The sequence below is a fragment of the Balaenoptera ricei genome, chromosome 8 (genome assembly GCF_028023285.1).
Source record: "Balaenoptera ricei isolate mBalRic1 chromosome 8, mBalRic1.hap2, whole genome shotgun sequence".
Taxonomy (NCBI): Eukaryota; Metazoa; Chordata; class Mammalia; order Artiodactyla; family Balaenopteridae; genus Balaenoptera; species Balaenoptera ricei.
This window is the reverse complement of record NC_082646.1, coordinates 21,342,847-21,631,204: the sequence shown is the minus strand read 5'-3', so window position 1 is coordinate 21,631,204 and position 288,358 is coordinate 21,342,847. Positions and strand designations below refer to the sequence as shown.

Below are 288,358 nucleotides of genomic sequence, written 5' to 3'. Positions count from 1 at the left end.
CCATGAGCTCATCCCAAAGTTAGTATAGATGGATAAGGGAAGAAATGTAAAAATCAAGCCCCATGGAACGTCACTGTTTAGAATTTGGGAGAAGAGAAGGAAGAGACAAAGGTAAATAAGTCCCACCCTCAAGGAGCTCACCAGTATATAAAGCACCATATCTGGGACATATCAGAGGATCAATATACATTGCTTTTTCTTTCTTTACCCTGGATAGAGTCACTGAACTTTAAGGAGAGGCAGCTAACCATGTGGATTAAAATGACACAACATCTATTTCTCATGGAGCATATCTGTGCTTTGGAGGAAGGCAGCTTGTGTACCCTGTTAAGAATCACGCTCCTTGTCACCCGGTAATTGACAGCCATAGAACACTCTGCATGGCCATCTTACTGCAGCATCTGTTCATTGCAGGGCAGGAGAACAAGATGAAGTGAGGGTGTGAAATGAATTGAAGGTGAAAATGTATGTTCACAGAAAACATTTCATTTTAATTTATGCTTCTTTTTAATGAGCCACAAAAGTATGTAGGAAAAAGAGGGACATATTTTATATTCTTCTTGTTTGCTCCATAAGGACATCGGTATTGGAAAATAAAAAGTGGAAGTGGAGGATAAAACAGAGCACTAGTTTTGGAGGCACAAAGACTAGATTTGGCAAGTCTCTTAAGGTCTCTAAACCTCACTTTCCTACTTTTTAAAATGGGGGTAAGAATAATAATATCTTTTGCAAAGAATTTATGAGGTTCAAGGCATGATGTGGTGGTTTTAAAATATGTCCAAGAATTCTTTAACACTCTTCCTTCAAAAGGTAAAATCTAATCCTCCTCCCCTTGAATGTGTGCCAGACTTAGTGAATCACTTCTAATAAATCATATGCAATGGAAGTGATGTTATGTGAGTTCTGAGTCTAGATCATAAAAAGGAAGGCTTCTACCTCCTTCTCTCTTATATTTCATGATCTGGGGGAAACCTGCCACCATGTTATGAGGATACTCAAGAAGCCCTATGGAGAGACTCACATGGAGAAAACAGAGGCTTCACACCAATAGCCAACACCAACTTCAAGCGTGGAAGTGGTTACTCCAGCCCCATTCAGCCACCATCCTGATTGCAACCTGAGAGACCATGAGCCAGAAATGATCAGTCAAGATGCCTCTGAGTTTCTGACTGACAGAAACTGTGAGAAATAATCAATGTGTTCTAAGTCACTAGGTTTGGGGGTAATTTGTTACACAACAATAGGTAACTAATATACATGATCACATTAGCCAAAATCTTGCTAAAGAATGAAAGGTGATATTTTTCAACAGTGGTTTGAATATATGGCTGGTTAAACTGAAGCGGAGAGGAAAGAACACTGAACTAAGACTAAAGCAGCTTGGATTCTGGTCCCAATGCAGCCGTGAGGTAATTGTGACAAACGCCTAACTTCACACTTTAGACTCTACTGTCTTCATCTCTAATAAAAAGAATACTTTCTGGGAAGCCACTAGCTCTCTGATTTCTCATTCTCTGAAGGCTAATTTGACTCCTGGGGTTATGATGAGTTGTCTCCTGATCAGAACATCATCTGTACACATGAACACTTTCTGCCCCGAGGCCTTTCTAGTAATTCCTTGTCATGCGGCCAACCAGTCTTATAATCTATGGATGTATTGGCCAAAACCTACCCCCTCCAACCAGCTTACAGATATACTTGAAATTCCACAATTAAGAATTGATTCCTTGGCTTTGTCTCAGATTAAAATGCACATTCCAGCAAGATCCCTTGTATTAATTTCCTATTGCTACTATAACAAGTTATCATAAACATAGAGACTTAAGACTACACAACTTTATTACCTTATAGTTCTAGAGATCAAAAGTCCAAAATCAGTCTAGAGGTCAAAAGCCCAAAATCAGGGCGTCAGCCAAGCTGCATTTCTTCTGGAGGCTTCAGGGAGAATCCGTCTCCCTGTGTTTTGCACATTCTAGAAGATCCCTGCATTCCTTGGCTCCTGGCTCCATGTTACTCCAACTTCTGCTTCTGTCATCATATATCCTTCTCTGACTCTGACCCACCTGCTTCCCCCTTTTAAGGACTCTTGTGATTACATGGGACACACCCTAATTGGAAAATCCAGAATAATCTCCCCATTTCAAGATCATTTACATCACATCTGTAAAGTTTCTTCTGCCATGTAAGATAACATATTCATAGGTTCTGAGAATTAGGATGTGAACATCTTTGGGGGCCATTATTCAGCTTACTGCTGTCAAATTCTTATTTTGAAGTTATTTATCTGTCACTCTCAATTATGCAAGCCCTAGCCAAGAACTTGAAATTACTCAAAGGAAGCCTTTAAGACACCAAAATATATTCATAAAGTCCATACAATTTAATCATAAGAGAGCTCCCTCAGGCTGTCACTCAATTAAGTTCAATGAATATAGATAAGGCATTTACTATGTATAATATTACTAGATGCTCTAAGGAATACCAAGAACTCTAAAAATTAGTTCTGGCCTTTTAAAAGACTTGCTATCTAAGAAGTATAAGACAAGTGCATAAATAACTGCAATACAAGGCAAAATGTGGTCACGCTATCTCATCTATACCATATTCAGTAGAAAAGAGAACATAAGGAAGACTACTATCAGATGAAGATTTTAAGGAAAATGTCAGGGGGATTGAGGGGAAGGAAACAAAGTTGACACTAAGTATCCATGCCTAGGTAACTAAATAAAATGAAGAAGTCGCCATCAACTTGATCATGGAAGTCAGAATGGCCACAAGGGTGTGGGGGGCTGGTCTCAGACATGCGATGGGCACGGTGGTTCAAGAATTATTCTAGAATATCTAGATCAGGATACCCAGCAGGTATTTGGAAATAAGATATGCATTTTGGAGCCAAAAAGAGAAGCTAGTATTGGAGATATAAATGAGAAAGTCGTTTCTACAGAGATAGAAATTGACACTTCGGAAGTAGGTGAAATACAAAATAAGAGAATTTAAGAGGACCAAAGAAAGAACCTCTAAAAGACAGGAAGATAGAGAGGAACAAGCAAAGGAAAGAGAAATAGTCAGAGAAACAGGGAAATCAGAACAATGAATACCACAAAAGCTAAGGAGGAATTTCAAAAGAGAAGAAAGTGAAAGCAGAACCTAACACACAATTGTAAATTATACTCCAACAAAGATGTTAAAAAAAAAAAAAAGAGACAAAAGAAAGGGTCAGCACTACAGGCAATTGTAAGATACCAATGTGAAGGCAGAGTTGGAAGAGAAGCTCACTTTTAGAGACTATTTCCACCATTCAGAGGCAATAAATGAAATAAACACAAGGGCATAGGTAATAGTAAAATAATTAAGAAATTATGAATTTTGACAATGTGCTACCTTTGATTTCAATATAATGTATTTAATTATATGTTTATATAATTTAATTTTTAATAATGGTTGTGTTTAACAACAACAGATAATTCCTAAAAATGTAAATGACTGGCAATTGCAGAACAGAAAGGGCCTGTTGCAGGCTGGCTTAAAAATTTACAAATTCATCCAATAATTCATTCATTCACACTGATTTCATCTCTGCACTTTGCTAGAGCCTGTGTTAGTCATTGAGAAGATAAATATAAATAAGAGACAACCTTTACCTTGAGAATCTCAGGTTGATGGAGAAGACATACTTGCAAACACACCCTAGAAATAAGTATAATGAATGCTGTAATAGAAATATGTACAGGTCTGACAAGAGTACAGAAAAGGGAATAATCAGTCCTGCTGCACTAAAAAAAAAAAGCCATACTCTTTAGCAGGAATTATAATCTACCTGGTAGTAAAACATGACGAATAGGGCCTCTGGCTATGCAGTCAGGTGGACCTGGGTTCAGATACACTTCTGCTGCTTATCAGTATTCAGTGACTAAGTAATCTTCATCTGTAAAATGGGGCTAATAATACCTATCTCACAGGTTGTTGTGAAGACTGATGGAGATGATGTCTACAAAACATTTAGCAAGTACTCAATATCTAGCTTGCACTACATTATATCAGGTGTTCTTATTTTAGTGGTTCCACCACTGTGTTCAAATGAAAATGAAGTGCTTGTAGTTTTCTGAGCACAACGTTCTTCTTCAGGGTCTGTGCCTTTGTCTGGCGAATTCCTGCTCATTCTTTAAAATTTAAGGCAAACATCTGGTCTCCTCTGTCAAGTTAGTCATTCTCTCCTTGTGTCACCACCATGTAAATACTTCATTGTGGCACCAATCATGGGATAACTTTGAACTGAGGATCCCTTGAGGGTGGGGACCATGTTTTGTTCCTCTTGGTCTCCCTAGTCCCTGACACAAAGTAGACACAAGATAAATGATCAATTAGTGGGCATATTAAATAGGAAAAGATAAAAATTTAAGTGAAGGAAAGATGTAAGATTCTAGAGACTTTAAGTTTTTTAAAAGTTCTTGCCATTTGATCAGTAATTCTAACTCGAGGAGCTAATTAGGAAATAATCCTAATTAGAGAAAATGTACAAATATAAAAAGGTTTTTGCAGTGTTATTTACAATGTCACAAACCATAATAAAGAAGGTAAACATCTAATAATGGAGACATGATTTACATTGAAAATATTTATAACTACTTGACAAAATATTATGCAATCATTAAATATGATGGGTAGAAAAACTATACACTGACAAGGGAACATGCCAATGATATAAACATATGTGGAAAAAGAAGAATGCAAAATTAAAAGTATTATCTAAATGCACACAAACACACATGCATGTGCACATATACACACAAAAAAAGGATTGAAGAGAAATACACCAAACTGCCCAACGAAGCTTGTGTTCGGGAACATAGGTGTTTAGTGATTTATTTCCTTTACTGGAAAAGAGACCATCTCAAAATTCATCTTCTACATTTCTATAAATAATGTATTACTTTTACAAAATTTTTAAAATCATAATGTACTATTCAACATGGGCCCCTGAATTTCCCTAGGAATGTTCAGCAGCCTGGGGGCAGGATCAGAGGAACCTGATGGCTGGGCTTGCTCAGAAGTGAAGCAACTGGGGGATCCTAATTAAAGCACTGTGGGCTTGGCTCACAACAAGGTCCAGTCTGGGTATGGAAGCGTATTGAAAACCAGAAAAGAGTCATGGTCTGAGAAAATGCGGTCAGAGAGGAGACTTTTAAAGCTTTATATCTTGAAAATAAAGTCATTCTGAAAGCCAAGCTGAAACAAATGGATAGTTTTGTTTGGTCTTACTTTAAGACACTATTTTAATAAGTTAATTCATAGAAGCAGTTAGTTGAAGGAGAAATAGTAAACCAGGATGGATGGTCAAAATTGCTGGATACTGGTTCTCCAGCAATGAGAAATAGGAGCTGACTCTACAGAGGTGGCAAGCACAAAGACCCAGAAAGAGCTGCAAAAACACGGGGACCCTGGGAAGGAGCAAATGATATACACTCATGAAAGATATCACTGCATTACATTGCGGTATGAATTATAGCATAGCAACTTGTACTTGAAACAATGATTCGTATACTACAAACATGAACCTAATATCTTCCTTTAAAAAATGTCAAAATCAATGGGAAAATGTAAGTGAAAACACTTTGTAGTATGTAAAATGCTACACAATTGGTCAATTATTATTGTTAATACCCTTAGCATATGAAGATACTTATACACATAGGGCATTTTAAAATGTATCTATCCAAGCCAATTAATTTTTCATTGGCACTTAAAAGTATAATCTTCATTTATCTGGAAATTTTATTTATGTAGAATGCCTCATTTGCTAATACTGCTGAATAAAAAAGACATTATTGTCCCAAAGGGATGATGTCTCATAACTTAGAACAAATGAGTTATTCTGATTCTTTCCAGAGCAAATTTTGAGAGAGAGAGTGAACATAATAGCTCAAGGCATCTGGGAGAAGGGATGCCACAGATGTGGAAAGAAGGAGCAGAACGAGGCAGTGGGGTTGTCTAAAATCAACTTTCCTTACTCCTCACTTTTTGCTAAGTGTTGGCCAGTGACTGGCTTCCAGGCTGCAGGCCAAATTCCAAAAGGACAAGTAAATAAACAGTTAATGCTAGTTATTCTGCAAACTTGCACATGCCCACCCACACAGCACTAAATTAAACTTTCCCCAACTGAAATCAGGCTGCAGGCAAATAAGAATTGTTACCTATTCTTTCCTCATTAGGTATCCTTACTGTGACTTTGGCTCTGGGGAACATTTTGGTTATCAAGCAAGCAAATAGTTAATTTGAGCCCTTTTTCTTAAGTCAGATCCCTTCCTGACTACAGCAGCTGTACTTGCTATCCTTGAGGAGAAGTTACAGACAGTAGTGTGGTCAGATTTATACTTGTAGAAAAAAACAAGCGTACGTTCTCTGAAATGTCTTAACTTGGACCAACTTAAACTGGATTTTATTGCTGCTTGATTTCCAGAGGGCCATGTGCCTGACTGCCCAGGGGAATAGATAGTGTTCAGAATGAATATTGAAATACCGAGTCATTATTTGCTCTGGGGGACTGCCAGAGCTGCCTGCTGCCTGGGTTTTAGGGGAGCAGAATAAAGGGTACCTATTTTAAAGACCCAGAGTAAAAGTATTCTCCATAATCCTTTCCAGCAAGAACAAAACGAAGCCACTGCAAACAGTGATGAATCAAAATAATATGTATGATGAGAAAGAGCATCTTTTTATTGTGACCAAAATGTTGGCGATGGGGCCTAGGACCAGTCATTCTGAGTGGATCCCTCACCTCCCCTGCCTAAGACTTGTATGCAGATTAAATTAGTAAACAATGAATGTCAAGGGCAGTTTGAAAAGGGGACAGGGAGTACATTATCAGCCTTCCCAACAACCTCCAACCTCCTGTCTGAGTAGCTTGAGCAGAAGGGCAACTGTAGATGTGTAAAGTACATGCTTGTTTTAAATCTCACAGCATCTGAACTGGCGCCCTCTGAATGATTAATTTATCAAAGGCAGAGGCAGCTAGGCATCTGATCGGAAGAATGGGCTAAGGCTTCCCCAGGCACTTTTCTGAAGGCTGGCAGTTATAAAGGTCATCCTGCTATTGTGGGAAGTAATTTCACGGGCCGGTGGCGATTCTGCCTTGGGTGATGATAGACAAAGTTGCAACCAGTCATGATATTGGGGATCCCCCACTATGTAGTGATGAAGGAGAGTAATTCTGTTGAATTCTGATTACTTTGGAGGAGTAATGCAAAGAAAACTAATTTTCCCCGTGGAGGTACAATGTGTACCATTTGAGGTAAAGGTGAGGCCCTCACCTGAAGTGGATCCCAGGCTCCTATTAGGAAAAAATATCCTGTTTTCCTTTCAGAAGGTAGCATTTCACTTAATTATAAAAGTATATCATAAAACATTTTTTTAAAATAGGGCCCCCTTACCTAACCCCCTGCCCTTGAAGACTACAACATGAAGTTATGGGTCCCTGTTTGGATGGGACCAGATTGGAATGTTGGGTCAGAGTGCAACATTCACGATGTATAAAAGATGGGACCTCTGATTTGAGTGAAAGCCAACACTGCAAGTGTCTGTAACCATAGTAACCAAATCAGAAGCACGTATTAATGTTAAGCAAAAACAACTGGCAGTTTGCCTAGGCATCACTTAGAAGCATTAACTTCCTAAGGTGAGCGCTGCAAATAAAAAGTCTATAGAATGATGGTTCTGCAACAGGCACCCGGTTCAGCAGCACTCATTTGTTCTCCCTGAGAAAACCACTTCATGGGCCTGCCACAGTACTGGGGGCTGCAACAGGGGCTGCAGATATAGAAGCATCACGTGAGAGCAGGGAGCAGAACCCATTCCTGGACTGATTTCTGAGATTCTGTGCCTCTTTCTTATTGAGTGTATTGCAATTACGGATTTACATCTCCCTAATATGGCCTTTATTGTAATCCAGATGCACAAGTCCACCGAAATGTTGTAATTCCCACTGTAAGTAATATCAGGGTAGGCTCAGACCCCTGTAAGGACAAGGCATTGCCTTCCCACGGAATGTATAGGGTTTCAGGGACCCTACGATGGAAGTTTGCAGATCCCCAATCTGATCAGGACTGTCAGCAAGATGTGAGAAACAGAACACAAGCTTTTAGCTTCAGAAGACCTGAGTTCAAATCTAAGTTCACTCACTCACTTCCTGCATAACTTTGGGCAGCCTGTTTCAGGTTCAGTTACTCTATCTCTCAAATGGGGTAGTTTCCACCTTAATGAGTTCACAGGATTAAATGAGATACTATATCACAGGGTACTTGCCTTGCCCCACTAGAAATAAGCACTTTTTTCTGTGCCCTCATAGCCCATTTTATTACATTTATATCTCTTAAAAGGCACCCTGCAGTTTGGCTCTTCATACTTTTACATATGTCTAACTCATTAAATTATGAGCTCTTTGAAGGTAGAAATAGTACCTTATATTCATTTCTTGTATCTCTAATCCTGAACCTAGTTCATTTATATGAATTAGCACATTTATATAATTTGTATTATAAGGAGTTCAATAAATACACATTTAACTGAGTTTAATTCAATTAAGTTGAGTTGAATTGAACTTGCTATCTTATCTTCCCCTCAACTACCACTTCCAGCTGGGAGTATCTTCACTGAGCAGTAGGCAGTGCTGAGCAGCTTGGGCAAGGGGGAATCTGGAATGGATTCAATCAGAGTTTGGGGTGGGTTTGAAGCAGCAAACCATAGCATTGTAGGAGCTGTGTCTGCCATGACTTTCTGTACAGGATGAGGGAGTAGAGTCAAATCCAAACATTGGAGCCATGCTTATGGTGCCGTTACTATTTTCCTTACCTAGCTGAGATGACCCTTTCAATAGTTCCACTTTTCCTAATTTGTTTCTCAACTTCTAGACCCAGGATGTTTTCTCTAAGAAAAACTGTATCCATTGGATAAGAGGTGAAAGATCGGAAATGACTTTGGGGATGATAAGTAAATTTGTATCATCCTCTTAATACTTATTTTTATATTATGAATTTTTTAGAGAAGATATATGCCCTCTATCTTTCACTTGTGAATCACTGAGATTTTATACTGGAAAGAGTATTTGTAAACTTCAAAAGACTTTACTGAGTTAAGTTGCTATTATAAGAATAAAAGTGTAGCATGGGTTCAGTTGCCTCTGTTCCATCACTTTTAACTTAAAGAATTTGTAAACTTGGATTCAGGTCCTGGAGCCAGCTCCCGTGTGCAGCTGTCAGGAATGTCATAGCTGAGTCCGGGTGTTCTGCGGGGCTATCCTCCCATCCCCAGGATCTCCTCTCCATTGCCTGGGCCACCCATTAATTGGATCTTTGCCTGCCTCGTACCGATTATGCTCTCAAGCATAGGACAAATCTAAACCAAGTTCCTTTTGGTGTTTTTAGGGGTTAGATATTCTTGACTTTGCAATCATGTGGTACTTCATTATCTTGTATGAGCACTGCTTTTGTGGCCAGCATCACCTCAGGAAGTGCAGAGCACCCTGGCTAAAAGTGAGTCCTGGAGTGTTTCCAGTTCTTCTGAAAGGGAAGTTGATGCTGTAGTAGTACCTGGCATTCCAAACTCTGCAATGCAAGAAATTCTATCTTTCAAAAACAGGAGTCATAATAACAGCAAACACTTCTATAGTACTTTCTATGTGCCAGGAACCATTCTAAATTATTTCGGTTATACCTATTTAGTTAATTCATACTAGGACCCTGTGAGGTAGGTTATTTTTAGTAACCCAGTACTATACATAATGAGTCTGGGGTACAGAGAAATAAATGCCTTGCGCAAGGTTATATAGCTATGCAGTAGTAGTGGCAGCATCCGAACCCAGATAGGAAGGTTCCAGACTCTTACTTACAAGGCTATTCATTGAAAGGGGGTGTAGAAAAGCAAAAGACACAAATTCCAAAATCTCATTATAGCAAGTAATTTCAACTATTTCCCCTCATTAAGACTTTTTCTGTCTCCGGACTTCTCTGGGGCCAGCAGCTGGCCGGCCAGGGGCCCGGGCCCGCGGGCTCAGCCGACTACCATGGGCTCTGGGTCAAACCAGCAGTTTGCAGGTGGCGGCGCCGAGGCGCCTGAGGAGCCGCAGGAGGATGCGGCCAGGGTGCCCGCGGAGCCGCAGCTGCTGCACGGCGCTGGCATCTGTAAGTGGTTCAACTTGCGCATGGGATTCGGCTTCCTGCCCATGACCGCCCGCGCGGGGGTCGCACTCGACCCCCAGTGGATGTCTTTGTGCACCAGAGTAAGCTGCACATGGAGGGCTTCCGGAGCCTGAAGGACGGTGAGGCCGTGGAGTTCACCTTTAAGAAGTCCGCCAAGGGCCTGAATCTCTCCGAGTCACCGGCCCTGGTAGGGTGTTCTGTATTGGGAGCAAGAGGCGGCCCAAAGGGAAGAACATGCAGAAGCGCAGATCAAAGGGAGACAGGGGCTACAACTGTGGAGGTCTAGACCATCATGCCAAGGAATGCAAACAGCCACCCAGCCCAAGAAGTGCCACTTCTGCCAGAGCATCAACCATATCGTAGTCTCGTGTCCACTGAAGGCCCAGCAAGCTCTCAGCTCACAGAGAGGGCCAGCCTACTTTCGGGAAGAGGAAGAAGAGACCCACAGCCCTGCCATGCTCCCAGAGGCCCAGAATTGAGCCACAGTGGGTGGGGGCTATCCTTCTGTGATCAGAAAGTTTTGAGGAACAGGCCTCAATTGGCAGAGTGGAGAAAGTGGGGACAGGGTGGGGAGGGGCAGCTGGCACTGCTGTATATCTCAGGCTGGGGGCCAAAGCGTCACCCCCTCTTCCCTCTTGGTGGGAAGGGGTGAGGCAAAGGAACTCCAATTATACTCTATCCAAATACACCTGAGGGCTTTGGGAGGTAACCCTCCCTGCATGCTTTATCTGAGTCTCCAAGCCCAGAATCTCCAGCTTTTGGAAGTGGCCTGGATAGGGAAGTTGTTTTACTCTTAAAGAAAGATAGGGAATAATATTTCCCATGCTAGAGTGAAAAGATTAAGCATGAGACCAGATTGATGGACCCAACCCACAAGCCACTACCTTCTGTGGGAGGAAATACCTCAGGGGTAAGGCAGGGTTTTCCGCATCTTGTCTCCTCATAACCCCCTCCTGGGATAGAGTGCTGAGAACTGTCCCAAGCAGTGGGTTGTGATGCTAGGCAAAAGGGGGGTTGAGGGAACAGCTGCAGACCTGCTGCTTCTAAGCTCACTCCCACCCCATTCTGGGCCAATACAATTTTATTTATTGGCTCCCTTGGATGACTGTACCTTGGGTCTCACTTTCTCCAGGATGCCAACTGCGCTAGCTGTGTGCGAATGACGTATCTTGTGCATTTTAACTTTTTTTTTCATAATATAAATATTCTTGTTTTGTATTTTTGTGTATTCTAATCTAAGGCCCTCATTCCTGCACTGTGTTCTCAGGTACGTGAGCAATCTCAGGGATAAGTCGGCAGCAGCTCCGGGTCTGCACAGCGGGAACACTTTCTGTTGCTGTATCACCAGAAGGAACAACTATTTGGAGCGTATAACCTATTGAACTACCTCATTTTTGCCAATTAGAGCTGGATTTTCGGCCATAGTGTCCTCTTTAAACCCCTCCATCTTCAGTGTTTCATGGGAGACTAGGTTTTCACTTGGTTGCCCCATGACTGGTCTCCTTCTATTGAAAGACTGGAAATTGGTCTGAACAGGAAGAGGTGATGCAGAGAGGTTAGGAGAGGCTGGGCCAGGTAAAAGGTGCAGAGAGGGGAAGCCAAGATTAGGTAAAGGCCATCTGTATGTGTGATAAAGGATTCCTGTTCCAGACCTCTAGTCCCAGGGCACAGGGCTCTCCGTACATACCAGATGCATCCTTCACTGGATTGGGCTAGGCCTACCATGCACAACAGGGTGTACTGTGGCCCATGCCCATACCATGCAAAGTTTTGTCACCTAAGTTTTTTCTCCTAACATCCTTCTGGTGGTGATCAGTAATCAAATGGCAAAAGGAAAAAAATTCTTCCCCTCTCCCTTTCTTCTTTACTCCTTACCATGTTTATTTACTGAATCTGAATTTTTACTAGGAATTGAACTCATAATGGAATATGAGCATAAATAATGTCCACAAACAATTCACAGCCTGTAGGGGACAATAGACATATAAGTAGTAGGTAATGTATTAGAGTAGAAATACAATATAAAGAAAATTGTTCTTTGCAGAAGCACTGAAGAAGCATGGTTAATTCTGCCTGGAGTTCCAGGAAGACAGAAAGACAAAGAGAAGAAACAAGGATTTGGGAAAAGTTCAGAAGTAGATACGGATTAACTCCCAATAATTGAAAGTCCTTTCACTTTAATAGGTGTTTACACAGAATCTATTATGAAACTAGCATCATGTTAGCGGTGAAATGAATATGAAGAATAATATGACAAGGTCCCTACCTCAATAAGTGTACAATCTTACTGAGGGGATAAAAGCTGTAAAGTCGTCCCTCAGTATCTGCAGGAATTGGTTCCAGGACTCCCCTCGAATCCCAAAATCCACAGATGCTCAAGCCCCTTTTATAAAATGGCATAGTACAATCAGCACTTTATATCTGTGATTTTTGACCCACGGTTGGTTGAATCCAGGGATGTGCAACTCACAGATAGGGAAAACAGATTATATACATAAAATTATCAGAAGTCTATGATAAAGTGCCAAATGCATCATGTAAACAAGAAATGCAATAGAAGATGAGAGAAGGGAGCTGTAAGTATGGAGTTAGGCAGTCACAAAGAATTTCATGGAAATAGGACCTCACTATGTGTGTTCTGTGTACTAACCTTACTATGACTCCATCTTATTTACCTATCTTAATTTTCCCTTCACTGAAACTTTTCCTTTTTTTTTTCCATTTTGGTACATTTATTTTTATAAACCAATTTAAATCCTTTTTTTTTCTTTTATAAAAGTGTAAGGAAGGAAAAGAGAGAGAGGGAGGGAGAGAAGAAGAAAGGGAAGAATCTCTATTGGCCTTTGAACCTTATGATGCTCTGAGCCACTCAATCCAATAGCATATTGTTATGTAAACACTATAGTAAAGCAAAGTGGATAAGAACCTAAGCTTAAGAGCTTGACTTCAGGGGTTCAACTCTCAGCTCTGCCACTTATAGGTGTGTGACCTTTGACAAGTTATTTGTGTCTTGAAAAAGTCTTGAAGAGAGAAGTTGGAAACTATTTTCTATATTTAGATTTTGAAAGTTTTTGTGTATTTTGCTTTTCTGTGCCCCTTATTTCATAAACCACATATTGAGGACCCAGTTTCCTCATCTATAAAATGGAAATAGTAATAGTACTTTCCTCAATAGGTATATTGAGAGGATTAAATGAGTTAATTACATTAACAAGCTTAGAGCAGCCTCTACACAAAATTATTATTCATTAGTCATTTGACAGTTGTTTCCTGAATATTCACTATATTCCAAGAACTGAGCTACATCTTGGGAATATGTAAATAAACAACTTACAAACCCTGTACTCAAGGATTTCACAATCTGTTGGGAGGAACACTAAACAAATAATTTTAATATAGCTTGATATTTGCTAAATTAGCTGCATGCACAAGCATATCTTCATATTTTACTTTTACTAACGTAGCATAAAATGCATTAACTTTTTACTAGTTAAAACTGAGCTTGCGGTCAACTGAAACTTCTGGATTTTCTCATATGAAGCATTGCTTATTCAAGTCTTTTCCTTCCTGTACTATGCAATCAAAAATTTTATATACATAATTGTTTTCTGCATTACATTTTATCTGCTTTAAGCTTATTGTTTCAACTTGTTAGGAATGCTTTAAATCTAAGTGTCATCCCTGCCCTAAGTCTTCCTCCCAGGCTTGTATTATCTGTAGATTTGATGAGCATGCCTTCCACATCTTCACTAGGTTTCTGGAAGAGGACAGACATGGACACAGCCTGTTGGCACCATGAAATAATTCCCTTCATGTTAGTACCTAGTTATTAATCACCTTTTTTATATACAACCAACTGTAAATTTTAGCTACTGTGTTATCATTCAGGTTACGTTTTTCCCCATCCCACCCCCTTCCTAGCTCCTAAATTGTGAGCTCCTCCAGGTTAGGAACACAAAACTCTGTGTCCATAGGGCCTAGTATAATTCCTGACATATAACAGATGATCAATAAATAGTTGTTGAATAAATGAATGAAACCATCTATTCTATTTGGTTTGGGTTCAAGTTTTATCCAGGATATTCCTTTGCTAAATTGCAATAACTATTCCAGGCCAAGTATGTGATCACCCTTCAGAATCTATTAAGTTATGGGTTAATATTATTAATAATAATAATTTTAGACATTAACTTAAGAAAGATAGTGTAATGTTCATGGATAACAGAGAGAAAATAGAGCTTAATTTCTGTTTTACTTTTGCCTTTTCAAGGAAAATTATCTCCATGATGAGAAAGATAGAATAAAATGGATGAGGTAGATGCAGAGATTCTAAGAAATCATCTGGCTACTCCCAATCAGTTCAAGTTCCTCAGCCAGGGATTAAAGCCAGGGAACTCAGAAATCTTGCAAGGAAAATCATTGTGTTCATACCAGTGAGCTCTAAGAGAAGTAAAGAAGGGGTCTTAAAAGACATAGTAAGTGAAGGTAAGTAGCATTCTAGTTTTCTAAAGGGGAAAGAAAGTGGATTGGCATTTTGTTTATTTTTAATTTATTCTCTTTGTCCAAATTTGATATCAAGGTTATTTAATATTATAAAATGACTTGGGAATTTTTCTCTTTTTTTCTATTGTCTTGAAGACTTTGTATAAAACTGAAATGATCTGTTCTTTAGAGTTTTGTAGAACTAATAAAATCATCTGGTAAGATGTCTTCAATCAAGGGAGGTGGTTGATTACTGATAGAATGTTTTTAAAATTACAGGACTATTTAGGTTTTCTATTTCTCCTTGAGGAATATGGTCATTTTGTATATGTTTAAATTTTATGGGCAAAATGTAAATATATTATTCTTTCACTAAGTCTGCTATATTGTATTATAACCACTTTTTATTCCTAAGATTTTGTTTGTTTTACCTTTTTTTCATGATCAGTTTCAGCAGAGGCATGTTTATTAATTTTTGGTTACATTAATCTAAATTATTATATATTTATGCTCTGTTTTTCTAGTCTCTGCTTTTATTATCTTATTACTTTTACTTTCTTTAGATTAGCTCTGTTGTTCCTTTTCTAACACAAGATTTACCCTTAGCACATCCAATTTCACTTTTTTTTAATGAAGTATTTAAAGCTATAAAATTCTCTATGCCCCCTATTTTAGCTATATCCCACACATTTTAAATTATATTATTTTTATTATTATTCAGTTCTAAGTGTTTGATAAGTATTTGGGGGGTAAGATTAGTTTGTACTTTAATTACACTGTAGACACATGATATAATCTGTATGATACTGATCCTTTGATAGTTGAGGGTTTTTGTTTTTTGCTTTTGTTTTGCCTAAAGTGTGGTCAATATCTGTAAATGATCCATATCTACTTGAAAAAAAACACAGTTCATCCTCCTTATTTGCAGATTCTGCAGTTGTGAATTCACCTACTCACTAAAATGTACTTGTAATGCCAAGATCAATACCTATGGTGCTTTCACAGCCATTCGTGAACATGCACAGAGCAGTGAAAACTTTGAATTGCACAACATGTATGTTCCGACTTGAGGTCAAACTAGGTGACACTCTGCCTTCGTATTTAAGCTCCCATAGGCTAATTGTCTTTTCACTGTCTACTTAGTGTCACGTTTTTGCATTTTAGTGCTTTTTGGTGGTGATTTTTCTATCTAAAACAAGCCTCCAAGCATAGTGCTAAAGGGCTGTCTGGTGTTCCTGAGGACAAGAAAGCTGTGATGTGCCTTAAGGAGAAAACATGTGTGTAAGATAAGCTTTGTTCAGGTGAAAGTTATAGTGCTTTTGCCGTTGAGTTCAATGTGTATATTAAATAAGGTGTCTTTAAACAGAAACACACATAAAACAAGGCTCTGTATTATTGATCAGTAGATGAAAAAGTCATGATCAGAGGTTCTCAGAACTTAACTGTGGAAGCCTCGTAGATAGCCTCATCCACCAGAGGGCAGACAGCAGAAGCATGAAGAACTACAATCCTGCAGCCTGTGGAATGAAAACTACATTCATAGAAAGATAGACAAGATGAAAAGGCAGAGGGCTATGTACTAGATGAAGGAACAAGATAAAACCCCAGAAAAACAACTAAATGAAGTGGAGATAGGCAACCTTCCAGGAAAAGAATCAGAATAATGATAGTGAAGATGGTCCAGGACCTTGAAAAAAGAATGGAGGCAAAGATCGAAAAGATGCAAGAAATGTTTAACAAAGACCTAGAAGAATTAAAGAACAAACAAACAGAGATGAACAATATAATAACTGAAATGAAAACTACACTAGAAACAATCAATAGCAGAATAACTGAGGCAGAAGAATGGATAAGTGACCTGGAGAAACAGAATGGTGGAATTCACTGCTGTGGAACAGAATAAAGAAAAAAGAATGGAAAGAAATGAAGACAGCCTAAGAGACCTCTGGGACAACATTAAATGTAACAACATTTGAATTAGAGGGGTCCCAGAAAGAGAAGAGAGAGAGAAAGGACCTGAGAAAATATTTGGAGAGATTATACTTGAAAACTTCCCTAACATGGGAAAGGAAATAGCCACCCAAGTCCAGGAAGCGCAGAGAGTCCCATACAGGAAAAACCCAAGGAGAAACACGCCGAGACACATAGTAATCAAATTGGCAAAAATTAAAGACAAAGAAAAATTATTGAAAGCAGCAAGGGAAAAACGACAAATAACATACAAGGGAACTCCCATAAGGTTAACAGCTGATTTCTCAGCAGAAACTCTACAAGCCAGAAGGGAGTGGCATGATATACTTAAAGTGATGAAAGGGAAGAATCTACAACCAAGCTTACTCTACCCGGCAAGAATCTCATTCAGATTCGATGGAGAAATCAAAAGCTTTACAGACAAGCAAAAGCTAAGAGAATTCAGCACCACCAAACTAGCTCTACAACAAATGCTAAAGGAACTTCTCTAAGTGGGAAACACAAGAGAAGAAAAGGACCTACGAAAACAAACCCAAAACAATTAAGAAAATGGTAATAAGAACATACATATCAATAATTACCTTAAACATGAATGGATTAAATGCTCCAACCAAAAGACACAGGCTCGTTGAATGGATACAAAAACAAGACCCATATATATGCTGTCTACAAGAGACCCACTTCAGACCTAGGGACACATACAGACTGAGAGTGAGGGGATGGAAAAAGATATTCCATGCAAATGGAAATCAAAAGAAAGCTGGAGTAGCAATACTCATATCAGATAAAATAGACTTTAAAATAAAGAATGTTATAAGAGATAAGGAAGGACACTACATAATGATCAAGGGATCAATCCAAGAAGAAGATATAACAATTATAAATATATATGCACCCAACATAGGAGCACCTCCATACATAAGGCAACTGCTAACAGCTATAAAAAAGGAAATTGACATTAACACAGTAATAGTGGGGGACTTTAACACCTCACTTACACCAATGGACAGATCATCCAAACAGAAAATTAATAAGGAAACACAAGCTTTATATGACACAATAGACCAGATAGAGTTACTTGATATTTATAGGACATTCCATCCAAAAACAGCAGATTACACTTTCTTCTCAAGTGTGCATGGAACATTCTCTGGGATAGATCACATCCTGGGTCACAAATCAAGCCTCCATAAATTTAAGAAAATTGAAATCATATCAAGCATCTTTTCTGACCACAACGCTATGAGATTAGAAATGAATTAAAGGGAAAAAATGTAAAAAACACAAACACATGGAGGTTAAAAACTACGTTACTAAATAATCAAGAGATCACTGAAGAAATCAAAGAGGAAATCAAAAAATCCCTAGAGACAAATGACAATGAAAAGATGACAATCCAAAACCTATGGGATGCAGCAAAAGCAGGTCTAACAGGGAAGTTTATAGCTATACAATCCTACCTCAAGAAACAAGAAAAATCTCAAATAAACAATCTAACCTTACACCTAAAGGAACTAGAGAAAGAAGAACAAACAAAACCCAAAGTTAGCAGAAGGAAAGAAATCATAAAGATGAGAGCAGAAATAAATGAGATAGAAACAAAGAAAAAAATAGCAAAGATCAATAAAACTAAAAGCTGTCTTTGAGAAGATAAACAAAATTGATAAACCATTAGCCAAACTCATCAAAAAAAAAAAAGAGGGAGAGGACTCAAATCAATAAAATTAGAAATGAAAAAGGAGAAGTTACAGCAGACACCACAGAAAGACACCTAAGAGACTACTACATGCAACTCTATGCCAATAAAATGGACAACCTGGAAGAAATGGACAAATTCTTAGAAAGGTATAACCTTCCAAGACTGAACCAGGAAGAAACAGAAAATATGAACAGACCAATCACAAGTAATGAATTGAAACTGTGATTAAAAATCTTCCAACAAACAGAAGTCCAGGACCAGATGGCTTCACAGGTGAATTTTATCAAACATTCAGAGAAGAGCTAACACCCATCCTTCTCAATCACTTCCAAAATATTTCAGAGGAAGGAACACTCCCAAACTCAGTCTATGAGGCCACCATCACGCTGATACCAAAACCAGACAAAGATACTACAACAAAAGAAAATTACAGACCAATATCACTGATGAATATAGATGCAAAAATCCTCAACAAAATAATAGCAAACAGAATCCAACAACACATTAAAAGGATCATACACCATGATCAAGTGGGATTTATCCCAGGGATGCAAGGATTCTTCAATATATGCAAATCAATCAATGTGATAAAACATATTAACAAATTGAAGAATAAAACCCATATGATCATCTCAATAGATGCAGAAAAACTTTTGACAAAATTCAACACCCATTTATGATAAAAACTCTCCAAAAAGTGGGCATAGAGGGAACCTACCTCAACATAATAAAGGCCATATAGGACAAACCCACAGCAAACATCATTCTCAATGGTAAAAAACTAAAAGCATTTCCTCTACAATCAGTAACAAGACAAGGATGTCCACTCTCGCCACTATTATTCAACATAGTTTTGGAAGGCCTAGCCATGGCAATCAGAAAAGAAAAAGAAATAAAAGGAATACAAATTGGAAAAGAAGAAGTAAAACTGTCACTGTTTGCAGATGACATGATACTATACATAGAGAATCCTAAAGATGCCACCAGAAAACTACTAGAGCTAATCAATGAATTTGGTAACGTAGCAGGATACAAAATTAATGCACAGAAATCTCTTGCATTCCTATATACTAATGATGAAAACTCTGAAAGAGAAATTAAGGAAACACTCCCATTTACCATTGCAACAAAAAGAATAAAATGCCTAGGAATAAACCTACCTAGGGAGACAAAAGACCTGTATGCAGAAAACTAGAAGACACTGAGGAAAGAAATTAAAGATGATACCAACAGATGGAGAGATATACCATGTTCTTGGATTGGAAGAATCAACATTGTGAAAATGGCTATACTACCCAAAGCAATCTACAGATTCAATGCAATCCCTATCAAATTACCAATGGCATTTTTTACAGAACTAGAACAAAAAATCTTAAAATTTGTATGGAGACACAAAAGACCCCGAATAGCCAAAGCAGTCTTGAGGGAAAAAAACGGAACTGGAGGAATCAGACTCCCTGACTTCAGACTATACTACAAAGCTACAGTAATCAAGACAATATGGTACTGGCACAAAAACAGAAATATAGATCAATGGAACAAGATAGAAAGCCCAGAGATAAACCCACACACCTATGGTCAAATAATCTATAACAAAGGAGGCAAGGATATACAATGGAGAAAAGACAGTCTCTTCAATAAGTGGTGCTGGGAAAACTGGACAGCTACATGCAAAAGAATTAAATCAGAACACTCCCTAACACCATACACAAAAATAAACTCAAAATGGATTGGAGACCTAAATGTAAGACTGGACACTATAAAACTCTTAGAGGAAAACATAGGCAGAACACTCTATGACATAAATCACAGCAACATCCTTTTTGATCCACTTCCTAGAGTAATGGAAATAAAAACAAAATTAAACAAATGGGACCTAATGAAATTTAAAAGCTTTTGCACAGCAAAGGAAACCGTAAACAAGATGAAAAGACAGCCCTCAGAATGGGAGAAAATATTTGCAAATGAATCAACGGACAAGGAATTAATCTCCAAAATATATAAACAGCTCATGCAGCTCAATATTAAAAAAACAAACAACCCAATCCAAAAATGGGCAGAAGACCTAAATAGACATTTCTCCAAAGAAGACATACAGATGGCCAAGAAGCACATGAAAAGCTGCTCAACATCACTAATTATTAGAGAAATGCAAATCAAAACTACAATGAGGTATTACTTCACACCAGTTAGAATGGGAATCATCAGAAAATCTACAAACAACAAATGCTGGAGAGGGTGTGGAGAAAAGGGAAACCTCTTGCACTGTTGGTGGGAATGTAAATTGATACAGCCACTATGGAGAACAATATGGAGGTTCCTTAAAAAACTAAAAATAGAATTACCATATGACCCAGCAATCCCACTACTGGGCATATACCCAGAGAAAACCGTAATTCAAAAAGACACATGCACCCGAATGTTCATTGCAGCACTATTTACAATAGCCAGGTCATGGAAGCAACCTAAATGCCCATCGACAGATGAATGGATAAAGAAGTGGTGGTACATATATACAATGGAATATTACTCAGCCATAAAAAGGAACGAAATTGGGTCATTTGTTGAGACATGGATCGATCTAGAGACTGTCATACAGAGTGAAGTAAGTCAGAAAGAGAAAAACAAATATCGTATATTAATGCATATATGTGGAACCTAGAAAAATGGTACAACTGAACTGGTTTGCAGGGCAGAAATTGAGACACAGATGTAGAGAACAAACCTATGGACACCAAGGGGGGAAAGCGGTGGGGGGGTGAGGGTAGTGGTGTGCTGAATTGGGCGATTGGGATTGACATGTATACATTGATGTGTATAAAATTGATGACTAATAAGAACCAACTGTATAAAAAAATAAATTAAATAAAATTGAAAAATTAAAAAAAAAGAATGGATAAACAACAAGGTCTTACTGTATAGCACAGGGAAGTATATTCAATATCTTGTGATACACCATAATGGAAAAGGATATGAAAAAAATTATATATAGGTATAACTGAATCACCTTGCTGTATACCTGAAACTAACCCAACTATATGTCAATAAAATAAAATTTTTTTAAAAGTAAAAGAAAAAGAACCTTGTATTTCTCCTAGGACCAATGATTCAGTATTCACTAATTAAGTGTTGCTGGAACTTTACAGAACACAACTACCAAGAATAATAAGAATCAACCATATATACACTATAATTGTTGGGTAAATATTTCTAAATATGCCTATTAAATTTTCTAAAAGGAAGACATGGCCATAGTGTCAAAAACATGGTGGACCTCAGGCTTGCATGATTCTCGCTGCAAAGGACCTCAGTATAGTGAGGGAGCAGTCCTGGGGCATTTCTTCAGTTCTATCTCCTAATGTATAGGTGATTAAAATACACACACACCACCACCAACAACAACAACAATTTGTAGGTGACTTGAAATTGGAAGAGAGAGCAAATATATAAAGTGAAAGAGTTAGAATCCAGTTCCCAACGGTTTCAGGTTTGGAAACTCTCTCATGACATTTAACGCAAGCCCCTTTGTCACCAGGAGATTGCATTTCATAAGGATGGACTAGGGATGGAAGCATATGGGGGCCTGAGATAACAGGCCCCTTGATAAAGTAGATGCCCTTGCTGACTGCAATAAGCCACAGCTGTTAGGTTAATTTTGTTTTCCAAAAATAAAACTTAGGTGGGACGAACCAAAGCCTAATCAGCCATTCCATGGAAGAACTGCTGCCGAAAACAGACTGACTTTTTTTCCCAAACCATCATTAAGTCGTCATGTGCTTTTCCAGTATTTCCTTTCCCATCACTTCTAACAAGCAAGATGCATTTAAAAAAAAAGTTGGCTCAATAATCAAATGTTCCTTTCATCTTCTTGTTAATTTAAAACTGTCAAAAGCCAGTGTTCATGACATTTCAGTCCATTACATGGGAGTGATGATCCACACACTGGAACTGGCTGATATCAAATAGCCAGATATGAATGGAAACTTCTGCCAAAGTATTAAGTAACCAACATATGGGTAAGTGGTACAAAGGGAGTGTGATGGAAGTCGGTTTAGAGATATCTTGTGAAACTAGACTAGTGTTAAGCATTTGAAACTTTCTAGTATCTTTAAATAATCTGGATGACAAAGCACTTGCCTACAGATTCTGACTTTGTAGGATTAGAAGAGGGCTATTTATCATCAGCTGTGGTACAGTCCTGCCCCCTGTGCTCTCCCCTAAACAGTCACACAATCCTTAACATGGGAAAGACTAGAAAGGATTCCAGGACTGTGTTTTGCCTATAAAACTAATTTATAACATTTATCTTGACAAGAGTGGCTGAAGACAGCCCTAATACCTAATAAGAGTTATTTAGCAAGTGTCATAAGACCCGATGGTTAAATAAATCACTTATTCTGAAAATTAACTTTCTACTCCCCCAGGCATCTATTTCAAACCTTCTCTTCTCTCTTCAAATCTCTAATTTCTCCTCCTCTTCCTCCTTATACCTAAGGATCTTACCTCATACTTCACAGAGAAATATAAATCCAGTAGAAAAAGAACCACCTCGTTGCCTAATGATCCTTCTGCCAACCTCCTTACACCTTCAATCTTTTCCCTTCTACATAAATTTCTCCCTTTCTAATGGATCATTCTCATTGACATACAAACATGACTTAATTAACGTCTCCTGTCTTAAAAAAACAAACTGGACTCCCTTGATCCTACATTTCTCTAGCTCCACTGTTTCTCAGCTTCCCTTAGCAGCAAAACTACTCAAAAGAGTTATCTATGCTCCTTTCTCTACTTAACCTGACTCTCATTCACTTCTTGACCTCCTCTAATTGTGCTTTTGTTCCTGCTACTCATCAGTGACCTAACCTGGTCAGCGTCCCAATTCTCCATTTTCATCTTTTGTGGCCTCTCAGTAGCATTGGATGTGTTACTGAACCTCTTTTTCTACACATCTTTCATACCACGATCACTTGATTTTTCTCCTGGTAAGATCCTCTCCTTCTACCAAATTTTAAACATTGAGAATATATGGGGCTGTGTCCTCCACTCCCTAATCCTTTCTGTCTACACTCTCTAGGTGATCCCATCCAGTTCTATATGTTTTAAGATAAAGCCTGAATTTTTTAGCTCTAGTCCAGGGATTCTTAAATTTCGGTGCCATGAACACCTCTGGCAGTCTGATAAAGCCTAGGGACCCCTTCATAGGAAAACGTTTTTAAATGTCTAAGTAAAATACAGACTATTATAAAAGAAATACATTGTGCTGAAACACAGTTATCAAATACAAGAAAATAGATTTATGATATTATAATAAGAGGTTCTACTTCTTTAACTCAATGAGTAATATGATATAGCAGAAAGTGTAATAACCACGATATATAATACCAATGCAGTAGTGAGTATAAACTATATTCAAGATATCTGTATTAATTGTAATGAAATACGAAAACATCTCATTTTTACTGGTGACTATATCACAAGCATCAATAGTATTATTGTGGTTTGTTGTCTACAAACATAATGGATGGGAATACTAAATTTCAATAAAAACCAAATTTAGTAGTAATAAGATAATAAATGATGAAGTGGCATTTATTCTAGGAAAACAAGACCAGTTCACTATTGGGAGAACCAGTAACTGTAACTTACTACATTAAAGAATAAAGGAGAAAGTTAACGTGATCATCTCAAAAGATTTTTTAAAAGGATTTGATAAAATTCAATATCCATTTATGATATAAAAATAAAACTCTCATCAAACTAAGAATAGAAAGACATTTTCTGAATCTGATAAGGGGCATCTTTCAAAAAAACTACAAGTAACATCATACTAAATGGTGAAATACTGAACCCTTTCCTGACCAGAGAGAAGGAAAGAATATTTGCTGTCATCACTTTTATTCAATGTTATTTTGGAGATCTAGCAAGTGAAATAGTCAATAAAATTTTTTAAAATGCATAAATGTTGGAAATGAAGGAATATAACTGTTTTAATTCACAAATGATTGACTTATATAGACAATCCAAAGAAATCTACAAAATAAATACCAAAACTGATAAGTAAGTTTAGGAGGGTCACAGTACACAAGGTAAAAATACAAAAATTAATTGCATTTCTGTATACTAGCAACAATCAATTTTTTAAAAATTAAAAATTATTCCATTTAAAATAGCACAAAAATATGAAATGTTTAGAGATAAATTTAACAAAATATGTACGAGACTTGTAGAATAAAAGATACTAAAATGTTCTGAGAAAGTTAAATAAGACCTAAATAAAGGTAAAGATACCCCATGCTCATGGATTGAAAGAATTGAGATTATGTATTAAAAGATTAATTCTAGTGTCCTTAATTGATTTATAGGCTCAATGCCATCTGAATTAAAATCCAAGCAGGCCTTTTAAAATTTTTTATATTTTTAGAAAATGGGAAGCTAATTCTAAAATTTTATGGAAATAAAAAGGACTTAGAAAAGCCAAAACAATCTTGAAAATGAACAAAATTGGAAGGCTTATCTACAGGATTTCAAAACTTACTATAAAAAGAGTAATGAAGACAGTATCCAACTGGCATAAAGATAGACAAATAGATCAATGTAACAATTAAAGAACCTAAAAATAAGCCTATATATAGATACACATATATATGTATATAGATACACATATATATGTATATAGATACACATATATATGTATATATATATATACATATGTATATGTATATATATATATGCATATATATAATCAACTGATTTTTTTCAAATATATCAATGCAATTTAAATGTGGAAGGTCTTTGACACAATTGGATAATCATATATTTTTTAAAACCACATGCACACAACCTCTACTTCTCTCTCTTACATCATACCCAAAATTAATTTGAGAAAGATCAAATTACAAACTACAAAGCTTCCAGAAGAAAACATAGGAGATAATCTTTGTGACCTTGATATAGACAGAGTTCTTAGACAAAATGCAAAAGCACTAACCACAACAAAATTCATGGAAATTTAAAACTTCTGCTGGAGGGGTGTGGGCAAGATGGCAGAATAGGAAGACCCTGAGCTCACCATCTCCCATAGCCACACAAAAATTTCAACTATTTACAAAGCAAATATCTATAATAATGAACTGAAGACTAGCAGAAAAGATTTTCCACAATTAAAGATATAAAGAAGGAACCACAGTGAGATGGGTAGGAGGGGCAGAGATGCAGAATAGTCAAGACCCATACTCCGAGATAGCTAACTCACAAAAGGGAAAATAATCACAATCACAAAGTTTCTCCCCAAGGGGCAAGGAGTCTGAGCTCCACATTAGGCTCCCCAGCTTAGAGGTCCTGCACTGGGAAGACAAGCCCCCAAAACGTCTGGTTCTGAAAGCCAGCGGGGCCTAGGTGCGGGAGAGTCAGAGGGCTCTAGAAACAGAGACTCTGCACTTAAAGTGTGCATGCAAAATCTCTCATGTTCCAAGTCCCAGTTCAGAGGCAATAATTGGAAAGTAACCTGGGCCAGACACTCTTGCAGATCTTGGAGAGCCTCCTGGAGAGGCAAGAGGCCACTGGGATACCCCCTGGGAACAGAGATACTGGTGGTAGCCAATTTGGGAAGATTGTTCTACCATGAGGACACTCTAGTGCTGTCAAGCACCATTTTAGAGTTCCTTCTCTAGCCTATTAGCACCAGGAGCTTACCCACCCACCAGTGAACAGGCATCAGTCCTGGGACCCCTCCAGGCAGAGTAGGCAGTCATGCAGGGACCCTTTTACACTAGCAGGCTGGAACCAGGCACTGGAAGCCCCAGGCCAAGCAGCCAGCCCCACAGAGACACAGGCCCACCCACCAGCAGGCCAGTAGCCATTGCACAAGGCAAGGCCTAGCAACTAACCAGACCAGGGGCCAGCCCTACCTACCAGCAGGCCCATAGTGGTCAGCCACACAACAACAAAGGCCCATGAAGCCCAGAGGGGGGCACCCCTGGAGCATATAGCTCTGGTAACCAGAGACGAGTGTGCTGCTGAGCTCTATAGAATGTCTTCTACATAAGGCCACTTCTCCAAGATTGGGAAATGTAACTGACCTACCTATTACATAGGTATAAACAGAAAGAATTAGACTAAATGTGGTGAGAGAGAGAAATATGCTTCAAATGAAGGAATAAGACAAAACCCCAGAAGAAGAACTAAGTGAAATGGAGACAAGAAATCTATCTGATAAAGAGTTCAAGGTAATGATTATAAAGATGCTCAATGAACTCATGAGAAGAATGGATGAATACAGAGAGAAGTTTAACAAAGAATTAGAAAATGTAAAGAAGAACTTAAGGGAACTAAAGAGTATAATAACTGAAATAAAAACACACTAGAAAGAATCAAGAGTAGATTGGGTGATACAGAGAAACATAGAAAACTAGAAGACAGGGTAGTGGAAATCACCTGAGCTGAACAGAAAAAAGAAATAAGAATTTTAAAGAATGATAGTTTAAGAGACCTCTGGGACAACATTGAGCATGCTAACATCCCCGTTATAGGGGTCTTGGAAGAAAAACATAGATAGAAAGGGACAGAGAAATTATTTGAAGAAATAATAGCTGAAAACTTCCCAATCTGGGAAAGGAAAGAGAAATTCAGGTTCAGGAAGCACAGAGAGTCCCAAACAAGAGGAAACCAAAGACGTTCACACAAAGACACATTACAATTAAAATGTCAAAAATTTAAAATAAAGAGAGAATCTTAAAACCATCAAGAGAAAAGCAACTAGGTGAGAACAGAGAACTCCCATAAGATAATCAGCTGACCTTCCATCAGAAACTTGGCAGGCCAGAAGTGAGTGGTATGATAAATTTAAAATGATGAAGGGGAAAACCTACAATCAAGAATACTCTACTTGGCAATGTTATCATTCAGATTTGAAGGAGAGATAAAGAGTTTCACAGACAAGCAAAAGCTAAAAGAGTTCAGTACCACTAAACTGGCTTTACAAAAAATGTTAAAGGGACTTCTTTAAGCATTAAAAAAAAAAAAAATGGCCATGACTACAAATATGAAAATTATGAAAAGAAAAATCTAAGGGGTAAAAGCAAACATATAGTAAAGGTAGTAGATCAACCACTTATAAACCACTTAGAAAGGTTAAAAGACAAAAGTAGTAAAATCATCTATATCCACAATAAGTAGTTAAGGGATGCACAAAACAAAAGCATAAAATGTGATATCAGAAATATTAAATGTGGTGGGGCGAGTAAAAATGCATTCAAACTTAAGAGATTATCAACTTAAAACAATAATGTATAAAAGTTCGTAACAACAAACCAAAAATGTATAACAGATACAGACAAAAAAATGAAAAGTAAATGCAAATGTAACACTAAAGATAGTCATCAAATCACAAGGGAAGAGAGCAAAAGAAGAAGAAAGAAACAAAAAAGAACTACAAAACAACCCCAGAACAGTGAACAAAATGGCAGTAAGTACCTACCTGTTAATAATTGCTTTAACTTTAAATGGACTAAATGCTCCAACCAAAAGACATAGAGTGGTTAAATGGATTTAAAAATCAAGACTCATATATATGTTGCCTACAAAAGCCTCACTTCAGAGCTAAAGAAACACAAAGACTGAAAGTGAGGAGATGGAAAAAGATATTTCATGCAACTGGAAAAGACAAGAAAGCTGGGGTAGCAATACTCATATCAGACAAAGTAGACCTTAAGACAAAGTCAACAACAAAACTCAAAGAAGGGCATTATACAATGATAAAGAGATCAATAAAGAAGAGGATATTACATTCATTAACATATATGCACCCAATACAGGATCACCTAAATATATAAAGCAAATGTTAATAGACATAAAGGGAGAAATTGACAATAATACAATAACACTAGAGGACTTTAACACTCCACTTACATTAATGGACAGATCACCTAGACAGAAAATCAATAAGGCCATGTAGTCTTTTTTGTGTGTGTGTGGGGGGGGGGTTAAAAATTTTTTATTGTGGTTAAATATATATGACATAAAATATGTCATTTTAAGCATTTTCAGTGTACAATTCAGTGTACTAATCACATTCACACTGTTGTGCACCCATCCCTGCTCTGTGTTTCTAAATCTTTTCCATCACCCCCAAAAGAAACTATAAACATAAGAATACATCTCCCATCCCCCTCTTCTCCCAGCCACTGGGAAACTCTACTCTACTTTCCATCTCTAAGAATTTGCCTATCTAGATATTTCATATAAATAGAATCATACAACATTTGTCTTTTTGTCACTGACTTATTTCACATAGCATATTTTCAAGTTCATCCATGTTGTAGCATATATCATAAATGTATTCCTTTACATGGGCGAATAATATCCCATTGTATGTATAGACTACATTTTGTTTATCCATTCATTTGTTGATAGACACGAGTTGTTTCTACATTTTGGCTACTAGGAATAATGGTACAATGAACACGGGAATCAAAGTGACTTTTCTTTTTTTCTTTTTTTGGACGTTTGTTTTTATTTCTCTAGAAGTGAATTGCTGGGTCATAGGGAAGGTGTACATGTACCTTTTTTTTTAAAAAACATCTTTATTGGAGTATAATTGCTTCACAATACTGTGTTAGTTTCTGTTGCGCAAAAAAGTGAATCAGCCATATGCATATACATGTCCCCATATACCTTCCCTCTTAAGCATCCCTCCCCTCCTCCCTATCCCACCACTATAGGTCATCACAAAGCACTGAGCTAATCTCCCTGTGCTATGCTGCTGCTTCCCACCAGCCAACTATTTTACATTCAGTAGTGTATATATGTCGATGCTACTCTCACTTCACCCCACCTTCACCCTCCGACCCGTTGTCCTCAAGTCCATTTTGTATGTCTACCTCTTTATTCCTGCCCTGCAACTAGGTTCATCAGTACCTTTTTTTTTTTTTTTTTTTAGATTCCATATATATGCGTTAGCATACAGTATTTGTTGTTCTCTATCTGACTACTTCACTCTGTATGACAGACTCTAGGTCCATCCACCTCACTATGAATAACTCAATTTCGTTTCTTTTTATGGCTGAGTAATATTCCATTGTATATATGTGCCATATCTTTATCCATTCATCTGTTGATGGACATTTAGGTTGGTTCCACATTCTGGCTATTGTAAACAGTGCTGCAATGAACATTGTGGTACACGTCTCTTTTTGAATTATGGTTTTCTCAGGGTATATGCCCAGCACTGGGACTGCTGGGTCATATGGTAGTTCTACTTTTAGATTTTTAAGGAACCTCCATACTCTTTTCCATAGTGGTTGTATCAATTTACATTTCCACCAACAGTGCAGGAGGGTTCCCTTTTCACCACACCCTTTCCAGCATTTATAGTTTTTAGATTATTTGATAATGGCCATTCTGACTGGTGTGAGGTGATACCTCATTGTAGTGTTGATTTGCATTTCTCTAATAATTAGTGATTTTGGGCATCTTTTCATGTGCCTCTTGGCCATGTGTATGTCTTCCTTGGTGAAATGTGTATTTAGATTTTCCATTTTTTAACTGGATTGTTTGGGGTTTTTTTGATATTGAGCACCATGAGCTGTTTGTATATTTTGGAGATTAATCCTTTGTCTGTTGTTTCATTTGCAAATACCTTCTCCCATTCTGAGGGTTGTCTTTTCATCTTGTTTGTGGTTTCCTTTGCTGTGCAACAACTTTTAAGTTTAATTAAGTCCCATTTGTTTATTTTTGTCTTTATTTCTGTTACTCTAGGAGGTGGGTCAAAAAATATCTTGCTATGGTTTATGGCAAACAGTGTTTTTCCTACGTTTTGCTCTAAGCATTTTTAGTGTCTGGTCTTACATTTAAGTTTTTAATCCATTTGGAATTTATTTTTGTTTGAGGTGTTAGGTAGTGTTCTTTTTTTTTTTTAACATCTTTATTGGAGCATAATTGCGTTACAATGGTGTGTTAGTTTCTGCTTTATATAAAGTGAATCAGTTATACATATACATATACCCCCATATCTCTTCCCTCTTGCATCTCCCTCCCTCTCACCCTCCCTATCCCACCCCTCTAGGTGGTCACAAAGCACCAAGCTGATCTCCCTGTGCTATGCGGCTGCTTCCCACTAGGTAGTGTTCTAATTTCATTTTTTTACATGTAGCTGTCCAGTTTTCCCAGCATCACTTATTAAAGAGGCTGTCCTTTCTCCATCGTATGTTCTTGCCTCCTTTGTCATAAAATAGGTGCCCATATGTGCATGAGTTTATCTCTGGGCATTCTATCCTGTACCATTGATCTATATTTCTGTTTTTCTGCCAGTACCATACTGTCTTGATTACTGTAGCTTTGTGGTATAGTTTGAAGTCAGGGAACCTGATTCCTCCAACTCCGTTTTTCTTTCTCAAGATTGCTTTGGCTATTCAGAGTCTTTTGTGTTTCCATGTGAATTGCAAAATTTTTAATTCTAATTCTGTGAAAAATGCCATTGGTAGTTTGATAGGGATTGCATTGAATCTGTAGATGGCTTTGGGTAGTATAGTCATTTTCACAATATTGGTTCTTCCAATCCAAGAACATGGCATATTTCTCCATCTGCTTATGCCATCTTTGATTACTTTCATCAGTGTTTTATAGTTTTCAGAGTACAAGTCTTTCTCCTCCTTAGGTAGGTTTATTCCTAGGTATTGTATTCTTTTTGTTGCAGTGGTAAATGGGAGTGTTTCCTTAATTTCTCTTACTGATTTTTTGTTGTTGGTGTATAGGAATGCCAGAGATTTCTGTGCATTAATTTTGCATCCTGAAACCTTACCAAATTCATTGATTAGTTCTAGTAGTTTTCTGGTGGCATCTTTAGGATTTTCTATGTATAGTATCATGTCATCGTCAAACAATGACAGTTTTACTTCTTCTTTTCCAATTTGTATTCCTTTTATTTCTTTTTCTTTTCTGATTGCTGTGGCTAGGACTTCCAAAACTATGTTAAATAAGAGTGGCGAGAGTGGACATCTTTGTCTTGTTCCTGATCTTAGTGAAAATGTTTTCAGTTTTTTCACCATTGAGTATGATGCTTGCTGTGGGTTTGTCCTATATGGACTTTATTATGTTGAGGTAGGTTGCCTCTATGCCCATTTTCTGGAGAGTTTTTATCATAAATGGGTGTTGAACTTTATCAAAAGCTTTTTCTGCATCTATTGAGATGATCATATGGTTCTTATTCCTTAATTTGTTAATGTCGTGTGTCACATTGATTGATTTGCGTATATTCAGGAATCCTTGCATCCCTGGGATAAATCCCACTTGATCATGATGTATGACTCTTTTAATGTGCTGTTGGATTCTGTTTGCTAATATTTTGTTCAGGATTTTTGCATCTATGTTCATCAGTGATATTGGTCTATAATTTTCTTTTTTTGTGATACCTTTTTCTGGTTTTGGTATCAGGGTGATGGTAGCTTCGTAGAATGAATTAGGGAGTGTTTCTCCATCTGCAATTTTTTGGAAGATTTTGAGAAGGATCGGTGTTAGCTCTTCTCTGAATCTTTGATAGAATTCGCCTGTGAAGCCATATTGTCCTGGATTTTTGTTTGTTGGAAGATTTTTAATTACAGTTTCAACTTCATTACTTGTGATAGGTCTGTTTATATTTTCTAATTCTTCCTCGTTCAGTCTTGGAAAATTGTACCTTTCCAAGAATTTGTCCATTTCTTTGTGGTTGTCCATTTTATTTGCATATAGTGGTTTGTAGTAGTCTCTTATAATCTTTTGTATTTCTGCAGTGTCAGTTGTGATTTCTCCTTTTTCATTTCTAATTTTATTGATTTGCATCCTTTCCCTTTTTTTCTTATGAGTCTTGCTAAGGGTTTATCAATTTTGTTTATCTTCTCAAAGAACCAGCTTTTAATTTTATTGATCTTTGCTATTGTTTTCTTCATTTCTATTTAATTGATTTCTGCTCTGATATTTATGATTTCTTTCCTTCTACTGACTTAGGTCTTTCTTTGTTCGTCTTTCTCTAGTGGTTTTAAGTGTAAGGTTAGATTGTTTATTTGAGATTTTTCTTGTTCCTTGAGGTGAAATTGTATTGCTAGTAACTTCTGTCTTAGAACTGCTTTTGCTGCATCCCATAGGTTTTGGGTCATCGTGTTTCCATTGTCATTTTTTTCTATGTATTTTTTATTTCTTCATTGATTTCTTTAGTGATCTCTTGGCTATTTAGTAGCGCACTATTTAGCCTCCATGTATTTGTGTCTTTTACAGTTTTTTTCCTGTAGTTGATTTCCAGTCTCATAGTGTTGTGGGCAGAAATGATACTTCATATGATTTCAATTTTCTTAAATTTTCCTAGGCTTGATTTGTGACCCAAGATGTGATCTATCCTGGAGTATAGATTTTCTGTTTGGATGATCTGTCCATTGGTGTAAGTGGGGTGTTAAAGTCCCCTACTATTATTGTGTTACTGTCGATTTCTCCTTTCATGGTTGTTAGCATTTGCCTTATGTACTGAGGTGTTCCTATCTTGGGTGCATAAACATTTGTAATTGTTATATCTTCTTGGATTGATCCTTTGATCATTATGTAGTGTCCCTCCTTATCTCTTGTAAAGGTCTTTATTTTAAAGTCTATTTTATCTGATATGAGTATTGCTACTCCAGCTTTCTTTTGATTTCCATTTGCATGGAATATCTTTTTCCATCCCTTCACTTTCAGTCTGTATGTGTCCCTAGGTCTGAAGTGGGTCTCTTGTAGACAGCATATATATGGGTCTTGTTTTTGTATCCATTCAGCCAGTCTGTGTCTTTCGGTTGGGGCATTTAATCCATTTACATTCAAGTTTATTATCAATATGTATGTTCCTATTACTATTTTCTTAACTGTTTTGGGTTTGTTTTTGTGGGTCTTTTGTTCTCTTGTGTTTCCCACTTAGAGAAGTTTCTTTAGCATTTGTTGTAAAGCTGGTTTGGTCTTGCAGAATTCTCTTAGTTTTTGCTTGTCTGAAAAGCTTTTGTCTTCTCCATCGAATATGAATGAGATCCTTGCTGGGTAGAGTAATTTTGGTAGGTTTTTTTCTCTTTCATCACTTTAAGTATAACCTGCCACTCCCTTATGGCTTGAAGAGTTTCCACTGAAAAATAGGCTGATAACCTTATGGGGATTCCTTTGTATGTTATTTTTTGTTTTTCCCTTGCTGCTTTTAATATTTTTTCTCTGAATTTAATTTTTGTTAGCTTGATTAATATGTGTCTTGGTGTGTTTCTCCTGGGGTTTATCCTGTATGGGACTCTGTGCTTCCTGGACTTGGGTGACTGTTTCCTTTCCCATGTTAGGGAAGTTTTTGACTATAATCTCTTCAAATATTTTCTCAGGCCCTTTCTTTTCCTCTTCTTCTTCTGGGACCCCTAAAATTCGGATGTTGGTGCATTTAGTGTTGTTCCAGAGGTCTTTGAGGTTGTCTTCGATTCTTTTCATTCTTTTCTCTTTATTCTGCTCCTCGGCAGTTATTTCCACCATTTTGTCTTCCAGCTCACTTATTCATCCTTCTGCCTCCATTATTGTGTTATGGATTCATTCTAGTGAATTTTTCACTTCAGTTATTGTGTTGTTCATCTCCGTTTGTTCTTTCCTTTTCTAGATGTTTGTTAAACATTTCTTGTATTTGCTCAATCCATGCCTCCATTCTATTTCCGAGATTCTGGATCATCTTTACTATCATTACTCTGAATTCTTTCTCAGGTAGATTGCCTATTCCCTCTTCATTTATTTGGTCTTGTAGGTTTTTACCTTGCTCCTTCATCTGTAAGATACATATTTTGCCATGTCATTTTTTTTTTCTTTTTTTATGAGTGGGATTGTGTTCCTGTCTTACTGGTTGTTTGGCCTGAGGCCTCCAACATATGAGTTCGTAGCCTATTGGGTAGAGCTGAGCTTGGTGCTGAGATGAGGAACTCTGTGAGACCTCATTCTGATGAATATTCCCTGGGGTCTGAGGTTCTCTGTTAGTCCACTGGTTCGGACTTGGAGCTCCCATTGCAAGAGCTTCGGCCCAACCCCAGGTTTGTGAACCAAGATCCCACAAGCCACCTGGGGCAGCAAAGAAAAAAAAGAATAACAAAGTAAAAAATAAAATTAGACTAGGAAACTAACAGATATGTTAGGAAGAACATAAAAATAAAAATAAGATGAATCATCAAGCGGAAGGTACATCAGTACCACAATAGTAAAAAAGAGGAGGAGGGAAAAGAAAAAAAAAAGGGGGTACAGGCCTTGGCTGTGGATGGTGGTGCCTAAGCAAGGGTGATGTTTGGGCGGTGGGCGGGGCCAATGATCAGGACTCACAGGGCTGGAAAATGCCCTGGGGGCTGTGGAGGGTGGGGCTTAGGCTCAAGGAACAGAAGGGGCCCAGGTGTGCCCCCACCCCCTGGTCTCAGAGGGCAGGGGACCTCACCTGGGAGCACAGCAGGCTTCCTGGGCTCGAGTGAGTGGGGCAAACGCCCTTCTCTCCTCTCCTGCTCCTCTTATCTGGGAGGGCCCCTCCCACCTGACTCTCCTGATCTCCCCAACCTACCTCCTATGCTTGCAAGGACCTACGCAGCCTGGAGGGGGCTCTGGAGGGCAGGGGGCCAGCCTGGGAGCTTAGCAGGCACCTGTGCCCCATTGGGCGGGGCAGTCGCCCTCGGCTCCTCTCCTGCTCCTCCTGGATGGCTCCTCCCCCCTGCCTCTCCTGATCTCCCCAGCCTCCCTCCTATGCCCCCAGGACCCACGTGGCCTGGCTGGGGCTTTGGAGGGCGGACACTGTCTTGGTAACTCAGCAGGCTCCCTGGACCGAGTGGGCAGGGCAATCGCCCTCCACTCCTCTCCTGCTCTTACTGGAGAGTCCCTCCCCCCTGCCTCTCCTGATCTCCCTGGGCTCAGGGGTGCTGATCCTGTCTGGCCTCCACTTCTCCCCCCTCGGTCCCCCTATGTCCTACTGGTTCACTTTGGGGTTTCTCCCATCTCCTTGGGCGTCAGAGTTCCCCACCAGTGGCTGGCAGGAGCCTCAGTTCTGGGGAGATGCTAACTCCGCGTCTTCCCACACCACCATCTTGACTCCACCTCTCAGGCAATGTGGTCTTAAGTGACACAATAGATCAAGTGGACTTAACAGATATCTACAGAACATTCCATCCAAAAATAGCAGAATGGACATTCTTTTCAAAAGCACTTGCGATATTCTCCAGGATAGATCACATGCTAGGCCACAAAACAAGTCCCAATAAATTTAAGAAGACTGAAATCATACAAAGCATCTTTTCCAACCACCACAGTATGAGCCTATATCAAGGACAAGAAATGAAACTACAAAAAATACAAACATGTACAGGCTAAGCAATATGCTACTAAACAACGAATGGATCATTCAAAAAGTTGAAGAAGAAATCAAAAAATACTTGGAGACAAAACAAAATGAAAACACAATGATTCAAAAGCTATGGGATGCAGCAAAAGCTGTCCTGGGAGGAAAGATTATAATGATACAAGCCTACCACAGGAAACAAGAAACATCTCAAATAAACACTCTAACCTTACAACTAAAGTAATTAGAAAACAAAGAACAAACAAAATCCAATGTTAGTAAAAGAAAAGAAATAATAAAGATTGGAACAGAAACAAATGAAATAGAGATAAAAAAATAGAAAAGATCAATGAAACTGGTTCAAGAGTTGGTTCTTTGAAAAGATAATCAAAGTTGATAAACCATTAGCCAGACTCATTAAGAAAAAAAAGAGAGAGGGACCAAATAAATAAAATCAGAAATGAAAGAGGAGAAGTTACAACACCACAGATATACAAAAGATCACAATTGATTACTACAAAAAAAGTATGTGCCAACAAAGGACAGTCTAGAAGAAATGGATAAATTCCTAGAAATGTACACTCTTCCAAGACAGAATCAGGAAGAAATAGAAAACATAAACAGATTGTTTACTAGTAATGAAATTGAATCAGTAGTCAAAAAAATCCTAAAAAAAAAAAGTGCAAAATGAGATTAATTCATAGGTGAATTCTACCAAACATTTAAAGAGTTAATGCCTATCCTTCTTAAACTATACCAAAAAGTTGAAGAGGAAGTAATGTTTCCAAATTCATTCTACCAAGCCAGCATCATTCTGATACAAACACCAGTCAAACACACAATGAAAAAAAAATTACAAGCCAATATGACTGATGAACATTGATGCAAAAATTCTCAACAAAATTTTAGCAAATAAATTCAACAATACATTAAAAGGATCATACACCATGATCAAGTTCGATAAATGTCAGGGATGCAAGAATATTTCAATATTCACAAATAAATCAATGTGATACACCACCTTAACAACTGAAGAATAAAAATCATATAATCATCTCAATAGATTCAGAAAAAGGTTTTGATAAAATTCAACATCAATTTATAATAAAAATTCTCAACAAAGTGGGTATAGAGATATAAACTTTCAATGTAATAAAGGCTATATATGGTAAACCTACAGCCAACATCATGCTCAATGGTGAAAAGCTGAAAACATTTCCTCTAAGATCTGTAACAAGACAAGGATGGTAACTCCCAATACTTTTATTCATCATAGTATTGGAAGTCCAAGCCACAGCAATCAGACAAGAAAAAGAAACAAAAGGAACCCAAATTGGAAAGGAAAAAGTAAAATCATCACTGTTTGTAGATGACATGATACTATACATAGAAAATCCTAAAGACACCACCAAAAAACAATTAGAAGTCATCAATGAGTTCAATAAAGTTGCAGGATACAAAATTAATATACATAAGTCTGTTTTTGTTTCTATACACTAACAAAAAACTATCAGAAATAAAAATTAAGAAAACAATCCCATTACAATTGCATCAAAAAGAATAAAATACCTACGAATAAATCTAACCAAGGAGGTAAAAAATCTGTACTCAGAAAAGTATAAGACACTGATGAAAGAAATTGGAAATGACACAAACAGATGGAAAGATATAACATGCTCACGAACTGAAAGAACTAATGTTGTTAAAATGACCATACAACCCAAGGCAATCTATAGATTCAATGCAATCCCTATCAAAATACTGATGACATTTTTCACAGAACTAGAACAAATAGTCCTAAAATTTATATGGAACCACAGGCAACCCAGAATAGCCAAAGCAATCTTGAGAAAAAAGAACAAAGTTTGAAGTATCACACTTGCTGATTTCAACCTATACTATAAAGCTACAGCAATCAAAACAGTATGGTACTGGCCCCCAAACAGACACATAGATCAATGAAACTAAATAGAGATCCCAGAAATAAACCCACACTTACATGGTCAATTAATCTAGGACAAAGGAGGTGAGAATTACAATGGGGAAAAGACAACCTCTTCAATACGTGGTGTTGGGAAAACTGGACAGCTACATGCAAAAGACTCAAACTGGACTACTTTCTCACACCATATATAAAAATAAACTCGAAATGGATTAGAGACTTAAACGTAAGACCCAAAACCAGAAAATTTTTAGAAAAAAACATAGGCAGTAAGCTCTTTGACATGGATCTTAGCAATATTTTTTGGATATGTCTCCTTAGACAAAGGAAACAAAAGAAAAAATAGACAAATGGGACTACATCAAACTAAACAGCTTGTGTACAGCAAAGGAAAGTATCAACGAAACAAAAAGCCTGCCCACTGCATGGGAGAAGATATTTGCAAATGATGTATCAATAAGGGGTTAATATCCAAAATATAAAAATAACTCATACAACTCAAAAGGTGAGAGTGGGAGGAGATCTTCAAGATGGCAGAGGAGTAAAATGTGGAGATCACCATCCTCCCCACAAATACATCAGAAATACATCTTCATGTGGAACAACTCCAACAGAGCACCTACTGAATGCTGGCAGAAGACCTCAGACTTCCCAAAAGGCAAGAAAATCCCCACATACTTGGGTAGGGCAAAAGAAAAAAGAAAAAAGAGAGACAAATGAATAGGGACAGGACCTGCACCTCTGGGAGGGAGCTGTGAAGGAGGAAAAGTTTCCACACACCAGGAAGCCCTTTTACTGGAGGAGAGGTTGGGTGGACAGGGGGTGAAGCTCAGAGCCATGGAGGAGAGCACAGCAACAGGGGTGCAGAGGGCAAAGCACAGAGATCCCCACACAGAGGATTGGAGCCAACCAGCACTCACCAGCCTGAGAGGCTTGTCTGTTCACCTGGCGGGGCGGGCGGGGGCTGGGAGCTGAGGCTCGGGCATCGGAGGTCAGACTGCAGGGAGAAGACTGGGGTTGGCTGCGTGAAGACACCCTGAAGGAGGCGAGTGCGCCACAGCTAGTATTCTCCTGGATAGGTCATACCTTGGGTCAGAAATCAAGCCTTGGTACATTTAAGAAAATTGAAATCATATCAGGTATCTTTTCCAACCACAATGCTATGAGAATAGATATCAATTACAGGAAAAAATCTGTAAAAAATACAAATACATGGAGGCTAAACAACACACTATTAAATAACTAAGAGATCAATACAGAAATCAAAGAGGAAATCAAAAAATACCTCGAAACAAATGACAATGAAAACACTACAACCCAAAATCTATGGGATGCAGCAAAAGCAGTTCTAAGAGGGAAGTTTATAGAAATACAATCCTACCTCAAGAAACATCTCAAATAAACAACCTAACTTTACACCTAAAACAATTAGAGAAAGAAGAACAAAAAAACCCCAAAGTTAGCAGAAGGAAAGAAATCATAAAGATCAGATCAGATATAAATGAAAAAGAAATGAAGAAAACAATAGCAAAGATCAATAAAATTAAAAGCTGGTTCTTTGAGAAGATAAACAACATTGATAAACCAATAGCAAGACTCATCAAGAAAAAAAGGGAGAAGACTCAAATCAATAGAATTAGAAATGAAAAAGGAGAGAAGTAACAACTGACACTGCAGAAATACAAAGGATCATGAGAGATTACTACAAGCAACTATATGCCGATAAAATGGACAACCACAAAGAAATGGACAAATTCTTAGAAAAGCACAACCTTCCAAGACTGAACCAGGAAGAAATAGAAAATATAAACAGACCAATCACAAGCTGAAATTGAGACTGTGATTAAAAATCTTCCAACAAACAAAAGCCCAGGACCAGGTGGCTTCACAGGCAAATTCTATCAAACATTAAGAGAAGAACTAACACCTATCCTTCTCAAACTCTTCCAAAATATAGCAGAGGGAGGAACACTCCCAAATTCATTCTACAAGGCCACCATCACCCTGATACCAAAACCAGACAAAGATGTCACAAAGAAAGAAAACTACAGGCCAATATCACTGATGCACATAGATGCAAAAATCCTCAACAAAATACTAGCAAACAGAATCCAACAGCACATTAAAAGCATCATACACCATGATCAAGTGGGAATTATCCCAGGGATGCAAGGATTCTTCAATATATGCAAATCAATCAATGTGATAAACCATATTAACAAATTGAAGGAGAAAAACCATATGATCCTCTCAATAGATGCAGAAAAGTCTTTCGAAAAATTCAACACCGATTTATGATAAAAACCCTCCAGAAAGTAGGCATAGAGGGAACTTTCCTCAACAAAATAAAGGCCATATATGACAAACCCACAGCCAACATCATCCTCAATGGTGAAAAACTGAAACCATTTCCACTAAGATCAGGAACAAGACAAGGTTGCTCACTCTCGCGACTATTATTCAACATAGTTTTGGAAGTTTTAGCCACAACAATCAGAGAAGAAAAGAAATAAAAGGAATCCAAATCAGAAAAGAAGAAGTAAAGCTGTCACTGTTTGCATGCAGATGACATGATACTATACATACAGAATCCTAAAGATGCTACCAGAAAACTACTAGAGCTAATCAATGAATTTGGTAAAGTAGATGGATACAAAATTAGTGCACAGAAATCTCTTGCATTCCTACATACTAATGATGAAAAATCTGAAAGAGAAATTAAGGAAACACTCCCATTTACCATTGCAACAAAAAGAATAAAATGCCTAGGAAACAAACCTACCTAAAGAAACAAAAGACCTGTATGCAGAAAACTGTAAGACACTGATGAAAGAAATTAAAGATGATACAAACAGATGGAGAGATATACTATGTTCTTGGATTGGAAGAAACAATATCGTGAAATATTACCAAAGCAATCTACAGATTCAATGTAATCCCTATCAAACTATCACTGGCATTTTTCACAGAACTAGAACAAAAAATTTCACAATGTGTATGGAAACACAAAAGACCCCGAATAGCCAAAGCAATCCTGAGAAAGAAAAACAGAGCTGGAGGAATCAGGGTCCCTGACTTTAGACTATACTACAAAGCTACAGTAATCAAGAGAGTATGGTACTGGAACAAAAACAGAAATATGGATCAATGGAACAATATAGAAAGCCCAGAGATAAACCCACGCACATATGGTCAACTTATTTCTGATAAAGGAGGCAAGAATATACAATGGAGAAAAGACAGCCTCTTCAATAAGTGGTGCTGGGAAAACTGGACAGCTACATGTAAAAGAATGAAATTAGAACACTCCCTAACACCATACACAAAAATAAACTCAAAACGGATTAAAGACTTAAATGTAAGGCCAGACGCTATAAAACTCTTAGAGGAAAACATAGGCAGAACACTCTATGACATACATCACAGCAAGATCCTTTTTGGCCCACCTCCTAGAGAAATGGAAATAAAAACAAAAATAAACAAATGGGACCTAATGAAACTTAAAAGCTTTTGCACAGCAAAGGAAACCATAAATAAGATGAAAAGACAACCCTCAGAATGGGAGAAAATATTTTCAAATGAAGGAACTGACAAAGGATTAATCTCTAAAATATACAGGCAGCACAGGCAGCTCAATATCAAAAAAACAAACAACCCAGTCCAAAAACGGGCAGAAGACCTAAATAGACATTTCTCCAAAGAAGACATACAAATTGCCAACAAACACATGAAAGGATGCTCAACATCACTAATCATTAGAGAAATGCAAATGAAAACTACAATGAGGTATCATCTCACACCAGTCAGAATGGCCATCATCAAAAAATCTACAAACAATAAATGCTGGAGAGGGTGTGGAGAAAAGGGTAACCTCTTGCAGTGTCGGTGGGAATGTAAATTGATACACTCACTATGAAGAACAGTATGGAGGTTCCTTAAAAAACTAAAAATAGAACTACCATATGACCCAGCAATCCCAGTATTGGGTATATATCCTGAGATAACCATATTTCAAAAAGAGTCATGGGGGCTTCCTGGTGGCGCAGTGGTTGAGAATCTGCCTGCCCGTGCAGGGGACACGGGTTCGAGCCCTGGTCTGGGAAGATCCCACATGCCGCGGAGCAACTGGGCCTGTGGGCCACAACTACTCAGCCTGCGCGTCTGGAGCCTGTGCTCCGCAACAAGAGAGGCTGCGATAGTGAGAGGCCCACGCACCACGATGAAGAGTGGCCCCCGCTTGCCGCCTAGAGAAAGCCCTCGCACAAAAACAAAGACCCAACGCAGCCAAAAATAAATAAATAAAGAGTCATTTACCACAATGTTCATTGCAGCTCTATTTACAATAGCCAGGACATGGAACAACCTAAGAGTCCATCGACAGATGAATGGATAAAGATGTGGCACATATATACAATGGAATATTACTCAGCCATAAAAAGAAGGAAAATTGAGTTATTTGTAGCGAGGTGGTTGGACCTAGAGACTGTCATACAGAGTGAAGTAAGTCAGAAAGAGAAAAACAAATACTGTATGCTAACACATATATATGGAATCTAAGAAAAAAAAATGGTTCTGAAGAACCTAGGGGCAGGACAGGAATAAAGATGCAGATGTAGAGAATGGACTTGAGGACATGGCGAGTGGGAAGAGTAAGTTGGGACGAAGTGAGAGAGTGGCATGGACATATATACACTACCAAATGTAAAATAGATAGCTAGTGGGAAGCAGCCGCATAGCACAGGGAGATCAGCTCAGTGCTTTGTGACCACCTAGAGGGGTGGGATAGGGAGGGTGGGAGGGAGATGCAAGAGGGAGGAGATATGGGGATACATGTATATGTATAGCTGATTCACTTTGTTATAAAGCAGAAACTAACATACCATTGTAAAACAATTATATTCCAATAAAGATGTTAAAAAAAAAAACTGAGAGTGGATGCCAGAGAGACCTGACTCAAAGAGAGCTAAGGTAATGGTTAATATAATTATTTTCAAACTTGAGCATGCACCAAAATCATCTGGAGAGTTTCTAAAACAGAACTTGCTGGACCTCACCCTCCAGATTTCTGATTCAGTAGGTCTGAGGTGGAACTTGATAAACTGCATTGTAAATAAGCTCTCTTTTGATACTCATGCTGGTAGTTTGAAATCACAACTTGAGAACCACTAGGTTAATAGAACATGGCACCCCTATGGGTAATATGAATGGACAGCCAATAAAGATATTGTTAAATTTTGTAAATCAAAAGAAATCATGAATGGATAATCAGGGCTAACAGCCTGATTACCCATCCTTGACTTGTTTTTTAGAGTGAGGCTTATGGGGTCCAGATAATAAACAGGTTTGACTCAGAGTGCATCTACTTGATCCATGGTCATCTCCTCAACATTGGTTCCTTGGCCTATGAAGCAAGAACTATGACACTAGAGAAGGTCAAGTGGAAGCCTCTGAAATTTCTCAGTTGAGAATATAAAATTGCTTCCCAGGAATGGAAGAGAAGATTGCCAACTTAAAAAACCTGAAGGATACAGAAATGGTGCTCCACATTGAATCTCCATTAATTCACTAGTCTGGGTCCTACAAAAATTAGATGGATCCCACACAATGAAAGTGGGATAATGCAAAATCAACCAAGTAGTAGGCCCAATTGCAGCTGTTGTGCCATATGTAGCTAAAACTGAATACCATGGCCTTGGGTACTTGGTATAAGGCTACTAATCTGAGGAATATGTTGGTTTTTTTTTTTTTTTTACCCTATCTGGAAGGAGGGCTAGAAGCAATTTACATTCATGTGGGACAAACATCAGTATAAAGTTATAGTTGTGCCCCAGGGATGTTAACTATCCTGCTGTCTGTCTTAATATAATCCATAGGAACCTAGAGCATCTAGACATTCTGCAGAATATCTCAGTGGGCAGAAGAGATCACATTAATTGAACAAAATAAGAAAGAACCTTGGCAAGTACATTGGAGGCCTTGGTAAGATATGTGCGCTCTAAAGATGGAAGACCTGCCAGATCAGTGAAATGTTCAGGAAACTAGTGGGGGAGCCTAAGATATCTTATCGAAGTAAAGTACAAATTATTACATCTTGTCCCTCTGACCATGAAAAAAGAAACATAAAACTTCTTTATTGAATTCTGGAGTCAGCATATTCCCCAACTGGAAATACTACTCTGCCCGTTTACTGAGTGACCCATAAGGCTGCCAGCTTTGAGTGAGACCTGGAGCAAGCACATGCCCTGCACAGGTCCAGGCTGTGGTGTCAATAGCCTTGCCACTCGGGCCATATGACTCATACAACCCAGCAGACCCTACTGTACCTCTGGTGGGAAAAGACACTGTGTGGAATTTATGGAAAGCAGCCATAGGAGAATCACAAGTAGATCCTAGGGTCATGCCATCTATAACACAAAATTATACACCATTTGACAAACATACTACAATATATGTATCCCAATATATATGGGGCCCTAGTAGAGATGGAGATTTGACTGTGAAACATCAGGTGACTATGAGGCCAGAACAGTCCATCATTCTGTCAGACCTACTAAGACTGGTCTTTCCCAGCATCAATCCATCTTAAGATAGAAGGGGTATATCTGGAGTTGAGCATAAGAATAAGCAGAGAACGTAAGCAAGCTAGTGATGGGGAATCTTTGGATAGTGTACTGGTCATCCACTTTGTATGAAAAGAGCAGTAGGCCAAGGAAAGAATATAAACCCATGGCAGTGATGACTGACTTGGAAGGGGCATGAAGGAGAAAGATTGGGAGATTGTGTACAAGTTTGGGGAGGAGGCATGTGGACAGACAAATGGGAGAGAGTACAAACGGTAAAGATCTTTGTGTCACATGTTATCGCCACCAGAGAGCATACACCCACAGAAGAGGCACTTAACCCCCAAGTAGACAGAATGGCCTAGCCATTTGATGTCAGCCTACCTTTGCCACTGGAAAAATAAGTGCTACTACAATTGGTTTATATAAAGAAAAGCCACAGAGGATACTCATGGGCCCAATTGCACAGGCTCCCAATCACCAGGGTTGATTCAGTTACTACCACCGCCAAATGTTCCCCCTGCCAACAACAGAAACCCATGCTGAGCCCCTGTTACAGCACTATCTCTTGAAGAGATCAATTAGCCTCTTAGCAGATTTATTACAGTGGATTCCCTCCACACTGGAAGGGGCAATAATTCATCTTGACTAGTAGTGCCACATATTCCAGGTAGGGTTTGCCTTTCCTGCCCACAAGGCCTCAAACAGTATCACCAACTGAGAGCTTTCAGAGACAATACCCTGCAAGTGCCATTCTCTGGGCCAGTATGCAGTCTATTTAGGACCCCAGGTGACCAACTGGGGATTTTCTTGGTATTCTTATGCACAGTTTTGATGGTAAATGGACAGGTGCTACAGCCATAGCCTGAGGAGGGCATGGTGGTTAAAGAGAGCTACCTTGCCCAAGATTATGCCTATGTCTCCATAGGCAGCCCACCTCTAATGACAGTTCTCTGTGGGATTACAAGGGCCCAGCCCCCTTGCCTCAATTGTGGATATCTCTGAAGGTCCAGCCCTTCAGAGTTCCCTGTGGAATTGGTTAAGGCCTCTGTTGCAACTACGTTGCAATTTTACATTTCCATCTGCCCAATCCTGCTTCCTTTACTCCCTCACAGATGTTTCTGAGCACTTTCTGATAATCCTCCTACACACAAATCACAGGATCTGTAGGGATGGTTGGACATGAAGAGAATGGAGGTACGAAGACCAGCTTGTAAGAATCCAAGCAACAGGTAATAAAGGCCTGAGAAGAAGAGGACTGTGTGTCTGTGTGTGTGTGTGTGTTTATGCGCGCGCACTAGCTGAGGTTAGAAGAAGATGCATGTTTGAGCATTCCTTACTGATTTAACATGGAGATTGAGGAAAAGGTAGGAGTCACGTTTTTACTTTTGGGGGTTGACAGAAAGGTAGTAAAACTGAGAGAAAAGAAGAGGAGCCAGTGTAGTGGGAGATGAGGAAGCGTCCACCTAGACCTGTTGCATTTGAGTGTATACCTGAAGGAAATGCCGTAACTTTAATACATTTAATGGAAACCATTGAGTGAGAAGGGACAGCTCCTCAGCCATCCTTGTGAAGAGCTTTTTTCCTACACAAGACCTCGTTAAAAAGAAATTAGTGTGGCTTCCCTGGTGGCACAGTGGTTAAGAATCCGCCTGCCAATGCAGCGGACACGGGTTCGAGCCCTCGTCCGGGAAGATCCCACATGCCGCGGAGCAACTAAGTCATCTTAACTGAGCGCCACAATTACTGAAGCCCACGCGCCCAGAGTCCGTGCTCCACAACAAGAGACGCCACCGCAATGAGAAGCCCGCGCACCGCATCGAAGAGTAGCCCCCGCTCGCTGTAACTAGAGAAAGTCTGCACATAGCAACAAAGACCCAATGCAGCCAAAAATAAATAAATAAAATAAATTTTTAAAAAAAGAAATTAACGCCCCAAATAAAGTCATTTGCTCCCTACCCACAGCAAATCAAGATTTAATTGCAGTTTCAACCCTTCCCAGAAATGTGACCTTTAAAACAATCAACCTGAAACTTCCTGATCCGCACTAGGTAAACTGCATGATAAAACCTTTGTTCCCTTCCCGCACAAAAGAAGATGACTTGACCCCCAAATAACCCTTTCTTTTCTTTTGCTAAGTCATCCTTGGCCCATCCTCCTTTCTGTAAAAGCCTTCCTTCTTTTTTTTTTTTTTTAACATGTTTATTGGAGTATAATTGCTTTACAATGGTGTGTTAGTTTCTGCTTTATAACAAAGTGAATCAGTTATACATATACATATATCCCCATATCTCTTCCCTCTTGCATCTCCCTCCCTCCCACCCTCCCTATCCCACCCCTCTAGGTGGTCACAAAGCACCGAGCTGATCTCCCTGTGCTATGCAAAAGCCTTCCTTCTTATAGCGCCTTCCTTAGAGTGCCCTGCTAGTTGCTAGATGGGATGCTGCCTGGTTCATGAATAGTTGAATAAAGCCAAGTAGATCTTCAAATATACTCTGTTGAATTTTGTTCTTTTAACAGCCTGTAAGTGATGAGGGTGAACTTCACTAGACCACAACTGGAAGGACAGCACAATGCAAGAGGTTTCTCCTCTTCATTGTTCCTACCTCCAGACTTGACATATGGAATTCCTCCAGCAGGAATGCTTTAAGAGATGATCAATCTTTATAACATTGTTTCTTTCAAAAAATAAAACGGGGGGTTTCCCTGGTGGCGCAGTGGTTGAGAATCTGCCTGCCAATGCAGGGGACACGGGTTCGAGCCCTGGTCTGGGAAGATCCCACATGCCACGGAGCGACTAGGCCCGTGAGCCACAATTACTGAGCCTGCGTGTCTGGAGCCTGTGCTCCGCAACAAGAGAGGCCACGATAGTGAGAGGCCCGCGCACCGCGATGAAGAGTGGCCCCCGCTTGCCGCAACTAGAGAAAGCCCTCGCACAGAAACGAAGACCCAACACAGCCATAAATAAATAAAGAAATAAAATTAAAAACAAAACAAAACATAAAGGGATCAGGTTTTAAAAAAATAAAAAAATAAAACAGGATGGAACATAATTGTATCTACCTGGTGGAGAGATTCGTAAAATAAATAGGAAAATCTTTGACATACAAGACTGTATCTTCAATGGAGAGATAAATAAAAATATTTCCCTGAAGTCAAAGTAGAATGTCTTTATTTTGCAGAGAAATTTTGCAGAGAACTATCAGAGGCATACAAACCGTATCAGTCTATAAGAAAAAGACTCTATAAGAAAACTTGATCAAGTCAGCCTATCCTATTATAAATTATTTTCCTGGTTTGAGAAAACACTGTTTTTTAAATTTAATTATGCAGAGCTCCTCTCTCACATTATCTTTTAAGTCACTAAACTATTCATCTGCAATAGATTTCCTTCCTTAGGAAAGGCAGCAGCAGTAGTTAGAAAGGATATTCTAATCAATTTGCAGTTTACTGCAGAGGAGGATGTAAAGTTCTTGGGTGTGTTTCTTCACTGTAGGCTATTTCTAATGAATGCAGTTAGGCCTAATCTTTTTCTACCTTCCAATCATAGGTCAGTCCTTCACATACTTCTTAGAGATTTGGCAAACTAATGCTTGTTTGCACACAAGATCTTTTCTTTTCTTTTTCCTTTCCTTTCCTTTCCTTCCCTCCTTTTCTTTCTCCTTCCCTCCCTCCCTCCCTCCCCATTCCTCCTTTCCTCCTCTCTCTCTCCACCCCCCCAGTCCCTCTTTCCTAAACATAGATCTGGATACTTGAAGGGCAGCAAGTTAACTATGACAATTCAGGGAATGTGATTGTGTAGGTGGGGGGACATGTGTCTCCAATTCTGTGTTGGTGCCTGTGTAAACAAGACACATGATAAATGTGTAAAGCACCAGCCAATAAAAATACTTAAATTGGGAATCCCCCCAGTTTTTCTACTTGTATTTCATTAGCATTTGGGAAGAGTGTTAACATTTGGTTAAGCTAAGTCCTGCTGCTGTTCTTGTCAAGATAACAAAAAAGTGCAGTATCTGCTGTAATTTTATCTTGTCCCCTCTTAATATCTCTCTACAGAGCAACAGTATGCCTATAGCAACACAGTCTGTGATACAATGAAGCTTTCTTCACTTGGTCTTTTCTTTCTAGAAAGCATTATTTTCTTACCTCGTCCATGGAGTCAGTGTAGATGGTGTCTAATGTTTCTTCCTAACCAAAAGACTTAGCAGAAGATATATTACTGCTCTAACTCACACATCCTATGTTTCTTGAAAATGAATGTGTATTTCTCTCTCTTCCTTGCCACGCAGGGTATGCAAACAAAAGACTGTCTGATCACCTCACCTGATGGGGCTAGCCCTTAGCAATGCCACATGTTTAAGTATATTTCTGCAAAATTTAATTTGCTAAAAACTCCATTAAACATTCATGTATACTTTATTTCATTCCATTCCTTGCTGATTACTAAAGGATTTCTATATGTCAACATAAGCATTTTCTTTTCTCATTGCTCTCCTATTCCCCCTCCGTTCTTTGAGTTATGGTGTCATTCAGTAATTTAACATTGAAGTATTTTACCACTGGAACTATGGACAAAGCTTTCAGTGCCTTAATGATTAGCTCACAGAAGAGAGAAAAGTCTTCTCAAGTTTAATTTACAGGAGAGTGAATTCCCATTGTTTCACTCTTATTTGCATACTCTCTTATTTTGTAAGGCCTTTTTGCATGGCTTAGGAAAGATGAAAAGAAGATCATTTCTCTCCTTCCCACCCCACCCTCTCCTCTCAGACCATAGCCAGTGCCTATCACAAGACTTAGTCAAGAAACTGCAAAATTAACTTGAGGCTCCCACCCTAGAGCTAAGGTTCCGGGAAATTCATGTCTGTATTAAACCGAAGATAACAGTAAATACCACCTGTGTCGTGCTTTACATTATTCAGCAGGGTTGTACCTACATCTCATATATGCCAAGCCAGCAAACCCTTGAGGTAAGTGTTAAATATATCTGAATTGAAGTGCAGAGCAGTTAAGTAATTTGCCTGTGTTTACTCAGTTGGGAAGTGGAGCCAGGAAGCAAACTTAGATCCTCGATTCCAAGTGGAGTTTCTCTGCTTAATTCCATGCTTTGTGCTAATGGTTCTTACTGATTTTCTGCATGGTGGATCTATCCCTTTATGAGACAGAAAGGGAGAGAGGAATGTTGAAGTCTCTAACTATGAATAATGAATTCATCTATTTCTCCTTGCAGTTTTTTGCCTCACATAGTCTGACACTCTGTTGTTCGGCACTTACATGTTAATAATTGTAACATCTTCTTGGGGAATTGAGTCTTTTATCATATGTAATGCCCTCTTTATCCATAATAACTGTCCTTACTTTGAAGTCTGCTCTGTCTGAAATTAATATAGCTACTCCTACTTTATTTTGATTAGTGTTAGCATGGTATATTTTTCTCCATCCCTTTACTTTTAATCTATATGTATCTTTATATTTAAAGTAGGTTTCTTGCAAATAACGTATAGTTGGATCATGTTTTTTGATCCAGTCTGAAAATCTGTTTTTTAATTGGTTCATTTAGACCACTGACATCCAAAGTGATTGCTGATATAGTTGGATTAATGTCTACCATCATTGTTACTGTGTTGCATTTGTTGCCCTTATTCTTTGTTCCTATTTTTCTCTTCCATTCTTTTTCTGCCTCTTGTAGTTTTAATTGACCATTTTTTTATGTTCATATTTTCTCTCTCCTCTTAGCACATCAGTTATACTTTTTAAAAAACTATTCTTAGTGCTTGCCCTAGAATTTGCAATATACTTTTATAACTAATCCAAATCCACATTCAAATAACACTACACCACTTCACAGGTAGTGAGTACCTTATAGTAACAAAATATTCTTAATTCCTTTCTCCTGTCATTTATTTCTCTTATATATAAGCATACATAAGCATATGTATGACATATTCATAAGCATACGTAACCAAATACATTGTTGCTATTATTAATAAACTGTTATCTGTTAGACCAATAAAGAATAAGAAAAAAGTTTTTATTTTATCTTCATTTATTCCTTCTTTGATGTTCTTTCTTTTTTAAATTAATGTAGAACTGAATTTCTGATCTATATTATTTTCCCTGTCTCTAAAGAACTTCTTTCAACTTTTCATACACGGCAGGTCTACTGGCAACACATTCTCTCAATTTTTGTTTATCTGAGAAAGTTTTTATTTCTCTTTCACTTTTGAATGATAATGTTTTTCAGGGTACAGGATTCTAGGTTGTTGGCTTTTTTTTTCTCTCAACACTTTAAATATTTCCCTCCACTCTCTTATTAGCATAGTTTCTGAGAAGTCAGATGTAATTGTTATCTTTGCTTGTCTATAAGTAAGTTTTCTTCCTCTGGCTTCTTCCAGGATTTTTTTTTTTCATCATTCATTTTCTATAATTTGAAAATAATATGCTAAGTGTCATTTGTTGGCATTTATTCTGCTTGGTCTTCTCAAGCTTCCTGGATTCCTGGTTTGGTGTCTGACATTAATTTGGGGAAATTTTCAGTTATTATTGTTTCAAATATTTCTTCTATTCCTCTCTTTCTTCTCCTTCTGGTACTCCCATTATGTGTTTGTTGCACCTTTTGTAGTTGTCCCACAGTCCTTGGATATTCTGTTCTTTTTTTTCAGCCTTTGTTTTCTTTCCTTTTCAGTTTTTAAGGATTTTATTGATCTATCACCTAGTGTAGAGGTTCTTTTCCCAGCATCATCCAACCTACTAATGAGCCTGTTATGGTGGTTTTTTTAATCTCTAGCATGTCTTTTTCGTTCTTTCTTAGGATTTCCTACCTCTCTGCTTACATTGCCCATCTGTTCTTACATGCTGTCTACTTTATCATTAGAGCCCTTACTATATTAGTCATAGTTGTTTCAACTTCCTGGTCTGATAATTCCAACATCCCTGCCTTGTCTGGATCTGATGCTTGCTCTGGCTCTTCCAATTGGGTTTTTTGCCTTTTGTTATGCCTGGTAACTTTATCTTGATAGCCAGACATGGTGTACTGGGTAAAAGGAACTGCTGTAGGTAGGTCTTTAGTAATGTGATGGTGAGGTGTGTGGGAAGGGAAGTGTTCTATAGTCCTATGATTAGGTCTTACTGTTTTAGTGAGCCTATGCTTCTGGACTGTGAACTTCACAAGCATTCCTCAGGTTTTGTTTGTTTTTTTTTTTTCTCCCCACTTATGTAGAATAGGATGGCTAGAGTTGGCTGGAATTGCGTATTTCCTTTCCCAGGTCACTTAAGCTCTGATAATACTCCACCAGGCTAGGCTCTGGTTAACTAGTTTTCCCTGAGGGCAGGCCTTATTAAGAAGAACAGAACGCTCTGGCATATTTCAAAATGATTCCTTTTCCCTTCTCCCTGGTGGAAACCCTCAGGGATTTCACTCCAATACTTAGTATGGGAACCTGATTGAGCTCCTGGAAGTAAATATCACAATATGTGAGACACCTCCTATATCTAAGATCCCTAGAGTTTTTAATTTTCAGAGTTATCCGCATTGAGCCTCCAGCATTTAATCAATTACAGTTCAGGTTTTCCTACACTGGCACTGGTTCCAGTGGCAAGTTTCTGCTTGTGAGTCCTTGCTCCAGTAAGCTGTGGCTCCCTGCCTGTATTTGCCTGCCTGCCTCTCAATCTTGGGGGCAGCCGTTTGCCCTGTGTCCTCCCTTCTTATGGATCTAAGAAGGGTGGTTTACTTTTCAGTCCATTCAGCTTTTTATTGGTAAGAGCTAGTGGTGACTCCTAAGCTCCTTATAAGCAAAACCAGAAATTCAATAATTTGCTTTTTATTCCTGAATAAGTGAAGAAAATTTTCTTCATCCTTTCATTCATTCAACAAATATTTACTGGGCACCTACAACTTCCCAGACTGGGTTCCAAGCACTGGTATTATAACAGTGAACAAAACATCATGCCTTCATGGAACTTGGATGATAGTGGAAACTTGAAGTTGAATACTTTAATAAGAATATATCTTTGTGTTAAGCATTTTATTTTAAATTTACCAAGAACAGAGTGTGCTCTTTTGATCTTAAAATTAAATTTTTGTGTCAAATTTATTTAATTTTTCTGTAATGACACTGGTTCTGGTCATTTTATTTTCTTAAGCATGCAACCTCTCTTTTCATCTTTGAGCTCTTCTTCATTGAATACTGGTTCATATTAAGTTGTTCTATAGAATGCAGCATTTATGAATTTTCTGTTCCTTTATTTTGTATTTTCATTTAGGTTGGACTCTATCTTTTGCATCTAATTCATGATTTCATGTTGTGCTGTAGTATTTTTGCATTGTTGACAAGTCATTTGTTTCATCTTGTTCATTCTCTTATCTCTTTTGAGATTTTGTTATATATTCTGTATTAGGATTCTCTGCTTCTAGTTGGGGTGGAGGCCATTCCAGTGAGGGAAGACCCTTAAGCTTTAGATCATTTCTTGAACTGTCGTTATGGAGCCTCTCTGGCCATAAGGAAGAGGCATTATCACCTATTTCTCTCCAGCAATAGTTCCTGCTAATCAACGATCAGAAAGAAGGGAGAAAAAATAAGGATACTTACCCATTTTGCTTCTTTCTAGCTTTAGTGATACTAGGGAGACTTCTATTTGGCCAGTTCAGAAGTTCAGCCTCTAGGATTTGTAGTGAGGTAAGAAATACAGCCCTACTCTTTTTTACTACTCTCCAGAATCTTTTTCACCCCCTCAATAACCAGGTTTTGAAATGTTTTACTTAGGTCAATGTTTCCTAACCTTGGATGCAGCTATGGAGCTTTAAAAACTTCTGACATTCAGGCTGCACCCCAGACCAGTTAAATTAGACTCTTTGGAGACGAAATCCAAATACAAGTATAAAAAGCTCCCAAGGTGGTTTCAATGCTTGAGACCCAAGCTTAAGAACCACAGGCTTAGGTTATGCTCCTTTCCTTCTTTGGTGACAGTTGATAATTTTTTTAAAAACCCTTTTTGCTCATTTTGTGATATGCTTTGGGAGAGAAGTTCTATGGTAAACTTTTAACCTGCCATCTTCCTAATAACTTCTTAACAGGAAATTGAATAGTTCTCAATAACTATTTGCTAATTGCTTACATTGTCTTTCTCCTATGTATGATACAGTCCTCTGAAATCCACTTCTGCCTTTCCCTCACTCAACACAGAACTATTTATCATGGGGGAAAAAGCCTCCTCCTCATTCCACTTGTGGGTCATATAACAATCTACATTTTGAATAAAAATAACAGCATAAGTGTTATAATTATATCCAGTATTAGGAAAATCATAAATTCACTTATTTAACAAACATTTGTGGGATCAAAAGTCATGACACTTCAACAGGGGGGGCAGGGAGAGAAAGAGAAAGAGAGACTGCATGTACAAGTGTATGTTGGAAAAAGAGAAATGATAGGGGCTTGGGAGATGCATATATTAAACATATGAGTAGGAAAAGAGGATCCAGTGAAGGTAACTTAGAGAATTCAGAGAAATAGGAGAGCAACTGGAATGTAAGCTTCGGGAGAGTAGAAACCATGTCTAAATTGTTCATTTTGTACCGTCAGTGCTTAAGATGGTAGCAAGCACAACTGGGTAATTGATATAGATTTGTGAAATGAATGAATGAATGAATGAGAAATACAGTGTCATAGCTGCCAAGAGAAGAGTGGCCGGTCATATGCTACAAAGAGTTATCCTTGAATTGATTATAGAAGCTATTTGCATTTGATCATTGGGAAATCATGGAAGGTATCTCATATTTACAAGGAAGGCAATGAAAAAGTGGAGGCAGTTCATACGGATTCCCTTCTCCAAAAGTTGGCAGTGAAGAAAAAAGAAAGTTGGGGGGAAGGGACCGTAGTAAGTGCTAATACACATTAGCAGTATTTCCAATGAAACCGTTCACTATGGAACCCTTTTTTCCCTAAAAGCATCTTAAGGGACTAGTAGTGTTGCACAAACGATGCTTTGAAAAATATGCTTTAGAGCAAAAATTCTTTCAGAATGTTCACCTCTAAGTTCTTTTTATTTGACATAAGCACTATTAAAAAATAAGCCATATGTTTGTTTAATTACCAGTACCATTTTCTGTTATTTTATATTGCAAGTATGCAACAGGTGATTTTCATTTATAATTTAAATAGGATTTAAGGTTAAGAATTTAAGTCTCATAGTTTTGAGAGTAACAACTGGACTAGAATGCTGTTCCACCACTTATTAGTCAAGTAATCTTGCACAGTTTCCTGAATCTACTGAGCTCCCTAACTCTACCATATCAGCAAGACAATAATCAACTGGGCAGCAGATCTAGCAGAGAAACAGGAGTATAATTAAAAGAGCTAGTTTCCACAAATCTCTGGAGAGGATTATAACATAAACATGTAGACAGAGCTAAAAAACATTCAGTCAATTGAAATGCCTAGGAAAAACAAAGAGAAAAAAAATTTTTAAACCCAAAGTGATTTGTGGGGGAGGGAAGTGTCACAGATTGTGCTTACCTTTGAAGGACGGGCAGGAGCACGAGGCATGTGGTAGACAATAAATGATCATTAGTTAATTAACTTAGTCTGGCTTACAGAGCAACCTAAACTTCGATGGAAAACACATTTTTCTTCCTTTTTTTTGTTTTTTATTAAAATATCAAGTTGCTCTGTAAAATACATTTTTTAAAATGATTAAGTTAAGCCTCTGACCAGCAAGCAAGCTTACCATGGACTAAGCAGAAGGGTTTAGGGTCATATCTAGTTTCATCTCACATGAAATGGATGCAACACAATGTATGATGCTCTTCATTCATAAGGAACAAAACTAAGACAATACCATTAAGTGTAGCAGTTAAGAACATAGGTTTGGGGGTCCTGGGTTTGATTCTGGCTCTTGGACTCAATATATAATCTTTGACAAGTAGCTTGATATCTCTGAGTATCAGGCTCTTCATTGTATGGTGGGCATAAAGCCCTTAGTTTTGTTTCGAATATTTTGATAGTGCATAAAACGCTTAGCATAGTGGTTGACTACCTAATCCATCTTTCTACAAAGCTAACTCTCAATGAATGGTATTTATTGTTAATAATATTATAATACTGTTCACATCATAAGCATATGGCCTTTGGATTCAATCAGATCTGGCTTCAAATCCTGACTCCATCACTTTTTGGTTGTGTGACTTCAGAAAATTGCTTAACAATTCTCTGAGCCTCATCTTCATATTTAAAGTGAGTATAATAATACCCACATCTTTGGTGATGGTCAAGGTTGAATGAGATAATGTATTAAGGTATACCTAACACATGGTAGGCATTCAACAGATGCCAGTTCCCTTTCTACCACTTTCCCTAGGAAATAACCAGATTTTTACCATAGAATCTAAGGTCCTTCACGGTCTGGTCCCTAGCTCTTTTTCTAGCCTGAACTCCTAATATCCTCTATCTCTTCCTTCCTCCCTTCCCTAACTCCCATGTCTTCCACTTCATAAGCTTCCACTCTTAGAACTGGGATTATGTTCTGTAAGGAAACAGCCCCTTTTGAGATTCTAAACAAGGATGATAAAGAAAGACCCACATCTGATCTTGATAATTAAGTAAAGTCAAAAGCTCTCTTCTATCAGGGCTCCTAGTCACCTCAGAGAGGGCTTGATCTCTTACAACATTAGACACTGTCAATCTTTTCTCTTGTTGAAAACCTCTTATTACTTTGGCTTTAAACACACACACACACACACACAGTGTTTCTCATTTTTCTCTGCCCTGTTCTCTCCCTCTCTTGCCTGTTTTTCATTTTCCATTGCCTTACCTGTTAGTGGTTCCCCAGCATTAGGGACAGGGGTGACAGGACAATCATAGGGTTGTTGTGAGCATGAAATGTAATAACAGCTACAACTCAGTTTTAGCTGATTGTTGCCTTGCAGAAATTGAGCTGAGTGCTGCTAATATTTTCTGATTTTTTTCAAGAGGACAGAGATTTTTATGTAAACTATCTTGATCTTTAAGGTTGGCAACAAGTTTGAAAAAAAGAGTGTATACGTTGAAAAACATGCCTGAATTCACTCTGTGGGCCATCTGTTTGCAGCTCGGCTCTAGGATATTTGGATAGCACTGCCAATGATTCTTGTGTGCATTTTGGGGCTTGCAAGGACTATACCTGTGGACTCGACCGTATTCCAAGCGCCTGGCACGTTGTCTGGCACATACCAGGCGCACAATAAATAAACATTGAATGAACACCTTGCACAGACATCTCCCTTTACAGCTAACCTTATTCACTGTTATTCAATCTAATGGTTGGTAAAACATTTTGGTTTCATTCTTAGATTGGTTCCTGTTAAAGGTCTGCTATTGGTATTTCCCAGCTGTTAAATGTTGCTATTCTTAGTACTTTGCTTTATGGTTTGTTTCAAAATCTTCTGGATACATCCTGCTTGTGTCAGACATGGCCATCACACTCCTTCAACTGCCTTGTCATCACTTTTGTTTTTTGGCATCACCCTTTTCTACAACATAACATTCCCAGTGCAGGGAAAATGGTTTTTACTATCTAAGGGATGACAGGACTAGCCTAGGACTGTTTCTTCCCCATCAGAGCATCTTCCTTATTACTGTACAGCATAATGAAGATGGTTGTTTCTAATACTTCATTCATTCATTCCTTCAAAGGTAAGTCATTGAAAAAAAAATCATTGAAAGCATACTTCTGTGCCTGGCACAAAGAAGACAAATAAATATAACCTTCAATTTCAAGGAGCTTACAGGCAAGTAAAACAGATAATAATAGTATAGTGTAATACATGCTATAAAGAGAAGAAACCACACACAGGAGAGATAGTACAGCCAAGTGGTTAAGAGCACTGGTTCTGGAGCAGACTCCCCAGGTTCCAAGCTTGGCTTCACTACTTACCAGCTGTTTAACAAGTTATTTAACATCTCTGTGGCTTGGTTTTCCAATTTGGAAAGTAAGGTGTGAGGAAATCTACCCTGTAGGATTATTATGAATATTTAAGTAAATTAGTATGTATAAAATGCTTAGAATAGTGTCTGATATGAAGTAAGCACTCAATAAACAAGTAAGCACTCAATAAATGTTATCTGTTACTACTACAGAAGGTGCACTTAACCCTGTGTGTGTGATTGGTGTGTGGAGGTAGCTAGGTAAAGAGTAATAAAGTCAGGAAGATTTCCCTGATTTAATTATTAACATAAGTGTTGAAGAGTTATTTCCTCAACAAATATTTATTGGATATTTACTATGCACCCTGCACTAGATAGTAAGTATAAAGCAGTAGGTTGGAAAATATAGAAGGAAAATTTCCCAGGCAATGGAAACAGCAGGTTCAAAGCCATGAAGATGTGAGAGGTCAAGACAAGTTCTTGAAGTGCAAATAGTTCAATGAGAGGGAGAAAAGGGTGAGAGGTGAAAAGGGGTAAGACATGAGAAAAGAAAGAAGTGAGGGCAAGGGTGTCAGATTGTACTGACATTTGTACTATAGCATTTGAAATTTATTCCATAGACACAAGGAGCCAAAGAAGGTTTTAAGCAGAGGAGTGATGTGATCTGTGTTCTTAAATCATTACACTGGTAATCATATTAATCTGAGCAAACTCAGTTTTATTTAGGAAGTGAGACCTCCCTCAAAACTCCTTACAGAAGAGGGGTAGGACGGTTTTCTATGCAAATCAGAACTAATGGATTTTGAAATAAAAGCACTTAGAAATTAAGAAGTGAAAGTGGGTTTTCCATGTATGCAGTATAAATAATACTTTGATTTGGAGCATGAGGTATTTATCTCAAAAAGAAACAGCTGTTAATACACGAGGCTCTGAAATAACCAACTCTAGCCTGGCCCTTCTGGATCTATCTCATATCCTTTTTGCGTGTCATTCATTCATTGAGTCAACAAATATTTATTGTGCCAGACACTGGTCTAGGCACTTGGGATGAACAACAATAAGGAGTCTTGTTCTCTGGAAGACAAAGATAATAAACCTTAAACATAATAAGTAAATTACATGAAATATTCTTTAAAAATTATTGAAATTAAAAAATGAAGCAGAGCAAGAAAACTGAAATCATCCATTCATGACAGGAATCACAATAGCATGATTTCAACAAGGAATGAAAAGAGCTGTAAAGACCTCTGCAGTGTAAAATTCATGAAAAACTCTAGGGTGAGTGCAAAGTCCTGTCTCTGGACATGGATCTAAGCAGCAGAGAGTCACCCTGAAAACGTGTGTGTGTGTGTGTGTGTGTGTGTATGATTTATAAAATTATCTATATACATATATATATGCATGCATGATTTACAAAGCCTGTGTAAGCCTACTTTAAACAATGTGATATGGACGAGGCTTAAATTGGGCTGGAATATTTTCTCCCCACTACTTCCACAATAAACAATTCCGGGGTTTGGTGGTGGTGGTAGTGTGTGGGTGTGTTTTGGACAGCAACTTCTGCTTGGAACAGAGCTGGCCAGAACCCTATTCTTCTACAACCTGACCTGATAACAGCGCAACCCAGCAGGAGCCTCAATCTGTTATTTCTTACCAGAAAAACAAACCTCTTCCACAAGCTAGTATCATAGAGCGGTGTCCTTCATCACTACTCCGCCCTATGAAGTCCTGACTCCAAGGGAAGAATGCCACCTACCGAATCATCCGCCCCAGTCAGCCAGTCCTGCAAAGTGAGGCAATACTCAACTCAGCCCAGGTCGGCTCCAAATCCCCTCCCTCTGATTATTCTTTAGCCTTTAAAAAATTTGCCACTATTTGGGCTGACAAGAAGTTATGCTCTCGGCGCAGATATCTGATAAACACTTCCACATATTGTAGCCTTCTCAATAGCTAAGCCAAATTTCAGAGTCCTCTCTCTGCCGCATTTTCCTTAATTGCGCTTGCACGTCTGCAATGCCCGGGTCTCTGCAGCTCGCAGAGAAACCGCCGGTGCAAATTGCGCGGGGGCTGCTGCCGGGCGGCTGCAGAGCCACCGCGGGCAGGCTAACGTGCGGGACCGCACGACAGGTCAGGCGGCGCCGCGGGCTTCGCATGTGCGCGGCCGCGGCCCTCTGCAACGTGCGACTCCGTACCCGGCCTCCCGGGCAGGGAAGGGGCGGGGGCGGGGGACCCCTCGGCGGTCGGCCGAGAGCTAGGCAGGAATCGCTGCCACTCTTCTGTTCAGGCTGAGGTCGCCACAGCTGCGCCGCTCCACGCGCTAACGCGGCGCCTTCCCCACGGGCGCGGCGCGGGAAAGGATGGGGTCGGGTGCTGGGCAGCGGGAGAGGCGCGCGTCCACGCTAGAGGCCTGCGTTCGTGACATCGGCCGGTGAGCTCCTTCGGGCTGGCCCCACTCGGAGGCGCAGACCGAGAAGGTCGGTCGGGCGCCCGTGCCCTAATATATATCTAGAAGGGCGCGCCTCAGGCCGGACCGGCGCGGGGAGGGCCGCGGCCGGAGGAGGGCGGCCGGGGGAGGGTCTAGCGCTGGGCGCCTGGCGCCGAGGGGCGGGCCCGAGGCGGGGCGGCCGCGGCGCTGACGGGCGGTCGCCGCCGCAATCGCCTGCAGCTGCGGTGCCGAGCGGGGGCGGCGGTACATGGCCCCGACGGGAGGCGCGCGGCTCGCACCCGGAGTCCGGCTCGCCGCCTGAGCTCGGCGCCCGCCTCGGCGCCGCGCGTCCTCGCCCGTCCGGCCGCCGTCCCACGGACATGCCTGCGTAGCCTCCTCCTGGGCTGGGATTTGCTTGAAAGTCCTCTTCATGGAAGCGATGTCCCCCCAGCAGGAGACTCTAGGGGGGCAGCCGGGGCGCTCCTCTTCCCTGACAGGAGTGTCTCGGATCGCGGGCGCCCCCGGAACCAAGAAGGTGAGGACGCCGAGCGGGGCCCGGCGCCCGCCGCCGCCGCGCGGGCCGGACGCCGCACGGATTTAACACTCGAGGCCCGCGTCATTCGTCCGAGGCCATTCCCGCCTTCCCGTCTCCCAGGTCACCCCGTCACCCTCGGGTTTTTCGCGTCTAGAGTCTCAGTCGCTCTCGGAGCGAACCCGGCAGCCTCCCTCCCCGTCTCCATCCGCCGCGGGACCCGCGCCCCCCTCCTCCCTCAGGCGGGGCGCGCGGCCCGGGTTTGGGGCATCGCCCTTCCCGGCCCCTCCGGGTGCCCGGCCCCGGGGTTCCCTGAGGTCCCCCGGGAGCTCACCGTCCCTTGACGGGGTCAGCTCCGAGGTCGTCAGGGCAGCGGCGTCCGCCCGGGTGCAGCTACCGCGCTGAGGAAGGTAGGCGGCCGCGCTGCGGCGCCTGCGGGGCTTAGCCCCTCACCTGGACGCGGTCTCTCCGCGATATTTTGCTGGGGGTGGCCAGGAAGAGGTGCTTGCGCCCCACAGAACGACTCCCGGTCGACGCCCGGGGACGCGGAGGGTCGGTTCGGCTTGGAATTGGGCTGGGTGGGGCGGGTGGGCTGCGGCGGAGGGGCCTTCACCCTACGCTTGTCCCCTGGCCCTCGGGGCTCGGCGGGGCTGGAGAGGGGTCGGTTGTCGGTGTGGGCGTGCGTGCGGGCGGCGCGCGTGGCCCCTGACAAAGCTGGGAGGAGGGATGCGGGCAACAACTTGTAGCGTTCCTTTCGGATAAACACGGCCGCCGAGCGGCGTGCCGATTCCGATGGGGTCAGGTTTCTTTGGAACTGTTCCCTCAGCAAGTGCACGTGGCCGCGAGCTGCCGGCCTCTGCTGCTCGGCTCTCGGAGGAATTGATTTGGGTGTTTCTAGCCGTGTCTCCTCTCGCTCCTCCCCTCCCCCAAAACCTGATATTTGGCTGTTTTTTCTCTGTGTCCTGGTGATTCCCTTCCAGCTTCTGTGGAGAAAAATTGGGATTAGAGGGATAACCTAACTCATCCTTAAGAAATGTCTTGAGGCATTGCATTTATATCATTGGAACCTTAAGGGGCTACGCAGGCTCCCCTGATTGTCCGGATCTTACTGCCTTTCATGACTCTTCCCAACAGGATCCTGGGTTGGCTAGAGGTCAGTGGAAGAGTGGTGAGATCGGTGCAGAGTACAGAACTGTGTGTGAGCTCCCAGGGACCTTGACCGTGTCGCGGAGCCATCTAGGAGTGTCAGTGAACTTGATGTTGTATCAGCTGTAGTGCTGGCTCAGCCTTTGATGTATGGAGGCTGCGGCTTGTCCTTGTCGCTTTTCCCCTTCAGAGATGCAGGGAGAGAGAGAGAGGGAGAGGGAGGGAGGGAGAGAATTTACTAGGTTAGTGCTATATGAATGTTCAGTAATTAACATAGGTTTTAAAGCAGTTTTTATTCCTGTAAACTTAAGGAATTGGGGGAAATAAAGTATTGGTATTCCAGAACAGATCTCATCCTTTTTTACTCACGGTAATTAAGCGAGAAAGCATGAGAGTAGCTTGCTCAATCAAGAAGTACTTGTCCAATAAATGAAGGGCTGCTGTGCATCTTAAGCCATTGTCCTTAAGATGCTGTCCTTCGTTATAAAATGTAATGATTTGTCACATTACCAATCTAGTCTTTTCCTTTTAAAATTTTGCCAGTCTGGTCTTTCTACAGCTTTTTACTCCCTTTAGGGCGAGAGTGAGGTTGAAGAAATGTTTTATTTTGCTTTTAATATTTTTTACAGAAAAGTGGATCTCTGCCTGTTTTAAATGTTAGTAAGCATAGAAAATAATAATAATAAAAGAGTATTTCCAAATTGTAGCTCACAGAATCATTGCCATTACACTCTCATGGACCACAATCTTTTTGTATCCCCAGTACTCAACAGATGGATCCTTTATGTTTCATCTTGCCTTTTTAGTGCTTGGTAGTCCTAGTGAGTCATGAGACTTATTTCTTAAAAAGTCTACTATATGGTTTTACTGTTAATTACTAAGACTTGGATCAGTGTTATTTAAACTGCCAGTTACAATCAACATTTTAAAAAATGAAATAGAACAGAAAATGTTGGCACAGTGTTAAGGGTAAAGACTGCTTTGTGTAACATTTTTCTCTGTTTCATTTATATATATGTGCATTTTGGGTAGCGATGTAAAATGTGTTTCTTACTGAACGGTCAGAATTTTTTTTTTAACATCTTTATTGGATATAATTGCTTTACAATGGTGTGTTAGTTTCTGCTTTATAACAAAGTGAATCAGCTCTACATATACATATATCCCCATATCTCCTCCCTCTTGCGTCTCCCTCCCACCCTCCCTATCCCACCCCAGAATTTTTACAGTTTCCTATTTGTGAAATGAAAAATAACAATAGTACCTAAGTCCTCAAGATAGTTAGGAAAATTCAATGTGAAATTGAGTGAATATTAATATATAATAGCATTCAATAAGTGATAGCTCTTATTGTTTGTACTTCCCCACCGTGTCTGTCATTCACACTACTATGTCCCAATAGTTCAAGCTAAAAATCTAGAATTTGTTTTCGACTACTGGTATTTATTTCCTCAGTCTACAACAACCATCAGAAAGGCCAGTCGAATATCACTTCAAAACATATCTTGAATTTCTCTACTTTCATCTCCACTGCTGCCATTGTAGTCGAAGCCAAACCACCATCATCTCTCACTTGAACATCTGCAGAAATTCACTAACTTGTCTAACACCTTTTTTGCTTTTCCCTGACCCAGTCTCCATTTAGAAGCACCAGAATGATCTTTAAAAATTTAAATTGATCATGTTCCTCACTGCTTAAAATCTTGTGGTGGCTTTCCATCATATTTAGAATAAAATTCAGACTCCTGTCCTTAGCCCTCCCTACTTCATTCCCCTCATCTGCCTTTTCTGCTTTGTTTGTGTATTCTCCAGCCACATGGGCCTTCCTTTTCACACATTGAGTCATCACATTCATTCTGTTCTGAGGCTTTGGTGTTGCTATTCCCTTTTTGTCTTTTTTTTTTTTTGCCACACATCTTTGCAGTGTTGATTCTTTCTAATTGTTCTGATCTTAGGTTCTCCCAGAGGCCTGTCCTGACTACCTAAGTGGAAGTTGCCTCTCAGTCATGTTCTGTACCTTCTGTTTTATTCTCATTTTAGCATTCAGCCTTGCCTTATATATTATTATTTACTTCCTTGTTGTGTTACCTGAACTTCTCACCAGATTGTGAAAACTATGAGAATAGGGACATTGTATTGTTCAAGGCAGCTGCCTCAGTGCCGAGGACATTGCTACATATTAGGTACTCATTAAATATAAGCTGGGTTACATATGGCAGTGAACAGGGACAGATATGGCCCCTGTGTTCAGAGTTTATGATTTAGAGCAAGATCAGAAAACCTTTTCTTAAAGAGCCAGCTAGTGAATAATTTAGGTTTGTAGACCGTAAGGTGTGTCTGTTGCAGCTACCCACTATGCAATTGTAGTACTAAAGCAGCCATAGACAATATATAAATGAATGGGCACAGCTATGTTCCAATAAAACTTTATTTAAAAAAACAGGAAGTGAATCCCTGGTGTTGTTTGCTGACCTCTAGAGCATGGCTGTTGACTAGAACTTTCTGCAGTGAGAGAACTGCTCTTTATTTACAGTGTCCAATTTGTTGCTTTGGATAATACATTATGGATAGAATTCTGGATAATTCTTCTGGATAACATATCCTTGAGCATATCCACATTTGGGCAGAACAGTTTTTGTGAAATGAAATGGCAGCACGTATTAGAATAATTTCAGTTAGGGATGATTTGTGTCATTTTCAAGCCCCCGACCCTTTGGTTTCACATACTAATTGAAAAGTCTTTAAATAAGATAGGTGTTGGGGAGGGAAGAGAGACTTACAGGCACAGAAAATCAGTCAAAGCAAAAGGATTTTGAAATAGCTCCAACATTTAAAAATGTAACAGCTACTATTATACACTTCATTCTGGCTTTTCTTTCTACATTCTCTGGGTCCAAATCTGTTTATAGCAGCTTATGATACAACACCCCTGAGAGCCAACTTTAAGCCATGTGTGTGTCTTGCAACTGGGGTTTGAATGAAGCATCTTTGTGTGTAAGACTTGGTTTTATTCTTTAATACTGAGAAAAATATTATGCTCATGGTTAAGCCAGTATCCTACTGAATACTTTTCTGATGTTATTCACAAAGTGAGTGGCATAAAATCAGGTACATGAGATTGTTTTGGCTGAGAGCAGTCTGGAATTATCAAAAACTGAATTAGATCAGAAAGAGCCTGTTATCACCGGTGTGACCTCTGAACTTCTGGCTGTACTTTGTTTCTTTGTTTGTAAAATGGGGGTAATAATCCATATCCTGTATATCTCACAAGGTTGTATTTTATGGATCAAAAGAAGAAAGAATATAAAAACACTTTAGAAAAAAGTGCAGAAGCCATTAGTAATTTTTACCAGGTGATACCTGTAAAGCAAAAAAAAAAGTTTTATTTCATTGGATTTAATACAAGAACATTTACATGCAAATGAGTGAATGCTATTTGTCTTATTCAGCTCAGGTTGCCGTAACAAAATACCATAAACTGGTGGCTTAAACAAAGGACATTTATTTCCTGCAGTTGTAGAGGCTATGAATTCCCGTGATCCGTGTGCCAGCCAATTCAGTTCCTGATGAGAGCCCTCTTCTTGGCTTCCAGTTCTTGCTGTGTCCTCAAATGGGAGACAGAGTGAGAAGAAAGAGGAGGGAGGTGAGGGGGAAGAAGAGGAGGGAGAGGTAGTGAGAGAGATGGAGGTGGAGTTAGATATCTTTGGTTTCTTCTCATAAAGGCACTAACGTTGTCATAGGGGCCCCATTCTCATGACCTCATCTAAGCCTAATCACCTCCCATAGACCCCACCTCTTAATACCATTACATTCGGGGTTAGGGCTTCAACATATGAATTTGTGGGGGGCACAAGTATTTGGCCCATAACACTAATCATCAAAGCAGTCACGTTTGACTGTCATAAATATCAAATATTGTAAGGTAGAAACTTGAGGAAAAAGATAAGAGTTTACTGTTTATAATATACGGAAAAGTAAAGGAAATTTTTCAAAAACTTCTTTAAGTAAATGCCTAACTATACATAATACACATTGATTATAATATATGGGGTAAGCATTATTAATGCACTCTTAGAGAGGAAGGAACTGAGCCCTGCCAAGGCTGCCTGTAGTAAGCAGCAGAGCTGGAATTTGAACCCAGATCTTCCAACTCTATTTCTCTTTCCAACTAGATTATAGATGCATTTTTTATTGTTTATAACATAAGATGTAGGGGAGAGTAGATTTGAATTTTATATAAGCAGTTGAACAAGTCATATTTGAGAAGTTTTTCTCCTGAGAGATAATTTCGTTCTTCAGGGAGCAGAGTCTCTACCTTCTCCGTGTACCACAGAATATTATGTTCACTGCTGCCATTAGGTAAATGTTAGGTAAATGTATTAGTCAGGGTTCTCCAGAAAAACAGACCAGTAGGAGTCCCATGATTGCCATCTGCAGAAAAGTCGGTGGTGTAATTCACCACCATCTTTTCCTGAGGACAGGAAGAAATGAGATGTTCCAGCTGGACAGTGAGGGAGGAAAAAGGGGCAAATTCCTCCTTCCTCCACTTTTTGTTCTGTAAAGGTCCTCAAGGGATTGAATGATGCCCACCCGCATTGGGGAGGACAACCTACTTTACTGAGTCCACCAGTTCAAATGCTGATCTCATCTGGAAATGCCCTCACAGACACACCCAGAAATAACGTGTAATCTGAGCATGCCATGGACAGTCAAGTTGACACATAAAATTAACCATCATAGTAAATATTGACTAATAGTGACAATCAGTGACACAATCATTGCTGTAATTTCTTTGGAAATTTGTGATCTTTATGCCTTGGTATCTGTCATCTGTCATTTTCAGATGTTTTATATAAGGCACTCATATTTCAGGAGCTCTTTAGCCAGGCCTGCTTTCCACGTTGATGTCTCAGTCCTGCTTGCTGTTGGAAAACTTGGCATATCCTCCAAACTCATAGAACTATATTTCAAAGTTATGTGTGGGTGCACAGAATCCTATGCCTCAGTTGTTTCCACCGTGGAAAATTGTGTGTGGGAAACTCAGTTGAAACTCTCGATTCAGTAAACATTTTGATATCATGAATCTTGAGTGTAGGAAAAAACTTGCTTCCATAGTTATCTTCACTTAAAATGTGAACACAGCAGTGCATTTTAACGTAGCAAAAGAAAAATTAATTTTTGTGACTCTGACATTCATATATTAGAACAGAATATGTTGTTTTTTATAAAATGAAAGTTAAAGATATTTTATTTTTACACATTTTTTATACATTTGTGTAAAAAGTAATTATTAATTTTGAATATTGAGTCCTCCAAGTTAAATAGAGAGTTGTAACTTATAGATTGAAAATTCACAAGTCACAGATACCTAAATGGTGCAGTTGCTTTTTGGTTCTGAAATGAAGTTTGTTGTGAAGCAATTTATAACTCTTTCCCTTCACCATTCTTCTGATTTAGGGTTTGGTGAAAGGTCTATGGGATAAGAGGTGGAACGTATTCAGTAGACTGGGAGAAGTGAGACAGCTGATAGCATCTTCAGAAAGTGAAAACTTGAACTTCAATAATTTGGGTGTCTGAATTCTTTCACTGTTCTTATCCTGCCATCCAGGACTTGGTGGTTCTTCTTTTCAAAGTAAAGATGTCTTGTGCCTTGTAGGACCACATACAACTTAACAAACATCTGTGATTATAAAACTTGCCTTCTTAGAAGGTATTAGTAGCTGAAAATACACTGGACTTCAATTTAAATTGCTGCTAAAACATGTTATAAACTATACAGTGTCACAAAAATAAATAGGTATATGATATCAAGGTTAGATATGTGTGTGCTTACAAACATATGTACATACACTCATATACACAGTGCTTTGAGGACATATATGTACATTTTATTATTGTGATTTGATGGAGTTTCATGACTCATACCCCTCAGTCTCCAGAGTATTTGGCAAAAACCTCTGTTACAGGCTGAATGTTTGTGTCCTCCCGAAACTCAGATTTTGAGGCTGTAACCCCCAGTGTGATAATACAGTTGACCCTTGAACAATGTGGGGGTTAGGGGTGCTGACCCTCCACGCAGTCAAAAATCCACTTAGAACTTTACGGTGGGCACTCTCTATCCACGGTTCTGCATCCACATGTTTGACCAACCTCATATGGTTTAGTACTATAGTATGTATTTATTGAAAAAAAATTCATATGTAAGTGGACCTGCACAGTTCAGATCTGTGTCCTTCAAGGGTCAACTGTATTTGGAGATAGGGGAAATAATTAGCTTAGAAGAGGTCATGAAGGCAGAATCCCCATGATGGGATTACTGCCCTTATAAGAGACGAGAAAGCTTGATCTCTGTGTACCGCATGTGAGGGTACAACAAAAAGGCAGCTGTCTGCAAAGCAGGAAGAGGGCTGTCACCAAGAACTAAATCTGCTGACACCTTGACCTTGGACTTCCTAGCCTCCAGAACCATGAGAAATAAGTTTGTGTCATTTAAATCATCCAATCTGTGTTATTTTGGTATAGTAAGTAGCCTGAGCTTGCTGACTACCTTTATTATTATTTTTTAAGATTTATTATTTATTTATTTATTTATTTAATTTACTTTTGGCTGCATCAGGTCTTAGTTGCGGCACACGGGATCTTCGTTGAGACGTGCGGGATCTTTTGTTGCAGGGTGCGGTCTTCTCTTTAGTTGTGGCATGCGGACTCCAGAGCACGTGGGCTCTGTAGTTTGCAGCATGCGGGCTCTAGTTGAGGCCTATGGGTTTAGTTGCCCCGTGGCATGTGGGATCTTTGTTCCCTGACCAGGGATGGAACCCATGGCCCCTGCACTGTAAGGTGGATTCTTTACCACTGGCCACCAGGGAAGTCCCCAGACTACCTTTAAAATAAACTTTCATTGAGGTGAAAGTTTGCTTTCCTGTTCTATTGGTATAGCAAGTGTTCTAGATCACAGGGACTCTAAGGTCCTAATGTGTGCAGAAAGCCTTCAAGGTGAATGCTCAATTCGATAGTGGCCACAGCAGCAGTTTTTTGAAGCAGCCTAGGATGGGGTGATGTTTAGCTTTTGTTTACTTATGGAAGACTTAGCCACAATGTGGGAGGCTGGAAAGGGATCAGAGGAAACTGCGTTTTGTCAGCCACCAATAATGGGGCTTGTAGGCAACATAGCCAGTTTATTTTATAATTTTGTTTCAGTCTGATTTTCTTTATCCAGGACAAGTTTAGATTAGAAACATCCAACTGACAGCAGAAATAGCTCTATCAGTATGTCACTGCTGTGCTGAACAGCCTTGACCTAATTTTGACAGACAGCTGTCACATGGCACAACTGAAAGGTAAGGCCTGTTTCTGGATGTCTGGTCACTTGTGTGTGGACTCTGAAAATGGAATGTATGTGTGCCCACATCAGCTCATATTTCAAAGATCTGGAAAACCCAACTGCTCTGTGGCCTTTTGCTTTCCCTGTTTACCTTCGTCCTAATTTATACCTAGGAGAATGTCTTTATTTCCTCTTCTACCCCTACATTCACCGTCTGGAACCTCAGCTCCCACAGTAGGCATTATGAGGTTACAGTATATCTGAATCTGGTCAGATCTTGGCCTGTTTTTTATTCTTATTTGATACACTCTGGTTTTTACTATTATGGTTTTTGGATTTGATCACTGTACTCTTCCCCTCTGCAGGAGGAAAGTGAGAGGTTGCAGAGTTTTCCAACAATGTCTGATACATTCAAGCCTCTTAGTCTTCATGCAGGTGGATGGGCACTGGGGAACCAGAGAACCCCTTTGTCACAGTGTGCCATGGATGTAGAAATAATAGCACTTCGTATGGACTGTGGAGTGAAAAATTTAGTGAAGCCCTGCCCTGTAAGGGAATATTAGGGAGAGACCATTGGTGATCAACCTTGCCTACTCCAGGGTGCTACTAAAGGGAATCATGACAGGAGGTTGAAACTGGTAGCTTTGCCAAAGAAGAAAGTCCAGCCAACTTGAAGGCCCATAGTGGTACTCCAGAAGTCTGCATGGGTAGGGTAGAGACAGAGGAACAAATAATAATGTAGAAGGGGAGTTCTACTATCCTCATATTTATTACATACAGTACTTATGCACTCTAAAGCATTACTCTGTATGTTATACTATCATGGTGCTTTCCCTGTCAAAGGACTTTCACATATATAATCTTATTTGATTCTTTGTGGTAGGTCAAACAGTCATGTCATTTTACAGAGAAGACTCTGAGAAGTGATAGAACCAAGATCCAGAATTTAGGTCCAATGTCTCCTAGCCCAGTGCTGAGTCTTCTACATTACATAGATTCTCAGGTTTGTTATTTTATTTCAAAGTTCTTGTCTCACAGAAAGAGGAAAGATAGCCCAAAGTAGAAACATTTCTTTCTTAAATTCAGAAAGAAATTATATCCCTTTATAATAGTCTGTGCTGTGATGACATTTGTTTTAATTAAATGCTCAAACATTCTGGCTGGGATGATTATGAGTAAATAGAAGATCAGACTCATCACAGACAAAAGTGACAATAGTGGGAAGCTTCAGCTCATCCAGTGGTCAAAACCTTGTGATAATAGGACATAGAAGCAAGGGGCAGGGGTAAAAATAATTTCCTTGTTCCCTTGCAGGGCCAATGTCTTTGAGATATGTCCCTGCAAATAAATGCTGCAGACATGTAGGGAAGACAAGAAAGAAGTAGTTCATTGCTCACTAAATTGTACAGATTAGCCACAAAGGATTAAGAGTCAAATTTGAGTAAGGTAATTTGTAAATGTGATTAAACATTTTTTTTCTATCTTTGAAAGTTTAGAGTTCTTAAAAGCTTTCCTCAAAGTCCTTATTTTAACGTTATGCTAATTTTAAATGTTTGAAAGTGACTTTAGTACATTTGACTTAAATTCAATTGAAATGCTTGAATTTTTTTCTTCATAAAGTGACTGGAACAAAGCAAAGTATGAAAAATTGTAGTTCATCTGACTTAACTCTTTCATCCTGGTCCTTTCTTTTGATAGGCTTTTTTTCCTTTAAATCTCTATGAGAACTGAGAATGACCAGATTCAGAGTGATTTAGAGGTTCCAAAAATAGTTCTGTATCTCCTGGTTGACATGAAGTTAAAATTCCAGTGAGAGACTACATATAGGTTTTTTTTTTTTAATTTTTTAAAATTTATTTATTTTTGGCTGCATTGGGTCTTCATTGCTGCACGCAGGCTTTCTCTAGTTGTGGCGAGCGGGGGCTACTCTTTGTTGTGGTGCGTGGGCTTCTCGTTGCGGTGGCTTCTCTTGTTGCAGAGCACGGGCTCTAGGCGCATGGGCTTCAGTAGTTGTGGCATGCGGGCTCTAGAGCACAGGCTCAGTAGTTGTAGCGCATGGGCTTAGTTGCTCCATGGCATGTGGGATCTTCCCGGACCAGGGCTGGAACCTGTGTCCCCTGCATTGGCAGGTGGATTCTTTTTTTTTTTTAATTTTTTTTTTATTTTTGGCTGTGTTGGGTCTTCGTTTCTGTGCGAGGGCTTTCTCTAGTTGCGGCAAGCGGGGGCCACTCTTCATTGCGGTGTGCGGGCCTCTCAGTATCGCGGCCTCTCTTGTTGCGGAGCACAGGCTCCAGACACGCAGGCTCAGTAGTTGTGGCTCACAGGCCTAATTGCTCCACGGCATGTGGGATCTTCCCAGACCAGGGCTCGAACCTGTGTCCCCTGCATTGGCAGGCACGTTCTCAACCATTGCGCCACCAGGGAAGCCCTGGAAGGTGGATTCTTAACCACTGCACCACCAGAGAAGCCCTACATATAGGTTTTTAATATAAACAGTGTTTTATGCGTTGTTGAAAATAAAAGAACAAAACTTTTTTTTCGATAACCTGCTTAAAATTTTATTTTCCTACATAAGCACACTTGCATTACCACCTTAAACTCTCAGGTATTGGTAACGTTAATTCATTGATTTAATACACAGCTATTGAGAATTTACTATGTGGAAATACTGAGTAGGGCACTGGAGGAATAGGGAAGGAATAGTGGCAAACCACAATAGGCAGGTGGGCATATTCCTCAGATCTCTGAGGAATTCAAATGGAGAGCCACTCAGATATTTTGTACAAAAACATGTTGGACAAAAAACAAATAAGTAATTTCCATTTTAATGTAAATATACTTCAGGTGATTGTTATATGAGTAAGGAAAATTATAGCTTCTGGCTATGAACCAGTTTGCTGGGCTGGAACCCAGTGGTTTAGTCATTTGGTAGTTAGTTTTTGTTGCTGTTGTTTTTGTTTTTTTCATTTTAACAGCTTTGTTGAGATATAATTTATATACCATTTACCCACTTAAAAGTGGATTCAGTGGTTTTTAGTATATTCCTAGAATTGTGCATTCATTTCCACAATTTTAGAACATTTTCATTACCACAAAAAAAAACACTGCACCCCTTAGCCATTACATCCCAATTCCCTCATCCCCCAAACCGCAGGCAAGCACTAATCTATTTTAAGTTCCTATAGATTTGTTTATTCTGGATATTTCATTTAAATGGAGTCATATAGTATGTGGTCCTTTGGGACTGACTTCTTTTAATTAGCATGATGTTTTCAAGATTCATCCATGTTGTTGCACATTTCATTGCTTCTTTTCTTTTATTGGCAAGTAATATTCTATTTTATGGATGTACCACATTTTGTTTATGCATTCATCAGTTGATGGACATTAGGGTTGTTTCCACTTTTTGACTATTATGAATAATGTTGCTGTGAACATTCACGTACATGTTTTTGTGTGGACATATATTTTCCTTTCTCTTGGTTATATACCCGAGAGGAATTGCAGGATCATATGGTAACTCTATGTTTAGCCATTTGCAGAACTTACAAACTGTTTTGCAAAGTGACAGCGCCATTTTACATTCCCACTAGCAGTGAATAACAGTTCAATTTATCCACATCCTCACACTTGTTATTTATTTGTCTTTTTTACTGTACCCATCCTGATGAGTATAAAGTGGTATTTCAGAATTTTGATTTGCATTTCCCTGATGGCTAATGATGTTGAGCACCTTTTCATGTGCTTATTGGCCATTTTTATATCTCCTTAGGAGAACTGTCTATTCAGATCCTTTGCCCATTTTTAAATTAGCTTACTTGTCTTTATTGAATTGTAACAGTTCCTTAAATTTAAATATTCTGGATACAAATCCCTTATCAGGTATATGATTTGCAAAAATGTTCTCCCATTCTGTGGGTTTTCTTTTCACTTCCTTAATAGTGTCCATTGAAGCACAGAATTTTTAACCTTGATGATGTCCAATTTATCTGTGTTTTTTTTGTTGTTGTTTGTGCTTTGGTCATATCTAAGAAACCATTGCCTAATCCACGGTCACAGATATTTATGCCTATGTTTCCTTCTAAAATTTTTATAGTTTCAGCTCTTTTAGATCGTTGATCCATTTTGAGTTAATTTTTGTATATGGTGTGAGATAGGAGTCCACCTTCATTCTTCTGCATGTGGATATCCACTTGTTCCAGCACCATTTGTTGGCAAGAAATTAACTTGCCAACAAGTTAAAAGAATCATCAGACAGATGTTTACCATGAAACTCAATGGTAATGTAAATGTCAACACTATGTCAAAAGATGTAGTTTGCAATGTACAAGGATGATTCTACCATCCAGTTCCATAGCAAATGCTTATATTTCCTTAGTGACAGCATTCCAGTAGAACCCCTTTAAGTAAGTTTGTTTATGTTTCTGTGTGTGGGTTTGGGCGCAGTAGTGTAGATGTGGACAATGAGTGGATTTCTAAATTCACTTAAAACCTTCATCTATTGAGTATGTAGTTTGTACCAGGTATTGTATCAGGCTCTAGGAATGCAAAGATAGGTCTGCTACAGAGTAGAATTTCAGTAGTTGTTGAAGGACGGGAGAAAGTTTGGAAATAAGATGTAGTCCTTGCTCTCTAGAAAGGGGCAGAAAGATAATCATAATATAATCTGAAATGCTATAACTGAGGCATAGCTGTGAAGCAAGTTAAGAACACAGAGAATTCAACATTTAGTTCATCCAACTGATTAAAAAAAAGAATTGAAGTGGAAAGCACCTGCAGGTTAGCTGGTAAAGTTGCTACAGTTTTGTGTTATTATTGAAACATGAAAGAAAAATGAAGTATAGGCATTTGGGTCTCATCTTCACTTATGATCTCCATTCATTTACTCTTTGGCAGAATAGTTTTTTTGCCTCTGATACTGAATATAGCTGCAGAGAAGACAGCTTAGAAAACGAAAGATCTAATTTCTCTCTAGTGCTTAAACCTTGGCAAATGGTACAAAATCAAGAAAATCATTTCTAAAAGATTAATGTAGTTGATTTTTTCCCTAATGTTTAGTTTGTCAATTTAGAAGATTACCTTTTAAAAATTACTCAGTTTCAGAATGGCATCCATTGTTTATGAGGTAATCTCAATATAGACATCAAGGACTTGGGCATTCTGAAAAACCACACTGTGGATTACGATTTTTAAGCTAACAAAGAAACCTACACTGTTTTAAACCTATTTTCTGTTTCCTGTGAGGCAAACGATCATAGTTTTCACTGTCACTGAACAACTGGGAAATTTGTTGGTGCTGGTACAATATAAGTATAGCCTCAGTCTGTCCTGACAAGTTTGTAGTATTGTACATTTAGAAAGGAATCGATAGTCTCCTTCTATTTCCATGTATTGTATTTCACACAGTTGTTATAAACAAAAAGGAAATCCAAGTCTTTATTGCCTGAGAACAGATTCTTTGATAGATATGTGAATTTTTTTGAAGTCACCATTGGTTCTTTGTTTTGCTATACTTTTGAGCAAAAGAAAGGGATATGTATTTTGAATGAATTAATACCTAGGCTCCCATTATATTGACAACTCTTAAGACTTTTTATTACTTACAAGAGAAATGACTCCTATGAATTCTAAACTGATTTTGTATATAATGTTTATTTTCTAGCATATCCAGGGTGAATCTTTGGTAGACACTTAAGATGAGAATATCAGAAGTAGAAGGAACCTAAGAGACTATGTAGTCCAAATTTTCTCATTTTCTAGATACAGAAATGGAGGCCCAGAGGGGTGTCTGAATTACCTTAGGCTGCATGTCTCATTAGTAGTGGAGTAAGTCTCAGTACAAACAATAGGACCTCAAATAAAAATAATATTTTGCCTGTAGTTTGATTGCATTCTCTGAATATGAGTCTACTAGATGATGTAGATACACTCAGCATTTGACTTCTCCACACATCTGCCAATTTTATAACTAAGAAAACACAATCTAATTACTATATACAGATATATACAAATGGTACTCTACATTAGGTCTCCATGAAAAACTCCTATTTTAAAAGAACGTTTACAGAAGAAAATTTGTCACTCTTCTTTGATTATCCATTCTCATGTTTAACAGCCGTCACTCTCAGAAAGATTTCCTTGTATGGGAAGGTTTCAAATTTGGAGTCCATGGATCCCTCAAGAATCCATGTTGGGGGTTTCTGAACCCCTTGAAGTTATGTTCATAATTTCATTCACAGCTTTTATAAATATCTTGAGGGATTAACCTGGATTCTCAGTCTATAGTATAGCTGCATTTCTTTTCGCCTTATCTTCTTTGGAAGACCCTTGCTATGCTCTGTATTATAACTGCATTACTTTGGAGATTTACTGTTTCCAAATGAAGAATTTAAGATCATTTTAACTTGTCTTAGGGCTCTTTCTTTTTTTCACATTTTTAAATCATTTTTATGGCTGTCTTTTGAACCCCTTCCAAATTCTTTGTAAACCTGAAAGCCAAGGAGCTCAGAATTAGAAATCATATGTTAATGAAGATCTTGTTTAGGCACTTGGATCTGCTGAGAGTAGTGTCAGAGGATTAGGAGGAGCAGAAGTAAGACTGCTGAGATAGGTCCAGGAATGTGGCCCCTGCTCAGGTAGACTAGGCAGACCCTCAAGGTCAAAACGGATCGAGGGTAAGGGGCCCAGGTCAAGCTTAAAGGATTGGGAGCATTTCAAAGTTCAAAGCATAGTAAATAGATCCTGAGTAAAGGGATTCAGGATAAGGAGTAGGAATCAAACCTAGACCTGAAGGTGAAACAGAATCCTGCAGAAAATTTGCTTAGGAACAAACTGCCACCTTTCTAAGTAAAATCAACCTAATCTTCCAGAATTGAGACTCTTCATATGGGAACAGGCCGCTGGACTTTGCAATACAAATACTTGTCTCCTAGATTTCCCTTCACCCTGCAACCTCTACATTCACACTGGCCTAAGGATGTTAGATTCCTGAGAGTTGGGTTCCCAGGAGATGTGACTAATGGAAAACAGTAGGATAGGGCTTACGAGCTATAATATATAAAGTAGTTTATCAAAATCACTGGGGTTTGGAGGGATTACAGATTCTTCTGGGAATCTGATGAAAACTGTGGGCTTTCTCTTCAGAAGGAAGGCACCAAATACTATCATGTAAAAAATTTTGTACAATTTAACCTGCCCTGAAACTGATTCATGGTTAATAACTCCTGATTGAGAAGTATGGTGTTCTATATTTCTTACCCATTTGTTTCCTGTTCTTTATTAATCTTGTACATAATTGTTTCTGTTGCTGTCTGAGGTATACTGAGGAGGTTTGGGCATTTAGTTTTCACATGTGAGCCAAAAGATTAATGGAGGGAACAGCAACACTGAGGCCATGGCACTGCTGACGACAATAACGGGAGAGATCCATGGGGGCATGGTGAAACTGGGGGAAAAGAACTGTGCCAAAGAAGTCTAGTACCCCCTTCTCATTAGATGATTTTTCTTCTCTTCCTTAGGATGATCTAGGTTTTATTAAGAAGCTGTTCCTTTATGAATCATGTAATGAGATACTGATACTGAGCCACTTGGTTTTATGTGGGGTTTTTTTAGAGCAGCATCCAGTCCCAAGCATGGCTGGCTTAGGCCCTCAGGCAGTGGGTGAGACTTCTGGCCAGGAAAGGGTGAGAGGGTAGAGCAGGAAGAATGCTTTGGTGACACAGCCTGAACTTCACTCATGGCTATTTGTGACTGTATTGTAAATTTTCACGTTTATATCCAGTGGCAGTTCCTCTGACTCTATCTAGAGGTGTTAAATCTGTAAGATTGAAAATTTAGGGAGTAATTGTCGGGTTAATTCAAGTTGAATAAAACCTCACCACAAATTTTAGGTCCTGTAGAACAGAGTACCTGAATTATCCAATTAATCCTATATTTATATACCACTTAGAAAAGAAAAAAAAATTCTTTTTTTTTTTTAAGTTACAGCAAAAAAAAAAAAAAAAATCTCTTTGGAAAAACAGATTCCCCAATGTGTAAATATTTAAATTTAAATGTCTATTAAATGTGTAAGAAATCTAGTCTCCATCTTGTGCTTTAACTACTTATCTTCTCCGTTTACTTGATCTCTTCAAATTCTGTCTGTCCCTGAAGCCCAGTTTGGGGCCTAACCTACCAATGAAATAGAACTAGTAGAACCTACTCTGATGACGTTTTAGAGTATAAAGTACATAATCCAGTCCTGCCTTTGGCATAGGGCCTGGCACATAATAAGCAGTAAAGCTGCAGTTGATGATAATGGTTATGAGCTGTTTTCCCAAATACTCTAGTCACCGTTTAACCACCTTGTTCTCTGACCATAAAAAATACTTAACTGCCTGTACCACTTTTTGGCACTTACTATCTTAGTTTAGATGTTATTATTTTATTTCCAGAATAAGATTGCAAGCTCCTTGATAGGTAAGGATAGGCAATACAAAACTTGCTGAGTTGGATTGAAAATTGGCATTTACTTGCTTTACAAGCCATGTGGTCTTCATTGTGATCTTTTTTCCTCTACAGAAAATGAAAACACTAGCAGAAAGGAGGAGGAGCGCTCCGTCTCTTATCCTGGATAAAGCCCTGCAAAAGCGACCTAGTACCAAGTAAGTGAAAAGCTTTGTATTACACATTTGGTATGTGCTTCATTTATTTTACCTGTGGGGTTTGTTTGCTTTTTATCAAGACCAGAATTCTCTGTTAAATAGTAGAAAATATTACCTCTGAGTTTATTTAATAAGGCCTATTCTTTATGTGAAACTTAAAGCCTTTTAAGAGCTGGTGATCAATTGCTTTAAAACTGATTCAGAAGTGAATCTTACATCACATGGTACACAAACATGCATGTTCCACACATTGTTAAAGTTTATTTATGGAAACAATTAGAAATCAGTATACTAAAGATAAGTTATTTTAACCACTATACATGTTTGGTTATGCACAAACTTTTGCTTACTTTTTATCATAAGGTGATGCCTGTGTATGGGTAAAAGGCAAGTTTTTACCAATTTTAGATATGAAGAAAGATAGCCAGATTAAGATTATTAAAAAATTGAGTGTTGATTTCTTTTAGGCATTATTGGTTAGATTAATTAGTGATTAATTAGTGAAATTTAAAGTGGAAAAACAGGCTGTGGACATCTTAAGAGAGTCTTTCATAATACTTAGAAATTGAATGGCTATTCAATCATTAATTTATTCAATAATTTTTAATGGTATTTTAACTCAGAGGTATTTTATGTTCAAAGGAAACCTGTGATGATTTTCCTCTAATATGTGAATCCTTTCATGTAAAGTGAAGTCCTTATCACTTTTTTAAAAGTGAGGGTATATCTGATATTTCTATGAATGGTGTGCTAATTTAACATAAAATCTATGTGAAGGCATGGAATTTTTTTTTCAGTGTCCAAAATAAATTATATAGCCAAATCCCAAAGAGTGAAACTTTCAAAATACCTAAGTCCCTCCCCTCTTAGTACTCAGCAAGTTCTCAGGCACCTCCCCCAGCTGCCCACAAACGACACACGCTTTAGTCATTGGGTTGATCAGAAAATGTAAATTACTTTTAATAGATGCCTAATCAAAATTTAATTAGGAAGATATTCTTCTGCCAAATGAATAATACAGTAATATACTTCAATGCCATATATAAATGACTTTTAGATTGTTTACATTAGTATATCTTTGCATTCATGTGGATAAGAAAAGAATGGTTATATCTTCACAGTTTGACCTTGATTACCTAGAAAACTCAGGAGAAATTATTTTTTAGGGGAGGTAGACAGAGGAGGCAGAATTGTCTTTAATTCTATATATGTAAAAATAGCTTTATTATTCACTTTTTTAAAAACAGGTAAACAGTTTTAGGTAAAATTTTTTATTGGAAGTTCCTGGGATGAACATGTGTTAAGCTTTTTAATTAAAAATAGCCCTTATTTATATCAGAGAAGCTTTAGCCCCAAATCAGGGGTCAAATAGTGGCCCACTTACCTGCTAACCCAGGGTGAGGATTTACAACAGTATGCATGTAGGTACTGAAAGTTCATATAGACCATTGGTTCTCAACAGGGTGGTACTAACCTCCAGGGGGCATTTTGGAATTTTGTGAAGCAAAATGATTTAGGGGGCAGTCGCCAGAGTTACTAGACATCGCATAATGCACAGGACATCATATACAACAGTTTTGTGGCTCCTGCATAGTTTTTGAATGTCGCATGTATGGGATACTTGTGAAGGGGGGGAAAATAACTTTATATAATTATCTATGCCTATAACTATGTTTTATATACAAATACAAAGTATTTTATATCCTTTTATGTAGATTTAATGAACACTAAAGTTTCCAGAAATGTAGCTACCTTGCATACCAAGAGATAATTGCACTTCATGTTGTTTGGAATCATTTCAAAAAATCACTTGGCTTTACTTCATTTTCTCATACTTGTTGCATGGAATAGTTTCTTATCATCCTACTTATCTTAAATCTAAATATATTCATTATAAGTAGGTGTAAGCATCTGACTACTTCATTGTCTTTTAATATAGTCATGAATGAGCATATACATATTGAAATACATAATTTATTATTAATTACTTTCATTTCCCTTTATATTACTATCAGGGTATTTTATCGACACTTTTGAAATTCTGTTAAATATCTGTGAATTTTGTTTCAGGATAGAAAAGGAGGAATTGGAATAAATGTATATGCATTTGTCCTTTATATAACAGAGGGACATTGGATCTAGGATTGAGAATGACTGATAGAGATTAAGTGCCAAGTTAGGGAAAAAGCTAACACTTACCTGACTTACTGGGGTTGTTTTGAGTTAGAGAACCAATATGATAATATACAGCCATGTCCTTCCCCACTCCTGCCTCCCCATCACCTCTGCAATAATTGGTGCTTACATTAGAGTCAGTTTCCCAAATTCCTGCCTCAGAAATAGGGAAATATGATGGTTTTTTGGCAAAATAAAAAAGGAAAAAAGTATATTTAAGTTGAAGATGGATATGTTTTAATCTTCAGTTTATTTCCTGTGAGTTTCTCCAGGTCAGTAGTGTGAGTGCATAGCGCAGGGGAACAGGACCTTCACCTATCTTTTAGAAATAATGCTTTTATGCTATGTAGTATTGGGTGGTTAATGTGTGTACAAAAAAAAAAAAGCTATTGGGTGTTGAATGTGTACAAAATATTTGTAAGTAGTGTAATCTCAGGATTGGAAAGAACCTTAAAGGTCATCTAGTCTGGTGGTTTCCGAAGCTTTTAAAGTCAGTATTCTGCAGAGGGACACAGACATCTACATATTTTTCAAAAACTCTTCATAGTTGATTCTGATACACTCTTGGTAGAGAACCACTGTGACAGGCTACAAAAGAATCCTTTCATAACAGAATACTTTTAAAAAGGGAATACTGAACCAAAATTTTAAGGAAGTACAGAATTATAATATGTATTTCTTATAAAATAGTGTGGACATTATAAAACCAAAAGCAAAGTCCCCTCTCCATCCCCAGGGGTAACCATGATTAATCATTTGTATGTCCTTCTAAACCTTGTCTATGCAAGTGTGATTAGAATTTTTATTTGCTTTCTGTAATGTTTAAATTCTCACGTTTATATAGATAAATTCGTTCTTTGCATTTTCAAGTCTTGCAGTTTTTTAAAAAAATTAAAGATCAAATCCTATTACAACAACCCTTCAAGAAAGTCTTTGAATTTTGACCATCTTTATATAATGTACACTCCTGAAAAGTTACATCAATCAGTTAATGAACTTGCTATTTTAAAGAAACTTTGTAGTGAATTGTTTTATAAAGTAAATCACTTCTTTTTTCAAAGTTGTTAAAAATAACTCAAATTTTCATAATTGGAATTTTGCTTTTCCATAATTTATACCCAGGAAACAAGGAAAATTTCTGAAGTCTAAGCTGAGCACACCTATTTGAAGTAGAACTTTATGCAACAAAATTCGAGTACCTAAAAAGAAGCTTTACTGTCTCTTTGCATGTAATATCATGGGAGCTAACCTATAAAAGATTTGTACACAGGGTGTGGACAGACAGCAAAGAAATTGAGTGTTTTATTTATTAGCGTTGCATACTTCTTGAGTTAAATAAAGCCATCATAGCATTTCATATTTCTTGAGTTAAACCTATATTTGATTTTGGCTTTGCAGTAGAACGTTATTTCTACTGTTGTCCCCTAGTTAAGGTGTTATTTAGTAATTAATGACTTGTAGGTGATAAAGCTTTTGTCTAAAGTTTAGCAAACATCCACAGAGGATTTAATGGAATCCTTTCATTTAACAGCTGTTGCATCTCAATTTTTATTGAATTTAATTAATAAGAGCTAGGTTTAAAAGAGGAGGAAATAGGTTAAGCGGTGACTTAAATGTGTTTATGTGTTAAACACAGTTTTATCTCCAAAATTCTTTGTTCAACCCATCGAGTTCATAAGGAAGGGGCAATTTAGAGATTTTAACTTTTTGGGGGGTTATCTGGACACCATTGATCAGCTGGAGGTGATTCCTCTAAGTAATTATTATATTAGCTGGTATAGCAGATGACACGTATCTTTCACACTAAGAAGGTTAGTGGTTTTCCAACATGGCTGCACTCAGCTGTTTTTACTCTCAAACACAGTAGTGTTCAGTTCTGTGTTTAAGGATGACCTCACCTCATGTAATAGACATCCTCCTGGTAAGACTCTGGGCACCTATATTAGAGGGCTTAGTTTCCTTAAAAGTAAAATGAGAGTATTGAAGTTATTATCTGTTAAACCCTTCTACTTCTAGTTCTATTGCTATATAATTATGATTTGTTGAAATTCAATACTTCCTACACTTACTCGGACTTCTAAATCATTCTTAATTACTTGCAGTTTCCTAAACACAGTATACTGTCTAGCATTGTCTCAAATGTCACTTCCTTCAGGAACTCCTCTGAGCCTTTAAATAACATTCGTGCTCCTATAGCACCTTGTATATCTTGAACCACAGCACTCATCCCACTGCACTGGCATTACAGTTTATGTCATGTTCCCTTTAATGTCGCTGACATTTGTTAATAAAATAATGCCTTATAAATAATATCTGGTGTTCAATTATTATTTGTTGGATGAATCAGTGAATGAGCAAGTGATTCCATTTCCAAACTACAATAGGAATTTAATAAGTTAGCACAGTAGTTTCTGCCTGTCCTGCCCTCCTTTGAGTAGCCAATACATAAAAGACCTTCCTTGTTCATTGGTATTATTTGTGAAATTCTGGCTAGGGAAAAAGGAAGATTACTTTTAACAAAATGATTCTGAGTTATTGTTAGGAAGTTATTTCATGCAGCGGAATACCACAAGAACTCATGTATGTGGTCTGTAAATACCACATATAGTGGCATTCTTGTGGTACTTCTTCATCATTTACTTAGGGATAAGTTCAAGTCATACAAACTTTTCTTCCAGAAATTCACTTGTTTTGATGTGGTATTCAGCCTACCTTGTAGAAAAATACACCAAAATATACCCACTTTTGTTTTAAGTTACAGTGTTAGCACTTTCAAGTTAGTATTCACCCATCTCCATCCTTACCTCCAAATCAATTTATTGTGTGTGTGCTGCTTGAAAGACTTTGTAGTAGGTACTTTACATATATTACATTTTAAATCTCTGCTTATTGCTGCTGAGAGGAGAGAAAGGCAATGCCAAGGAAGTGTTGTGGTGCAGCAGGAAGTGCTTGGGCTTTGGCTGCATTCAAATGCTGGCTCTCCATCCTGATTTTCTGTGTGACCTCAGATAAATTACCTAATCTCTGAGTCTCAGGGTCTTCCTCTGTAAAATATGAATCTAATGCTTTCATAGAATATGAAATGAGAAAATAAGTGAAGATGTTTAAAAGATTGACTTAGTTATTATTAGTTGCCTCTTTCCTTCCCTTAGATATATTTCATTTTCAAGCTTTAAACCTCCTGAATTATCCAGTACCATTTGTTAATGAAAAGCACCTACTTTATTATCACAGCATTGTATGACTAGAAACGAATCATTGAGCCTGGCTCATTATATAGTAGAAATTGAGTCAAAGACTTGCCCTAGGTCACACAATTGATTAACATTAGAGATAGGAATGGAAATTCAGGTCTCTGATCTTGATGGAATATTCTTTGCATTACACAAACAAAAGGAATATGATATAGTATCTAAGAGCATGGATTCTGGAGCCAAACTGCCAGGTTTGAATCCCAATATTGCCCCTTACCAATCATGTGATCTTGGGTAGGTTTTTAAACCAGGGATAATAATAAACCCTACCTCATAAGGTTGTAAGAAAGACTAAATAGGTATTATATATGTAAAACTTTTAATGTAGTCTCTAGCACATAATCAGTGCTTTTATATTTGAAGGCTATGTTGTTGTTATAGTGGTAATAGTAGTAGTAGTAGTAGTAGTAGTAGTAGTAGTAGTGGAAGCATTAATAACAGAAATAGAAGTTCATATTATCCTGGTAAAGAGACTCTTTGAGGACCATAATAGATGGAAAATTTTAAAAGATGAAAGATGCAATCTGGAAGCCAGCTAGACTCTAGTATTAAATTCATTTTAGCAAGATAATTATATTTCTAGGCCTGGCCTGAAGCAAGATTAGCTCAGAATATTTGGGATTTATTCCTGGTAGACCCTGACAATTCTTGAGGTCTCCCTAGGCAAAAATTCAAAGTATACCTAGGATGATTCTGGGAAATAAGGGCTTGAGACATGGAGGATTGACCTGCTTTGCTTGGCCACTTGAGATGAAGGGACTCCAGGAGCGTCATATGTGCCAAAGCTATGAATCAAGATTAGACACATATAGAATTAGCTAGAGTGGGGTAAGGATACTAGGGTGAGAGAGCCAAAGCAGAAGCCATTCGAGACTAGGAAAGCAGCTGTTTGCTAACTGACTTCTTCCTTTTGGTCAGTTCACTCCTGTTATGTATGACTCTACACACACACACACACACACTCACTCACTCACTCACTCACTCACTCATATACACGCTAACATCGTCCTACTCAGAATGTCCCACATTGTATTCTGCAAATTCCTCATCATTCCATTTCCTTTTTCTCTGTCATGTTAGCATCTAACATCTAATTAGTCTAAAGTGGATGATAACTTGCCATACTTTCAAATACAAGGAGAACATTTATACTCTGGAGTAGTTTACTGAGGATTGGGGTCAAATCTACTTTCATAAGAGAATGAAAACCTGCTTCTACCTGTGATAAGTGTAAACTTGACAGATATGGTCATTGAAATGAACTGAATGATCTCATAAAGGCCACCCTCATGCTGAGACTCTAAGATAGTTATGGTAACTGTTTGATAGAATTTAAGGGAAAAGTCAATCTAAAAGGGAAGTTACTAGACTTTCCTTTGGAATTCTATAAACCTTCTGTACCTAGATACAATTTTTTGATACAAGACTTTTAAATAAAATTTTAAATTTTAGAGGAATTTTAAAAAAAATCTTTAAGACCTTTTCAAAATTACAATAAACTATACTGTTATATTACCTTAGATAAAAACCTGTAGATTCAGGGTTTTTTTTTTTAAGAAAAAAACACTATTCATTGTGCTGCCTTGCATTACATGCCAGTTGGCTGTAAATAAGGCCTATTCCTACAGCTTTGGACAGTGTGTTCTGAGGTTTGAGGACCTGTAGATGATTCAAGGTATGTGATGAGCAGAACACCAAGTAGAAATTTAATACACGAAGATTACCAGCAGTCTACAGGGTCCCTCCTTTCCTTGCAAGGAACATTTTCCAAAGTAAAAATCAGATGTAAAGGAAAGAGATGGCAGCAATTGCTTTGTAAAGTGGCGAAGCTGGCAAATTTTTACCAAAATGGAATTCATTGCTTTGTTAAGCAAAAGGTTTCCCAGGCCCACATATCACTTTATTCCCTTCAAACTACTTTTCGTATTCTTTAAAAATGATCAAATACATCTGTTCCTGGTGTAGTATGCTGTTTTCCTATCGTATTCTGGGAGGAAATCTTTAGAAGATGTAAGTCTCTCCACATTCTAGTGAGCTTTGATAGGGCCAAATTAATTTATTTCTGCACTTGCAGAACAGTACATCTGTTTAATTTCTTTATTCCAACTATAACCTAATTTGTTAATTGCAGTTATGATTCAGTTTTATCTTTCATTTTGGCACCAGGAAAGCACTGTCTCATTAGTGAATGTTTATTCACTTTTCCTCACCCCTCTCCACGGGGTTAGCAGGCTGTCCTAAGACATCCTTACTATATTGGGCTAAATACTGCCTTACCCTGTACATCTTGAAAGATTTCTCAGGGGAGCTTTGGAATTTCATGATTGACTTTCCTTCAAAGCCTTTAAAAAACCAGAAGAATAATTGTTAGTATTATTGAGAACCTTCATACTATTATGGTTAAGAAAGTATGGACTATGGAGCCATTCTTCCTGGGTTTGAATCTGGCCCTCCTTATTACCAAGCAGGAGAACTTTGGCAAGTTTCATAACCTCTTCAGGCCTCACTTTTCTCATCTGTAAAATGGGGATAACCTCATAGGGGGATTAAAGGAGTTAAAATTGTAATATATCTGGCACATTTTAAGCATTATATAAGTTTTTTGTTAAATAAAATTATTAAAAATATATAAATCCTTGTGCTGCCATGTCACATAATGTCTAATTCTCTTAATGTTCAGGTATAGGTTTTTCTTCTACTTGACTACCTGCATTTTGAGTGAAAGGACCATGTTTTCTGCTCTTATATCTGCATATTTAGTGCTAGGTATAGAACAGATATTCTATAAATATTAGCTGAGCTGAATGAGTGATTCTTCCCCTAGCTAAGTAAGTCAACTCTCAGCTGGAGTAGAAAGAGGGATAAGAGTCCACTGCTGCCTGAGAAAGTGACACAGCCAGCGTCGAAAAGCTACACAAAGAAATGCCAATTCTGGAGTGACCAGCAGTTTATTGTTTGTTGATTTAATGCTCACATGTTTAACGTCTCAGCTGTATAATGAGTCACTGCCATTGATTCTCTGATGCATAGCTCCTGGTGTAATGAGAAGACACAGGGAATGGATTCTAGTTTCTGCTCTGTCAGTAATGACCCTGGTGGAGTCACCTAGCCTTTCTTCAACCAGGACTCTTTCCTTACCTTTCAGTGGTGGGAGGAGTGGGAGGGTTCAGTTGACTAAATCCTTTATATACTTTCTCCCACCAGCCCCCAGCTGTACAATTTTGTGTTTCTTTAGGCTAACCATAACTCAGTCACAAGGAGAATGGAAAATAGTATGAATGCTTCTTACAAACCCTTTTATCACAACTCTTAAAACATGTCCAAGTGTGTGCCTGTCACACTACTAAGAAATGAGTATCCTCCTTATCCTCTTTTAGTGCAGAGGTCAAGCATTTGCTTATGTGGGATCTTTGGTCAGTTTATTGTCATAATGTCATTTTGGTAGCCAGTTCTCCATAATGGCCCCAATGATTCCTACCTCCTGGAATTCACATACTTGTCCAGTCCTCCCACACACATTGTATCTGAACTGATCTCTGTAACCAATAGGATATTGCAAAAATGATGATTTATCACTTCTGAGATTAGGTTATAAAAGACCAAGCTTCTGTCTCGATTGCTCTCACGCTTTCTCCATCTCTGTAATCATTTTCTCTGGGGGAAGCAATGTCCTAAGTAGCCGTCTACAGAGAGGCCTATAATGGGAGGAACTGAAGCCTCCAACCAACAGCCACGTGAATAACCTTGCAAGTAGATTTTCAAACCCCAGTCAAGTCTTCAGAGATTGCAGCCCTAGCTTTACTGCCACCTCGTAAGAAACCTGAGCCAGACTCACCCAGCTAAGCTACTCCCTGGTTCCTGACCCTTAGAAACTGTGTGGGATAATAAATGTTTGTTGTTTTAAGTGGCTATGTTTTGGGGTAATTTGTTATGTAGCAAGTGATAACCAATACAGTCATCTTCAAGTCATGAAACTAGCTTTCTAGAACGCGTCTCCTATATATCTTTTATGTATTCTTACTGCTAGAAGTGGAAAGATGGAAACAGATACTGTTCCCATTTATAAATGAAAACGCTCATTCCCCAGATCATGTAATTTGTTGGAAAAGGGGCCAGTTGACATTCTTTCTTTAAACAGCTTTATTGAGATACAGTTCATACCATTTAATTCACCCATTTAAAGTGTACAGTTCAGTGGTTTTTAGTATATTCACAGAGTTGTGCAGCCATCACAACTTTTAAAGCATTTTCATCCCTCCTAAAAGTAACCCCATAGCCATTAGCTGTCATTCTTCATTCTCTCCCATGTCCCTTCTTTCCCTATCTCTAGCTTTAAGCAGCCACTGACTTCCTTTCTGTCTCTATAGCTTTGCCTCTTCTGGACATTTCATATAAATGCAGTCATGCACTATGTGGTCTTTTGTAACTGGCTTCTTTCAGTTAGCATGAAATTTTCAGGGTTCATCTATGTTGTAGTTTTTATCAATACTTCATTACTTTTCTTTGTTGTTAATATTTCATTATATGGATAGATACAACAGTTTTGTTTATTTGGTCATCAGTCGATGGACATTTGGGTTATTTTCACCTGTTGGCCATTATGAATAATGCTGCTGTGAACATTCATGTGCAAGTTTTTATGTTTCATTTCTCTTGCATATATCCAGGAGTGGAATTGTTGCATCATATGGTAACTCTATGTTTAGCTTTTGGAGGAGCCAAATATTTTCCAAGGCAGCTGCACCATTCCTACCAGCAATATATGATGGTTCTGACTTCTCCACATCCTTACCAATCCTTGTTATTTTCCATCTTTTTACCTATAGCCATCTTGGTGAGTGTGAAGAGGTATCGCTTGTGGTTTTCATTTTCATTTCCCTTATGATATTGAGCATCTTTCGTGTGTTTATTTTCCATTTGCATATCTTTTGGGTGGGAATTTTCCATTTAAAACTTAGAACATTTTTAATTGGGTTATTTGTCTCTTTATTAATGAGTTGTAAGAGTTCAGTATTCTTAATATTATGTGTGCATATGCAAAGCAAAATACAGGATTGTAGCATTAATTTGTAGCTTCCAAGGCTCCCAAAGCACTTGAGCCTGAAACATCAGGAAGATCAACCAAGTTTCAGTTGTCTAATTCATTTTGTATCCATATAACTTTGGCTTGGTCTTTTTTTTTTTTTCCATTGAGACTAACCCTTCAGTGTTTGGAAAAAAATAATTTCTGCAAAGTGAATCCAAAATGGTCCTGTGGCAGGTTTCTGTGATGCATACTCTATAAATTAACATTAATTTAGGACATTTAATAATCCTAACTTTTTTGATAATTATGGTTTTCTAGAATAGCTGCTTTTTTGTTTATTTTCTACAAACACATTTTTTAATAATTATAAAGTTAATATACGTGTATTTTAGAAAATTTGGAAAATGCAGAGAGGTACAAATAAAATTTTGGTCTGCATTCCTAGATATCAACCTTGACACCTTTTTCTGTCATTTGACTTCAAATTTTATGTATTTTATGACTGAATCATCAACATGATCATAAATAATGCTTTATACGGTAGAAACATTCCATACTTACCATATTTGTCTTATATATGTAAACATTGAAGTAGAAAGAGGAAAACAAAGCAGCTGCCTTAAGGCATGAAAGAAGGCTTCAAAGAAGTGATACAGTATATGCTGAGTTTTAATGGATGAGTAGGAGTTCTTTAACATAGGAAATGGGTGACATAATATTCTAACAATGAGAACTTAAGTTAGAGCTCAAAGTTTCTAGAAAGGAGTGGAGATGGGGCTAGTACAGTAAATAAAGATCAGACTGGGAACAACCTTTGTCAGGCTGAAGACTTTAGATTTCTGGGTAGTAGGGAAATAATATAAAAAAATCAGTCAATTATGTGATTTAACTTGTGTTTTTGAAAGAAAGCGCTATCAAAGAATTGATTGGAAGAGAGAGATGGGCAAGGCAGGTAGAGAGATTATTTAAGAGACAGTTGAAAATAATTCAGGTAAATGATAATGAAGTACTTATACAGTGAAGGGAAAATTTTTAGAGACATTTAGGAATGAGAATCAATAAGATTTGGATGTAAGGAAGTGAAAGGAGTTAAGAATGAAGTTTCTAGCTTTTGAATACTGGATAGATGGTTTCGAACATAGTAAATTTTGAGGTGTATGACAAAGTGTTAGTATTAGCAATACTGATAAAAGGTATAATTTAAACTGAGTGCTTACCAGGTACCAAGTTCTTAGTTAAGTATTTTATGCATACATTTTGGGGTAATTTTTTCATTTTACAAATAAGGATATTTAATCTTAGAAGTTTAAAATAATTTACTTTAGATCTCACAACTATTAAGTAATGGAGTTTAAATTTAAATCTACTTCTCTCTGGCTTTAAAATTCATGACCTTACCCAATATATTATACTGCCTCAATAAAAGCGATTCAGTTTTGAGAATTTCCTATCTCATAAGATATATAAAGAACATTTCTAGAAGCTAAGTTTATAAACTGCATTGTGACTATTATAATCTCATTGTAACCATTAGGTTCTGTCTGGTGTGGCAGATCAGAGATTATCACTTTAAATGAAAATGATAGAATCGTTCCGAAATTATTCTGCCACTTAGCAAACATTGATTTTTATCTAACTGAGGCTAAAAATTCCTATAAATTACAAATTTATAAATTTGTAAAAATTATAAATTATGTTATTCTTTTTTTACTTAATGTTGGATATTTTCTAGTGTAAAGCAGGAAGTTGAAATGTTATATATTTTATTTTGTATTACTTGTTTTTGTTTTCATTTGGACTCTAATTTTTTTTTTTTAAACATCTTTATTGGAGTATAATTGCTTTACAATGGTGTGTTAGTTTCTGCTTTATAACAAAGTGAATCAGTTATACATATACATATGTTCCCATATCTCTTCCCTCTTGCGTCTCCCTCCCTCCCACCCTCCCTATCCCACCCCTCTAGGTGGTCACAAAGCACCGAGCTTATCTCCCTGGGCTGTGCGGCTGCTTCCCACTAGCTATCTATTTTACATTTTGGACTCTAATTTTTAATGTTAACTTGTTTATTGCCTATACCAGAGAATATGGTTGTATGGTATTTGATTTTTAAATTTTCTTTATGATTTGACACATAGATTTTTAGGAGTTTTACATGTATGTTGAAAAGTATGTTACCAGTTATGTAAATCATCAATACCTTCCTAATATTTTGTCCTCATCTTCTGTCACTTGCTGAAAGAGGGGTGAAATGTTTCCCACTTCAGTTGTGAACTTATACATTTCTTCTTGTTAGTCTATTAGTTTATTGCTTTATGTATTTTGAACCTGTATTGTGAGGTCCGTAAAGCTCAGGGTAGTTATATCTTTTTGGTATATTGTAACTTTTATCAAGTGGAAATATCTCTGTTTTGTCCTATTTATTTCTTTTGGGTCTGTATTCTTTAGCTAAGTGAAATGTTTTTGAGAGTCATCATTGTTACATTTATTAGAAGTTTGTTCCATTTTCTTGTCAAGTAGTATTCCATTGTATGGCTGTACCACAGTTAGCTTATTCACTCACGTGTTGACGGGCATTTGAGTTGTTTGCAGTTTGGAGCTATTATGAAGAAAGCTTCTATGAACATTTGTGTGTAGGTCTTTATGTGGGCATATGTTTTCACTCTGTTGGGTAAATACCTAAGAGTTGAATTACTGAATCATATAGTGTTTGTCTAACTTTAAATTGCCAGACTGTTTTCTATAGTGGTTGTACCATTTTACATACCTGTCAGTAATGTATGAGAGTTTGAGTTGCTCACATCTTTCCCAAAACTTAGTAAATGACTGTTAAAAATATCTTTGGTCTTTCTAGTGGGTGTGTTGTTGGTATCTCATGGTTTACATTTGCATTTTCCTGAAGACTAAGAATATCGTGCATCATTTCATGTAATTATTGCCTATTCATATATTTTTCTTTGTGAACTGATCTGTTTAAATCTTTTGCTCATTTCTTTATTTATAAACCTAGGGAGTTGAAAGAGTTCTTTATATATATTCTGGTTAAGTGTTTTGTCAAATATATATGGTGAAAATATTTCCTCTAAATCTGTCTTTTCACTTTCTTAACATTGCTTTTTGAGGAGCAAGAAGTTTTTTATGATGAAGTCTAATTTTATCAAGTTTTTTCTTGGTTTATACATTGTGTGTCTTATCTAAGAAATATTTGAATGCTTGAAAGTCTCAAAGATAGTATCCTATGTTCTCTTCTCTTAGGCCTGTGATCAAGTTGGATTTAATTTTTGTATATAGTATATAAGGGTAGAGGTTTATTATTTTTCCTAATGGATATCCAGTTGTTGCCATACCAATGATTGAAGAGAGTTTCTTTTGCCAGTTGGATTGAGAAGAAGGGCATATGTTTTCATTCTGGAACCTCTGTCAAAAATCAATTTGCCATATATGTGTAAGTCTACTTAGACTTAATTTTGTTCCATCAATCTATATGTCTGTCCTTACCAGTATTATAGTATCTTGATTCCTGAGCTTTCTAACAGGTCTTTTATGTTTTTTATTGATATTTTAACTCTTTTTATTACATGTTCCATTTAGTCATTGATAATATATAGAAATACAGTTGATTTTTTGTTTATTGACCTTTAATCCCTTGATCTTATAAATTTACTTATTAGTTCTATTAGCTTTTTTAAAAGATTCTATTAGCTTTAATGTAGATTTCTCAGGATATTCTGCATACACACTCATTTCCTATGTGAATAAAGACATTTTTACTTCTTCCATTCCAATCTTTTCGATTTTTTTAAAAATTTCCTTTTCTTGCCCTAATGTACTGGCTAAAACCTCTGGTAATATAGTTGAACAAAAGTGGTGAGAGCAGACTTACTTTTTTGTTCCTCTTCTTAGTTAGGAGAATACTAAGTCTTTCATCATTAAGTTTGATATTAGCTAGCTACAGGGTCTTTTTGTAGATGTCCTTTATTAAATGCAGGAATGTCCCTTGAATTCCCAGTTTTTGAGTGTTTTATCATAAATGAGTGTTGAATTTTGTCAAATGCTTTTCCTGCAACTTTAAAATGATCATATATTATGATTTTCTTCTTTTAGTCTTAATAAGGTGGACTACATTGATTTTTTTAAAATGAACTTTTAATTTTAGAATATCTTTAGATTTACAGAAACGTTATAAAAACATTACAGCATTTCAGCATATCCTCCAACCAGTATACCCTATTGTTAACATCTTACAGTACTACAGTGCATTTGTCACAAATAATGAGTCACTATTAATACATTGTTATTAACTAAAGGCCATACATAATCAGATTTAGTTAGTTTTTAATTAATGTCCTTTTTCTATTCTAGGATTTCATCCCAGATACCATATTAGATTTAGTCATTATATCTTCCTTAGGCTCCTCGAGACTGTGACAGTTTCTCAGACTTTTCTTGATTTTGATGACCTTGAAAATTTTGAGGAGTATTGGTAGACAATTTTGAGGTATTTTGTAGAATGTTCTTCAGTTTGGGTTTGTCTGATATTTTCTTGTAGTTAGAAAGGGGTTATGGGTTTATAAAATATTTTCAGTCCATATGCATGAGGGATAGGGTCTGCAGTTTTCCTGTCTAGTTTGGGCATCAAGGTGCTGGTGACCTCATATAATGAGTTGAGAAGTGTTACCTCCTTCTTTGAAAGGGCATGTAAAGGAATGTCATTATTTCTTTCTAGAATGCTTAGAGTAGAATTTACTAGTAAAGTTACCTAGCATTTGAGTTTTCTTTCTAGGTTTTAAATTATGATTTTAATTTTTTAAATAGATGTAGAACTATTTGGGTATTTTATTCCTTCTTGAGTCAGTTTTGATGATTTGTTTCTCTCAAGGAATGTGCCCGTTTCATCCCAGTTGTCAACTTAATCACAACAAAGTTATACGTAATATTCTTTTATGTTTTTAATGTCTGTAAGTACTGTAATGATATTCTTTCTTTCATTCTTGGTATTTGTAATTTCTAAATTCTTTTTTTTCTTAGATTAATCTAGCTAGAAGCACATCAATTTTATTATCTTTTCAAAAAAATCAGCTTTTGGTTTTATTGCTTTTCTCTGTTGTATGTTCACTTTCTATTTCACTGATTTTTTTGCTTTTGTTTTTGTTTTTAAAGATTTATTGGAGTAAAATTATGTACAGTAAGGTACCCAGATTTAAAGTGTGCAGTTCACCCATTGAACCATCACTACAATCAAGATAACGAACAGTTCCATACCCTTCAAAAGTTTCCTCGTGTGCCTTTGTAATTCATTCTTTCCTGCTACCCTACCAACCTGTCCTCAGGCGATCAGTGATCTATCAATATTGATGTCACTATTAGGTTAGTTGGCATTTCTGAGAATTTTATATAAATACTATGTTCCATTTTTATTGCTGACTAGTCTTGCACTATGTGGGTATACCACAATTTATATATTCCTTTTACCTGCTGGTAGGGTTTTTTCCAGTCTTATGATGAAAAATAAAGCTGCTTTATACATTCATGTACAAATATTTACGTGTACTTGTATTTCATAGTTTTTTATTTCTTGGTAAGTATCAAGAAGTAGAATAGCTTGATTGTATGGTAGACGTATTAAGAAACTGCTGAATTGTTTTCCAAAGTGGTTGTACCATTTTATATTCCCACTAGGTTATGAAAGTTATCATTGCTCCACATTTTCACCAACATTTAGTATGGTCATTTTGTAAATGTTCAGCTGTTTTTGTATGTGTGTCATATCTCTGTAGTTTTAATTTGTATTTCTCTGGTTACTAATAAATTTAAGTGTCTTTTCATGGGCTTATTTGGCATCCATATATTATCTTTGGTAAAGTGTCAGTTCAAATCTGTTTATTTTGTATTGGGTTGTTTGTCCTCATTGTTGAGTTTTATGTATTCTTTATAAATTCCAGATCTGTACTGCTTAGTATGTTAGTCAGTAACCAGTGGGAATTTACATTTAAATTAATTAAAATTAAATATTCAATACTATAAATTCGGTTCCCTAGTCACACTAGCCACATTTCAAGTGCTCATTTAGTCATATATGAATAGTAGCTACCTGTTGGACAGTGCAGATATAAGATAGTTCCATAATCTCAGAAAATCCTCTTGGCAGTGCAGTTCTAGATATAAGTTCCTTTTTGAGCATATGTTTTGTGAATATCTTCTCCTGGTATGTAGCTTGCCTTTTCATTATAATAACACTGTCTTTCAAAGAGCCAAGTTTTAAATTTTGATGAAATTATCATGTTTTTTCCTTTTATACATTTGTGCATTCTGTGTTCTATTAAAATATTTTCTTTTTAGATCCAAGGTCAAGATTTCCTCCTATGTATTATTTTAGAATTTTTATAGTTTTAGATTTTACATTTAGGGCTGTGATCCATTTTGAATTAATTTTTGTATGTCAGATGAGATCAGGGTTGATGTTCATTTTTATTGCATATGGCCAACCAGTTGTTCCAGCACTATTTTTGAAAAGATTATCCTTTCCTCACTTACAGTCTTTGCACCAGTGTCAAATAATCATTTGGTTATGTAAATGTGTGCCTACTTCTGGATTCTATTCTGTTCTCATGATAGTATCACACTGTCTTATTGTAGCTTTAAAATATGTTTTAAAATCAGGTTGTGCAAATCCTTTAACTTTTTTTCTTATTTTTCAAAATTGTTTTGGTATTAGGTCCTATAAGCTTCCATATAAATTTTTAAATCAGCTTAACAATTTCTTCAGTAACACTGCTGGGAATTTAATGATGATTGCATTTCATTGACATCAGTGTGGATAAGATAGATGTTTTAGCAATATTGACTCTCCCCATCTGTGAACATGGTATCTGTTCATTTATTTCATCTGCTTTTATTTCCCTCAACGATATTTTACAATTTTCAGTATCTTGCACATATTTTGTCAAATTTATCCCTAGGTATTTTATATTGTTTGATGGTATTGTAAGTGGTACAGTTTTTAAATTTCAACTTCCAATTGTCCTTGCTAATATATAAAAAAAATCATATATATAGATATATATATACATGTATGAGAGAGAGATTGTATCTAGCAACCTTATTAAATTCACTATTAGTTCTAGTAGTATTTTTTGGTAGATTGATTAGGATTTTCTACATAAATAATCATATCATTTTTCACTCAATGCCCCTTATGTTAATGAGGTTTCTCCATTTTGGCTGTTGGAAACATGAACTGTTTGCACCCCTCTGAATTCAGGGTATTGTTCTACCTGCCTTTTCCTGGTGATTATTTCCCCAGCCCCGGGTCATTTCCTCACACATATACACTGATCAGTTCTCAGATGAAACCCTTTGCAGATCTCTAAGCTCTGTCTATGGACAGCTCTTTCCTCATTGGTACTCTGAATTCTAGCCACTCTGGCCTCTTCGAATTCTCAACTCCATCTCCTCAAGCTGGGCTGTATTTGGCTTCCTCTTCTCTGCATTGTGGAGCGTAATCTGTGTTTAGGCAGCAATCTGGGACAATCTCAGGGCTCACCTCATTTGTCTCTCTTCTCTTAGGGAATCACTGTTCTGTGTTCCTGTTGTCCAGTGTCTGAAATGGTTGATTCCTTTTTTATCTTTTCTCTTCTCTTCCCTTCTCTTCTCTCTCTTTTTTTGTTTGTTTGTTTGTTTAAATTATTCTAGGATGATAGGGAACAGAAATCTCTGTTTTGATGACTTCTGCTCTTATCTTTATTATTTTCTTCCTTTCACTTATTTTCAATTTTATTTGTTCTTTTCCTAACTTCTTAAAATGGAAGCTTGGATTATTGATTTTAAACCTTTCGTCTTTTCTAAAATGAGATATTTTTCCTAAGCACTGGTTTAGCTGCATTCCACAGATTTCGATATGTTGTGTTTTCATTCTCATTTAGTTCAAAATGTTTTTCTAGTTTCCCTATGATTTCTTCTTATACCCATGGTTATTGTTTTGTGTTGTTTAATTTCCAAATATTTCAAGACTTTCCTGATGTCTTTTTGTTATTGATCCTAATTTAATTCTGTCATAATTAGAAAACATACTCTGTATGATTTCTGCAACTTATCTATTAGGATTTTAAATGGTATTGTACTGGGTCTATAGAGATCAATTAGAATGGAATTGATATCTTAACAATATTGAATTTTCCAATACATGAACCAGATATATTTCTACATTTATTTATACCTTCTGTAATATCTATCAGCAGTGTTTTATAGTTTTCAGTGTACTAGTATTTTACATATTTTGTCATATTTGCCCCTAAATATTTCATATTTTAATGCTATTTGTAAACAGTATTTTTTATTTCTTTTTTCAAGTGTTTGTTGCCTGTGTGTAGAAATACAACTGATTTTTGTAGATTGTACATTGTCTATCCTGCAACCTTGCTAAACTCATTTATTAGTTTTAGTAGATTTTTGTTGATTCTGTTGAACTTTCTACATAGACTATCATGTTGTCTATGAACAAGATAGTTGTACTTCTTCCTTCCAACCTAGATGCCTTTTATTTCCTTTTCTTGCATGATTTCTCTGGCCAAAACCTGCAGTACAATGTTGAAGAGAAGTAGTGATGGTGGACATCTTTGTCTTATTCCTGATAATAAGAGGAGAGAGGAAATTATTTTCTGTTCCTAGATTGCTGACTTTTTATTGTGAATGAGTACTGAATTTTGTCAAATGCCTTTTCACCATCTATTGCGATGATCGTTTTTTTTTTTTGTTTTTAGTTTGTTAATATGTGAATTGTACTGAATGATTTTAAAATGTTAAAGCAACTCTGCATTCTTAGGATAAACCCCACTTTGTTGTGATATAATAACCTTTGCATAATATAGTAATATAATATCCTAAAACTACTGGTCTGTAGTTTTCTTTACTTGTAATGTCTTTATGTGGCTCAGGTACCAGGGTAATGCTAATCTCTATGAATGAGTTGGGAAGTTTCTCCCCTTCAGTTTTCTGGAAGAGTTTGTGTAGGATTAGTATTCTTTCTTAAATTTTGGTAGAATTCACCTCTGAAGCTGTCTGGGCCTGGAGTTTTGTTTTGTTTTGTTTGTTTGTTTGTTTTATGGGAAGGCTTTAACTACATATTCAGTTTCTTTAATAGGACTATTCATTTATTTATTTCTTTTTAGTAAACTGTGGTAGATTATGTAGTTCAAGGATTTTTTCCATTTCAACTAAGTTGTCAGATTTATAGCCATATTATTTTTCATAGTATTCCCTTATGATCTTGTAGAGTCTGTAGTGATATTTACTCTTGAATTTCTTATACTAGTAATTCTAATACTAGTGTACTATATAATAGGAATATTAATGTCTTTTCTCTTTTATTCTTGGTCAGTGTAGCGAAGGTTTAACAATTTTTATCATTATTCTCAAAGAACCAGCTTTTGGTTTCATTAATTTCTCCTATTGCTTTTCTGTTTTCTGTTTCAATGATACCTACTTTGGTCTTGAGTATTACCTTTCTTCTGCTTATTTTGGATTTAATTTGCTATTGTTTTTCTCAAGTTTCTTAAGTAGTTGTGTTAAGGTCTTTCTTCTTTTCCTAATATGGGCATTGAATAGCATAAATCTCTCAAGTGCTACTTTAGTGGCAACCCACGAATTCTGGTATGTAGTGTTTTTCTTTTTGTTTGAAAACACTTTCTAATTTCCATTTTGATTTATTATTTGATATATGTGTGGCTTAAATGTATAATTTTTAGTTATGACAAGACGTTCTTGGTTCGACTTAAGTACTTCCTTCCTCAGAACTGGAACCAGGTATTTCTCCAAGACTATAATCTAAGCACTAAGGGCATTCACTGCTAGTAGGTTGGTCATCATTTCTAGGTTTTTTCTAGTGGATATCATAAAGAGAATATACCTTCTTTAGAGACAAAATATGTGATAACTGAATATAAATTTATTTCCAACTCAGATTCAGGACTACAGGTGTTTTACTTAACCTAGTCTATGTTGATATCTATGTTTCCTTTCATGCTGAGAATACCACTTTCAGTGACTCTGGGAATGTATGAAATGGAATATCATATAATTATATTATCTTACAATATATACACAACTGTTTCAGAATAACATCAACACTACTACCCTCAATATGATTACTGGAAATAGTTGGATTTTTTAAGCAATTATCTTTATCTCTATGGCATATCCCAGTAGTGATGTACAGTAATATTACTGTTTTTTAAAGTCACTTGGAATAGTTTTTCTCTATGTGATTATTTTGGCTAATTTGTTTTGATTTTCCTTTTATAGTTTTATAGTATTTAAAAACTATACAGTTTTATAAAAGTTTTATAGTTTATACTTTATAATTTTATAGTTTATAGTTTTGTAAAATTTTTTAATAAAATTTGTACAGTTATGTAAATATTTACATAGTACCAGTTGAATCTCTTTTAAAACAAGATATATTGAAAGAAGCTTAGTTTCTGTTTCTGTCTCCTCAACCTTGGTTTTTTCTTCCCTTTACCATTGGTAACTTTTAAAACATTCAAATTTTTATATAAGCAGATATGAATATATATGTATATATCCTCTTTCTTAAACAATAATATATACTTTCCACCCCACTTTTTTTATATAGCACTATATCTGTGTGGTCGCTTCATACTAGTATATAGAGATATTTTTCTTCCCTTTCTACAGTTTCCTGGTAATCCATTGCTTACATATGCCACGGTTTATTCAGCCAGTCCCTTACTGATAAATGTATGATTACTTTGTTTTTACTCTTTGCTGTAATTGATACTCCAGTGATAAACTTGTACTTATCAGAAGTGGGATTACTGTATATAATTTTGCTAGATATTGACACGTTTTCCCTTTGTAAAGTTGTGCCATTTCCATTTTCACCACTGATGTAGAAGAGTTCCTGTCTCTGCCATAGCCTCACTAACAGATTATGTTGATAAGATGTATCAGGGTACTTTTAATATAAATTTCTATTGGTGTGAAGTAAAACTTATATTTTAAATTATATACCATTCTAAATAAATGTAAACTAAATTTTGAAATATTTACTCTGCTCTGAAAACATAATCAGAAATGCATGACAAAACAAAAACTCATCAGTGCAATGTAGAAATATAAAATGTTCTTTACATAAAAATAAATGCTGAATTATTGTTTCAGCTATGTCAGTTTTTTAAAAGTATAATTTGGATGTGTTAATGATGAGAGTGTCACTGAATTTTTCTTAAACTGAGAACTTACACCCAGACAATATTTCAATATCAGTATTACAGTAAGAAGTAAAATTTTACTAAACTTTCACATTAACTCATTGGTTTTAAAGGACCTTTTTCAATTAACTTCTGGACGTGAATTCCTTGTCCTCCTGCTGTTGTTTTTCCCCCACTGCGTTTTTCCCCCAGTGTTTTGGATAAACACGTTTTTTATTTATTACATAAAAATGAGCTTATGGTTATGTTTGTGCACCTGGATACTGAAGTGGACTCATTCCTCTTGGACTTAGTAATTGTCTGCTTTTTATGAAGAAGAAAATAAGATGAAAACAGGAAAAGAAGACAAAGGAATCAGTATCAACTTTTTTTTTTAACCTCCCACAAACACTGGATAAATAGGATAACTTTTAAGTGGAACTACTGGTTTAACAATGGCCCTCTGATATATTTGTTTCAGAATTGTGTAAACTTCTGAACTGAATATCAGCAATCTGTAGTGTAGAAATTTGGACTCAGTTTTTACTGGGCTGAAATTTTTTAATCTAATGACAATTAGAGATAATGCTAATCTGGTGGGGGTAGCATTAAATTGTTTTCTAACATTTTAATTAGGAAAAATTTTAACATAAAGTTATGGAATCGTACACATATTCACTACCTATACTTTATATGTAATTGTTGACATTTACCCTATTTGTTTCATCTGTATTCATCTAGGTATTTCCATATCTATAATTTTTCTGAAACATTTGAAATTAAAGTACAGACATAGTGCTTTCACAGAATACTTCCTATAAAACTCCTAAAAATAGAACATTCCTCTAGACAAGAAAACCATTATCACATCTAAGAAATTTTAAATTTTCTTAATATCATCTAACACACGTTTATATTCAAATTGTCCTAATAGTCCCTACGTTTTTTAATAGCTGTCATTTTTAAAACCAGGATTTAAATCAAGGTTTACAATTTCATTTGGTTGTTATGTCTCCTTAGTCTCTTGTAACATAGAACAGTCCCTAAAACTTTTGTTTTTAATCCTTAGTCCTTAATTTTTTTAAGAAACTAGTCCTAAATTCTGGATATGTCTGTAGAAGAGCTGACATATTAGTTATCTGTGTCTATATAACAAATTATCCCAAACTTAGAAGCTTAAAACAACTAACATTTATTATTTCACACAGTTTCTGAAAATGAGAAATTTAGAAGCAATTTAGCTGGATGGGTCTGGCACAGATATTCTCATAATGTTGCAGTCAAGATGTCAACTGGTGCTGCAGTCATCTGATGTCTTGACTGATGCTGGAGGATCCACTAACAGTAACACTCACTCATGTGGCTCTTAGCAGGAGGCCTCAGTTTTTTGGCATGTGGATCTCTCTATAGGGTTGCTAACAACATGGCAGCTAACTTGCCCCATCCAAGAGAAAGACACACACAGAGAAACTGACCAAGATGAAAGCTAGAGTATTTTTCTAATCTAATCTTGGAAGTGACATGCTGTCACTTCTGCCATATTCTCTTGGTCATAAGGACTAACACTAATACAGTGTGTGGGGGATATAGGGTGTGAATAACAATAGGCAGATGTCATGGTGCACCAATTTAGGGGCTGGCCACTACAGCCCACATTCTGGATTTGTCTGGTTTCTTTGTCATTTAATGTGTTCCTTTATTTCTCCCATATTTCCTATAAACTGGAAGTTGTGTCTAATTGCTTGACTATATTCAAGTAATCATTGTGTGCAAGAATGTTTCTTAGATAATACAGTGTATTTCATATGCATCACTTCAGGATGTACATGATGTCAAGTTGTCATACTTGGCTAAGGTGATCTGATATCCTTTATAAAGGTGTTTTTTCCCTTTGCAAAGTATCAACTTACCAGATACTTTGACACTTACCAGTTATCCTGTTTTGTGGGCAAGAATTTGAATTTCCTGTGATCTTTAACATTAGTAGCTAACTTTTTTGTGTGTTTGTTATCTGCTAAGTGCTTTTAAATACATTTATTCATTTTAACTTTTACAGTGCCATGAAATAAGTGCTCTTAATTATCCCCATTTTAATAGGTGAGAAAAGTTTAAGCTCCTAGAGTTTAAATGTTAAGGTACACAACTAGTAAATGACAAAGCTGGTATTTCAGTTCAGGTATGTCTGACTCAGAGAGCCCATGTTGTTGACAGTACTGCTTATAGAAAGAGTGGGAGCACTTATACATAGTGCTCTTGAAAATACAGGTAGGAACCCAGGAATACAAGGGATAAGCTATCGAGTTTGGTAACTATGCTTCAACTACCTGACATTTTAGACAGAATTCCATAGCTTAAAAACAGAATCATACTTAAACTATTCTAGGCAAATGAGAAGCTATACTATTTTAAAGATTTCTAGAGGCTATTATACTACCCAAGAACTCATTCCTTGGCAAAACTCATTTTCTATTCTAGGAATAGAATTTTGTTGTAGAGTTACATATATCTGATGCATAGTTGTTGTTAACAACTATAACATAAAATTAAGGTTAAGGCAAATATTTAAATGATTCCAGACAGAGTTTTATTGGTGGGGGTGAGGTAGTAGAGGGGGGAGGGAAAAAAACAAGCTTCAGTGGAAAAGGAAAGAGAATCGTTTACTCTTTTATGGTTAGACCTCTAAAGCAATGCTGATAAATAGTGTTCTTTCAGTAGTGGAAGTGTTCTATCTGTGGACAGAAGCTACTGTATTGAGTTATGCAACTTTAAAGGGTAATTGTAAATTCAAGTAGAATTTAAAGTTCCTTTATTGTATTTCTTTATTTCAGATACAGATATTCCTCTTTTTGTACTAGTAAAGAAATGTGGAATCTTAAAAATCATGGAGAATTGGAAAGACTTTTCTAAAATAATCATATAGATCTTTCCACCAGTCTTTTTATTTTATGAACAAGGAACCTTAAGGTAAGAGAGATTGAATGCCTAAGGTTACAAAGCAAGGGAGTGTTAGAACTAGGGCTAGGGCTAGGGCCCAGGTGTTCACTGTCCCCACTCTAGCCTCAATTTTTCTCTCATATCTGACCTTAAAAATAAGAGAGTGGATAAAAAAGAGGCCATTATAATCAAACACGGGATATTCATGAAGAGAATAGCAGAAGTGCTGCTTGTTTTCTAAGGCATTGAAAATAGGCACCTAGAAATGTGGGTAACCTCTTTTAATTCTGAGGGGGAAAGATCAGGATAATTGTTCTTAGAGATTGTGTTCCTGAGGATATCTACTCCCCACTGGTGTAGGAAGTAGAGAAGTAGGGTAGAGCTACTGTTGACGGGTGTGGATAAATTGGCTCTGTGCTCCTGTGCTCCCACGAGCTAATGAAGATATTATAATATGAAAACAGGCTGACCTGCTGGCACTCTCCACTTGCCCCCAAGTTAAGCCTCAAGATTCAACCCCTTTCAAAAACTTATGGAAGAATAGTTTATCGCTCTTTCTTTTTAGCTCTTCCCACTCCCTGTTATTATTTATTCACTTTTCTCTCATTCTCACAGTTCTCTCTATAAGCCGGCAACAGTGGTGTCTTCTAACACATACCTCAGGTAACTAGAAGGTATACTGCTCTGTGAAAACAAAAACCTCTGAGGACAGTGGTCCACAAAGTCTGCTCCTGGGAATCACCTGGGAATATGTTAGAAATACTGAAAAAAAGGTCCTACCCCTTATTGAATCAAAAATTCCAGGACTAGAGCCCGGCATACTACATTTTAACAAGTCCTAAATGTGATTCAGATACAGGCTAAAATTTGAGGTTATTCTCTAGATGAAGTCTTATTCTCAGAAGTAATTAAGCCATAGCCAAGTAGCATAGCCCAAGGAGTGAAATTCAGGTAACGTAGTTAATCCTTAAGCAATACTAGAAGGGCAGTTTCCAGGCCTCTTCAGGATTACTGAATGTCTGGAGAGAGCTTCTGCAGACTCTGGTAACCCAAAACAAAAACAAACAATAAATAGCAACAACCTGAGCGTAGAATGTTGTAGCCATGGGCCAAACCTGAGTCCTCCGACAGAAATGGAGTCATTACTGAGCAATATCCATGTTTCACTGTATTGCATTATGTGAACCAGAGTTTAACTCTGCCCTGTAAGTAAGAATGTTTTTTCAGCACATACTTTTTTTTAATCTGCTTTTCCTCCCACATAGGAACCGTGAAACAGACGAAGTTAGTAATTCTTCCTATTGCCAGGTATAAGTTGTTACTAGATGTCTCCAGTAGGAGGGACTCTCTGCTTGAGCTACTTTTAAATATGTTTTCTAGTTTTTATGCCAAGGAGGAGATAGGAACTGTAGTGTCTTAAGGAAGAAGAGGATTATACAAAGGCTACAGGGAGACAGTTGTTTTCCTAAAGCAAGTGACTGTTTAGGCTTCTTAAGGTTTCTACAGAAGTCCCAAATGAGTATTGCTACAGAGGATGTTGGTGCCTCTGCTGTGATGGGGAACCACTGCTACTAGTAGTAATAGCCATTATGTATTGAGCACATGTATTCCAGTTGTGCTTAGCTAGTGCCTTAGGTGGATTATCTCATTTAATCTTCACAACTACTCTGAGAGGTAAGCATTAATACTTCTATTTGACAGACTGGTAAAATACAGTTTAAAGGGCTTAACTAACTGGCCAAAGCCCCATAGTCTTGAAGCAAGCAGACCAGGTTTCAAACTCAGGTCTGTCTGACTCCAGAGTTTATGCTCTTAATCGTCATCTCTTAGCGCTCCCTCCCCACACCTTCAGCCCTAAACACTTCTATGGTTTATTTACCTCTCTTTGCCTTAAATATATTTCCCTTTTGCTTCTCCACTTAGAGAACTACTTCAGGGCTCAGTTGAATTTGTGCTTTTTGACACCTTTCCTGGCCAGATTTTCCTATCTTCCTTCTCCAAGCTCCCCTGACTCTTCACACTAAATTCCCATCGTGATTTTTCATTTAAGCTATGTTATATCTCTCTCACCACACATTGTAATATAATCATATCTTATCGTCTCTCTCAATGGCCAGTGACTACCTCACAGACAAATTTAATTTTTTATTCTTTTTCCCATTGCTCCAGCCTACATTTATAGTTCCCTTCTATGATATTCTCAAAATCTCAGAAATTTAGAACTGTGATGGACTTAACACAAAAAAAGAAGAAGATTTAACTCACATCTTTGAGGACCAAAAGTTGAAAAACTATTACATGGCTGGTAACTGCTGCTTTCCTTAATAAAATAAATCCTGAGGAAACTATCATTCCCATTATAACAATGAGTAAAAGCCATATAATCTTCATAATTATAACTTTTCTTGAACCCATTAGTGAACTGAGTTTGTAAGACAACCAAGTGAATTAAATTCCAAAGAGTGACAAGTCCCTCTGAAAAGAGATAGGACTCACAAATTGTTTCACTTTTAAAAGAGGTAAGATGAAGATATTGACCATCATCAAAGTGGGTAAGAAGAAATCTACTAAAAGTTTACTGCATTTCTTAAAGGCCAAGTTTGGGCTAAAGTATCAGTTTAAAGAACACAGAGGGAGTTAACATTCACTTGTAGGCTCTTTTTCTTGAGCCTCCACTAGTTTTCTCACAAGAAAGATTAGAGGTAGGTCAGGAGATGGAAAAGAGCCCACCTTATTAGCACAGGCATACAAAAGTTGATTGGTTGCCTCTAGGAGACAGGTATGAAATATTGCCTTCTTCCTCAGAACCTCTTTTCATGTTAAGCAAAAGCCTTAAGCCAACGAGGGAAAGACAGAAAACCCTCTCACCCTCAGGGACCAGGTGAAATTCCATTGGTTCCTGGGGAGGGATATAAGCAAAACCCATCTGCCTCTTAGAATTGAACTTCTCCCTCACCTATGGGACTCAAGCAGATATCCACTGCTTCTGGATCATCTACCCATATGAAAAAGGCAGAAAAACTTCTTGGTCCCAGGATTCTGCACCAATACAAACCAAAGGTCTGCTGTCACTGAGGGAGAAGCTGGAAACTTGTTCAAGAGCTATCACAGATTCAAGGCAGAATTTGGCTGCTATAGGGATTGAGGAGGGACAGGAATATGAGAAGACCCTACCTCAGAGGCCTGGGTGCATAGACTTTGCCTAAAATTGAGACAAATCAGAAGGACTGAGAATCCCGCATACTCTTACCAAGAGCCTGATGCTGAGTAACAAGCAATAGGAGTCTACTGCTAGGACAAGAACAAGAGCTGGCAAGATCCCCACCCTCCCTCCCCCCCCCAACCCCCGCCACAAACTGCAGGAATTCAGGGACTGCTAAAAGATGACATTGGAGCAGGAACACTGAGAAAAACTCTCCAGTATTCCAGGCCTCACACTAAGCACAAGGCAATAGCAGTCCATCACTGGAAGAATCTGAAGCCTGTGGTACACTGAGTTTAAAGATAGCAACAACAAAACCCAAACCCAGCTCAATGACTGACTAAATTGACCCAACCTCCCATGCTAATGGCCTAACAGAAGAAGAGGCATGTCCATTTATTTCCATGAGAAAACTCTAGATTTCTCAGTCTCTATTGTTCTTTTATTAAAATGTCCAGTATTCAATCAAAAATTTTACAACACATTAAGTAGCAAGAAAAAAACCACTGTTGAAAGATAAAGCAGTCAACCGGACTTAGAGATGAACCAGATGTTGGAACTGTCAGATAGGGACATTTAAAACAACTATGATTAATATGTAAAGGATCTAGTGGAAAAGGTGGACAACATTCATGAACAGATGGGAAATTTTAGCAAGGAGTTGGAAACTGAAAAAGAGTCAAGAGGAAATCTTGAAGATGAACATGTGATATTAAAAGTGAGGAATTCTTCAACAAGTTTATCCACAGACTTGACATAGCTGAAGAAAGAATCAGTAAACCTGAAGATGGATTAATAGAAATTTTCCAAAGTGAAACACAAAGAAAACACATGTGAAGCATCCAGGAGCTGAGGAATAATACCAAATAGCCAAACATACATGTAACTGGTCCCATAAGAAGAGAGAGGAAAATGGGGCAGAAAAAATACTTGAAGATACAAATGGCCAAGAGTTTTACAAAATTAATAAAGAAGCTTGGAAACTCTTAAGCTGAATAAATAAACCCAAATCCTTCTACATTGGTAGTCAAAGGAGAATATCCAGGCAGGGAAGGATGGCTGGAACTCTCAATTCAGTGTCTTAACCCTTTACTTACAAAAACCATTGAGGATCTTTCTCTAGTTATCGCTGCTATCATCACATTGGCAGTTTAAGATTCGGAGCCATTTGTACACGTAGAAGTCTTCCTTTAGTGCCAGCATCACAGCAAGGGCAGACTAAATGGGATTACTTAAGCAAGACACAGGAATTCATTTCTCAATCTGTGTTCAATGTAAATGGGAAACATTTCTGCTGTCAGATGTTCAACTGAGGGGAAGAAATGTTCTTCATCAGTTTTCACTGTACATACAGCATAGTAAAAGCTCTGGAAAACAGGGAAGTAAAGAAACCTCTTCAATCTCATATTTCCCGTAGGTTCCTTTTTCCTCGTCTTCACAGAACATAAGCTCTAGTAGGGATAGGTATTTTGTTTGTCTCATTCACCTCTTAGAACAATGCCTGGTAACTGTTAATATATTCCAGAAATATTTAAGTGACAACTATGTGTCAGGCACTTTTCTAGGCATTTGGTTATATAGTTATAAGATCCTTGCTTTCATGGAGTTTACATTCTAGTGGGGAGATGTGGATAGCAAAACACACAAACAAATGAGGGTATTGGAAATTAGTACCTAGTATGGGGAAAAAAAAACAACAGGGCAATTAGAGAGTGACTAGGTAGGATAGCAGGGCAGGCCTCCCTGAGCTGGACACCTGTTAACGTCCCATGGAAGATAATCAGAGAAATGCTGGGCCCTAAGGGAAATAACATAGCATTAGAAAATATCATTTCTAAATTAGAACTTTTTCTTTCCTCCCTTTCTCCTGGTCATCTCAGTGCCAACCCCAAGGAGCTCCACATTTTTATAAGGCACCAGATCAAAGAGTGAGAAGTCAGAGTCAGGAATTCTCATCCACTTCAGAGACCTGCCTCTTCCCATGTCACTAGCCTTGACAGTATCTGCCACCTTCAGAGAAGACCCATGACTGTCTATAAGGGGCTTTACAAGACCATAACAAAATAGACATTCATCATCATAATTCATTCAGCAAATATTCATTGAGTTTCCTGTGGCCAGGCACTGCTAGGAACACAGCAGTGAATAAAACAGACAAAACTGTCCTCATGGAGGGCCCGACCCTGATTTTGTTCTTAATATTTGGGGCACTTTAAGCTCTGGTTCTAGAAGAGAAGAAGGCTTGCTCCCCACCTCTCCTTTTGTTTTCTTCTCTTTCCAAAGTCTGTCTACTTAGCTTCCTGGTTATAAAAAGAACAGAGTATATAGATAGCTCAAATGCAGTCAGTTCGACTCTGTTTTTTATGGGTTATTGACACTCCCTATAGATCTCCAGAGTTGAGGTCACTGGGGGAGCTTTTTCTGAAGAATGAGAAAGATGAAACTTCCATTGGAATTTGTGTTCTGCTTAAAGCTTTATTCTCAAACCTTCTCTGAACCCCTATAGACAGAAACCTCTGGAATTTATTTCCAATATAATTTTATTGGGAATGATAGAAACAGTAGAGCACTTTCCCAGTAACCTCTCTTTCAGTGAGACCTCTATGACAGGGAACATTGTTTTAGCACTTGTGCTGTATGGTCAGAGAAAGCACCTTTAGCAGTGCACTAAAATTTTCACAGTCTGGACATAAATCAGGCCACATGTGTGTTTGCTCAGCTCTACCAACACAGATGCAATGCGTGCTTTCTGCTTTGTTAAGGCAATGATGTCATTTTAACTGTGTGAAAAATGACTTTAAAATGTGGTTTGGTTTTAGTTGAGCTGTCGAGTTTTATTTTGTCTGGCTTTTAGTTTGTGGGTTTCACACTTGAACATGCACTAGCAGTTATTTATAAGTATTCTGTTTATTACTAACATTTTAAAAGACTTTGAATAAAATATAAATTAAGACATTTGTTACTTAGCATTAATTTATGATCATTGTGATTAATCCCTTGATGATTTGATCATGAGAAAAAAAATTTGAGAATGATGAAAGGATTTTTAATATGATGATTTCAATATGATGGTTCCCATTAGTGTCCAGTTGGTGAGTATTTTAATGTTTCTTGTTTTTTGTTAGTCCAGTTTGGATTTCAATTCAGTAAACATTTGTTCAGTGTATGCTAGGCTTTGTATTTTGTAAGGAGCAAAACTGAAAGATTCACCCTTGCATGGGGGTTTAGAATTCCGAAACCACGCTGGGCATCTTAACATATGCTTTTGTACGTGTGCACACACCCGAAGTCTTCGAGTCTGAGTTAGAGTCTGTTAATTTGGGCAAGAAAAACAGTTGGTTAAGGCTTTTTCTAATATCTTTTAGCTTTTTCTCACTTTTTGGAATGCTTTGATCACTAGAAGCCCCTATGACTGAAATTGCGTGAAGTCAAATATTCATCTTTCTGGAATTCTCCTCCCTTCGTCTTTTATTTTTATTTAGGAGCATTGATGGAAAAGAATTCCAGAAATAGAGTGATGTGGATATAAAAGTGAGACTACAATCATATAGTAGGTAGGGAACAGGAACATAAAGTAGGGAACAAGAACAAATAAGCAAATGGGTCTGCCTTCCCTCGGGAGAGTTAGTTACTTTATGCAGTGCTCCACTGGGTTACTGGAACTGTGGTCATCATCCGCCAGAGGAGAGCAGAACCTCTCTTTCCCACTCCTACCCTACTCCAGCTAAAGAGTATTAGTATCAACATAGATTCAGAGAAAAGTGGCTTTAGGGTTTGGTTTTGGTTTCTGAATGATCCAGGTAAATTGAGTGGTTTCTCCACTTTACTTTTGTTGGTGGAAAAGAAACTAAAGACACTGTTTTGTTTGTTTAGCTGTTCATTCCACAAACATTTGGGTCTTCTGTACCAGGCACAGTTCTAGAAACAGGGGATTAGAAATAAGACATGGATCCTACCTTGCTATACAGTGTAAAGTGCTCACTGGGAGCTCCATCCAGTTGGGGAAACTTGGCATACAGATACAAAATAAGTAGAGAACATGAAGGATAATATATAATTAAGTGTTAAGTAGCACATTTGTAGTACTTCAGTCAACGAATAATAATAACACCTGTTATGAGTCAGATACTGCTAATATACCAAGATACAGATTTTTTTTAAAGTTTCACATAATTTCTGTTTAGAGAGAAGAAGGATCAAGTAATGTAGGTAATTTAAACATAAACTGTAAAATTTTTCCAGTTCTCAGTGACCTTTTAGCAAATAGTGTTTTCATTGTGACCAATTTCAACCAGAAAAATGGAAAAATAGACAAAGATCATGTACTATGAGAAAAACTAGATGAAAAGTACTGCCAAAACTGCCACTTCTGTCCAAAATTTAATGCCTAATCCAAAGCCTACTTGCTTTTAGGCATCAGGAAACCATTGTTCCAGGCCTGACTTTTAATAAGTAATTTTGTGACCTTTAGCAAATCACCTGATCTTTTTATGCTGAAGTTTTTCTCTTTTGTCTTAAACCTAACTCTCTGAAAAACTCAGATCAAATGCTGACTCCTCTGTGAAGCTTTTTCAGATCTCCTGTCTTCCTCCTGGTCCACCCTCTTCTTCCCACTTCACCACCTACTTGTTTTGAAGGACACTTTCTGACTCCTAAATTCCCTTAACATTTGAGTTATACCTCTTTTCTATGATACATACCACTTGGGGCCTTATAGTGTATCATTTTTACATCTAATTTCACTACTTTCAGTACATCTAGATGCCAACCAATGGTGCCTGGTCAACTTAAAGGATTTTTTATGTTTGTCTTGTTTGTTTTTTGTTTCAGTGACAGATGCCAAAGTTTTACAGGATAAAAAGAGTGTTATATTTCATTCAGGTATTTGCACCAGTGGTGACAGTCCCAGGTGAAAATTATTAATAATTGGAAATTAGACAATTTCTTATACAGCAGTAAATATAAAAATTGTTTCTCTTAACAACTTAAAAATCTGTATCACAACATTTGTTGACAGTATATATTGTATATGTTCCATAAAAAGCTTTTATTTTAAGGCTTGGGTTAACTTTTGTTTGAAATTGGAAAGTGTATTAGATTTTCATGCTTTCAAGAGTTAATGTCAGGGGACTTCCCTGGTGGCGCAGTGCTTAAGAATCCGCCTGCCAGCGCAGGGGATGCGGGTTCGATCCCTGGTCCGGGAAGATCCCACATGCCACGGAGCAACTAAGCCCCGTGCACCACAAGTGCTGAGCCTACGCTCTGGAGCCCACAAGCCACAACTACTAAGCCGTGTGCTGCAACTACTGAAGCCCGCGTGCCCAGAGCCCATGCTCCACAACAAGAGAAGCCACCGCAGTGAGAAGCCTGCGCACCCCAATGAAGGGTAGCCCCCGCTCACCACAACTAGAGAAAGCCCACGCACAGCAACAAAGACCCAACAGAGCCAAAAATAAAAATAAAATTGAAAAAAAAAAAAAAAGAGTTAATGTCAGGATTAAATATCCCAACATAGGCTTTCTTGAAGCACTTGAGATATATTAAGTCAGCCCTATCTAAAACAAACTGCAGCATTTTTAAGTGTTATTGTTTTTATTCTACCTACAATAAGTAAATTTTAGCACAGTAAGACAAACAACCAGGTTATCTGGAAAGCTCAGAATCTGGGGCACTTTTATCAAAAAGAGACAAATGAGAATATTGCGACTGACAGCAGAGATTTACTTATTTATAAAGCATTTTGTGTTGTGGTATGGGACCTACAAGCATATTCCTTTGTCTGGAATCTTAATTACTGTTGTCCATAACAACTGCTAGATCCTATTATCAAGGATTTAGTCATATATATGTACATATATTACTGAGTTTGGTAGACAGGATGGTTGTTCAGTCACAAAGATTGGAACAAAAAGCATGTTGGGCTTTTTGGTAGTTTATTCAAGACTTTCATGTACAATGTACTTTTAAAACATATTCTTTTTGAAAACTGAAATAGACTGGCTGTCAGAGAAAGTGTTCTGACATCTTTTCCCTATAACATATTAACTGATTCTTGACTTCAACATTGATTTTATGAAAAGCTGCCAGTGTTTGATAAAAAATACTGCTGCTGAGCATAAGAAAACATACTTTGCATCCTCAGAGGGAAGGTACTTTATTGGCACTGTGGGGAGAATTTTCTGGATTATATGAAAATATCTTCTCTAATTATGATAGCTTTTATGTTCTACTCAGTTTAGTTTTTATCTGTTATAGTGAGAGAATACTGTTAGAACTTTGTAATACCTCTGCCAAATAATGGCTAAGACCATTTTATTAGCACTTCTTTGGATATGTTTCCAGTTTTATTTGGTATCTTTTTAACAATTTTTTCCCAAAAATTGTATATGGTTTTAGACAAGTTATGTGATGATTCTTGTGGAATCATCAATTACCTAAAATTTGATGTAAACCAAATTGGAATCGTTTCTTCATGAATACCCACCAGAATTGTTCTTAGCAGGGTCACTGGTGACTGCCGTAATGCCAAGCCCAATGGTCAAATCATCTTCCTTGACCTTTGTGATGTTGGATAACCCCTATCTCTCCATTCTTCCCTGGGCTTCTTAGCTCTATTTACTGACAGCTAGGTTTCTCCTTTCCCAACTTCTAAATGTTGAGGTGTCCCAGGGCACAGTGCTTGAACCTGTTCTCTATCTATACTAACTCCCTACATGAGCTGATCTCATTCATAGTTTTAACATCTCCATTTTATGTCTAACTGTTATTTGAAATTTGTATGTCTAAAACAGATTTTCTTATCTCCACCCCTACCCCCATTACTCATGCCAGAAATCAGTCTATCATCAAATCCTATTAAGTTCTACCTTGAAATATATCCAGAATAGAACTATTTCTTACCACCTCCACAGCTACCAAACCACCATTATTTCTCTCCGAAGTTAGTATATTTCAAAAAGTTTTAAAGGAATTTTAGTCAACTCACTAATGTGATTGTCCTTTAAATTTTCTTTAAGCAAGTATTTATTACGTGCTTCAACTTTTGCCTCCTTCCATTCTGTTCACCATATAGATCCTGTCACTTCTCTGTCCAAACCACCACCGCCTCTTCTTACCTCACTCAGAGTAAAAAAGGTGAAATTCTTTGCATGGCCCCTGGCTACTTCATTGACTGCTATATCCCCAGTGCCTTGAATAGTGCTTAATGCATTGTCGGCAATCATTTGTATGTAAGTGACTGAGCAAATTATTTGTAAATATGGACCATGATTAGGATTTAAAAAATAAAAGTTAAACTTCTTCAAATAGTTTATCCATCTCAATATAGGAAAACAACACATTGGATTAAAATACTCCTTTAATATTCAACTTTATATTTAGCATCCACTAAAAAGTTTATTTTCTCTTTTATTTCCCAAATGATTTAAATTGAAATAAATTTATCAAAACCAAGAAGGTGCTTAAGAATGTATTTCAAAGTCTCTGAGTTTTTTGAGACTTCAACCAACTCATCGCTATGATTATTTTTTTTTTAAATGTCTTAAAGTAAGTATTAGGTTGTTCTTCCTTGCTCTGAAATGTATTATGTAGGTAGTTTGGTAAAATTGCACAGTTGACCCTTGAACAAGGCAGGGGCTTAAAGGGCACTGACCTTCCATGCAGTTGAAAATCTACATAGAATTTATGGTTGGCCCTCCATATTGGTGGTTCCTCTGCATTAAAGGATTCAACCATGGGTCGTGTAGTACTGTAGTGTTTACTATTGAGAAAAATCAGTGTATTAGTGGACCACCACAGTTCAAACCCATGTTGTTCAAGGGTCAGCTATAAAGTTTCCTGTCAATGCTAAGTCTTCTCTGTTACTTACAAATCAACTAATTGAGTCAACTCATTTATGCATCAGCTTGAATATTGACATTTTGTTGTAAGTGAGCTGTAGGTAGTGGATAACTTAAGTCACTGCCTTGAGTACACAGCCTTGAGGACTTTATAATTCATATTTCTTAATTTCTTAATTAGAAGTTATGAAATAATATTTTTTAACTTCAGCAGACCCAGAAATTATAGATAGAACTACCTTTAATCAGGTATGCTCCTTTTGTTCCTTCCAGTATACCAGTATATAATTATTACCTGAACCAAACTACTCAAACTACAGGAGTGCCAAGTTGGCATACTGGTGACTTGGTTCACTGTTGAATCAGTAAACAAACTAACATATAACCATATCACATTGTAATCACTACACATAAGTTTCCTTGAGTAGGTTAAATATATTTGGCATCCTTATCTGATTCAAGAAGATGAACCAAACCAATTTTACTTAGTTGATAATTAAGATAAACAATATTTTTAAGTCAACAAGCCGCACAAGTGACTAAATTGGTTTGGAGGCTTCTCCATGCTTAGTTGGAATCTGTCTGTTCCTACTCATTCTTTCATAATGAAATAGAGCTATTCTTCTTGAGGAGGTGTCATTTTCACTGGAACGTTTCAAGTTCTAAAGCTCAGGTTTTTCTCTAAGTGGATTACCTTATTGTATATAATTTGTATGTATTTTTTTAAGTTCTCAGAGACAGTGCTCATAAGACCTTGTTCTCTCCTTTCTTCTTACAATGTCTCGACAAGTGTTTTGTACTAAGTGAATTCCTAATAGATGTTGTTGAGCAACTTCTGTGTCGGGGCTATGAAGAAGTTATGTAGTTTACTCACTTCTTTGGAGATAATATCCCTTTGTGTATGGATCTTGCTCTGTTACTGTAACTGTTCATTACAGTAAGTCCCCCACATACGAACGAGTTCCATTCCGACAGCGTGTTTTTAAGTCCAATTTGTACGTAAGTCCAACAAAGTTAGCCTAAGTACCCAGCTAACACAATCTGCTATATAGTACTGTACTGTAATAGGTTTATAATACTTTTCACACAAATAATACATAAAAAACAAACACAAAAAATAAAGGAAATACTTTTAATCTTACAGTACAGTACCTTGAAAAGTACAGTAGTACAGTACAGTAGCTGGCATACAGGGCTGGCATTGAGTCAGTACGCAAGAAGAGTTACTGACTGGAGGAGGGAGAAGAGGTGGGAGATGGTAGAGGTGAAGGATCGTCAGCAGTAGGAGATGGAGGGCAAGCTGCAATTTCACTCTCACCTGACGTTGATGGCACAGGTTCTGGTTCCTTGCTGGATTCAGTTCTATCTACCCTCTTGAAAATATGATCCAGTGATGTCTGGGTAGTAGCTCTTTTTTTCTCATCATAGATGATACAGTAGCACTGGATTGTGTTCTGAACAGCTGCTGCAGCCTTTGTGTACTGTTCTACGTTCAGGTCCTGTGTCTCAAAAACTAATAGTGCCTCCTTAAATAAAGAAAATCCCTTTGCCATTTCCTGTGTCATGAATCTCTTTGGTTCTTCAGTTACTTCTTCTTCCTCTTGTCTCTCTTCGTTCTTTCTCTGGGCCTCCAATTCCATCAGGTCTTCATTAGTATGCTCCTGGTGTTGCACAGCAAGGAGTTCAGTGAAGTCGTCCTCTTGCAGATCTAGCTCCCGCTTCTCGCTGAGGGCCACTAAGTTAGTGAAGACTTCTTTGGACTCCTCATCCACCTTCTCAAATCCACAAAAATCATGAACAAACTGCTGGCAAAGGTTCTTCCAAACCCCATTCATGGTGATGGCCGTAACCTCACGCCAAGCAAAGTCAATGTTTTTTATGGCCTTATAGATGTCACAGTCCTTCCAAAATTGTTGCAAGATTGTTCCTGACTCGTCACTTGCCTTTACTGCCTGACGAAAAGTGTGACATAAATAAAATTTCTTGAAAGTTGCTATAACTCCCTGGTCCATAGGTTGGATGAGCGACGTAGTACTTCATATCGCTGGACGCATTGCCACCAAACAACAGAGTTAGCCTATCCTTTGCTGCTTTATAGCCTGGCATCAACTTTTTCTCCTTACTGATGTAACTTTGGTGTGGCATCCTCTTCCAGTACAGTCCTGTCTCATCCACATTAAAAACTAGCTCGTAAATACACGCCTTCATCAATAATTTCTCGAAGCATTTCAGGAAATTCTTGGGCAGCTACCATATCTGCACTTGCTGCCTCGCCACTTACTTTTACATTTTGCAGTTTGGCTCTAGCCTTGAACTGATGAAACCAGCCATGGCTGGCATTAAAATATGCGCCATCCGATTCTTCGCCGTGTTTCTTCTTCAAGTCTTCATAAAGGCTTTTAGCTTTCTTTTGAATCAGCATTAAGCTGAGAGGGACTTGACACTGATGCTGATCCTGCATCCGCACACTGGGAAGTTTCTCCATTTCCTCTATGACTTTTCCACGCTTCTTCGATATTATTGTCGACATCATCAGCAAAACAGACTTCACATGTTCCACGATCTTGTCCTTGTTCTTTAGAATCATGCCAGTGGTTGAACGATGCATGTTATAAGAATGAATGACATCTACCATCTTTTCACCTCACTCTACTTTCCCAATTATTTTCACTTTTGTTTCCATTGTTATCACTTGGCACTTACTAGCAGTACCACCTACATCACCACTGCTTTTATGCTTGCTTCTGGACATCCTGGGCTTGAAATAAAGATGCTGTACTCTATACAGTACTGTACAAAGTACACAAAAGCACAACCACTTCACATGTGACAGTATGCGCCGGACGTGTGAACTAACTTACGTGATTGGACATGCGAATACACTTTTGCATCCTTGAAAGTTTGCAACTTGAAGGTTCATCTGTAGGGGACGTATGGTAGTGTCCTCTGTGTTTCACTCTTCCCTTCCATATAGCTATTCTGTGTTTGCTTATTTAATGTTTGTTTTCCTTGCTCTTTAAATATTAGCATCATTGATATAAAATTGTTGTTCTCACTATATCACTTATGCTGCCTGTTCTAATCAGCATTTTGATGATAATTTAGAAGTTCTTCTTTGTATATTTCTTAGCCTCACTCACTTTGTTTATCCAGCCATTCATTGATGTATCCTATACGCCCTTATTTTAGCTTAGTTCATTTTGATCCTGGTATTATCACTATCACTAAGTTCTGTTTTAATAGCAAGTCAGAATTCAGACTGTATAATATGAACTATGTGATGTGTCATTTAATGATCGATGTTAATTTGGAAGTGGAAATAATAGCTCATATTGTGCACAGCCACATCATACACAGTTTTCTTTGGTAATTTGAATGTGATTTTACCTAGATGATGACTATTGAAATGTAATAATACTTTTTCATGTTTTATCCCATCAATAAGACAGATAATTGCTTTATACTAGATTTCCTGAAAATGTGCTTTTAATGTCTGAGATGTTTGAATACTTAATGGACAGATTGGTATTGTTGAATAAGATAGAATTTTGATGTTGGTAGTGTCTTGTTTTGTGTTTTTGGCCACACAGCTTGTGGGCTCTTAGTTCCATGGCCAGGGATCAAACCCCAGCAGTGCAAGTGTAGAGTCCTAACCACTGAACCATCAGGGAATTTCCTTGGTAGTGGTTTTTTGTAGCTTCATTTCAGTAGTTATTTCTTTTTGTTCTAAATTACTTCTGGACAAATTTATTCTCTAAGACTCACCAGGGTTACCTTTACACAGGCAATATAGAGATTCCTAACCTGATATAGCATCATAACCAGGTAGGGTACAATAGATGCTAGAACTTGAGTGCTAGGTTAATGAGTTGGGCTTACTCTTTAGACAGTGTGCATGGCATGCATTGATAATATACATCAGGAAGATTAATATGATAGAAGGAGGAAGTAAGTAGTATAGATTGAAGAAGTGAGAACAAGGAAGTAGCAAATCCAGTTAAGGAATTTATTACAAACTATAGGAGAGTTTATGAGGATCTAGACTAAGGAAATTATCTTTTTTAGTTAGAATGCCCTTAAACATAAGATGTGATTATATGTGGGGAACAAAAGAGAGAGGAATCAAAAGTAACAATAGGACCTTTATACATTGCTGGTGGGATTGTAAAATAATACAGCCACTGTGGAAAACTGTTTGGTTGTTCCTCAATAACTTAAACATAGAATTACCATATGATCCAACAATTCCACTCCTGGGTATATACTCAAAAGAAAAAAAAAGATGTTCAAACAAAAATATGCACATGAAGTTTTGTAATAGCACTATTCACTATAGCCATAAGGTGGAAACAGCCCAAATGTCCATCAACTAATGAATGGATAAACAAATATGGTATATTCATACAATGGAGTATTATTCATCAATAAAAAGGAATGAAGTACTAATTCATGCTACAATATTGATGAACCTTGAAAACATTATGCTAAGTGAAAGAAACCAGACATGAAAGGCCACATATTATATGGTATAAAATATTCAGAATAGGCAAATCCATAGAAACAGGAAGAGGTTACTAGTTGCCAGAGACTGGATGGAGTGGGGAGTGTGGAATGACTGTTTAATAGGTACAGCTTTTCCTTTGGGATGATGAAAATATTCAGGAACTAGGTCGTCGTGATAGTTGTACAACATTGTGAATATACTAAATGCCACTGAATTATACATTTTAAAATGGTTAAAATGATAAATTTTATTTTATGTGTATTTTACCATAATTTTAAAAAATAACTTAAAATTAAGCTTTTTTATTTAATTTTAAAAAAGAGTAACACTAGGACAAGAATCACCAACTTAAATGCTTTCAGGTCCCTGGGAGGTGCAGGAAACAGTAAAGAATTAGCAAGAGAAGGAATGTGGTGAACTGAACAATCAAAATCACGTTTTTGAAACCTCTGTGTGGGCCAAATAAAACATGACTGTGGGTTATGGTTTTCAACCTCTGTTACAGATTGAACAGAGCAACAATGACAGGTGATGTCAAGCAGATAGCTGACAGTAGAACTAGACTCATGATTCCATAAAGGTTAGGAAGAGGATAAATCTAAATTGTTTATCTCATAAGTTCACCATTTAGCGCGATGCCAAACCAACACATATAGAGGCTCACCAGGCATTTGTTGGATGAAAAATAAATTAAAAATAAGTAAGTAAATAAAGGCTGGGCAGTACATCTGTATTCCTTTTCTTAGTCAATTCTATCTCCATCTACCCGCCCCCACAGCTAATCAATTTGCAAATTTTAACAATCTTTATTTTTAATATCTCTTGAATATGTTTTTTCCTATATTTTCTATCCTTTTCTCACTGCCAACTCAGGTCCATGACACTTCTTGACTTAGATTACTGCAATAAATTCCTAAAGATCTCCCTTCCTCTAAGCTTGCCTTCCTCTAGTCTCTTCAACATATTGCAAAACACAGTGTCCTGCTTAAAATCTTTTAGTGCTTTCAGATAAAGGCTAAATGTGCTAGGAGAGACATCTCTAATATGGCCCCTTCCTCGTCTGCTGCTGCTCTTCTTCAGGCCTTCGTCACTCCAGCATTTCTGAACTCCCACAGTTCCTGAAGCACACCATGCATATTATGTTTGGCATGCTCTTCTTTCTGTAGAGAATGCCCTTCAGCCTTCATTGTTCTGTCCATCCTTTAAGACTTCAATTCTTCCAAGAAACTTTCCTAACCAATTTAGTCTCAAATAGGACCTCCTATTTATGTTCCTCCCTGTGCCCTCAATATGCTACATTTTTTTATTGCACTTACCTCACTGGTTTATCAGTGTTTACTGTCTGATTCCCCTATCACATTGCTAGCTCCTTGAGGCTAGGGACCACATCTATCTCCAGTGCCTGGTGCATGGCAACCACCTAGCAAAGGCAACCCTTATCACTACTACGAATAACTAATTTATTATATGGTGATCATATACTCAATATATGTTAAATGAGGATATTTAAGAGGTACGAGGTAGGATGTAAGTGCCAGATATATGAGATACCAATCAAGGATTCAATTGAGAGAAAATTTTCATGGAAGAGATGGTATTTTGAATGAGCAGTGACCAAGTGCTAGGCTTTGAGGTTATCAAGATCCTATCTAGTACTTGTGACAATAATCACTAATTGATTACCACTTATAAACATAGACATTTCCAAGAATCATTCTGAATTTTAGTTTATTTTCTTTTGTAATTTAAGATCAAGCAACACTACCTCTAAAACTGTACATAAAAGTTGACTCACTTTTACAATGAGCCTTAGTAATAAATATTTTTAAGGCTATTTTATTTTATTTTTCTATGCAGCAGGTTCTTATTAGTTATCTGTCTTACACATATTAGTGTATATATGTCAATCCCAATCTCCCAATTCCTCCAACCACCCCACCACCACCCCCTACTTTCCCCCTTCATGTCCATATGTTTGTTCTCTACATCTGTGTCTCTATTTCTGCCTTGCAAACTGGTTCATCTATACCATTTTTCTGGATTCCACATATATGCGTTAATATATGATATTTGATGTTCTCTTTCTGACTTACTTCACTCTGTATGACACTCTATAGGTCCATCCACGTCTCTACAAATGACCCAATTTTGTTCCCTTTTATGCCTGAGTAATATTCCACTGTATATATGTACCACATCTTCCTTATACATTAGTCTGTTGATGGGCATTTAGGTTGCTTCCGTGACCTGGCTATTGTAAATAGTGCTGAAGTGAACATTGGGGTGCATGTGTCTTTTTGAATTATGGTTTTCTCTGGTTATATGCCCAGTAGTAGGATTGCTGGGTCATATGGTAGTTCTATTTTTAGTTTTTTAAGGAACCTCCATACTGTTCTCCATATTGTCTGTATCAATTTACATTCCCACGGACAGTGCAAGAGGGTTCTCTTTTCTCCACACCCTCTCCAGCATTTGTTGTTTATAGATTTTCTGATGATGGGTATTCTAACTGGTGTGAGGTGATACCTCATTGTAGTTTTGATTTGCATTTCTCTAATGATTAGTGATGTTGAGAAACTTTTCATGTGCCTCTTGGCCATCTGTATGTCTTTGGAGAAATGTCTATTTAGGTCTTCTGCCCATTTTTTTGGTTGGGTTGGTTTTTTTTTTTATATTGAGCTACATGAACTGTTTATATATTTTGGAGATTAATCCTTTGTCTGTTGATTCATTTGCAAATATTTTCTCCCATTCTGAGGGTTGTCTTTTCATCTTGTTTATAGTTTCCTCTGCTGTACAAAAGCTTTTAAGTTTAATTAGGCCCCATTTGTGTATTTCTGTTTGAATTTCCATTACTCTAGGAGGTGGGTCAAAAAAGATCTTGCTGTGATTTATGTCAAAGAGTGTTTTTCCTATGTTTTTCTCTAAGAGTTTTATAGTGTTTGGCCTTAATTTAAGTCATTAATCCATTTTGAGTTTATTTTTCTGTATGGTGTTAGGGAATGTTCTAATTTCATTCTTTTACACGTAGCTGTCCAGTTTTCCCAGCACCACTGATTGAAGAGACTGTCTTTTCTCCATTGTATATCCTTGCCTCCTTCGTCATAGATTAGTTGGCCACAGGTGCATGGGTTTATCTCTAGGCTTTCTATCCTGTTCCATTGATCTATATTTCTGTTTTTATGCCAGTACCATATTGTCTTGATTACTGTAGCTTTGTAGTATAGTCTAAAGTCAGGGTGTCTGATTCCTCCAGCTCCATTTTTTTCCCTCAAGATTGTTTTGGCTCTTCAGGGTCTTTTGTGTCTCCATACAAATTTAAGATTTTTTCTTCTAGTTCTGTAAAAAATGCCATTGGTAATTTGATAGGGATTGCATTGAATCTGTAAATTGCTTTTGGTAGTATAGTCATTTTCACAATATTGATTCTTCCAGTCTAAGAGCATGGTATATCTCTCCATCTGTTTGTGTCATCTTTGATTTCTTTCATCAGTGTCTTATAGTTTTCTAAGTACAGGTCTTTTGCCTCCTTAGGTAGGTTTTTTCCTAGGTATTTTATTCTTTTTGTTGCAGTGGTGAAGGGGACTGTTTCCTTAATTTCTGTTTCTGATCTTTCGTTGCTAGTGTATAAGAATGCAAGAGATTTCTGTGTATTAATTTTGAATCCTGCAAGTTTACCAAATTCATTGATTAGCTCTAGTAGTTTTCTGGTGTCATCTTTAGGATTCTATATGTATAGTATCATGTCATCTGCAAACAATGAGAGTTTTACTTCTTCTTTTCCAATTTGTATTCCTTTTATTTCTTTCTCTTCCTTGATTGCCGTGGCTAGGACTTCCAAAGCCATGTTGAATTAGAGTGGTGAGAGAGGACATCCTTGTCTTGTTCCTGATCTTAGAGGAAATGCTTTCAGTTTTTCACCATTGAGAAAGATGTTTGCTGTGGGTTTGTCGTATATGGGCTTTATTATTTGAGTTAGGTTCCCTCTATGCCCACTTTCTGGAGAGCTTTTATCATAAATGGGTGTTGAATTTTGTCAAAAGCTTTTTCTGCATCTATTGAGATGATTATATGGTTTTTATTCTTCAATTTGTTAATATGGTTTATCACATTGTTTGATTTGCATATATTGAAGAATCCTTGCATCCCTGGGATAAATCCCACTTGATCATGGTGTATGATCCTTTTAATGTGTTGCTGGATTCTGTTTGCTAATATTTTGTTGAGGATTTTCGCATATACATTCATCAGTGATATTGGTCTGTAATTTTCTTTTTTGTGTGATATCTTTGTCTGGTTTTGGTATCAGGGTGATGGTGGCCTCATAGAATGAGTTTGGGAGTGTTCCTTCCTCTGCAATTTTTGGGAAGAGTTTGAGAAGGATGGGTGTTAGCTCTTCTCTAAATGTTTGATAGAATTCACCTGTGAAGCCATCTGATCCTGGACTTTTGTTTGTTGGAAGATTTTTCATCACGGTTTCAATTTCATTACTTGTGATTGGTCTGTTCATATTTTCTATTTCTTCCTGGTTTAGTCTTGGAAGCTTATACCTTTCTAAGAACTTGTCCATTTCTTCCAGGTTGTCCATTTTATTGGGATAGAGTTGCATGTGGTAGGATGCTTTGTATTTCTGCAGTGTCCATTGCAGTGTCTCGTTTTTCATTTCGAATTTTCTTGATTTGAGTCCTCTCCCTCTTTTTCTTGGTGAGTGGCTAAAGGTTTATCAATTTTGTTTATCTTTTCAAAGAACCAGCTTTTAGTTTTATTGATTGTTGCTATTGTTTTCTTTTTTCTATTTCATTTATTTCTGCTCTGTTTATGATTTCTTTCCTTCTATTAACCTTGGATTTTGTTTGTTCTTCTTTCTCTAGTTCCTTTAGATGTAAAGTTAGATTGTTTATTTGAGCTTTTTCTTGTTTCTTGAGGTAGGATTGTATTGCTATACACTTCCCTCTTAGAACTGCTTTTGCTGCATCCCATAAGTTTTGGTTCATCATGTTTTTCTTGTCATTTGTCTCTACGTATTTTTTTATTTTCTCTTTGATTTCTTCAGTGATCTCTTGGTTATTTAGTAACGTGTTGTTTAGCCTCCATGGTTTGTGTTTTTTCCCTGTAATTTATTTCTAATCTCAGCGTGGTCGGAAAAGATGCTTGATATGATTTCAGTTTTCTTAAATTTACTGAGGCTTTATTTGTGACCCAAGATGTGATCTATCCTGGAGAATGCTCCATGTGCACTTGAGAAGAAAGTGTAATCTGCTGTTTTCGGTTGGAATGTCCTATAAATATCAATTAAATCTATCTGGTCTATTGTGTCATTTAAAGCTTGTGTTTCCTTATTAATTTTCTGTCTGGATGATCTGTCCATTGGTGTAAGTGAGGTGTCAAAGTCCCTCACTATTATTGTGTTACTGTCGATTTCCTTTTTTATAGCTGTTAGCAGTTGCCTTATGTATTCAGGTGCTCCTTTGTTGGGTGCCTATATATTTATAATTGTTATATCTTCTTCTTGGATCGATTCCTTGATCATTATGTAAGTTTCCTTCCTTGTCTCTTGTAACATTCTTTATTTTAAAGTCTATTTTATCTGATATGAGTATTGCTATTCCAGCTTTCTTTTGATTTCCATTTTCATGGAATATCTTTTTCCATCCCCTCACCTTCAGTCTGTATGTGTCCCTAGGTCTGAAGTGGGTCTCTTGTAGACAGCATATATATGGGTCATGTTTTTGTATCCATTCAGCGAGCCTGTTTCTTTTGGTTGGAGCATTTGGTCCATTTGCATTTAAGGTAATTATCGATATGTATGTTCCTATTACCATTTTCTTAATTGTTTTGGGTTTCTTTTTGTAGGTCCTTTTCTTCTCTTGTGTTTCTCACTTAGAAAAGTTCCTTTAACATTTGTTGTAGAGCTGGTTTGGTGGTGCTGAATTCTCTTAGCTTTTACTCATCTGTAAAGCTTTTGATAACTCCGTCGAATCTGAATGAGATCCTTGCTGGGTAGAGTAATCTTGGTTGTAGGTTCTTCCCTTTCATCACTTTAAATATATCGTGCCACTCTGTTTTGGCTTGTAGAGTTTCTGCTGAGAAATCAGCTGTTAACCTTATGGGAGTTCCCTTGTATGTTATTTGTCATTTTTCCCTTGTTGCTGTTAGTAATTTTTCTTTGTCTTTAATTTTTGTCAACTTGATTACTATGTGTCTCGGCCTGTTTCTCCTTGGGTTTATCCTGCCTGGGACTCTCTGCACTTCCTGAGCTTCGGTGGCTATTTCTTTTCTCATGTTAGGGAAGTTTTTGACTATAATCTCTTCAAATATTTTCTCAGGTCCTTTCTCTCTCTCTTCTCCTTCTGGGACCCCTATAATGCAAATGTTGGTGCGTTTAATGTTGTCCCAGTGGTCTCATAGGCTGTCTTCATTTCTTTTCATTCTTTTTTTCTTTATTCCGTTCGGCGGCAGTGAATTCCTCCATTCTGTCTTCCAGGTCACTTATCCGTTCTTCTGCCTCAGTTTTTCTGCTATTGATTACTTCTAGTGTATTTTTCATTTCAGTTATTGTATTGTTCATCTCTGTTTGTTTGCTCTTTAATTATTCTAGGTGTTTGTTCTTTAATTGTTCTAGGTCTTCCTTAAACATTTCTCACATCTTCTCAATCTTTGCCTCCATTCTTTTTCCGAGGTCCTGGATCATCTTCACTATCAGTATTCTGAATCCTTTTTCTGGAAGGTTGCCTATCTCCACTTCATTTAATTGTTTTTCTGGCGTTTTGTTCCTTCATATGGTACATAGCCCTCTGCCTTTTCATTTTGCCTCTTTTTCTGTGAATGTTGTTTTCGTTCCACAGGCTGCAGGATTGTAGTTATTTTTGCTTCTGCTGTCTGCCCTCTCGTGGATGAGGCTATCTAAGAGGCTTGTGCATGCTTTCTGATGGGAGGGACTGGTGGTGGGTAGAGCTGGGTGTTGCTCTGGTAGGCAGAGCTCAGTAAAACTTAAGTCTGCTTGTCTGCTGTTGGGTGGGGCTGAGTTCCCTCCCTGTTGGTTGTTTGGCCTGAGGTGACACAGCACTGGAGGCTACAGGCTCTTTGGTGTGGCTAATGGTGGACTCTAGGAGGGCTCATGCCAAGGAGTACTTCCCAGAACTTCTGCTGCTACTGTCTTTGTCCCCGCGGTGAGCCACAGCCACCCCCGCCTCTGTAGGAAACCCTCCAACACTAGCAGGTAGGTCTGGTTCAGTCTCCTGTGGCGTCACTGCTCCTTCCTCCGGGTCCTGATGCGCACACTACTTTGTGTACCCTCTGAGAGTAGAGTCTCTGTTTCCCCCAGTCCTGTCAAAGTCCTGCAATCAAATCCCACTAGCCTTCAATGTCTGATTCTCTGGGAATTCCTCCTCCCATTGCCAGACCCCCAGGTTGGGAAGCCTGACGTGAGGCTCAGAACCTTCACTCCAGTGGGTGGATTTCTGTGGTATAATTGTTCTCCAGTTTATGAGTCACCCACCCAGCAGTTATTGGATTTGATTTTATTGTGATTGCGCCCCTCCTACTGTCTCATTGCAGCTTCTCCTTTGTCTTTGGATCTGGGTATCTTTTTTGGTGAGTTCCAGTGTCTTCCTGTCGATGATTGTTCAGCAGTTAGTTGTGATTCTGGTGGTCTCACAAGAGGGAGTGAGCACACGTCCTTCTACTCCGCCATCTTGAACCAATCTCCTTAGTAATAAATATTAAGAGATATTACTGTGGCCCAGTTTCATGTAAGCTATTATCTAGTTTTAGTGAAAAATGATTAAGGTCCTAAAACTCCTTTTTGCCTTTCTGAAGTGGCTTCACAAACCTATTTGAAAGTGGAATGTTAATACATAAGATGCAGGCAGCAGGTTAATTCTTAGACTCTGATTGTATTTGTTAGATCATTTTAGAGCTTTGTTAATTATAACTTGTAAAACCTAATCAAGCTATATTAAGAGGCTAAATAGAAGGTTATCATCTTGCCCTCCTTCCCATTTCCATACTCAAAGAGACTAAAATAAACACATCTACATTGCACTCGGGATAAAAAATAAACAGTTCAGAGTCACATAATTGAGAAATACATTTTTAAGTAGGAAACACTGATTAAGATTGCAGTTTTAAAAAAACAAAGGTTGTTTGTGTTTTTGTTTCCTTCTACAAAAGATTTTTTTCTTTTTAAATTATGTGAGTACTGAGATGTTTATTTTTACTGTAGAGTGCTGTCAGAATGTTGGGGTTTTTTTTTAACCAATGCTTAGCTTGCTAAAATCACGAGGCGTCTCTTGCCATACTTATATGTAGACCTTTAAAATGAAAGACTGTAGACATGTACATTGATAAATCTACACTGAAAAAGCAAGATTTTTAACTTCATTGTGAGTTATCCCCCACACCATCATCAAATCTACTTATTTGAAAGTATTATTGTGAGATGGAAAATGAATTATTATGTACTAAAATCCTTTGGAATTGCTTGAAAACACAAACCATTTTTGAAATAACCTAATTAACCTTTAGTCAATGCTAACCCCAAGCCAAAAAAAAAAAAAATTCTTTTTAACTCCCTAATTACTTCAGATTAGTCTTTATTTATAAGCATTTAAATGTTTTAGAAGTAATATTATTTCAACTAGGGTCAGCAAACTATGGCCCAGAGAGGCTGCCTGTTTTTATAAATAAAGTTTTTTTGGATCATAGCCACACCTGTTCCTTTAGGTATTATCTATGGCTAATTTTGCCATACAATGGCTAGTTGAATATTTGACAACAGAGATCACCATATGGATGGCCTACAAAGCCTAAACTATTTACTATCAGACCCTCTGAGTAATAGTTTGAGGATCCCTGGTTTAAACGATACTACTATCTAATGGTTTATCATTGTAATCAGAAAGCAGTTATTCATTGAATACGTAAAGCCAAAATGCAAAAAATGATTTTCCCCTTGCAAAATCTTCCTGCCAGGCAATTAAGAAACTAGAGCTATGTAAAATGCTGTTAGCCATTTCTTCATTCATTCATTGCTTGCTAGCCTTGTCCTTGCTCCGTTTTCACAAGAGTAAGTTAAATTTTATTCTTGTTTTCTATAAATTTGAAAATCACTACATAATACAAGATGCTATTATGCCTCCTCCTATTCCCCCACCCCAGAAGATTTTGAAATAGGAAGGATTTTTCTCTGTGATGGTGGATCTGGGTCTTTCTCTCTGTTTAATTCCAATCTATAATATTAAACATAGTAACTCCATTTCCCTTTTATTTCTGAGGACTTCAGTTGATTTATTTGCCTTGTTATTCACTTCTGCATCTCTGCAAATTATACATAGTATGTGCTTAATTAGTAATTAGTGAGCATAACAGAATTCACTTATTTGGAATGGTACCTGTAGCGCAAAAAACACAGGAAATGATGGAACAAATCTTAAAAGTTCACTTTACCTTTAGAAATAAATGCTATTTATACTTAGTTTAAAAACACAGTTGTAGAATTTTAGAATGTTAGAACCAGTGTTAGAGAGTCGGAAGAGAACAGTAGTTTTCAAACTTCAGCGTGCATTAGAATAATCTGAGTAGCTTGTTAAAATACAAAATGCTCAGGCAACCCTCCAGAATTTCTGATTCAGTAAGTCTGAGGTGGCCCTGAGAATCTGCATTTTTAAGAAGTTCCTAGTTGTTGCTGATGCTACTTGTGGGGAAACCACACTTTAAGAACAACTGTAATAGAGGAAGGGATGGCTGATTACTCAGATATTACCTCAGAGAGTTATCACGATAGTGTGTGGTTCTCAGCCCTTTAGTATACCCAGGAGAGATCAGACACTGATACCCATACTATTCAAATCCAAGAAACATAGATAAGCCAGAATCTCCATTTATTGCAGCTGCCATGTGAACCAGATACTTGGGATGACAGAGCATGGTCTCTTATACCCTATACTTTGATGGAGACCCTGACAAATTCTTGTTCTTTGAGCTCCTTTAAAAATTAGACTAATACAAGAAATATCTCTTAGTTCTTGTCATTATTGTTATTACTGTTGCTTGGATTTTACACTGGCTTGTTTCCCTGAGGCCACTTTCATGTATGCTTATCCTTGCCTTTATAAACTATACTTTAGGATAGGGTTGTTTTCACAGAGTTTCCCTCTCATCAGTAATCTTATTGTTTTCTTTTTAATTTTCTGTTGATGCATAGTTGTTGTATAATATTATGTAAGTTACAGGTGTACAATATAGTGATTCATAATTTTTAAAGGTTATTATCCACTTACAGTTATTATAAAATATTGGCTATATTCCTTTGTTTTACAGTATATCCTTATATCATATTTTATACATAATATCATGTACCTCTTAATTCCCTACCCCTGTGTTGCCATTCTCACCTTCCCTCTCCCCACTGGTAACCACTAGTTTGTTCTTTGTATCTGTGAGTATGCTTCTTTTTAATTATATTCACTAGTTTGCTGTATTTTTTAGATTCCGCATATAAGTGATATCATACAGTATTTGTCTTTCTCTGTCTGATTTATTTCAATTTACATAATACCCTTCAAGTCATTCGATGTTGATGCAGATGGCAAAATTTCATTCTTTTTTATGGCTGAATAGTATTCCATTGTATATATATATATACCACATCTTCTTTATCCATTCATCTGTTGATGGACACTTAGGTTGCTTTCATATCTTGGCTATTGTAAATAATGCTGCTGTGAACATTGGGGTGCATGTATCTTTCGAATTAGTGTTTTTCATTTTTTTTGGATATATAACCAGGAGTAGAATTCCTTGGTCAAATGGTAGTTCTATTTTTAGCTTTTTGAGAAACCTGCATAATGTTTTCTACAGTGACCGCACCAATTTACATTCCTACCAATGGTATATGAGGATTTCCTTTTCTCCACATCCTCGCCAACATTTGTTACTTGTGTTCTTATTGATGATAGCCATTCTGACAGGTGTGAGGTGATACCTCATTGTGGTTTTGATTTGCATTTACCTGATGATTAGCGATGTTGAGCATCTTTTCATGTGCCTTTTGGCCATTTGTGTGTCCTCTTTGGAGAAATGTCTGTTCAGGTCTTCTGACCATTTTTTAATCAGGTTATTTGTTTTTTGATGTATGAGCTGTTTATATATATTGGATATTAAGCCCCTTATCAGTCATATCATTTACAAATATTCTCTCCCATTCAGTAAGCTGTCTTTTTGTTTTGTCAGTGGTGTCCTTTGCTGTGCAAAAGATTTTAAGTTTAATTAGGTCCCATTTGCTTATGTTTGCTTCTATTTTGTTTGCTTTAGGAGATGGATCCAAAAAATTATTGCTACAATTTATGTCAAAGAGAGTTCTGCTTATGTTTTCTTCTAGTAGTTTTATGGTTTCCAATCTTACATTTAGGTTTTTAATCCATTTTAAATTTATTTTGTATATCAGTGTTAGAGAATGTTCTAGTTTCATTCTTCTACATGTAGCTGTCCAGTTTTCCCAGCACAACTTATTGAAGAGACTGTCTTTTCTCCATTGTATATTCTTGCTTCCTTTGTAATGGATTAATTGACCAAATACATTATTATTGACCAATACATTATTAATTAATAATTAATTAATCTGGTCTCTCCAGTTCCATTCACCTATGTGTATCTTTTTATACCAGTATCATACTGTTTTGATTACTGTGGCTTTGTAGGATAATCTGAAGTCAGGGATCATGATTCCTCCAGCTCTCTTCTTTTTTCTTAAAATTGTTTTGGCTGTACAAGGCCTTTTGTGTTTCCATACAAATTTTTAAATTATTTGTTCTAGTTCTGTGAAAAATGTCCTTGGTGTTTTGATAGGGATTGCATTGAATCTATAGATTGCCTTGGGAAGCATGGTCATTTTAACAATATTGATTCTTTCAATCTAAGAACATGATATATCTTTCCATCTGTGTCATCTTTAATTTCTTTCATCAAGGTCTTACAGTTTTCAGAGTACAGGTCTTTTGCCTCCTGAGATAGGTTTATTCCTAGTATTTTATTCTTTTTGCTGTGATGGTAAATGGGATTGTTTCCTTAATTCCTTTTTCTGATTTTTCATTGTTAGTGTATAGGAATGCCAGAGATTTCTGTGCATTAATTTTGTATCCTGCAACCTTACCAAATTCATTGATTAGTTCTAGTAGTTTTCTGGTGGCATCTTTAGGATTTTCTATGTATAGTTTCATGTCATCTGCAAACAATGAGAGTTTTTACTTCTTCCTTTCCAATTTGGATTCCTTTTATTTCTTTTTCTTCTCTGATTGCTGTGGCCAGGACTTCCAATACTGTGTTGAATAAAAGTGGCAAGAGTGGGCATCCCTGACTCGTTCCTGATCTTAGAGGAAATGCTTTCAGATTTTCACCATCCAGTATGGGGTTAGCTGTGGGTTTGTCTTATGTGGACTTTATTATGTTGAGGTTTATTCCCTCTATGCCCACTTTCTGGGGAGTTTTTGTCATAAATGGATGCTGAATTTTGTCAAAAGCTTTTTGTCAAAAGCATCTATTGAGATGATCATATGGTTTTTATTCTTCAGTTTGTTAATATGATATATCACATGGATTGATTTACAGATAATGAAAATTACTTGCATCCCTGGGATAAATCCCATTTGTTCCTGGTGTATGATACTTTTAATGTGTTGTTGGATTTATTTTGCTAATATTTTGTTGAGGGTTTTTGCATCTGTATTCATCAGTGATAGTGGTCTGTAATTTTCCTTTTTTGTGTGACATCTTCGTCTGGTCTTGGTATCAAGGTGATGCTGACCTCATAGAATGAGCCCAGGAATATTCCTTCTCCTGCAATTTTTTGGAATAGTTTGAGAACAATAGGTGTCAACTTTTCTCTAAATGTTTGGTAGAATTCACCTGTGAAGCCATATGGTACTGGACTTTTGTTTGTTGGGAGTTTTTAAGTTATTGATTTAATTTAATTACTGGTAGCTGGTCTGTTCACATTTTCTGTTTCTTCTTAGTTCAGTCTTGGGAGATTTACCTTTCTAAGAATTTGTCCGTTTCTTCTAGGTTGTGCATTTTTGGTATATAGTTGTTTGTAGTAGTCTTTTGTGATCCTTTGAATTTTTGTGGTGTCAGTTGTAACTTCTCCTTTTTCATTTCTGATTTTAGTGATTTGGGCCCTCTCCCTTTTTTTCTTGAGTGTCTGACTAAATGTTTATCAATTTTGTTTATGTTTTCCAAGAACCAGCTTTTAGCTTCATTGAACTTTTCTATTTTTTTTTTTAATCTCTATTTTATTTATTTCTGCTCTGATCTTTATAATTTCTTTCCTTCTACTAACTTTGGGCTTTGTTTGTTCTTGCTCTAGTTCCTTTAGGTGTAACGTTAGATGGTTTATTTGAGATTTTTCTTGTTTCCTGAGGTAAACTTGTATTGCTATAAAATTCCCTCTTATAACTGCTTTTGCTGAGTACCATCGGTTTTTGGATCATTGTGCTTTTGTTTTCATTTGTCTCTAGGTATTTTTTGATTTCCTCTTTGATTTCTTCAGTGATCCATTGGTTGGTTAGTAGTGTATTGTTTAGCCTCCACATGTGTATGATTTTTGCATTTTTTTTCTTGTAATTGGTTTCAGTCTCATAGCATTGTGACCAGAAAAGATGCTTGATCTGATTTCAATTTTCTTAAATTTACCAAGCCTTGTTTTGTAGCCTAGCATGTGATTTATCCTGGAGAACATTCTGTGTGCACTTGAAAAGAACATGTATTCTGCTGCTTTCAGATAGAATGTTTTACATGCATCAATTAAGTTCTTCTGCTCTAATGTGTCATTTAAGGCTAGTGTTTCCTTATTGATTTTCTTTCTGGACGATTTGTCCATTGATATAAGTGGTGTGTCAAAGTCCCCTATTATTATTGTGTTACTGTCGATTTCTCCCTTTATGCCCGTTAACATTTGCTTTATGTACTTAGGTGCTCCGATGTTGGGTGCATATATATTTACAATTGTTCTATCTTCTTAGATTGATTCCTTCATCATTATGTAGTATTCTTCTTTAACAGTCTTTACTGTATAGTCTCTTTTGTCTGATATAAGGTAGCAATACTTACATTACTTTCTTTTGATTTCCATTTGCATGGAATATCTTTTTTCATACCCTTACTTTCAGTCTGTGTGTGTCTTCAGATCTGAAGCAAGTCTCTTGTAGGCAGCACATATTTAGGTCTGGTTTTTGTGTCCATTCAGTTACTCTGTGTTTTGATTGTAGAATTTAGTCCATGTACATTTAAGGTAATTATTGATATGTATGTTCTTATTGCCATTTTGTTACTTGTTTTGGGGTTGTTATTGTAGGTCTTTTTTCTTCTTTCTTCTTTTATTCTCTTCTCTTGTGATTTTTTGACTATCTTTAGTGTTATGTTTGGATTCCTTTTTCTTTTTTTGTGTATATCTATTATAGATTGTTGGTTTATTGTTACCATGAGGCTTTTATGTAGCCGTGTGTGTGTGTGTGTATACGCAATTATTTAAAGTCGCTGATCTCTTAAGTTTGAAAGCAGTTTAACAACCCTGCATTTTTACCTGCCCCCCGTGTTTACTGTTTGTGACATCATATTTTACATCCTTTTGTGTATCTCTTAACTACTTGCTGTATATATAGATGATTTTACTACTTTTGTCCTTTAACCTTCCTACTAGCTTTATATGTGGTTGGCCTACTACCTTTACTGTATATTTGCCATTACCAATGAGATTTTTCCTTTCGTAATTTTCATATTTCTAGTTGTGGCCTTTTCTGTTTAGAGAAATCACTTTAACATTTTTTATAAAGTTGGTTTTGTGGTGCTGAACTCTTACCTCTTGCTTCTCTGTAAAACTTTTGATCTCTCCTCCAAATCTGAAGGAAAGCTTTGCTGGGTAGAGATTTCGTGGTTGTAGATTTTTCTCTTTCATCATTGAAATTATATCATGTCACTTCCTTCTGGCCTGCAGATTTTCTGCTGAAAAGTCAGCTGATTGCCTTCTGAGAGTTCCTTTGTAGGTAAGTTTTTGCTTTTCCCTTGCTTCTTTTCATAAGTATTCTATCTTTATTTTTAGCCATTTTAATTACAGTGTGTTTTGGGGTTGTCCTCTTTGGGTTGATTCTGTATGAGACTGTTTCTTTTCTCAACTTAGGGAAGTTTTCAGTTTTCACGTCTTCAAATATGTTCTTTGCCCCTTTCACTCTCTCTTGTCCTTCTGGCATCCCTGTATTGGGAATATTGGGAATATTGGTGCACTAGATGTTGTCCTAGAGCTCTCAAACTGTCCTTATTCCTTTTCATTCTTTTTGCTGTTCAGCATCAGTGATTTCCACTACCCTGGCCACTAGCTTGCTGATTCATTCTTCTGTATCATTTAGTCTACTGTTGATTCCTTCTAGCATATTTTTCATTTCAGTTATTGTATTCTTCATCTCTGTTTGTGTGTTCTTTAAATTTTCTAACTCTTTGTTAAAAACTTCTGACTTCTCACTCTGTGCATCCATTCTATTCCCAAGTTCTTTGATCACCTTTACAGTCACTACCCTAAACTTCTTTTCATGTCGATTTCCTATCTTCACTTCACTTAATTCTTTTCCTGCGGTTTTTATCTTGTTCCTTTGTCTGGAACATTTTCCTCTGTCACCTCATTTTGCCTAAGTTGCTCTATTTTTATATATCTGGTAGATTGGTTATGATTACTAACCTTGGAGAAGTTGCCTTTTGTAGGGTATGTCCTATGTGTTCCAGTAGCACACTCCCCTCTCATCACCCAATCTATATGCTCTAGAAGTTTCCCCTATGAGGGCTGCATGTATCCTTCTGTTGTGGCAGGCTGACTATGTAGATGGTCTGGAGGCTTGGATGGCCCAGGGTCTTGCCTTGTGCAGAGGCTGCCAGCCACTGGTTGTTAGGACTGGGTCACAAAGTGGCTGACTGTAGAACCCCAGGGGGCCCCGGGGCTTATGCTGTCTCACTGGTTTGCAGAGTCAGGGTCCAGAAGACTCCAGGGCTATTGCCTACCCACTGGTAGGTGAAGCCAGGTCCTGGGGTTCATGCTGGACTATTGCCAGGCAGAGCTGGGTCCTGGAATCTGGTTGCAGAGCCCAGGGATCCCAGAGTTGGTGTCAGGTCACTGGTTGTGGGAGGGTTTCCTGATACAGTTGGGTATGGGGTCCAGGGTGTCTCAGAGCTTGTGTCAGCCTGCTAGTGGGCAGGGCTGAGGCCCAGCTGGTTTCACAGCAAAGTCTGGCCTGCTGTGAGCAGGCCAGGTACCATAGGCTGCAGGATAGTTGTTTACTTGTGTCTGCCCCCTGGTGGGTAAGACTGGTCTAGAGGCTAGTGCAGGCTTCCTATAGGGCAGTGGGGGACCCAGGGGCTTCCAGAGATGGTGCCTGCCCAATGGTGAATGGAGCTGTGTCCAGGGCCTTCTGGTGGTCAGGGCCATGTCTAGAGGCATGTCTAGAGGTGGCTGTGGACTCAGGAGGTCTTCAGGCAGCCTGTCTGCTGATGGGTGGAACTTTGTCCCCACCCAGTTAGTTGCTTGGCCTGAGGCATCCCAGCACTGACACCTACAGGCTGTTGGGGCTATGTCTTGGCGCTAATGAGCGAGAGGGAGCATCCCACAATGTCACCTGCAAGCACCAGCTTCCACGTAGTAGAAGAAGCTTCCAAGAATGGTTGCCACCAGTGTCTATTTCCCCAGGGTGAGCCACAGCCACCCACCCCCTGCCTGTCTGGGGGACTCTCCAAGACCAGCAGATAGGTCTGTCCCAGGCTTCTATCAAATTACTGCTTTTGCCCTGGGTCCTGGTACATGTGAGATTTTGGGTGCACCCTTTAAGAGTGAAGTCTCTATTTCCCCCCAGTCCTGTGGGGCTCCTGAAATTAAGCCCTGCTCCCTTCAGAGTTGAATGCTCTGGGGGCTTGTCTTCCTGGTACAAGACCCCTGGGCTGGGGAACCTGATGTGGGGCTCAGAGCTCTCACTTCAGTGGGATGACCTCTGCAATGTAATTATTCTTCCGTTTGTGGGTCACCCACCCTAGGGTATGGGACTTGACTATATCACAAGTCCACCCCTCCTACCTATCTCGTTGTGGTTCCTTCTTTATGTCCTTAGTTGTAGAAGATCTTTTCTGATAGGTTCTGGTCTTTTTCAGCAATGGTTGTTCTGCATATAGTTGTGATTTTGGTGTGTTTGTGAGAGGAGGTGAGCTCAAGGTCTTTCTCTTCTGCTGTCTTGGCCCAACCTCTCTCATCAGTAATCTTAATTCCACCTTTTGAGTACATGTTAATATAGTTAGTCACGTATACAAATTATAAAAGGAATTTAAAGACCTTCTACTCCAACTGCCTTACTTTACAGTGAGGAAACTGAGGCAGCCAAAATAACTCACCATGTCACACTACTTAGGAAAAAGTCTTAGATTAGCCCACACCCTCCCCTACCCCCATCAAGTCCTAAACTGCTGAGCTCAACTGCCATGGGTGGAGGAGGAATCTGAGTCAGTATGAATGAAGTTCTTTTCCTTTTGAAAGGCTACATGGAATTTTTTAAAGTAAGTGTTTTGAACATACTTAACTTGTAAGTCCCCTTCACTTAATAGCAGTGTGTTTTAACTGCTATGAACATCAGCTTCCAAATCTGTAAAATGAGGGATGATACCTACCTTCAGGGCTTAGGTATTGTTTCTCTCTTCTTCCTCCCTTTCCTCTTAAAGTCACCTTCTAGTGTTAAGCTGTTGAAAAATAACCAGATTTACTGCTTTAATTCTTCACTATTCTTTTCACTCCTCACCTCAAACCCTAGACCATTTGAGTTCTGCCCTCACCATTTTCCTGGAACTGCTTTGTTGAAGGTCTTAATGAACAACTGATGACTTTTTTCCCAGACATCTTCTCAGTCTTCAACTTGTTATCCCCTTCACCAGTTTCAGTACTACAGACCACCACTGCTTTTTATTATTCTTTTTCTGCTGCTTTATTCACTTACTCTCCATCTTGTTCACAGATTCTCCTCCTTTCTTCACCCCTTCAGATTACATTTTTTTCAGGGATGTGTTTCTGCCTTTTTTCTTATTCTTTGCCCCTTTGGGCAGTTCTAGTCATTCCCATAGTATTTTTATGCAACTGTCTTTGTATGATAACAAATATGACATCTCTTTTAAGTGCTGGCTGCCTGCCTTATCTCCCCATGGCACCTAGTCCCCTGGTAATTTCACACTCAGTACATTTGAAGCTGCACTCATCTCTTCTTCCCCAGCCACAATGTGTTTTCTCTCCTGTGTTCTTCATCTTCGTTAATCTCAAAAATGTGTATGTGAATATAGGAGACTTAGATTATCCAAAGCAATTTTAAAAAAGAAAAAGTTCTAGATTTATACTACCTAATTTCATGATTTACTGTAAAGATAGAATAATAAGGCAATGTGGTTCTGGCATAGATTAATTCTTAAAAAGATCAGTGAAACAGAATAGACAGCCTAGAAATAGACCCATGGTCTACAGTCATGTGATTTTCAACAAAGGTACCAAAGCAATCCACTGAGGAAAGGAAATCCTTTTGTGCATATGGTGCTGGAACAATATGGTATTCGTATAGAAAAACAAAGTGTAGCTTAACACCTACCTTATGCCATAAACCAAAATTAATTTTAGATAGATCATAGACTTAGATGTAAAAACTAAAATCATACAGAGTTTAGTGGAAAACATAGGAGAGTATCTTCATGACTTAGGGGTAGGCAAAGATTTCTTAGAAAGGACACAGAAAACAAATACCATTTTAAAAATGATAAATTAGACTTCATCAAAATTAAAAACTTTTTAAGTTTTAAGAAAATGTACAGGCAAATCACAGACTGGGAGAAAATATTTGCAAAACATTTGACAGAGGATATATATATGTGTATATATATGTATATGTATATAGGTGTGTGTGTGTATATGTGTATATGTGTTTATATATATGTATATCAGGAGATAGATAGATAGATAGATCCAGGATATATAAAAAAATTCCTACAACTCAATAATAAAAAGATACATAACACAATCTTTTTAAGTAGGCAAAATATTTGGAGACAATTCACAAATTAATATATACAAATAACCAATAAGAACATGTGTTCAACATTATTAGTCATCAGAGAAATGCAAATTAAAATCTTAATGAGACGCTACTATATATCCACTAGAATGGCCAAAATTTAAAAGATTGATAATGCAAATGTTGACACAGTTGTGAAGTAACTAGAATTATCCTGCACTATTGTTGAAAATATAAATTGGTACAACCACTTTGGAAAACTTACTGGTAGTTTTTTTCTAAAAATAAACATAACACCTACTCTGTGACCCAGCAGTTCCACTGTGAGATATTTCTCCAAGAAAAATGTAAACATAGGTCATAAAAAAGACCAATAGAAGTTTAATAGCAGTTTTATTCATAATAGCTAAAAACTAGAGAGAGCCCACGTGTCCATCAGTAGGAGTATAAATAAGCAAACTGATATATTTATACAGTGGAATACTGTTCATCAATATAAAGGAATGGATTACTAGTAAACGTAACAAAAACATGCTGAGTAAGAAATATCTTACACGAAAAGAGTACATACTAAGGTTTTGTTAATATGAAATTCTAGAATAGGCAAAACTAATCTTCAGTGGGGAAAAAAATCATAATAATGGTTGCCTTGGGGTTGACGGAGTAGGGATTGACTGTTGTAAGGAATTTGAGGGACTTGGGGGCTGATCAATGAAAAAACTATGACCCTTGGACAGGTTTGCATAAGAAAGGAAGTCCCTTACAGCATGAGACAATCTAGAGGTTTATGGCCAAAGGACCACCATCCAAAAAAGGAGGAGGGCAAGGGAATTCCTGAGGTGAAGGAGGTTGGAGTGGGTGGCTCTGGAGATTACATGTCTAAATGATGTTGCTCAGTAGCACGGTGGGGAGTCTGGGTCAGAGAGCTCCAAAGGTAGTAGTGACTTGGGTCTTATAACCACAAGGCTCTGTCTTATCAATGGCTAGCAGGTGTGGGTGTAGTTTTGTGGAGTATACAAAGCAGGCAAGCTATAAAATGGTTAAAAATCTGCTTGTTTTGGGTTATTTTTTAAATAATTGGGTGTATAAAAATGTTAGTTTAGTTCCAGCAGACTTTGGAGCTAATGGATCTCAGCCTGCAACAAAGAGATAAACAACTTGAGCCAATACATAGAGGCCGTCTTCATCTAATTAATATAACAACTGAAAAGGGATAAGAGGAAATTTTTTGGAGTGATAATAATGTTCTATATCTTGATAAGGGTTTAAATTACACAAGTGAATACATTTGTCAAAACTCAGAAAATACACACCTAAGAATTGTGCATTTCATTGTACATGATATGCATGCTGAAGTATTTAGGGGGAAAATGTACTGCTGTATGCAGTTTTTACTGAAAAGTCAAAAATAGAATGGGTTAATTGAGAGAGAGTTAGATAGGTATCTGATAAAGCAAGTACAGTAGAATTTTAATGGTAGAATCTAGTTTGGGATATACATATGTTTATTATAAAACTTTTCATTTTGCTTTTTGTTTAAAAAATTTTATAATAAAATATTAAGGGCTACCATGTGGAGACAGACTGAGGGACCTGTTAGAAAACTATGCCATTGCATTAAAAAAATTATAGAGCTTTATATTTCTTGACCAAATTTAACCTATAATTTTTTGTAGAAACTCAATCCTATATTTGATCATTTGACTAAAGATCTGTGGTGTTTGATCTGTTACAGGGAAAGTCCTTCTGCTAACGTGGACACATGTGCATTTCTGTCATCATTTTTGTGCTCCAATAGGACTCTGTTAATTGATGGCCGGGTAGAACTGAAAAGAGGTCTGCAGAGGCAGGAGCGACATCTTTTCCTGTTCAATGATCTGTTTATCGTGGCCAAAATCAAGTAGGTATACTGGACACTCTCTCCTGGTTATCATAAAATTGCATTTCCACCAACAAAGGTAACCTTTCTATTCAATGCTCACTGTAAGAATATCTGGCCTCTGTTACCATACTAATATCTGAAGTGAGTTTTATGTTTGTTTTGTTTTGATTTGGTTTTGAAAAGATGTTGCAATTATTTATTCATTCAACAAGTATTCATTTAAGTCCCACTCTGTGCCATGCTCTGAATAAATAAAGGGGATACGGTGAAGAATGTGATGGGTACAGTCCCTGCTTTTTGATGCTTTCATTCTAATGTGTGTAGGGAGAAATGACAAATTGTTCCTAATGCTGTGAAGAAAATACGGTGAAGTGAAATATGGGATATATGTTAGGTAGGTATAGTTGGGGGGAAAAAAATCAATGAAGAATGAAAAACAACTAGCCATTCAGATATTAGGAAGATGGGTATTCTAGGCAGAGGGAACAGCAGGTACAAGGGTGGTAGGGAAAGTTTGGCCCTTTGGAGGAGTTAAAAGAAGGCCAGCATAATAAGCAGGAAGAGAGTAATATAAATTGAGACTGGAGAAATAGACAAGGATCAAGTTATCAGGACCTTTATGGGCTGCATTAATTATCTATTAATTATCTATTGCTGTATAACAGATTACCCCAAAACATAACAGTTTATGATTACAAACGTCTTATACATTTTCTCTGAGTCAGGAATCTGGGAATGGCTTAGCTAGTGGTTCTGGCTCAGGGGCCCTCATGAGGTTGCAGTCAAGCTGTTGAACCAGGGTTATAGTCATCTCAGAGCTTAACTGGAGAGAATCTTGAAACTTCCCAGATCACTTATGTGGATCCTGGCAGGCCTCAGTTCCACAATGGCTGCTTTCCAGGGTTCTTCTCCATGTAAGTTTCTCCACAGGGCTGCTTGTAACATGGTATTGTTTCCTTCAAAGTGAAAGATCCAAGAGAGTGAGGAAGAGAGTGTTAAAGGGAGAGAACACCTAAAATAGAAGCTGCAGTCTTTTATAACCTAATTTTGAAAGTAGCATACCATCATTTCTGATGTAGGCTATTGGCCACACAGATCAACCTTGGTACAATTGGAAGGGAACTACAGAAGAGTGTGAGTATTAGGAAGCTGGGATCATTGGGAGCCATCTTGGAGGATGGGTACCACAAAGGCTATGATAGGAGTTTGGATTTTATTCCAAATGGTTTTAATTAGGGGAGTAGAATAATGTACATATTTTTAAAATATTGTTCTGGCTATGATAGGTAATGGATTAGAGGACAGAAAAGAGTAGAAGCAAGGAGACTGGACAGGAGGTTATTGTAGTAGTCCTGATGAGATATAATGAAGACTTTATCTGGGGAAATGGCAGTTAAAGGAAGGACGCAGACTATTTGGAATATACTTTAGAGGTAACCAAAAGAATTCACTTTTCGCTCAACACTAAATGCCAGTGCAGTTATCATCCAACCTAGAACACGATAGTTACAACTTGCTCCATCCCCCATTCTCACTGTTTATGAAACATCATAAAAGAGTAGTTTAACAAATCCAATCTCATCAAAGAGATTTTTTGTCACTAGAGAATAGTAAACTTTTTTCTGCTATCCATACCCTCACACCTAAGTTATGCCATGTCACAAATAAGATGTGGGTAGGGGAGGAGATCAAGATTGTGGAGTAAGAGGGTGCTGAGCTCACCTCCCCCCACAAACACATCAAAAGTACATCTACATGAAAATAAATTCTCACTGAAAACAAACTGGAGACTGGCAGAAAGACTCTTTGGCAACCAAGGCTGTAAAGAAAGATCCACAGGGAGTCAGGAAGGAAGGGAGGAGAAGCAATCAGGTCAAGACTCACATCCCTAGGAAGGGACAGAGAAGAGGAGGGAGATAGCATGGGCTTGCAGATCCTCCCTGGGGAGGGAGGGGTTTGAACCACATATTGGGCACCCCAGCCAGCACTAGGAAGACAAGTCCCCTTAGTTGGTTTGAAAACCACTGACTGACAGGAGGGCTGTAAGAAACCGAGACTCCACCCATGAAGAAATGGACACACTCTTGCTTACTCCCAAAACAAGGCAGAGGAAGCAGATTAAAACTGCCCAGGGCTTTGACAATAGTGAACACCGCAGCCTCGCCTCTAACTCTGGCGCAATTACCAACTAAGATGAAGGCTAATGTTGCCGAGGCAAGTGAGCACTTGCAGGGGATGGAGCCAGCTCAGACCCAGCACTGCAGTTAAATGCGGCAAAGATGTTTATTGCTGGCATTCACAGAGGGCAGCAGATCAGGAGCTGTCTGAAGCTCTGACTGACATGCTGGAGCCGTCCCAGTGTGCGCCCTAGCTGCACCAGGTGCCTGCTCCAAATCCCTCTTGCTGCATCGCTACTCCCCTCTGGGGTGAAGGTACCATGGCTGGGAGAGGGGAGAGTGCATACTTAGAGGAACAGAACCAGCTCATATCTGACCCTCAGGGCTTCTGCTCCAACAGTATGGACCTGACCCTGCCACAAATAGGGTGGTGATAGCTACTGAACATAAGAGAAGCTCTAGTTTACACCTGGCTCTGGCTCTAGGCCTCTGTCTCCAGCCCTACCTCTCACCAAGGTGATAGCTGCCAACACACCCTGGAGGAAGATATGACCCACGCTCAATTCAGATCCAGCTCTCCCACCAAAGCCACTGAGAACACACATACTTGAATAGGAATACTCCCACACAAGGACACTGCTTCAAGACTGGGATAGGTAAGTATTCACCTAATTTCATAGAGACAGAGAAAGTTAAACGAAATGAGAAGAAAGAGGAATTTGTTTCAAACAAAAGAACAAGAAAAAAACCCTGAAAAAACAACAAATGAAACAGATAAATAACTTATCAGATAAAGAGTTCAAAGTAATAGTAATAAAAAAGCTAATTGAACTTGGGAAAAGAATAGATGAACACAGTGAGAATTTTGACAAGGAACTAGAAAATATAAAAAGTACCTGTCAGAGCTTAAGAATACAATAACTGAAATGAAAAACACTCTAGAAGAAATTAACAGACTAGATGATACAAAAGAATGCATAAGTGATCTAGAAGATAGAATAATGAAAATCACTAATCAAAAAGAAACTGTAGGACCACATCAAGCATACTAACATTTGTATTATACTGGTTCCAGAGGAGAAGAGAGAGAGAAACGGGCCAAAAAGGTATTTGTGGAAATTATGGCTGAAAATTTCCCAAACCTGAAGAAGGAAACAGATAACTAGGTGCAGGAACCATAGAGAGTCCCAAACAAGATGAAACCAAAGAGACCCACACCAAGACATACCACATTAAAATGGCAAAAGTTAAAGATAGACTTCTAAAGGCAGCAAGGGAAAAACAAAGTGTCACGTAAGGCAATCAGCTGATTTTTCTACAGAAACTTTGCAGGCCAGAACAGAATGGCATGATATATTAAAAGTGCTGAGAGGGAAAAACCTACAACCTAGGTTACTCTACCCAGCAAGGTTTTCATTCAGAATTGAAGGACAGATAAAGAGCTTCTCAGACAAGCAAGAACTAAAAGAGCTCATCAGTACTAACTTGACCCTAAAACATGTTAAAGGGTCTTCTCTTAATAGAAAAGAAAAGGCTACAACAAGAAGTAACAAATTACAGAAAAGGAAACATACAACTAATAAAGGAAAATATACAGTAAAGGCTGTGGATCAATGACTTAAATAAGACATTATGAAGTCTAAAGGACAAAAATTGTAAAAATCAACTATAACTAAAATAAACAGTTAAGGGATAAATATGAACTTGTGAAATAGGACATCAAAAACACAAAATATGGGGGAAAGAAGAAAAAATGTAGATTTTTTTAGAATGTGTTTGAACTTAAATGACTATCAGTTTAAAACAAGTAGATATACGTCAACATATATGAACCCCATGGTAATCACAAATAAAAAAACCTACAATAGATACACGAAAACTAAAAAGAAAGGAACACAAACATTCCACTAAAGAAAATCATCAAACCACAAGAAAAAAGGAAACAGAAGAAAAAAAGGAACAGAGAGGAAAACAAAAACACCAGAAAACCAGTAACAAAGTGGCAATAAGAGTACCTATCAATAATCACTTTAAATGTCATTGGAAAAAAATACGTCAAAAAACATTGATTGTATTAAAAAGTCCAAGATCCATCTATATACTGCCTACAGGAGACTTACTTCACAGCTAAAGACACATACAGCCTGAAAGTGAGGGGATGGAAAAAGATATTTCATGCAAATGGAAAAGACAAGAAAGCTGGAGTAGCAATACTCATATCAGATAAAGTAGGCTTTAGAACAAAGGCTATAACAAAAGACAAAGATGGGCATTAGGTATGGATAAAGGGATCAATACAAGAAGAGGTATTATACTCATTGACATACATGCACCCAGTACAGGAGCATCTAAATATATCAAGCAAATGTTAAAAGAGAGAAAATGTTAAAAGGGAGAAACTGACAATAATACAATAATAGTAGGGGATGTGAGCACCCCACTTACATCAATGAACAGATCATCCAGACAGAAAATCATTAAGGCAGCAGTGTTCTTAAATGGCATAATAGACCAGGTGGACTTAATAGATAGCTACAGCACGCTCCAACCAAACCCAGCAGAATACACATTCTTTTCAAGTGTACATGGAACATTCTCCAGGATGGATCACATACTAGGCCAGAAAACAACGTGTCATCAAATTTAATAGGGTAGAAATTATATCAAGCATCTTCCAATCACAACTGTATGAAACTGGAAATCAATTACAAAAAGAAAAATGGGAAAGTCACAAACATGTGGAGACTAAACAACATGCTACAAGAAAACCAATGGGTCAATGAAAAAATCAAGGAAGAAATCAGAAAATACCTTGAGACAGAAGAAAGTGGAAACAGAACACTTCAGAGTTTATGATATGCAGCTAGAGTGGTTCTGAGAGGGAAGTTTATAGCAATACAGGCCTTCCTCAGGAAACAAGGAAAATCTCAAATAAACAACCTAACCTACCATCTAAAGGAGTTAGATAAAGAAGAACAACGAAAGCCCAAAGTCTTTCTTTCTTTGGCTAAGGTATTTTATTTGCTCCATTTTATGCTGAATGTTGACAATGTTTGCCTAAAATTGTTTTGAGTTTATTGTCGTTCTTTTCCATACTGAATTAGAGCAAGTATTAAACCTGGATGTGACCTTAGGGACCACTTTTGATATTCATTAGAAAGCTGAATTAAAAGTTATTTTTCCTATAGAATTAGGGCTTTACATTTTTTAAAAACAATGTTTATGAGCATCGGAGTATTTAGAAAGAAGCTGATATTATCTCTGTTAATAGCCATAGAGCACCTATTTGGAATTTACTAAAAGGAAATGAAAGTAGTTATTTCATACCCTCTTAAGCCATCACTATTCTCATATTTTATTTCCTAAACAAATAGGGAAGTAATGATGAATTCTGTGTAGGTCAAAAAGATGAGGAGAAAAAAAGTTCTGATTATTAATTCATTACCAGTAGAATTACCATCAGATACTTGTGGAATATACCATATTCTCTACCCCAAAACGTATTTAATAGACCATCTCCATCTTAGAATGAAGGGAAATCTCTCTAGAGTCCTGTGTATTTCAACGGTTCACTGGAATTCATACTTTTAAATTTCCATTGGAATAGTCTAATACTGTTAGAAATTGAGAGTGAAAAATCTGAAGATACACACTGACCCTAATACTATCCATCTTAATATAAAGCTTTATTGGAATACTTGTTTTAAATATTTTTAAACTAGTACCTCTAGCTTTATGGACATAAATGTTCATGAGATTTCTCCCCTACTTCCATAATAAACAGTCCCATCAGAAAGCCTTGTAGGTAAGGAGATTTGAAAAAGTAAGTCTTAAGATAGTAAAGCTGAAGGAAACTTCATGGATACAAAGTCACCTCCAGGTGCTTTGTAAGAATGGCTATATCCAGGGCTTTTTATAGATACCTAATGGTTATGAGCATAAACAAGCTCAAGAGTCAACCCTGCTCAGGTTCGGATTCTAGCTCTGCTAGTTAAGCTGTTTGACTTTTGGCAAATTACTTAACCTCCCTGTGACAACATTTCCTCACCTCTAAAATGTTTGAGGATTAAACTTAACAATTTGTGTAAAGTGTTAACAGTGACTGGCAAATGGTAAGTTCTCAATAAATATTGGCCATTAGAATGGAAGTATTGTTTACACTTTTGGACAGTTCCTTGTTTTTTGTATAATGAGGTGGAAGGAATCGTTGGAATGGCTTTTTCCAAATCAATAGGTATACAAGTTCCCACATGGTATTTGAAGTATCTAATATAAAGAGAGGCCTGCATTAAAAAACTCAAAATGTATGAAAACAGATATGGAAACATACTTTTCCTTGGAAAAGATTCATAGTTTCAGTTTTATATTACCTAGATAGCTGCCATCAAGAAATAAGATTTTTAAAAGAAAAAAAAAAGAAGTAGGATTTTACTTTTTAAAAAATTGAATGATTTATAACAATAGGGTGAAAAATACTGAAATGAAATATAGAATGAAGGCATTGTGCCTCAAGGCACTTTTCTATTGTACTTATATTGTGTGCCCTACAGGAAGCATAGATGAGGCTTTGAATCTAGATTATTCTTCATGTATAGTTCCTGAAAAATCCCTTTACATTTTATAAATCCTACTGAAGAATTTTAGCTTTAAATGTTCCATGAGGAGTTTTAGGGATACTTCCATATGAAGCATCTTTGATTTCATTTTAGCTTTTAATGTTTCCATAAATGGCTCTGAATGATAGGAAGTACCAAGGTTTACCTGGGCATTCTCTTTATCCTTACCAGTGCCTTCTAACTCTTTAAATCTCAGGTCCATTATGAGCATTAAATCTGTAAACTAGGTCAAGAGATAGGATAGTGTCAATATCAGGGTTGTAAGGGGGATTAGATAGAAATTATCAAAAAGCAATTTCATTGCCAGCTTAAAAGTAAATCACCTTCTTTGTACCCAGAGATAAATATTAATTGTATCAACTCTACTTAAATATAGTACTTCCTGGCATCTTTTTTTTTTTTCAGCTTAGTTTAGGGTCTATTTTTAGGCTACAGCTTTTTCAATTTTAGCCAAAATATAAGGGGAAATGGTTTAAAAAGGAAATTTAAAATAATCTTTGCTTCTAAAGACTAGAAAATCATAACCACTCAGTTGGAAATGCATTGTAAATTTCTCTAATTAATTCCAGTTTATATTTTTTAGTGCATATAAAGTGAAATTTTTATAAATATTTTAATAAGTAATGTTTATGTTTAATCTTTTATTCAGCCACTCAAATATTTTTGGAAATAAGCAAATTGTAAATAATAAAAGAATTAATTTTTTATAACAGCAGTAAGTTTAAAATTAGGTTTTTGATCCAAATGCAATGCTCAACGTATAGAAAAATAAAGTTGCCAGTTTATGGCTATTTGCTGCCATAAATGGAGGCATGAGGACCAATACATCAAATGTTTCAACGGCCTTTTTGGGCTAAGGTAGCCAAACGTTACAATTTACTGTGGTAGGCACTGAAGGTAAGAAAAATGAATAAGACGTTCTTTGCCCATGATTAGTGAAAACTGTCCTCTTATCACAAGTATAGAAGTTCTCATAAAATTTAAGAAACAGAATAACAAAAAATCCTGTCTGGTTTTTATCTTTCTAGATATAACAACAACTTTAAGATAAAAAATAAAATAAAATTAAGTGACATGTGGACGGCAAGCTGTGTGGATGAAGTGGGAGAAGGCAACACCAATGCCCTGAAATCCTTTGTCTTAGGCTGGCCCACAGTGAACTTCGTGGCCACTTTCAGGTGAGAACCATAGCTTGTCCTGTATTCACATGGGTTAGCTACTGTGAAATACAGTCAGCTATGTAATTTCTAGGATGGAGAGAAAAAAAGTTAATTCAGTTTTGTTCCCCTAGTTTTTTAAAGAAAAATATTTTATTCTGATTGATCTATTCTGTTTTGCCAATAAGTTCATTTGTATTCTGAAGCCAATAACTCATCTTTTGGCACACCCCCAATAAAAACACCTATATGCCTTATGTTTCTCCCAAAGAGTTTTTTATTAAAATATGTGAAATGTAATGGTAAATATTGAGAACTCTTGGAATCATTTACCTTGGTTTAAGCTGTGATTTTTAAAGGGGCTACTGAAACACCTCAAAGACCATGGAAGAGGAATAGAGTGGTCAGAGCTCTAGGACCCCCCCCCCCAACATCCCCTTCCCTCATGTTTAGGTATTTTCTTTGTATATTGAGCTTTCAAGTTGGCTTTTTAAACCACTGAAACAGACCTTTTACTGAAACAAATTTTATAAAATACCCCAATTAAGCTTGAATAACTGGTTTACACTCCCAAATTTCTTAAAAACTAGTTTTTAATTATAGAAATAAATTTAATGTCATGAAATAATGTGCTTCCTAAACTGTACATCATGTTCTAATTTGCTATCTATAGAGATGTGACAATCAAAAGCAAATTTATGACTCAAGGAGTGAAAGTCAGTTTCCTAAGACTCACTCCTTGGCTGGGATGGAGTTGGAGAATGTACAAACAGAGAATCTTTGTGCTCTTATCTGAACGTGCTGATTGGCACTTTTCAGTTCAGAGTGAGCATACCAAAACTCAAACTTATGATTTTGAATGATTGCACCCTCAAGTCCAATATTTGTTTTACACTTAAAAGAGCTGGTCTTTATTTCATGCACACATTTTTCTTTCTACTTCTCTTCTCACTACCATCAAACTCCTCAGGCACCATCCTAAAGCCAGATAACTAAATGTTTTAAGCTGTTAATCTTCTAATAAAGGAAAGGCATGCCATTAAATTCTATTATGCACTATTGGCCTACCACAAGATATTAAGAACTTATATGGAAGAAACATGTATTTGTATCATTCTCTGCATATCTTCTTTTCCATGACAGACTTCTCTAGATATTATCAATTCCTATTGTTTAATCTTAGAGTTTACAGCTGAAAGGAAGCGATTTCAAGTGAGGGATGGGACTACATGACGTCTTTAATCAAGGAGTTTCCATAAAACTTTTTTAAGAAGAAGGGAAAATGTAGAAACAAGTTTTGCATACACTGTAATTCCTCAAAAAGTATAGTACTTTAACTGAATGATTAACATCACTAGTGATGTTGTGTGAGTATCATCTATGCTTTGATAGAATGTAATGAGGAGCAATTCACTTCTGTGGTATTTCTCCCCCAAACCCATAACCCCAGTCTAATCCTGAGAAAAATATCAGACAAGCCCAAATTGAGGGATGTTCTGTGGGGTTACCTGACCAGTAAGCCTCAAAATTGTCAAGGTCAGAAAAAAAAACAACCAGGAAAAGACACAAAAAAGGTCACTAAGGAGACATAATAACTAAATGCTATGTGGAATCCTCGAATGCATCCTAGAATAGAAAAAGGACATTAATGGAAAAGCTGGTGAAATCTGAATAGTCAATAGTTTAGTTAATGGTAAGGCACCAATATTGGTTTCTTAGTTTGACAAATGTGCCATGATAATGTAAGAGGATAACATTAGAGGAAACTAAAACTAGGTGTGAGGTATACAGGGATTCTCTGTACTCAATCTTTGCAACTTTTCTGAAAATCTAAAATTATTTCAAAATTAAAAGATTACTCTTAAAAAAAGTAGTGTTGAAGAGTTTGGACTCTGGTATGGCAGAGTGAGGTCTTAACAGACTGACCACTCTATAGATAACAACTGTAAACTCTGAACAAAACACAAACAACAACTCCCTGAAGGTTCTGGAAAGTGAACAAAAGTTGGCAGATTTTGGAGAAGAATTGAAACTTCTTTTTTTTTGTAATTTTATTATTTATTTATTTTTGGCTGTGTTGGGTCTTCATTGCTGCATGCGGGCTTTCTCTAGTTGCGGCAAGTGGGGGCTACTCTTGTTGCAGAGCGCAGGCTCTAGGCACGTGGGCTTGCCCAGTAGTTGTGGCTCGCGGGCTCTAGAGCGCAGGCTTAGTGGTTGTGGCATACGAGCTTAGTTGCTCCGTGGCAAGTAAGATCTTCCCGGACCAGGGCTCGAACCCGTGTCCCTTGCATTGGGAGGTGGATTCTTAACCATTGTGCCATCAGGGAAGCACCAGCACTGGGCAAGTTTTCTGTTTTTAAGGCATTATTAGCCTGAGGAAAGGCTGCAGTCAAATCATCGTGCAGAGCAACTAAACTGATGAAAACCCAGTCTTTCTGGGCTGAAACACCAAAGTACAGAGTCTGGGTCAGCCACAGCCACAGGAACGTGAGGGAGGAAATCTCAAAAAGAAGAGTATCAGAGAAACGAAGCTCCAAATTTTTTGTTTAGACTCTGCGTAAGTCTCTGGCTGAATGCTGAACCACACATGCGTGGAACAGACTTTAAAGGAGCTTGAAGCTAAGGCTAAGAGAATTGAACTGAGGTGCTGCTCAACACAGGTGAAATAGAGTTTGCAGCTTGAATCTAATAAAGTTAGTTGTCTGTTAAAACAAAAACATCATTATTTTGCAAATATAACAAAACTCAGAGTCTCTAAAACACAACATTTATAATGTCTAGAATGTAATCTAAAATTTTTTAACATATGAAGAACCTGAAAAGGAAAAAGATAACAAATAGAAGCCAATCCTGAGATGATCTATTTGTTGAAATTACTGTAAAAGAACTTTAAAGCAGCTCGTACAACTGTGCTCAGTAGGTAAAAGGAAAAGCCAGTTGAAATGAATGAAAAGATAGGAAATCTCAGCAGAGAAATAGAAAATATTTTTTAAAAGCCAAATGAAAATTCTAGAACTAAAAATTGTATGTTAAATTTTTAAAAATTCCCTCTGTGGCTTTAGTTGCAAAATGGAAATGAAAGAGAAATGAGTCAGTGAAATTGAAAGTATATCAATAGACGTTGTCCACTCTGAGGAAGAGAGGAAAAAAAAGATTTTTTTAATGAAAAATACATCAGAGACTTGTAGGAAAACCAAAATGTATAACATACATGTAATGGGAATTCCAGAAAGAGGAGAGACAGGGAACGTGGTAGAATAAATAATGGTTTAAAAACCTCCCAAATTTGGTGAAAGACATAAATGTAAGCTCTGTGAACCCTAAATAGGAGTAATGTGAAGAAAACTTCACCTATTCATGTTATAGACAAACTGCTATAAACCAAAGATAAGAGAAAATCATGAAAGCAGCCAGAAAAAAACAACACATTACATATAGTGGAACAACAGTTTGCCTCAACACATTACATATAGTGGAACAACAATTTGCCTCACTGTGGTTTTTTTCATCAGAAATTATGGCTGTTTCAGAGGTCAGTGAAATGACATCTTTAAAGTGTTTAAAGAAGACTCATTAGATTGATCAAGATGGCAGAGTAGGAGGATGTGGAGCTTACCTCCCCCCACGAACACATCAAAAATACATCTATGTGTGGAATAATTCTCACTGAAAACTAACTGGAAACTGGCAGAAAGACTTCTGTACAACCAAGGCTGTAAGAAAGATCCACACGTAATCAGGTAGGAAGGGAAGAAAAGTGATCAGGCCGGGACCTTGCCACTGGGAGGGAACTCAGAGGAAAAGGGAGATTACACAGGCAGAGACCTGCCCTGGGGAGTGAGCAGTTCAAGCCACAGATTGGGCATTCCACTCCCGGCGTCCTACACAGAGGAGACCAACCCCCTTGGCTGGTTGGAGGACTGCTGGAATTAACAGGAAGTCTGTGGAAAACTTAGACTCTGCTTGCACACGTGCCCACACTCATACCCAGAAGCGCACACACACACACACACACACACACAAGTTGGCTTGCCCCTGAGGCAGGTTGGAGAGGGCCGATAAAGGATCACTCTAGTGGCTGCCAGTTTCCTGTGACCACCTCAGTGTGCGCCTCGGCTCTGGCAGAGTGAACACTCAAGCCCCACTTACTCCATGTTGCAACTCCCCACTGGAGCAAGGGCTGCCATGACTAAAGACAGAGCTTGGACCACCAAAGGCAACTTGGTCCCGGGGTGGCATCTGGGTGGCGTGGCAGTGTCCACTGTTGGTACTTACTTAAGTAGTGCATCAGAAGCAGCCCAGAACTCTATACAACAACCAGTTCACCACTGCTCATGCCCCGATATATGGAGAGAGTTCACATGGACCCCACTTGCCCTGCAGTACAGCTCCCCAGTAAGGTGGAGAGGAGGGAGAAGGACAAAGGGAACTTGGACCCAAGGCTGCCTATGAGCAGATTAAGGAAAATAATTGCAGATTCCTGCACAGGCAACAGATTAGAGACAGCTCAGATATCTGTCTGAGGCCAACATTAGCCAAGGGCCAACACAGGGTCCCCTTGCATCAGCACTGCCCCCTCTGGAGCAAGGGTCCCAGTGCTTGGAGAATTGAAAGCACACACTTAACGGGAACAGAGCCAGCTCAGGACTGAATCTCAGGGTTTCTGCTGCAGCAACTTGAGACCTACTGAGCAGAGAGGAAGTCCTGCCTCACACGTAGCTTCAGCTCTAGCCTATCCATCTCCAGCCACACCCACTACCAAGGCTATAGCTGCCAACACACACTGAGGAAAAATGTGACTTGCATCCACATCAAATCCAGCTCTCCCACCAAAGGCACCAGGCACACACAGTCTGTATAGAGATGCTCCCACATAAGTACACCAGTTCAAGATTATCATATGTAAGTGTTTCACCAAAATTCATAGAGGCAGAGAACATTAAGCAAAATGAAAAGGCAGAGGAACTGGTCTCAATTGAAATAAGAGAAAACCCCTGAGAGAAATAAATAATGAAACAAATAAACAATGTATCAGACAAAGAATTCAAAGCATTTATAATAAAAGTATTAGCTGGATTAGGGAAAAATAAATGAACACAGTGACAATTTTTAACAAAAATCTAGAAAATATGAAAAGACCCAGTTAGAAATGAAGAATTCAATAACCAAAATAAAAAACACTAAAAGGAATAGCAGACTATGTGACCTGGAAGATAGAATAATAAAAATCACCTGATCAAAACAGAAAAAAAATTTTTAATGAGAAAAGTTTAAAAGATCTCTGGGGTAACATTAAGCTTACCAACATTCACATTATAGGAGTCCCAGAAGGAAAAGAGAGGAAGAAAGGGATTGAAAATATATTTCATGAAATTATGGCTGAAAACTTCCCAAAACTGAAGAGAGCAACAGATACCCAGGTACAGGAAGCACAGAGGATCCCAAACAGGACAGGAAGGAGTGACATGATGTATTCAAAGTGCTGAAAGGGAAAAACTTTCAACCTATGATACTCTACCCAGCAAGATTATCATTTGGAGTCTTAGGAGCGATAAAGGACTTCACAGAAAGCAAAAACTGAAAGAATTCATCAGTACTAAACCTACCCTAAAATAAATGTTAAAGGGTTTTCTCTAAGTGGAAAATAAGTAAGAATCTATATAGGAAAGGGAAAATTCCACTGGGAAAGGCAAATAATAGTAAGAACTGAGGATCAACCACTTAAGTAAGCTAGTATGAAAATAAAAAGGCAAAAAATTGTAAAAGTAGCTATAACTACAATAAACAGTTAAGGGATAAACATGAAAATGTAAAATATGACATCAAAAACAAAATGTAGGAGGGGGAGTAAAATATATAAATCTTTTAGGATGTGTTTGAACCTAAATGACTACAGTTTAAAATAAGTAGATGTAGTTGTAGGTCAACATATATGAACCCCATGGTCACCACAAATCAAAAACCTACCATAGATACTCAAAAACTAAAAAGAACACAAGCATACTACTAAAGAAAATCATAAAACCACAAGGGAAGAAACAGAAAGAGAAGAAATGACAAGAGAAGAACTACAAAAACTACAAAAAACAACCAGAAAACAAGTAATAAAATGGCAATAAGTACATACCTATTAATAATTACCTTAAATGTCAATGGACTAAATGCTCCAATCAATAGACGTATCTGGCTGATTAGATTTACAAAAAAAAAAGCAAGACCCACCTATATGCTGCCTACAAGAGACTCACTTCTGAGCTAAAGACACACACAGACTGAAAGTGAAGGCATGGGAAAATATATTTCATACAAATGGAAAAGACAAGAAAGCTGGAATCTCAATACTCATAGCAGACAAAATAGATTTTTTAAAAGGGTATAACAATAGACAAAAAAGGGCATTATTTTATGATAAGGGATCAATAAAAGAAGAGGATATTATACTCATTAACATATATGCACCCAATACGGGAGCACCTAAACATGTAAAGCAAATATTAAAAGACATAAAGGGAGAAACTGACAGTAATACAATAATAGTAGGGGATGTTAACACCACACTTACATCAATGGACAGATCATCCAGATAGAAAATAATTAAGGCAACAGTGGTCTTAAATGGCATAATATACCAGGTGGACTTAATAGATAGCTACAGCACACTCCAACCAAACCCAGCAGAATACACATTCTTTTCAAGTGTACATGGAACATTCTCCAGGATAGATCACATACTAGGCCAGAAAACATGTGTCAGCAAATTTAACAGGATAGAAATTATATCCAGCATCTTTTCCAATAACAACTAGAAAACAATTACAGAAAGAAAAATGTGAAAAGCACAAATACTTGGAGACTAAACAACATGCTACTGAAAAGCCAATGGGACAATGCTAAAATCAAAGAAGAAATAAGAAAATACCTTGAGAAAAATGAAAATGGAAACACAACACTCCAAAATCTATAGGATGCAGCAAAAGCAGTTCTAAAAGGGAAGCTTATAGCAATACAGGCCTTCCTCAAGAAACAAGAAAAATCTCAAACAACCTAACCTACCATTTAAAGGAATAGAAAGAAAAGAACAAAGAAAGCTAAAAGTCAGCAGAAGGAAGGAAATAGTAAGGAACAGAAAGGAAACAAATAAAATAGAGACCAAAAAAAAATAGAAAAGACCAATGAAACCAAGAGCTGGTTTTTTGAAAAGATAAACAAAATCGATAAACATTTAGCCAGGCTCACCAAGAAGAAAAGGGAGAGGACCCAAAGAAACAAAATAAGAAATGAAAGAGGAGAAATAACAACTAATATCACAGAGATAACAAAAATCATAAAAGAACTCTGTGAACAGTTGTCCAACAAATTGGCAGCCTAGAAGAAATAGACAAATGTCTAAAAATATACAACCTGCTAACAGTGTATCAAGAGGAAGCAGACAATTTGAGCAGGCTGATCACTAGTACTGAAATTGAATTTGTAATTTTAAAAAACATACTATCAAACAAAAGTGCAGGACCAGATGGCTTCACAGGAAAATTCTACCAAATATATAAAGAAGAGTTAATTCCTATCCTTCTCAAACTATCCCAAAAAATTGAAGAGGAGGGGGCACTCCCAGACTCATTCTATGAGGCCACCATTACCCTGATACCAAAACCAGGCAAAGACACTGCAAAAAAAGAAAATTACAGGCCAATATCTTTGATGAATATACATGCAAAAATCCATAACAAAATATTAGCAAACGGAATCCAACAGTATATAGAAAGAATCATACGCCATGATGAAGTGGGATTTATGCCAGGGACACAAGGATGCTTCAGCATTTGCAAATCAATTAGTATGATATACCACATTAACAAATGGAAAGATAAAAATCACATCATCATCTCAATAGACACAGAAAAAGCATTTGACAAAATTCAACATCCATTCATGATAAAAACCCTCATCAAAGCTGGATTAGAGGGAACATATCTCAACATAATAAAGAGCATTATGACAAACCCAGAGCTAACATCATATTCAATGGTGAAAACCTGTTGTTCCTCTAAATTCAGGAACAAGACAAGGATGCTCACTCTCACCACTTTTATTTAACATAGTATTGGAAGTCAGTGCCACAGCAGTCAGACAAGAAAAAGATATGAAAGACATCCAAAGTGAAAGAGAAGAAGTAAAACTGTCACTATGCTGATGACATGGTACTATGTATAGAAAACCCTAAAGTCTCCACCCAAGACTATTAGAACTAATAAATGAATTCAACAAAGTTGCAAGATATGAGCTTAATATACATAAATCTGTTGCTTTTCTATACACTAATACTGAACTATCAGAAAGAGAAAGCAAGAAAACAATCCTGTTTAAAATCACATCAAAAAGAATAAAATGCTTAGGAATAAACTTAACCAAGGAGGTGAAAGACCTATACACTGAAAACTATGAAACACTGAAGGAAATTGAAGATGATACAGAGAAATGGAAAGATATCTCATGCTCTTAGATTTGAAGAATTAATATTGTTAAAGTGACCATACTACCCAAAGCAATCTACAGATGTATTGCAATCTGTATGAAAATACCCATGATATTTTTCACAGAACTGAACAAATAATCCTAATATTCATATGGAAATACAAAAGACCCTGAATTGCTGAAGCAACCTTGAGAAAAAAGGACAAAGCTGGAGGTATCACCCTCACAGACTTCAAACTGTACTACAAAGCTACAATAATCAAAACAACATGATACTGGCACCAAAACAGATACATAGATCAATGGAATAGAAGAGAGAGCACAGAAATAAACTCACACACCTACAGTCAGTTAATCTACAACAAAGGAGGCAAGAATATACAATGGAGAAAATAAAGTCTCTTCAATAAGTGGTACTAGGAAAACTGGACATCTACATGTAAAACAATGAGATCGGAACATCCCCTCATACTGTATACAAAAATAAAGTCAAAGTGGATTAAAGGCCTAAATGTAAGACCAGAAACCATAAAACTCATAGAAGAAAACATAGGCAGAACGCTCTGACATAAACAGTAACAATATTTTTTTGAATCTATTTCCTAAGGTAAAATAAATAAAAGCAAAAATAAAGAAATGAGATCTAATTAAACTAAGAGCTTTTGCATAGCAAAGGAGACCACTGACAAAACAAAAAGACAACCTACAGAATGAGAGAAGATATTTGAAAATATGATCAACAAGGGGATAATATCTAAAGTATTTAAACAGCTTGTGCAACCCACTATCAAAAAAAACAAACACCCAATCCCAAAATAGGCAGAAGACCTGAATAGACATTTTTCCAAAGATGACTTACAGCAAGCACATGAAAAGATGCTCAACTTTGCTAATTATTTGAGAAATGCAAATCAAAACAATAATGAGATATCACCTCACACCTTTCAGAATGGTTGTCATCAACAAGAACACAAATAGCAAATGTTTTCGAGGATGTGGATAAAAGGGAACCCTTGTACACTGTTAGTGAGAATGTAAATTGGTGCATCCACTGTGGAAAACAGTATGGAGGCTCTTCAAAAAAAAACTAAAAACTACCACAGGATCCAGCAGTTTCACTCCTGGATATATATACAGAAAAAAAAACGAAAACACTAATTCAAAAAGATACATGTACCCAATGTTCATAATGGCATTATTTACAATAGCCAAGATATGGAAGCAACCCAACTGTCCATCAACAGATGAATGGATAAAGATGTGGTGTATATTTACATATACATACACACACACACACACACAATGGAGTATTACTCAGACATAAAAAAGAATGAAATTCTGCCATCTGCAGCAATGTGAATGGACCTTGAGAATATTATGCTTAGTGATGTATGTCAACAAAAGACAAATACTGTATAATATCACTTATATGTGGAATCTAGAAAGTAAATCGAATGGATATAGAAAAACAGAAACGGACTCAAAGATACAGAAAACAAAGTAGTGGTTACCAGTGGGGAGAAGGAAGGGGGGAGGGGCACGTTAGGGGTATGGGATTAAGAGATACAAACTACCCTGTATAAAATAAATAAGCAACAAGGATATATTGAACAGCACAGGGAATTATAATTATTATTTTATAATAACTCTTAATGTAATATAATCTATAAAAATACTGAATCACTATACTGTACACCTCAAATATAATACTGTAATTCAACTATACTTCAGTTAAAAAATTAAGTATTTAAAGAAAAAGCTTTCAACCTAGAATACTATATCTAGCAAAAATATCCTTCAAAAATATTTTTAAACTCTAAGAATTTATCACCAGCAGAACTGTACTACAAAAAAATAAATGCTGACAGAAATTTTTCAGCCTGAAGTGAAATGATATGAGAGAGTGGCTCAGATCTTTACCAAGGAGTAAAGAACATCAGAAATCATTTATATATCAGGAAATATTAAGAAAATCTAGTTCATGATCACTTTAAAATGCTGTCAGGCTAACAGCTCAAGAAGCAGTCTTTCATAGCCAGTCACTCTAATATCTATAAAGAAACAAAAATGTGGACTAATAGCTTTGAAATCTAAGACTGACAATCAACTGTCAGAATCTGTAAGGAATTCCCAGTTAAGTCAGATTGGGGGAAGAGCAGCCAATAAATGTGAACTTCCCATGCTTTACCTTTGGAAATGGGGTAGACAGCACATCTTGAAAAAGGCTGAAAGGAATGTCATATCTCTATCACTACTTGGACCCTGATTCACAAACCTAGGATCTATATCTGTCAGAAAAATAGGAACTGGACCTTAATTTTAAGATAACTATACAGTAAAATGGGAACGTTGTTTAGAAGATACAGAAAGTATTTAAATCTGACGATGATCTATCTACAGGAAGAATCAGAAGAAAAATATTTTAAATTAGGTACCTAGTATGAATCCTATTCTGCAAACTCAGGTATGCAGCAAAAGCCTGTTTATGTATAGATCAAATTAAAACCTACCTTGAGCCCCCATTTTGCCAGGCTTTTAGGAAATTAAATTTTCTTCTTTACTGGAACCCCTGTTTTCTTAGGGTAGAACCAGGATATGGGAGACTTTTGTGATGTCTTCAAAACAGATGAACAGTCTGACCTTCAGTCTCTTTGTGGCCACTGCTGACATTATCTCTGCTATGCCCAGAGTTGTTCTTTGACATCCGAAATGCTCTGATTCCTTGCCACTTGTGGGCTGCAGGTATCTTAGCTGATGTAAAAACCTTGGTGCCTACGAACAAGCCTCCCCACTTGCTCCTTATAACCATTTCCTCTGGGGACTTTCTGTTTCTTAGGCACCTCAACTGAGTGACATATGGTTCCCAGCTAACTCTTAGGGATAACAGACTCTATCTCCTCCCAAGTTAGAGGGAATCTTTCCAATCTGTCTTACCCTTTTTCTTTCTCTAAGATATACTGCTTTCTTCTCTACTGGCTCTTATCATAGGTGTTTATTAAACTCAGAGCTAACCTTGATTTTGGAGTACTTCCATTTTTAGTTCTGTAAAAATGCCTGAGATGAATAATTACTAAGGAAAGAGAAGCCCTGGATTCTTGCATAGAGCAGGAGATGGGGAAAATACAAGAAGATTACCAAATCAATGTCAATGAATTAACCTGATGCACTTCATAATTTGTTTATTTTAAAATAATTGTACGCTACATATTCAAACAATGGAACACTATACAGCAATGAGAATGAACAAGCTAAAACCGCATGCAGTAATATGGATGTCTCACAAATATAATGTTGAATGAAAGAATCCAGATACAAAATAGTACATACTATATGGTTACATTTATGTAAAGTATCCAAACAAACAAAACTATTCTATTTTGTTAGAAGTCAGTATAGTGGGAACTAGTGCCTGAAAAGGAACACAGGGAGACCTTACAAGTTGGTTTTCTGTTTCATAATCTGGGTGCTAGTCACATGGGTGTGTTCAATTTGTGAAAATTCTTCAAACAGTACGTTTAAGCATTGTACAGTTTATGTGTCTTACATATCAATTAAAAGTTCAAAAAATACTAAGTGTTTAAAGGGGTAATTTTCTTTAATTGCTTTGAAAAAAGTTTTAAGGTCTAAAGAAAACTCATCTATTTTTCAACACAGATTTTTGCTAAATAAGTGTAATATTTGACATAAATGAACCTAGAAAATCTTCTGTTTATGAAAGGAGAAAACATCAAAGATTGTAAGGAGTTGTGAAAGATGAAAATTGGTCAGTGGCAAAGGAGATATAATGCACTTTCTGATTACCAATTCTGGGAGATTGCTTATGGAGAAAATTGCTAAGCTACAAAGAAACAAATTACAAGTATTTGTTAAGTATATTTTTCTGGAACAAGAAAATAACTAGGGTTTCCAACTTCTTTGAGAAGATTAGAAACATGATTTTAAAAGCTAATGAGCAATAAGGCCATATAGAAATAAACTTTATTTTTAACTTTAAGAATTAAATGCAGCAGTGACTTCAGCAGTAAAATTAATAATAGTTATTTAGTTGTTAATGAATTGATCTTAATCAGAGGATTATAGTAATTAAGAATAAGTTCTATGAACTCATTTGCTAAATTATAGTTCTGCCATATGTATAGAGAAATAAGTGTTTCTTTTCCTGACAACCAACTGGTTTCTGGGCCAAGATATTTCCATCGATGTGCCAGATTTCTCCTTAACCTCTTTAATCTCAAATGAAGCATATTTTCTATTTGCATGGCACTTAAAACTACAAAAACACTCTGAGATAATTAGCCTAGTTTTACAGATGTGGAAATCGAAGCTTAGCGATGTTAAGTGATTTGCCCATGATGATATATCTTGCATATATTTTTGAAACAAGGTGTTTGGATTCCAAATCAAGTACGCTTTCCACTATCTGGATACCACTTGTAAAAGAGCCATAAAGTAATAAAGTAGGTCTGTCTTGGATCTGTCCAAGAGGTTTTAATAAAACTACGCTTAACTGTGTAGTTCTGCCTAATGGACATTTTCACTTCAGGGTTCTTCAGAACACAATCATGCCAGGGTTGCAGTTGTGTACACCCACATCAATAACAACAGGTTGTTGATATTTCGTTTGGATTGACAATCTTAATTTGTTAGAAATAAGTATTTTATGTGGTTTAATTTTGTCTCCCATTTTCTTTCATTGTAGTTCTCCAGAACAGAAGGACAGATGGCTCTCTCTCCTTCAGAGGTATTTTTTCCAGTATTTATATATATATATATATATTTTTTTTTAATCTTTAAGTTGTAGTTGAATGAATTAAATTTTTCTCTGCAGAGATGTGCCCCAAACTATCCCCCTTTGCCTTAGTAGAAATTGTTCATTTGTCCTCAAAATAAGCTGTTTAGACTGTACACTAACAACTACTTACTGTAAATAATGTTCTGTCATTACATGTATTTCTTTCTTACTAGGAAGGAGAACACTGAGGTCTGGTTAGATCATTCTAGACAGAAATTAGTCAGTAATCTCTCCCATCTCTTTCGGTGTCTCCAGCCTACCATGTGGAGCTAACAGTTTCCTCAAAGCATGTATTAAGTTTCCATACATGGAGGTTTTCTGCTGAGGACCTCAAAATTCAATTATTTTCCCTACCTTTGAGCATTCAGACTAAAATGGTCAATTGAGGTTCATCTCTTATTCCCATAGTCCTTCCCTGCTCTCCCTTCCCAAGCATGGAGACGACCAAGATATATACTGCACTGGAGAGCTCAATGAGAAATAAAAGGCCATTGTTTTGGTTTGGTCTAGTAAAGTATTATATATGCTCCTGTACTTATCACTAAGATTCTGGGCCTGTCCAGAGAAGGTAGGGAAGCTTTGAGGATAAAACACCACCCAGAGGTGCCTTAACCCGACTGTACTTCTCAAGCCTCAGTTGAAATGGATCTCCTCTTCTTTTTTGTGCCCATGCCTAATGTCCTGAGAATTTTTTAAAATTCTCTTCCAACCCATAATGTAATCTGACTTTGCTGAGTCTCTCCATCTGTCTTTTTAAAAATAGCATATAAGTATATTGAAAATAATAGCAAAATAGATTGATTTAAAAATAAGCCATTGGCAAAATCCATCTGACTCAGTGTTGTTTTGGGTTGTTGTTGCATTTGATTAGATACATCAATCTAGAGAAAGAGAAGGACTACCCGAAGAGCATTCCCCTCAAAATCTTCGCCAAGGACATTGGGAATTGTGCCTATGTAAGTGTTTCTAAGCCAGAAAATTAAATTCCAAGTCCCTGCATAAGGCAGTACACCATGAATAAAAAGAGAGACAGGCAGGCAGACAGACAGACAGTCTGTGTATGTGCTGTGGAAGGTAGGCATTTAGAAATACCATTATGAGAAAGTGCATTTTCTGGGGTATCTGTTCTTTGTTCATATGAAAAGTAACCCTAGAGAAAATGAAGCAAGAGAAATTCATATTAATTACAGTATTTAACATTTACACTTGGAAAGAATATTGCCTGTCAGATGTCTCTTTCCTCCCTCTGGCATTAATGTTTCTCTGGATCCCTTCAGTAGCAGCTGCAGAGGCTTGTAGTAAAGACATTTCCACAAGGAGATATTTCCTATTAGTATTAAGCAATGTTTTCCAACTTGTCACTTCTTAAGTAGAGAGTGGGTTTTGGAAAGTTCTTCATTCAAGTATTGAATTCCTCAGGTTAATAAATGGATGAGCTGGGAGAGAGAACGTTTTTAATGGATCAGCATATTCTACCTCATGGTTTTTATCATTTTGGTCAATAAAAATTAAGTTTGTTTAGCCCTAGTTATTATGTGGAATTTTATGACTGAAATATCATGCCAAGACGTTATCAATGATGCACAAAGTGGAAATGAATATTTTTATGATACTGTGGTTTGCCACACTTCATAGCAGCCCTAGATCACACAGAATAGTTTTGTGTGTGGAAAAATATGTAGTACAAAACAGCTATGTTTTGGGCAAAAGTCATGCAAATGTTCTAACATGAGTGCTAGATGTCACTGCCTGAGGGAAATGCTCAAATGTGTATGCTATGAGACTACAGACATCTTCTGTCGTAAAGTAAAGAGGAAAAAATCACCACTGTTTTTCTGCCGGCTTTGATTCAGTTGTTATGGCAGTTGGTTACGTTCAGGATTTTCATGGAAAAACCCTTGAATTTTTTCCAACACTTTCAGTGTATGGAAAGTGTGTGCTTGAGAAAGGACTGGTTTGGGAAAAGAAGACGAGATGTGGTTGAATTGGGTGCTCTGTTTTATCACTGGTACCCTGGTTAAAGTCCATGATGATAGGACACACGGTCCTTTGCTCTCTGAAGTTGTTCTGTGGCAAGAGTCTCCTTTCAGGGAGCCCTGCTTGCAGAGTGATTCCCCCCAAACAACAGTGCATGTATGAGAAGCATTCTTTATCCTTGGCCTCTAGTTATGCACAACCTGTTAGTGAATTCTGCTGGGAAAAAAATAGCCACATTCTCAGTTTTGTCTCTTTATTTTATTTGTTTACTAGGCAAAGAACACTTATCTGCTAAAATTCATTTGTTTTGTCTACCCGATAGGCATGCAGGAAAAAAAAACACATCCTATAATTATTATTTTGAACATATATACCTAATATTAAGAAAAATCATTATCTTAGAAACCAGGTACATTGGGAGTGATTATTAGTATTACAGGATAGATCCTTCACTTTACAAAAGACTTTATAGAGTGTTTCTTTAAATTAAATGAAAGGGTTTTCAGACTCAAAAGAAAAAAGCAGAAGCCTTTCATGATATTTTATCTCAAGTTAAAGCCCAGTATGTAAAACATCTCTGCCATTCTGGTAGAAGACAAACACTGAGCCTTCCCTGTTCATTTCTGAGATACTTTTGCTTAATCCTTGGAGCTATAAGGAACACCATTTGAAATCAGTTAACAAACTTGAGGCAATTTGTCATGTCAAGTAATAGGCTTATAGAGAATAAATACTGTAATGGAGAGATAAGTGATGAGTTATCAGTAGATTTAGCTTAGCTTTATTTTTAGATCATTTTGTTTCCGTTTATGTTACTTATTTGTGCCATTTAAGCCTTATCAGGGACACAGCACTAATTGCTCATTTATCCAATAATTATCATATGTAAAACCTACCCTATGTGCATAGTAAATATTTTTTTAATTTTTATTTTATATTGGAGTATAGTTGATTAACAATGTTGTGTTAGTTTCAGGTGTACAGCAAAGTGATTCAGTTACACAGTACATATACATGTATCTATACCTTTTCAAATTCTTTTCTCGTTTAGGTTATTACAGAGTATTGGGCAGAGTTCCTTGTGCTATACAGTAGGTCCTTGCTGGTTATCTATTTTAAATATAGCAGTGTGTACATGTCAATCCCAAACTCCCAATATTTCTTTTTTGATAGCATAGCATTGTCTTACATTTAAATAATGTCTATTTAGAGTTCAGTGAACTCTATAGATATCTCGGAATCTCATTAATTCCATTTCTCTTTCTTGTGAACTCTTTATTTTTAAATAGTAATTTCTCAATGTAGTTTAGCATTTAGCACAGGGCTATTATAGATACCCTATTCAGTGGCAGAGTTGGTAACAGAATTGAGCTTTCTAAAATTTTCCATTTGTTTGCTAGGCTCATTGGTTTTAAGGCCTCTACAGATTTCAACAATGAAAATCTCAGCAGCCACAGTGCCTGACGTACAGAAAGTGCTCAATAAATAGTGGGGTTTTTTTAAAGGTTTCTTTTGTAACCATTTCTTATTCTGATTTTACCTGAACTGACTTTACCATACAAAGAAATGAAAACCCACACTGTGAAAACAGTACTCAGAAAGAAATAGAAAGTAATCTAATGCTCTCCCTTTTTTACTGCACAATGCTTAATGGAAATAGTCATGGACATGATGCAGAGGACCAACCTCACTGATTTTTTTTGTTTGTTTGATTGGGAGGGTGGTCCTGTCTCTCTGAAATATATTTATTCTTTTTATTTCTGGCTTAAGTTCTTATATTTTTGAGTCATATATTCTTTATTTTAAGAGGAAGAGATGTTTTATTAAAAGGCATAATATATAATGTAATGAAAGTAAATTATCAAGGGTTTGTGTTCTTCTTAAGTTGTGCTTTACTCTGTCAACACTTGAAATCAGGATTTGCCTATGGATAATCATTTGACAATAATTATTTGTACACCTGTTTTAAAATTCTTTATTTATAGCTGTATTTCTTATTTCTTTTTTTTCCACAGTCTAAAACTATAACAGTAACGAATTCAGATACAGCAAATGAAGTTATCAACACGTCACTGCCAATGTTAGGGATAACTGTAAGTTACTCTGCTAGATATTCTTAATTAAAAACAAACTTTGATACTTTGATTCTTATAAATATTATCCCTTCCATCATAAGACAGCTGATTATTAGAGATACCAGTCATATTTTGTCCCCAGAAATGTAGAAAATAAGGACAGTAAAGTTTTTTATTCTTTTTGAGGGTTTTGTTTTGTTTTGTTTTGTTTTGTCTTTAATTGAAGTGTAGTTGAATTACAACATTATTGGGTTGGCCAAAAAGTGTGTTTGATTTTTTCAGTAACATCGTATGGAAAAACCCAAACTAACATTTTGGCCAACCTAATAGTTTCAGGTGTACAACATAGTGATTTGATGTTTTTATAGATTATACTGCATATAAAGTTATTATAAAATATTGGCTATATTCCCTGTGCTGTACATTACATCCATGTATCTTATTTATTTTTTAAACATCTTTATTGAAGTATAATTGCCTTACAATGGTGTGTTAGCTTCTGCTTTATAACAAAGTTAATCAGTTATACATATACAATATGTTCCCATATCTCTTCCCTCTTGCATCTCCCTCTTATTTATTTTATACCTAGTAGTTCATACCTCATAATCCCCTTCACCTATCTTGCCCTTCCTCCTACCCTACAACTCACTGGTAACACTAGTTCTCTGTATGTCTGTTTCTGTTTTGTTATATCTGTTTGTTTGTTTTAGTTTTTAGAATCTACATATAAATGAATACATACAGTATTTGTCTTTCTCTAGTCTATCCATGTTGTTGCAAATGACAAAATTTTCATTCTTATTTATGGCTGAGTAGTATTCCACTATACATATATACACACACACACACACACACACACACAAATACACACACACACCACATATTCTTCATCCATTTATCTGTTGATCGACTCTTGGGTTGCTTCAATATCTTGGATATTATAAATAATGCCACTGTGAACATTGGGGTGCGTGTATCTTTTCAAATTAGTGTTTTTGTTTTCTTTGGATATATTCCCGGGAGTGGAATAGCTGGATCTTATGGTAATTCTATTTTTAGTTTTTTGAGGAACCTCCATACTATTTTCCACAAGGGCTGCACCAATTTACATTCTCACCAACAGTGTACAAGGGTTCCCTTTTATCTACATCCTTGAAAATACTTGTTACTTGTGGTTGTTTTGATGATAGCCATTCTTAAAGGTGTGAGGTAATATCTCATTGTTTTGATTTGCATTTCTCTGATAATTAGTGATGTTGAGCATCTTTTCATGTACCTGTTAGCTAGCCATCTGTAAGTCGTCTTTGGAAAAATGTCTATTCAGGTCTTCTGCCATTTTGGGATTGGATTGTTTGTTTTTTTGATATTGAGTTGTATGAGCTGTTTAAACATTTTGGATATTAACCCCTTGTTGGTCATATCATTTGCAAATATCTTCTGCCATTCTGTAGGTTGTCTTCTTGTTTTGTCAGTGGTCTCCTTTGCTCTGTAAAATCTTTTACTTTAATTAGGTCTCATTTCTTTATGTTTGCTTTTATTTGTTTTGCCTTGGGAGATAGATGCAAAAAAATATTGTTACTGTTTATGTCAAAAAGTGTTCTGCCTGTGTTCTCTTCTAGGAGTTTTATGGTTTCCAGTCTTAACATTTAGGCCTTTAATCCATTTTGACTTTATTTTTGTACATGGTAGGGGAAATATTCTAATTTCAGTTTTTATGTGCAGCTGTCTGGTTTTCCCAATACCACTGTTGAAGAGACTTTATTTTCTCCATTGTATATTTTTTCCTCCTTTGTTGTAGATTAATTGACCATATACATGTGGGTTTATTTCTGGGTTCTCTATTCTGTTGCGTTAATCTATGTGTCTGTTTTTGTGCCAGTATCATACTGTTTTGATTACTGTAGCTTTGTAGTATCATTTGAAGCCAGGGAGCATGATGCCTCCAGCTTTGTTCTTTTTTCTCAAGAATGCTTTGGCTATTTGGGGTCTTTCATGGTTCCATACAAATTTTAGGATTATTTGTTCTAGTTCTGTGAAAAATGTCATGGGTATTTTGATAGGGATTGCATTAAATGTCAGTTGCTTTGGGTAGTATGGACATTTTAACAATATTAATCCTTCTAATCAATGAACATGAGTTATCTTTCCATTTATTTGTCTCATGTTCGGTTTCTTTTATTAATGTTTTATAATTTTCAGAGTATAGGTCTTTTGCCTAGGGCAGTAAAGCCTTAATATTAGCTTAATATTGAGTGCTCTTCTTCCACTCCCATTTTATAACCTGTGTGAACTGAAAAGCATAATAAGATTAGACTATAATTTTAGAGTGATAATAATATGCATTTTAATTTTATATGCTATACATATACAGTTAGGGGGTTTTTTGGTATAAAATTCTCCTTTCAACTTCCTTTCCCCCTTCTCACTTGTCACTATATGACTATTCTTTCCCTATCTCCTCTCCTGGTTCTTCCTTCTTACCTAATTATTCACTTATCCCAAGAGTCAGTCAGTCTTAGGATGATGAATTCTGAAGGATTTGCTCTACAGTAGAATTTTTACATAAAGAACATATAGCTAATAACCATATTCACTGGCTGCAGGTCCAGAGGATAAGATAGATGGTACCTCCTATTGAATCTGTAAATTTAAAAGTAAGCTTTGAATTAGATCATGGATTTAAAGATTTTTAGTATGGACACCACATTTTCCCCAGTTTTGCTTTTAGCTTCTGCTTCTTTCTGTTTCATGCGGCAATGGTGAGTTTTCGAAATTTTATTAATAGGGAAGATTGGAATGTTTGAGGATGAGGTAGGGAAGAAGAATCGGAAAGTTCTCATGTCCTCCCTACCAGTAAATAAAAACCACACAGTAGGGCTTCCCTGGTGGCGCAGTGGTTGAGAATCTGCCTGCTAATGCAGGGGACACGTGTTCGAGCCCTGGTCTGGGAAGATCCCACATGCCGCGGAGCAGCTGGGCCCGTGAGCCACAACTGCTGAGCCTGCGCGTCTGGAGCCTGTGCCCCGCAACGGGAGGGGCCGCGATAGTGAAAGGCCCGCGCACCGCGATGAAGAGCGGTCCCCGCACCGCGATGAAAGAGTGGCCCCCACTTGCCGCAACTAGAGAAAGCCCTCGCACGAACCGAAGACCCAGCACAGCCAAAAATAAATAAATAAATAAATAAATAAATAAAGTAGCTATAAAATTAAAAACAGAACAAAACAGAAAAAAAGACCTTAAAAAAAAAAAAAAAAGAGAATCCTAATGTGATTTAAAAAAAAAAAAACCACACAGTAGGTACTTGTATTGAAGGGAATGACTTTCAGAAGGATGGAACTAAAGGAAGCACTTGAACAACACCATTTCTTGAGTGAGATTCTCTATAAGTATGAAAACATGGTGTTACTAAGATGTGACATAACATATATTTAAGATATGCCATAGTCTTAACTGTATTTCAGTTTGCTTTTACACATTGCTATTATAAGCCCTTAAGAACTCAGGGCAACCACAATTTAGAATAATAAATCTGATTTATTTTAGTGAAATTTAATAATATATTTAAGATGTAAATAAATATATATGCACTGAATAAAGCAGGCACCTCTGCATTGATTTCTAAGCTTATATAATTATACATTGGAAGAGAATGAGTAGTTTAAGGGAAGGGAGATTAATTAATGACATGACTCATTTTCTTATTTATGCTTTCCTTTTGGATAAAGTGATTAAATCTCATCATACCAAAAATATTTCTGTTCAATATAATTAGGAATTGAGGCTGTTTGGTTGTACTGTTCTAAGGGATTATTAAGGTGTTTTCAGACACTACAAAAAAAAGAAATGATCATTATTAGATTGCTCCTCCTGTTTGCAATAAAAATTTTTTGACCAGAGGATAGTGAAGGAAGTGACAGAGTAGGGGAGGGTATTGAGAGGGGTAATCTCCTAGCCAGAACCCTCCATTATAAGGTCAAGGTCCTGATTTTTAATCAGAGGATAAAGGCAAGAATATTAAATATTGTCAGTCTGTTGTAATTTCATTTAAAACATTTTTGCTTTATCTTCTGGAGGATACAGCAAAGTCTGTATAATTTAGTATTATTTCTTTCAAGTGGGAGTTTCAATATTGCTGGGTTGTAATTCCGCTAGTGAACAGTTTCATTGTTCCCCATAACTGGGCCTATTCTCTAGACAGAATTCTTGTCCTTTCTGTCCCTAGGCCTGGACTTGCCCAAAATAAAGCCAGTGTGGATTGTGCCAGCTACCTATCTCCTCTCCTCAAAGCCCGTTGGTCATTCTTCTTCCACTCAGGAGCAGCTAAGCTAATAATCAGCCTTTGAGACTTTACTTTTTCATCACAGACACAGCAGTGTAGTGGCTTTCTGGATAACAAGGTTGTCTTTGCAGGGACATGTTGGAGATTAAGTCCAATATTCTCTGAGAAGTTTAGAGATAGCAGAAGGCAGGACTCTGAAGAAGATAGATTTATCTTTTAGAAAACCAGGAAGTTTCTGCTTACTTTGTAAAAAGGCATATATATGATTTCATATTCTGTGGGCTACCCATAATAGTGAGGGCCTGATTCTATTGCAGTTCATGAATCCCTAGTCATCCCTAGGGAAAAAGGGCAGGATTCCTTAGTCCTCTGTTGGAGATTAGAGAGGGAGAGATGGTTTGTAGGAATCAGCACTGCCATCTTCAAAGGCCATATCCACCCCCATGAACCTGAAAAGCATTTATATTGTCCCTGGTTTTTCTTTTTTGCAAAACATAAAATTGCCAAAAAAAAAAGTATCCTCATTCATTTACCGAATGTGAAAGAATTATAGTTAATTATTTTATCTCCAAGGGCTCTGAGAGAGAGTACCAGTTATGGGTCAATTCTGGCAAAGAAGAGGCACCATACCCACTTATTGGTAAGTTTCTATGAAAATATAAGGTAGGATTGATTGTGTTTTAATTATAATTCTAAATGTCTCAGAGAATTGGTCATATGGTCCTAAATTTCAATACTATTAAATATTAATCTTCTATAATATTCATATATTAATTTAATAAATATCAAATATTTCCTATGTGCCAGACAAATAATATCTCTTCATTCAAGAAGCTAATGGTATAGTTGGGAAGAGAAATGTAAATTTTCTTCTTTCTTTTTCACTTTACAAAAGCACTATCTTGTCAACCTTTTTAAATTTTTTTCTAAAATAAAGCAATATGTATTGGTATTCCTTTTTCCCTATATATTTATTTTTCATATTTAGTTTTTGAATTCCCTGTTCCCTTTCTTACCTACTACTTGTCTCTATGGAAGACGATCTATAATCCAATCATGCCTCAATCTATCAATATCAGTGAGTATTTAACACCTGCCCTGCGCCCAGCACTTTCCTAGCCATCATAAAGACAATGAAATTAAACCATTTAGATTCTTAGTTAGTCTTCACTGACTAACTTAGCAATAACTACTACTTTACTAACTACTTTGCTATTTCTCTAGCCAAATTTTCCAGCATTTGTTTTGAAGAATTATTGGTAAATAGGTTACATCTTCACCTTATTTAAATCATTTAGCTAAAAAATATTCTTGATCAGTGAGGCCATTCAGTGTGGTTAACAGAAATAAACCAATTACAATAAGGGACAGTATCTGTAGCAGATCCTGAGATGATGACATTGATGATTGATGGTGATGATGATGATTTCTGTTAATAATTTTTAAATGCTTACTATCCTGCCAGAATTGGGCAAAGCATATCATATGAGTTATCTCATGGAATCCTTTCATTTACCTGTGAGATCACTACTGTGTTAATTCAGGTTTCAAATAATCTGAATAATCTAAAACCAAACTTTTCTATGAAATGTATATTCTCAGACTTAAAGTAAAGCAAGTCATTGTGCACATGGCTGGGGACAAAATTCACTGCATTGCCAGTTTCTTAATGTTGTCATTTTTGTAAAAGTCAATGAGCAACAATTAAAGCTGTGTTTAAAAACCGAATGAGTACATAAAATAATTGTTTTAATAAAATATATTAATTTAATTAAAACTATATAGATGGTAACTCTCAGACTTAAACAGCTTCAAGCTCATTTCTAACTCTCACTAAAAAAATACATGGAAAAAAAAAATACATGGGACACGGGACATGATTGTTACTTAGCAACAATTCTCCATTGCATATTTTAACATGCCTTGCAAACTTCAATTGTAGATTAGCTATTGGCTATTTTGATAAATTGATTTTGCTTTATTGCTGTCATAGAAGTCCTTTTTTTGCCTTAATCCCTGAAAGTTGCTGTAGTACTTGATGTTAATGGAATATTGACATTGTATGCCTATGCCAGATGGAAAGGAAATGGAAGAGTTCACTGAATTACATTCAGTGATAAATCAGGAATAGAAGAGAATTTACCCTCTTTAAAATGTAAACTAAGTCTACGGCATAAGGCATAATGGTACGTGAGGATTAATTTAAAAAATGCAATTACTTAAGAGTACTAAAGAGCAAAAAATCATGTTGCAGTCAGATGTCCAGGGTTTAGTTTTTCTAGTTTGAAAATTCCTTTTTGAATCTTGTCTCTTTTTCTAATACCCTGCAGTCTTCCTTCTAATTATTGCCTATGAATAACAACCTCAGAGGGCAGTGGTGGGAGGGAAGCGTAAATCAAACAAACCAGTCCTAATGAGTCTTGGGTAACTCTAATTATATAACTAGTAAACAGTATAAAATGTCTTTTTCAGAAAGATACCTTGTGTTGAATAATAGTAATAATAGTGATGCTTGAAATATATAGTTTTCTGCCCTTATTATTTAAATAATATTAACTACTAATGTTTACTTATTTGATCCTTATAATGCTGTGTGATAGGTAGGGTAAATATTTTAAATCGGAGGTCAAGGATTGGCTGAAGATTTACAAATATAGTTAGTGTCACAGGAGAAACTAGAATACCTTTAAATACTCTCAGATGTGAACATAGGAAAAGTCAACATTATGCAACTTACAGACAATCTGTGCGTTCCCAAACAAGATATTCTTTAAAGATTTTTTTCCTCTTTGGTTTTTTTTCTCCCCTCTCCAAAAAAAAAAAAAAAGACTACTCTGGTTGGGCTGCTGCATTATGCGCTGGTCTCCAACTGTAAGAGTGTGCATGGTGATCATTAAGTCAAAAAAAGGATTCTTTATACCAAAAGTCCCAGGAGCAAATTGCAGTACATTCCAGTATGTAGCACACACGCTCTTGGTGTCAGTCAGCCTAAAGTCTATGTTTAGATTTTTTCTCTGTGTAGGTCATGAATATCCCTATGGAATTAAAATGAGCCATCTTCGAGACACTGCACTCCTGACGCAGGGATCAAAGGATTCCCCCACACCTTCCAACTTCCAAGAGCCCTTCCTCATGGAACAGCTGCCCCGAGAGATGCAATGCCAGTTCATCCTGAAGCCCAGCCGCCTGGCTGTGGCCCAGCAGCTGAGTGGTGAGTTTTCTCCTCCCTCATAGAGCCTTTTTTTAGCAAAACTTTTCATTCCTGAAAGCAAAGTTTTCAAAGTTATTTGCCTTTATACAGACAAAGACCCAAACTTCCAGCCAGATGAAGTATTTTTTCTTTTGAATTTGCTAAGTGTTTTGAAAGGAAAGATGGAGTTTTAGAAGATGGTTTTATAAATCAGCAGTAGGAGTGACTGACTTGTAATCAGCAGTTACTGACTGCAATAGAGTCTGTTCCTTCTTTCTTCACTTTTCTTTCCCCTTTAACCTATGCCCACTGCAGAGTCAAAGGCACCAGGCAGTGCCGCAGGTGCTTCAATGCTTTCTTTGTACTGTAATACATTGCATTGTGTGTTTCCCCTAAATGGTCACATTATAAAAAGGAGGCTGTCAGTGATGGGTGTCAGGAGACTCTGATGCCCTACCTGGATCCTGGTACTGGTAAGTATGTTAAGATTAAGATGATTTCCACAGAAATCTCTCCTTTGTCTACTAATCTATTCTGATCCCTGTGAACGTAACCATCCCTTACCCACACCATAATAAAGACTCCAGAATGATAAAAGTGATATTCAACATAGGAGGACCATCATTAATTACCCTAACCCAAGTTTGAGCTTTACGCCCTCAGTCTGAGAATAGATTGTGTAGAAAATAGAAGGAAATATATCACACCAAAAAGTGTGAGTGGGGTAGTAGAAAATTGATGCTGAATTTTTGTAGCTGCTTTTGTCAGTTTGAACAGACTGGGGGACCCAGTGAACAGTGACCGTTGTTTTATACTCATCCCCCCACACATGCATGTCCAACCCTGTCACTTTCTGTTGATGACCTAGCCTCACACTTTATACTTTATTGAAGTCATTGGTCAGGACTCCCTAATCTTGCTAACACCAACTATAAAAACTTATCTTGCATTTGCACTAGTCCTCCTCTCTCCTATAGCGGTAAATCGAGGTTTTGAACCCTAAGGCTATTTACTCACATCTTTGGACCATTTGGGAGGGGTATTATAGAGATGTTATAGTTTTCCATCCACTAAAATGTGAGCTCCATGAAGGCAGAGAGTTTGGTCTGTTTTGTTTACTGCTATATTCCCAGCACCTGGAACAGTGTCTGCATATATATAAAAAAGCATCCAATAAATATTTGTTGAATTAATTTATTAATAGGTCTGTTGTTAGTATTCATTAAAGATATAAAGGGAATGTTGCCTTTATAATTAAGCTGAGGAGAATAATATTTTACTCTTCTACCTTTATACTCACGTTTTTCAAAATTGTTTCTCTGGGTCCCTTGTCAATAAAATAAAATAAATGTATTTTAATTAATTGGACCAAAATAATCAGAGATCAAGAATCCTAAGGGTTTTACCCAGTTTTGCCAGCAATCTGCTTATTAAATTGTAGGCATCCTCTACTTATTAATCCTCTGTTTCTCCCTGTTAAAAGTTAAGATAATAATGGTTGCAGCTGTAAGATGATTCATGATAAATGGGATCAGGGATGGAGTAACTATAGACCAATGGTGACAATCTACCTGTGTACCTAAAAAATTAACAGATGAACCAGTTTTGTATTTTTTTAATACAGGGGATTTTGGTGAACAACTGCTTTGGAAACCACTGACTTAGATCAGGGATCAACAGACTTTCTCTGTAAGGGACCAGGTAGTAAAATTTGCAAGTCAGCAGACAAAATTGAGGCTATTACGTAGGTACTTACATAACAAGAGAAAACAAATTTCCACAAAATTTTCACTGATGATATTCAATATGTAGTAGTAATTGAGTACCATTTTATGTAGTACAGATATACTAATGATAAGAATTGAATTCTTTTTCGGAAATAACATTTTGCTTAATTGGGGTTCAAAATTAGTATTCCTATGATAATAATTGACTGCAAAACGTTCTGATCTGTAATGAGATTTTATATATTTCATGATCTTTGAAAATATCTTTTCACACAGATAGGTACTGCCAAATACTAATATATCATTCTACAAGCATATAATTTTAATTGAGCATATTCCTCTCTTTGGTGGCATTTGTAGAATTTTGTTAGATTCTTCCTTTGATATTTGCCTTTTGGCATGTCATTTCATTGCAAATTAATCACTTCCAATTGAAGGTTAGGTGGAAGTTAAAGGATTTTGGAATATGGAAATTTCTTTTTGCACAGTTCAGTTGCACAAATGATTTTGAAACATAGAAAATTCCTTTCACTTGCATTAAGGTTGGTAAATACTGCTGGAACTGTAGTTTGAGCCCAGGGAATACATCTGCTATAAGTTTTTATGGAAATGGAGATCTCGCTTCTTGTTTTAACTTTAGACAGGAGGAGAAGGGTAAAAGTAGCTTGACATGACTTGTCCCTTAAATGTCTTAAATGTCAAATTAGTGTTTTCATTTTCTTCAGATAATTACCCAGAAATGGAAATGCTGCATCCTATGGTTGTACTATTTTTAGTTTTTTGAGGAACCTCCATACTGTTTTCCATAGTGGCTGCACCAAATTACATTCCCATCAACAGTGCACATGAGGTTTCCCTTTCTCCACATCTTCACCAACACTTGTCATTTTGATAATAGCCATTCTAACAGGTGTGAATTGATATCTCATTGTGGTTTTGATTTACATTTCCCTAATGATTAGTGATGTTGAGCATCTTTTCATATGCCTATTGGCCATCTGCATTTCCTCTTTGGAAAAATGTGTTTTCAGGTCCTCTGCCCATTTTTTTAATCAGGTTGTTTGGTTTTTTGCTATTGAGTTGTATGAGTTCTTTATATATTTTGGATGTTAACCCCTTATCAGATACATGATTTGCAAATATTTTCCCGCATTCAGTAAGTTGATTTTTTATTTTGTTGATGGGTTCCTTTGCTGTGCAGGGGCTTTTTAGTTTGATGTAGTCCTTTGTTTATTTTTGCTTTTGTTGCCTTTGTTTTTGGTGTAAAATCCAAAAAATCATTGCCAAGACCAGTGGCAAGTAGCTTACCCTCATGTTTCCTTCTAGGAGTTTTATAATTTCAGTTCTTACATTCAAGTCTTGATCCATTTTGAGTTAATTTTTGTGTATGGGTGGTCCAGTTACGTGTTTTGCATGTTGCTGTCCAGTTTTCCCAACACCACTTATTGAAGAAACTATCCTCTCCTCATTGTATGTTCTTGGCTCCTTTGTCATAAATTAATTGACCATAAGTGCATGTGTTTATTTCTGGGCTCTCTATTCTGTTCCATTGATCTGTGTATCTGTTTTTATGGCAATATCATACTGTTTTGATCACTATAGCTTTATAATATAGTTTGAAATTAGGAAGCATGATGCCTCCAGCTTTGTTCTTCCTTCTCAAGATCACTTTGTCCATTTGGGGTCTTTTGTGGTTCTATACAAATTTTAGAATTGTTCTGTTACTGTGAAAACTGCCATTGGAATTTTGATAGGGATTGCACTGAGTCTATCGACTGCTTTGGATAGTATGGAGATCTTAACAATATTAATTCTTCCAATCCATGAGCATGGAATGTCTTTCCATTTATTTGTGTCTTCTTCAATTTCTTTCATCAGTGCCTTATAGTTTTCAGTGAACAGGTCTTTCAGCTTCTTGGTTAAATTTATTCCTAGGTATTTTATTCTTTGTGGTGTAATTATAAATGGGCTTATTTTATTAAATTCTCTTTCTGATAGTTTGTTATCAGTGTATAGAAACACAACAGATATCTATATATTGATCTTATATCTTGCAAATTGACTGAATTCATTTAGCAGTTCTAAAAGTTTTTTTGGTGAAGTCTTTAGAGTTTTCTGTATATAGTATTATGTCATCTGCAAATAGTGACAGTTTTACTTTTTCCTTTCCAATTTGGATATCTTTTATTTCTTTTTCTTGCCTACTTGTTTTGGCTAGGACTTCCAATACTGTGTTGAATAAAAATGGTGAGAGTGGACATCCTTGTCTTGTTTCTGATCTCAGAGGAAAAGCTTTTGACTTTTCACCATTGAGTATGATGTTAGCTGTCATATATGACCTTTATTATGTTGAGGTATATTTCCTCTATTCCCACTGTCTTGAGAGTTTTTAATCATAAATGAATGTTGAATTTTATTAAGTGTTTTCTTTATCTATTGAAATGATCATATGATTTTTATCTTCTGTTTTGTTAATGCGGTGTATCATGTTGATTGATTTGCAGAATATGAACCATCCTTGTATCCCTAGAATAATCCAACTTGATCATGACATATGATTCTTTTAATGTATTGTTGAATTCAGTTTGATGATATTCTTTTGAGAATTTTTGCCTATATGTTCATCAGAGATATTGGCCTATAATTTTCTTTTCTTGTGGTTTCCTTGTCTGGTGTGGTATCAGAGTAATGCTGGCCTTGTAAAATGACTTTGGAATCTGTTTTTTGGAAGACTTCAAGAAGCATTGGTATTAATTCTTCTTTGAATGTTTGGTAGAATTTACCAGTGAAGCTATCAGGTCCTGGACTTTTGTTTATAGGGAGTTTTTAAATTACTGATTCAGTCTCCCTGTCAATAATCAATCTGTTCAGATTTTCTATTTCTTCATATTCAGTCTTGGAAGTTTGTATGTTTCTAAGAATTTATCCATTTCTTCTAGGTTGTCCAATTTGTTGGCATGTAATTGTTCGTAGCAGTCTCTTATGATCCTGTATATTTCTGTGGTATCAGTTGTAACATCTCTTTTATTTCTGATTTTATTTATTTCAGCTCTTTCTTATTGAGTCTGGCTAAAGGTTTATCAATTTTGTTCATTTTTTCAAAGAACCAGCTCTTAGTTTCATTGATCTCTTCTACTGTCTTTTAGTCTCTATTTCATTTACTGCTGCTCTAATATTTGTTATTTCCTTCCTTCTAGTAACTTTGGGCTTAGTTTGTTCTTTTAGTTTCTTGAGATGTAAAGTTAAGTTGTGTACTTGAGTTTTTTTGTTTCTTGAAATAGGCATTTATTGATATGAACTTCTCTCTTAGAACTTCTTCTGCTGCATCCATAAGTTTCGTATATAATATTTCCATTTTCATTTGTCTCAAGGTATTTTTCTATTTCACTTTTGATTCTTTCATTGACCCATAGGTTGTTAACAGTAGCATGCTGTTTAATCGCCACATATTTGTGAATATTCCAGTTTTCTCCTGTAATTGATTTCTAGTTTCATACCATTGTGGTCAGAAGAAATGTTTGATATGATTTCATCCTTCTTAAATTTGTTAAGACTTGTTTTGTGGCCTAACGTATGATCTATCCTGAAGAATGTTCCATGTGCACTTGAGAAAAATGTATGTTCTGTTGCTTTTGGATGGAATGTTTTGCGTGTGTGTATGTATACCTTAAGTTCATCTGATTTAGCTTGTCATTTAAGGCCAATGTTTTCTTACTGTTTTCTGTCTGGATGATCTATCCATTTATGTAAATGGGTTATCAAAGTCCCCTACTATTATTTATTGCTATTTATTTCTACCTTTAGGTCTGTTAACATTTGCTTTATATGTTTAGGTGCTCCTATATTGGGTGCATAAATATTTACAAATGTTATATCCTCTTGTTGGATCGACATCATTATGTAATGCCCTTCTTTGTCTGTTATTACAGTCTTTGTTTTAAAGTTTATTTTGTCTGATATAAGCATAGCTACTCCAGCTTTCTTTTGGTTTCCATTTTCATGAAATATCTTTTTCCATCCCTTCATTTTCAGTCTGTGAATGTTCTTAGGTCTGAAGTGAGTCTCTTGTAGGCAGCATGTAGATGGGTCTTGTTTTTTTATCCATTCAGTCCCTCCCTGTCTTTTGATTGGAGAAATTACTCCACTTATATTTAAAGTAATTATTGATAGATATGTTATTGCCATTTCTGTTGTTTTCTGGCTGTTTTGTGGTTCCTCTGTTCATTTCTTCTCCTCTTGCTTTCTTCCTTTGTGGTTTGATGACTTTAGTGATATGCTTAGTTTCCTTTGTTATTATCTTTTGTGTATCTACTTTAGGTTTTTGCTTGTTGGTTACCATGAGGCCTATATGTAACAACTTGTATTTGTAACATTCTTTATATGTTGATACCAACTTAAGTTTGAACACATTGTAAAGCTCTACATATTTATTCTCCCACCCAACATTTTGTTTTCTGATGTCACATTTTACATCTTTTTATCTTGTATATCCCTTACTTAAATATTGTAGTTACAGTTATTTTTTTTACTATTTCTGTCTTTTAACCTTCATATTAGCTTTATAAGTAATTAATTCACTACCTTTACCATGTATTTACCTTTACCAGTGAGATTTATACTTTTATATATTATTAATTAGCGCCCTTTCTTTTCAGCTTAAAAAAGTGCCTTTAACATCTCTTATAAGGCCAGTTTAGTGGTGATGAACTCCTTTAGCTTTTGCTTGACTGGAAACCTCTCTCTCTCCTTCAATTCTGAATGATAACTTTGCTAGATAGAGTATTCTTGGTTGGAAATTTTTGTCTTTCAGCACTTAGAATATATTGTGCCATTTCCTTCTGACCTTTAAAATTTCTGCTGAAAAATCTGCTGATAGTCTAATGGGGTTTCCCTTGTACGTAATAAGTTGTTTTTCTCTTGTAGCTTTTAAGATTCTCTCCTTGTCTTTACCTTTTGACATTTTAATTATAATGTGTCTTAGTATAGATCTCTGGGTTCATCTATTTTGAACTCTCTGGGCTTCCTATATCTGAATTTCTGTTTCCCCAAGTTAGAACACTTTTCAGCCATTATTTCTTCAAATAAGTTTTCTTCCCCTTTTTCTTCTTTCTTTTTCTGGGACCCCTATAATGTGATGTTTAATACATTTGATGTTGTCTCATTTAAGCTATCTTCACTTTTTTTCATTCTTTTTTCTTTTTTCTTCTCTGATTGGGTGAATTTCTGTGCCCTGTCTCAAGTTCACTGATCCTTTCTTCTGCTTCATCAATCTGTTGTTGACCCCTACCCCCGGCTATTTTTCAATTCAGTTATTCTTTAGTTCTGTGACTTCTGTTTGGAGCTTTCTTATATTTTCTATCTCTGTTGAAGTTCTCGCTGTGTTCATCCATTCTTCTCCCAAGTTCAGTGAGCATTTTTATGACCATTGCTGGAAATTTTTATCAGGTAAATTACTTATCTCCATTTCGTTAACTTTTTTTCTGAGGTTTTATCTTGTTCTTTCATTTAGAACATATTTCTCTATTTCTTCATTTTGCTTGATTCTATATTGGTTTCTATGCATAGATGAAACAGCCACCTCTTCCAGTCTTGAACCATTGTCCTTGTGAAAGAGATGAACCTTTTCATTCAACCCTGCCCTAGCTCTTGGTTTTCTCTCAACCCTTTGTAATTGTCCAAGCGGCCTATTTTATTTTTAATAGCTCCCAGTAGTTGAGGATGTACCAAGATCAGTCAGTGTCCCAAAGGAGAGAGAGCTCAGTCAGTACCTTTATTCAGGCTGATTGGAAACCAGGTCCTCAGGCAGCAGCTTTTCAAGAATGCAAATAGATGCAGTCCTCTAGGACTGCAAGCATAAGCCTGCTGGCCCCCAGAGCCAAGCTATCTGGAGGTGTCCCCTGGCAGCAGTCACAAAAATTGGGACTCCAAGTGGGTGTATAAACTCCTTTCTGGGAGATAACACTGTTCTGTAGTCATGCATAGGGGAGTGCAAAGATGGTGTCCCCTGGGTACCTTCTTTGAGAGCACCTCCATAACCTCTAGGTGTGTGCCAAACCTGAAGCCTGCCCCCAGGGCTGAAGTTCCTGGGTGAGCAAATAGGCCACTTTTACAAAAAGACTGGGGGTGTGTTTCAGTCTGCTGTCTATGCAATACCCTAGGGATGGTAGTCTTCTAAGAACTGTCTCTATAATTGTTACAGTCCTGTGGGACCCAGGAATGCCAGCCCCCCTGGCCAGGTGATCAAGGGGCATTCCCTGGGTGACAGCTGCAAAAACTGTGTCACCAAATGTAAAAACCAGTTCACCAGAGGTGTGTAGAGCCTCCCCTCCAGGAGATAGAGGCACTCTAGAGCACAGCAGAGGGAGAGCACAAAAATGGTGCCCACTGGCTGAAGCAGGGCAGAGGGGGAGTACAAAGATGGCATCCACTGAACAAAGGAAAAGAAGAGAAAGAAAAAGAGAAAAAAGAAAAAGAGGATGGGAGGAAAAGGAAAGAAAGAAGAAAAAGAAAAAGATGGCACCCACCAGAAAGGGGGTGGGAAAAAGATAGTGCCTGCAGGCTTTAGCAGTGCAGAGGAGAGTAAGAAGATAGTGTCCACCAGCCTCTGTCCTGGGGAGTATCCCAGCAGACCCCTGCCCCTCAGACCACTGCTTTAAAATTAGTAAATGAATCTCTTTCACATGAAGTCTGGGTGCTTTTCAAAGGGCTGCTTGTGGACTGAGCTCTGGGGTGGGTGAGCCTGGGCATAAGCCCTTTAAGAACCCTCCCTCAGGGCTTCGCTGGTGGCGCAGTGGTTAAGAATCCACCTGCCAGTGCAGGGGACACAGGTTCAAGCCCTAGACCAGGAAGATCCCACATGCCACGGAGCAACTAAGCCCGTGCACCACAACTACCGAGCCTGTGCTCTAGAGCCCACAAGCCACAACTACTGAGCCCGTGCACCTAGAGCCCATGCTCCGCAACAAGAGAAGCCACTGCAGTGAGAAGCCCGTGCACAGCACTAGCCCCCACTCTCCACAACTAGAGAAAAGCCTGCGCACAGCAACAAAGACCCAGTGCAGCCAAAAATAAAATAAATTTTAAAAAGGAACCCTCCCTCAGTTCCACAAAGCCCCACGTGTCTCATGGCATGAGACATGTTGGTCTTCAAAGTGAGATGTTTTGGGGGCTTATCCCTCAGATGCCAGATCTTAAAAGTTGGGGTGACCTATGTGGGGTATGAACCCTTCACTCCTTCTGGGGAAGCTCTGGGTTTTGAGTTTCTTCCTGACTATGGGTCATTGCACGAGGGGTGGGGTTTATGGTGAGATGGTGTCTCAGCCTTTTCTACCCACTTGGATGTAGTTTCCTTCTCATTTGCCCGATGTAACAGGGTCTCTCTGCCAGTTTTGAGGGGTTTTTCAGAGGAAATTGTTCCGTATATAGCTGTAGATACAGTGTATCCATGGGAGGAGGTGAGTTCAAGATCTTCCTACATCACCATCTTGCTAAAATTTCTAATTAAGGGGTTTTTGTGGTGGTTATTTATTACTCTTTAATAATCTATAAGCACAAACTTCTAAGAATTACAATTTTTAATATTCAGTTCCATAATTTAAGCATGAAGAAACTCTAGCTTGAATCTTGCCAGAATTGTTTAGGAAAGCTGGATGTACATGAATTTCATTTGCTCTGCATTTACATCATCCTAATCTTTTTTATAACAATTGCATGTTTTTTCATCAGCCTTTGACATTTAGAAAGTAAGAGCTATGCATTAAAACCTCTGCAAGAAAGTAAACTTTAATGAAATTTTTTTTCTCTCAGTCCCAAAGGGAACATGAACTCTAAAATTGACTGTTGTACATAATAAAAGGCATGGCTGCAGCTGAAAGCATTTATAATAAAGTACAGAACTCAATTTCTACTTTATCCTCTGTCTACATTCATCAGATAGCTGGGTATATAACTTTATGATAGAGCATTCTTCCTAAGAAGTGTGTGAAAGCTAAAAAATCAAATAAATCTGGTTTCGAAATAGTGAAACCAGATTAAATGTGAGGAAACTAGACGGAGTACAACTACTCAACATATATAAAGATACATATTAAACAAACATTTGCACAGATTGACGTTGCTGGCATACAGGAATCCTCTTCTGGATTTAAGAATAAGGTTCAGTTTCCTTTTCTGTTTTTTAAAATGGTGGAGGTTGGGAATGTCAGGGCAGAAAGGAAGCGCTTTAGTTAAGCAGAGTCTGGTATTCCTTCCTGTCTGCATACTTCCTGAAGGCTGTTACCCAGATGGAGAAAGGGTGTGGGGAGGAGGTCCTCTTTGTGGAGAGGAGATTGGTGTCTTAGCAGCTTTAATCAAGATTGCTATGACCTATGCCCTGAGCAAAGTAGCACTTTTCATACACTATCCTATTTAATCCTCTCAATAAGGCTTTGAGGTGTAGGTAATTTTCTCATTTTAAAATTGAAGAAAAAGGGTAAGTAACGTGCACAAAGTAGTGTTTGAGCCAGGAGTCTAAGTGGGCTCCTGACTCCAGAACCAAAGACCTTTACACCTGGATGTATGCACATTAATGATGCACTGACTGTATCCCGAGGAAGCCAAGGGTGGATGATGGTCTGAAGGCTTTTCAGTAAAATGTTACTTATTTGATTATCCTCCCACTATTTGGCTTTTTTAGTATTTGGTTTAAGTTGGTTATGCTAAGGAAATAAACAGTATAAAACACTTGTTTGAAATGAGCATTTGACACTGCCGATCGTGTCCTCCCTGAAAAGATCATCTCCTTCATTGTTCCATTGTCAGGGAGTGCTGAGTAGCTGAACGTCATCTCTGGCATCTTGGTTGCATGTCAGGACCACGCAGCTGAAGTGTATTGACTAATCCCGTGCACTGTCCCTAGAGAAAATGGAGTCTAACCCTGTGTGGTCGCCACCTGGGAGTTATGGCCTTTCAAATCTCAGCCCCGTTAGCCTTAGCCACAAGCTGTTTTGAATCTGCCCCACACACGTGCATGCTTCGGGGATCAGCCAGAGATTTGGGCAGAATTTATACACAATGTTTGAGGCTCCCACTATTCAGTTTTCTCCTTTCTGGGATCCCCCACCCCTCACTTTCCAGCTGCGCTGGTTACCTCCATCTGTATTCTCTAGTTTTTTCAAGCCAGTAAAAGTGCAGGTTTCTCTCCCAATTTTAGTCACCCCTACACCCTGGGGCCCGTCCTCTGGCTGAAAGCTGTAAAAATAGGAAACTTACCCAGCGCCATGCCATTCCCTTCTTCCAAGCGTCAGACTTTTACCTCCACTGTCTGTCTTCTTTTGGTTACTCTTTAGTGCCTTCAGGTAGGCTTTTATATTTTGTAATTTTGACCAGAGTTTATAGTTGTTACCTGTGCGTATGTGTTGAGGGCCAGAGGGCACACACGGCAGAAAGGTCCAAAAGGAACCTTAATGAGCTGTCTTTTTAAGTACCAAATTCTGTGCAAATCAATCAATTTTCATGTTAAAATTAGATACAGCTGACATCAAAAAGTCTTAGAATTATGATCTTACAAAATCATGATTCACTGTTGACCTTTCTTACTTCTGCCTGTTTTGTTCATACTATCTTTTACCACCTAAATGTCTCCTCAGTTCAATTACTGTTTGAGAATGATTTGCTGAGTAGTTAACTTCACGCAAGTCGTGGTGCTAGATCCTCTACCTATTGAAATCGTGTTCATTCAAAATTCACATCAAATGCACATGCCTCCAGGATCACTCCCTCACTCCTAGTCGGTAGATAGATGTGCTTTATTGTTCTTCTGAATACCTTTGATGCTTTGTTCCCCCCTTATGACATTTTATTTATTAATATACTTGCTTTTCCCTCACCCCCCCGCCATCACCAGCCTTGTTCCCCCGTTAGATTGTAAACTTTACCATGGCAAGGGCAAGTCTCACTCATGTTTGTATCCATCCATGCTTCCTTAAACATGCTTTTTAAAGTCAGGAACCAAAAAGATACATAAAAGTCTTTGCAGTTGGAAAAAGGGGGAATATAGAACATTAGTTTCCTATATCTCTATCCTCAGTAGTAGAGTGGAACATCAGATAATAAAGCATTCTTGTTTCTAGAGAGCACCTTAATAGAGACAACTCTTCTTCCCCTAATTCTTCTTCTTCTTCCTCTTTGTTTACCTCCTCTTCCTCTTTCCACTTCTCCTCTCCTCTCTCCTTTTCTCCTTCTTCCTTTCTTTTTCTCACTATTTAATTGTGATCTAATTTAATCTTCAACTTTTTTTGTATGTTTAGTCTCCGCTTCAAAATGGGATATGTGTTGGTATGAAACCCTTTTGCTTTAATTTGTTATAGTTCAGTAAGGGATCCCTTCTTTTACCTATGAAAATTTAGTGCCAGAACTTAACTAAATAGCACAGTAATGTCTCCAAGATAGATAGGCGAATAACCCAAATGTTTGATTCTTCCTTAATTTATAAACTACTGAGCCATAGTAATGAACGTACTGTAAAATGAGAACTGTAGAAATTAGATTAAGTGAATTAAATTATTTTCCCTAATAATCTCACTTTTTCCTTAGATTCAGGTCAGAAGACATTTAAAAGGAGAAGATCTATCATAAACTGGGCCTTCTGGCGGGGCTCTAGCACTCACTTGGATAACTTGCCCATGTCACCAACATCTCCTGTGCCAGGACAGCTCTTTGGAGTTTCTCTGCCAGATATCTGTGAGAACGACAATCTGCCCAAAGCTGTCTTGGTAAGTCTCATTTTGGCCTGTAACACTAACAGGAAAGGAGGTTTGGAAAGGAGGGCTCGGGGAGGTAAATCTATCCCCAAATGGAAAATTATAGACACCTGTGGCTCTGGCTGAGAATCTTTATTATTACTTCAAAGAATAAAAATCTGATTAAGCTATTGCAGAGTCATAAGGCAGACATAATGGGGAGAGATGATCTAGTCTACTGGTTTCAGGGAAAAGCCACATAAACCTGCTCAGATAAATTAGAATCTGCTCTGTAGACAGAGAATCCACATTAGCCCTCACATTTCTCCCACAGCCTTTCTTGAACCCTACATTGTTCAGAAAGTCTCATTTAATCACTTTAGCAACAGAGACTAAATCTTATACTTCTATACTAAATCTTATATTTTTATTTGTATTCCAGGTCTTTAAGCATAAAGATACATCTGCTGGCATTTAATTATCTTTTGTGTGTAGAAGAGACCAAATGAAAGCCACTGAGTATTATTGTCTCTGGTTAATATAGTAAATGATCACTGTTAAGCAACATTTATTGAGTGTCCAGTATCCTCCAAGCACTATGCTAGATGCCTGGCACTTTTTCCTGTATTGTGCATCTAATGTACTAGGCTAGCCACTTTATTGCTTATCCGTCACAACAGATTTAGAGGGTAGTTACCTTAATCATCATCATCATCACCATCATTCCCACTTTACAAATTAAAGGAAAATAAACCCTCGAGTTTACCAAAGGTCACACAATAAATGCGTGTCATAGCTAGGTTCCAGATCCCATGGGTTGCTTGTCTCCAACACCTATTCTCTTCCTACATGGCAAGCAGAGGACACACAGAAAGAAAGAAAGCAAAATGAAAGATTGAACAGAATGGAATGGAATGAAGAAAGCTTACTGGAAGAGATGATTTTGGAGGCTGATTTTAAAAGAAGGAAGTAAACACAGGAAGTAGAATAAAATGTAAAGTCACATGAAAAGAAAGACAAGCAAATGGAGAGTGAATTTGGCAAGAGCATTTCCATATTAGGGGAAAAGGGTCCGTATTAGAGAATAATGGGGAGAGGGTAGTTAGGGAGGAGAGAGACAAGTTAACAGGTACCTTGAAGTGACTGTTGGTTCACTGAAAAAAGACAGTCTCATTAAAGCAAGCGTTTAAAGTAAAGTGTTTTAGATGTTGAATATAGCAAGAATAAATAGGAGAAAGAGATTTAGAGATAGCAAAAAACAAATTGACTTTAAATCTCTAGGAGGCCATCTAGCCCCAATCCTTCAAGGCTTCCCCCTGTTATACCCTAGCCTCTGGCAGCTGGAGAGGGCAAATATATGTTCCCTTGCTTGTTATGCATGAAGTGCCATTTTGATTTTTTTTCCCTTGCTTCCCCATAGGATATGCTTTTCTTTCTTAACCAAAAAGGACCCCTCACAAAAGGCATCTTCAGACAGTCGGCCAATGTGAAATCCTGCAGAGAGCTGAAAGAGAAACTGAATTCTGGAGCTGAAGTACAACTAGACTGTGAATCTATTTTCGTGATAGCATCTGTCTTAAAGGTAGGGGAAGTTCTCCCTTCATCCACCCCACAGCATAGCTCTGGAGAAAGACAACTGGTTTCTCTCATTATAACATTATCCCCATCTGCAAAGGACCATAATAGAATTAGAATCTTAAAAAGTGTTAAATAACACTTCACAAAGTCACATTGGCCTTTAAAAGCCACTGCTAATGATGTGGCACGTCAGATAGGCTTTTTAAAATTTTTTCATCCCACATCACTCTCCTCATCTTCACATCTGCCAATCCCATGCAAAAAAATTAAATTAAATAAAAATTAAAAATAATCATAACACACAGCATATTTACCAAAGTAAACATCCTGATGACTTTCTCACAATCTCACTATCTTCCTAATAAAGGCAAAATTTTCCAAAGTAAACTTTTATTAAACTTTGAAACAGAGTTTACCAGAGTAAACAAACATTTGCCTAACAACTGAAAGAAAAAATTGCTCACTGAGACCACTGAAAATTCCATTCATTTAAACAGTCACCCCCTAATGCCTTTTAAAAGTAAAGTTGGAGTAGGAATGACTCCAACATCCAGTCCTTCTTTTATGAAATCCTTACCACATTTGGCATTCTTAAAGTTTCTCACCCTTCATCCCATGTGTGTCTGGTATTTCACAGTAAGCTTCTTTGCTGCAAATATTTTTGCCACATAACTAATTGGCCACAGGTCAACTTTGCCATAAAAAATAAAATAACTGGTTGACAGTTTGTTTTGACATACACAATATAAAAATCATGACAGATGATGATGATTGGTCCCAAGAGTTGGTTTCATATTTTGAAACACACTACATTGGAGGTGAAGTAGGCCAAGGGCCTTGAAGGCATAGCATGAACCCACATTTCCCCTAGAACTTTGGAACATTTATCAATGGACAAATGACAGTATGCCAAAAACATACAATGGTGTGGAAGGCTTTCACAAACACTCAGGCACAAATATGCATCCTAGTACCTAGTATTTGAAACCTGGTGCCTCTCTTAATGAAGGAAGAAATTTTAGCAAAAAAGAAAAAGTGTGATGCTGAACAAGAGACAAATCAACAAGCAAAAAAAATGTATAAAATACTATGAACGAAAGACTTGGAAGACAAGTTCTTAAGTACAACCCACAAAATAATGTCAGTTAATTGTGCAGTATTGCCATGAATCTACACACATTTTAAATGTGTTCAAATATTTTGCATTTCACAATAAAATCTTTAATTTTGTTATTCTCATGTTTCATTATATCCTTTTTAATGTCCCTCATTTATTTTTTGTTATTTTACCTTTTATGGTAGAATTGCCTTACAGCCAATTCATTATTTGGTAAAAGTTTTTGCAGCAAAAATGCTTGTGGCAGATAAGCTTACTTATGGCAAAAAAACCTAGAACCCACCCCTGTGGTTACTTAACTCACATCCACAGTTGAGTTAGACTTCTAAAATGTTTTCCTCCTCACATTCTTGAAAATGCCTCACATTTTTGGAAAACCTAGAGTCAAAACCAGCTTTTAGCAGAGCTTTTGACCTCAGCAATAGCTTCTGCAGACCAGCATCAGGCTCCCATCTCCCGGCAGGGTTGGAATGCACCAGAGCTAGGGGTGGAGACAGTGCCCCAGCCTGCATCCCAGGGCCTGGAGCATAAAAACCAAATTAAGGAAAACATGGTGAAGAAGACTCTTGCATATCCCTACTGCTGGTCAGTTGCTTACAGAATCATACTTTATGACTTAATGAACAATCAGATGTCTCTTGGTAAAAGGGCCATGTCTGCTCTTAAACAACCCCTGCCATGGACTTTCATAATAAAGTGTCACTCAAAAGAACTGGAGAATTGGAGCTAGGTTCATCTAATGTATTTTACACAGGATTTGTGATTACTCTTCAATCCTGGGGTACAATAAAAGTATGTATGGTGTGCTTAGCCACATATATGTCATACATGCAGATATATGCATGATGAATTTTTCTTTTTTTTTATCATATAATTACGCTTTCTCCCATCTCTTAATTTAAGAAGTTAAAGCCTATGTTTTAGAAAATTTTCCTTACTATGCTATTCATCACAGCACTATGCTTCTTAAAACTTTGTACTACATTGTTGAGGCTATTACAAAGAAGTATGGTTCTAGAAGAGTTAAACTGTATTTCAGATTGAAGAAATTGTACTTATAGAAGAATAAACAAAAGACAGAAAGTAATCCAAATGATTGGAAAGTCTGGTTAGATGGATTCCAACTAATTAAAGTTTCATAATCATATAACTGTGTTTTACTCTCATTTCTTCCAAGTGGTTGCAGGAAAGGGAAACTTTTTGCCGAAAGTTTTTGAGCTTTTGTTTTGTTTTGTTTCTTGTTTTTAAGACTATTTGGAAGTGATACTTAAGTTTTCCTCTAATTTTTTGCTTATACTGGTTTTGTTTAAATATAAGCTTAACCTTCAAGCTATAATTGGAAGAAAATTGCTTGAGATATTGTAATTTTGATCCATCAGACCTTTGAGGAAAAGTTCATTTTTAATCCTAGGAATCTCATCTCAAATTAATATGGGCATTCTGCTGATGGCCTGGGTTCTGGTTTTGGAGGGGAGGAGGCTTTCCGTTGAGTGCTAAGAGTTGGTGATTGCAATTCAGAACCAGCTCTCACATCCTTTCTCAGACCGAACGTGGTTGTTATTTCGTAACTTGTTATTCCAGCTGTGGAGAGTTCATTGAGATGTTACAAGTTATTATCTTTCAAGTGTAGGTTTTAAGATTTAATGATGTTTTTCTTCAAAACAGATGATAAGTATTTTTTCCACTGAGATTTAAAAAGAGAGCCATTGTCACTGCCCCAGTTTGAAATAACAGATTTTGGCTCTTCTGACTCTGACTTTTAAAGTAGGTGCAGCAACTAAAATTAGTCTGAAATTATGAAAATTCGGTAGCTTTACCCAAAAGAAAGAGGTAACTTTTGTGATGACACATCTGAATCACAAGTATCCAGGTACATTTCTACCGAAAAATATAATAGAACAGAGAAAGACTTTGTATCAGTCATCTTCCTACTTGTTAACTACTCTAAAACAAATGTTTGATAATAGGTAACATGACTACAAAGAGGTTTATAAAAATTATTTTAGAATCTCAGTTATAGTTAGTTGACCTTCCCTTGTCCTTCACTAATATTTGACCATATGACAAATAGCAACAGTTCAGTAATGACCTCGACTATGTTGGGGACTGTGCTTGGCATTAAGGTGTATGATGTAGAAGGTGAGGGTCTGACCCTGCCCTGAAGGAGCTAATAAGCTAGTGGGGGACATGCTCACCTAATTAGCTAACTGCAACACTTAGGTATCACAGCTTCCATCTTAGTAATAAAAACATGACATATAAGTAACAAGTTGTGCATTGCCGTTTTAAAGCACATAGATGAAGTTGCTGATTTGATTTTCCAGCAAGGATTAAAATTATTCAGTTGCAGACTTTCACCTATCTCCATGTTGTAGGCAGGAACTTGCAAGAGGATAGTCAACCATGGGTACAGTGCTTAGACATGAAATTGAGTTTTGTCTGCCTGAAGTTTACTAAGGTGGAGATCAGACTTTGCAAGCTTGGCTTGTTAGAACCATGCCAAAAGCAGCAGAGAGAGTTGGCCTAGATCAGAAAGGAACATAGGACCAGGACCAAAATTAGTTCATTTTTAAGCTTTTTATTAACATATGTCAAACAACAAACTCCGTTGATATATATCCTACTTGTGTCGTAGTCTGGTTTCACCACACCTAGCCCTGCCAGTGGTCTCAGCATAAAAGGCTCTCAAAGGCCAGAAAGGATAATGTACCAGGGACATATTATTTAATGTACATTAGGCATGGGATGCTGTCCTAGGCTCCCAGAGCCCAGCCATAGCCTGGAGTGCTTTCTCCCCATGATACATGAGAGCCCTTCTATGGGGGATATAAGGAGAAACTCTAAGTACCTCTGGATGGAATTATTCATCAATGCCACTGGAATATAAAGTTATAAAATAACAGGGACTTGGTTTTATTTACTACTCTATCCCTAGCACCTTAAACAGTGCCTGGCACATATGAATAAATATGTATAGAATGATTGGACGACTGATTACCACATTATGAATCTCACAAATATCTTCATGCATTTCTTTTAACTAGTGAAATAAAAAGGATTTAGGATGGTTTGCCAGACCCTGCCATGTTATACTAATTTGCTAAAATGTACACACACAGGAGGTTTCATCCCAAACAGGTTGTCCATTATCTTTACCACTATAGTCCAGAATCCAATTTCCCTCTGGTTTTTGTTAGAAAAATATCAAAGCATGCATTTCTATGTGTGCTCATCATTGAAGGGTTGGCACAGAGCTCTGCGTATTCCAAAGAAGGGACAACTTAACTGTACTTTCCAATAATGTGTCTTCTTTGTAATTAACATGAGAATAACAATTTAAAATATTTATTTTTCCCTCTATATAAGGATTTTCTACGAAATATTCCAGGAAGTATTTTTTCGTCAGATCTCTATGATCATTGGGTCTGTGTAATGGATCAAGGAAATGATGAAGAGAAAATAAATGCAGTTCAAAGGTAATTATTCTAATTTGGTCATTTATCAAAAATACTTTTTAGAAAACTTATATTTTATAAGCTTGTCTATTAATGTAATATGACTATCAAAGTCAAATCCATGAGGACCAGTTTAAAAATAGATTTATGCTAGCTACTGTCATTGTTATTGTTTTTTTCCCTAACCTTATTAACATAGAATACTCGACCATTGTACACCTTCTGTATATCTGAATCTGATAGGAGCTGAAACCCATTAGACCAATAGCTAACACAGTAGACCCAATCTACAATTTATGATCTTAGTTTTGGTAAATATTTAACTAACCAGACAATTCCTTATATACTTCACTTAGCAACTGAATTCATATAGAGAAAATTCCTTCCCCTCAAGGAACTAAGTCTAGTCGAATAGATAGAATAGATAAAACAAAGAATAACAGTGTAGTATAATCAGTGCTATGAAAGAGACATATGGAGAAGTGTATGTGGGAATACTACAGAGGGAAAAGTATATTGTCTGTATTCATGCAAAGAATACATTGCCTATACTCATGCAAAGGTAAGTTGCTGGCAGGACTCGCCACCCTGATTCCTGAATATTTCCTGCATTATAAGAGAAGCAATACTTCCAGTTCTGTGAAAACCCAAGAATCCCAATATCATTTATTTGCCTATGCTTGTTTAGTACAGGTTTTTCTTGAGCAGCTTTCAAATACAAATTATTATCTACACACTGCTACTGATAGACACCTTTTATCAGTAGAAGAAAATAGTATAACTGTTGAAGACACCAGAATCAAAGCCATGTAACAAAATTCTATCTCTGCTTCCATTAAGGTTTGGTGGAAACCATTCAGAGGGAGTGAACCTCAGATTCTGTATTTTGTTGCTCATTGTCTAAAACTTTATATTCTACAGACTGTTAAATGGGCGATTTTTTTTTAAAGAGGGTAGACTTATGGCTTTCATACAAATACAAAATGAACACATGAAAGATTTTATTTAAAACATTAATTAATGAGAGAACTAGTAAGATATTACTGCCAGTTCAAAGGAGATTTCAAACTATCAGTACCACAGCTTACATAGTTAAATCAGAAATGCTGAAATGAATTTACACGTAGATGCAAAACTGACTTTTACTACTGGGGCACGGGGGTGTGTGTACAAATAAACCATTTATCTCTCCACCAGACAGAATTTTCCAGTCTACAGACAAGTGTTAAGTGCATTGCTGTCAGTAATCTACAATTTTCAGAGTTGTAAAATAACTCAAAGGTTTAGGGCCCCCATAGAATCAGATACCCTAGAGCATGGGTCCCCAACCCCTGGGCCGTGGACCAGTACCAGTCTGCAGCCTGTTAGGAACTGGGCTGCACAGCAGGAGGTGAGTGAGCGGTGGGTGAGCGAGCAAAGCTTCATCTGCCGCTCCCCATCACTCCCCATCGCTCGCATTACCGCCTGAACCAGCCCCCCCACCCCACTGTCCCTGGAAAAATTGTCTTCCATGAAACCAGTCCCTGGTGCCAAAAAGGTTGGGGACCACTGCCCTAGAGTATGATAGACAGTGCCTTACTTTCCACTGAATACATTCAGTAATCTTTTGGTCCATTTCAGTATCTTTCATAATTTGTCCCTACAAAACTGTACTCATTGTCAGTCCATAGTGCTGAAGAAACACCTCTCTGCTATTTATGCAACAGGAGTCAGATTACCCAATGTAACCCCAGGTTACAGATTCTTGTTGGAAAAAAGCAACAACCATGACTATCAACATATGTTTTCTGTATGGTAGTAAAAATCATTTTTAGTGAATGATCATTTAAAATCCCTTATCAATGACAAAATAGGAACAGTAGGAAAAATACTATCGTAAGCTTGACTTATGTGTGAAAGTAATACCAGTGAGATGAAGAGATGTGGGACAAAACTGACCTCGGAAGCTGTTGGAGCAGAGCATAAGCTCTCAGAATGGACCTGGGAGTCTTTGTAGCTGAAGTTTGGGTTTTTACCAAGAGACAGAATCCTTGTGTTGCTACTTGGAAGTAAAGGAGCATATTAAATATAACTGTTTAATTTCATCAGAAAGTTTTTTGGGGTTTTGGTTGAGAATATTCTGGAATGTTACAGGATTTGCATAAGACACATTGCACCAGTTTCAGGTAAATATTTCAGGCAGCATTTTTCTATGAACCATTTTTCTGCATTCTTTCACATTTTCATTGGATTGTGAAGGCAGTGTACAAAATAAATAAATAAATCTCCAGTGCTCACTTTCTCTCCTATGTACAGGTAGTCCTCACTTTGCATGTACCATGTTAACGCACTTTCCTGTACATCTGAACTGTGAAAAGCAAGGGCTGCCTGGCTATACAAGTTTTCTATGAAATGTTTGCTTAAAGAGTGCATTTTTCTGTCTTTAGGCTATTAGACCAGCTTCCAAGAGCCAATGTTATTCTCCTAAGGTATCTTTTTGGGGTATTATACAACATTGAGCAACATTCCTCATCCAATCAGATGACTGCATTTAATTTAGCAGTGTGCATCGCTCCAAGCATTCTTTGGCCTCCTACTTCCTCCAGCCCAGAACTAGAAAACGAATTTACAAAAAAGGTAATGAAGTTTTTCATTTTTATGCTGTGAGGGACCAAGTCCCCATTTTGAACCTAACATTCAGGGTATTAATTCTGAAAGATATTTTCTTAAATAATTTCAGTACATACCCTTATAAATTTGAGTTCCTTGAGTGTTTTATCCTATCCTGGTAGACTGTAGAAAGGTGATTTCTTAAGCAAATAAAGTGATAGCAGTTGGATTACTTCCCTTTTCCCTTTCAGGAGGAAAACCAACTATGACTGACTGACTTAAACCATAGAGTGATAAGAAAGCAGTTGATATGATTTTAAAAAGAAATAAGGACTTTGGAATTTGACAGGTCAGGGTTGGATTCTCTGCCCTACCACTTGCCAGATGTACAATCTTGGGCAAAATTAGTTACATTGATCCACAGTTTCCTCATCTAAAAAATGGAGGTGTTGATAAAACATAGTTCATACAGTAGTTACTTGAAATCACACTCGTGTAGGGCCTGGTGGTTAGTACAGGGGTGGGGGTATCGGTTCCCCTTGCTCCCAGCATTCTGCCTGCTCCTTTGCCTCAGCTATTGGGGCAAGAAAACTATGTAAAGGTTCCGGTATATCCCATGGAGGCACAAAGCTCCCTAGTAAAATCTTACCTCTTCCCCCATGCACCTCCAGTTAGGGAGCCTAAGGGAAGGAAATGCATAGGAAGAGACTAGTCAGGCAAAATGCAAGTTTTCTCTCCAGCTGTCTCTCTCCTTCACAATAAATCCACAGAGGATACCTACCCACTTCCCACGCTTATGACACCTGCCTTTTACATAAGAAATGCATTTTATAAGTGTTCATCTAATGATGCTTCATGAATTTTAATGAGAAGGTATATTTCTTCACCCCAAATGCCCTATAGAGAATACTTAAAATTACTCTAATTTTAAAGACAGAACTATTGGCATAAAAATGTTAGCATTAAGCCAAGGCCACACATAATAACAAATAATAACTTTAGTCCACTGATTAAAGTTAATTTCTATACTCAGACTACTCTTGAAAGCATCATAGTTTTTTAGAGGAAACTGTATTGTATACTTTTAAAGCAGGCATGAATTTTTCTCAGGTTTCTTTTGCATTTTTTGTTAGAATCAGGATTCATATATGAAATGTGATCTATAGACATGCTATATGAGAAGTAGCAGTTCATTTTTGTCCCTTTTTTGTGCAGGTTTCTCTTCTTATACAATTTCTGATTGAAAATTGCTGTCGGATATTTGGAGAAGAAATCACTTCCCTCTTGGGAGAGGTTTCAGTGAGATGTGATACTAGAGAGAATGCCTCAGGTATTGTGAATAATTGGATTGTTTTTTGTGGGAAACAGACACACATCTGTGAAGATCAGCTGGGACAGTGGTTATCCTGGAGCCCACAGCAGCTCAGGTGAAGGGGGCCTCTCACCTGGGTTAGTGGGCCTAGGACTTCTGCTCCTTCCTTAGAAGGCCTGCTAATAGGTCAGGGTATGTTAACACTGTGGTAGGGTTAAGAAATGTATAAGACAAGGTCCCAAACTCCAAGAAGTTGTTAGTGGCAGCGTTATATGGTATGATGTTTTTAACCTTTCTTTAAATAAAACTTTACAGGGAACTCCAATATGAATAACACAGCCGCTGTGGTTGAAACTGTAGTAGAAGGCCCAGAGGCAGTAGAGGCAGCCCTGGTTTTTTTACTCCTCACCTTCCTCCTAGAGGTCCCTGAGACTTCTCAGAATTCTAGTGCACTGCAAAAGCACTTTAAAAACAACTAACATCATGGGGCAGGCCAGGGTGTGTTAGGGGTAAAGACATTCAACGTTCCAGATTATGAATTGCTGTACCACCAATTACTAGTTATGTTACCTTTGGCCAATTATTCTATGCCACTGAAAATCATTATCTTCGTTTATAAATATGGATAACCATAATATCTAACTGTGATGGTTGTATTAAAGATTAAATAAAGGATAGTAAAAAAAAACTTTGTCAAATAGAAATTGATAGGGTTAGTAAATGGTATCTCTGAGACTAGAGTTAATTATGTATATCCACCAGCTAATCCATTTAAAAGACAAGAGTCTTATTCAGAACCTGGGTATATCTGGCATTAATTCCTTTATATTTTTAACTGTTCCTTGGTATCTCCTCATTGCTTTGAGGAAATCTTACTTAAGGAAAGCCCATTTCTTCAGGAACTGAGGTAAATCTAGTATACCCCAACAGTTTATTTTTAATTCTGCACTTACAACTGGGAAGATTGTGAAAGATCCTTTCTTTCTTTAGAGTAGGAATTTGAACAATCTGCATGAAAACAGCATTAAGCTAAACATCATCACAGTTGGGTAAGTAAAAACAATAATCATGATTCGCTTTTTCAACAGATATCTCTTGCTTCCAACTGAATGACTCCTCCTATGACAGCTTGGAGAATGAGCTGAATGAGGATGTTGACGCCCCGTGTAGTGACTTGGTAAAGAAACTTGGTCAGGGTAGCAGAAGCATGGACTCCGTGTTAACCCTCAGTGACTACGACCTCGACCAGCCTGAGGTAGAAGGTCTTTTAACCCTGAGCGACTTTGACTTAGACCATTCTAAAGATGAAGACGTTCAAATGGAGCAGCCTCTTGAATCCAAGCCAGTGAACATTGCAGTGTACACAAAGGACCCCCTGCAGGATCACGCCAGGGCCCCCTCTGGCATGAGCACGCCCAGCCACCTGTCCACAACTGCAGCAGATGCTCCAAAAAGCTTGAGGCGACACCGGCGCTGCTCAGAGCCCAGCTATGACTATCTGGATTCAAAGCTTTCCTATCTCAGGGAGTTTTATCAGAAAAAGCTACGCAAGTCCAGCTGTGATGCAATTCTCTCAAAAAAAGATGAGAGCCATCTGAATCAGAATCAACCCCTCCAGGAAGAGGGTAAGACATGTTTTAAAAAGAGTTTAGTCATAGGCACTGATATCAAGAAAAATGCCACTAATAAAAATGTTAAGAAGAAAAGCTTGTCTGATAATGAAGGAAATCATGTAAAACTTTTTCCTAAATCCAAGCCAGTAGCTATTTCCATGGCATCTTATAGTCACATGTCCTCATGTGATCATCCCAGGAACCAGACCTTTGATACAGATACGTCTGGATACTCCCCACCACACACAACAGATGCCCTCAAGAGTTCAAGGAGGCACCGGCGATGCTCAGAGCCCAACATTGATGACCAACACTGCAAACTGACCTATCTCAGGGGGATTCATTCAAAGAAACAACATAAAGTCAGCTATGAAGCCAGTCTCTTGCATGGAGAGGAAGATTATCTCAAGCGGCACAAGTCTTTGCAAATGGAGGGGCAAAAGCTTATTAATCAGAGTTTGGTCATGGGGATTGAGGTGGGCAAGACTAGTGCCACAAACCAAAACACTGATAAGGTTTTACCCCCAAGATTAAACATTTGCTCAAGGACTAGCTATTCCAGCTTGTCCTCCCCAGGCACTTCTCCATCTGGCTCATCAGTGAGCTCCCAAGACAGTGCTTTTTCTCAGATTTCTGAACACTCCGTGTTTACACCCACTGAAACTTCCTCTCCAATAGATTGCACTTTTCAGGCTCAAAGAAAACAGGAAGAGCTTTCTTCTGACTTTAGCAGTTCCAGCCTCATTTCTGGAATTCCTGGTCCCTCATCAGGGCAGGCCAGCGGCCGCCTAGCTTATACAAAAAAGGACAGTGTAGAGTGGCATTCACAAATGCATTCTGTAACTCTTCACCCCAGCACATGGTTGAGAAATGGAGTAGCCAGTTTGAAAAACTGGTCCCTCAAAAAGAAGGCAAGGGCACCCAGACCAGAGGAAAATAAAATAGGTTCTGTAAAAGGACACACGGAGCCTCCTCCACATGCTTCTGGTGTTTCAGAAGCCAACGCACTGGATGAGAGACAGAAAGACATGCCCCGAAGGGCGGCTGAAGGGCTTGGAGCTGTGCAAACAGCCCGCTGGTATAGTTCTTACCCCAGCCAGGACTCAGAGAAACACTGTAGCTCTCCAGTCAGCCTAGTGGAAGACAGACTCGGGCTTTGTATGAAGTCACCCGAGGAAGGAGAGATTAGTGGGCAGTGTTCTCCTGGTACTCTGCCTCACGGAAGATCCTCACCCAGCTCTTTGACTGTGGGTCATGTGTGCAGCCCAGACTCAGGGCCTACAGTGGTTTGTGATGTTGAGGACAGACATTTGACCAAAGACATTTAACCACAATAAGAATCTGATGTCTACAAGAACAGAAACTGGGCTAATCATGATATAAAGATAATAATTATTATGACCTCTTTGTGTAAAATACCTGGGATGGGTAGCATAAGGATAATCATTGCTAATACTTAGGACAACAAAAGAATTCTCTTTATTGAGACTATTTGGCAAAAAGTTTAGACTCAAAAATTTTGTCACCTAAGTGTTTGGGAGGCTTTTCCTTATTAGAGCATGGTTTGGTCCTGTCATGCGTTTTAAGAGCTACAAGCAGAGGGCTAGAGAAAGCATCTTCTGTAGAGTAAACATGCCATGTATGATGAAATTAGTAACCTGAGAAAGCCAGGATGTCAAAAGTGAAGAATAGGAACTGTAGAGAGAGAGGGAAGGGTGCAGAGAAACCATCCACATTCCATGGAATGTGTTTAATAAGGAGGCAAGAAAAATGCCACTAATCAAAGCTACAGAAGGAAAACAAGAATAAAGGAAATTATTTGAAACTTTTCCCCAAATCTGAACCAGTGGCCATTTCTGTGACGTCTTATAGTCAGTCACATGCCCTCACAACATCATTTCAGGTGTTAGTTAGCCCATTGATGCAGCTAGAGAGGAAGAAAACTGCAGTGATTCAAAAGCCATGAGTACCATGATATAATAGTTTTTTGTTTGTTTGTTTTGTTTGGTTGTGTTGGTTGTGTTTTTCCATTAGTATTTCATTGCTCCGCAGAGGTTCCAGGACACAGAACTATGAGGAGAAAGAAGATGCTTGCTCATTTCAGTGTCCTTGCAAGGTGCCTGAGCTAGAAACGTTCTCCAGAAATGCATTTTTCCTATTACAAGGTGACCTTCTGACTGTGTTTGCTGTCTTAGTGTGGAGGAAAAAACTGCCACAGCTGTCCTTTCTCTATTACACGATTGCTATTGCCAACATGTGATCAAAGCATGGCTCCTCTTTGCTGAAATGTTTTTCTGCTCCTTGCCTCTTAGATTAGTCAGCCAGAAAAAATTACTGGTAAATCATCCCTTTTCTGATTGTCACTTGGCAGTTGAGAACAGTTTTGAGGTTGGCAGGTTATAAAGAGTCACAGAATAGAGGAACCATAAGAGTGGCTGTCAGGCCTTCTTTCAGACAGTCATCGGCTTTGGATTTTCTTACCTCCAGAAGTTTTTACATATTATTTGTCCCAAATGATTCATGGTTTATACCCATTGGTTTATTTCATATCCATGGACATTTCTCCTCTCTCTTGCCTTAAAGTTTATACCAGTACCTCTCCTGGATTATTTCCATGGATTCTTTGGTCTTGTCAGCCAGTGTGAAGGGGTAGAATCAGAAATGGATGTGCATCTTCCTTCATTTTAAATACTTACTTACAAGAAGTTGCTTAGAGCCCATTTGGTTTCTTTAGTTCAGTATCAGATGGACCTTCCTCCCACAAATTTGCTTATTCCAAATTATTTTTTTCAGCCACCCAGAAACTTTCATGTCAAAATGTTCTTTCACTGTTGTCCTAAAGGTTGCATTTTTCAGTTATAGAAAAAACAATAATGTTTTCTGTAAGATAGAAGAAGTCCTTTCAGTATTAGCTATAGGTGCTACCTACCTCTAGGGGACATGGCCCTGTTTGTCCTAAGCATTATAATTAACTTTTAGAACCCTCTCCAAAGAGCTCCTTTATGACACTGGCCATCTCAGTCACAGATGTGAAGTAGATTTTACCTTATAACTAACCACTCCTATATTTAGACTCCTAAGTGTCCATAGGCATCTTTTGTGGTATAATATATAAAGGCAACAGGGATTCCCCTCACCCTTAGGGCATACTACTGCAGAACCACAAGATGTGAATGAAGCTCTTACGGCTTGGAGTGTCTTTCCAGAAGAAATTGCTTCTCTACTTAACAAAATAATAGTTCTATCCTCTTTGCTTTCATATTGATGGATAGGAAATCATCCACTCAGTTTGAAGCATGGAAGAAAATAGATGCTGAGGTTCTTCAATAACCATTCCTACTCTCTGTGTTCCCGTAGATACTCCTGTAACATTTAATGTGAATAGTTAATATTGCTGTAAAGTATTATATTGTATGATTTGAAGACAGACTACATGTCATTTTATTATACTCTGTCAATCTATAATATATTAGACCAATGCTTTATCTAAAATGCTTTTGAGTTTGTATAATATATCTTGACAAATTTTACTACCATATGTTATGTAATAAATGTGTATTTTTGTACTTGCAGAAACTGCTGCTAAATTTTAAAGTTGTTTGGTTTTAAAGGCACTGATAATGGATATGTATGAAGTCCATTTTGTCTATTAAATAAAACACCATTCTTCAGAGTTAACAGTCCCACCAGAGCAATATTGCCCTTTGTAGACTCGTTTTAGCTAATGAGCCCAATTTCTGCTTAACATTGGAAATTTCATAAAATGTAATTAATGTTGAATTGGAACTTTGAGCTTTTAGTCATAGGCCATGGTCAGTCTCTCTAGAAAAAGAGGTTTTTTCTTTTATAGTTTTCTAATCTTACTGTTTACCAAACAAGTTATGCTTCAGACACAAAGTCTTCATTTTCCTTAGATACTATATTTACACTGCGCTCCTAGAATCAGATACGTATTAAGTCTATATTCTCATATCAGAGAACCATCAACTCAGTTTAATTGATTGTATGAGATTTTCTTGTCTAAATTTGAACCATTCTGACCAGAGTATCCAGTTGATTCCAGACACGTCCAGACATTCCAAGATGTCTGGATCCAGATACTACAAGACATCAGTACTTATGAAGTTGTGTAAACTTATCAAATATTCTCATTTCCCATGACTGCTGCATCTTTGCCTTCTCAAAGTTCATGGAAGTTCACTCTGTGTAAGTTTAAGCACCATTTCAAGAAGATTCAAAAAAATATACTACCTTAGTCCAGAAAAAGATGGTTTGCTCTGAGCAAAATGCAAAGATGATTTTTGCTTTTAAAGAAGAGGCTTAATCTACTAAAAACATTGGATTCAATAAATTATCTCACTTTGTGTTTTTCTACTTTTCATGGCATGGCATCGAATTGAAAGGATCTAATGTATCCTTGAACCAATGGCATATTTTGTCTTTGAAAATAAGAATATTATGTATCGTAATCCAAATTATGGTAGTAAGTGTTTCACTGATCTTTTCCTACCTGGTCATGTTTTAATGACTTGAGAGGAAGTCTTTGCAAACTGTTTATTTCAATACAAAGAAAAAAATGAATAATAAAGCTGGGTAAAATGTTAACTTCTTTAATATCTAGTCTGTTTACAAGGATATCTCATAAGCTAAGTTTCCTGCTGAAAGGAAGAGTACTCTTGAGTTCTGTGCTTTCTACCCCAAGTATGAGTCTACTCTGTTCCTAAGCCACCTGTGAGTATAAATCCTTCATTTGTATTATTTTAAAAAAGGGGAACTAAGTAAACTTTAGTTCTGTATAATGTCAGATAGGTGGTAGAATTGGCAGAAGGCTCTGAGGTGTAATTTGGAAAATTTTGTTTCCAAGTCCCAAAGAAATATGCACAGGGTGGTAATAGATGTATATTGTTTCTTAATTTGTACAGTGTGTGTTCTCATTTTGCAATGTCAGAGGGCATGTGCATTTGTAGATAGTTCAAAGTGTTTTTCTAACCTATTTAATTTCTTAAGGCAAAGTAAATATGTTTTCAGGAGTTTGATTTTATATGACAATAGAAGATGCGGGTTTGGGAGACATTAAGATTTAAATGCTAGTTGTTTTCATTCATCTAGGTTTAATTTTTAGATTACAGTAACTTGGAATTAAATTTAGAACTTCTTACAGCCTCTTGATCTGCTATGAGTAGTGAATAAATTAGCTAAAAACCTGTACTTGTGAGGCAGGCCCATTACTCTGGGCCAGTAAAATGGATGCTGTAAAGAAATACTCTGTCTCTACCAGGTCACAGGGACTGATGGTTACTGCCTAAAATTTTCAGAAGGAAAAAAGACATTTTATATCTTTGCCCCAAGAATGAGATGACTGAGAAGCAGAGAATCATCAAAATACATGAACACAGAGAAGCTTACTGCTTGAAGCTTACAGCAAATGAACAGAGGGGGAGGAAAGCTTTAGATGAGCTAATTCACTGAGTCACAAAGAGTTCAAGGAAAATTAAGAAAAGGGAAAGAGTATGGCTAGGGAGAGATAGAGATGTTACAAATGATATGTATGCTAGTCAGGCAGTTTAATTTTTATTGCCAGGTACTATTCTAGACCCCAGGATAAAGGTAAAAAAAGATAGATTGTTCCTGTCCTCAGGGACCTTAAAGAACTAAGGGAAAATTTGGGCTGTGTAGAAGAAGGGGAGCAGTAACATTGGGCACTCACTGTTGCCTGCATGCACTGGCAACCAGAGCATTATTAGTTTTATTTCATTTAGTGCTCACAATAGCCCTATGTTCTAGGTACATTCAGCTAGAAGCTCATTCTGACCACAGGCACGTTTTTTTCACTTTCACCTTAAAATAGGGATGATGATAATACCTCTTCCATAATAAAGCACATACAAGTTATGTATGAGGACCAATCCGAACTTTGCTAAGTTAATTGTGTCTCAGCTAGATATCTCTAAGAGAATCATTCAGGATCAGAAATAATTCAGAAACCTATGATAAATGTAAAAATATTTGGGCTGAAAGTTGGTCCAAACAAAATGATATAGACTTGTGTCTCCCTGCTCCTTCTAAGTACATCTATATATCCTGAAAACAATGCAAAGGACAACCAAAGGAGAACCCTAAAAGATGGGTGAATTGGTTCAGAACCCTAGGACTGGAAAAAAACACAGTAACAGAACATCTTACATCCCCTCAGCCAACAGAAGAAGGAGAGCCAGGCCCGGCCTTTTCCAACCCAGCAAAAGAAGGCAGCAGAGATATGTGCATTCCTCTCCCAGATCAGAGGGAGTCCTTCTGACACCATTGGGTAAGCCAGGCACCACCAGCAAGAGGGAGAGTTGAGCCACACTAAGTGGCCAGGCCTGAGACTTCCCTCCCCCACTGGGAGATACTGGAGTGGCCAGGCAACAACAGAAAGGACTCAGTCACAACAAGCAGTTCAGCCTGGGAAGCATCTTTGCCCCAGCAGGCATAAGACTCCCCCCCCACCCAACCACCCAAAGACACTAGGATGGCCAGAAGCCATGGAAGGGAGGGATTCTATACCACAAAAAGCACTCAGCCTGGGGAGTCTCAGGGCAAAGAACAAATAGGCTTCTCTGGCTGAGAACAGATCAAAGGAGTACCACAAAGGCTCTGAAAAACTATCAATGGACCTACAATGCCTGGTAGGCCAGGGCCAATGTGCTAAAGCTAAACAGGTGACTGCCTACTAAAATAAAAGATTTAAATAGGGCCCAGAGTCTCCTAACCTAACAGACAAAATGTCCGGGATACAATTTGAAATCACTTGTCATACCAAGAACCAGGAAAATCACAACTTCAATGAGAAAAGACAACTGACACCAACATCAAGATGATTTAAAAGCAGCCATCTTAAAAGTGTGTCAATGGGCAAATAAATACAAATTATCTTGAAACAAATGAAAAAAAGAAAAAAGAAAATCCTACCAAAGAAATAGAAGTTGTACAAAAGGGCCAAATGAAAATTGTAGAACTGAAAAATACAATAACCGATTTTAAAAACTCACTGTGTAAACTCAGTAACAGAGTGGAGATGACAGAGGATAGAATCAGTGAACTTGAGGACAGATAGAATTTACACAATCTGAACCACAGAGAAAATAGACTAAAATAAATAAATAAGAATGAACAGAGCCTCAGAGACCTGTGGAACAGTAACAAAAGATCCAACATTTGTATCATCAGAGTTTCAGAAAGAGAGAGGGTAGGGCTGAAACAGTATTCAGAGAAATGATATCTAAAAACTTCCCAAATTTGATAAAATACACAAACCTACACATTCAAGAAGCTGAGTGAAACCCAAACTGGATAAATGCAAAGAAAGACACATCACAATTAAATGTTTGAAGACTAATGATGAAAAAAGTGTTGAAAGCAGTAAACAACACCTTACCTATAGGGGAACACCAAATTAAATTATCATCTGAAACTATGGAGGCCAGAAGAAAGTGGCACATTTTGCAAGTGCTGAAAGAAAAGAACTGTCAACCCAGAATCCCATATCCAGTGAAACTGTCCTTTGTAAATGAAGGAAAAATAAAGACCTTCTCAGATGAAGGAAAACTTTAAAGAATTTGTCACTAACAGACAGACTCTTAAAGACTGACCAAAGGAATTTATTTAAACAGAAAGTAAATGCTAGAGAAAGGGAATTTGGTGCATCAGGAAGAAAAGACAATGGAAGGGAGAAATAATAGTATATAATGGTTGACTGTCCACATGAGTTTTAGAAGTCATATTTGATGCTTGAAACTAAAATTATAACACCATTCGATACTCAAGACAATGATATTTGAAAGTGGGAAAAATAAAGGGACCTAATAGAAATGAGGTTTCCATACTTCACTTGAAGGGGTAAAATGTTGATAACAGTAGAATGTAATACACTATATATGTATATTGTAATAATTAGGGCAACTACAGAAACTATATATTTGGAGAACATTTCTTTCCAAAACACCATAAGTAAATCAGGATGGAATCCTTAAAAAATGTTTAAGCCACAGGAAGACAAAATAGAGGCAGAAGAACAAAAAGTAGAGGAAAAAACAGAAAACAGACAATAAAATGGCATGCTTAAACTCCAACATATATTACCTTAAATATAAATGATCTGCATGTATCAATCAAAAGGCAAAGATTGACAGAGTGGATTAAAAAACAAACAAAAAAAACCTTACCTAACTACGTCCTATCTACAGGAAACTCACTTCAAATTCAATGACATAGATAAGTTGAAAGTAAAAGGATGAAAAAGATACACCATGCAAACATTAATCAAAAGAGAGCAGGAGTGGCTATATTAAAATTGGATAAGGTAAACTTCAGATCAAGGAAAATAACCAGAGACAGAAAGGGATATCACATAACAATAAAAAGCTCAATCCATCAAGAAGATATAACAACCCTAAATGTGTATGAACAAACAACAAATCTTCAAAATATGTAAAGCAAATAATGACATAACTGAAAGGAGAGATAAAACCACAATTACAGTTGAAGTCTTCAACACTCCTCTCTCAACAATTGATAGAACAACTAGACAGAAAACCAGCAAGGATATAGACCTCACGAGCACCATGAATCAAAAGGTTATAATAGGCATTTATAGAACACTTCACCCAACCATAACAAAATACACATTCTCTTCAATTGCCCATGGAACATAAACCAAAACAGACCATATCCTGGGCCACAAAACAAACATCAACATTTTTTAAAAGTCAAAATCATGCAGAATGTTTTCTTACCACAATGCAATCTAACTAGAAATCAATAACAGAAAGATAACAGGAAAATCTTCAAACACATGGAAACCAAACAACATACTGCTAAATAATCCATTGGTCAAAGAGGAAGTTTCAAAGGAAATTTTTTTAGATGATAAAAGTAAATGAAAATACAACATATCAAAATATGTGGTATACTGCTAAAGCAATGTCAAGACGAAAATTCATAATACTAAGTGCTTACACTAAAAAAGAGGAAAGGAGAGGAGTCAAGATGGTGGAATAGGAGGACACGGAATTAGTCACTCCTCATGGGTACAGCAGGAATTCATCTACGGATGGGACAATTCCCACAGAGCACCTGCTGAACGTTAGTGGAAGACTTTGGACACCTAAAAAAACGAAAGAAAGAAAGAAAAAATAAAAGGAATCAGGAAAGGGACCAGCAACCCCAGCAGGAAGCTGAAGGTGAGTGGAGGTCCCCAGACTCAGAAAAACTCACTCATGGTGGGAAAATCAGCTGGGACAGAAAAGGACCTTCATGGGGATCAAAGGAGAATGCAGTACGGTCTGTGGAAGGCAGGACAAAGTAAGAACTGCAGGCAGGGTCTACACTGCAGCTCTGCACATTCCCGAATTGAGTTGCCAGTTGTGAAAAGGAGCTGGGCACTGGAAAGTAGGCTTTGGAGCAGGGACCCAGGGAAGGCACAGCTGTTGGCTGTGAAAATACAGACTGAAGGGACAGGAGTAAGAAGCCCCACAACTGGGAAAGTCTCAGAAAAAGCCTGAGATACCATAAAATAAGACATCAGTGTTGAGTGGCACACAAGGGGCAGAGCCGCCATTATAACCCCTTTTCCCAACCGCCTGCTTCTTCAGCCTCCGTGGGCACTGGGAGGAGCTCCCATCTGAGCAAGCCCACTCCCCCCCCCCTCTGATCAGGGTCTCCTCTGCCCATGTGGGCTCTGGGGACCTGAGTGCCACCCATCCCAAAACCTCCTTGGGAATCAGCCTGGGCACCCCTGCCTGGGACAAGAATCTGCCGATGCTGCTGGGGGTTGAGTTCTAAAGCATGGGGCTGGGGGAAAGGATCCAGGGAGAGGAACACTGTGGGCTGTGTGGATACAGCAGAGGGGACGGGAATGAGGCGGCACGTGGCCGGGAATGCCTGTAAAGGAAGCTTAGTCTGCCTAGAAAGGGAGTCACCATTGTTGAGAGGTGCATGAGGGGCAGGGCCGCCACCACTCCCATTCACCAGAGCCACAGTCTGTTCCAACTACCTGCTGGACCCACTGCCGCAGGCAAATTGCAGACACTCCAATTGTGGTCGCAGTACTCAGGCCCCAGCATGAGTGAGTAAGTGTGCCCCAAGCAGCCTCTGCTTTCGCTCCCTCCCACCTGGGCAAGGAAAAGAGCCTGAGGGCAGCACACACGCAGAGGTAGGGTCAAAACCAAAGCTGAGCCCCAGGGGTGGTGCGACTAAGGAAGAGGAACAGAAATCTTTCCATGCAGCTGCACAAGCTGTGGATTAAATCCCTGAGATCGGCTGGACAAATCCTGCATCTCTGGAATACCTGAATAGACAACAAGTGTTTCAACATTTGAGACCAGACTGCCTTGGCAGCACTGGACTCTGGGGACAAGTGCACGTGGGAATCGGGCCAGGTCAGAGTCTGTGCTGGCTCCACAGTGCCCACAGCAGGTCCAGAGACCTACCTAGAGGTATTGGGGGCTTCCTGGGGAGGCGGGATTGGCTCTGGCTCACTGTGGGAGCAAGGACACTGACAGAGGAGGCCCCAGGAAAATATTCTTCTTACTATTATTCTTATTTTGTTTGTTTTATGTTGCTTAGTTGTTGGCATTGTTACTTTTATTTTTTGCCTTTTATTTTTGGTATTTATTCTTTTCAATCTTTTTTCAATATATGTAATTTTTTATTTCTCTATTTTTAATTTACTTTTTGTTTCTTTGCGGTTTTTCCTTGTTTTTCTTCTTCCTTATCTGCTTTTTATTTTATTTTTCTTCTTTACGTTGTTTTTATGTGTGTATTTTATGTTTTCTTCACTTTTTATGTTGTCTGTTCGCTTTCTGTTTTGTTTTATTTTTCATTCTTTGTTTTTGTTAGTTTAGCCCTTATTGACTGTTCCCATATTAGAATTCTTTTGTTTGTTGGTCTGTTCCCTTGTTTTTTTAATTTTCTTTTATTTTTTTATTTTTTCTCTTTTTTTCTGAGTGTGTGTGTGTGTGTGTGTGTGTTTGCATGCTGTGTTGTTGTTGCTGCTGTTTGATGCTGTTTTTGCTATTTGTCTTGGGTTTTGTTCATCTGTTTTCTTTTCATGTTTTTTCCTTTCCTTTTCTTTTCTCTCTTTTCTCTCAGGTCACACTGTGTGGCTTGTGGGCTCTTGGTTCCCCAGCCAGGTGTCGGACCTGGGCCTCTGGGGTGGGAGCGTAGGGTCCAGGATGCTGGACCACCAGAGAATTCCCAGGTCAGGGAATATTAATTGGTGTATGTGCTCCTAGAGGTATCCATATCAACACCAAGACCAAGCCCCACAAAACTGCCTGCAGGCTCCAGTGCTAGACACCTCACTCCAAACAACCAGCAAGACAGGAACACAGCCCCACCCATCAGTAGACAGGCTGCCTAAAGTCGTACTAAGCTCACAGACACCCTAAGACACACCAACTGATGAGGACCTGCCTTTCAGAGGGAAAAGACTCACTCTACCCACCATAGCGCAGGCACCAGGCCTTCCCACCAGGAAACCTGCACAAGCCCCTGGACCAACCTCACTCACCAGGGGGCAGACAACAGAAGCAAGAGGAACTATGACCCTGCAGCCTGTGGAAAGAAGAACATAAAAACAGTAGGTTAGACAAAATGAGATGACAGAGAAGTATGATGCAGATGAAGGAGGAACATAAAATCCCACAAGACCATATAAATGAAGAGGAAATAGGGAAATAGGCAATCTACCTGAAAAAGAATTCAGAGTAATGACAGTAAAGATGATCCAAGATCTTGGAAATAGAATGGAGGCATGGATCAAGAAGATTAAAAAGGACCTAGAAGAACTAAAGAACAAACAATAAGTGAGGAACCACACAATAACTGAAATGAAGAATAAACTAGAGGAAATCAACAGCAGAATAACTGAGGCAGAAGGACAAATAAGTGAGCTGGAAGACAGAATGGCAGAAATAACTGCCAAGGAGCAGAATAAAGAAAAAGAATGAAAAGAATAAGGACAGTCTCAGAGACCTCTTGGAAAACATTGAATGCACCAACATTCAAATTATAGGGGTCCCAGAAGAAGAAGAGAAAGGAAAAGGGCCTGAGAAAATATTTGAAGAGATTATAGTTGAAAACTTCCCTAACATGGGAAAGAAAATAGTCAATCAAGTCCAGGAAGCACAGAGAGTTCCATACAGGATAATCCCAAGGAGAAACATGCCAAGACACATATTAATCAAAGTAACAAAAATTAAATACAAAGAAAAAATGTTAAAAGCAGCAAGGGGAAAGCAACAAATAACCTACAAGGGAATCCCCATAAGGTTATCAGCTAATTTTTCAGCAGAAACTCTGCAGGTCAGAAGGGAGTGGCAAGGCATTTAAAGTGATGAAAGGGCAAAAGTTACAAACAAGACTACTCTACCCAGAGAGGATCTCATTCAGATTCGACAGAGAAATCAAAAGCTTTAAGCAAAAGCTAAGAGAATTCAGCACCACCAAATCAGCTTTACAACAAATGCTAAAGGAACTTCTCTAGGCAAGAAACACAAGAAAATAAAAAAGGACCTACAAGAACACATGCAAAACAATTAAGAAAATGGTAATAGGAACATACATATCTATAATTACCATACATGTAAATGGATTAAATGTTCCAACCAAAAGACACAACTAACTGAATGGATACAAAAACAAGACCTATGCATACACAGTCTACAAGAGACCCACTTCAGGCCTAGGGACACATACAGACTGAAAGTGAGGGGAAGGAAAAAGATATTCCATGCAAATGGGAATCAAAAGAAAGCTGGAGTAGCAATACTCATATCAGACAAGATGGACTTTAAAATAAAGACTATTACAAGAGACAAGGAAGGACACTACATAATGGTAAAGTGATCAATCCAAGAAGAAGATATAACAATTATAAATATCTATACACCCAATATAGGAACACCTCAATACATAAGGCAAATGCTAACAGCCATAAAAGGAGAAATTGACAGTAACACAATAATAGTGAGGAATTTTAACATCCCACTTACACCAGTGGACAGATAATCCAGACTGAAACACAAGCTTTAAATGACACAAGAGACCAAATAGACTTAAATGATATTCATAGGACATTCCACCTGAAAGTGGAAGATTACACTTTCTTCTCAAGTGCTCAGGAATATTCTCCAGGATAGATCACATGTTGGGTCACAAATAAAGCCTTGGTAAATTTAAGAAAATTGAAATCATATCAAGAATATTTTCCAACCACAATGCTAGGAGATCATAAATCAATTACAGGAAAATAACTGTAAAATACAAACACATGGAGGCTAAACAACACGTTACTAAAGAACCAAGAGATTGCTGAAGAAATCAAAGGGGAAATCAAAAAATACCTAGAAAAAAATGACAATGAAAACACGACGACCCAAAACCTATGGGATGCAGCAAAATCAGTTCTAAGAAGGAAGTTTATAACAATACAATCCTACCTCAAGAAACAAGAAAAACCTCAAATAAACAACCTAAACTTACACCTAAAGCAACTAGAGAAAGAAGAAGAAACAAAACCCGAAGTTAGTAGAAGGAAAGAAATCATAAATATAAGAGCAGAAATAAACGAAATACAAATGAAGAAAAGAATAGCAAAGATCAATAAGACTAAAAGCTAGTTCTTTGAGAAGATAAACAAAATTGATAAACCTTTAGCCAGACTTATCAAGAAAAAAAAGAAGAGGACTCAAATCAATAAAATTAGGAGTGAAAAAGAAGTTACAACTGACAACACAGAAATACATAAAATCATAAGAGAGTACTACAAGCAACAATATGCTAATATAATGGACCACCTGGAAGAAAAGGACAAATTCTTAGAAAAGTACAACCTTCCAAAACTGAACCAAGAAGAAATAGAAAATATGAACAAACCAATCACAAGTAATGAAACTGAAACTGTGATTAAAAATCGTCCAACAAACAAAAGTCCAGGACCAGATGGCTTCACAGGTCAATTCATCAAACATTTAGAGAAGAGCTAACAAACACCTATCCTTCTCAAACTCTTCCAAAAAATTGCAGAGGATGAAACATAGCCAAACTCATTCTATGAGGACACCATCACCCTGATACCAAAACCAGACAAAGATACCACAAATAAATAAAACTACAGGCCAATATCACTGATGAACATAAATGCAAAAATCCTCAACAAAATACTGGCAAACCGAATCTAACAACACATTAAAAGATCACACACCATGATCAAGTGGGGTTTATCCCAGAAATGGAAGGATTCTTCAATATATGCAAATCAATCAATGTGATACACCATATTAACAAATTGAAGAATAAAAACCATATGATCTCAGTAGATGCAGAAAAAGCTTTGGACAAAATTCAACACCAATTTATGATAAAAACTCTCCAGAAAGTGGGCATAGAGGGAACCTACCTCAATATATTAGAGGCCATATATGACAAACCCGCAGCAAACATTATTCTCAATGGTGAAAAACTGAAAGTATTTCCTCTAACATCAGGAAAAAGACAAGGGTGTCTCACCATTTGTCTCACCACTCTTATTCAACATAGTTTTGGAAGTCCTAGCCACAGCAGTAGAGAAGAAAAAGAAATAAGAGGACTTCAAATTGGAAAAGAAGGAGTAAAACTCTCACTGTTTGCAGATGATGTAATCCTATACATAAAAATTGCTAAAGATGCCACCAGAAAACTACTAGAGTTAATCAATGAATTTAGGAAAGTTGCAGGATACAAAATTAATACACAGAAATCTCTTTCATTCCTATACACTAACAACAAAAGATCAGAAAAAGAAATTAAGGAAACAATCCCATTTACCATTGCAACAAAAAGAATATATCAAAATATTTAGGAATAAACCTACCTAAGGAGGAAAAAGACCTGTACACAAAAAACTATAAGATACTGATGAAAGAAATCAAAGATGACACAAACAGATGGAGAGATATACCATGTTCTTAGATTGGAAGAATCAATTTGTGGAAACGACTATACTACCCAAAGCAATCTACAGATTCAATACAATCCCTATCAAATTACCAATGGCATTTTTCACAGAACTAGAACAGAAAATTTTACAATTTGTATGGAAACACAACAGACCCCGAATAGCCAAAGCAATCTTGAGATAAAAAAACAGAGCTTGGTGAATCAGACTCCCTGACTTCAGAATATACTACAAAGCTACAGTAATCAAGACAGTATGGTAGTGGCACAGAAACAGAAATATAGATCAATGGAACAGGATAGAAAACCCAGAGATAACCCCACACACCTTTGGTCACCTAATCTATGACAAAGGAGGTAAAAATATACAATGAGGAAAAGACAGCCTCTTCAATAAGTGGTGCTGGGAAAACTGGACAGCTACATGTAGAAGAATGATACTGGAACACTCCTAACACCATACACAAAAATAAAATCAAAATGGATTCGAGACCTAAATGTAAGGCCAGACACTATAAAACTCTTAGAGGAACACATAGGCAGAACACTCTTTGACATAAATCATAGCAGGATCTTTTTGACCCACCTCCTACAGTAATGAAAATAAAAATTAAAATAAACACATGGGACCTAATTAAACTTAAAAGCTCTTGTACAGCAAAGGAAACCATAAACAAGATGAAAAGACAACCCTCAGAATGGGACAAAATACTTGCAAATGAAGCAACTGACAAAGGATTAATCTCCAAAATATATAAGCAGCTCAGGCAGCTCAATATCAAAGAAACAAACAACCCAATCAAAAAATGGGTGGAAGACCTAAATAGACATTTCTCCAAAGAAGGCATACAGATGGTCAAGATGTACATGAAAAGATGCTCAACATCACTAATTAGTAGAGAAATGCAAATCAAAAGTACAATGAAGTATCACCTCACACTGGTCAGAATAGCCATCATCAAAAAATCTAAAAACAAGAAATGCTGGAGAGGGTGTGAGCCCTCTTACTGTTGGTGGGAATGTAAATTGATACAGCCACTATGGAAAACAGTATGGAAGTTCCTTAAAAAACTATAAATAGAACTACCATATGAACCAGCAATCCCAATACTGGACATATACCCTGAGAAAACCATAATTCAAAAAGACACATGCATCCCAATGTTCTTAGCAGCACTATTTACAGTAGCCAGGACATGGAAGCAACCTAAATGTCCATCAACAGAGGAATGGATAAAGAAGATATGGTACATATGTAGAGTGGACTATTACTCAGCCATAAAAAGGAACAAAATTGGGTTATTTTTAGAGACATGGGTGGACCTAGAGAGTATCATACAGAGTGAAGTAAGTCAGAAAGAGAAAAACAAATATCGTATATTAATGCATATATGGAGAATCTAGAAAAATGTTATAGATGACCTTATTTGCCAAGCAGAAATAGAGATACAGACATAGAGAAAAAAATGTATATATACCAAGGGGGAAAGGGGTGGGGTGGGAGGAATTGGGAGATTGGGATTGACACATATACACTACTCATACTATGTATAAAATAGACAGCTGATGGGAACATATTGTATAGCACAGGGAACTCTACTTAATGCCCTGTCATGTCCTAAATGGGAGTGAAAGCCAAAAGGGAGGGGATATATGTATATGTATGGCTGATTCATTTTGCTGTGCAGTAGAAGCTAACACAACATTGTAAAGCAACTATACGCCAATAAAAATTAATTTAAAAAAATAAAAAAAGAGGAAAGATCTCAAATCAATAAACTAACTTCCTACCTCAAGAAACTATAATAAGAAGAGCAAAATAACCCAAAGCAAGGAGAAGGAAGGAAGCAATAAGGATTAGAGCAGAAATCTATAAAATTGAATTTAGGAAAACAATAAAGATTATCCATAAAACAAAATGTTGGTTCATTGAACAAAATTAATAAAATTGATAAACCTTTATGTAGACTGATGAGAAAACAACCCCATGAACCACCAATATCAGGAATAAAACAGGATATCATCATAGATCCTGCAGCCATTAAAAGGATAGTAGGATAATACTACAAATATTTTTTAACACTCATAAATTTGACAGCTTAAAAGAGACGGAAAAATTCCTCAAAAACCACACATTACCAAACCTCAATCAAGGTGTAATTGATAATCCAAACAGTCCTAAGGCAGAAATAGAACCTCAACCTAAACCTCACACATTATACAAAAATTAATTGAGGGCTTCCCTGGTGGCGCAGTGGTTAAGAATCTGCCTGCCAATGCAGATTGCTTCGGGTAGTATAGTCATATTCACAATGTTGATTCTTCCAATCCAAGAACATGGTCCAGACACTATATACAACTCTTAGAAGAAAACATAGGCAGAACACACTTTGACATAAATCGCAGCAAAATCCTTTTTGACCCACCTCCTAGAGTAATGGAAATAAAAACAAAAGTAAATAAATGGGACTTAATGAAACTTAAAAGCTTTTGCTCAATAAAAAAAACCATAAACAAGATGAAAAGACAACCCTCAAACGGGAGAAGATATTTGCAAATGAAACAACTGACAAAGGATTAATCTCAAAAATATACAAGCAGCTCTGAAGCTCAATATCAGAAAAACAAACAACCCAATCCAAAAATGGATGGAAGATCTAAATAGACATTTCTCTATGGAAGACATACAGATGGCCAGCAAACACATGAAAAGGTGCTCAACATCACTAATTATTAGAGAAATGCAAATCAAAACACAATGAGGTATCACCTCACACTGGTGAGAATGGCCATCATCAAAACATCTACAAACAATAAATGCTGGAGAGGGTGTGGAGAAAAGGGAACCCTCATGCACTGTTGGTGGGAATGTAAATTGATACAGCCACTTTGGAGAACAGTATGGAGGTTCCTTAAAAAGCTAAAATAGAACTACCATATGAGCCAGCAATCCCACTACTGGGCATATACCCTAAGAAAACCATAATTCAAAAAGAAAGAGAGGAACCAAGATGGTGGAGTAGAAGGATGTGCTCTCATTCCCTCTTGTGAGAACAACAGAATCACAACTAGCTGCTGGACAGTCATCGACAAGAAGACAGTGGAACTCACCAAAAATATACTCCACATCCAAAGACAAAGGAGAAGCCACAATGAGACGGTAGGAAGGGTGCAATCACAGTAAAATCAAATCCCATAACTGCTGGGTTGGTGACTCACAGACTGGAGAACACTTATACCACAGAAGTCCACCACTGGAGTGTAAGTTCTGAGCCCCACGTCAGGCTTCCCAACCTGGGGGTCTGGCAATGGGAGGAGGAATTCCTAGAGAATCAGACTTTGAAGCCTAGTGGTAATTGACTGCAGGACTTTGACAGGACTGGGGGAAACAGAGACTCCACTCTTGGAGGGCACACACACAGTAGTGTGCACATCAGGACCCAGGGGAAGGAGCAGTGACCCCAGGGGAGACTGAACCAGACCTACCTGCTAGTGTTGGAGGGTCTCCTGCAGAGTCGGGGCATGGCTGTGGCTCACTGTGGGGCAAGGACACTGGCAGCAGAAGTTCTGGGAAGTACTCCTTGGAGTGAGCCCTCCCAGGGTCTGCCATTAGCCTCAGCAAAGAGCCCAGGTAGGCTCCAGTGTTGGGTTGCCTCAGGCCAAACAACCAACAGAGAGGGAACCCAGCCCCACCCATCAACAGTCAAGTGGATTAAAGTTTTAATGATCACTGCCCACAAGAGCAACAGTCAGCTCTACCCACCACCAGTCCCACCCATCAAGCCTCTTACATAGCCTCATCCACCAGAGGGCAGACAACAGAAGCAAGAAGAACTACAGTCCTGCAGCCTGTGGAACAAAAACCACATTCACAGAAAGATAGACAAGATGAAAAGGCAGAGTGCTATGTACCAGATGAAGGAACAAGATAAAACCCCAGAAAAACAACTAAATGAAGTGGAGATAGGCAACCTTCCAGAAAAAGAATTCAGAATAATGATAGTGAAGACGATCCAGGACCTCGGAAAAAGAATGGAGGCAAAGATCAAGAAGAGGCAAGAAATGTTTAACAAGGACCTAGAAGAATTAAAGGACAAACAAACAGAGATGAATAATAACTGAAATGAAAACTACACTAGAAGGAATCAATAGCAGAATAACTGAGACAGAAGAACGGATAAGTGACCTGGAAGACAGAATGGTGGAATTCACTGCTGCGGAACAGAATAAAGAAAAAAGAATGAAAAGAAAGGAAGACAGCCTAAGAGACCTCTGGGACAACATTAAATGCAACAACATTCTCATTATAGGGGTCACAGAAGGAGAAGAGAGAGAGAAAGGACCCGAGAAAATATTTGAAGAGATTATAGTTGAAAACTTCCCTAACATGGGAAAGGAAATAGCTACCCAAGTCCAGGAAGCACAGCGAGTCCCATAGAGGATAAACACAAGGAGAAACACACCAAGACACATAGTAATCAAATTGGCAAAAATTAAAGACAAGGAAAAATTATTGAAAGCAGCAAGGGAAAAATGAAAAATAATATAGAAGGGAATTCCCATAAGGTTAACAGCTGATTTCTCAGCAGAAACTCTACAAGCCAGAAGAGAATGGCATGATATACTTAAAGTGATGAAAAGGAAGAACCTACAACCAAGATTACTCTACCTGGCAAGGATCTCATTCAGATTCGATGGAGAAATCAAAAGATTTACAGACAGGCAAAAGCTAAGAGAATTCAGCACCACCAAACCAGCTCTACAGCAAATGCTAAAGGAACTTCCCTAAGTGGGAAACACAAGAGAAGAAAAGGAACTACAAAAACAAACCCAAAAGAATTAAGAAAATGGTCACAGGAACATACATATCGATAATTACCTTAAACATGAATGGATTAAACGCTCCAAGCAAAAGTCACAAGCTTGCTGAATAGATATAAAAACAAGACCCATATATATGCTGTCTACAAGAGACCCACTTCAGACCTAGGGACACATACGGACTGAAAGTGAGGGGATGGAAAAAGATATTCCATGCAAATGGAAATCAAAAGAAAGCTGGAGTAGCAATACTCATATCAGATAAAATAGACTTTAAAATAAAGAATGTTACAAGAGACAAGGAAGGCCACTACAAAATGATCAAGGGATCAGTCCAAGAAGAAGATAAAACAATTATAAATATATATGCACCCAACATAGGAGCACATCAATACATAAGGCAACTGCTAACAGCTATAAAAGAGGAAATCGACAGTAACACAATAATAGAGGGGCACTTTAACACCTCACTTACACCAAAGTACCGATCATCCAAACAGAAAATTAATAAGGAAACACAAGCTTTAAATGACACAATAGACCAGATAGATTTAATTGATATTTATAGGACATTCCATCCAAAAACAGCAGATTACACTTTTTTCTCAAGTGCGCACGGAACATTCTCCAGGATAGATCACATCTTGGGTCACAAATCAAGCCTCAGTAAATTTAAGAAAATTGAAATCATATCAAGCATCTTTTCTGACCACAACGCTATGAGATTAGAAATGAATTACAGGGAAAAAGACATAAAAAACACAAACACATGGAGGCTAAACAATATGTTACTAGATAACAAAGAGATCACTGAAGTAATCAAAGAGGAAATCAAAAAATACCTAGAGAAAAATGACAATGAAAACACGATGATCCAAAACCTATGGTATGCAGCAAAAGCAGTTCTAAGAGGGAAGTTTATAGCTATACAAGCCTACCTCAAGAAACAAGAAAAATATCAGGTAAACAATCTAACCTTACACCTAAAGGAACTAGAGAAAGAAGAACAAACAAAACCCAAAGTTAGCAGTTGGAAAGAAATCATAAAGATCAGAGCAGAAATCAATGAAATAGAAACAAAGAAAGCAATAGCAAAGATCAATAAAACTAAAAGCTGGTTCTTTGAGAAGATAAACAAAATTGATGAACCATTAGCCAGACTCATCAAGGAAAAGGAGAGGACTCAAATCAATAAAATCAGAAATGAAAAAGTAGAAGTTACAACAGACACCTCAGAAATACAAAGCATCCTAAGAGGCTACTACAAGAAACTCTATACCAATAAAATGGACAACCTGGAAGAAATGGACAAATTCTTAGAAAGGTATAATCTTCCAAGATTGAACCAGGAAGAAATAGAAAATATGAATAGACCAATCACAAGGAATGAAATTGAAACTGTGATTAAAATCTTCCAACAAACAAAAGTCCAGGACCATATGGCTTCACAGGTGAATTGTATCAAACATTTAGAGAAGAGTTAACATCCATCCTTCTCAAACTCTTCCAAAAAATTGCAGAGGAAGGAACACTCCCAAACTCATTCTATGAGGCCACCATTACCCTGATACCATAACCAGACAAAGACACTACAAAAAAAGAAAATTACAGACCAATATCACTGATGAATATAGATGCAAACATCCTCAACAAAATACTAGCAAACAGAATCCAACAACACATTAAAAGGATCATACACCATGATCAAGTGGGATTTATCCCAGGGATGCAAGGATTCTTCAATATACGCAAATCAATCAGTGTGATACACCATATTAACAAATTGAAGAATAAAAACCATATAATCATCTCAGTAGATGCAGAAAAAGCTTTTGACATATTCAACACCCATTTATGTTAAAAACTCTCCAGAAAGTGGGCATAGAGGGAACCTACCTCAGCCTAATAAAGGCCATATACGACAAACCGACAGCAAACATCATTCTCAATGGTGAAAAACTGAAAGCATTTCCTCTAAGATCAGGAACAAAACAAGGATGTCCACTCTCACCACTCTTATTCAGCATAGTTTTGGAAGTCTAAGCCACAGCAATCAGAGAAGAAAAAGAAATAAAAGGAATACAAATTGGAAAAGAAGAAGTAAAACTGTCACTGTTTGCAGATGACATGATATTATACATAGAGAATCCTAAAAATGCCACCAGAAAACTACTAGAGCTAATCAATGAATTTGGTAAAGTTGCAGGATACAAAATTAATGCACAGAAATCTCTTGCATTCCTATACACTAATGATGAAAAATCTGAAAGAGAAATTAAGGAAACACTCCCATTTACCATTGCAACAAAAAGAATAACATACCTAGGAATAAACTTACCTAGGGAGACCAAAGACCTGTATGCAGAAAACTGTAAGACACTGATGAAAGAAGTTAAAGATGATACCAATAGATGGAGAAATATACCATCTTCTTGGATTGGAAGAATCAATATTGTGAAAATGACTATACTACCCAAAGCAATCTACAGATTCAATGCAATCCCTATCAAATTACCAGTGGCAATTTTTACAGAACTAGAACAAATCATCTTAACATTTGTATGGAGACACAAAAGACCCCGAATAGCCAAAGCAATATTGAAGGAAAAAAATGGAGCTGGAGGAATCAGACTCCCTAACTTCAGACTATACTACAAAGCTACAGTAATCAAGACAATATGGTAGTGGCACAAAAACAGAAACATAGATCAATGGAACAAGATAGAAAGCCCAGAGATAAACCCACACACCTATGGTCAATTAATCTATTACAAAGGAGGCAAAGATATACAATGGAGAAAAGACAGTCTCTTCAATAAGTGGTGCTAGGCAAACTGGACAGCTACATGTAAAAGAATGAAATTAGAACACTCCCTAACATCATACACAAAAATAAACTCAAAATGGATTTGAGACCTAAATGTAAGACCGGACACTATAAAACTCTTTGAGGAAAACATAGGAAGAACACTCTTTGAGATAAATCACAGTGAGATCTTTTTTGATACCCTTCCTAGAGTAATGGAAATAAAAACAAACATAAACAAGTGAGACCTAATGAAACTTCAAAGCTTTTGAACAACAAACGAAGCCATAAAGAAGACGAAAAGACAACCCTTAGAATGGGAGAAAATATTTGCAAACAAATCAACGGACAAAGGATTAATCTCCAAAATATATAAACAGCTCATGCAGCTCAATATTAAAGAAACAAACAACCCAATCCAAAAATGGGCAGAAGACCTAAATAGACATTTCTCCAAAGAAGAGGTACAGATGACCAAGAAGAACATGAAAAGCTGCTCATCATCACTAATTATTAGAGAAATGCAAATCAAAACTACAATGAGGTATCACCTCACATCAGTTAGAATGGGCATCATCAGAAAATCTACAAACAACAAATGCTGGAGAGTGTGTGGAGAAAAGGGAACCCTCTTGCTCTGTTGGTGGGAATGTAAATTGATACAGCCACTGTGGAGAACAATATGGAGGTTCCTTAAAAAACTAAAAATAGAATTACTGTATGACCCAGCAATCCTGCTGCTGGGCATATACCCAGAGAAAACCATAATTCAAAAAGACACATGCACCCCAATGTTCATTGCAGCACTATTTACAATAGCCAGGTCATAGAAGCAACCTAAATGCCCATCGACAGATGAATGGATAAAGAAGATGTGGTACATATATACAATGGAATATTACTGAGCCATAAAAAGGAACGAAATTGAGTCATTTGTTGAGACGTGGATGGATCTAAAGACTGTCATACAGAGTGAAGTAAGTCAGAAAGAGAAAAACAAATATCGTATATTAACGCATGTATGTGGAATCTAGAAAAATGGTACAGATGAACCAGTTTTCAGGGCAGAAGTTGAGACACAGATGTAGAGAACAAACGTAAGGACACCAAGGGGTGAAAACCGCGGTGGAGTGAGGATGGTGGTGTGCTAACTTGGGCGATTGGGATTGACATGTTTACACTGACGTGTATAAAATTGATGACTAATAAGAACCTGCAGTATAAACAAACAAACAAACAAACAAAACAACTAATACTAAACTTTCTTTGGGTTATTTGTATGGAAATATATTAATATAAATGTTTCAGACATTACATGAAATTTCTAAAAGTCTTATATGTTCTGGTATAATGTTATAAGTCATAATTCTAGTTATTACTTTAAAATGTATATCTTACAAGAAATTGTCAATTGCATTCCTGTGAACTTTCATCAAATCTTTAACTGTGGTCATTTTTAAGTCTTTTGTCATTTACAGATAGTTCTGCGTGTACTCTGATGCTTTTGCAAATATGTTCCTATAAAAGGGTTTCATATTCAAGGAATTCATGGAAAAGACTCTGACAAGTATAGGTTTCTGGTAACTGACTATACTGCTGAACTGAATGAATAAGCATTTTCAGAACTCTAATGGAAAACTGATGAATTCATAAAAGTGCTAACAAAAGATCAAGATGAAAAAACAAAAATACATGGGACTGAGTGAACTGATGAGGATGATCATACGTTTTCTGACTTTCTGTTTGAATAAAAAAAAATCACACAGGGACTTAGAGGAAAAAAATATACAAATCAATTTTCACTGCAAAGTAAAGGAGCTGTTACAGTGGAGGATTACTGGACTGAATGTCAATATTATGACATAGTATGAGTGTGTTTCGTGTTTGGTAATTGCAATCTTTGTTCCTTTTGTTGTGGTCATCCATTTACAATGCTTGGTATCAGTTTTTTTATCTCTTGTAAAAATAAAATACAGTGTGTGTGTGTGAAAAAAAAAAAAAAGATACATGTACACCAATGTTCATTCCAGCACTATTTACAATAGCCAGGACATGGAAGCAACCTAAATGCCCATCGACAGATGAATGGATAAAGAAGTTGTGGTACATATATACAATGGAATATTACTCAGCCATAAAAAGGAATGAAATTGGGTCATTTGTAGTGACGTGGATGAACTTAGAGAGTGTCATACAGAGAGAAGTAAGTCTGAAAGAGAAAAACAAATATCGTATATTAATGCATATATATTGAATCTAGAAAAATGTTACTGATGAACTTATTTTCAGGGCAGGAAAAGAGATACAGACACAGAGAACGAACTTGTGGACACAGTGGGGGGAAGGAGAGGGTGGGGCAAATTGAGAGAAGAGCATTAACATATATACACTACCATGCATAAAATACATAACTAGTGGGAAGCTGCTGTACAGCACAGGGAGCTCAGCTCGGTGCTCTGTGACGACCTAGATGGGTGGGATGGTGGGGGAGGTGGGAGGGAGGCTCAAGAGGGAAGGGATATATGTATACATATACCTGATTCACTTTGCTCTACAGAAGAAACTAACAAAACATTGTAAAGCAATTATACTCCAGGAAAAAAATAGTCTTTATTTTGCAAGAAAAAAGAAATATTTCTTTTTCAGAACCCTGGAGGTCAGCAGCATGGAGACACTCTGCCTCAATGTCCTCAATTGTAAAATGCAGATATCTGCTCTACTTCAAGGACAGAAGGCAATTACTAACTCATTCAACAGATACGTATTGATCATTCACTCTGCACCAGGTGCTGTCCTGGCTGCATACAGCAGTGAACCAGCAGGGCGCATGGGAAACTCCCTGCCCTCCTGGAGCTTACATTCTAGGGGGGCAGGCAGACAACAGATAAGACAAATAAGTAAATATTCAGTGTGTTAGATGATGGTAAATGCCAAGGAGAAAAATAAAGCAGGGGAGGGAGATGGAAGTGGCAGGAGCAGAGGGTGATGGTGAAGTTTAGACCAGGTGTCCAGGAAAGTGTCTCTGAGAAGGACCACTTAAGTGGAATTGAAGGAACTGAGGGGAGGCAGGTGGTGAGTTTGTGGGTATCTAGGGCAAGAGCCTTCCTGGCAATGTGATGACTGGGAAACCTGTCAGAAACTTTAAAACACGGTGTGTGTGCAGGAGAGGGAAAATTAATCTGGTATCTTAGATATTTTGTGGTCTTTTTCCTTGTTTTCTCTAGATTTTGTCAAAAGATTAAGCTGTGACAAAGTGAGAGAGTGGCATGGACATATATACACTACCGAACGTAAAATAGATAGCTAGTGGGAAGCAGCCACATAGCACAGGGAGATCAGCTCGGTGCTTTGTGACCACCTAGAGGTGTGGGATAGGGAGGGTGGGAGGGAGGGAGACGCAAGAGGGAAGAGATATGGGAACATATGTATATGTATAACTGATTCACTTTGTTATAAAGCAGAAACTAACACACCATTGTAAAGCAATTATACTCCAATAAAGATGTTAAAAAAAAAAAAAAAGAATATTATCTAAAATCAGAGCCAGTTGATGGGACCCAAGAAATCAAAAGGCCAACCTCAAATGACCCCCAGAGAGGCCACACCTGGCACAGGTTCCACAGCAGGAAGTGGCAGGTGTTTCTCTGTGTCTCCCATGGTCCACATTCATCCTTGGCATTTGCCTACCTGAGAAGCTGCTCATTCGAGACTTGCTTAGAACCCACAAATGGGTTAAGCCAAGTCCAGGTTGTGATTAGCTTCCCTAAGACATTTCTCAAATGCCAAACTGTTAGCTGAGCATCTGTCCCTGTTCAGCTCTGGTTTCCGTCCTCTTGGTTGCAAGCACAGTTCGTTGTTCCTTCACCTCTCTCCCGTCTGTGATGTGTTCCACTGAAGGACACCTACAGATACCACGTGTACACTCAGAGCTGTGAAAATGGACAAAGCAACACTTGGTCCTGTAAGAGGGGGATACACAAACAAAGCCCATCTCAGTCGGGCTGGGTCTGAGAGATGCTCTGACCTACTGCTCTAACCTTCCCTCCAAGTGGTGTGAAATGCAGGCTATGGGCGATGCACAAAGTCAGAGGAGCTGATTTCAGTCAAAACAGCTCTTGGCCCCATGTGGTACCAGTGTAAACAGCTGGTTGTTTTGGTGTCACATAGACAAAGCAGCTCTTTGATGGACTGGTTTTTCACTTTTCACCCAGCTCAAGTTGGCATGAGTCTAGAGTGCTGCCTGCCAAGTATGCGGGCAGGTTGGGGCCTCATACGCGTTGCTGTTGCGGTGCTGGCGGCAACCCCATTTCCCCACTGTCCTCTCAGGTGCTTGGTTTGGAGTTGGGGGCAACAGAAGGGAGCTAAGTTTGGGAAGATGGTATCTGGGATAGGGCTGAGTGTGTCAGTTCCTTAGCCTGAAAACGTTTCAGATGTTTCCCAAGTTTACCCTCTTGTCCAGAGTAGGATTTACCGGGACTTTGACATTCACCCCAGCCTGTGCCTGTGTGTGACTGATCAGGCTACAGCAAAGGCTTTCTTGGAATCTGAGGTTAAGAAAGATGAAGGGCCAGTGCCGCCTGTCTGTCTGCAATGGGCATATTACATAATAATAGCTCTCTCTGATCTTTCTTTTGCCTGTTCTTGGTTTCTCCACTTCTTCCTTTCAGCTTTGTAATGTGACCCCCAGCCGCTGGCTTATCTTTGCTGCCTCCCCTGACCTTCCAACTCTCCTCTGTCAGATCCACACAGAGAACAGAGACCACTCCTGCTTTGAAGCCTTGAGGATCACGCCGCTTCCCTTAACACCCTCTGTTTGCTGGATTCATTGTTTAGTGATGCTGTAGCCAGGTGAGGACCATTTATCCTGCTTTCATTTCCTCCCTCTCCCAATTTAGTCTCAGGTGGCTTAGGCAGGTCACATGCCCTGGTAAGCCCTGGAGGTCCCATCTCGGAGTGGGGAAAGGGCCTAGATTCAAAAATTTGGTCTGGAGTTTTTCTACTCCTCCATAAATTCAGGAGATGAAAAACAAGACTGTTGACTTTCTTAGACAGCTTTATGCTTTAAGCATCTTCTGGAGGAAGATAACAGAGACTGACCCCTGTGTTATCAGGCCCAGCCCAGAAGAGACAGCATTTTCCATCTTTGGGGAAGCTTCCAGGGTTACCACAGTCTGGTGGGCCCCAGGTTTGGCCAGTGGGTGGCTGCGTGAGGAGCTCTGGTGTGTATGTCCCAGCTCAACACTTCTGGGTCTAAGGAGCCCTAAGCCACCAGCTCAGCAGGGGTGTAATGAGGGTGTTTTCCAAGTATCCCAAGCTTGGAAATAGATCATTACCATCACAAATTGACAGACTACTTTGTAGAGAGATTCCCTGCCTGCTTCCTTTGCTCCTTCTAAGAAGGAAAACTGTGCCTTGAAGAAAAAAAACAAAAATTCCCTCTATGTAGCTTTTCTGAAAGACACCAACTGCGATGAGCAGGAACTCCCTGTCAGGGTCCCCAGCTGCCTGGGCCCCTCGGAGGCAGGAATGGAGATACCCACATAATTTCAACATTAAAAGAGCCAATTATAAAAATGCACAGGCTAATGGCAACAACAGCAGCAGCACCCTTTACTTTTAGTTGTAATTCATGAACTTAGTATGTTAACTTAAGGGGAAACAAGATCTGTCTCCTGACAAAATAATTACCTACAATCACGTAAATGAGATTTTCTTTTGGTGGAAAAGTATGTTAAAAATTGAGATGTGCAGGCGGAAAACAACGAGAGGAGACATTAGAGGTGAAAAGGCAAGACGGCATGGCAGCCGCTCGGGGTTTGCCCCATGGGAATCTCCATCATTTGTCAGCCTCTCAAGCCCTCGCATGGCCCTCCTATTGCAGAGCCCAGCACGGCCCCATGGGACTAACAGACCTCAAGGACTTTTCCTGGAAATGCAAACAAGAGATGAGATGGGGGGCTTCCCTGGTGGCGCAGTGGTTGAGAATCTTCCTGCCAATGCAGGGGACCACGGGTTCGAGCCCTGGTCTGGGAAGATTCCACATGCCGCGGAGCGACTAGGCCCGTGAGCCACAACTACTGAACCTGCGCGTCTGGAGCCTGTGTTCCGCAACAAGAGAGTTCGCGATAGTGAGAGGCCCGCACACCGCGATGAAGAGTGGCCCCCGCTTGCCGCAACTGGAGAAAGCCCTCGCACAGAAACGAAGACCCAACACAGCCATAAATAAATAAATAAATAAATTTTTAAATAAATAAATAAATAAATAAAGCAAATAATTAAAAAAAAAAAAAAAGAGATGAGATGGGTTTGAGTTTTGCAATCTTTCCTTCCTGCCTGTCCCCTAAGAAAGATGCTCTTGAGCAATGAGGTGCTCAGGAGTGAGGGCTGGGTGGAGAGGAGGGATAAGATAACACAGGCAGGGTAATGGGCTACTGGAGGGCTGAGGATAATAACAGTGGTAATTATTGATATTGATATTATAATACTCATGACCACCTGTGGAGTACTTTATGGCTTTCAGAGTTTATTCAAATTCCACTATTCAAAGCCCACTATGATGTCATGAGCAAGCATGATTACCCCCATTTTGCAGATGAATAAATTGGTTACTCAATTAGTAAACTGCTGAGCCAGGGCTTGAACCCAGATCTCCTTATTACGCACTAACCTGGTGCCTTTTCAAAGCAGCAAGCTGTGGGGCTGTTGTACCCTTAGTAGGTGAAGGGTCTATATCTCCCACCCACTCCCAATTATCCAAGACTCTTTTTTGGGCTCCTAGACATACCATGTCTCATGGCTAAAAACAACCTCTCACATGAAAATTAAACCACCCTGCACTAACAATAAAAGAAAAAAATTGATATCATCAAAATTAAACCATTCTCATCAAAAGAAACCATCAAGAAAACTAATAGATAGTCCATAGACTGGGAAAAATATATATACAGCATATATCTTACAAATCCAGAATATATAAAGAAATCCTACAAATCAAGAATAAAAAGGCAAGTAATTCAATTTATAAAATGGACAAAGATTTGAAAAGATACTTCACGAAAAGAGATATAAAAATGGCCAAAATGCATGTGAGAAAGCACTCATCCTCATTAGTCATAAGAAAATGCTAATGAAAACTACAACGAGGTAACACTACAGACCCACTAGAATGGATAAAATTTAAATGACTGACATCACTAAAGGATGTGGAGCAATTGAACGCACATACATTGCTAGGGCATGTATAAATGGCTCATTCACTTTGAAACTGTCAGCCAATTTCTCATAAGGTTAAAATACATTCACTGTTTTTCACTACCTAACAGGAGTTGCAACTTTTATTGCAGCTTTTATTCATAATAGCCAAAAACTTTAAACAACGCATTGATGGGAGAATGGATAATATATATGACCTACTCATGAAATGGAATACTATTCAGCATTAAAAAGGAATAACCTACTGATATGTACAACAATATTATAAAATTTCAAACATATTATGTTGAACAAAAGAAGACACACACAAACATGCCTACTCTGTGATTCCAGTTATATGGAGTCCAAGAACAGAAAATACGAGCTGATAGTGATAGAAGTCAGAAAGTGGGCGGGAGGGTGGTGGAGTTGATTGGAAAGTGGCACAAGGGAAATTTGGGAGCTAATGGAAATGTTCTATCTCTTACTTTGAGTAGTGGTTACACAGGTGTCTAAAACTATCAAAACTCTTCTAATTGAATTCTTAAGACCTACGTATTTTATTGTACGTTAATTGTATCTCAATAACTTTTTTTTAATGGACCTCATTGGGTTAGCTACAGGGTTATGGCCTTGCTTTTTGGAGGCCCCTTTCTTTCCATCTGACTGAAACCTGAAATCTGCGTAATGAACTCCCCAAGTAGCCTGGCCCTGAGAGGTAAAGACAAAGGAGAGTTTCAGCAAAACAACTTCAACCATTCTGCATAGTGGTGTTGAGAAGGCTGCGTCTCTCACCCACATCCCCGGAGTATACTGACCCCTTATTTATTATCTTCATCTGTTAAAACTCAAAGGGGGAATACCAGAGGTTCCTGCCAGTCATCTCCCTCTGTTGTCCTAAAAGGAATCAAGCACAACTCTCCGCAGAGTGCAGCTTGTTTAACAGGCCCAGGGTCACCGTCATGCTGGGCAAGGAGGTGCCTCATTGTTGGCACAGAAGTCAGCTCCAATGACAGACTCACTCCTAATTTTAGGATTCACTTGACCTCACACAGAGCTTGACTTTAAAACTTTGGGAAGGGGTGATAAAGACAGGGCCTCAGACCATACCCATATTCTTCTAGACCTAGGATGCCTGGATTCCCCATGGAGGCATAGTCTGATGCTGTCTAAACAACCCCTAGGGTGAAAGAGTTCCCATCCCAGGGAGATCAGGGTATCAGGGGGCTTGGAAACCAGTCATATGAGGGACAGTTACAGGCATCATCACTTGCCTTTACTGAGGCGAGAGTGTGGAAGACTCCACAACCATTTGAATATCTGAAGGGCTAACTAAAGGAAGAACAAATAGGCTTTATTTATTCCTAACTGCAAAACTTCAACCAGTGTATAGATGTCACAAGAGGCTGGATTTTAATGCAACGTGAAAAGGACCTTTGCAACAGCCAAAGCTGCTTAACATTCCATTCACATGTCCATTCATTCAGCCTGTGTTGTGCACACACCAGGATAGATGCAGACTTGGTCCTGAAGAATGTTCACTGCAGGACAGAGACAAGATGTGACTGTAAATAACTCAGACACAAGGCAGCTAGAGACGAGTGCAGGTGAGAGGGCCACTCAGGAGAGGAAAGGATTACTTCCAGCCTCAGCTGGGTCCTCCGTGATTCTCACCAGTCATTCTATTCCTCCTCTTTCATCCATTCAATAAATAGTCATTGAGCCCTACTATGTATCAGACACTGTTGTAACTTCTGGGGATATAAAGTGAATAAGAACAACCTGTTGTCTGCATGGAGTTTATATCCCACTGAGGAAAGAGAGCCAAAATTCAGACAGATACTGTAGTAGGTCAGTTGGTGGCTGATACTATAGAGAAAGAGGGTTGCTCTGGATCTTTAACACTCTCTTCAAGCAATCAAACAGCCCCTCTCCTCTTGTTTCTGACTGCAATGACCGCCTACCTCACTGAGAAAATTGTGGCCTCAGACCGCTCCCTGAACATCCCAACCTCTATCATCTCTCCCTACCTTAACCAATTACTTTCTGATTCAGAGGAAAGGAATATTCTTTCTCCAAGACTGACCTCTCCATTTAATGCTCTCCCCCACCTCAGGGCACTTGCTCCATCACCTATGCCAACGTTCATGCTCCCCACCTTTTCTCTCCTCGTTCATTAGCTTGTCCTTAACTCACAGACTTGTTCATTTCTCAGAGTCCTAAAGCAACATTCCTTGGTGACCCCCAAATGGCAAGTAGTTGTTAGTCAAGAGCTATTTGGATAAATTGGTAGCAGCTTCTTGAGCACAGTGGCAAGAAGAGTTCCCAGGATCGTGTGTGGATGCACAAAAAAGATATACCTGAAGGGTAGTATGTGTGTCCATGGTCACAGGAAGAACCAGGTGTCCTGGGCTCTTGATGAGTACTGCAGATCCTGTCCCACCCTGACTCTCTCTCAACCTTTGTTGCCAAACTTCTCAAAGGCTCATGTTATCCGTCTTGCCTTCACTGCTTCTCCTCTTTTTTTTTACCTCACCTGCCCCACCAAGCTTCTGTCTACTGACCTACTCCTGCAAAGATCATACAGTGAATACCTTACTGCAGTACAATAAGTTTACCTCTCGTGTTTGATAACTTGGCAACATTAAATGTGAATGTTCCCAAGGTTATGTCTTCAGCCTTCTGTTAAACTTTCTGTCACTTCTTGGACAATCTCATCCATCCCATAGACTCAAATGTAACTTGTATTCTGGTAACTTCTCCATTTGATCTCCTGCCCAGAACGCTCTCCTGAGCCACTGCTCACCTCTACTTGGATCTATTGCTAAGCCTCTCAAACTCATGGTGTCCAAAATAGGACTCATTGTCCTCTCCCCAAATGTCTCTTTCTCCTGAACACCATTTTATAGTTTGTAGGATTGCTGATCTTGCAAGCACCCAAGCCAGATAGTTGAAGTGATATTTGAGTCTTCCTCTCCCTTCCCTTCTATATCAAATCCATCACAAACACCTTTCTGTCAAGTCTACCTCAGCAATATCTCTTGAATCCATTACCTCCTCTTCACTCATTGCCACTTCCTTAATTCCAGCCCTCATCTCTCTCTCCTACTATTAAAATGACTTCCTACTTGTCCCCCTTTCTCTTCTTTATGTTAACTCTCATTTCAGTCCAGTTCCTCCTCCCCCTGCCACTAGAATTCTTTCCTTAGAAGACAAACCTCAGCATGCCATTCCCTTAGTTAAAAATCTTCTGGAAACTGCAAATGTCTTATGAAAGCAGAATGGTCAAACAAACATACTGTGGAACACTACTCAGCAATGAAAAGAAATGAACTTCTTAAAAAATTATTAAACATTATAATCTATTTACAGTTATTACAAAATATTGGCTATATTGGCCATATTCTAAATATTGGGTATATTCTGTTGTACAACACATCTTTGCAGCCTATCTTACACCCAATAGTTTGTACCTCCCACTTCCCCATCCCTATATCACCCCTCACCTCCCGCTGGTAACCACTACTTTGTTCTCCATATCTGTGAGTCTGCTACTTTTTTGTTATATTCACTAGTTTGTTTTACTTCTTAGATTCCACATATAAGTGATATCATACAGTATTTGTCTTTCTCTGACTTATTTCACTTAGCATAATGCCCTCCAAGTCCATACTTGTTGCTGCAAATGGCACTATTTCATATGTGTACACGTGTGTGTGTGTGTGTATATACCACATCTTCTTTATCCATTCATCTGTTGATGGACACAAGTTGCTTCCATGTCTTTGCAATTGCTGTGAACATTGGGTGCGTGTATCTTTTTGAATTATTGTTTCTGTTTTGGTTTTGGATATATACCCTGGAGTGAAATAGCTGGATCATACAGTAGTTCTGTTTTTAGTTTTTTGAGAAAACTCCATACTGTTTCCCCCGGTTGCTGCACCAATATACATTCCCACCAACAGTGTACAGGGTTCCCTTTTCTCCACATCCTCACCAACAAACGTTATTTTTGTTCTTTTTGATGACAGTCTTTCTGACAGGTGTGAGGTGATATCTCACTGTGGTATTGATTTGCATTTTCCTGATGATTAGCTATGTTGAGCATCTTTTTGTGTGCTTGTTGGCCATCTGCATTTCCTCTTTGGAAAAATGTCTATTCAAGTCTTCTGCCCCTTTTTTTTTTTTAATTTTTATTTATTTTATTTTATTTTTTTATTTATGGCTGTGTTGGGTCTTTGTTGCTGTGCATGGGCTTTCTCTAGTTGCGGCAAGTGGGGGCCACTCCTCATCACGGTGCGTGGGCCTCTCACTATCGCGGCCTCTCTTCTTGTGGAGCACAGGCTCCAGACGCGCAGACTCAGCAATTGTGGCTCATGGGCCCAGCTGCTCCGCGGCATGTGGAATCCTCCCAGAGCAGGGCCCGAACCCGTGTGCCCTGCACTGGCAGGCAGACTCTCAACCACTGCGCCACCAGGGAAGCCCTGCCCATTTTTTAATTGAGTTTTTTTTTATATTGAGTTGTATGAGCTATTTATACATGTTGGATATTAATCCTTTATTGGTCATATCATTTACAAATATTTTCTCAAATTCAGTAGGTTGTCTTTTCATTTCTTCAGTGGTTTCCTTTGCTGTGCAAAAGCTTTTTTTTTTTTTTTTTAAGAATTTTATTTATTTATTTATTTATTTACGGCTGTGTTGGGTCTTCGTTTCTGTGCGAGGGCTTTCTCTAATTGTGGCAAGTGGGGGCCACTCTTCATCGCGGTGCGCAGGCATCTCACTATCGCGGCCTCTCTTGTTGCAGAGCACAGGCTCCAGACGCACGGGCTCAGTAATTGTGGTTCACGGGCCTAGTTGCTCCGCGGCATGTGGGATCTTCCCAGACCAGGGCTCGAACCCGTGTCCCCTGCATTGGCAGGCAGATTCTCAACCACTGCGCCACCAGGGAAGCCCTGTGCAAAAGCTTTTAATTTAAGCTTTTTAAAGTTTAATTAGGTCCCATTTGTTTATTTTTGCTTTTGCTTCCTTTACTTTAGGACTGATCCAAAAATGTATTGCTGTGATTTATGTCAAAGTGTGTTCTGCCTATGCTTTCCTCTAGGAGTTTTATAGTTTCTGGCCTTACATTTAGATCTTTAATCTATTTTGAGTTTATTTTTGTATATGGTATTATAGAATGTTCTAATTTCATTCTTTTACATGTAGTTGTCCAGTTTTCCCAGCACCACTTATTGAAGAGACTGTCTTTTCTCCACTGTATAGTCTTGCCTCCTTTGTCATGGATTAATTGACCAAATTATTATTGACCAATAGATTATTAATTAATAATTAATTATTTCTGGACTCTCCTATTCTATTGATCTGTGTCTATTTTTGTGCCACTATCATATTGTTTTGATTACTATAGTATTGTAGGATAGTCTGAAGTCAGGGAACATGATTCTTCCAGCTGCGTTTTTCCTTCTCAAGATTATTTTGGCTATACAAGATCTTTTGTGTTTCCATACAAATGTTTAAATTATTTGTTCCAGTTCTGTGAAAAATGCTCTTCGTATTGTGATAGGGACTGCATTGAGTCTGTAGATTGCCTTGAGTAGTATGGTCATTTTAACAATACTGATTCTTCCAATCCAAGAACATGGTATATCTTTTCATCTGTTTGTGTCGTCTTCAATTTCTTTCATCAGTGTCTTATAGTTTTCAGAGTACAGGTCTTTTGCCTCCTTAGGTAGGTTCATTCCTATGTACTGTATTTTTTTGATGCAATGGTAAATGGGATTGTTTCCTCAATTTCTCTTTCTAATACTTCATTGTTAGTGTAAAGAAATGCAACAGATTTCTGTATATTAATTTTGTATCCTATAACTTTACCGAATTCATTAATGAGCTCTAGTAGTTTTCTGGTGTTGTCGTTAGGATTTTTCTATGTATAGTATCACGTCACCTGCAAATAGCGACAGTTTACTTCTTCCTTTCCAATTTGGATTACTTTTATTTCTATTTTTTTTTAATTGCTGTGGCTAGGACTTCCAAAACTATGTTGAATAAAAGTGGTGAGAGTGGACATCCTTTTCTTGTTCCTGATCTTAGAGGAAATGTTTTCAGCTTTTCACTGTTGAGTATAATGCTAGCTGAGAAATGGACTCTTGATACACACCACAACTTGTTTGAAACTCAAGGAAATTATGCTGAATGAAAAAAAGCCAATCTCAACAGGCATGAGATAGCATGATTCCATTTATTTAACAATCATGAAATAACTCTCTATTTAAAGAGATGAAGAACAGATTGGTGGTTGCCAAGTATTGGGAATGAGTCAAGGGAGTCTTGTGGTGATAGCACAATTATCTTGATTGTGATGGTAATTACTCAAGGCTACACATGTGATAAAATTGCTTAGAGCTACACAAACACACACACAGATTAGTGCATATAAACTGATGAAATCTGAATAAGCTCTATGAATTGTGCCAATGTCAATTTCTTGGTACAATTTTTGATATGGTACTGTGGTTTAATATCTTATATGACCATAGTTGTATAGAAGGAGGCTGGGGGAATTGTACATGCAACTTCCCTGTACCTTTCTTTGTTAACCTCCTGGGAACCTGTAGTTATCTCAAAATCAAAAGTTAAAAAATAAATAGATAAACAATTACATAAAAAATAATAAACTAAAAACACCACAAGATAAAATTTCAATGGCTCCCCATTTTTTACAGGACAAAATATAAACTCCTTTGTTCAACATCCAAGGACCTTAACAATGAGGCTTATATCCAACTGCTCCTCCTTTTAGACCTTTTATTCATTCCATAACTGTTGGGAACTCACAATGGGCTGGAACACTGAAAATACAGTGGTGAGCTAGATAGACAAGTCCCCTAGCCTCAGAAACAAAATCTTTGGGAAAATAGCCAACTAGGCAAGCAATTCTAATGAAATGGGCCAAGTGTCACAACTGGGGAGTACAGAAGGCTTTCTAACCACTCTCCTCATCATTTCTTTTCACTTGTGCTAGTCCCTTTGCCCAAAATGCCCTTCCCTGCACTAGTGAACTTCTCTTATCAACTCTTCTATGAAACCTTCCCTTTTGTTCATTCAACAAATATTTACTGAGTGCCAACTCTCCACCAAGCCTTGTTCCAGGTCTTGGGGCTACACTGTGGACAACATGGCACAGCCTTTGTCCTCTTACAGCTGATATTAGTGGGAGAGATAGATGATAACTAGCCAAAAAAGGAAAAATGGCAGCAATAAGCTGGAAGAGAGTAATTGAAGAGCTGATTTAGACTGGATGGGTCAGAGAAGTTCTCATCAACCAGGTATTTAAATTGATACCTAAATAACAGGAAAGAGCAGGAAGAGTTATTGTAGATAAAGGAAAGGGGGGAAATTGATGCCAAGTCTTAAGAAGGAAAATATTTGGCCAGCTTAAGGAACAGACAGGTTAGTGTGGTGGAGCAAAGTGGGAGGGGAAGATAATGGGGTGAGAAGGTCAAAAATGTAGGCAGGGTCCTGTTTCAAAAGGCTAAGTCAGGGTGATGAGTTTGTATTTTATTCCAAGCACAATAGCAAAGCTCTGGAGGATTTTAAGTAGAGGAAAATCATATCTGATGAACATTTAAATGATCATTCTGACTGTTAGGTGCAGAAGGAATTGTAAGGTTGGGAGTGAGCAAGCGAAGAATCAGACAAGTTAGGAGGCAAGAGATGATGGGCTCCTTGGTGGCCTTGCAGGTCCTTGATCACTTTGCTGATGTCTCATTTGTAACTTGGTTTATGTACCTGCCCTCCTAAATACATGGTAGCTGATGGAGGAGACAGACCATATGTTATTCCTTTTTGTCTCCCTCATGCCTACTTAGCTCAATAGTTTCTTGAGTAAAATGGAATTGAATAGTTATGTCCAGCTAGAGGAGAAAGGGAAGCATATCCAGGAAAATTCTAGAAAACAAATGGCATTAAGTAGATCATGAAGAATGGGCAAAGTTGGACACGTAGTAATGGGAGGAAATAGATGAAGGGAACAGCATGTTGAAAGAAGCAAAGATGGGAAAACAATCAGTGAGTGTGGGGGAATGGCAGAATATGGTGATGTAGCAATCAACCTGGGGAATGGCTGGTGAATAGAAACAGGAGAAAATAGGTTGGATAGATTAGAAGGATGGGTTCAGGTAAAATTATGGTGTTTCTTGAGGCTTGAACCAAGGAATTGGTCTTAAATTTTGAGGACAAAGGGGGAGCTATTTAATGGAGGGATAGAAGATGGGGAAAGTGCTTTGGAGAATAGAAAACAATTTTCAAGGTAAAAGGTTATGAGCGTTGTTACCTTGACCAGCCTTTGTTCTCCACCTGAAGCAATGAGTTATCTCTGAATGCCCCCACACCAGTTTCAGGATTTTTATCAGTATAAGATTTTGTAAGGTCATCACAGTTTATGCATTCCCTGAAAGCACAGGTAGGTTAGATGTTTCTGTAACTGAGCAGGACCCTATGGAGGCTTCCTGAGATGGACCCCTTCCCCCTATCCTCTCCTTTAGCTCCTCTCTGATGTACCTAAATAAGAGTATCTGATGCACATTTCCTGAATTGTTTTATAGATGCTAAAGCCCCCACCAAATGGAAGACTAACTACTTGGTGATCACGAGCACGTAGCCCCCAGACCTACTGGTGCCCAAGGATTGAAAACGTTAACCCCAGTGACACCACCCTGTTACCTCACCATCAACCAATCAGAGAATTGTGCACAATCTGATCACATTTACTGGGACTCTCCTCCCTCACCTGGCCTTTAAAAATGCTTTCCTGAAACCCAGTGGGGAGTTGGGGTATTTTGGGCACTAGCTGCCTTGGACTCATTGCTTGGTGTCCTGTAAATAAAAGCTGCAATTTTCTTCACCACAACTCAGTGTCAGTAGATTGACGTTAGGGCGAGTGGACCCAGGTTTGATTTGGTAACATTTCCAGAGAAGCATGAGCCATTATATTCCATTGGTTTCCAGACAGAAACCTGAGTAAAACTGAAGAGGGTTAAGAAAGATATAACCTACAAAAGGTGGACCCAGGGGCTGGGAAGCCCTTAAAGGCAAGGCAGGGATGCAGGTCAAGCCTGCTCACTCCAAGTCTAGGGATTTTTTTTTTTTTCCACTTGCATTTACTTCCAAGAGCACAAATGTGTTTTCTTCTCTTGGTTTCCAGTTTACCTGCTTCCCAGCTCATTCCACTGGATTGGGTTACCCGCTCAACTGCGTTGGGTTGTTTTTCCCTGAATGCTTCCAGCTGTTTCACTCCTTACCTTCTGCTTGTGTGTGCTTTCTCACTCATGGGGTTCTTCTCAACCATTATGCTATTCCCAGGACCAGTTGTGAATACAACACTGATTTGGCTTCTTCCCTGCCCTCCCAGCCTGTCATTTTCTACTCCTACCCATTTCTATTTATGTTTCACTAGCCTCAGTAGGAAGAAAGGAACTAAAATTTAATATTTATTCAACACATCTTACAGATCAGGCAGGCACTGTGCTAAACAGTTTACATATATACTATAATTCAATCCTCACAGCAAGTCTGTAAAATAGGCATTATTATTGTTTCCATTTACTAAATGAGGACACTGATGTTCAGGGAGTTTACACAACTTGCCTGTGGCTGTAAAGTTCAAATCCAGGATTTGACCCAGGTCAGCGGGACCCCAATGTCACCTGCAACATCTAGTACTTTAATAACTATTATTTTTTCTTTTTTTAAACTCACATAAATAATTTCATATCAAGTCATATCTTTTTACAACTTGCTTTTTTCATTCAATGTTATATATTTGAGATTTATCCCTTTTGATCAATCTTACCTACCTAACTTATTTTAATAACAATATTTCATTTTATGAATATACTACATTGATGGATGTTTAAGTCATTCCCAATATTTTGTTACTACAACATACATTCTACTATTTAGGTCTATGTGCTTCTGAGAGACTTTATTTCAGGTGCACATCTAGAAATGAGATCTCTCAGTTATAGGTGTTAAAAAAAAATAAGGGTTCCAAAATGGAGCCAGTTGTGCTAAGTCCCACATCAGCAAACCAAGACTTAATATCTAACTTACTTGCAGGTCTAGCCTCTCCCAGGAATGTGATGTTTAACTAGTCAGTCTGGGATTACCTGATCAGCCCTAGTGAGGTTATATGCTTGATAGGCCCCTACCTATCCCTGTAATTGGGAACAATACTAATAATACCTATTTTACAGATGCTGTGAGGATTGAATTATATAATATGTATGTAAATTGTTTAGCACAGTGCCTGATCTGTAATATGTGCTGAATAAATATTAAATTTTAATTACTTCCTCCTAACTGGGGGTAGTGAATCATAAATACATAGGCCCCTTCCCACAAAGGAAGTTGAACTTGCCTGAAACAATCCACTCTTTGCTAGAAATTTCTGTCTTCCACCACTTTCTGCTTATAAGAACCTTCCATTTTTATACAGTTCCTTGGCACTCCTTTCTATCTGCTAAGATGGGATGCTGCCTGATTGGTGAACCATTAAGTAAAGACAATTAGATCTTTAACTTTTCTTAGTTGAATTTTGTTTTTTAGGGTATGGATGTCTCCATTTTTAACTCTATTTGAATCGCCTATGGTATCTCTTCAAAGTGGTAGAATTGAGGCAGGAAAAAAGTGGACTTCAGGCCGGACAATTACAATAGGCTTCTGTTTGCATTTCCTGAGACAGGAGGTAGGTGGGCTCCAGGTTAGGCATTTACAATCAGCCTCCTGTTTGCCCTCCAAAATGGAAGTAACAACAGACGCAGGGTAAATAGTTAGGTTTGGTCTCTTTTTTTTTTTTTTTCTGATCTCTCTTTTTTTTTAAATTAATTAATTAATTTATTTTTGGCGTGTTGGGTCTTCCTTTCTGTGCGAGGGCTTTCTCTAGTTGCGGCAAGTGAGGGCCACTCTTCATCGCGGTGCGCGGGCCTCTCACTATCGCGGCCTCTCTTGTTGCAGAGCACAGGCTCCAGACGCGCAGGCTCAGTAGTTGTGGCTCACGGGCCCAGTTGCTCCGCGGCATGTGGGATCTTCCCAGACCAGGGCTCGAACCCGTGTCCCCTGCATTGGCAGGCAGATTCTCAACCACTGCGCCACCAGGGAAGCCCTAGGTTTTGTCTCTTGTGGACACCTTAAGATAGCAGTCCTGGCAAGAACAAAGAGGGGCAAAACCTTGTTTGAGTAAAGGATCAAGAGAACACCGCTCCCCCCCACCCCCCGCCCTTCCCTGGGGCAAGGGAGACACTACACATGAGCTGGAAGGCTCCTTGGGGGACAAAAGTCAGGGGACAACGCCAGGCCATAATGAGTCTTGCTTCTTCCAGATGCCTTTACATCATCAAGGTCCATCTTGGCTGAAAGGTGTATGCGCACCTAGGGGGAGAATCCTGAAACAAATTAGCCAGGGAGGACAAAACAAGATGACTGGCCAGAAGAAAAACAAAGACCCAGAAGAACTGACTTATATACATGACGTTAAGTGCCTCTCCACTGTGCTCCTCCTCATTGGGGAGGACGCCCACACCCTTTCCCTCCAGGTGTGCATCTTTACCTTGCTTCTATCTTAACGAAACAAACGTTTCTCTGTGTGCTCTCCCACTTGTTGTGCTATGTCTCTAATAATAAACTTTGTACCTGTTTTTATAGTTTTTGCCTCCATGAGAAATGCATTTTTCACTGGGGGCAAGAGCCAGGGGGTCTGCTGACTAGGATTCCTGGTTTTCATCCAGGCTACGCAGGTTCAATTCCTTGGCAGGGAATTAAGATCTCACTTCACACCACCACTCACTGCTGCCTCTCTGAGATCAGTATCAGTTTATTCTCCCACGAGTTTCCCACATTCTCACATGACATTATGAAATTCAAAAGCAAATATGGCAAAATCTGGATGGTAGAAACATGGATGGGTTGTGTTATTTTATTTTCTGTACTCCTCCATACATCTGAAATATTCCATAATTAAAATTAAATAGTTATAATTGCCTAATTTTACCAGTGGCTTGGGTGAAGACTTAGAATTCTTACTGATGGCATCTACGAATAATACAAAATTTAGAAGAGAGATATGTGATATTGTGATTTATAATAAATATGTATTTGGTCTTCTACTGTTCCTGGCACAGATATCCTAAAACCCTTGGAATTTCCTGTGATGAGAGCAATAAAGGTGTCTTGTTATGTGAACGAGGTGACATTCAGAAAGCACCTATGAATGGAGGCTGGTTGCCAGGGCAACCAACCTTGTGAATAGAGGGTTAGAACTTCCAGTCACAGACCCAGACCTCTGGAGGGGAAGATGGCTGGAGGTTGGCCAATGATTTAATAACGCATGCCTTCGTAATGAATCCACCATAAAAACTCTAAAAGGACTGGGTTCGGAGAGCTTGCAGGTTGGTGAGCACGTGGAGGTGCTGGGAGAGAGCATGGATGCTCCATGCCCCTTCCTCATGCCTTGTCCTGGGCATCTCTTCTACGTGGCCGATCTTGAGTTCTATCCTTTTGTAATAAACTTGTAACCTAGTAAGTAAAAAGTTGCTCAGAGTTCTGTGAGTCCCCCTAGCAAATTAACTGAACCTGAGGAAGGGGTTGTTGGATCTCTGGTTTATAGCCCTTGGTCAGAGCACTGGTAACCTAAAGTGGGGTGGGGGACAGTCTTGAGACAGAACCCTTAACTTGCAGAATCTCATGCTGTCTCCTGGTAGATAGTGTCAGAATTGAGTTGAATTCTTGGACACTAGCAAGGTGTCTGAGAATTGCTTGTTGGTGTGGGGAAACTCCCACCTCCTACACACACACACACACACACACACACACACACACACAATACACACACCCACCTTTGAAATGGTTATTGATTAATGGTTAAAAATAAAAGATCACTTTCATAAGTGCAGGAAAGAGAGATCTAGCTTAGTGACAGCATTGGTATTGTTAACACAAGTTCATGTCCCCTACGCACAGTGAGTCCAAACAAACTGAAACGTCAGGGTTTGGAGCAGAGAAAGGTTTATTGCAAGGCCATGCAAGGAGACGAGGTGGCTCACGCCCTAAAGAGCCTTGAGCTCTGCAAAGAGGTTTGGTAAAGCATTTTTAAAAACCAGGTGAGGGGGTGGGGTCACAGGGTATGTGATCAGAGCGTGCACAGTTCACTGAATGGCTGATGATGACAGAACAGGGTGGTGTAACAGGGTTTAACTTTATCAGTCCTTAGGCTCCAGGAGGCCTGGGGCAATGTGCTCATGGTCATCAAGTAGTTAACATCTTCCCTTTGGTGGGGGCAGGGGGGGGTTCACATCTGCAAAATAACTAGGAAATTGACATCAAATACTATTATCTAGGTACTTCAGAGAGGAGCTAAAGCAGAGGATATGGGGGGGAATGCCTGTCCCAGGAAGGGCCCATAGGGTCCTGCTCAGGTACAATTCCCCCCTTTACTTTGATACTCCTCAATCTTGAGGAGAACAAGTTTTGAGTAAGAAAAGGAATAAAGTTTCAGATAAGGAGGTTAATCATAAACTTGACAGAGGTGCCCACAGTCCAGCAGACACTGCTTTGAGAATGGCTGGTGGCATCTGAGTCCGACACAGCCAATCCATTTTTACTTCCAAATGCATTTCTCTCCTCAGTGGCCAAAGCAGAAGTCACCATTAGTGATTTTAATGCTTTTCTAGATATGAAAAGATGCAAGAATTGGGGGTCATAAGATCTTCTGAAAATATCTAACTATCTGAAGGCCTGTTCTGCCAGTTTTTCCCAGAGCACAGAGTGCCTCATTCCTGATCTCCACCCTGAATTCCTTTCAGGGGGTGTTGAAGGTCAGCAGCTGCAGTGGAGAGGTAGATGGCAAGTGCCAATTCTCAGCCAGCAAGACCCCTTCAGGGTCCTAAATTTGACCATGGTTTAGGGGGCATTTCATGACCATTTCATCCCATGGTGCTAGGAATTCTCATTCCCAGGTCTGGCAAAGACTTCATTCGTAGGCCACTCAATGTGCTATCACTGGACTAGGCCTTAGTGCCAAAAGTCTCTGGACCACTTACCTTACTAGTCTCTTATGGTTCAGGAAAATATTCCCTCCTGTTCTTCTTCCCATATTTAGAGTTACATTATTATAATCATTGATCTCATATGGAACTATATATTATCATTTTACCAGAGGCTCAGTCACACATTTGTTAATGCAAGAAACAACAAAAAAGGCAATATAGGTTATAAGTTATTTCAAATATCTCCTGATTTCAGCCAGACTCAGGAGGGGATGTGTTAATTTCTTCTTTTCTGCAGCCATTCACAGGTGGGCTGGGTCAGGATGTTCCCTGTGAGTTGAACAAAGGTATTCTAGTTTAACATTCAAGCATGGGGACAGGGTTCCCTGAGATGGGTCATTATGTATACTTTAAGTTATAGGCAACATCACTTTAGTGATTAACTTGTAGCAAAAGCAATAGAATACAAAGTTTAAAGTAAAAGAAACAGATCTAATATGGAGTCAGATTTGTTCTTCCCTATTACAATTCCTGACTGTCAATGTCCATCCCACAGTCTTGTGGGGAAAAGGGCGACGACAGCTCTTGGCTACTTCTGGCTGTACAGGGACGATGAAGGGTGATTGTAGAATGGATTGATCAGCCTTGGGCAGGGAATATTGAACCCCTTAGTCCTGTTATTATCTAATTTGTCATACCTATACTTAGAGGAAAAGATTTCCTTACATCTGGGAAAACACAGATTAAAAGCCATTAATATTTCAGGCAAAAACTTGCAATCATATTCATCAGTTTACTCAGTCCTATATAATTTATCTGTTTTACTGACAGATTTATGAAATCAGAGTTTCTATTAGACTTTTTTTTTAATTTTGTTAAATTTTATTTTATTGAAATATAGTTGATTTACAATGTTGTGTTAATTTCTACTGTACAGCAAAGTGATTCAGTTATACATATTTTTCATATTCTTTTCCATTGTGGTTTATCACAGGATATTGAATATAGTTCTCTGTGCTATACAGTAGGAACTTTTTGTTTATCCATTCTCTTTGTTTTTTTAATAAATCTTTATTGGACTATAATTGCTTCACAATACTGTGTTTGTTAGTTTCTGTTGCACAACAAAGCGAATCAGCCATATGCATACACATGTCCCCATATGCCCTCCCTCTTGAGCCTCCCTCCCATCCTCCCTATCCCACCCCTCTAGGTCATCACAAAGCACCGAGCTGATCTCCCTGTGCTATGCTGCTGCTTCCCACCAGCCAACTATTTTACATTCGGTAGTGTATATATATCGGTGTTACTCTCACTTTGCCCCAGCTTCCCCTTCCCACCACAGGTCCTCAAGTCTGTTCTCTATGTCTACCTCTTTATTCCTGCCCTGCAACTAGGTTCATCAGTACCATTTTCTTTGTTCGTAGATTCCATATATATGTGTTAGCATATGGTATTTGTTTTTCTCTTTCTGACTTACTTCACTCTGTATGACAGACTCTAGGTCCAACCAGCTCACTACAAATAACTCAATTTCGTTTCTTTTTATGGCTAATATTCCATTGTATATATGTGTCACATCTTCTTTATCCATTCATCTGTCGATGGACATTTAGGTTGGTTCCATGTCCTGGCTGTTGTAAATAGTGCTGCAATGAACATTGTGGTACATGTCTCTTTTTGAATTATGGTTTTCTCAGGGTATATGCCCAGTAGTGGGTTTGCTGGGTCATATGGTAGTTCTATTTTTAGTTTTCTAAGGAGCCTATACACCAACAATGAAAAATCAGAAAGAGAAATTAAGGAAACATTCCCATTTACCATTGCAACAAAAAGAATAAAATACCTAGGAATAAACTTGCCTAAGGAGGTGAAAGACTTATACTCAGAAAACTATAAAACACTGATGAAAGAAATCAAAGATGACATAAACAGATGGAGAAATATTCCATGTTCTTGGATTGGAAGAATCAATATTGTGAAAATGACTATAGTACCCAAAGCAATCTACAGATTCAATGCAATCCCTATCAAACTACCAATGGCATTCTTCACAGAATTAGAACAAAAAATTTTGCAATTCATATGGAAACACAAAGGACCCCGAATAGCCAAAGCAATCTTGAGAAAGAAAAATGGAGTTGGAGGAATCCGGCTCCCTGACTTCAAACTATACCACAAAGCTAGAGTAATCAAGACAGTATGGTACTGGCACAAAAACAGAAATATAGAACAATGGTAGAGGATAGAATGCCCAGATATAAAATCACGCACATATAGGCACCTAATTTACGACAAAAGAGGCAAGAACATACAAGGGAGAAAAGACAGCCTCTTCAATAAGTGGTGCTAGGAAAACTGGACCACTACATGTAAGAGAATGAAATTAGAACACTACCTAACATCATACACAAAAATAAACTCAAAATGGATTAAAGACTGAAATGTAAGAACAAACACTATAAATCGCTTAGAGCAAAACATAGGAAAAACACTCTGACATAAACCACAGCAAGATCTTTTATGACCCACCTCCTAGACTAACGGAAATAAAACCAAAAATTAACAAATGGGCCTTAATTAAACTTAAAAGCTTTTGCACAGCAAAGGAAACCATGAACAAGACAAAAAGACAACCCTCAGAATGGGAGAAAATATTTGCAAATGAAACAACAGACAAAAGATTAATCTCCAAAATATACAAACAGCTCAGGGAGCTCAATATCAAAAAAACAAACAATCCAGTTAAAAAATAGGCAGAAGACCTAAATAGACATTTCACCAAGGAAGACATACAGATGGCCAAGAGGCACATGAAAAGATGCTCAACATCACTGATTATTGAGAAATGCAAATCAAAACTACAATGAGGTATGACCTCATGCCCGGTCGGAATGGCCATTATCAAAAAATCTAGAAACAATAAATGCTGGAAAGGGTGTGGTGAAAAGGGAACCCTCCTGCACTGTTGGTGGGAATGTAAATTGATATAACCACTATGGAAAACAGTATGGAGTTTCCTTAATAGACTTTTAAAATTTCTTACCTAGTTTATGATTTAAAAGTTATCAGAAACCTATTTTTGTCAAAACATCCTTTCTATGACTCTTCTTGAAGACATGGCAGTTTTGCAAAACATCAGCTTAGCTGTCTGTGAATGATGAAGGTCTTAAAAAGGCAAGGTTAAAGATCTGATTACAATTCTTCTTGGCAAAGAAGCTTATCCAAGTTGTTACATTCAACATTTTAAGATAACTAAAATTATAACATTATACCAGGACATACACAAATTTCAGAAACTTTATATAATTTCTAGAATGTCTACATTAATAATATTTATACATACTGTATAATCTGAGGAGGCTTATCACTCATTTGACAATGCTTTCCATATAATTTAGCATACAAGCCAATTCTAATCAGTTTAACATATATATATATATATATATTTTTTTTTTTCCTGAGGTGCCTCATGGGCCCTCTGAAGCATCCCAAAGTTAGCTGAAGTCAAAATAACTTTAATTCGAATTTGATAAGAAGTTCATCAAAAATATCAAAAGTATTTTTTTTTTTTTAAAGGAACTCCTTTATTTATTTATTTATGACTGTGTTGGGTCTTTGTTTCTGTGCGAGGGCTTTCTGTAGTTGCGGCAAGCGGGGGCCACTCTTCATCGCGGTGCGCGGGCCTCTCACTATCGCGGCCTCTCTTGTTGCGGAGCACAAGCTCCAGACGCGCAGGCTCAGTAGTTGTGGCTCGCGGGCCTAGTTGCTCCGCGGCATGTGGGATCTTCCCAGATCAGGGCTCGAACCTGTGCCCCCTGCATTGGCAGGCAGATTCTCAACCACTTCGCCACCAGGGAAGCCCTATCAAAAGTATTTTAAAAAACATTTGGTCAGATAGAATCATAGGTCACTGGGAATATTTAAAAACAAATACAGATCACTGAAAGGCAAGGAAGTTCACACAATCTGTCATCAAAATCAGCACTCTGGGCTTCCCTGGTGGCGCAGTGGTTGAGAGTCTGCCTGCCGGTGCAGGGGACATGGGTTCGAGCCCTGGTCTGGGAGGATCCCACATGCCGCGGAGCGGCTGGGCCCGTGAGCCACAGTTGCTGAGCCTGCGCGTCTGGAGCCTGTGCTCCGCAGCGGGAGAGGCCGCGATAGTGAGAGGCCCGCGCACAGCGATGAAGAGTGGTCCCCACTTGCCGCAGCTGGAGAAAGCCCTCGCACAGAGGCGAAGACCCAACACAGCCATAAATAAATAAATAAATATTAAAAAAGAAAAACAAAAAAACAAAATCAGCACTCTAAGGAAACATGTTCTCTTAGCAGAGAGGGACAAAGTCTGCTCCTGCACCAACCTACTATTAATGACAAAATCCATTTACCCAATTAAGTTCAATCTAATCTCACCCTGACCATGCACAAAACTCTTTTTTATTCAAAACATATATCCCACTTTCTTACTGTATAGTGAAATGTTTTATTATTTTTAGTAGCTTTAATTACATATTTAAATTAGAATCTCCAACTCTTAAAAACCTTAATTTCTAGTGAAAACCAAGAGGCAAGTAATAGTTACCAAAATCTGGAGAGACTATTTAGATAATTTTCAGAATGTAATTATTCCTATAGAGTTTACCTAAAAGCTCTTATCTCATTTGCATTTAATTCACTCATAAAAATTTCATCATACCAAGTTATTTTTCTTGCTGACAAATTTGCAACAGATATAACAAGATTTCATTTAAATTCTATTAAACATAGGTGCAGTAAAAGTACTATATTTAATGTTCATGACTCTAAAGACAGGTCTATATTAATTAGATCAACAAACAAACTAACCTTAACACCAGATATTAACTTAATAGAGTATTTCCCCATTCACGTGAACCTGAAACTCATTCTGGCCAGTTAAATATTCCTGAGTATTTATATAAGCACTTAATTTCTTTTAAGTCAATTAAGTAGACCTCTTTTATGAATTAATTTTGGTAATACCATACATCTACAACACACATAGACACATACAAACACACAGACAAACAGAAAGACCTTATAGTTCTCATTTTAAAATTTCAGACCAGAATCAGGTACAGCAATGCAAAACCCATCAGTTTACAAAAGAGGTTGGATTAGAATTGGGTTTCTGGCAGATTGAATAAATCAAGCTCACTTGTCTAGATAGCTAAATCTTTTAACCAATATTTACAGAAAGGACACTTAAGATTTTTACTTATCCTTGACAAGTCTAGTTCTAAATTATTTTGCCCTCTTTCAAATTTTTCATTTTATTTAATTAGTTAATTAATTAATTAATTAATTAATGTATTTTGGCTGTGCCAGGTCTTAGTCGCAGCACGTGGGATCTTAGTTGCAGCCTGTGGACTCTTAGTTGCAGCATGTGGACTCTTTAGTTGTGGCACGCATGCAAGATCTAGTTCCCGGTCCAGGGATCGAACCTGGACCCCCTGCTTTGGGAGCGTAGAGTCTTACCCACTGGACCACCAGGGAAGTCCCCAAAATTTTCATTTTAAAAAGATGGCAGAGATAAGTATTCCTGAGAAGACCGGAGAGGACATTTGTATGTCAAAGGTACAGGAAATGTTCTTCTAGAATGACTCTGTTTCCCCTTTGTTTAATACTTACAACTCTCTTAAGATAAATAGGGAAGGTGTTGGGAGTGGTAAAAGGATTGGTGGTCTTTGGATCATTTTTGGAACAACACCTCTGGTCATGTAAAGACTAGATTTGTGTGGAGGACAGGCTCTTGGTGCTCCAGCCAGGCATCAGGGCTGTGCCACTGAGGTGGGAGAGCCAAGTTCAGGACACTGGTCCACAAGAGACCTCCCAGCTCCATGTAATATCAAATGGGGAAAATCTCCCAGAGATCTCCGTCTCAACGCCAAGACCCAGCTCCACTCAATGACCAGCAAGCTAAAGTGCAGGACACCCTATGCCAAACAACTAGCAAGACAGGAACACAACCCCATCCATTAACACAGAGGCTGCCTAAAATAATAATAAGGCCACAGACACCCTAAAACACACCACCAGACATGGACCTACCCACCACAAAGACAACATCCAGCCTCATCCACCAGAACACAGGCACTAGTCCCTTCCACCAGGAAGCCTACACAACCCACTGAGCCAACCTTAGCCACTGGGGACAGACACCAAAAGCAATGGAAACTACAAACCTGCAGCCTGCAAAAAGGAGACCCCAAACACAGTAAGTTAAGCAAAATAAGAAGACAGAGAAACACACAGCAGATGAAGGAGCAAGGTAAAAACCCACCAAACCAAACAAATGAACAGGAAATAGGCAGTCTACCTGAAAAAGAATTCAGAACAATGATACTAAATATGATCCAAACTCTTGGAAATAGAATGGAGAAAATACAAGAAACGTTTAACAAGGACCTAGAAGAACTAAAGAGCAAACAAACAGAGATGAACAACACAATAAATGAAGTTAAAAATTCTCTAGAAGGGATCAATAGCAGAATCACTGAGGCAGAAGAATGGAAAAGTGATCTGGAAGATAAAATAGTGGAAATAACTACTGCAGAGCAGAATAAAGAAAAAAGAATGAAAAGAATTGAAGACAATCTCAGAGACCTCTGGGACAACATTAAACGCACCAACATTCGAATTATACAGGTCCCAGAAGAAGAAGAGAAAAAGAAAGGGACTGAGAAAATATTTGAAGAGATTATAGTTGAAAACTTCCCTAATATGGGAAAGGAAATAGTTAATCAAGTCCAGGAAGCACAGAGAGTCCCATACAGGATAAACCCAAGGAGAAACATGCCAAGACACATATTAATCAAACTATCAAAAATTAAATACAAAGAACAAATATTAAAAGCAGCAAGGGAAAAACAACAAATAACACATAAGGGAATCCCCATAAGGTTAACAGCTGATCTTTCAGCAGAAATTCTGCAAGCCAGAAGGGAGTGGCAGGACATATTTAAAGTGATGAAAGAGAAAAACCTACAACAAAGATTACTCCACCCACCAAGGATCTCATTTAGATTTGATGGAAAAATTAAAAGCTTTACAAACAAGCAAAAGCTAAGAGAATTCAGCACCACAAAACCAGCTTTACAACAAATGCTAAAGGAACTTCTCTAGGCAGGAAACACAAGAGAAGGAAAAGACAATTAGAGAAAGAAGAACAAAAAAACCCCAAAGTTAGCAGAAGGAAAGAAATCATAAAGATCAGATCAGATATAAATGAAAAAGAAATGAAGAAGACAATAGCAAAGCTCAATAAAACTAAAAGCTAGTTCTTTGAGGAGATAAACAACATTGATAAACCAATAGCAAGACTCATCAAGAAGAAAAGGGAGAAGACTCAAAACAATAGAATTAGAAATGAAAAAGGAGAGAAGTAACAACTGACACTGCAGAAATACAAAGGATCATGAGAGATTACTACAAGCAACTATACGCCAATAAAATGGACAATCTGGAATAAATGGACAAATTCTTAAAAATGCACAACCTTCCGAGACTGAACCAGGAAGAAATAGAAAATATAAACAGACCAATCACAAGCACTGAAATTGAAACTGTGTTTAAAAATCTTCCAACAAACAAAAGCCCAGGAACAGATGGCTTCACAGGCGAATTCTATCAAACATTTAGAGAAGAGTTAACACCTACCCTTCTCAAACTCTTCCAAAATATAGTAGAGGAAGGAACACTCCCAAACTCATTCTACGAGGCCACCATCACCCTGATACCAAAACCAGACAAAGATGTCACAAAGAAAGAAAACTACAGGCCAATATCACTGATGAACATAGATGCAAAAATCCTCAACAAAATACTAGCAAACAGAATCCAACAGCACATTAAAAGTATCATACACTATTATGAAGTGGGGTTTATCCCAGGAATGCAAGGATCCTTCAATATATGCAAATTAATCAATGTGATACACCATATGAACAAATTGAAGGAGAAAAACCATATGATCATCTCAATAGATGCAGAGAAAGCTTTTGACAAAATTCAACACTGATTTATGATAAAAACCCTCCAGAAAGTAGGCATAGAGGGAACTTTCCTCAATATAATAAAGGCCATATATGAAAAACCCACAGCCAACATCATCCTCAATGGTGAAAAACTGAAACCATTTCCACTAAGATCAGGAACAAGACAAGGTTGCCCACTCTCACCACTATTATTCAACATAGTTTTGGAAGTTTTAGCCACAGTAATCAGAGATGAAAAAGAAATAAAAGTAATCCAAATTGGAAAAGAAGAAACAAAGCTCTCAGTGTTTGCAGATGACATGATGCTATTCATAGAGAATCCTAAAGATTCTACCAGAAAACTACTAGAGCTAATCAATGAATTTGGTAAAGTAGCAGGATACAAAATTAATGCGCAGAAATCTCTTGCTTTCCTATACACTAATGATGAAAAATCCGAACGTGAAATTAAGAAAACACTCCCATTTACCACTGCAACAAAAAGAATAAAATATCTAGGAATAAACCTACCTAAGGAGACAAAAGACCTGTATGCAGAAAATTATAAGACACTAATGAAATAAATTAAAGATGATACAAATAGATGGAGAGATATACCATGTTCTTGGATTGGAAGAATCAACATTGTGAAAATGACTCTACTACCCAAAGCAATCTACAGATTCAATCTAATCCCTATCAAACTACCACTGGCATTTTTTCACAGAACTAGAACAAAAAATTTCACAATTTGTATGGAAACACAAAAGACCCCGAATAGCAAAAGCAATCTTGAGAAAGAAAAACGGAGCTGGAGGAATCAGGCTCCCTGACTTCAGACTATACTACAAATCTACAGTAATCAAGACATTATGGTACTGGCACAAAAACAGAAATACAGATCAATGGAACAGGATAGAAAGCCCAGAGATAAACCCACGCACATATGGTCACCTTATCTTTGATAAAAGAAGCAAGAATATACAGTGGAGAAAAGACAGCCTCTTCAAGAAGTGGTGATGGGAAAACTGGACAGCAACATGTAAAAGAATGAAATTAGAACACTCCCTAACACCATACACAAAAATAAACTCAAAATGGATTAAAGACCTAAATGTAAGGCCAGACACCATCAAACTCTTAGAGGAAAACATAGGCAGAACACTCTGTGACATAAATCACAGCAAGATCCTTTTTGACCCACCTCCTAGAGAAATGGAAATAAAAACAAAAATAAACAAATGGGACCTAATGAAACTTCAAAGCTTTTGCACAGCAAAGGAAACCATAAACAAGACCAAAAGACAACCTTCAGAATGGGAGAAAACATTTGCAAATGAAGCAACTGACAAAGGATTAATCTCCAAAACATACAAGCAACCCATGCAGCTCAATATCAAAAAAACAAAGAAACCAATCCAAAAATGGGCAGAAGACCTAAATAGACGTTTCTCCAAAGAAGATATACAGATTGCCAACAAACACATGAAAGAATGCTCAGCATCATTAATCATTAGAGAAATGCAAATCAAAACTACAATTAGAAATCATCTCCCACTGGTCAGAATGGTCATCATCAAAAAATCTACAAACAATAAATGCTGGAGAGAATGTGGAGAAAAGGGAACCCTCTTGCACTCTTGGTGGGAATGTAAATTGGTACAGCCACTATGGAGAACAGTATGGAGGTTCCTTAAAAAACTAAAATTATGACCCAGCAATCCCACTACTGGGCATATACCCTGAGAAAACCATAATTCAAAAAGAGTCATGTACCAAAATGTTCATTGCAGCTCTATTTACAATAGCCAGGACATGGAAGCAACCTAAGTGTCCATCAATAGATGAATGGATAAAGAAGATGTGGCACGTATATACAATGGAATATTACTCAGCCATTAAAAGGAACGAAACTGAATTATTTGTAGTGAGGTGGATGGACCTAGAGACTGTCATACAGGGTGAAGTAAGTCAGAAAGAGAAAAGCAAATACCGTATGCTAACACATATATATGGAATCAAAAAAGAAAAAAGTCAGAGGAACCTAGGGGCAAGACGGGAATAAAGATGCAGACTTCCTATTGAATGGACTTGAGGATACGGGGAGGGGGAAGGGTAAGCTGGGACAAAATGAGAGAGTGGCATGGACATATATACACTACCAAACGTAAAACAGCTAGCTAGTGGGAAGCAGCCGCATAGCACAGAGAGATCAGCTCGGTGCTTTGTGACCACTTAGAGGGGTGGGATAGGGAGGGTGGGAGGGAGGGAGATGCAAGAGGGAAGGGATATGGGGACATATGTATATGTATAACTGATTCACTTTGTTATAAAGCAGAAACTGACATACCATTGTAAAGCAATTATACTCTAACAAAGATGTTAAAAAAGAAAAAGACTAGATTTGTAAAACACGGACAGTTTGGTTTTTCTTTTTTCTTTTTTTTTTTTAACGAATTGGGTGGCTCCTCATTTAGCTTAAGGGGGAAGGCCTCCCCCCAAAATTCCTATCAGGCTCCGAATATCAGCTATGGTTAGTTACTTAGACCAGTGGCCTCCCATTTTGGTAACCTACTTACAAACACTTTTGGGGATCTTCCCTAGGTTTAAGAAATTTATACCTTATATTTAGACACTCTATAACACTTTTTATTTAACAATCGTTGGCTGGATATCTTCAGCCAAGCCCAGAACCTCAATATTCCACATTCCAGGGTCTACTAAGGCTTCTATTTTAGCTTCAGATTTTATCTGTTCCATTCTGTTTTCTGTTAGAACCATTTGGTGATGAGGATGGTTCCCTTGCCCCTCGAGAAACAAAGTGACCCGTTAGTTAAGAAATCTCTTCCCATTGAAGGGATGGGACAATCAGGCACAAACAGAAAAGAATGTAAAAACAGTTGGCCATTGATCTTGCACAAAAGGCATTCCAGGAAAGTGTGCCCCTGCCTTTTCCCTGACACCCCCATTACATACACTTTGTGGTTGTTAAGGTTTCCAATCTTTTGGGTTAAGACCAAGAAGGTTGCAAGAGTATCCTTTCACATATTTCTCCAGGTACGTTCAGCCTTTTCGACCGTATCCCTATTATTGAAAACTGAATAAGCCAATTGGAACAAATCATTCATCAGAGTCAGTATAGCCAAAAGTGCCTGCCCCTGTTGGACCTCTTTCACCTTTTTATAATTAACAGATTTTACTGTAAGTTTCTTCATACCCTTATGAAGCTTATGAATTAAAATTTGGCAGAGGGAATATTCCCAGCAGTTTTGAATGTTATTTCAGCATCACTGTTTCCAGTACCAAGCAACACAGACTGATTAGTTAAGCTCCAGAGAGCCCAGGTAGATCATTGACATCTCAAAGGCACAGGAAGAGAAATGCAAATTCCTCTTCTAACTACTTACACAAAACCCAGCCATCTTGGGCTATTTTCAGGGAGCTTTCTTTTTTCCAGTTCCCAAATATTCACCTCACTTTAAAGAAACAAATACAATAATACATATCATTTGTTCACATTTGCATGCCCCTCTTTCAGCAAAACCAGGAAGTGGAAAAGGGATTTGGACTCAGGTACCGAGACACTCATTCACATACACACACATACCCCCAATATAAAAGCAATTGTAGGGCTTCCCTGGTGGCACAGTGGTTGAGAATCTGCCTGCTAATGCAGGGCACACGGGTTCGAGCCCTGGTCTGGGAAGATCCCACATGCCACGGAGCAGCTGGGCCCGTGAGCCACAACTACTGAGCCTGCGCGTCTGGAGCCTGTGCCCCGCAACGGGAGGGGCCGCGATAGTGCAAGGCCCACGCACCGCGATGAAGAGTGGCCCCCGCTTGCCGCAACTAGAGAAAGCCCTTGCACGAACCGAAGACCCAATACAGCCAAAAATAAATAATAAATAAATAAATAAAGTAGCTATAAAATTAAAAAAAAAAAAAAGGTGACAATTAAAAAAAAAAAAAAAGCAATTGTAAAAGACCCACTTTGATATAATAGCCAAGACATCAGGGGACTTTGCCCTCCAGATCTCAGGGAGTATTGAGGCATTTTTTTCATTTAGGGAGTATAGCTAAAGATCTCTTAGTTTTGCAAAAGTACCCCAGGGGATTATAAGATGGAACAGAGATCTGATCATCCATTCTTAATTATCCACGGCCAGTGTTATCAAATATCAAGCAAACTGCAATTCAAATCGGTCTCTAAGGGTCACAGTTCCCTAGCCCCCAAAAAAGGAAGATTCCCATCCAATGTCCCATCTGAGATGAAGCTGAATGAATCACTAAGGCTAGTTCAAAAGGGAAATCCCAACCACCTCTCCTCTGTAGGCAAAACCTATGCAGTAGGAAAGGATACCCTGGTGTTATCACACACAAGCCCCTTTATTCACCAAAGACGTTTCAACTGGCCAGTGCAAGTACTAACACACAAACAAACAACAAACACATGGTCCCACAAACAAAGAATCAGATGAGGCGTAGCTCAGAAAGAATGGACCATGAGTGGCTCACCCCAAAATGATACACACAAAAACACAAACAACAACTAAGCTATGGTCACACAGAAAATCAGAGGTGTAGTCTAAAATTCCATTTCCACTCCCAAACGGAGGCCTCCAAACAAATTGGCAAGCCTGGCTCTCAAAAAGCAAATGAACTGGTTCCCAAGTCAGGTAGAGTCCAACAACAATTCCCTTCTCCAACAGGGTACCGCAATCAAATGCAAAACAAATTGGCTTGTTCCATAGAGGGAAAGCCCAAATTGAGGGGGGAATATGTTCCCGGTGTGCACACTGGAGCGACTTACCCTCAAGTGGCTCACTTCCCACAAGGGACGCAGCCCAGATGGATTGGAGAGAATTCCCTGCCTGCGCAAGCTGGAGCGACTCACCCAGCGACACCGAATGTGGACCACAGCTCCAGACATTTTTCGGCTCCAACAGCCTCGTGCCATGGGCGGCCGGCGCCGGTCGGGGACAGTCCCTTTGAGATCCCCAGAGTGAAATGGGCTCTGGAAGCTTCTGCGGGCTTGGGGAAGGGGCTGACCCAGGCCAGGGTCGGCCTGCCATGGACACGGACTCCTAGATTGGCTTCGCCAAAATTGTTAACGCAAGTTCGTGTGCCCGACACACAGTGAGGCCAAACAAACCGAAACTTCTGAGTTTGGAGCAGAGAAGGCTTACTGCAAGGCCATGCAAGGAGGCGAGGTGGCTCGAGCCCTAAAAAGCTTCAAGCTCCCCGAAAGTTTTCAGTAAAGCATTTTTAAAAACCAGATGAGGAGCGGGGTTGTCGCAGGGTATGTGATCAGATTGTGCACAATTCTCTGATTGGCTGATGATGACAGAACAGGTTGGTGTCACAGGAGTTAACTTTATCAGTCCTTAGGCTCCAGGAGGCCTGGGGCTATGTGCTCATGGTCATCAAGTAGTTAACATCTTCCCTTTGGTGGGGGGAGGGGGTAGTTCACATCTGCAAAACAACTCAGGAAATTGGCATCAAATACTATTATCTTGGTACTTCAGAGAGGAGTTAAGCAGAGGATATGGGGGGAAGAAAAGGCCCCCGTAGGGTCCTGCTCGGTTACAGTATGAAATTTTCAGGGATGCTGTGGTGAAAGATACACTTGGATGACCAGAAACTCAACAAGTTGCAGGAAGGGGGACCCCTTCCTGGGACCGAGAGTGGGCTCTTGTCTAACACTCAGAAATGAATTGTCCGAAGAGACACGTGCTGACAGAGCAAGAGATTTTATTGGGAAGGGGCAGCCGGGTGGAGAGCAGCAGGGTAAGGGAACCCAGGAGGACTGTTCTGCCACACGGCTCATGGTCTCGGGTATTATGGTAACGGGGTTAGTTTCCGGGTTGTCTCTGGCCAATCATTCTGACTCAGGGTCCTTCCTGGTGGCACATGCATCGCTCAGCCAAGATGGATTCCAGCGAGAAGGATTCTGGAAAGTTGGTAGGAAATATAGGCTGGCATCTCCTGTCTCCTTTTGACCTTTCCCGAATTCTTCCGGTTGGTGGTAGCTTGTTAGTTCCGCATTCCTTACCAGGACCTCCTGTTGTTAAGATAACTCATGCAAGTGGCTACTATCTTGCCTGGCCAGGATGGGCAGTTTGAGTCAGTGGTTCCCCTAACAAATGTGAGCCATCAACGGGTTGTCTATTCCTAATAAAGAGGTGAGTGACGTCTGTACCAGTCAGGGTTCTTTGGTTGCAAACAACAGAAACAAACTTTGGCTAACTTATGCAGAAAAGGAATTTTTTAGAAAATCATCTCTGCTCAGGAAATTGGCAGGAAGGCTACAGAGCCATGTTCAGAAATGGGCAGAAACCTGCAGGACTTAGGAAGCAGGAAACACAGGAGAGATGTGGCAGCAGGAATGGCAGGACCTGAACCCCCTCTGTAAACAGAGGCCTTGGTACAAGCTGAAAGACACATTATTCCTAGTAGGTTCTAAGCTGGCCATGTCAGATCCCTCCTTGCTTTTTAAATCATTATACACAGTTGAAAATGGAACATGTTAAGACGAGGCATCTCTGGGAAACCTGGCTTTCGCAGAAGATAGTCTAGAAGCCACTGCCAAGGGCACTCAGTAGTGATAAAATAGACCTGCCTCCTGTTGCCCCACAGAATAGAACTAGGAACAATGAGTAAATGTTTCAAGGAGACAGAGTTGAGATCTGTATGGCCAGGGACTTTCTAATAAACAGAGCTATTCAACAATGGATTTAACAGACTTCCATGGTGGTGAGCTTGCTGGCCGCTGCAATTTTTCAAGGAAAGACTGAATTCCCTCTGACAGGATATGAAAGGGAACCCTGCCTTAATAGGAAATAGATTAGGATCCCTCTCAACTGCTTGATTTGTGATTTCAAACAAGACTTTTACAGCTATTTGCTGGAAATGAACATTCTTTATAGCCATTCCCCATCCCCTCCCCATAATATTATGGATGCAAAATCATCTCTGATCATTAGTATTATCCGCTTAGAACAATTTTTTATTCATGTTTCCTATTGTAAATTGCATAATCACACCATAGAAACTCTGGGGGGAAAAAAAGAAAAGAGAAAAAAGGCATCTATAGTCCCAACAACAAAAAAAAGTGACCATTTGTGGGTTTTCTTCCAATTTTTTACTTATGTGCATTTTTCAAAAATGTAAATAGTTAATTTCTTCTGATTGTAAAGATGACACAGTTGGTATGTTCAATTAATATGGAAAAATATAAAAAAGAAAGCAAAAGATTATCTAAAATGTTGAACATCTTGGAACACATCCTTTGTGATATTGCTCTATGCATAAATATGCATATGTTACGTATATTTAACATTTTACGTAAATGGGATCCTACCATAAAATGGGGGTTGTTGTGACCCTATATCACTCTGTGTTATGTTATAGATCTCATCTTATGCCAGTGAATATATAAATATTGTCTTCTAAGTGGCCACATAACATTCCTTATATGGCTGTTTCATAATTTAATTGATATCCTATTAATGAATATTTTGAACATTTAGGTTGTGTCCAATTTTTACTCTTATGAACAATACTGCATTGAACACCCTTGTACATCTGTCTTTAGGTATTTTTCTGCTTATCTTAGGCTATATTTTCTTCAAATAATTCTAAGGGAATAACAAACCAAAGGCAGATTAAAGTTGTTAGCTGCATAAGAGAAAGCTGGCTATCTCCTGAAGTAGATGTAAAACGAGTACATTTGCGTATAGGCAAAAAAAACAACAGTTCCCTGACTGGCACAATACCCACCCATAAAATGTTCTCTGACATATCCCCAGCAGAAGACTTACAAAACTCACCACTGGTTATCCAGACTGCTAGAGGTATTCCCTCCTCCCACCCCTAACCCTAACAAAGCTCTGCCTTTCCCTACCTCAGTCTTGCCCTACCCTGTTTCTAGACCTTCTTTCCCTCTGAGAACCCGTCACTGTTACACATGCTTTTTTCTTCTGTGAAATGTGAATAAAGGATCCTGCTCTCTGCCCTCAAGTCCAGTTTGTCTCTCTATCAAAAGAGCAGAGAAAACTCACACCATGTCAGGCTGGGGCTTGGTGCCATCTGGGTTAGCCCAGGTCAGCACATCTGCCCTCCAGGAATTAGCAAGTCAGAAACACCCAGGAGGACCTAAAGGGCTGTGAGTTAACTTTGGAGATCTACCATACATGGAGGTTGAATTTTGAAGTCAACTCATAAGCAAAAACTCACCATGGCAGAGATGGCTATTTGCCTCCTCAACACTTATTCTCCCCTCCTTCCACACTAATAGAAACCTAATTTTATTCTGAGTAACAATATGCTAAGCTAAAGGATTATATTTCCCAGTCTTCCTTGTGTCCAGTGATATATAAGCTAAAGTCATTGAATGGGGCTGCAGGGAAAGCATTTTAGAGGATTTACCTGGCTGGGAGGGTCACCTTTTTGCTCTTTCCTCTCTTCTTCATTCTTCTTGCCTGGAATGTGGACTCTAAGATGTTTTTGTAGTCCTCCTGGGTCTTGAGGTGACCTTGAGTTAGAAATGTGTGCCAGTAAGAGCCAAAACATAGGCAGAGCCTGGGTCCCTGATGGCCATGGAGTCACCAGCCCTGGACCACTTTTATCTCTGGACACTTTTTTGGTTGGAAAGAGATAATCTTGTTTAAGTCACTTATTTGCTTTTTCTGTTGTATGCATCTAAAGCTAAACTTAGAGAAGGAGATGAAGATTGTGGAGTAGGAGGACATGGAGCTCTCCTCCCCCTATGAACACATCAAAAATATATCTAGATGTGGAATAATTTTCACTGAAAACTAACTGGAAATTGGCAGAAGGATTCCTGTACAACTAAGGCAGTAAGAAAGATACATGTGTGGTTAGATGACAAGGGAAGAACAACTGGGTCTGGACCTGTGCCCCTGGGATGGGACTCAGAGGAAAAGGCAGATTGCGTAGGTGGACACCTGTCCTGGGGAGAGACTGGTTTGAGCCAGAATGCATGCCCAAGTCCTGGGATCTTATGCAAAGGAAACAAGCTCCCTTAGCTGGTTGGAGGACCAGCCACTGGCCACTGTTGGCAGCTCTCCAGAAGCCACCCAGTTCTCTGAGGGTGGCCCCTCCACCATTGCTCTGATACACACAGAGAGCCCACATAGGCCCTACCTGCCCTGCACAGTGGTCCCACAAGATGGCAGGAGTGGCAGAGGCTGGAGACAGTGATCAGCTGTGAGACACAAAGAGGACTTGCCCCTGAGGTAGGGCAAAGAGAGGCAACCTGGTCCCAGGTAGGAGCCCAGGTGGGGCAGCAGCGGCCATTGTTGGTATTTACTCAAGTGGCACCACAGAAGTGGCCCAGATCTCTGACACCAGTCACTCAACAACAGCTCACCTCCCAGTAAACACTAAGAGTTCATGCAGCCCCTGACAGCCCTGCTGAATGTTCCACAACAGCATAGGGGTGGTGGAGACTGAGGGCAGTCATCAGGGGTAAGGGACAAAGGGGACTTGCACCCAAGGCTGCATCTGAGTGGAGACATGGACACCTACACAGTCAGTGCTTTGGATCACTGTCTGTGCATGAACCCCACACTCTTCAGCAACCCCCTTCTCTGGGACAAGAGCCTGGTATAGGGAGAGGGGAAAAACACACTTAAAAGGAGCAGAGCCAACTAGGCCCGACCCTCAGGGCTTTTGCTCCAGCAACTTGGGAGCAGACTCTCCCACCAATAAGGTGATGACAGCCACTGAGCAGAGAGAAAGTCTCACCTCACACCTGGGTCAGCTCTAGCCCATTCATCTCCAGCCACACCCCCTACCAAGGTGATAGCTGCTAGTACACCCTGAAGAAAGACATGACTTGTGTCCACATCAAATCCAGCTCTCCCAGCAAAGGCACTGGGCACATGCAGACTGTATAGGGATGCTCCCACATAAGAACACTGCCTCAAGACTGTAGGAAGTAATTGTTTCACCTAAATTCATCGAGGCAGAAAAACTTAAGCAAAATGAAAAGACAGAGGAACCATTTTCAATTGAAAGAGCAAGAGAAAAACCCTGAAAAAATAAATAATGAATCAGAAATAAACAATTTACCAGATAAAGAATTCAAAATATTGGTAATAAACATGTTAACTGAATTAGGGAAAAGAATTGATGTAAACAGTGAACATTTCAACAAGGAACTAGAAAATATAAACAGACACAATCAGAAACGAATAACTGAAATAAAAAATACACAAGAGGGAATGAATAGCAGACTAAGTGATCAGAAGAACTCATAAGATAAGAACTCATAAGATAAAGTAATGGAAATCAAACAATCAGAACAGCAGAAAGAAAAACAAAATTTTAAAAAGTGAGAGCAATTTAAGAGATCTCTGGAATAATATTAAGCATACCAACATTTAGATTATAGGGGTCCCAGAAGAGAAAGCGAGAGAGAGAAGGGGATCAAAAAGGTATTTGATGAAATTATGGCTGAACACATCTCAAACCTGAAGAAGGATATATATCCAAGTACAGGAAGCTCAGAGGGTCCCAAACAAGATGAACTCAAACAGACCCACACCAAGTCATATCATAATTAAAATGGCAAAACTTAAAGACAGAATTCTAAAGGTAGCAAGAGAAAAAAAAAGAATCATATACAAGGGAATTCCCATGAGACTATCAGCTGATTTCTCTGCAGAAACTTTGCAGGCCAGAAGTAAGTGGGTGAAAGGGAAAAACCTGCAACATAGGTTAGTCTATCCAGCAAGATTATCATTTAGAATAGAAGGAAATAAACTTCTCAGACAAGCAAAAACTAAAAGAATTCATCAATAACAAGCCTACCCTAAAAAAAAATGTTCTCAACATCTCAATAAAACTGTTAAAATTTTTTTTAAATTAAAATAAACATATACAATTACAAGTGATTAAAAATACTTTTGAAAATTCCAAGGACTGCTCCCTGTGGGAGCCCACATCTCTCAGTAAGTCCAACAGAGCCAGCTTTCCCCCATGGTTACAACAGATTTATTTCTTCAGTTGAGTTTGAAATGGAGTAGATGGGTCATGTTAGAAAAATATATATACACACACACACACACACACAAAGAAAGAAACAAAAACACAAAAACAAAAACAAAAAACATTTCAACACCAAGTAAAAAACACTCCCTCTCTGTAAGGCTTATAAACACTGCTACCAACTGAAGAAAGGACATACTCTAATTTCCCATATATGCTCAGTAGGTCTGTAAACACTGAGTAGATTGGCAGGGAGAATGGCCCAGATCATTTAAGTGTGTATTTGTGTGTTTGCATGTGTGTGTGCATGCACACACAGGCATCTTTCCCTCCTTCATCTAGCAAATTGTTGAATTTCCATATATTAAATATGTGTTTGATGAAATTACATTGTTTTTGGAAATCGTTTATTCATTTAGTCAAAAGGTTGTTTTTTGAAGTCCCCTGACAAACCTCTTAATATCTGTTCTTCACAAGTACTCAGCAGCTATAGTTTTTAAGATGGCATCTCCCAGTGGTCGACTCCCAGGCACTGAACCGGCAGCCTTGCAACTGAGTCCCTGGCCACAATGATGAGCTGGGAATGGGCCAATCTCCATTCCAACAGAGTAGTCTAAAAGATATGACCACAGCACAAGAGGAATTCCCATCCTCAGATCTAAGGGATACATTTAAAGCCTTGTTCAGGCCATGAAGCAAGGGGGTAAGAGGAGCTGAGAACCCCAAGAACTGACCTAGAAATGGCACCAACATGAGAAGAGGTACCTGGCAGACCAGGCACAACACAGTGGTCCCAGGGCTGGATGTTCTCAAGGCAAAAGCCATGCCAAATACTGCTCTGAATTAACGTAGGCCTATAATGACAAAAATAATGATGATTAAAACTGTATTTTCCTAAGAGTTCATTAGGTAGCAGGCACTGTGGTAGGTGCTTTACAAACATCACCTTTATTCCTCAGGACAGAATTGGAACCTAATTTTCAGGTAAGGAAACGAGGCCAAGCCAAAGGACACAAGCGCTTTTCAAGCCTTTGCTATGTCCTGTCGGGGGACCAAGCTCAACAGGGATGGGGAGGGGAGGAAACTGCTCTGAGCCAGAGGCACCGAGCTGCAGGACAGCAGGTGTGGATGTATAATCCTGTTACCAGGGAATGAAGAACTGGAACCATTATTCCAACCTAACACATTTCCTATCAAACAATAAAGCCAGTAAGACCGCGAGCTTAAAGGCCCCCATTTAAGAAACACTGCTCTACACAAGTGCTACTCAGTACTAAGGTGATATAAAAGTAATTAGCATAGCCAAAAATAAAAATGACTCATCTTTACTCTGTTCCCTGAGAGGGCAAAATGCTAGTTTATACAGAACTGACATTTTTGTTTATATTTGTTTTGTTAATAAAAGTTTCCATCTCCACAGAGAGGAGAATATTGAAGCATATAAAACCTGAAAGCATCGTCACCAGCACTTCCCTTTGCTTGCCTTCCCCAACCAGACATTCTGCTTTAACCCCCTTTTCCAATACACTTGATTGTACCAAGATGCAATCTTTTTGAAAATACTGAATGAACGTACTTCAAAACCACTGTGATTAAAAAAAAAAAAAAAAAAAAAAAAAAAAAAAAACCACTGTGAGTATCAAATGAGGTGATACATGTAAAGCACTTATCAGGATACCAGGCCCAGCTCCCAAGCTCAACACCTGAGAATGGACCAGTCAGAATGGTCAACATCAAAAATGTACAAATAAGAAATGCTGGAGAGAACGTGGAGAAAAGGGAACCCTCCTGCACTGTTGGTGGGAATGTAAATTGGTACAGCCACTATGGAGAACAGTATGGAGGTTCCTTAAAAAACTAAAAATAGAGCTACCATATGATCCTGCAATCCCACTCCTGGCATAGATCCAGAGAAAAACATAATTCGAAAAGATACATGCACCCCAGTGTTCATAGCAGCTCTATTTACAATAGCCAGAGATGCAAGTAACCTAAGTGTCCATCGACAGATGAATGGATAAAGAAGATGTAGTATACACACACGCATGCACACACACACACACACACACACACACGATGGAATACTATTCAACCATAAAAAAAGAATGAAATAATGCCATTTGCAGCAACATGGATGGACCTAGAGATTATCGTACTAAGTGAAATAAGTCAGACAAAGACAAATACCATATGATACTACTTATATGTGGAATCTTAAAAAAGGATACAAATGAACTTATTTACAAACCAGAAATAGACTCACAAACATAGAAAACAAATTTATGGTTACCAAAGGGGGAAGGGGGTAGGGAGGGATAAAGTAGGAGTTTGAGATTAAAATATACACACTACTATATATAAAATAGATAACCAACAAGGACTTACTGTATAGCACAGGGAACTATATTCAATATATTATAATAACCTATAATGGAAGAAAATGTAAAAAAGAATATTTATATATGTATAATCACTTTGTTGTACACCTGAAACTATCATATTATAAATCAACTATACTTCAATAAAAATAAAAAATAAAAAATCAGCCTCTCCTTTCCATTCCCCAACAGCCCAGCACAGTGTTGGGCCCATGGTTTCATTTAATAAGTGCTCGCTGAATCTACCTTATCATCAACTGCATGTTCATGACCTCTTCCCCTCTCTGCCCAAGAAGGTGCTCAGAGGTCAGAGGTAGAGTCCAGCTAAGTGGGGGGTCAGAGGCAGTTGCTCATTAAAACTCTGGGTAACAAAGTCAATCACAAATGCCTGGGCCTTAGTCACTTTATCTTTGCCTTTGTTTGACCCCATCAACAAAGACAAGGAAAGGTTATCTTCATCTCACTCATTTGGCAAACTATACTAAATGTTAGTAGTTACCAAGCCAGGAAAAGCATTGAAGAGTGGAGAGACCATGATGATGCCAAATGAACAAAATCCAATCTCTTTCCTTGTGTTGTTCACAGGCTAGTAGGAAAGACCACAAACAGTCTCAAAATATCACGGTGGGTGCTCGACAGAGGGGCAGGAAGGGGTGCTCTGGGGGCCCAGGTGACATATGACTTGACTGTATTTGTTTTACAAATAATAGAAATTGAAAGCATTGCTCAGTATCAGCATGTATCATTAAGTACCTTTTTTAAGCAAATCTTGGTTGAATAAATAATTGATCTTTGGGAGCCTCTATATGTCTTGGTCTTGCTCAGGTGACTACAGATTCTGGGCTATCTATTCCCACATGGAGGGGCTTGCTAAATATTTGCTGCTGAGGTGAAGGTGGCTTTGTCAAGTAGCATCCATTCTACCGAGTGCTGGTGACCACACAGCTGTTCCCCAGACTCTAATTTTGTGGGTTTCACCTGCCGAGCCTGAAAGGGGCGGATGGTGCTTCACTCTGCCTTCCCCTTCCTGCCTACCCCAGATTTGGCCCAGACTGTGTCCCTAAATCGTACGCTTCTCTCATCTCCCTGTTGTGGGTACCTGCTCCCCACTTTCCATCTCCCCTCTTAGGAGGGAGAGAGGTGCTGCGTTCTGCTCTGGACAGGAAGCAGCCCACATAGCCAACATGAATTGGCTGCCCTTTCCCAGAGCACTGAACATCTTGAAGATATTTGTAATTTTACTCTCAACTGGAGGATATAATTCATTGCTTGCTGAATCAAAGTCCACCGGCTGCCAGAGGATTCCAGAGACCGTGTGTATGATACTTAAAGTAAAAATAAAATGAAATGGTTCTACTCTCCCCCTGCCCTCCCTCACACACACATAGACACACTCACAACCAAGTCATGGGCTCTTGCTCTCAGACAGAATAAGCCCACCACCTCCTGTTGGCCCCTGCCTCCCACCCTTTGATCTCTAAGGAGAGATGGTTCAACTCATATTTGGGATAGAGAGATTTTGTGATGCAAATCAGGCCTAGGCAGATTGCAAGTTTAAGAATGAATTACTGTCAGCTATAAGGGGCTCAAGGGATAGAGGGAATCCTGGCCAAGGAGAGGGATGCAGACTTGCTCTCCTATGCAGTTAATCATCTGTCAGTGCAAAGGGATGGCCGCTGGGAGGGTCAGGTGGGACTCTGCAGCTTGCTCATCTCTGCTTTCCAACTGGGCCACACGATCAGAGCAGTTTGACCAAGACCTCCCCCTGGTCTGCACCTTGGGGGACAGGGAAAAAGCAGATTGTCATCTGCCAGGTGGGACTGTGGGGGACTGCCCGTCCAGGGCCAGCAGGCCCTGTCCCGGGCACAGGTACTCTGGCCTTGACTCTCCCCATGGTTTCTACCTGCAGAAGCTGAGTGAATGCCAGCACCCAACCACATTCTCCAGACTGTTCAATAGTGACAATTGCTGCTATTGTGTCCTGTGCCTTGTTAACCTATACACACAGTCTTATTTAATACTGCCTGCAGCCTTTTCAGGCTGGGCACCACGCTGATCCCATTTTGCAGATGAGGAAAGTAAGGCTCGGAGAGACTCAGTGACTTGCCCAAGGTCACACAGTTGTTGAGTGACAGACACAGGATTTGAGCTCAGGCCTGTCTGATTTAGAAGCCACTATTTGGAACCACCAGACAGCTGCCTCTCCCCAGAAACTGAAGGAAGCCTCAGGAGATAAAGTCTTTTTTGAAATGAGAACAAGAGAAATGTATTCTCTGAATCCATGGTAGATTGTCTGTACTTCAGTGAAGATAACTCTAAAAATAACTGGAAGACAAATGTATGGCTCCACTGTAACAGCAACCAGCCATGTTTTTCCAACATATTCTGAGTTTGATTTCCCTACACCCATTCTCAACGTCTTGGCTTCCTACACCTTCCCAATCCTGTGTGTGTGTTTGCTTGTTTTTATTATGGTGGGTGTTTTCTGCAAATCTTTTGTAGAATGAGATGGGAAATAGAGAAATGGAAAGAAGTTCAGGTGGATGCACAGATAGATGGGAGACGGATGGCTGGACCGATAGATGGGTGGGTGGATGTACACAGATAGATGGATGAAGAGATGGACAGACAAATAACAAACATGTGGACAGATAGACAGATGGACAAGCAGATGGATAACTGGGTGGACAGATAAACAAATAGACAGATGGACAGACAGGGAAACAGACAGAGCTGCCCTGACCCATGTATAGACTGACTCTGACTGACACCCACACCAGCTGCCTGGGCTCTCTGAGAATGACAGCTGACCACAAGGAACATCACCCTGAGGGCAGAGAGGCCTGGGAGGTCCTCCGGAGTCATATCAGTTTGGCACCTGTCACTGAGTTGACCCTCTTATACCTGGTCGGTAAGGAGGGTTAGCAATGGCTTAATACAAACCCAGGATCACTGTTCCATCCATCTCCTCTGTCAGGCCTTGCTCCGCTGCGCTGGTTTTTGTCTCCCCCATTCTTCATACACCAAGGGAACCCATGTGGCCAACATGATCTCATCTGGTTTTTATCTTTTATGCATGGATTTTTGCATTCCTTCCCCACCTGCCACCCCCAGCCAGATTGCAGGTACCCTGAAGGCAAGAAATACGTCTCTTACCTCTGTTCATCCAGCACTTACCTCAATGCACTTCAATGCCAAGATGGAAAATTATCTCATGGATCACATCATAAGTAAGTACAAATCACCAGCTTCTATACTTAGGGAAGCTTCTTCAGCCTCTTCAAGCATGGTCACAAGTACATGCAGTGCTCAGTAGTACCCTCAAATAGCACCCACAGTTTATGAAAATATCCCAGCATCCCCACAATGGCTCTTTACTGAGTGTTCACTAAACACATGATATAATAACAATTAATAACTATAGAGTGCTTAGTACTGATGTAAGCACTTTACACTGAATGACTCAATCTTCATCAATAATGGGGCTTAGAGCCACATTTTCCAGATGAGAAGACTTAACACTAGGAAAGGTTAAATAACCTGCCAGAACCACTTTAGGTGGGAGCAGTGGAGTGAGCCCGCGTGACCTTTGTGCAGTCATTAGAGAGTGTTAGTGGGCACCTTCTGACAAGTCCTGACCGCACAGCCGTCTTCTCTGGTCAGACGAGCACTGCCGGGGTCCAGCACAGAGACAAAAGCTGGCAATGGCTCGTGGGGGCATCTCCCAACCGGTTAATGACCTGTCACTCCTGCTCAGCACCCAGAGCCAAAGGAGGGAGGACACCTGACTGAAAAGTTAAGGCTGGGTTTGTGGCAGCCATTTAATGCTTTTCGTGACTTTGCCCAAGTCACTTAACCTCTGTGAGCTTCAGTTTCCTCATCTGCCAGTGGGAATAGTAACCCTGACCCAGGATACTGCACAGGGCTGTTGTGAGAATCCGATGAATGACACTGCCTTGTAGAGGGGGAAGGGGGCTCTGCTCAGCTCTGCCAAAGCGCTTGGCAGTATTTCTGAATCAAGGCCCCTTGGAAAACATGATCTAATTGGATGATTCCAACGGGCTTCTCAAATGCATTATAGATTATAGCTGGGAAATACCAGGCGGTGTCTGAGAGTTCAACCATCCCCAGAGGTTACCCTCAAGGCTGGTGAGTAAACCACTGTTATATCACTTTGGGCTTCTGGCCATTTGGCTGCAGTACTAGAAGTGCTTCAGGCTTGCTCTGTTCGGACTTTGACCATAATCGTATTAAATATTAAATCATCTAGTGGCACTGGCATAGAAAAGCACTATGTCAGGCGTCAGCTATTCTGTCTTTTGTTACTATCCATAACAATTTCCTAAGCATTTAGAATGCTCCAACTTCAAGGCTTAAAAATAAATTATATCTAGCCTAAAGGAATTTTGTCCCAGTTTCACTGGAAATTAAAACTCAGCCTCCGGACACTGACACTGTGTTTCTTCATGATCTTGAGAAGCAGACGCCTCCACGACAAATGCAGGCCCTCTGCCCTCGAGGGAAATGGTGGATCTTCAGGGCTGGGACTCAGGCCCCCAGCACGCCGGCCTCGCAACACCTCCCTGTCCCATTCATCACAACAGTAACTCCGGGCCCTGTCTCCTCTCCTGAGGCCCTCAGTCTACCCTCTCTGGCAGCTGATGGCACTACCTTCTACTTCAACTAGAGCTGTGCTTTTCAGATCGTGGGTCATCATTGTAACCAAGAAATCCAACTCAGCCTCACCAGTAGAAGGACAAGCTGACATGAGCCCTCTCTTTGTAAGCAAAAGAAGTACTCAGATCACCAGGTGGGGTAATCCTGCAAAAAGGTTTCACCAGCTCAAATCACAAGGAAGCAATCAGACAAACCTAGAATGTGGAACATTCTAGGAGACAATTGGCTTGGCATCTACACAAGTATCAGTGTCATTTTTTTCAAAAAAGGTGGGAGACTATTTTAGATTAAAGGAAGCTAAAGAGAGAGACATAACTAAATGCAATGTGTGGACAAACCTCGACTGGATTCTGGTCCCCTAAAATTGCTCTTAAAATTCTCGAGGAAAATTAGTGAAGTTTGAATATCAGATGATATTATTGGATGAAAGTTAGTTTCCTGGGTGGCATAATGGTAATGTAGTTCTGTTGGAGAATGTCCTTACTCTGAGGAGATGCATTCAGAAGTGAAGAGATTACAGTGTCAGCAACTTTCAAAAATGTATACAGTCAATCCTCATTATTCGCAGAATCAGTATTTGCCTACTTGCTAAAATTTATTTGTAACTCCAAAGTCAACACTTCTGGTGCTTTCATGGCTACTTACAGACATATGCGAAGTGGTGAAAAATTTGAATCACTCTGCATGCACATCCCCAGCTGAGGTCAAACAAGGCGACACCCTGCCTTCTTATTTCGTTATTTCAGATTGTAAACAAGTGTCCCTTTCATGGTCTATTTACTGCTACTTTTTTCACATTTTTGGAAATTTTGCTTTTTAAAATGGCCCCAAGCACAGTGCTATCTATTGCTCCTAAGTGCAAGAAGGCTGTGATGTGCCTTACAGAGAAAATACATGTGTTGGATAAGCTTTGTTCAGGCATAAGTTACAGTGCGGTTGGCTGTGAGTTCAATGTTAATAAATCAACAGCATATAGTAAATATGGTATCTTTAGACAGAAACATGCATAAAGCAAGGTTAATGAAAATGTGATCAAAAGCTCACAGGAACCTAACCCTGTATTTCCCCTAGAAACAATGGTTTAGCATTTGTTAATTCAGTGTTCACTGCAACTTTATAGCATACAACTACAGTGGTTAATGGGAATGGATGATGTGTGTGTACATATATGTGTGTTTTATATTCACACACAGAGAGTGTGCACTAATGCAGTAAAATGTTAACAACTGATGAATCTAGATGAAGAGTATGGTTCTTTATTTTTCTGTGGATTTAACTTTTTCAAAAAACGTTGGAAAAGAACATATACACATAAACTGTGGCTGGTGGCATGTTAATGGTGAGATCAACTTAGAGAAGCCAGTCAGCGTCTTTTTAATGAAAGAAAATGGAGTGGAGTGGAGTGGAGTGGAGTGGAGTAGGTTGGATTAGAAAAGAAAATATCATTGCTTCACGTGCATATTTCGTGAAACTTGTTTTCAGAGAGGCGTGATGTGTGTTTGTTGGGTTGTAAAGTAAAATGTCTGTCTTATTATGAGTTATGGTTCAAAAACATTTGCAACTCATGATCCTATAGAACCAAAGACATCCATTGGCACCCCTCTTTCACCTTCCCTTCTGTTCAGTGCTTGTGTGTCAGGGTCCAGCTCCGTCTCTAGAGGGAGTACTTTTCCTTCCCAGGCTGGCCCCCTGCAGGCTATGGGTCCTTCCCCTCTGCTCTCACTCCATCCGTTATTCTCTTCTTCTCCATCGCTCCACCCCTTCCCACATGCTCCTTCTAGACCATCCAGAATCAGGCGGTAATCTCCCCATCATCATACCCTAGGCCCTGATACTTTTCACTCTATGCTTCTGCTAAGGCACGACTCCTCTATTATCAAGCCCTTGAACTTGCTTCTGATCAGTGTACCATGGGAGTGGTTGTGGAGTCTATGAGAGCAGAGGGGAAGCACCTGGAGGAGGGGGATGGCAGGGAATGCTTCCAGGGGGAGGTGCTAGCTCAGACATTAGAATTTTCTTTTACTAAGTGACTAGCAGAGTTCTGTATGGAAAATAAAGCATTTAGTCATGTCCAGGAGAATAGACAGGAATCAGCATAGTAAAAAGTTTCAAGGACAAGGGCATTCAAGGTAGCAGGGACAACTAGACTAGAGGCAAGATGGAAAGAAGCAGAAGTAAGATGTGAGTGGAAAAAGTGGAATAATCCAAGAATCAGAAATGTGTGTCACAGAGAGCAACTCAAAAGGATATTGTAGCTTCCCCCTTGTTATGGAAGTCACGAGTTAGTAGGAAAGAAATCACAGGCCGATGGTTTCTGTGCTCACGGCTCTGAGGAAATAGAAGGTGTCTTGCTAATAATTAAGGAATATTTTCTTTCTCATTTAGGCCTGAGATGATACCAGCCAGCTTCCCTGAAAAGTACCCATTCTTGAGATAGGTGTTTTCATTAATTATTGGGCTCAAAAAAAAAAAAAAAAAAAGTGAGCCTACAGCTACAAGGAAAATTGGACAAAATGAATGCATCCAGGAACCCCAGTTTCCCTGGAACTCCTGTCAACAGAGTCCTCCATCCTTCAGCAGAGGCCCAGGACGCTCTTCTAGTCTAAAGGACTCAGAGTGGGAGAGACAGGTGGAGAGGAGGGGAGTGAGGTCCTCCCTGTTGGAAAAACTGAGGACTTCAGGGGTGGGTGGAGCTTCTCAGGGAAACAGCCTGAGGAAGGAAACACAGGGGCAGGGGCGGGGGAGGACCTGACATGGCCCATGAGAAAGGCTGAATTCTTCCTGCTGTCCTTTTGAGACCCAAGGAAAGTCCAAGGTGTAAAAACCAGACCATTACTTCTTCCCCCTCTGTGCTAGGATGCCTTCTGTTTTGTCCCAGCTCCTCGAGAAAAACTCCTGTATATATTGATACAAACAGAGGTAGTCTTGGGGCAGAGAAAGGACAAGTTGTCAATGGGAAGTGGAGGGATTGTGGCCTGGGAGAGAAACTGCGCTGAGTGGTGGCATCAGGAGGGGAGGGGGCACGTGCAGCTGGCAGCAAGAGACAGTCTCCCCTGAGGACACCCCTGGGGGGACACCATGCTGCTACCCTTGTATTTCAGAGACAGTCTCTCTCTAAAAGGGTAAAGTTTTAGCAGCAATATCTGGGTTTCAAAACCATGAATTCTGAGGCAGGACTTGGGGAAAGAGAAGGATAAGGAAGGTGATATGGATCTGCAAGGTGCTGGGACTTTCTTACTTGGGGCAATTTTCTTGGCTGGTCTTTAGAATTGTGAAGGGGAGTCTTTTAAAATACACCATTCTGGAAATTCCCTGGCAGTTCAGTGGTTAGGACTCGGTGCTTTCATGGCCGGGACCTGGGTTCGATCCCTGGTTGGGGAACCAAGATCCCACAAGCCATGTGGCATGGCCAAAAAAACACCACACCACCACACCATTCAGTTCTTTCCAGACTTGCCAAATTAGAATCCACAGGTATTCAATTACATATTTTATCTCCACTGTTAGCTTGTGAGCCTATTCAGAGAGGGCACTCTGCCAGATGGGTCAGTTGGTTATGAGAAACAGCTGGCTCAAGTAGAGAGGGATCATGCAGGCCCCAGACAGCTGTGCTCTCCTTCACCTAATCTGAGCCATAAGATCTCTGCTGCTGCTTCCTTCTACAGGTTGGCCCTCCCCCTTTCCCAACTCTACTTTTCTTTTTGTTGTTGTTGTTGTTATTTCTGAGGTATACATTTTAAAGTAATAATTAGAATTATGACGTATAACATTATACCAGAACATATAAGATTTTTAGAAATTTCATGTAATGTCTGAAGCATCTATATTAACATATTTCCATAAAAATAACCCAAAGAAAGTTTAGTATTAGTTCTTTTTTGTTTGTTTGTTTGTTTATACTGCAGGTTCTTATTAGTCATCAATTTTATACACATCAGTGTATACATGTCAATCCCAAACGCCCAATTCAGCACACCACCATCCCCACCCGCCCGTGGTTTTCCCCCCATGGTGTCCATACATTTGTTCTCTACATCTGTGTCTCAACTTCTGCCCTGCAAACTGGTTCATCTGTACCATTTTTCTAGGTTCCACATACATGCATTAATATACGATATTTGTTTTTCTCTTTCTGACTTACTTCACTCTGTATGACAGTCTCTAGATACATCCATGTCTCAACAAATGACTCAATTTCGTTCCTTTTTATGGCTGAGTAATATTCCATTGTATATATGTAACACAACTTCTTTATCCATTCGTCTGTTGATGGGCATTTAGGTTGCTTCTATGACCTGGCTCTTGTAAACAGTGCTGCAATGAACATTGGGGTGCATGTGTCTTTTTGAATTATGGTTTTCTCTGGGTATATGCCCAGTAGTGGGATTGCTGGATCATATGGTAATTCTATTTTTAGTTTTTTAAGGAACCTCCATACTGTTCTCCAAAGTGGCTGTATCAATTTACATTCCCACCAACAGTGCAAGAGGGTTCCCTTTTCTCCACATGCTCTCCAGCATTTGTTGTTTGTAGATTTTCTGATGATGCCCATTCTAACTGCTGTGAGGTGATACCTCATTGTAGTTTTGATTTGCATTTCTCTAATAATTAGTGATGTTGAGCAGCTTTTCATGTGCTTCTTGGCCATCTGTATTTCTTCTTTGGAGAAATGTCTATTTAGGTCTTCTGCCCATTTTTGGATTGGGTTGTTTGTTTCTTTAATATTGAGCTGCATGAGCTGTTTATATATTTTGGAGATTAATCCTTTGTCCATTGATTCGTTTGCAAATATTTTCTCCCATTCTGAGGGTTGTCTTTTCATCATGTTTATGGTTTCCTTTCCTGTACAAAAGCTTTGAAGTTTCATTAGGTCCCATTTGTTTATTTTTGTTTTTATTTCCATTAGTCTAGGAGGTGGATCAAAAAAGATCTTGCTGTGATTTCTGTCAAAGAGTGTTCTTCCTATGTTTTCCTCTAAGAGTTTTATAGTGTCCAGTCTTACATTTAGGTCTCTAATCCATTTTGAGTTTATTTCTGTGTATGGTGTTAGGGAGCGTTCTAATTTCATTCTTTTACATGTAGCTGTCCAGTTTTCCCAGCACCACTTATTGAAGAGACTGTCTTTTCTCCATTGTATATTTTTGCCTCCTTTGTCATAGATTAGTTGACCATATGTGCGTGGGTTTATCTCTGGGCTTTCTATCTTGTTCCATTGATCTATGTTTCTGTTTTGGTGCCAGTACCATATTGTCTTGATTACTGTAGCTTTGTAGTATAGTCTGAGGTCAGGGAGTCTGATTCCTCCAGCTCCACTTTTTTCCCTCAAGACTGCTTTGGCTATTCGGGGTCTTTTGTGTCTCCATACGAATTTTAAGATGATTTGTTCTAGTTCCGTAAAAAATGATATTGGTAATTTGATAAGGATTGCGTTGAATCTGTAGATTGCTTTGGGTAGTATAGTCATTTTCACAATATTGATTCTTCCAATCCAAGAACATGGTATATCTCTCCATCAGTTGGTATCATCTTTAATATCTTTCATCAGTGTCTTATAGTTTTCTGCATACAGGTCTTTTGTCTCCCTAGGTAGGTTTATTCCTAGGTATTTTATTTTTTTTGTTGCAATGGTAAATGGGAGTGTTTCCATAATTTCTCTTTCAGATTTTTCATCATTAGTGTATAGGAATGCAAGAGATTTCTGTGCATTAATTTTGCATCCTGCAAATTTACCAAATTCATTGATTAGCTCTAGTAGTTTTCTGGTGGCGTTTTTAGGATTCTCTATGTATAGTATCATGTCATCTGCAAACAGTGACAGTTTTACTTCTTTTCCAATTTGTACTCCTTTTATTTCTTTTTCTTCTCTGATTGCCATGGCTAGGACTTCCAAAACTATGTTGAATAATAGTGGTGAGAGTGGACATCCTTGTCTCGTTCCTGATCTTAGAGGAAATGCTTTCAGTTTTTCACAATTCAGAATGATGTTTGCTGTGGGTTTGTCGTATATGGCCTTTATTATGTTGAGGTAAGTTCCCTTTGTGCCCACTTTCTGGAGAGTTTTTATCATAAATGGGTGTTGAATTTTGTCAAAAGCTTTTTCTGCATCTATTGAGATGATCATATGGTTTTTATTCTTCAATTGTTAATATGGTGTATCACATTGATTGAGTTGCATATATTGAAGAATCCTTGCATCCCTGGGATAAATCCCACTTGATCGTGGTGTATGATCCTTTTAATGTGTTGTTGGATTCTGTTTGCTAGTATTTTGTTGAGGATTTTTGCATCTATATTCATCAGTGATATTGGTCTGTAATTTTCTTTTTTTGTAGTATCTTTGTCTGGTTTTGGTATCAGGGTGATGGTGGCCTCATAGAATGAGTTTGGAAATGTTCCTTCCTCTGCAATTTTTTGGAAGAGTTTGAGAAGGATGGGTGTTAGCTCATCTCTAAATGTTTGATGGATTTCACCTGTGAAGCCATCTGGTCCTGGACTTTTGTTTGTTGGAAGATTTTTAATCACAGTTTCAATTTCATTACTTGTGATTGGTCTGTTCATATTTTCTATTTCTTCCTGGTTCAGTCTTGGAAGGTTATACCTTTCTAAGAATTTGTCCATTTCTTCCAGGTTGTCCATTTTATTGGCATAGAGTTTCTTGTAGTAGCCTCTTAGGATGCTTTGTATTTCTGAGGTGTCTGTTGTAACTTCTCCTTTTTCATTTCTAATTTTATTGATTAGAGTCCTCCCCCTCTTTTTCTTGATGAGTCTGGCTAATGGTTTATCAATGTTGTTTATCTTCTCAAAGAACCAGCTTTTAGTTTTATTGATCTTTGGTATTGTTTTCTTTGTTTCTATTTCACCTATGTCTGCTCTGATCTTTATGATTTCTTTCCTTCTGCTAACTTTGGGGGTTTTTTTGTTCTTCTTTCTCTAGTTCCTTTAGGTGTAAGTTTAGATTGTTTACTTGAGATTTTTCTTCTTTCTTGAGGTAGGCTTGTATAGCTATAAACTTCCCTCTTAGAACTGCTTTTGCTGCATCCCATAGGTATTGGATCATCGTGTTTTCATTGTCATTTGTCTTTAGGTATTTTTTGATTTCCTCTTTGATTTCTTCAGTGATCTCTTGGTTATATAGTAACGTATTGTTTAGCCTCCATGTGTTTGTGTTTTTTACATTTTTTTCCCCGTAATTCATTTCTAATCTCATAGCGTTGTGGTCAGAAAAGATGCTCGATATGATTTCAGTTTTCTTAAATTTACTGAGGCTTGATTTGTGACCCAAGATGTGATCTATCCTGGAGAATGTTCCATGCACACTTGAGAAGAAAGTGTAATCTGCTGTTTTTGGATGGAATCTCCAATAATTGTCAATTAAATCTATCTGGTCTACTGCCTCGTTTAGAGCTTCTGTTTCCTTATTTATTTTCATTTTGGATGATCTGTCCATTGGTGTAAGTGAGGTGTTAAAGTTCCCCACTATTATTGTGTTACTGTCGATTTCCTCTTTTAGAGCTGTTAGCAGTTGCCTTATGTATTGAGGTGCTCCTATGTTGGGTGCATATATATTTATAATTGTTATATCTTCTTCTTGGATTGATTCCTTGATCATTTTGTAGTGGCCTTCCTGGTCTCTTGTAACATTCTTTATTTTAAAGTCTATTATATCTGATATGAGTATAGCTACTCCAGCTTTCTTTTGATTTCCATTTGCATGGAATATCTTTTTCCTTCCCCTCACCTTCAGTCTGTATGTGTCCCTAGGTCTGAAGTGGGTCTCTTGTAGACAGCATATATATGGGTCTTGTTTTTGTATCCATTCAGCAAGCCTGTGTCTTTTGGTTGGAGCATTTAATCCATTCATGTTTAGGGTTATTATCAATATGTATGTTCCTATGACCATTTTCTAAATTGTTTTGGTTTTTTAAAAATTTATTTATTTATTTATTTATTTTTGGCTGTGTTGGGTCTTCATTTCCGTGCGAAGGCTTTCTCCAGTTGTGGCAAGCGGGGGCCACTCCTCATCGCGGTGCGTGGGCCTTCCGCTATTGTGGCCTCTCTTGTTGTGGAGCACAGGCTCCAGACGCGCAGGCTCAGCAGTTGTGGCTCACCTGCCCAGTTGCTCCTTGGCATGTGGGATCTTCCCAGACCAGGGCTTGAACCCGTGTCCCCTGCATTGGCAGGCAGATTCTCAACCACTGCACCACCAGGGAAGCCCTGGGTTTGTTTTTGTAGGTCCTTTTCTTCTCTTGTGTTTCCCACTTCGAGAAGTTCCTTTAGCATTTGTTGTAGAGCTGGTTTGGTGGTGCTGAATTCTCTTAGCTTTTGCTTGTCTGTAAAGCTTTTGATTTCTCCATCAAATCTGAATGAGATCCTTGCCAGGTAGAGTAATCTTGGTTGTAGGTTCTTCCCTTTCATCACTTTAAATATATCATGCCACTCCCTTCTGGTTTGTGGAGTTTCTGCTGAGAAATCAGCTGTTAACCTTATGGGAGTTCCCTTGTATGTTATTTGTCCTTTTTCCCTTGCTGCTTTCAATAATTTTTCTTTGTCTTTAATTTTTGCCACTTTGATTACTATGTGTCTCGACGTGTTTCTCCTTGCATTTATCCTGTATGGGGCTCGCTACACTTCCTGGAATTGGGTGGCTATTTCCTTTCCCATGTTAGGGAAGTTTTCGACTATAATCTCTTCAAATATTTTCTCAGGTCCTTTCTCTCTCTCTTCTCCTTGTGGGACCCCTATAATGCAAATGTTGTTGCATTTAATGTTGTCCCAGAGGTCTCTTAGGCTGTCTTCCTTTCTTTTCATTCTTTTTTCTTTATTCTGTTCCACAGCAGTGAATTCCACCATTCTGTCTTCCAGGTCACTTATCCGTTCTTCTGCCTCAGTTATTCTGCTATTGATTCCTTCTAGTGTAGTTTTCATTTCAGTTATTGTATTGTTCATCTCTGTTTGTTTGTCCTTTAATTCTTCTATGTCTTTGTTAAACATTTCTTGCATCTTCTCAATCTTTGCCTCCATTCTTTTTCCGAGGTCCTGGATCGTCTTCACTATCATTATTCTGAATTCTTTTTCTGGAAGGTTGCCTATCTCCCCTTCATTTAGTTGTTTTTCTGGGCTTTTATCTTGTTCCTTCATCTGGTACATAGCACTCTGCCTTTTCATCTTGTCTATCTTTCTGTGAATGTGGTTTTTGTTCCACAGGCTGCAGGATTGTAGTTCTTCTTGCTTCTGTTGTCTGCCCTCTGGTGGATGAGGCTATCTAAGAGGCTTTTGTAAGTTTCCTGATGGGAGGGACTGGTGGTGGGTAGAGTTGACTGTTGCTCTGGTGGGCAGAGCTCAGTAAAACTTTAATCCACTTGACTGTTGATGGATGGGGCTGGGTTCCCTCCCTGTTGGTTGTTTGGCCTGAGGCGACCCAACACTGGGGCCTACCTGGGCTGTTTGGTGTGGCTAATGACAGACTCTGGGAGGGCTCACACCAAGGAGTACTTCCCAGAACTTCTGCTGCCAGTTTCCCTGTCCCCACGGTGAGCCACAGCCACCCCCCACCTCTCCAGGAGACCCTCCAACACTAGCAGGTAGGTCTGGTTCAGTCTCCCCTTGGTCACTGCTCCTTCTCCTGGGTTCCGATGTGCACACTACTTTGTGTGTGCCCTCCAAGAGTGGAGTCTCTGTTTCCCCCAGTCCTGTCAAAGTACTGCAATCAATTCCCACTAGCCTTCAAAGTCTGATTCTCTAGGAATTCCTCCTACCATTGCCGGACCCCCAGGTTGGGAAGCCTGACGTGGGGCTCAGAACCTTCACTCCAGTGGGTGGACTTCTGTGGTATAAGTGTTCTCCAGTTTGTGAGTCACCCATCCAGCAGTTATGGGATTTGATTTTACTGTGATTGTGCCCCTCCTACCGTCTCATTGTGGCTTCTCCTTTGTCTTTGGATGTGGGGTATCTTTTTTGGTGAGTTCCAGTGTCTTCCTGTTGATGATTGTCCAGCAACTAGTTGTGATTCTGGTGTTCTTGCAAGGGGGAGTGAGAGCACGTCCTTCTACTCCACCATCTTGGTTCCTCCCCGCTCCCAACTCTACTTTTCAATGAAGACTTCTGTAGCTCTTACTGCTTATCCTGCAGCTGTCAGTTGGCAAAAAAAAAAAAAAAGTCGCTATTACTCCATATAACCTTTTCATTCAAGTGTTCATTGTCATCTATCCGTGGTTTCTGAGTGGGGGTAACCTGCTTTGAGGGAGAGGATCATTGGTTTCTGTTCAGTTGATGAACTAGCTCTCCTGGGTCAAATACATTATGAATCAGAGGGGAGTAGGAAACAGGACCAAATGTGGCCACATAGGCCCATACCCTTCAGCAGTGGCCATCAGAGCTGGGAAGGCAACATAAAATATTTCCATGACAGTCCTACACAGATAATATAATATGAAAATGAGCAGAAAGTTGTGGTTTAGAAAAATTCAGGACTCTTAGAAAACTATGCTATCTTCACATACTATTGAAATCTTGAAGAAGGATACAAACTATACTCTGAAGTCCTTTATGTGAAGTCAGACAGGAAGCTGGTAAAAGCATAGAAGAATGAGTTGGTTGCACAATAGCAGTCAGGCAAGCTGAGCTCCAGTACCAATTGTTTGCTGATTGGCTATGTGACCTTGGGCAGGTCCTTCTCCCTCTGTGGGTGTTGATTTCCCAACCTATAAAACAAAGAGGCTGAATGATAAGCTCTCTCCTTGTTCCAAGACTTAGTGTGTTTATGAATGGCCCTCATAGTGTGTTTATGAATGGCCCTCACTCTTGGTTATCTATAACTTATGGGCAATTTCATATAAACAGATTTCACAGTCCTAAGAATGACTGGAAACAAGCTATTCATAAGATGAACTGGGCCTGCCCAGGCAGGAGTTTGTTACATATCACCCTGAGTCCACTCAGCCTTATTTATGTGGATTCTATTGTGATGGTTCAGTATCCTTAAGACATTGGCCTCTATCTTGTCCAACACAGTGTTTTTGCACAACAAAACCTGGGAAAACTCAGCAGTTGGCTGCTCCCAGGCCAAGGTGACACAAATGAGACCCTCCAGACAACTTCCCTGCAGGGAGCAACTATTTGGTATTTGTGAATTAAAAATAGCTATTAGTGGTTTGCTAGAGTGGATTCCGAACAGCCTCAGTATGTGGTGCACAAGAAGCCAACGTATTCCAGATTGGTCAGGGTTCTCTGGCCTCTCAATAAGAGCCCTCATTTATTTAACATTCACTTTTTAAAAACTTGCAGTAATTCTGGGTACCCCACCAAGCACTATGCCTGCCACCTCTCTGCAAGACATCTCCGCATTCCCTGCTGGTTCTCTTTCAGTCTCATTTGTCATCGACTGCCTACCACTTATAATTCCTCTATGTTGCAGTCTCACACTAGTGTCCTATGAGACAGATTGAGCGATTGCATTTGGTCTGTATGGTACTGGCCAGCAGAGTTGCATTGCTGTTGTTGTTTTTAAGTTTTTAGTTAGCTGTGACATTTAAAATTTAGGAGACTCCACCAGGTTCTGGTTATCTATTGCTCGATAACAAACCACCCAACTTAGTGGCATAAAACACAACCACTGGTCATGATCATGCAAGTCAGGAATTTGCTCAGGGCATGGCTCAAGATGGGGGTGGGGGGTGGGGGGTGGGGGCTGGGCTCTGAACCCTGATGTTTGAGACCTCAACAGGGAAAACTCAAACAGCTGGACTGACTTGAAGAGCTGAGGGGTGCTGCTCAAAGTAATCCTATCACCTGCATTCCTAGGATTAGTCTAGATGAGCCCCAGTTTATTTAAAATGTACCTATTGAAAGATAATATTCATTTAAGAAAAGATCCAAAATTTTGTGTCTTAAATGGGAAGGGGATACAATGGTGGCAACCATAAAAGATTGTAAATGATTTCATTCACCACCACCCTCAAAAGGGGGCATAGGTGAAGACCCTTCTTTTCAGGGCTTTCTAGAGGCATATTGTAAAATTTACCTGAGAAATAGCCCAGACTGACTCCAAGCGCCTGGCCTACACATTATGAAAAGGAAGACTTCTCAACATTCTAAGTGTATTCCACACTTCTCCTGGGCCTGGTTCCCCAGCTCACCTCCTCCTGGTTGTTAATTATATTTTTATGCAAATTTTCTGGGTCCCTTGACCTTTTGTGACAGATGTTAAAGAATACTGCAAAAAAAAAAAAAAATGCAGAAAGTAATGCTGGTGTTTACTCAAAATCTTCATTCTCATCCTCAAGTATTAGGCCCCAAGCTATTTCATCAGTGCTTGTTGCTTTAATAAATATTTCACATTCCTCTTTTAAAGTGTCATAATCTTACAAGTTTGTTGTTTACTTCACATTTCATCCAATGAGACTTAGGAACCATAAATTTGGGGTTGCATAATTATTAGTGGAGTCATAAGACTTTTATTTGCTTAAATGCAAAATGCTTTACATAGCTTCAGTGAGCTGAAATTGCTCTTGTAATACAGTACCAGATTAAACAATTCCCTCATAATTTTTATGCTTCCTCTTGATTTAAATTTCTTTTACTAAATGGACAGAAGTTATCAGTGTTATTAAAAATGATTAAAAGTCTTCAGTAATCAGGGACCATTAAATTCCACTTGTGCATGCCTGTCCTGAGAGAACCTAAGGCCGTCTTATCCTTGTCTGTTGCAGAGAACGAGCAGGGTACTGCTTTCACACAGGCTCTAACATGAGACAGACCTGGGCTCAGATTCCTGATGGAAATCGTTGGGAAAGTCTGGGTCTTAGTCTCACAGGAGTAAAAATTGGATGATGATGCCTACAACTCACAAGGCTATTGAGAGAACTGATGCCTCATATGGCTTAGTGGTTTTGTGCTTAAGCTGTGAAATTAGAAAGGCCTAGATTCAAATCCTGACACTACGGCTTCCGGGTTGGGGGACCTTGGGCAAGTCACACAAGCTCTCAGCCTTAAATTCATCTCTAAAATGGGCTAGTAATAGTGCTTACTTCATAGGGTTGTAAATGAGATGCAAATACATGTAAAATGCTTAAGCAATGCCAGGCACATGGGGGGCCTTATATATGTTACCAAACGTAACTTGGGTCCACTCACCTGAGTGCAATAAAGACAATCTACTGACACTGGGTTGTAGTGAAGGAAAGTACAGTGTTTATTGCAGGGCACCAAGCAAGGAGAATGGGCAGCTCATTTAGCACTCAAAAGACCCGAACTCCCCAATGGCTTTCAGCAAAGGGGTTTTAAAGGCAGTGTGAGGGAGGGGGCTGTAGGGTGCATGATCAGCTCATGCACAATTCCTGGATTGGTTGGATCCAGGTGAAGTTTCAAGCATCATCAATCTTCTGGTTTCAACCAGTCTAGGGTCTACATGCTTGCAGTCAGCAGTCTTCATCTGGTGGGGTTAGCTTCCTGTACAAACAACTTAGCAACGTGTGTCAGGCCTTTATCTATATCTTTCAGGGAACTGGGAGTTCAGTGGTTCTGCTGTGTGGTGGATTTATAAATTGTTACCAGTTTCCCAGCCCAACAGCTATTCTTTGTTTCTGTGTCTTCAATTTCCTAATCATTAACTCTTGAGCCAGCCTTTTGATACTCAGGGGAGGCCTGGGAGACTAAAGCAAAAGCCTTTACTTCAAAGGACAGGGATACTGGGGTTTGTATACAATTTCATATACAGGAGCCCTTTTCCTCTCTCTTAGTTCATGTTCTTCTAGACCCACTCCCTGCATCTCAACTTTATCTTACTGCTGGTTTCCCAGGGCCTGGATTTCCAAGCATTCTGTCCATGTGTCAGAACTAGGGTCCCAAAATCTAACTTAGACACCAGGGTTACCACAGGCCCCAGGGCCTGATCCAAGTGGTAGAAGCTCCTTCCCAGCACACGGTGGGCACCAGGTCCTCGGATGATCTGCTTTTACCAGGTAAGTTGCTGCCACATGGCCAGGAACTCAGGGGCTCTGAGGAAACAAGCAGCCTGGGTTTGGCAGCAGCCTCGGGTTCAGAGAGGGAAAGGCTGTGGCAGCCACAGAGGCCCCTCTCCCACCGTCCATGTGGTGCCATGGTCAAAGCAGGACCTGGGGAAGAAGCCAGAGGGGAGGTAAGCTCAGAGCACAGGGCCCTCCCCACCCTCTCCCACAGCTCTTTCTGGACGGCGTGCAGCCACAGCACCCCCATTCCCCGCCTGCTGCACTCCTAGGCCTCACGGGGCACCCAGAGAACCCGCTGCCATTGACTGAACATTTCTCAAGTGCTCCATCCCAGTTAAATCTTGACAATAGCACCAAGAGTTTGTTGTTATTATTCCTATTTTACAATTGAAGGAACCAAAGTCCAGAGACATGACCTGCCCAAAGTCACACAGCTGTTCAGTAAGTGAGCAGAATTGCAATCCAGGCCTGCGTGTCCCCAAGACTGGCTCTTCACCACCGAGAAACTCTTTCTTTCAAATTCAGGAATAAGGTCTCTTTGAAAACAGCAGGCTGCTACAGGAGAATTTTCTATTTTGATAGGAATTTGGTCATTGTAACCATTCCTGGAAGCTTCTTACAAACTGTGAGAAGGGAGCGGTCAGAGAAGAGGTGAGTGGAGACACCCACGTCTTTGGGAGGTGGGAGCAGCCTGGTGAGGGTCGGGTGAGAAGCACAGAGGGCAGAGGTGCGGCCATCAGAATCTGGGCGAGGCTGAGCCAGAGCTCTGAGACAGGGCAGGAGCAGCGCAGAGCTGAGCATCTCAGGCGCCTCACAGGAGGAAGCCCAGATGCCTGGAGAGCACGTGAGCAGCCGAGAGCCGCAAGGCACCAAAGTGGCCCAGGGGCCTTCAGGGCTTGGTCTGGTGCTGTGTGTCCTCTCCCCCATTAGCTGGATGATGAGATCTTATAACTAGCAGGAGGAAGTCAAGTCATCAACTTGCAAGATTATCATTAATATGGAATGCCAGGAACTGTACTAGGCATATTTTATAAGTAATTTTTTTAACCCAGTGGCAGCTATCTTGGTGGCCATCAGTGCCCCAGTGGTATCTGAGGAAACAGGCTTAGAGAGCTGAGACACTTGTTATTAAGTAGCAGAGAACCGGCCTGCTTTCTGCTACACTACACGATATGGACAAAATACTTCTCATCTTCGAGCCTGAACATAACATTAAGGGCTCTGTTAGTTGTTGACATGTCACCAGTCTGAGTTCCACATCTCATAGGAAAAGAGTTTATTATCGCTGTAGGGAAACCGATTCCACCCTCCCCTTCTTTCTTTATAAAGCTCTCCCTGCTGCCTTTTCTGTGTGGCTCTGCGGTTCCACCCCCTTGGCTCCCCGGGCGGGCGGGCCAGGCCCCAGCCCCAGGCCCCAGGCCCGTGCTTCATCTCCCTCCAAGCTCACCAGGCTTCAGTGGGCCAGCCTCTGTCAAGCCCAGCAGTTGATAGATTGGCCTTTTCGCTGGAGTTGTACCAAGAATTTCTCCATCCCTCCTTGCCAGAATGTATGTTTCCAATTATGTGAAACTCTCTGGGAGAAGTTCACTTCTTCTTGAATTAGTTAAATAAAACTGCCGTGTTTGGGAAGCACCTCAGTCGCTGCACGAGCGGGTCCCAGCAGAGGGGAGCAAGGGAGGCCGGGCCAGTGGCCTGTGCTGGATTTCCCCCAAGCCAGCAGCAGAGCGCATGCTGTAGGTTTCTATTTTTATGCCCAGTTTTCTCCTGTTAGCAAGATAGGCGTGTCTGCTGTGGAGAAATAGGTCTCTGTGGTCAGTGTCTCGGGCACGTGGCTGGAGGAGGGATGGTGGGTGTGCCACCCCCTCCCCCAACACACACACACACACACACATGCACACCTTTGCTTTTCTGAGGCAACCTGGAGTAGATTTCTGGACTGGTGGGGCAATGAGGGTAGACCTTAATGTCGAGTAGCCTGGTAAAGAGTTTTTAAATGGGGTGACACTTTCCCTCCCCTTTCCCACCCAGAGACCTGGTCCTACGCTGCCCCCTGAGGACCGCCTGCTCCAGCCTCTGGTTGCATTTGCTCAAGAATCTGTCTCCTTCCTCCTTTTCTGTTGGCTGCCCCCCGCTTCTCCCACAGGCACACACATTCGCATTGAGATTTCCACAAACCCCAAAGCCAGAAGCATGGAAGTTCTCAGGGGGCCAAAGAGGGTGTCTGCCAGCCTTTGCCGTCCCACAGACTGAGTTCTTCCAGCCAGCAGCCTCATCCCCTCCAAGCACACTCCAGTTTCATGTTGGCCGAGGGCCAAAGTGCTAGTGACAAATCCAGAAGAGTTAATCCTGGATCACCCTCCCTCCCACTGATGGTTTCCACTGAGCAAATTTTTCATGCCATTGTCTAACAGACTCAAACTCCATCCCCCATGTACCCTCCCCCAGTCCAGGCCAGTTGCTGCTGAAATGGGGAACACCTACCATGTAAACACTCATCCAACAGGGAGAGGGCAGGGTGGTGGTCAGGAAAGGCTTCAGAAAGCCTCTGGTGCCTGCATTGCATCTTAAAAGATCTTCCAAAGTCTTCTTTTAAGACTTTAAGGTGCTTTTGAGGGAGCGTTTGTGGGGTGGGTGGAACAGTAAGGAAGAACTTTCTAGGCAGAGACGATGGTGGGTGAGAAGTCCTGGGTGGAGATGAAATCTCACAGCCTGATCCAGGAACAGTAGAATAGTGTGGTGTTCATCGTGGCCAAGTCGTAGGATGTGAGTTGGGTGCAGGTCAAATGTGAGGCAACGGAGGAATGCTGGGGCCCCTCATCAAGTTCCCTGTGTGCAATGGCAAGGATCTGGGGCTCGATCTTATAGACTAAAGGAGTCATTGAGGAATTTTAGTCAGGAGAGATTTGCATTTTCCAAAGATCTTTATGGGGAACGTATGGAGAGAAACTCAGAACCAAGGCAGAAGCAGTGTGGGTAGAAGTGGGAAGACCAACCTAGAAGAGATATTTAATGTATAGAATGTACAGGACGTTGTAAATGACTGAAGTTTAGAGGTTGGCTACAGGGTAACACCCAAGTTTCTGGCTCAGGGACTGGGTGTTTAATGACCCCATTAATTCACTGAGATAGGAAATGCTAGAGGAGGAGAAGATTTGGAAGAGCCCATGATGAATTCGGTTATGGACGTGTGGAGTTTGAGATGCCTAGAGGACAGGCAAGTGGAAATGCCCAATTGGCAGTTGGCTTTCCAGTCTGGAGTTCAGAAGAAGGGTGTAGGCCACGTGGTGGTCCGTGTGTGGGCCCCTCGGTCCCAGAATTCTACCCTGGTCTTCTTTGTGTTCACGTCTAAGTTATCTCACCCACCAACTCCAATGTGCCATAGTTCTCAGTCAGTTGGATTGGTTTTGGGACTCATGTGGACAATATGGTCTTTAATGCCTAGAAACCAAACTGGTGTGTAACTCTCCAACCCCCACCCACTCGCCCCATGTCAGTTATCTGCCATCTAACTGAAGGAAATTCCTATTAAACTTTGGAGTGTCTCCTCCAGTGAATGGTAGGATTTTATGCAGCCACAGCAAATCTGGGATGAGAGAGCTGTGGGGTTTTGATGGTGGTGGTGTTTTGGGAGAACTTTTTGGAACTTTGTATGTTACACAATCTAAAGCAGAGAGAAAATTGTATGCAAAGCTCAGGAGACTAGAAAAAAAATTATCATATTCAGAGCTACAAATAGATACGTGTGGGGAGGTGAGACCAGAAGGATGGGTAGGAACCAGATCTTTCAGGGTCTTACAAATCATGTTAAAGAGCAGGGAGGTGACATAATCAAATTTAAACTTTAAAAAGATTGTTCTAACTGCAATAGTAAGGCATGTTTGCAGGGAGATGGGAGCAATCCTGGAAGAGAGGAAGAAGGCATTGCGATAGTTCAGCTGAGAGATGATGATGGCCCGGTCTGTGGTGGGAGCAGTGAGGACAGACACAATGGAGAGATTTGAGAGTTTTTCAGGAAGTGGGAGCTATAGTATTTGAATATTAAGCCCCCTAAAGCTCTAGGTCATCACTGTCACCTGAGATCTCCACCTACTCTTACCTGGCAAGATGGCATCTGTGACTCTGAAGCATGGCCATATAAGGTGACCAGTGCCCAGACGTGGCTGTAGGATGAATGTAGCGGGGCAGTGGCTATCATCAAGCTACCCAAAGGAGACTCTTCCAGGACACAACAAAACAAACCTTTAGAGAACCCACCTATAATCCTCTATACTATGAATCTAGAAGATTGTTCTCTAGGTGTTGTCAGATGAAACAGAAGAAATGAAACACAAGGAGATTTCCATCTACTTGGAACAACAAATATAATCATAAATAGTGAAAATGACACGAGAAGTTTTAAGGGGATGGAAACTAAAAAGAATGTTCAGAATGGAAAAGAGTTGATAAAAACAGCTCCCAATTATTGATAATATGCTATAGGCCAAGCATTTTCTCCTTTAAAAATTGGCACAATAACCTTATGAAAAAGATACTGTAATGCCCAGTTTACAGGTGAGGAAACTGAGACCCAAAGGTAAAATCTCCCAGTGTACTGGATATGTATATATATTGCAGAATAACAGACTATTTCAAAACATCATGGATTAGAACAACAATAAACATTTACTATCTCTCACAGTTTTTGTGAGTCAGCTTATCTGGCACTTCTGGCTCAGAGTGTCTCATGAGGTTGGAGTCAAGATGTCAGTCAGGGCTACGGTCTGCTGGAGGCTTGGCTGGGCCTGGAGGATCCACTTCCAAAGTGGCTCACCCACAAGTTGGTGCTGCTCTTGATGGGAAGCCTCAGTTCCCTCCAGTGTAGACCTATTCACAGAGCTGCTTGTGTGTCCTCACATCATAGTGGCTGACTTCACCCAGAGTGAGCTACCCAAGAAGATAAGGTAGAAGTCACACACCATCGCTCATACAGTGTTACACTGGTCACACAGGTCAGCTCTGGGACTGGGAGGGGACTACACAAGGGCATAAACACCAAGGGTGACAGTCATTGTGGGCCATCTTAGAGACTGGGTAACATACTAGTAAGTGCTTCATTCAAGATGCAAGCTCGGGTCTGTGGAACACCTCCTTTCTCTCCCATGAACACAAAACAGTGTTCTGTGGTCAAATAAGCTTGGAAACCACTAGATTTAATAAAGTTACATGCTATATTTATCTCCTCAGAGCCATACACTGTGATTCTCCAAGAGTAGAGTAATAGGACCTTGAGACAAGTTTGGGAGGTAATGTCCCTCCTGTGCAGCTGGGAGCTCTTAACAGAAGATTTGTTTTCAAGTAGAAAGAGAAGAAGGTAATGATCATTTTACAGAGCAGGGCGGGAAGGGAAATCCAGAGGAGAATGGCAAGACACCAAGTCTTGAAAGTTGGGACAATCCACTTCATGCCAAACTGCTAGGGGGTTGATTCTCACTGTGTGTTTTAGTTTTGACCTTGGCTCTAGGGTACGTAGTTAAATTCAAATAGATAGTAGATGGCTTTATCGAGATACATGAGAGGAAAAAACATTTTTATTGTTCACTTTACTCTCTGATAGCAAAGTAAATCAATCTCTATAATGTGAGACCTGCGCTACACAAGTTGTAATCACACACTTTTGTATCTCAGTGTGATTCAGGGTAAATATTTTGGTCTCTAATGTCCCCAGTGTAGTGCTTTGATACCTGGCTACACAGTAGAATCACTGTGAGAATGAAGCTTTAAAAACACAGTCATACCTGGGCTCCACTCCAAATCAACTAAGTCAGAATTCTAGGATGTGATGCTTGGGGACCGATAGTTTTTAAAAGCTCCCCTGGCTGATTCTAGTGTGTGGCCAGAGTTGAAGACTGTCCTTCCTATTGCCCTTTCTCTCTTTATTTTCCTCTCTTTTACTTTCTCTGTCTCGTTCGCTCTATCTCCACACCTCACCCTCACAAAACACCCACTTCCAGCCTTAGAACTACCTTGAAACCACTGTTATCCCCTTCACAGAACCCAGACAGCACCTGCTACGTGGTGGTGCTTGGGCCACATTTATTGATCTCAACTGAAGGCATTTCCCAAGGAGGCCATTGCCCCTGACATCTCTCTGGTCACACACTTTGAGACCCTGAGTGGAGAAAGGGCATGACTGGCCAGAGATTCTTCTTAGGGCTTTTAACATTTGAGTGCCACTGTGGATAAATTTCCCATGGTATTTGTCATTGACTACATGTTCTTAAGATTCAACACTCAACAAATCTTTTTGAGATTTTGAGACACAAAACTTCCTATCAGGTCATCTGAAGTCAGTGGAGACTCTCACTTGTAAAAACACCAGAGACGAGAATTTCAAAGATGGCAACACAAGTCTCGGTTATGTAACATGCACATTTTATTATTTTTAAAGCAATGATCATCTTAGAAGATAATGTGAGAAAACAGTTTCTTTTTTTTATCTGTCAGATCAAATTAAGTTAAAACTAAGCCTAAGGGAGAAAAAATATTGGTTTGAAAGATAGATTTTAGTCATTTAAAAACATTAAAATTCGTTATTTATGGGGCAGGGCGGATGAGGAACAAGGTTGGGAGGGAAACTTATCTCTGCGTAAGTTTTCATACTTATAGGTTTGTAAACCACGTGGATATTCAAAGAGTAAATAAAAATAAATGAATGTAATCAATTATACAGTGTATCAAGTGAAAAGAAATGGCATCATAAGATTAATGAATTGATTGTTTCAGTCTATTAGTATTTATTTTCCTTTTCAAGTTTAAAGTAATTGAGAACTAATCTCTTCCACATTGCTGCATGAGTTCGCTGAATCACAAATCCTATGCCTTTTCTTCTCTTGAAGTAAGTAGGTTTTCTTAAAAGTCCCATTTTCTACACTGGGCCTCTTTGCTGGCTTCCCAGGACACTGCATGCAGGACTCCAGGAAGCCTGATACCCAAGGGATGGGCCAGAGAACCATGTAACAAGCCAGGAAAAATAGGAAAAAATTCAGAGTCAGATGGAAGAAACTCAGGTTGGGCAAGAAAACACACCAGACTGGAAAACGCTCAGGCTGGCATTTTCCTGACCAAATAGGTTTGCCTGTGAGCAGTTCCAGCCAGTTGGGCAGAACAATCTTTAGGGGAATCAGAGAAGCCAACACAAGTGGAGAACAATTGTGTGGTGGCCGCCATCTTGGGAGGACCATGACCGGCCTCTCATGGACAAGTGTAAGTGCAGCACCAACCACGAGGCTCTCTCACCTGCTTCCTGAAACTTCACATTCCTTTACCTGGGAACTCAGCCTCCCGTCCAGGACAAAGGGCAGAGAGGAAACTGCTGACCACAGAGGGCACCACAGCACACCTTAGGAGCTGGAGGGAGGGAGCAAAGAAGCCGTAGGGAAGGCAAGTCAGAGTCGAGAGTTGGGGAGAAGGTAGACTGTGGCTGTGGCTTCCGGGGGCCACCCTAAGGGCCTAACTCCTGGCCTGAGCAGGGCCACGGTCATCAGGAGATGGGACCAAGGTCACCACCTCTGTGCTTCACTCAGAAGATGTAAACTGGGTGGTGAGCACAAGACTTGGAAACCTGGAATCTTAGCTCTCAATGCACACTGATGGGCAGAGCAGCAGTGGCTCTTGGTCAACTCTCTGTGGGCCTCCTTGGCTTTTGCACAGTCCCTCCTTTCCATGTGAGGCTTGCACAGAGGCAGCTCTGTGTTGTGCTGCCCCTGGGCACAGTCTGGAGCCATCGAGAGGGCAAGCTCTGGAGGCAGGCCACCTGGATCCAAATTCTCAGTGCTTCTGCTGACCAATCTGTGGTTATCAGCCAGCACTCAACAGCTACAAATGACAGAATTGTTAACTTTAGCCCAAAGGAAATGAATTAGATGGGTGTTGGAGAGTGGCTAGAGAACCAGGACAGGAGCCAGGATGGCCCCTGACATCTATGCCGTCTTGTCCCAGAGCTGCTGCTGGAGAGGATCCAGTCCCCCCATCCCCCATCAGTGTGTTTCTCGCGACACTGTGAGGAAGATGAGACTGGGGCTTCGGGCTCCAAAATCCCAGAACGTACTTACTTTGGTGACATAGAATAGCTACTTACCTTATCTCAGCCTCAGTTTGCTCGTGTGTAAACTGGGGATGCCAGTAGTTTTACCACAAGAGGTAGTTCTGAGGAATCAGTAAAATCAGGGAGGACAGATGCTTTGGCCAGTGCCTAGCATGTAACTGGTACTCAGTACGCCTCAGCCATCGTAGCCCTCATTCGTGGATGACCCAAACCTTTGTTCCAAGGTGCCACCCCCTTTGTCTGGCCAGGGCGGCTGTTTCCCTGCAGGCTCTGGAAGGGCGGGCTTGTTGCCAGGTGACCTGGATCATCCTGACTACTCAGGACCTGCGGCCACCCTACCACCGGGTGCCTTCCCAGCAGGGGCGGGGACTCCTGCTCTCAGGAAGCCACTCCCACCATCCCTGTCCTTTCCCTCAGGACACCCCAAAGGACACCTCACAAATTCCTAGGAAAACTTTCTGTCTGCAAAAACATTTCACCGCAATAACTGAATTTGAAGTGTACTGATCCCCTGTTGTCAGCAGGAATAAAAAGCATGATTTACATCTGTTGCCCACAATCTGCCTCGTCTCACACATGAGATCGCAAGTGTCCCCCAACCTCACCTCTGCCCACCACCTGTGACTTCTGCTGACCCTAATCACAGTGAACACATCTTCTCAGCTGTTCCTCAAAGGTGTCGTTTCTTAACTTCATACCTCAGCAGCTAGAAAATCCTTCATCCGAGGAGTACAGATTGACTTGTGCTCTGCCCCGACACACACACACACATACATATACACAAAGTGTGACACCCACGACCCCCCTCACTCACCTCCCAGTGAAATACGCAGTGCCAGATTGCTTGCCTTTGGAGTATTGACATACATAATTTATTTACGCAGTTTGTGGATTAGATCAGAATTTGTGCAGCTGTTTGTTCAGTTAAAATTTTTAAAAGCCTGTTAGGATTCTGGCCACGGCAGCAAAGAAGGAGCTGGATTTTCAGGCTCTCCATATAAGCAAACCTGGTCTACCAAAATCTGACCTACAAAACTTGCCTCTGTCCTCCAGACTTTCTTTCTTTCGGTCCATTCCCCCATTTTGCAGTAAAAGTCAGCTGTCTACACTGCAAATCCAGTAGTGTCAACCTCCCAACTCTTTCCCGCATGTGTTACCCCTGCCCCACCCTTCCCCCACACACACCCCCCAGCTTCCACATCGGCCCAGAATGAAGTTCAGCTTCCCCGTCGGGCCTTACAAATGGCTTTGCTATCTGGTCCTGCTCACCTCCCTAGACCCTCTCTCCCCTCCTCCAGTGCACCCAGCAGCACTAAGCCACACCATCCTCTGCTCAGGGACTGTGTCCTTCTTAGCTGTTCCTCCAGCTGTTAACTCAGTGCCTGATCCAAATAGGCTCTCAATAATGATGGATTGAATTAGT

General features: G+C 38.6%; 1 protein-coding gene and 1 pseudogene across 1 annotated transcript; both read left to right on the top strand.

Annotated features, from left to right (window-relative positions):
- Positions 1 to 10,051: 10,051 nt before the first annotated feature.
- Positions 10,052 to 10,666, top strand: LOC132369646 (protein lin-28 homolog A-like; annotated as a pseudogene).
- Positions 10,667 to 59,909: 49,243 nt separating this feature from the next.
- Positions 59,910 to 198,407, top strand: ARHGAP20 (Rho GTPase activating protein 20). Its single transcript, XM_059929329.1, has 15 exons — positions 59,910 to 60,014; positions 77,038 to 77,120; positions 138,060 to 138,224; positions 145,968 to 146,117; positions 159,268 to 159,309; positions 160,232 to 160,316; positions 163,353 to 163,430; positions 168,268 to 168,334; positions 170,717 to 170,905; positions 183,184 to 183,362; positions 184,750 to 184,911; positions 189,391 to 189,500; positions 191,906 to 192,095; positions 193,284 to 193,398; positions 194,469 to 198,407. Exons 1-15 carry the CDS (start codon positions 59,910 to 59,912, stop codon positions 196,319 to 196,321), a joined length of 3,573 nt encoding a protein of 1,190 aa, XP_059785312.1. The 3' UTR covers positions 196,322 to 198,407.
- Positions 198,408 to 288,358: the final 89,951 nt, after the last annotated feature.

Coding starts and splice junctions, on each gene's coding strand:
- ARHGAP20 (XM_059929329.1), top strand. CDS start 59,910: ATGGAAGCGATGTCCCCCCAGCAGGAGACTCTAGGGGGGCAGCCGGGG. Junction 160,317..163,352: donor ACATTGGGAATTGTGCCTAT/GTAAGTGTTTCT, acceptor TTTTTTCCACAG/TCTAAAACTATAACAGTAAC. Junction 184,912..189,390: donor TGATAGCATCTGTCTTAAAG/GTAGGGGAAGTT, acceptor CCTCTATATAAG/GATTTTCTACGAAATATTCC.